The sequence below is a fragment of the Chiloscyllium punctatum genome, chromosome 19 (genome assembly GCF_047496795.1).
Source record: "Chiloscyllium punctatum isolate Juve2018m chromosome 19, sChiPun1.3, whole genome shotgun sequence".
Classification (NCBI taxonomy): domain Eukaryota; kingdom Metazoa; phylum Chordata; class Chondrichthyes; order Orectolobiformes; family Hemiscylliidae; genus Chiloscyllium; species Chiloscyllium punctatum.
This window is the reverse complement of record NC_092757.1, coordinates 50,546,342-50,776,539: the sequence shown is the minus strand read 5'-3', so window position 1 is coordinate 50,776,539 and position 230,198 is coordinate 50,546,342. Positions and strand designations below refer to the sequence as shown.

The following is a 230,198-nucleotide window of genomic DNA, read 5'->3' as shown; positions in this document are numbered from 1 at the left end:
GTCTTCTTTGTCTTTGGTGTCCAGGTATTCCAGCAGCCCAGTGTGGGAGTTTCGGTCCAGCCTGGCTGTTTTCTCTAGTGGAGGCTTCTGGCCCAGTGTGAGGGTCTCAGCCCGGCCTGGCTGTTTTCTCTAGTGGAGGCTTCTGGCCCAGTGTGAGGGTCTCAGCCCGGCCTGGCTGTTTTCTCTAGTGGAGGCTTCTGGCCCAGTGTGGGGGTCTTGGCCCAGCCTGGCTGTTTTCTCTAGTGGCGGCTTCTTGTCCAGTGTGGGGGTCTTGGCCCAGCCTGGCTGTTCTCTCTAGTGGCGGCTTCTTGTCCAGTGTGGGGGTCTTGGCCCAGCCTGGCTGTTCTCTCTAGTGGCGGCTTCTGGCCCAGTGTGGGGGTCTCGACCCAACCTGGCTGTTTTCTCTAGTGGAGGCTTCTGGCCCAGTGTGGGGGTCTCGACCCAACCTGGTTGTTTTCTCTAGTGGCGGCTTCTGGCCCAGTGTGAGTGTCTCAGCCCGGCCTGGCTGTTTTCTCTAGTGGAGGCTTCTGGCCCAGTGTGAGGGTCTCAGCCCAACCTGGCTGTTTTCTCTAGTGGAGGCTTCTGGCCCAGTGTGGGGGTCTTGGCCCAGCCTGGCTGTTCTCTCTAGTGGCGGCTTCTGGCCCAGCGTGGGGGTCTCGACCCAACCTGGCTGTTTTCTCTAGTGGAGGCTTCTGGCCCAGTGTGAGGGTCTCAGCCCGGCCTGGCTGTTTTCTCTAGTGGAGGCTTCTGGCCCAGTGTGGGGGTCTTGGCCCAGCCTGGCTGTTCTCTCTAGTGGCGGCTTCTGGCCCAGCGTGGGGGTCTCGACCCAACCTGGCTGTTTTCTCTAGTGGAGGCTTCTGGCCCAGTGTGGGGGTCTCGACCCACCCTGGTTGTTTTCTCTAGTGGAGGCTTCTGGCCCAGTGTGGAGGTCTTGTCCCGGCCTGGTGGTCTTCTCCAGCAAAGGCTTCTGGCCCAGTGTGGGGGTCTTGGCCCAGCCTGGCTGTTTTCTCTAGTGGCGGCTTCTTGTCCAGTGTGGGGGTCTTGGCCCAGCCTGGCTGTTCTCTCTAGTGGCGGCTTCTGGCCCAGTGTGGGGGTCTCGACCCAACCTGGTTGTTTTCTCTAGTGGCGGCTTCTGGCCCAGTGTGAGTGTCTCAGCCCGGCCTGGCTGTTTTCTCTAGTGGAGGCTTCTGGCCCAGTGTGAGGGTCTCAGCCCGGCCTGGCTGTTTTCTCTAGTGGAGGCTTCTGGCCCAGTGTGGGGGTCTTGGCCCAGCCTGGCTGTTCTCTCTAGTGGCGGCTTCTGGCCCAGCGTGGGGGTCTCGACCCAACCTGGCTGTTTTCTCTAGTGGAGGCTTCTGGCCCAGTGTGGGGGTCTCGACCCACCCTGGTTGTTTTCTCTAGTGGAGGCTTCTGTCCCAGTGTGGAGGTCTTGTCCCGGCCTGGTGGTCTTCTCCAGCAAAGGCTTCTGGCCCAGTGTGGAGGTCTCAGCCTGGTCTGGTGGACTCTTCTGGGCTGTTGTCCTCATGGTATTCCATCATTTCTAAATCAGCTTTCCCTAAACCCAGTAGCCGTTAACTGAACTGTGATGAGCGCTGTCTTAATTTTACTTTTTTAAAATTCTTATGTATGACTTCTGGCATTGATGTAGGTGCCATTGATGGTGGGAGCGACTTATAAAACTTGTATTTTTCATGTAAAAGTGCACACGATAATAAATTTCTACTCTATTCTACTTGGTCCTATCTCCTCTCCCTCCCTCCCCCTTTCCCTGCACCACCTCAACAAGGTAACTGTTGTTGCAACACCATAGCAGGGAATGAACCAAGCCCACCACACCCATCCTCCCACTTCCCCAGTGGGATTAGACTTTGACATTGGTGGCAATGGGGAAATGTCTGAGTTGCCAGGCCCTTCCTTGACACAATTTGAATGTGAGAAAGTGAGGACTGCAGATGCTGGAGATCAGAGTCAAGAGTGTGGTGCTGGAAAAGCGCAGCAGGTCAGGCAGCATTCGAGGAGCAGGAGAGTCAATATTTCGGGCATAAGATCTTCATCAGGAATGTGGGGGAGGGAGGAGGGAGCTAAGAGATAAATGGGAGGGGGTGTGGCTAGGGGGAAGGTAACTGGGAAGGCTAGAGATAGATGCAGGGGGGGTGATGGTGCTAGGTTGGAGCAGAGGGTGGAGCGGATAGGTGGGAAGGAAGATGGACAGGTAGGACAGTTCAAGAGGATGGTGCAGAGTTGAAAGATTGGATCGGGGATAATTTGGGGGGAGGGGAGATGAGGAAACTGGTGAAATCAATGTTGATGCTGTGTGGTTGGAGGGTCCCAAGATGGAAGATGAGGCGTTCTCCCTCCAGGCATCGGGTGGGTTGGATTTGGCGGTGGAGGAGACCCAGGACTTGTGTATCTTTGGCGGAGTGGGAGAGGGAGTTGATGTGGTCAGTTATAGGGCAATGGGACTGTTTAAAGTGTGCATCCCAGAGACATTCCCTGAAATGTTCCACGAATTGGTGTCCTGTCTCCCCAGTGTAGAGGAGACCACATCGAGAGCAGCAGATACAGTGGATAAGGTGTTTGGATGTGCAGGAAAATCTCTGCAAGCACATTAATGATTTGGGAATATGGGTTCAAATCCCACCCCAAATATTCATTCAATAAAATCTGGAGTTAAAAAAATCTCATGATACTTGTCATTAAAAACCACCTGGGTTTAAGGAAGAAAATCTGTTTCCCTTACCTGGGCCACTCCACAGCAACGCGAATGACTTTTAACTGTCTTATAGAGTCATAGAGAAGTACAGCACGGAAACAGACCCTTCGGTCCAACCCGTCCATGCCGACCCGATATTCCAACCAATCTAGTCCCACCTGCCAGCACCCGGCCCATATCCCTCCAAACCCCTCCTATTCATATACCCATCCAGATGCCTTTTAAATGCTGCAATTGTACCAGCCTCCACCACTTCCTCTGGCAGCTCATTCCCTACACGTACCACCCTCTGCCTGAAAAAGTTGCCCCTTAGATCCCTTTCATATCTTTCCCCTCTCACCCTAAACCTATGCCCTCGAGTTCTGGACATCCCACCCCAGGGAAGAGACTTAGTCTATTTATCCTATCCACACTCGTCATGATTTTATAAACCTCTATAAGGTCACCCCTCAGCCTCCGACGCTCCAGGGAAAATAACCCCAGCCTGTTCAGCGTCTCCCTATAGCTCAAATCCTCCAACCCTGGCAACATCCTTGTAAATCTTTTCTGAACCCTTTCAAGTCTCATAACCTTCTGATAGGAAGGAGACCAGAATTACACGTAATATTCCAAAAGTGGCTTAATCCTGTACAGCCGCAACATGACCTCCCAACTCCTGTAACTCAATACTCTGACCAATAAAGGAAAGCATGCCAAACACCTTCTTCACTATCCTATCTACCTGAGACTCCACTTTCAAGGAGCTATATCTTCCTCCAACAACTCTCCACTGTTAATGAGCTGTCAGAATGTACATGTGGCTGCATATTTCTGAGGGAGCCCTGAACAGAATATTTTCTCAAAAATGCAGTATTCTCTTCCTGTGGAATAAAATTGGTGATTCCAGACCCATGTTTCAAGTGTATGTTTCAGCACTGTGTTCAACGTAAGGACTTTATTGAATTGAAGTTTAAGATGGCTGCCTGGAGGGTGTGAAATCATAGTTAGAAGCCACATGACAATCGTAAACTAGGACAGAAACTTGTACATGATTGCCTTTCATTCCAAACAGAATGTGGAATATTGGGCAAGGCAAGCTGTGAGAAGATGGATTACATGTTAAGATTAGATTAGATTCCCTACAGTGTGGAAACAGGCCCTTCGGCCCAACAAGCCCACACCGACCCTCCGAAGAGCAACCCACCCAGACCCATACCCCTACATTTACCCCTTCACCTAACACTACGGGCAATTTAGCATGGCCAATTCACCTAACCTGCACATCTTTGGACTGTGGGAGGAAGCCGGAACATCCGGAGGAAACCCACGCAGACACCGGGAGAACGTGCAAACTCCACACAGACAGTTGCCTGAGGCGGGAATTGAACCTGGGTCCCTGACACTGTGAGGCAGCAGTGCTAGCCACTGAGTCACCGTTAACCTTCTTACTGTTGGCCACAACTTCAAGGGAGCGTTCAAAAACCTCAGAGCCTGCACTTTCCCCCTCCTTCACAGTTTCCCAGGTTACAGTCACTTTCTGCATGACTGCTATCTCCAGCTTCACCCACAGGATTGGTGTTACCTACACATGATCTGTGCCCTCTGATGATGTGTGTCCAACCATTGCACAGTGTATTTAACTGTGATTAAATGCTGGAATGGTTACTCTGTTTCCTTGCTGTACTGCTTGATGGCTCTGTAACAGTCAGTGTGAAGATGATGTGCAATCTGCATCACAATTAGGAGGTGAGTGTTCATTAATCCTCTTGGTCATTTTCAGGACCTATCTCATTTATCATGCATCCTCACTATAGCTAATGGAATTGGAGACAACTCATTCAAGGTGACTTTGTTGATGTCATGTATTATCAGAATCGAGTTGACTCATTTTATGGAAGTCAAAAGCATTATGTTGACAAGATTACTTTAAACCTACTCCCAGATATTTTCTTTTCTGTGTACTATGTGAGCCGTGGTTTTGTGAGGCTTCTTGAAATCTTCAGATGAAGGAACTGGCTCTGGACCTGAGTGCCCACACTCGAATTGTTTCTGATATTGGGCCTCACGTTCCCTTTCTATAGAGTGGATGGGAAATGGAGACCAAGATTCAAAGCATCTCACCAAGCAAAACTTACTAGGGCTGTCAGGGGAGGGTACATAGGAAGCTAACCGGGATGGGCTTTTGGTGACAAGGGAGGGACAGGATCCGTTGCAGGTCAGGGGAAAATGTATTCTTTTAGTATAAGGATTTGAGAGGAACACCTCTTGTAAACTGAATTAATCTTGTGGATCTCTTCTGACCCCTCTCACGAATAGTAATTCCACACATTAGTCAAAAGCAGACTTGTATACACTAACTGAGTGCATAATTTCTCTGTTCCCCTTGTGTTACAAGACAATTAACTTCCATGGGGTGAAATTGTGTGAAATTACTGTTATCATTGTTAAAAGACCAATTCCATTGAAGAGAAGCTTAATCAGAGTTTGCTGAACTGCCCGATCCCTCATCCACGTGTGCGTGTACATTTCACTGCTTCCCTTTCAGAAGTACAATCGTTGTGCAGCAGGGAACACAACACTATCAATTCTCTCTGGGATAAAACGGCGAGCAGCCCAGTGAGTTGTTAACCTTTTAGACCGTTACTCCTGCTGTCAAATACTTGCTTTACAATCTCTTTTTGGAATCCATTTTATTGGAAGCTCTCTGCTGAGGTCAAGGCGGGGAGTACAATTTAAACAGATAACTTAGATTTTATGAAGAACCAATTATGCAAGTTATTGTCACCCTGGGAATGCTAGAGAATCTATCATTCTTTGAAGGTACAGATATCACAGTTGCTTTTTGGAATTTGTGGGAGTGTACAGTCATTCCTGATTGGTTGTCCCTTTCTGTTGAACACTGTGAAATGTGGTACAGGAAGGATCATGTGGCTACTGTCAAAATGTTGCGCTCTTATAATGCCACAGTTATTGCAAATTTAGGAAGCGTGTAAGCCCCTCCTACTGGTATTTGTCATGGAATAACCAAATAGACTCAGCCAATGGTGCAATTTGGAAATGTATTCCTTCATCAGTTTTGACCCACTTTCACTTCACCCCTTGGTCTCAGCAAAGTAGCTCTGTCAATGCCAACATACGTTTACCCAGTGGGAGTCTGTCCTTGTGGCTTTGGGTTTCCTTAGCCCTAGCCTGACCCAAGAAGTTCAGTGTGGTGGTACATTCTAATGTTTTTATGCTGGATCAGTCATTTCAATGCCTCTCCCTCTTATACCATTTGTGAGTCCCCTCCAATGCCTAATTGTCAACTGCTGCAGTGAATTCTTGAAGTGATTCAGATGCAATGGTGAGCCTGCAATGAGTATTTTCAAAAGTTATCTGAAGGAGAACGTATGTGTGGATTTTTGGTCTTGGTTTCAGTAGTTTATATATGTAGCTGGGACTGTAGAAAATGTTTCTTTTGTGTTTAATCCTCCTCATTTAGACTGGACTACAGCTTTATTGGAAATGACAACTGGGAGTGGAATCCTCCCAGCCCTGAAGCAAGTGGGTGTTGGTGAGAAGATTATTAGATTCCCTACATATGGAAACAGGCCCTTTGGCCCAACAAATCCACACTGAACCTCCTCAGCTACACATTCATCTGCTCTATCCTCCAATTCCTACCCTCACTAGCTCGTAGCACTGGGAGTAATCCAGATATTACTATCCTCGAGGACCTCCTTTTTAAATTCCTGCCTAACTCCCTGTCATCTCCCTTCAAAATCTCAACCTTTTCCCTTCCTATGTTGTTGGTTCCAATGTGTACAATGACCTCCTGCTGGTCCCTCTCCCCTTTGAGACCATTTTGCACCCTCTCTGAGACATCCTTGATCCTGGCACAAGGGAAGCAACACACCAATCTGATTTTTCACTGCTGGCCACAGAAACAACTATCTGTGCCTCTGACCAGACAGTCCCCAATCACAACCGATTTCTTGAAACCTGACATACCCCTCATTACGTTACAGCCAGTCTCGACACCAGAAACTTGGTTGTTCGTGCTACATTCCCCTGAGAGTCCATCACCCCCTACACTTTCTAAAAACAGTATACTTATTTGAAATAGGGATAGCCACAGAAGTCTCATGAACTACATGCCTACACCTCCTACCTTTCCTGGAGGTAACCCATCTATCTGACTATATCTGCAGCTTTTCTCCCTTCCTATAACTACTATCCATCACACTCCCTAGCTCTTGTAAATTCCTTAATGCCTCTAACTGCTGCTCCAAATAATCCATGCAATCTGATAGGATTCACAACCAAAGACACCTCCTGCAGACATAATCATCAGGAAAATAGAAACTACCTAAACTCTCACATTCAACAGGAAGAGCATATGCAGAGTAGCAGGCCTCAGGCTACAACCTCTAACTTCAGATGGATGACCTGTTCCAGCAAAAATGAACAAAGAACACAGAAGTAAATGGGTGATTTTTCTGCCTCATGTGACTTTAGATGTGAGGCAGAAAGTGAATTGTTAATTCTGTGTGTGTGTGTGTGTAACAAACTCACTCTGAAGAGGAATTTCAGGAGTTTGAACGTAAGAACTGCACCAAGTTTTCAGTTTGTATTCTTTTAAACACACAAGACATCTCAACTATTGACTGTTAACTGAGGATTGAAAATATGAGATTTGACCATAAATTAATAAAAAGCTAAGAAAAGGCAGAATAATAAACTTTATTTTCATACAAGCTGAGGAACCCAAAAGAGGATTATCTTGATGATTTAACAACATGTCCTGTAATTATTGATATCCCAGTACTCACCATTAACACTGCACCTTGGAAATGGGGAATCTCACCCAAACATTAAAGGTCATAACTACTTTTCTGATAGAAAGTGTAATGATGGACCCATTAACAGTATTGATCTGAATGTGCATTAAATAAAATTAAATAAAATTGCTCCCTTTTAAACCTGCAGATATTGCTTTAAATATACATAACAGTATATTGTAAGGATCAGGAATAACTTGGTGCAAAGGTTTCACAGAATTTTCATCTCCATCCAGCAGCTGATGTGAACAAACTCATGTGAAACCATTGCAACTTTTGTCGATGTTAGGGGTATTTTATAGTGATATCTTGGGTGATATCAAGAGTGATATTAGCAGTTATATTTGGGGTTATATTAGCTGTGATATTAAGGATGATAATAAGCTGTGATATTATGGCCATCTGTTCTAGAAGGCATTCAACAAGATACCTCACAACCGTTAAGTCATGTGATAAGAGCTCATGGTTTTGGGAGGTAGCATATTAGCACCGATAGAGAATTGGCTAATGGGCAGGAGACAGCAAGTGAGGATAAAGGGTTCTTTTTCAGATTGGCAGCCCATGACTAGTGGCATTCTACAGAGATCAATGCTGGGAGCACAGCAGTTTACAGTGTATAATAATGACTTTGAGGAAGGAAGCAAATGTAATGTAGCAAAATTTTCAAATGACACAAAAGTAGGTGGAAGGCAAGTTGCAAGAGGGATGCAAACAATTGACAAAGAGGTTAAGTAAGTGGGCAAAAAGTTGGCCAGTGGAGTTGCTCATTTTGGAACGGAGGTCAAACGAACACTATTATTTAAATGGAGAAAATATGCAGAAAGCTGCAACACAAAGGGACTTTGGGATACTGATGTATGAAACATAGAAAGCTAGCATACAAGGGCAGCAGGTAACCATGAAGGCTAGTGGAGTTTTGACCCTTGTTTGCAGGGGGTTGGAACATAAGAGAAGGGAAGGTTTCCTGTAACTGAACAAAACCCTGGTGAGACTGCGTCTGAAGTACTGTCAGCAGGTTTGCTCCCCTTCTTTAAGGAAATGCATTGTTTCATTGGAGGCAGTTCAGAGAAGGTTCACCAGGATGATCCCTGGGATACAGGATATGGTCTTATGAGCAAAGGCTGAACAGGTTGGGACCCTACTCACTGGAGTTCAGAAGGATAAAAAAATCATCTCATTGAAGCATCCAGGATTCTTAATCAGCTGGACAGGATAAACGCTGAGAGAATGTTTCTCTTCATGGGAGAGTCTAGGACCCGAAGACGTCATTTCAGATTAAAAGGCCATCAATTTAAGACTGAGATGAGGAGGATTTCTTTTTCTCCCAAAGGGTAATGAGTCTTTGGAGCTCATTGCAATCGAGAGCTACGGGGGCAGAGATCTTGTGTATATTTAAGGCTGAGTTAAGATGGATTCGTGATCATTAGAGGAATCAATGGTTCTGGGAAAGTGGACATGAGGAATGTCAGATCAGCCATTTTCCTGTTGAAAGGCAGAGTAGGTTTGAGGAGCCAAATGGCTTACTCCAGTTCCTATTTCTTGTGGTCTTATTAAGAATGATATGGGTGTTGATATTAACAGTGCTAATAGGGGTGATCCTGCAATCTGGTGCACCCTGCGAGAGTAGAATTCTTAGATACTACAACTTGGGAAACTGTAGACATCTCTAAAACCTCTAAAAGCAGCATATTGGAGATACTGGGAATTTGCAGTAAAAATCAGAAAGTGCTGAAGAAACTCAGCAAGTCTGGCAGCATCTGTGCGGAAAGAAACAAAGCTAAGGTTTCAAGTTGAATATCATTTGATTTTGATATTCTTTGAGGAGTTAATGTTGGCCAGGGCACAGCTAGGCGAATTCTCTTGCCCTTCCTCAAATATTCCAATGGGATCTTTCATGTCAGCTGCAGAACAGTTTAAAACATATAAGATTCTTGTCATGCCACAGTCTCCCTAATTTTACTTACAGCTGTACACTCCTCTGTGTGAGGCTGTGACTTCCAGAACCATTTGCGTGTGTGGAGCCTAGGTGCAGCTCCATGACTACACGACTGCTCAGCGTAGAGGGAGTGCAGTTGGAGAGAAACAGTGGTGTAGTGTTAATGCCCTTGGACATCGAGAGGCGCCAGGACATATGATTCAATCCCACCATGTCAGCTGGTCGGATTTAAATTTAATTCATGAAAAGATATGGAATTGACAATTGATATGTAATGGTGACCATGATAACAATTGCCAATCGTTGCTCAAACCTGTCTGGGTCAATCAGGAGCTTTAGGGAAGAAATCTGCTGTCGTTTCCTGGTCTGGCCTACATGACTCCAGATCAACAGCAATATGCTTGACTCTTAAGAATGGCAGAGTAAGCCACTTGGGTGAAGGAATATTAGACATAGGAGAGCGACCTAGTGGCTTGTTGGTTAGCACTGCTGCCTCACAGCGTCAGGGCTCTGGGTTCAATTCCACCTTCAGGTGACTGTCTGTGTGGAGTTTGCACATTCTCCCCGTGTCTGCGTGGGTTTTCTCCAGGTGCTCCGGTTTCCTCCCACTGTTCAAAGATGTGCAGGTTAGGTGAATTGGCCATGCTAAATTGCCCATAGTGTTCAGGGATGTGTAGGTTCGGTGCATTAATCAGGGGAAATGTAGAGTATTAGATTAGGGGAATGGGTCTGGGTGGGTTACTCTTCGGAAGGCCAATGTGACTTGGGCCAAATGGCCTGCAGGAATTCTATGAATAAATGCTGGCCTTACTTGTGATGCACACATCCCACGAAAGAATTCAGAAATAAAAATTTCCTCACTCAAGTGACACATTGTGGGAACGAAAATCCGACCCTATCTCTCTGCACATTGAGCCACTGCTATCTCTCAAAGTTGAACAACTTTCTTTCTCACACATTGATGAACATCCTGTCTGATTTTCCAGTGTTATGCTGGCCCAGATCCCTATTTCATTCATCAGTTCTTGGGTCTGTGTTTTTTCCAAAGTTTGTTTGAAGAAATATCCAGAACTGCAGGTAGGATTATTGTAAAGAAAGTTTATTTGACTCTGTTACAGTATTTTGTGGGTGAAGGTGATCATTCAGTGTTTAACTGGTAGATTCTTTACTGAGAGGATCAGGAGGTTGCCTGGATAATTAACAATTGCACAAAATGTTCATTAATAATCAGAATGAGCATAATTCAAACAAAAAGTTCAGTCACTGATTAAAAACTGTAGTTAGAATCATTACAGTGTAAAAGCAGGCCATTCAGCCCACACCAAGCCTCCTAGAAGCATCCCACCCAGACCCAACCTTCTCTCTGTAACCCCTAATCCACACACCCCTGGACACGATGGGCAATTTAGCAAGGCCAATCCACCTAATCTGCATAAATTTGGACTGTGAGAGGAAACTCATGCAGACATAGGGAGAACATGTAAACTCTACACAGACAGTCATCCAAGGGTGGAATCAAACCTAGGTCCCTGGCGCTGTGAGGGAAGCAGTGCAAACCACTGAGCCACCAAGCCACCCACCAATCAGACCTCCTTGCAAAACTGCCGAGAGACTGTTAAATGGCACCAGGTTCAACCTGCTCCATCTCTGTCCTTGGTTTTGATATGATCTTAGTGCTGCCCAGAATCTGAGCAACAGACTGAATAGGAGTGAAGACAATGGAGGGAAGCAGTAACAAGTTAACATGTGTGGAACATGTGTGTATTTGGTCATGCACCAAACCCTTTGCCAATGTTTTTCTCCTTCAGTTTGTCCTAAAACATCCCCAATAACCAAAAACACCCGACATTAAAATCCATGTTTTATGGTTCATGATCACTTCAGTAATAGTAACCCACCTCCCCTCCGAGCCCATATTTATGACAATAGGTATTTGAGTCAATCAGTGTGGTTTGCTGATATGTTTTGGCATATTGATCAATATCATGCATGTTAGTTAATAGCCTAATTTCCACAGATGTTTCTGTTGAAGAGGACTACACTGCAGATAGATGCCCACGTAAAACGGACCTGCTTAAAAAATACATCCTTTTTTAATTCGCTCATGGGATGTGGACATCACTGGCCGGGTCGGTTCCTATTTGAGAATTCTAGCTGCCTTTGAAAAGGTGGTGATGAGCTGAACCACTGCAATCCAGGTGCTGTAGGTTGACCCACAAAGCCATTAGGGAGGAAGTTCCAAGACTCTGTCTATTGACACAGAAGGAACAGTGATAGCTTTCCAAGTCAAGGTGCTAAGTGGCTTGGAGGGGAACTTCCATTGGACTTTGTGGTGTTCCCATCTACCCTAGCCCTTCTAAAAGGAAGTGGTCATGGGTTTGGAACATTTTGTCTAAGAAGCCTTGGAAATTGTTGGCCAACCCACTTCAGTTTCTCATCAATGGCAATTCTAAGGATGTGGATAGTGGAGGATACAATGATGGTAAAGCTGTTGAATGTTAAGATGATTTGATTCTCTCTTATTGGAGATGGTCATTGCCTGGTACGAATGTTACTTGCCACTTTTCAGACCAAGCCTGGATATTGCCCAGATCATGTTGCATTTGAACATGAACTGCTTCAGTATCTGAGGAGAAATAATTATAAAGATTGTGCAATCATCGATGAAGATCCCCATTTCTGATCTTATCATGAAGGGTAAGTCATTGATGAAGCAGCTGAAGATGATTGAGCCTAGGGAACTCCTCCAGAGAGATCCTGGTGCTGAGATGACTGACCTCCAATAACCACAGCCATCTTCCTATGTGCCAGGTATGACTCCAACCAGTGGAGAGCCTTCTCCCAATAGGCACCGATTCCAGTTCTGATGGAGCTCCTTTTTGCCACAATCAGTCAAATGCAGCCTTGATCAAGGGCTCACCTCGTCTCACCTCTGGAATTCAGCTCTTTTGTCCATGTGTGTTTGAACCAAGGCTGTAATGAGGTCAGGAGCTGAGTGACCCTGGCAGAGCCCAAACTGGATTTCAGTGAGTAGGTTATTGCTGAGCAGGTGCTGCTTAACAACTTCCATCATCGAGAGTCGACTGATGGAGCAGTAATTGGCCAGGTTGCGTTTTGTATACACGACATACTTGGGCAGTTTTCCATATTGTTGGGTAGACGTCAATGTTGTAATTGTACTGGAACAGCTTGGCTAGGAGAATGACAACTTCTGGAGCACATTCTATTGCCAGAATGTTGTCAGGGCTCATAACCTTTACAGCATCCAGTACCTCCAGTCATTTCTTGATATTGCATGAGTGAATCAAATTGCTTGAAGACTGGTATCTGTGATGTCAAGGACCACTGAAGGAGGCCAAGATGAATCATCCACTTGGCAGTGCTGGCTGAAGATTGCTTCAGCCTTATCTTTTGCACTGATACAAAGAGCTTATCCATCATTGAGGATGGGGATATTTGTGGAGCCTCCTCCTCCAGTGAGTTGTTTAATTGTCCACCACCATTCATGACTGGATATGGCAGGATTGCAGCGCTTAGAGCTGATCCATTGGCTATGGGATTTATTAGCTCTGTCTAGCTTTTGCTGTTTGGTATGCAAGTAGCCCTGTTTGGTGGCTTCACCAGGCTGACACCTCATCATCAGGAATGCCTAGTGTTGCTCCTGGCATGCCCTCCTGCGCTCTCCATTGAACCAAGGTTGATCACCTGGCTTGATGGTAATGGTTGAGTGGGGTATATGTCAGGCCATGAGGTTACAGATTGTGCTGGAGTACAATCCTACTGCTGCTGGTAGCTCACAACACCTCATGGATGCCTAGTTTTGAATTGCTCGACCTGTTTGAAATCTATCCCATTAAGCATGGTGATAGTTCCACATGATAGAGGATATGCTTAATATGAAAACAGGACTGTGTGGTAATCATTGTTACCAATACTGTCAATGGAAGATCTGTCACTGATGGAACAGAGATAGAGACAGACAGACAGACAGAGACCATGGGTAGAGGGAGCTGGGAGCAGCTGGAATGGTGAGTATGGGCTCCTTACCCTCTCCATGTTTCTCCTTCCCTCACCCTTGTCTCTACCTCACATTTCCCCTCGACCTCACTTTTCCCCTACCCCTCTCTTTCTCTCTGTGTCTCTTAGATGGAGAGGAATTTGTTAATTGTGTACAAGACAATTTTCTGATTCAGTATGTGCATGTACCTACTAGAGAAGGTGCAAAACTTGACCTACTCTTGGGAAATAAGGCAGGGCAGGTGACTGAGGTGTCAGTGGGGGAGCACTTTGGGGCCAGCGACCATAATTCTATTCATTTTAAAATAGTGATGGAAAAGGATAGACCAGACCTAAAAGTTGAAGTTCTAAATTGGAGAAAGGCCAACTTTGACAGTATTAAGCAAGAACTTTCTAAAGCTGATTGGGCGCAATGTTCACAGGTAAAGGGACGGCTAGAAAATGGGAAGCCTTCAGAAATGAGATAACGAGAGTCCAGAGAAAGTATATTCCTGTCAGGGTGAAAGGAAAGGCTGGTAGGTATAGGGAATGCTGGATGACTAAAGAAATTGAGGTTTTGGTCAAGAAAAAGAAGGAAGCATATGTAAGGTATAGGCAGCATAGATCAAGTGAATCCTTAGAAGGTTACAAAAGCAGTAGGAGTATACTTAAGAGAGAAATCAGGAGGGCAAAAAGGGGACATGAGATAGCTTTGGCAAATAGAGTTAAGGAGAATCCAAAGGGTTTTTACAAATACATGAAGGACAAAATGGTAACTAGCGAGAGAATAGGGCCCCTCAAAGATCAGCAAGGCGGCCTTTGTGTGGAGCCACAGAAAATGGGGGAGATACTAAACGAGTATTTTGCATTAGTATTTACTGTGGGAAAGGATATGGAAGATATAGAATGTAGGGAAATAGATGGTGACACCTTGAAAAATGTCCATATTACAGAGGAGGAAGTGTTGGATGTCTTGAAATGCATAAAAGTGGATAAATCCCCAGGACCTGGTCAGGTGTATCCCAGAACTCTATGGGAAACTAGGGAAGTGATTGCTGGGCATCTTACTGAGATATTTGTATCATTGATAGTCGCAGGTGAGGTGCCAGAAGACTGGAGGTTGGCTAACGTGGTGCCACTGTTTAAAAAAGGAGGTAAGGACAGCCCAGGGAAGTATAGACCAGTGAGCCTGATGTAGGTGTTAAAAACAATGACTGCAGATGCTGGAAACCAGATTCTGGATTAGTGGTGCTGGAAGAGCACAGCAGTTCAGGCAGCATCCAAGTAGCTTCGAAATCGACGTTTTGGGCAAAAGTCTTTCATCAGGAAGGTGTTGGCAAGTTGTTGGAGGGAATCCTGAGGGACAGGATGTACATGTATTTGGAAAGGCAAAGACTGATTAGAGATAGTCAACATGGCTTTGTGTGTGGGAAATCATGTCTCACAAACTTGATTGAGTTTTTATGCTGGAGCTGAGTGTCACAGCATCGAAACAGACCCTTCAGTCCAACTAATCCACACCGACCATGTTCCCAAACTACACTAGTCCCACGTGCTTGTGTTTGGCCACACCCCTCCAAACCTTTCCTATTCATGTACTAATCCAAATGTCTTTTCAATGTTGTAAGTGCACCTGCATCCACCACTTCCTCTGGCAATTTGAAACACTCTCTGTATAAAAAAAAATCACCCCTCATGTCCTTTTTAAAACTTTCTCCTCTTGCCTTAAAAATATGACCCCTCGTTTTGAACTTCCCACCCTATGTAAAAGATCTTTGCTATTCACCCATTTTGATTTTATAAACCTCTATAAGGTCACCCCTCAACCTTGGACAGTCCAATGGAAAATGTCCCTGCCCACCTAGCATCTTCTTATAACTCAAACCCTCCAATCTCGGCAACATCTTGGAAAATCTCCTGAAGCCTTTCCGATCCTTCCTGTAGCATTGTGACCAGAACTGTACACAGTACTCCAGAAGAGGCCTCACCAACATCCTGTGTAACCTCAACATAACATCCCAACTCCTATATTCAAAGGTCTGAGCAATGAAGGCAAACTTGCTAAATGCCTTCTTAACCACCCAGTCTACCTGTGACGCAAGCTTCGACGAATTATATACCTGAACCCCTAGGGTCTATGCTCCCCACTGAGTTGTGACAGAACTAGGTTGGAACATAGATCAGCTTCATGATAGTACCTGGGGTGGCACAGTGGCTCAGTGGTTAGCACTGCTGCCTCACAGCATCAACGGTATGATTCCAGCCTCGGGCGGCTGTCTGTGTGGTGTTTGCATACTCTCCCTGTGTCTGCGCGGGTTTCCTCCAACAATCCAAAGATGTGCAGGTCAGGTGAATTGGCTGTGCTAAATTGTCCATAGTGTCCAGAGATGTGTAGGCTAAGTGCATTAGTCAGGGGTAAATGTAGGGTAGGGGGAACGGGTCTGGGTGGGTTACTCTTTGGAGGGTTGGTATGGACTTGATGGGCCAAAGGGCCTGTTTCCACAGTGTAGGGATTCTATGACAGCACCTCAGATGATGTTCTGAAGACCTTTGGATTAGTTATTGCTGAGGAAACTCATAGGAAACTATTGATAACAAATGAAAGGTGATTCTGACGAGGGAGATCAGGGGAGGGGTGAACTTTCCAACTCAGTACACAGGAGGAGCGTGGTTTGAAGATCACTGTCTGGTAAAACCGTTGAGTCCCAGTGCACGCAAGCCGAAAAGTTGCGCGTCACGTGCGGTTTTAAAAAGAAGGCCCAATAAATATTTAACAGGTCCAGAGCCCCTTCATCGAGACACGAGCACACTCCCAGAAGTCCGAGCGGTAGGAAGGAGGGGGGAGGGGGAGTTGGGTCACATGACTGTACACCGGTTCCGCCGCAGGGCTCCCTGGAAACGGATAGCAGCGTGCACGTGCCTGCAGCGCACGCACCCAACAGTCTTTAAGAGTTCGTTAAACAGCATGAGGATGTGCCAGTTATACTTGGCCGAGCACTCGATGTAGCCGCACTTCCACGTCTTCTTCACGAGGTTGGAAACGTTCCGCCTGGGAATAACGCGGCCCCTCTGCAAGTCCCGCTTGTTGCCGACGATGATGATGGGGATCTCGTTGGTCCCGATCATCCTGAGAGGAGAGAGTAGACAGAGAGTGAGAAGGTCAAAGAAACAAGTGAGTTTTGAGAAGATTTGTAGCTCAGGTTGAGGTTTTGGATGTAGGTTTGCTCGCTGAGCAGGAAGGTTCATTTCCAGACGTTTTATTACCTTACTAGGTAACATCTTCAGTGGGCCTCAGGCGAAGCAATACTGAAAATTCCTGCTTTGTATTTATATGTTTGGGTTTCTTTGGGTTGATGATGTCATTTCCTGTGGTGATGTTATTTCCTGTGGTGAAGTCACTTCCTGTTTCTTATCTCGGGGGTGGTAGATGGGGTCTAACTCAATGTGTTTGTTGATAGAGTTCCGGTTGGAATGCCATGCTTCTAGGAATTCTTGTGCGTGTCTTTGTTTGGCTTGTCCTAGGATGGATGTGTTGTCCCAGTCGAAGTGGTCTCCTTCCTTATCTGTATGTAAGGATACTAGAGAGAGAGGGTCATGTCTTTTTATGGCTAGTTGGTGTTCGTGTATCTTGGTGGCTAGTTTTCTGCCTGTTTGTCCAATATAGTGTTTGTTACAGTTCTTGCATGGTATTTTGTAAATGACATTAGTTTTGCTCATTGTCTGTATCGGGTCTTTCAAGTTCATTAGCTGCTGTTTTAGTGTGTTGGTGGGTTTGTGGGCTACCATGATGCCAAGGGGTCTGAGTACATTGGACGAAGACATGCACGAGAATTCCTAGAAGCATGGCATTCCAACCGGAAGTCTATCAACAAACACATCGAGTTAGACCCCATCTACCAACCCTTGAGATAAGGAACAGGAAGTGACTTCACCACAGGAAATGACAACATCAACCCAAAGAAACCCAAACATATAAATACAAAGCAGGAATTTTCAGCATTGCTTTGCCTGAGGCCCACTGAAGATGTTACCTAATAGGGTAACGAAACATCTGGAAATGAACCTTCCTGCTCAGCGAGCAAACCTACATTCAAAAGAAACAAGTGGTTGAGTATACAAGATATTGGGCTGCGCTTCCCAAAGTGGTTTCCCCATTGCCACCCCAAATGTCCTGATCCCTCTTCAACCCACCTTGCCCTATTCAGTGAAAACTAGACCACTGGCCTGAGGAGGGGTTGTGAGGGCTGGTGTGGTGGGGAGAAGACCCCATGGGGGTGTATGGGATGGAGAGCAGCCAGGGCAGTGGGTGGGATGGAGAGAACCCATGGGGATAGATGGAATGGAGAGCACCCATGGCGGTGGGTGGGATGGAGACAACCCATGGGGATAGATGGGATGGAGGGAACCCATGGGGATGGATGGGATGGAGGGAACCTGTGGTGTTGGGTGGGATGGAGAGCACCCATAGAACAGAGGAAGGGGGTGTCTCATATGATGTTGCTTTAGAACTGGAAATGACCAAATTTTGCAACACCGTTTGGGATTGTAACCCCCACTTCGGCCATCCTGATGTAAAATTTACGGAACAGAAACAGTCCATTCAGCCCAGCCTCTCAATGCTGTCCTTGACCCGTTCCATGGGGTCATCGCATCCTACTTTATCCAACCCTGCTACCCCAGCTTTCCATCTTTCTTCCTCATCTGGTTTTCTACATTCCTCTTAAATGCAGCCCGACTATTAATTTCAACTATATGCTGGTAATACAGAAATCCACATTGTCGCTATTTGAAAAAAGATGTTCAAATTTTTTCTTCGAATTTTTATGGGATTTACAAGTGATTTTTGTATTTACAACTGTCCATTTTTACTCCCCCACCAAATGGCAACAACATAAGACCACAGGGTATAAGAGCAGAAGTAGACCATTTGCCCTTTGGGGTCTGCTTCACCATTCGATCATGGCTGATACGTTTCTCAACCCCATTCTCCTGCCTTCTCCCTCTAACCTTTGATCTCTTTATTCATCAATAACCTCTGTCTCGAATGACTCAGTGACTTGTCCTCCACAGCCCCTATGGCAGTGAGTTCCTCAGATTCACCACCCTTTGGCTGAAGAAATTCCTCCTCATTTCAGTTCTAAAGGGTCGTCCTTTCACTCTGAGGCTGTGCCTTCGGGTCCTAGTCTCTCCTACTAGTGGAAACATCTCCACGTTCACTCTGTCCAGGCCTCTCAGTATTCTGTAAGTTTCAATGAGAAAGACTCATACAGCATGGAAACAGACCCTTCAATCCAACTCGTCTATGCTGACCATTTTCTCAAACTAAACCAGTCCCACTTGCTTGTGTTTGGTCCATATCTCACCAAACTTTTCCTATTCATGTAGACTAGATTAGATTTCCTACAGTATGGAAACAGGCCCTTTGGCCCAACAAGTCCACACCGACCCTTCGAAGAGTAACCCACCCAGACCCATTCCTCTACCTTATCTTTGCCCCTGACTAATGCACCTAACACTATGGGCAATTTAGCATGGCCAATTTGCCTAACCTGCACATCTTTGGATTGTGGGAGGAAACCGGAGCACCCGGAGGAAACCTACGCAGACACGGGGAGAATGTGCAAACTCCACACAGACAGTCGCTGAGGTGGAACTCAACCCCGAGTCCCTGGCACTGTGAGGTAGCAATGCTAACCACTTATTTAAATGTCTTTTAAATGTTGTAATTTTACGCACATTCATCACTTTGTCTGTCAATTCATTCCACACTTGAACCATTGCCTGTTTAAACAAAAGTTACCTGTCATAACCTTTTTAAAATGTTCTCCTTTCATCTTAAAAATAGGTCCCCTAGTTTCTAACTCACCCACCCTCAGGAAAAGACCTTTGCTATTCACCTTATCTTTGACCCTCATGATTTTATAAACCTCTGTAAGGTCACCCCTCAGCCTCCTATACTCCAGTGAGAAAAGTCCCAGCCTATTTAGCCTATTTTTATATCTCAATCCCTCCAATCGTGGCACCATCCTGGTAAATATTTTCTGAACCTTTTCCAGCTGAATAATATCCTTCCTATCACAGGACAACCAGAACTGAACACAGTACTGCAGAAGAGGCCTCACCAACGTCCTGTACAATCTCAACATAACGTCCCAACTCCTACACTCAAAGGTTTGAGCAATGAAGGCAAGCGTGCTAAATGCCTTCTTAGCCACCCCGTCCACCTTGAGTAAGCCCAGCATGCAGACTCATGGCACTGACATCAGAGGCTAGACTGGGTTTCTGGTGGCTTCTGCATTGTCAAGGCAGTAGCAGAGCCAATTGATCATCAAGTTCATCCTATCTTCTTTTGGTGTTTTTGGGTGAGGAAGGAGGTTCCAGGAGGTTGCTGCAGCAGAGAATATGGTGTGGATCCGGTTGTTCCTCATGGCTGCTCCGGTGGTGGTTGGGCCCGGCATTTCAATGGCCTGAGTTTTCCCTGAGGCTTGTACAGTGTCTTTGCAGTATGGTGGGTCTGGTCTGGTCTGGGAGTCCTTTTAGCAACTTCGGTGGTGTTCTCGTTGGCATCGGTCTGGGTCTCCTCCTGATGGCTTCAGTCAGTCTGTGATTCTATGCAGCATTTTCTTCAGCATCGTGGAGGGTCTGGTCAGGGTTCCACCAGCAAGCAGTGGGGGGGTGGGGTTGAGTCCTTGAGCCTAGAGCTATGAAACGGACTAAGTGGACTTTGTCTCAAATTCTCTTCTTTTTAAGTTTATTTTTCTTTAATATCAGTTATTTCTTTCTTTCTTTATTAGAATCCCTACAGTGTGGAAAAGGCCCTTCGGCCCAACAAGTCCACACCAAGCCTCTGGAGAGCCATTTCCCTAATCCTATATTTGCCCCTGACTAATGTACCTAACCTACACATCCCTAGACACTATGGACAATTTAGCACGGCCAATTCACCTAACCTGCACATCTTTGGAGGAAACCGGAGCACCCAGAGGAAACCCACGCAGACACGGGGAGAATGTGTAAATATATTTAATATATTACCATGATTTCGTATGTTTGAAGGTCTGTAATGCTGGACTTTTATTTCCTTGTTTTTCTAACATTTTTTCCAAAGAATTTGTACCAAGAATCTGTACCTTGGTATCTTTATACCTGAAGTGATGCTGTAAGTGGTGATTGTAAACTTTTCACTGTATTCATGTGAGTACATACAACAACAAAGCTGATTCAATTCAATTCAATACCTGTGACGCAAATTTCAAAGAATTATTTACCTGAACCACTGGTCTCTGTGTTCTACAGCACTATCCAGGGCCCTATCATTAACAGTAAAAGTCCTGCTCTTGATATGATATCCCCTCACCCTCCTAATCTCCATTGATTACAAACGCAGAGTCCTCAACCGCTCCTCATATGACGAGCCCTTCATTCCCGGATCATTCTTGTAAACTTCCTCTGGACCCCCTCCAATGCCAGCACATCCTTCTTTCAATATGGGGCTAAAAACTTCTCGTAATATTCCAAATGCAGTCTGACCAGAGCCTTGTACAGCCGCAGCCAATACATCTCTGCTCTTGCATTCTGCCCTCTTGAAATGAATGATAACATTGCATGTGCCTTCCAAACTACCAACTGAAACCTGCATGTTAAACATAAGAGAATCCTGAACTAGGACCCCAAAGTTCTTTTGTGTTTCAGACGTCTGAAGCCTTTCCCTATTTAGAAAATAGTGAATGCCTCTACTCTTGCTATGAAAGTGCCTAACACACACTTCCTTTTTTCCCATCTGCTACTTCTTTGACCTAACCCCTGTCTAAGTCCTCTGCCACCTCACCACCTCCTCAACATGACCTATCCCTCCACCTCTCTTTGGGTCACCTGCAAACTTAGTAATGATGCCCTTAGTTCCTTCTTCCAGACCGTTGATGTGTAATGTGAATAGTAGTGGTTCCAACATGGCCCCTGTGGAACTCCACTAGTTACTGGCTACCATTTCAAAAAAGACCCCTTCATTCCTTCTTTCTGCCTTCTGCCAGTCAGCCAAACTTCTATCCATACCAGTACCTTCCCCAATACCATGGGCTCTTATCTTATTTACAGCCTCCTGTGTTACACCTTTTCAAAGGCCTTCTGGAAATCCAAACAGATCACGTGCATTGGCTCTCCTTTGTCTACCTTGCTTGTTACCTCATTATCTTGTCAAGTTCACTTGGCAAGAAAACGCTAAACATACTCAGCAGCTCTGCCAGCATCTATGGAGAGAGATTAAGAATTAACATCTCACATCTGTGACTATTCATCAGAAAGTTCTCAAAGTCTCCCACAACACCAATGTTCCCAAACCTGCTAAGAATTTACAGCATTTGCTATTCTCATTTCAGATTTCCAACATCCACAACACTTTGCTCTTATAATAATATATTTTCATTTACCATGTCAAACCCCTTCATAAACTTATCAGGTCACCTCTTAGACTTTGCTGAAAGTTCTGACATGATTCTTACAAATCTATTTTGCACCTTCTGCAGTGTTTCCATTTAATTGGGGATCAGAGCTGTGCATGGTTCCCTAAGATTTAAGATTAAGGTTTAACACTTAAAGTTTTGAAATTCTGCTTATCTAGAACCTGAACGTTTTGCTTACACTTGTGATGGCTCTGCCAATCTATTGTCGCTACCCTTGAGCCGTTCAGGGGGAGATGGGCATCACAGAGAGTGGAGTGTTTTATTTTCCCCTCCAACTCTATTTTGATTTAATCCCTGCACTCTCCTTCACTGTTTGACCACGCAACTTGCCCTCTAAGAAGGGCACTGCTTGTCACTGGCCACTCGGGTGTTTCCTTTCTTCCTGGTGGTGGAAATTGAATAAAGATTTGTGCCCCTTGTGTCTCTCACTGTGTCTCACACCTGCACACACACACAACATGGGTGCTCAAAAGAAAACAAAAATTATTGCTACTTCCAGTGACTCTACCAACCCAAGTTAATGATTTGAGAATCTACAATTCTTTGTCCTTTAACTCTCAATATGAGCTTTGGGAAATGCTGAGCTCACACAGAAGTTAGTCATTTATAAATGAAATGTGATGGGGTATGTTTTACTAGGAAAAATGGAGATGCAGCAATACTAATGAGATAGTTGGCAATTTTAAAGCAGTGTGAAAATGAAATCTGTGGGTGTGTGCACCCAAACATTTGTACTTGGAAGGACGACAAGTTGATAAGCTTGGTTGCAAAAGGGATGATTCTCAATTTCAGGCAGAGACTGCAAAAGCAAGGAAATTGCTAAACCTTTATAAGTCACGGAGAAGCACACTTTAAAGTGTCAAAGTTAAAAATCACACAACACCAGGTTATAGTCCAACAGGTTTAATTGGAAGCACACTAGCTTTCGGAGCGACGCTCCTTCATCAGGTGATAGTGGAGGGCTCGATCGTTTCAGAATTTATAGCAAAAATTTACAATGTGATGTAACTGAAATTATACATTGAAAAATTGATTGTCTGTAAAGCCTTTCATCTGTTAGAACACAGTGATAAGTTTCACTTCTTTCATGTGTAAATCACAATACCTTTTTTAAAAAAAGTTGCATTCTCGGGTTAGCTGTTAATAATGGTGATAGCTAGACAATATGTTGAAGGTGTTGGCCCCCTGTGTTCTCTGTCTATGCCATGATGTTTAGATTGATTCTAATCTGAAAAAATTAAAGTGTCATATATTAACGCAGCCTTAGAGGGAGATTGTGGAGATCTACTGGAGTGATTTCAGGGATGAGGAACTTCAATCTTGTTCAGAGACTGGAGTTAGAGCGGCGAAGGTTATTGGGATATTTAACAGATGTTTTCAAGATGACACAACATCTGTTTCCACTGGAAGAAGCATCATTAAACAGAGGAGAAGACTTAAAACAATTAATAAAAAAAATACTTGGGAGGACATGAGGAATAAAATGGTGGATATGATCCAGAATGCTCTGCCTTTTGGAACTTTCAAAAGGAGTTGGGAGCACATTTAAAGAACATTTTTATAGGGCTGTAGAGAAACAGGCAGTATTTAGGGGCCACTAATTGAAAGCTCCTCCAATGAGCCAATCAGGCATGGTGGGTTGCATGGTCCCCTTTTGTGCTATAGGATGAAATAGAAATCAGAAGTTCTCTGCTTATTTCAGAAAGGGAAGGCAAAAGTGGTGATCCAATTTCCTTTGGTACTTCTGGGTTTTTCTTTTAGATTAGATTCCCGACAGGATGGAAACAGGCCCTTCGGCCCAACATCGACAGTCCGAAGAGTAACCCACCCAGACCCATTTCTTTACTCTATATTTACCCTTAACTGATGCACATAACAGTATGGCCAATTCATGTGACCTGCACATCTTTGGAGGTTTGAGGGGTACAGGAAGTAGTCGTGGTTAGAGTGCCTGCTCTGTTTTGTACCAGAACACCATGGTGTGCAGAAACGGTGAAAGATCAGGGGCAAGCTCATCTGATTCAGCTCCCCCCTCCCCCAGATTCTGAGCACTTGCTGCCAAGCAGCAGCTGACAATCAACAGCCACCCACAAAACAAAGTTTGCATCGAAACCTATTCTGGCATCAGATGAAAGGAAAATTTTCACTTGGAGCAAACATCAGGAGGCAGCAGTAAATGCTTGATTAAATATACTCATTTGAAAGATAGAATGTGAATATCCTGTTTCATTTTGGCTCCAGTTTGATTATAAACAGTTTTTTTTGGCATTGCAATGTTACTTCCTTCATGACGGTGAATTTTTCAATCTTCATGTCATGAAGGTTTTGATTAAGTCATGAAAATCATTTTTGCTTAAGCTAAGAACAAAGCATTTAGCTAATGACGAGCATCATTTGAACACAGCCTCCTGAGCTAGCTCTGGCAGTCAATTAGATTCCAGCCAATCTGTATCTGTCTCAATTTCTTTTTTACATGTTATTGCTCCCCAATCCTTGAGCTCTTATGAAAGTTCTCAGCCTTGAAAGCTCCATAGAGATTTGTGGGAAAGGGAGGTCCAGATTTCACAGCATTGTGAAGGATGCTATTTGGCCCATTGTGCCCACACCAATGTGAAATTTCTTTCTTAATGTGAAAAAGTCCCTGTTGAATCTTAAGAGTCTGTCCCCATTTTCTTCAGTCTCCAACTGGACAAAATATCTTCTCTGTTCTCCTCCTATTGGATCCATTCACCATTTCCTTAAACATCTCAATCCAACCACCTTACAATCTTCCACATCTAGAGACCACAAGGCTAATTTCATGCAACCTGTCCTGCTAATTTCACTCTGGTATTTTTCTGGTGACTCTGCTCCACACTTTCTCTAAGAATTCTCCATCCTGAGGTGCTGGTGCTCAGAAGTGAAGCGTTAACTACCTCCCTTTACAATTCAGCTCCCTCACAATTAAGGCCAATATTACTTCCCCAGCAGTTGCTTTTTATTCCTGACTGGTAGCTTTCAAATGTCAAATGGCATATATATATACAAATTTGAAAAGTGTGGTGCTGGAAAAGCACAGCAGATCAGGCAGCTTCTGAGGGGCAGGAGAGTCGAAGTTTCGGGCATAAGCCCTTCATCAGGCATTGACGTTCCTGATGAAGGACTTATGCCCAAAACATTGACTTTGCTGCTCCTCGGACGCTGCCTGACCAGCTGTGCTTTTCCAGCACCACACTTTTCAACTCTGATCTCCAGCATCTGCAGTCCTCACTTTCTCCTACGTATGTAGAAATACAAAGTATATACATTAATGAGTTGTGCTGGGACCAAATCATGAGATTCAGTTCCAGAATAATAAATATCTGAGAACGAATCACCACAGAGTAGAAAAGAAAGTTTTAAGTCAGTGATGGTAAGTAAGGTAGACAGTAGCAACCTGGATACAGATTGACTGATGGTAAACCGAGTAATGGGTATTTTCCAGGGTGGAGGAAGGTTTGGAGTGAAATTCTTCAGGGGTTGGTATTGGGACCCTTGCCTTTCCTGATCTATATTAATGATCTAGACCTTGGTGTGCAGGAGGCAGGTACGATGTTTGCCGATCACACAGAACTTGGAGGAATTATAAACATTCGGCCCATCGAGTTTATGCCTATCAAAAACTGCCACCTAATTATTCTAATCCCATTTTCTAGCAGTGTAGACACCAAAAGGATATAGACAAGGTGGTGGAGTGGGTCCTGTTCCTCGGATGCTGCCTGACCTGCTGTGCTTTTCCAGCACCACTCTAATCTTGAGGTAGCAGGTGAGGTTTAATTCAGAAAAGTGTGAGGTGACACACTTTTGGTTGGGAGAAAAAGTAACATAAAATGGAGGCTACAATTCTAAAAGGGGGTGCACGAGCAGAGGGAAGTTCATGGATGTGAGCACAGACAAGACAGGTAGAGAGAGAAGTAGGTAAAGCAGACAGTGTCCTTAGCATCATTATTAGCAGCTTAAAGAACAAGAACAAGGAGTTGTACAGGACACTTGTAAGACCTCAGCTGGAGTATAGTGTATAGATAAGGGCAGCACATTATAGGCAAGACGTGATTGCATTGGAGAGAGTGCAGAATGGCTCCAGGAATAAGAAACCTTAGTTATGAGGATCAGATGAGGAAGGTGGGGCTGTTCTCCTTTGAGAACAAGGCTAACAGGAGATTTTCAAAACCATGAGTGATAGTGTAGATGGGGAGAAACTGTTCCCGTTTATAAAAGGATCATGAACCAATCCCAGTGACCACATGGAGAGTACAGAACAGGCAGGTCCTCAGATCGAACCTGCGGCATTGGGAGCTGACCCACTTTCGTCAAGGGACAGGGTTCATGGGGCTACGAGTTCAGCCAGGGCCGGTGGAGGGATTCTGCTGGATGGTATCCTGCTCGAAGACCAGTAGGACCCAGTGGGAGTCCCAGACCCGAATAATATCCATTGACGCACTCACAGAACAGGAAGGAGAGTGTTTTGAGCAGGCAATACAATTGTGTCTTTTTCTTTCCTCACAGCATTGAAGCAGAAAAGAGGAAGTGACGAACAAAACACAGCAAATATGAAATGAGAAACAGAAAAGCTATTCTCTGATTTGAATGGGCATTTTTGTAATTAGTAATTAGCACAAACATCAATTTCCACTTTTTCAAGTCTAGAAGCCAAGCCCAGCTCATGATGTTTTTTTAATCTAGCTGTTCTGGGATGTGATTACATACATCTGGATCAGGTGGAATTAAAACCTGGGCCTCCTGGGTCAGCAGTAGGGACATTACCACTGCATCACAAGAGTGCACTGACTGACTGACTAGGTATAATATAAGAAATTGACTAATGCAAAAGTCATTTTCTTGAGAGTGAGAATAATCTGGAATCCAATCAAATGATTCCGTTAATTTAAATATAGAATAATCGATCCCTCTAAAGAGATAAAGACTCAAATCTAATTGAACTGCTCTGATTGTGTACTTCCCTTAACAATTAAAAACCTTTCTCAATGTGTCCCACTCCAAGGAATCCGACGTCAGCAGGATAAGAAATTACTGCTGCCTCAAATGCTCACTCATCTGTTAGGGATTTAATCAACCACCCAATTAATTTCATGGAAATCAAAGGGTAGCGATGATAAGCAAAATAGCTTTAACAGGGAAAATGTCGAGCATCAAAAACCAGCAACCAAATCCCTCTCGTTCACGAATATATAATCACAGGAAAACTGGCCAATTACTAATTTATTAAGACTGTTTTTATCCACCATTTACCTTAGACAATTCTATATGACAAATATTTAATTATGGGTACATAATAAAAGAAAATCTTGAATGGATACTTGTGTGTATGGGTCTGAAAGGGTTAATACCCAAGGTGCTCCATGGGAACCAGCCCACTGATGTCACATGGATAGAAACGCTTAGGTTCTCGAAGGAGTTAGACTGAACGTCTGGTCTTCCTCAAAATCTCTAATAGTCTCTATCCTATTGATGTAATCTGTCACTAACTGCTAACATCCAACAAACTATATCTTGTTGAACTTAGAAAATGGGAGCAGGAATAGGCCATTCGGCCCTTTGAGGCTGCTCTGTCATTCTACATGACCATTGTTGATCCTTTGTCGCTGCCGTTCTTTTGCATTCTCCCCATACCCCTTGATGCCTTTAAGATCTAGAAATATCTGTCTTGTTTTTATACATATATTCAGTGGCTTGGTCTCCACAGCCTTGTGTGGTAAAGAATTCCATATGATCATCATTCTTTGAGATAGAAAATATTTTCCTTATTGCAGTTCTAAATGACCTGCCCCATTTCCTGACTCTGTTTACTGATTCTAAACACTCTTCCACGCATCCAGCCTGTCCAACTCTGTTAAAATTTATACATCTCAATCAGATTCTCCATCTTCCTTCTAAGCTCTTGTGAATATAGACCCATTTGAATCAATCTCTCTTCACAAGACACTCTTGCCATCCCTGATGTTAGCTGAGTAAAGCTCTGCTGCACTCTGTCTATGATAAATATATCCTTTCTTAGGCAGGGAGACCAAAATTGTATACAGTACTCCAGGAGTGGCCTCACCAAGGCCCTGTTTAACTGCAACAAGTCATCTCTCCTTCTGAACTCACATCCTCTTTCAACAAAAGCCAATATACCATTTGCCTCCTTAATTAGTTGCTGCACCTGCCTGTCTACGTTTATTGACTTGTGTACAAGAACATCCAGATTCCCTTGTACTCCCATTTAAATACTATGTTTTTTTCACATTGAAGTGTATAAATTTGTAATTTAAACACTTTGTGCTGCATCTGCCATGGTTTGTCCAATCACACAACTTGTCGAAATCACTTTGAAGCCTCCTTGCTTTCTCCTCACAACTTACTGTTCTGCACAGTTTTGTATTATTAGCAAACTTGGAAATGTTGACTTGTTATTGCTTACCACTTGGAAAAAGAGCCATTTATTCCCACTGTTTCATGTCTGTCGATTAATTCTGAATCACTTTAATTTTGCCCATCAACCACTTTTGTGAGACATTTATCCAAAGCCTTCTGCAAATGCAAACATACCACATACAACTGGTTCTCTCTCAACTATGCTGCTAGTGCATACTCAGAATTCTAGTAGATTCATTAAGCATGATTTATATCTCACAAATCCATGCTGGCTTTGTCCAATCCCATTAATGGGTGGCACGGTGGCTTAGTGGTTAGCACTGCTGACTCTCAGTGCGAGGGACCCCAGGTTTGACTCCGCCCTTGGGCGACTGTCGGTGTGTATGTGGAGTTTGCATATTCTCCCTATGTCTATGTGGGTTTCTGCCAGGTGCTCAGCTTTCCTCCCACAGTCCAAAGATGTGCAGGATAGGTGGATTGGCCATGCTAAATTGCCCATATGTACAGACTAGGGGAATGCAAGGTTATAGAAATAGGGTATGCGGGTGCGTCTGGGTGTGATACTCCTCGCAGTTGAGTATGGACTTGATGGGCAAAATGCTTTCAACTGTAACAATGCTATGATTCTTTCCGACTGCTCTGTTATCATGTCTTTTATGATAGTTTTCTGTGGAGTCTTCTGTTTTTTGTTCACACACTATGTGTTCAATTATTCTGCCATTTCTTTGTTCTCCGTGATAATTTTCATTGCTTCTGACTAAAATACGTACTAATTAGTCTTTGCTAATATTTTTTCTCTTGACACATTTTTTGAAGCTCTTACAGTCTATTTTTATGTTCACTGCAATCTCCTAATAAGTCTTATGCAATAACATAACCTCCATTTAACTATCGTAGCCTCTTCTAGTTAGACTAGAAAATGGTTTTCTTCTACCACACTAGATTAAGTAGGCCTATTGTTTTCTACAGTTAAAGGATGGTGGCAGCAACATTGATCATAAACAGCAAGGAGCTCAGACAGTGTAGTGAGCTGGCATGCCTATGCAACGAATATTATTAAATATATCTTCATAACAGGTTTATTAAGTCTTCAAAGCTCCCAGTTAAATCTGTTATTTAATCTGAAAGCTTGGTTTTGACCTTGGGCTTTCACCTTAGTCCAACATGTCTCCAGATCCTGGAGGGCCCCTGTACATTGCACAAGTTACAGTTTCGATCCTGTGGAATCATAAGTTCTAGACTGCATTCAGCAGAGAAATAGACAACTCGAACGTCGATGTTTTATTTTAAGGCAACAAAATAAAAATCCTGAACCAGCAAGGACGTTTAGAATTAAGTATTCAGTGTCATTGAGAGTGCTTGACATTTGCTGATAGGATTGGATGGAAATGTGCAAGGCATATGATGCTGAATTAGTCATAGTGGCCAGAGGCAGTCAGCTAGACCTGGACTACAATGATTAATGTTTCCCCTTCTTTGGAAGTGGAAAATCTGTTACATCAAGATTCCATGGTGGGAACCAAAAGTCAAAGATATCTTTGATAATAATGGAACTGTAGCTGAGAAAACAAAGTGTCTTGGGAAATGTGGGAAGAATAAACAAACAAGCAGAAGAACTGACATCTTGAGCAAGCACCGAAAATCATTGTAAATTGAGCATAAAATATTTTTATAAGCATTTAGGAATTAAAGTTACCAGACCATAGGGCTGCTCTTTTATGAGAGCTGGTTTAACCTGGAGGTCACCACACCTCAGGTAAAGGGAGAATACTTCATGGCAACTTCACTCAGCATGGGAATTGAACCCACATGCTGTTGACATCATGCTACATTACAAGCTGGCTGTCTAGCCAACTTAACTAACCAGCCAAAAGCTACTACTAGGCAGGTTTTTAAAACCCAAAGGCACCTGATGTCTCCTTGTCTCAAGGCATCAAATCTCATTTCTCCAAATGTTGCATGGCCTTGTGTAATCAATAAGAGAACAACACACTGTTCCACACTTAACTGTTGGGAAAAAAAACAGTTATTTTCCTTTGCAACAGAACAGTGTCCAAACATTCATTTTCTCAGCTTTGTTCCAAATGAAATATAAATAGTCCTTGTATGTCTCCACCCTTGAAGGAGATGAAATGATGTTTTTTAATGTGTTACATCACAAGATAAACATGACATAATCAATAAAACCCAAAGTTATATCGATTCATCCTCACCTGTTGTTTTGCAGAATTTATACAATTTCTCATTTATTTTCTTTTCAAATTTACAACCTAATCTAGGAGCATTTCACTCTTCATAATGCCACTGCAATTTCATTAACTTTGCTCAAGATGAAAAGGATTCTTGCATTGTAAGATGGAATTAACAAGCTAAATCTTGCTGTTAACGATGTAAATCTCTCAATAAGGCTGTGCCCCAGGACAGGTCCGAGGACCTCCTCGTGGGTCTGCTCCTGGGCCTGGCCAAACTGGCCATAAACAGGTCCAGGCAGCGGGCCGTGGAGGGGGGCGTTAGGGCCGACTGCCTGCCCCTCTTCCGGGGTTACGTTAGAGCCCGGGTGTCCTTGGAGAAGGAGCACGCGGTGTCCACCAACACCCTGGAGTCGTTCAGGGAGAGGTGGGCGCCGCAGGGAGTGGAGTGCATCATTTCTCCCTCCAATTCTATTTTGATTTAGTCCCTACCCTCCCCTTCACTGTTTTGATCACACAGCATTGCCCTTTGGTGTGAAGGGCCATGCTTGTCACTGGCCACTCGGGTATTTTTCATATCTTCCTGGTGGTGGAAATTGAATAAAGATTGGTGCACTTTGTGTCTCTCACTGTGTCTCACAAAAAAGAAAAAAGAAATAAGGCTGTGCCCCAGGACAGGTCTGAAGACCTCCTCGTGGGTCTGCTCCTGGGCCTGGCCAAACTGGCCATAAACAGGTCCAGGCAGCGGGCTGTGGAGGGGGGCGTTAGGGCCGACTGCCTGCTCCTCTTCCACGGTTACGTTAGAGCCCGGGTGTCCTTGGAGAAGGAGCACGCGGTGTCCACCAACACCCTGGAGTTGTTCAGGGAGAGGTGGGCGCCGCAGGGAGTGGAGTGCATTATCTCCCCCTCCGACTCTATTTTGAATTAATCCCTGCCCTCCCCTTCACTGTTTGATCACACAGCATTGTCCTTTGATGTGAAGGGCACTGCTTGTCACTGCCTATCTTCCTGGTGGTGGAAACTGAATAAAGATTCGTGCACCTTGTATCTCTCACTGTGTCTCATACCTGTACACACTCAACATGGGTGCTGGGAGGAAAAAATAAGCACTACCGCAGTTAGGCGGGAGTGTGGGGGTTAAAAAGAAAGAAAAAATAGATAAACAGGACTGTCAAAGGTCCTGTTCCCTCTGAGAGCTGGCTCTGAGGGAGCTGGAATCAGTGTGGGAAGGAATCTCCTCTTGATTACTTCAGGAGAAGGCGGAACTGATTCTGGGACAGACTGGCCCACAGTAAGAGAAAAGAAGAAAAAAAAGAAAAAAAAATAAGGCTGCGCCCATGGGTCCTAGTCTCCCCACCTAATGGAAACAACTTCCCAGCGTCCACCCTTTCTAAGCCATGCATTATCTTGTAAATTTCTATTAGATCTCCCTTAAACCTTCTAAACTCCAATGAATAAAATCCCAGGATCCTCAGCCGTTCATCGTATGTTAGGCCTACCATTCCAGGGATCATCCAGATCATGCATTAGTGCCAGTATATCCTTCCTGAGGTGTGGGACCCAAACTTGGACACAGTATTCTAAATGGGGCCGAACAAGAGCTTTATAAAGTCTCAGTAGCACGTCGCTGCTTTTGTATTCTGAAATGACAACATTACATTTGCTTTCTTAATCAACCAGCAAGTTGACCTTTAGAGAATCCTGTACTAGCACTCCTAGAACCCTTTGTATTTGGGCTTTATGAACTTTCTCACTGTTTAGAAAATAGTCCATGCCTGTATTTTTTTTTTCCAAACTGCGGGACTTTGCATTTGCTCACATTGAATTTCATCAGCCATTTCCTGGACCACTCTCCCAAACTGTCTAAATCTTTCAGGATTTGCAGTAAGGTTAAAATCAACTAGGCAGAAGCGAGGACTGCAGATGTTGGAAACCAAAGTTTCTGCAGCCTCCCCACCTCCTCAGTACTACCTGCCTGTCCACCTAACTGGGGGCATTCTGGTAAACTTCACCAGAATGCCCCCAGTCCCTTCATCCAGATCATTAATATATAAAGTGAACAGTTGCCCCAACACTGAAACCTGCAGGACACCACTTGTCACTAGCTGCCATTCTGAAAATTAACCTTTAATCCCAACTCGCAACCTTCTGTTCTGCAACCAAACCTCAATCCATACCAGTAGCTCACCTCAAACACCATGGGCCCTCACCTTACTCAGCAGCCTCCTGTGAGGCCCCTTATCAAAGGCCTTTTGGAAGTCTAGATAAATAACATCCACTGGGTTTCCCTGGTCTAACCTACTTGTCACCTCTTCAAAGAATTCTAACAGGTTTGACGGGCACAACCTCCCCTTATTAGATCCATGCTGACTTGTTCTAATCTGACTCTACACTTCCAAGAATTTTGAAATCTCATCCTTAACAATGGATTCTAGAATTTTACCAACAACCAAGACTCGGCTAATCAGCCTATAATTTTCCATCTTTTATCTTGATCCTTTCTTGAACAAGGGGGTTGCAACTGTGATTTTCCAATCATCCAGGACTTTCCCTGACTCCAGTGACTTTTGAAAGCTCTCAACCAACGCCTTCACTATTTCCTCAGCCACCTCCCTCAGAACTCTAGGATGTAGCCCATTGGGGGGCTAGGAGATTTATCAATTTTTTTGACTTTTAGCTTTTCTAGCACTTTCTCTTTTGTAATGGCAACCATACTCAACTCAGCCCCCTGACTCCCTTTAATTGTTGGGATATGACTCCTGTCTTCCACTGTGAAGACTGACGCAAAGTACTTATTAAGTTCTGCAGCTATTTCCTTATCTCCAATCACTAGGCTTCCAGCATCAATTTGGAGCAGCCCAATGTCTACTTTTGCCTCTGATTTGTTTCTTATGTACTGAAAGAAACCTCCTATCATTTCTAATATTACTGGCCAGCCTACCTTCATATTTGATCCTCTCCTTCCTTATTTCTCTCTTTGTTATCCTCTGTTTGTTGTTGTAGCCTTCCCAATCTTCTGATTTCTCAGTGCTCTTGGCCACTTTATAGGATCTCTCTTTTTCTTTAATACATTTCCTGACTTCCTTTGTAAGTTATGGCCGTCTAATCAACACACACCCTTCCCCCTGGGATAATCTTTCATTTCTTTAGGATGAACCTCAGTACTGTGTCCTCACTTAAACCCAGAAACTCCTGCCATTGTTGCTCTACTCTGCTTCCAATCAATGTTCATCAGTTCCTCTCTCATGCCCCTGTAATTACCTTTATTTAACTGTAACACCATTACATCTGATGTTACCGTCTGTCTTTCAAACTGCAGGCTGAACTCTACCATATTATGATCACTGCCTCCTAAGTGTTCCCTTACTTTCAGAATTTTTATAAAGTCTGGCTCATTACATAGCCATCCCATATTCCCAATTCCTTCGTTTACTACAAACCCGACTGACTCCCACAGCTACCTAGATTACACCTCCTCCCAACCTGCCCCCTGTAAAAACACCACCCCATATTCCCAATTCCTTCGCCTCCACCGCATCTGCTCCCAGGAGGACCAATTCCACTTGCCCTGAACCTCATTACATAGCACTAAGTCCAGAATAGCATGCTCTCTTGTGGGTTCCAGCACAAGCTGTTCCAAAATGTCATCCTGTAAGCATTCCGTGAATTCCCTATCTTTGGATCCACCGGCAACATTATTCACCCAGTTCACCTGCATATTGAAGTCCCCCATGACCACCATGACCTTGCCTTTCTGACATGTCCTATCTATTTCCTGGTACATCTTGCATCCCTGGTCCTGACCACTGCTGAGAGGTCTGCACATAAGTCCCATTATGGTTTTTTTGCCTTTGTGGTTCCTCAACTCCACCCAAACAGACTCTAGATCATCTGACCCTTTGTCATTCAGTGTCATAGATTTAATTTCATTCTTAACTAACAAGGCAACTCTGCCTACCTCCCTGTCTTTTCGATTAGCTGTAAATCCTTGGATGTTCATCTGCCAGCACTGAACCCCATGCAAACACAGATTGCGCCTGGATTTTTCATCTTACAATAACATGAACGCAGCCACAAGGTACTGGAATCAATTTACTATTTTAAAGGATTAGGTTCTCATTCCTGAAACCATTCTTGTAAATCACTTTGCAACTGTCTCCAATGCATCTACATCTTTCCTATAGCTTTGCCCACAAATGTATACTATACTCCATTTGAGTTCTAACAAGTACTTTGCATGTCCAACATCACTTCTTATGCTCTATGCCTCTGATGCTCTGTGCCCCTGATAATAAAGCCAATAAACATTATGCTTTATTAACTGCTCTCTCCATCTGTCTTGCCACCTACAATGATCAGTGCACGTATGCACCCAGCATCCTCTGCTCCTGCAGCCCCTTTCAAACTGTGCCCCCTATTTTATACTGCCTTTCAATAAATGGGTAGATCCTATCTTGCTAGCGATGGTCATTGGCTTATTTCTGTTTGTTTCTTATGAAATACTATATGTGTAATACAGTAATGAAATGTACATCCATTCAAGAAGATCTGATCCCCCAAGCCTGGTCTCCATAGTAAGTGCTCACTGGTTCTCTGATTAACTGAGCAAGCAGCATTGATTTGCATTTATCTGGTGTTTTATATATTCTGCGGCGCTCACAAAGGGCTTCAAATTCAATGGTCGTATCCTCAGAAAAAGGGGAGAAGGCCATTCAGCCCATCAAGTCTAATCTGCCATTCAGATATATTTTGATTTTGATTGTGGCATTATCTCTACTTTACTGCCTATACCCACCAAACCTTTGACTCCCTTGGACATTGAAACTTTCCCTAACCAGTCTACATTGCTCTCTGGGTTAGAGAATTCCAAAAATATGCCAGTGGGAGAAGTAATTCCTTTTCTTCTCCGTCTTAAATGTATCACCCCTATTTTTTTACCCTGTGGTCTCTAGTTCTACATTTTCCCATGAGTAGAAATATCATCTCAGCACCCACCACTATCAAGTCCTGCACAATCTTATATGTTTCAATAGAATCATCCCCTATTCTTCTAAATCCTAATGAACATAGCCCTGACCCAGCTCAATCTTTCATTGTAAGGCAAAACTCTTCACTCTGAGAATCAGTCAAATAAAGCACCATTGAACTGCTTCCAATACGTGTTCCTCAAGGAAACCAAACCTCAAGGTAATCCAGATACGGAGTCATCAAAATGTTCTGTCTGGTTTTAACATTGCCTCCCTACTTTTCTATTTCATCACCTTTGTGATTAAAGTCAAAGTTTCATTTGCCTTCCTAATCTCTGCCTTTATGCTAGAATCTGGAATTCATGTCACAGGACATGCAGATCCCTCTGTACCACAGCATTCTGCAGTCTCCATTTAAACAATGTGCTGCTTCTCTATTCGTCATGCCAAAGTGGCCAGTTCACATTTACCCACATTATATTCCATCTGCCAATTCCTTGCTCAGTTGCTCTTGCTATCTGTATTCTTCAGGAGACTCTTTAGAACCTCCTCACAACTTCTTTTCCTGCATACCTTTGTGTCATCAGCAAACATGGCTGGAAAATAGTCCGTCTCTTCTTTCAAGTCATTCATAATTGATTACACACTGTTGAGCTCACAGCACTGACCCCTGTGGCACTCTACTTGATACAGTTTGCCAGCAGGAAAATAATCATTTCACCAGGCTATCTTTGCTGCAGGTTAGCCAATTGTGTATCCATCAAACTCCAACATGATGAACTCTTATCTTGTGCAGTGACTTCTACATCATCTTATCAAATGACTATTGAAAATCCAAATACAGTACACTGACTAGTTTTCCTTCATCCACCCTGCTTGCCACATCCTCAAGATATTCTAATTATTTTGTCAAACCACAACGCTCCATTTACAAAACTATGTTAACTTTGTATTACATCATTACTATTTTCTGAATGCTCTGCTACTACCAACTTTAAGAGAGGGTCAATTAGCGCAGTTGTCTGGTTGGCTGGTTTGCAATATGGCATGCTATCAGCATGCCAACAGCATGGGTACAATTCCTGTAACAATTGAAGTTACGTGAAGGACACTCCTTCTCACCCTCCCCCCTTGCCTGGGGCATGGTGACCCTCAGGTTAAACTGCCACTATTCAGCTCACTGTCTCACTAATGAGAGAGCAGCCCTATGGTCCAGTGGGACTATGACAACATTTCCTACTACCTCCTTCATAATGAATTACAGCATTTTCACAATGAGTTAGGCTAACTGGACTACCATTGCTTGCTTCCTTTCTTTCATCTGTCTTGAATAACGAAGTATTTTCAGTCCTCTGGGTTCTTTCCAGAATCTTGGAAATTTGAAAGACTATAACCAGTGCATCCTTCATTCTGCATCCAATTCTTCAATGCAGATCATCAGGTCTAGGGGGACAACTTTTAATCCCATTAGTTTTCCCAGTACTTCTTTTCTGGTGATCATGATTAAGTTCTTCGCTCCCTTTTGATTCAACTTTCTACTCATCTTGAGATGCTTTTTGTCCTTTCCACTATAAACAGAGAATCAAAATCCTTGTTCAGTATCTGCCATTTCATTTTTTTTCCATTATTAATTCCCCAGTCTTGCTCCCCAGATGACCAATTTTGGCTACTCTCCTACCTTTATACATGTCACACCTCCCAGTCAGTCAACTAATGCTAGTAAACTTTCCAATATCTATAAAGAGCTCATGGTAACTAATAGTTGTTGATAGTTTGAGTGCTCAAAAATATCCTTTACAGGTATCAATAATATGCAGACAGTCTCTAACAACAGTTACTCAAGAACAAATCAACCCACAATTTTTGTGCAATGTCACTATTTGATACTGCTTAAACACCATCTTTTTTTTCGCTGCAGTCTTAAAGGAGGACCCGTACAGAAGGGTCCTAGAGTGATAGAGATGTACAGCACGGAAACAGACCCTTCAGTCCAACTTGTCCATGCCGACCAGATATTCTGAATTAATCTAATGCAACATTTAAACTATATTGCTAAGGAGGTGACTGAACTTCACTGGTTCGGTGTAGTTGGGTTTAATGAGACATTACAAGCTATTAGATAGCTTTGTGCAGTCAGAACTCAAGAAAAAATTCTCGGAGTCAGTAGCTAAGTAACAGTTGGAGTAAGGAATCAGGAGAAGGTGTCTGTCACTAACAGTCAAGTGCAGCACAAAATGAGGCCTGAAAGCACACACTCAGTAAGTGATCTAATTGAGCAAGACTACAGCTCAGAAGAACAAAATCACAGGAAGTACTATCTTGCTGAAGTTAGCTGCCAGTGGGAAAAACTGAGTTTGTGCCAATGGGTAACTTCTGGAGTACAGTTTTCTGAATCCAGGGAGTGTCATCTCAGGGAAAGAAGGTGAACATACTTTTACAATGCCTTTGTGTTCCTGTCTTATGTTCTCATTTATAAAATCTAGGTCTGCACAGAAGCATTTCTAAACCCCAACCATTATACCATTCGGCTTCAATTACCTGGAATATCCCATACCTGTGGCTGGAAGAAGGTAAAAATAAGCAGAGAATAAAGGTAGCCTCACCCCAATTTGAGTTAAATAAAAGGGTACGGTAAGTGTTCTCAAAGTATGCTAAGGAATTAACTGCATTTTACAAATCTGATAACCTTGTACTCCTACAGTTTATTATATTAACTTAACTTTCCAATAAGATTCTATTCTTGGAATTTTTCCAAGGTAACTATTCTATTTGCAACATAAAAAAGATTATAATCGATCTCATTGATCTAGTCAAAAAATATTTCTTCATACAAAAGGTGGTGAAATCTAGAATTCTAATCTCCAACTAAGGCCAGGTTAATTGAATTTCAAGAATTGAGATTAACAGATTTTGTTATGTACAAGTGTTAAGGGTTTGAGTCAAGAGAGGTTAATGGAGTTGCGGTACAGGTCAGCTAAGATTTATTTTGAATGGTCGATCAGTGTCAAGGAGCTGTACTGGCCTGATTCTATTCCCATCTTGTTTTTAGTAAAGTTAACATTTTTTAAATGGGATTGTTGACGGGAGCATGGCTGGAACCTGATATTCAGTTCAACATTAGTTTAGTATCCAGTGCACCTACAGAATACGAGCTGATTCAACACTGGGCATTGAAAATAATGGCGAGGATTTTCTGCAGATTTACTCTTGCATCCCTAAATTTTACCACCTCTTTGCTGAAGCTGTCTCATTTGAGCAAGAGTTACTCCAAAGACATCTTCAGTCAGAATGTGTAGGATGTAAATTTACAGATTAAAAGTTCTCCTGAAGGATATTAAAGGAACAGCTCTGGTTGTTCAAGCAGAGCAAACTGTAGAGATGTCTTTATTTTAAACAGGAATCATGCACAACCAGCTGCATTTTCTATCAAGGAATATTGGACAAATCATAAAATGGGAAGCTTTAATGACAAGGTACATAGGAACTGCAGGAGACCATTCAGCCCCTTGAGCCTATTTCACAATCTAATTGGAACTTGCCTGATCTGTACCTCAAAAATTACAATTCAACTTGAACATCTTATTTACAACACCGAGGCTGCACAACTTATTCAGACCATGTCATTCTCTATGTCCCACATGAACCACCTTGATTCATCTTCATCTGATCCTATCAAAAAATCCTTTTATTCCTTTGACCTATGTGTGATTACCTAGTTTCCTTTGAATGAATCAAAAATAGTTGCCCCAATTATTCTCAGGGTGGGAGTTCCAAACTCTCACCATTCTCTGGGTAAAGACATTTCTCTTGAGTCTACTGAGGTATTTGTTTGAGACAATTTGATATTCCTGTCCACTAGATCTGATACTGCCTGAAAGTGGTGATGAAAGATGTACAATATATATTATAGATGCTGTATTTTTGCAAGTTGGATTTCAAAGTGGAAGTAGAGTGACTTTGGTTGATCCTGTGAAGGACTTTTTAAAACAGTCAGAAAGTCCTTCTTTCACAATGATCAAAAAGACATCATTGCCAAGAAAGCTTGTGACTGCAGTCAGTGTCTGAGAGAACGCCTGTAGTGTTAATGGATGGAATGTTTATACTGCTGGATCTACAGCAAGCAGAGTAGACAGAACCAATCCCTCAGTCTTGCTTTGATTTCAGCAGAAGAATCAAGATTCACAATTCAGAAGAAACCAAGACTGTAGATCATTTCAGGGAACTAAGTGCCTTTAGCAGAAATGTTTTCTGATCTGTTAAGTTTCCAAGCCAGGAGAGTTTGGTATTGAAACTTTCAAGTTGTCAGAAAAACAACTGAACTGAAAAAGCTAAGGAGATCAGGATTATGGAAAGTTCATGCCACCAGATTCTGAAAGCAATCGTAAAATTCAAGAAGATGAAACTGGAAGCAGTTCGGTAAAAATACACTTTCACTGGACTTGAGCTTGTTTTCCAGATTGTGTTGGGGGAATCTTTATTTTTGTGTTAAGATCTATTAAAACTGCCACCTATAACAAGGGTTGGCATGGTGGCTCAGTTGGTAGCACTGCTACTTCACAGCACCATGGCCCTGGGTTCGATTCCACACTGAGGTGACTGTCTGTGTGGAGTTTGCACATTTTCCAGCTGTTTGTGTGGGTTTCCTCCAGGTACTCATGTCATAAATTTGCATTCTGTTTTTAAAGAATCTTTGTGAATATGCAGCAGTGATTAAACGCCAAGAAAAGTAAGCCAATGAAATGTTGGGATCATAATCTGGAAACATCTGCTCTGCATTTGACCTATCAAACTATCTCCTAATATAGAAGGTGTCTATCTGATCATCAATTAATTCCCCTTTATGGACTTTGAGGGGAAGAATAGAGGTGTACACTTATTTTATAAATGGGGAAAGGCTGTGAAAATCTGAAAAATAAAGGGACGTGGGAGTCTTACTTTGGAATTCTCCTAAGATTAACATGCAAGTTCAGTTGGCAGTTTGGAAGGCAAATACAATGTTAGCATTCATTTTGAGAGGGCTACAATACAAGAGCAGAGATGTACTTCTGAGGCCATATAAAGCTCTGGTCAGACTGCATTTGGCACATTGTGAGCAATTTTGGGCCCAGTATCTAAGGAAGGATGTGCTGACTTTGGAGGAATCTAGGCGAGGTTTGCAAGAATGACTCCGGGGTGAAAAGCTTGTCATTTGAGGAGCAGTTGAGGACTGTGGGTCTGTACGCCATGGAGTTTAGAAGGATGAAGAGGGATCTGATTGAAATTTACAGAATACTGAGAGGTCTGAATAGACTGATGTAGAGAAGATGTTTGCATTAGTAGGAGAGACTAGGACCTAAAGGCACAGCCTCAGAGTAAAGGGATGACCCTTTAGAGCTGAGATGAAGAGGAATTTCTTCAGCCAGAGGTAGCGAATCCAAGGAACTCATTACCACAGAGGGCTGTGGAGGCCAAGTCATTGAATGTTTTTTTGACAAGTTCTTGATTGGTAAGGGGATCAAAGGTTACAAAGAGAAGGCAGGAGAATGGGTTTGAGAAACATATCAGCCATGATCGAATGGTGGAGCAGACTTGGAGGGCTGAATAGCCCAATTCGGCTCCTTTATCTTGTGGTTTTACAAAAACAGAAATTGTTGGAGAGAGAAAGCAGAGTCACCATTTTGGGTCCATTGACCCTTCCAGTGAACTAATCTCTGAAGAAGGGTCACTGGACCTGAAACATTAACTCCTGATCAATATAACCTTTCAGTTCTAGTGTCATATTGAAGAACAGATTTGTGGCTTTTCCAGTATCGCTCTGTAATTTTTGTTATAGTCGTCATTCCAATCACTAGAATGTTGTCTGGGGCTATAATATCCAATACCTTCAAGCTGTTTCTTGATGTGATATGGAATGAATCCATTTGGCTGAAGACTGGCATCTGTGATGCTGGGGTCCACAGGAAGACGCTGAGATGGATCATTCACTTGGCACTTCCGGCTGAAGGTATTTGCAATTTCTTCAGCCTCATCTTTGCATTGATTTGCTGGATATCCCAATCAGTGGAATTTGTGAACACACATCCCCTTGTTATTTGTTAGATGTTTAGTTTGTTCACTACCACTCACAACTTGATCTGGTGACTGCTGACCTTATAGCTGATCCATTCTTTGTGGGAGATGCTTACCTCTGTCTTATCACTTGCTGTTTTTGCTGTTTGACACACAGGTAGTCCTGTTTGGTTGCTTCACCAGGTTGACAACTCATCTCCAGGTTTGCCTGGTGCTGTGCTGGCATGCCCTCCTGCACTCTCCAATGAACCAGGCTGACCTCCCAGTCTGACGGTCGTTGTAAATTGGAGATTATTCCAGGCCAACAGGTTAAAGATTAAGATTGGATACAAGGTTAAAGCCTTCTAAACTACATTGTTCCTTTTTAAAAGCTTATATCTGTTTCCTCAGATCCTTTTGTTCCTCTGTCCTTTTTAGACAGTTCATTTCAAGGAGTCTTTGGCCTCCTTACTCTTTCTACCAAATGCTACTGCCTTGCATTTTGCTATATTTATTGAGTTAAAAATCACACAACACCAGGTTATAGTCCAACAGGTTTAATTGGAAGCACTAGCTTTCGGAGCGACGCTCCTTCATCAGGTGGTTTTGATGAAGGAACAGCACTCCAAAAGCTAGTGTGCTTCCAATTAAACCTGTTGGACTATATTCCTGGTGTTGTGTGATTTTTAACTTTGTAAACCCCAGTCCAACACCGGCATCTCCAAATCATGATTATATTTATAGAGGTTCACTTACCAATTACATGTCCAGTCTGCACTATTAATAATCTCTTGTACATTAAAATAAACAGGGAACTGTGGATGCTGGAAGTCTGAAACAAACAAAACAAAATTACTGGAGAAACTCAGCAGGTCTGGCAGCATCTGTGGAAAGATCTCTTCCCAAATATTGCCAGACCTACTGAGTTTCTCCACCAATTTCTCCTCTTCTACCTTATCACCTTTCTTCTCTGTATTAGTTTTACTTCCCAAATTGCTGCCAACAAAAACTAAGAAATTTGATTCTGATTTTGATTTAACTTATTGCATCCTTTTGTCATTTATCCTTTCCTCAATCAAAAGAATGCAAACCTTGATTATGTAAACATCACTCCAAACTTAGCCTTTAAGCAAAGGCATTTTTCTACTGCATGGATGTTGTATCTCCTCCAATGTATCCTTCTGGAGTTGCAGTGCCTAGAGCTGTACATGGTATTTCAGAGGAGGTTTGACTAACGTTTAGCAGAATTTAAACATAATTCCCTTCCATTGATTGGCAAGCCCTCAGTATTCCATTAACCTTTTTCGATGCTTTTCGAAGCTGCCCACAAGCTTTAAAAAGTTGTGAACTAAGGATACCCAAATCTCTTTGCTCTGCCAGAGTTCCTGGGTTGTCACCATTTACAAAATAGAATAAAGAACAAGGAACAATACAGCACAGGAACAGGCCCTTCAGCCCTCTAGGGCTGGGCTGACACATTCTGCCCTTCCATATTAAAACTGTCTTCATTTATGGAGCCATATCCCTCTATCCCTTCTACCTTTTGTCCAGGTGCTTCTTGGATGCTGCTATTGTGTCTGCTTTCACCACCCTCTCTGCAGGCACCCACCATTCTTTGTGCGAAAAACCTGCCTCGCATATCTCTTTTCAACTTTCTCCCTGTTTCCCCTAGTAATTGACCCCTCTACCCTGGGAGAAAGCCTCATACTTTCCACTCTATCCATGCCATTCCCAATCTTATAAACTTCTATCAGGTTGCCCCACAACGTTCTGTGTTCGAGTGAATACAAGCCCAGTCTATCCAACCTTTCTTCATAGCTAAAATCCTGGTAAACATTTTCAGTAACCTCTCCAAAGCATCCACATCCTTCTGATAGTGTGGTGATCAGAACAGTCCGCAATATTCCAAGTGTGGCCTGACTACAGTTCTGTAAAGCTGCAGCATAACTTGTCTATCCTTATACTCATTGCCCTTCCAATGAAGGCAAGCCATCTTCAGTGATCTGCGGACCTGCACACCCAGATTCCTCTGCATATCAATACTCCTAAGGGTTCTGCCATTTGCTGTATAATTTCCACTTTTACCCTAACTTATCTTTCTTGTTTACAAACTGAATGGCCTTCTACACTGTTTGCCATCTGTCAATGTTTTACCCACTCCAAACTCCCAATTAGATTCATATTGGACACAAAATATTAACTCTGTTTCTCTCTCCACTGACCTGCTGAGTCTCTTCAGCACTGTCCTTTTTTTTGTTAAATCCAGGCTTTCATTTGGCATATATTTTTACCCTTTTATCAAAATAAATTTCACAGCTTTAATTATACATTATACAAGCTTGGCTGCAGGCCCAGAATTACAAAAGTATTATCTCAGCAGGGTTTCTGTTCTTAGAACTAGAGAAAACTGTTGACTTTGTTTGATTGACAACTTTAAGTTGTTTTAATAAATGGTTCTTCTATGACCTCTTTTTTAATGTTTATATGCACAACAAAAGAGTATTGAAGTGTTTGAAACCTCTGTTATTGATCAGTCAATCATCTGTTTGACACTTAATGGGTTTGTAGGAAAAGCAGTTTTGCTTTTTAAAAGATTTATGAATGGATTTTTATTAAACAGCTCCATATGTTGTTATATTTATTACAGGGTTCAATGATTCTGTGCTTAGTCTCTTCAATGACTATGTGAAGAGACATGGCAGGCAATGAATTGGCATAGATGTTCTGAGGAACCATGGAGGATGGTGGGGGCAAATGTTTTACCATGAAAGATATGAAGGATGTAGAGAGTGGATGCAGGGTACAAGGGCTAGATGGCCTATCACCTTTATAACAACTGGAAGACAGTCCAAGAGAACCAAGGTGGGTCTTCTAACCAGTTCACTTTGTAAGTTGGTCACCCTTGTGGCTTCCTCCCATTTCCTCCCTGCGACATCAGAAGGAAAATTCCACCACATGTGGGACTTGTTACAGAGGCAGTCCAGTGAGTCAGGAAATTGTCCAACTCATCCATATGTCTCTCTATTGTTTTAAATCCAGGCCATAATATAACCCTGGCATCCCAAATCATCATCATGAGTGTTTTTCTGAAAGCAGATTCTTGGCTTCTTTCTGGCTCCATCTTGTCATTTTCCAATAACTTGCTTATTTTTCCTTGAAACCTCTGCCTTTTCCTGACTCCATTCAGTGAATGGCTCTGATCGTTCTCTCTCCTCAGCCTTTCTTCATTTGTTAACTCTCCCTGTCCAGTTGATCTTTTCCATTTCCTTCCAAATGCCTCCTGTATGATGTTAGTGCCACATAAACTATCAGTTTGATTTTTACTCATATCTAGCAACAATCAAAATACATAGATTTTAGATTAGATTACTTACAGTGTGGGAACAGGCTCTTCGGCCCAACAAGTCCACACCGACCCGCCGAAGCGCACCCACCCAGACCCATTCCCCTTCACCTAACACCACGGGCAATTTAGCATGGCCAATTCACCTGACCTGCACATTTTTGGACTGTGGGAGGAAACCGGAGCACCCGGAGGAAACCCACGCAGACACGGGGAGAATGAGGCAGGAATTGAACCCAGGTCTCTGGCGCTCTGAGGCAGCAGTGCTAACAACTGTGCCACCGTGCCGCCCATAGGGCTGGTAATTGCTAGCAAAACAATTGAATACTGGGGGTGGGGGTGACCACCAGAAAAATGCCCCTCCTGCCCTCTGGAACTTGACACTGAGAAATTTTGAAGGGGCTACTGGTTCCATTAAAGGTCACCTCTGACCCATGTTTGCTGATAGGTTTACTAGTGAGTAGCAAGTGTAGGAGAATAACAGCCTATGACTAGAGGAACATGAGAAGGCTAAGATGGGTGGTGAACATGGTTGGTGAGGCCAGGGTGAAGGAGACAGGGGGGCAGTGCATGTGCCAGGCATGGAAGTGGGGGAAGCAGACAATTTGTTGGGTGAGGCTGGAGGTGAGTGCTTAGAAAGAGGAGGGGAAAATAAGTGGCTTCACACAGGAAAGGGGGCAGGTGCAAAAAGTGACTGCACAAGTGGGGAGAGGTGATGGAAGGAAGTCAGTGACTGTGAAGAGAAGCGGATGTGGATGGAGTTACACAAGGGGAAAGAGAGCAGAGAGGGAGCCTGTCAACAAAGAATACCACATGCTAACTGGGAGTCAGGAAAACTTGCTGTCACAGATAGTTAATTCCTTGCAAATTAATGTGCTTTTTATAAAGTGTCTGTCAGATATTGATAAAAATCTTATTGCTAACTTATGGCTGTTGTCTTGTGCCAATTCAATTAATGAGGTTTTTATGAAATTTTAACATTCCTTGTGCTTTAAGTTTAATGGAGAGTGCCTAATAATTGGGGATATTAATGACTTCCTTTAATTCTACTTTTGAGAGTCCAAATGATTCTAGAACACAGAGCCAAATTGATCCAGTATTTCTGTGATAGCTAATTGAATCATAGGAGGTTCACTTGGAGACATTCTCAATCTACCTCACTTTTATTGTTTCTGTCATCTTCTAGTACACTTATCTCCTGACCCACTTGCTCTTCCTTACAATGATACTGTTTCAACAAACAAGGATCAAGGGTAGACCCCTTGGCCCTTCACACCTCTCCACCATTCAATAAGATCATGGCTGATCTGATTTTAGCCTCAATGCTACATTTCTGCATACCCCACAAGTCAGGCAACAATTCCAATACATCACCTCCTAATTGAAACCTACTAGTTGTATTCTTTCACTTGTGGACCTTTCAAATGTTTTCGTGCTATCCTACCTGCTTGTGTGAGTCTTCCTGGGAATGTGTTAATCCGATACAACATTGTGAATTCAACTTTTATTTCAAGAACTGCTCCCTAATCAATTTTAATGGACCTCTAATCTCATGATCCCATAGCCAATCCAATAGACTAAACTCTGTAGATGCCACACTGCAAATAATCAGAAATCTAAGCCTTTGTTCTAATCTTGTGGGTTTTTATGGCCAGGTGCTTTAATTATAGTTTTACGAGTCTGATGGTATCTCTCCAAAACTCACTATTTTACAGACGATATTCAATTCTTTCATACACAAACTGCTGATGCCCTGGAAAGCTTTAGAACATGATCAGAATTTGTCTCCACTGGTAGTCCACAATGACTAAAAGACTGAATTATTGTTTCCACCTCTATCTTACCTGTAACCATTCTTTAAAGGAGGTATCTTCCCATTAGACAAAAATCCTTTTATATCTCTTATCTACCCTATGTACCTCACTCACAGCAGTAATTACTCCATTTACTTACTTGTAGTTAAATTTGATCTGCAGCATTTTCCTTTTGATTTCGCTTTTCTGACTCATTCTTACTCCAGTATGTCTCCTGGAATTCCCTCACAGCCTCCAGGATTCTGAGTGAAGGTGTCCCCCTTGTTACGATGGAAACACTTCAGCCTTTGATTTTCACCTCACCTTCAGGACTTTCCCTTCAGTGACTTGGCCTCCATTACACTCAGTGGGAGAGAACTCCACAGGCTCAGTAACCTTTTTGAGATTTATGTATTTCTTTTCATCTCAGTTCTAAATGGCCTGTACCATATCCTGAGACTGGGACTCTTGGTTCTAGAATCCCCAACCAGGATAAACATCCTCCCAGCATCCAGCCCTGTCAGAATTTTATGTTTCAGTCAGATTCCCCTCTCATCCTTCTAAATTCTAGTGAATACAAGCTCAGTCGAATCAATCTCCCCTCACAGGGCTGTGCTTCCATTCCTGATATCAGCCGAGTAAACCTTCACTGCCATACCCCTCTGTGGCAGATACAATCTTCCTTGGATAGGGAGATCTATCCTGCACACAGTACTCCAGCTGTGGTCTCACCAAGGCCCTGTATAACTGCTGTAAGACATCCTTCCTTCCAAACTTACATCTCTTGCAATGAAGGCTAATGCAACATTTTCCTTTCTCACTGCTTGATTCCTGATGAAGGGCTTATGCCCGAAACATCGATTCTCCTGCTTCTCAGATGCTGCCTGACCTGCTGTGCTTTTCCAGCACCACACTCTTGACTCTGATCTCCAGCATCTGCTGTCCTCACTTCCTCCTGTCTGCTGCATCTGCCTACTTAACATTGATAAATACACAGGGACACCCAGATCTCTTTGTATATCCACACTTATTGACAACTCACCAATTAAATAATACTCTTCCTTTGTTTCACGCTGAAGTGGACAACTTCACATTTAGTCACATTGTACTGCATCTGCCCTATGTTTTCTCCACTCACTCCACTTAGAGTCATAGACATGTACAGCATGGAAACAGACTCTTTGGTCCAACTCATCCATACCAGCCACTAACCTCCTACAAAGTCATAGAGTCATAGAGATGTACAGCACAGAAACAGACCCTTCGGTCCAACTCAGTCATGCTGACCAGATATCCTAAAGTAATCTAGTCCCATTTGCCAGTACTTGGCCCATATCCCTTGAAACCCTTCCTATTTATAGACCCATCCAGATGCCTTTTAATTGTTGTAATTGTACCAGCCTCCATCACTTCATCTGGCAGCTCATTCCATACGTGCACCACCCTCTGTGTGAAAACATTGCACCTTAGATCCCTTTTAAATCTTTTCCCCCTCACCTTAAACCGATGCCCAGTAGTTTTGGACACCCCTACCCTGGGAAGAAGACTTTATCCATCTACCCTATCCATGTCCCCCATGATTTTATATACTCCAAGGAAAATAGCCCAAGCCTATTCAGCTTCTCCCTATAGCTCAAACCCTCCAACCTTGGAAACATACTTGTTTCAAGTTTCACAATGTCTTTCCTATAGCCAGGGGACTAGATTTGAACACGGTATTCCAAAAGTGGCCTCACCAATGTCCTGTATATAATATCCCAATATAACATCTGAATATAACATCCCAACTCCTATACTCCGTGTACTGACCAATAAAGGAGAGCATTCCAAATGCCTTCTTCACTATCCTATCTACCTGTGACTCCACTTTCAAAGAACGAGGAAACTCTTGCACTCCAAGGTCTCTTTGTTCACTTGCCTAAATCAACTTGAAGCCTAACACAGATACATAGAAAATTGGAGCAGGATTATGAGGCCATTTGGCCCTTTGAATCTGCTCCATTATTCAATACATTTGTGGCTGATTATCAATAGCCTGTACCTGCTTTTCACCCATATCCCTTTAGCCCCAGGAGCTATATCCAAATCCTCCTTGAAATCAAACAATGTTTTCACTTCCACTGCTTTCTGTGGTAGCAGATTGCTCAGGTTCACCATGCTCTGAGTGAAGAAATTACTCCTTAGCTCAGTCCTACATGGTTTTTCCTGTATCTTTAGGCTGTGATCTCTCATTCTGGGCTCCCGTGCCATTGGGAACATCTGCGTCTATCCTGTCTAGTCTTGTTATAATTTTATAGGTTTCTATGAGATTTCCATTAATCTTCTGAACTCCAGCAAATATAATCCTAATTGATAGAACCTCTCCTCAAAGGTCAGTCCTGCTATCACAATAATCCATCTACTAAACCTTTGATGCACTCCCATCTTTGTCAGATAGGAGACCAAATGTTCTTGGTGTAGAGTCACTAAGACCTTGTGTAATGACACCAAGGTATCCCCCCCCATACTCAAATCCTTTCATTATGAAAACGCACATACCATTTGCCTTATTTACTGCCTGTTGCGCCCACGTACAGCTACAAAGACATCCAGGCCTCATTATACACAGCCCTCTCTCAATTTATAACCATTCAGATAATAATCTGCCTTCCTGTTTCTCTATGAAGCCTCCTCACTTCCTCCCTCACGATGCATACTGCTCCCAGTTTCGTTGTTAGCAAATCCAGAAATATTGCATTTGGTTCTCTCATCCAGGTCAATTCATGAATAGCTTGGGCCCAAGCACTGATCCTTGAGAGATCCCATTAATCACTGCCTGCTACCTGGAAAAAGGCCCATTTATTCCCAGTCCTTGTTCTGTCCGTCGAACAATTCTTGACCTACGCCAATACATCATCCCCAACTCATTTGCTTTACTTTTGCCCACTAACCTCTTAAGGAGTCTAGAGTCATAGAGATGTACAGCACAGAAACAGACCCTCCAGTCCAAATCAAGCATGCTGACCAAATATCCTAAATTAATCGAGTCCCATTTGCCAGCACTTGGCCAGTATCCATCTAAACCCTTCCTATTCATATACCCATCCAGATGCCTTTTAAATGTTGTAATTGTACCAGCTTCCACCACTTCCTCCAGCAGTTCATTCCATACATGCACCACCCTTTGCATGAAAAGGTTGTCCCTTAGGTCCCTTTTATATCTTTCCCCTCTCATCCTAAACCTATGCCCTCTACTTCTGGACTCCCCCACTCCAGGGAGAAGACCTTGTCTATTGACCCTATCCATGTGCCTCATGATTTTATAAACCTCTATAAGGTCACCCCTCAGCCTCCAATGCTCCAGAGAAAACAGCCCCAGCCTGTTCAGCCTCTCCCAATAGCTCAAATCCTCCAACCCTAGCAACATCCTTGTAAATCTTTTCTGAACCCTTTCAGGTTTCACGACATTTTCCTATAGGAGGGAGACCAGAATTGTATGCAATATTCCAAAAGTGGCCAAACCAGTGTCCTGTACATTTGCAACATGACCTCTGAACTCCTGTACTCAATGCCCTGACCAATAAAGGAAAGCATACCAAATATCTTCTTCACTATCCTATCTACCTGCAATTCCACTTTCAAGGAGCTATGAACCTGCACAAAGCCTTTTGAAAACCAAATACATCATAACCACTGGTTCTCCCTGGTCTATTCCACTAATTACATCCTTAACAGACTCCAGTTGATTTGTTAAGCCTGATTTCCCTTTTATAAACCAATGCTGGCTCTATGCAATCCTATTAATGCTTTCCAAGTGTTCTATTATAGAGTCATAGCGTCATGAAGCACGGAAACAGACCTTTCGGTCCAACCAGCCCATGCCAAATGTAGTCCTAAACTAACCTAGTCCCACCTACCTGCTCCTGGCCCACATTCCTCCAAACCTTTCCTATTCATGTATCTATCTGAATGTGTTTTAAATGTTGTAATTGGACCCATCACCTCTTCAGGAAGTCCATTGAACATGCAAACCCACCGACTTTACAAAAGATTTGCCTCTCATGTCTCTCCTCTCACCTTAAAAATGCTCCCTCAGTCTTGAAATCCCCCGTCCTAGGGAAAAGACATTCACCATTAACTCTATCTATACCTTTTCACTATTTTATTAACTTCTGTCAGGTTGCCTCTCAACGTCTTACGCTCCAGTGAAAAAAAGACCTAGCCTATCCAGCCTTTCTTTATAACCTTCCGTACCTGGCAACATCTTGGTAAATCTCTTCTGAACCCTCTCCAGCTTAATAATATCCTTTCTGTAACCGGATGACCAAATGGGGAGGCGATTACCTCGTGGTATTATCACTGGACTGTTAATCCAGAGACCCAGGCAATGTTTTGAGGGCCTGGGTTTGAATCCACCATGGCAGATGGTTGCATTTGAATTCAACAAAAAAGCTGGAATTAAGGGTTGAACGATGACCATGGATCCATTGTCGAATGTTGGAAAAACCCATCTGGTTCACTAATGTCCTCACCTGGTCTGGCCTACATGTGACTCCAGACCCACAATAATGTGGTTGACTCTTAACTGCCCTCTGGGGAATTAGGGATGGGCAATAAATGTTGGCCCAGCCAATGATGCCCTCATCCCATGAATAAATAAAAAACACTGGACACAGTATTCCAGAAGAAGCCTCACCAATGTCCTGTACAACTTCAACATGACGTTCCAACTCCTATACTCAAAGGACTGAACAATAAAGGCAAGTGTGCTAAATGCCTTTTTAACCAACCTGTCTATACATGATGCAAACTTCAAAGAATTATGTACCTGCACCCCTCAGTCCCTCTGTTATTCTGTCTTTTGTAATAAACGTTAGCATTTTCCTGAGTACTGGTGTTAGGCTAATTCTTTTTACTCTCTCCCTCCTTTTTTAAACAGTGGGCTTGCATTAGCTACTCACCAATCCATAGGAACTGCTCCAGAGCCTATACAATTTTGGAAGATGATTCTCAATGCACCCATTATTCCCAGTCCACTTTCTTTAAGCCTCAGCGTGTAGATTATCAGACTGTGGGCATTTGTCAGTGTTTAACCCCATTCATTTCCCCTATGCGCCATTTTCTCACGAATACTGATTTCCTTCAATTTCTTAGCCCAAGATGGTGGGCATTCTCTGCTATTCATTCCTTACCTTGCCTTCCTTTCACACTCCTGCTTTCTAATCCTTTCGGATTTATGGGGCTGACAGAAAAATGGTTCCGTTTTGTGGAGCAACTCATAATTGTCAGCCATTCTTGCTGACTGTCTAGCAGTTGCCACCTTTGGTTCCTCAACATCAATTCTTATTACAGATGGCAGTGAGGATTTTAAATACCTCTAAGAGAGTCATCTCTCTAAGGATTTTGTGTGTAGATTCAACAGATAATGCTCGTTTCCACCTGTTTAAAATTACTTTGCTTAACTCTTTCAAATTCAGTGCAGGTTTGCCAAGGCTGTTTCCTCACATTTTGAATTGATTGCTTCTGCTTCCAGCACTCATATGCAGCCAAATCCTTTTTAAGACATGTCATAATCCCTAGAAACCTCCTCTGCCATTGAAGCATAAATTTTCTGCGCTTTACCTGTCAACTTAGACTGGGAAATCTCTTTAGACAATTATTTTGTCTCGCCATTTTGTCAAAAGATATTAAAAAATGCCTTCACATCCTTTTTCTCAAATTTTGGCATGGAATATACAGACTTAAACATTCCTTACTGAACTTTCAATTATAGACTCAGATTCTTCTTATCAGAACCTATATAATTTTAAACTTAACATCCTTATAGCTGTTTACCTGCGATTATAATTTACTTATTTGCAATAAACAATAGATCTGGTTTATTGGAAACCTGGTTAATGTTTTCTGTTCACTTGCAGACTTTCCACGCTTTGGTTAAATCTTTACCTTTTGTGGTAAAGATCTCTTCCTTTTTCTCTGCATTATAATTTTCTAATCTTCATTCCCTGTCCTTTTAATTCAATCTTCTTAGTTTTTAATTTGCCTTTCCTTCATCCTCTTCCTTTTGGAATTCATCTCCAGTTTTTTTTAAATCTCTAGTTGCTTTAATTTTTCCTCATACTCCAATTGCTTCAACTATAACTGAATATCACCTGATTTTGATGTTTCACTACTTGGTGCCTCTGGTATTTCGGCTTAGTCCAACTTCGATGCTAATACTTCAACTTTGTCTGTCTTCTTAGTTGTAGCCATCCCCAACATATGTATGTACCAGTTGAAATTACATGATGTTTAGAAGTTCTTTAACACTGTCAGGAGCACCTTAAGAAACCAAGACCTATAAATAGAGAGGCGAGACATACCACCAGCGCTTCATCAGAGATTCTCACTGCTGATGTTAGCAAGTACGGTGACAAAACATCTGAAAACAAATCTTCCGGCTCAGTGAGCTAACTTATATACTTATCATCAACCTGAGCTACAAATCTTCTTCAAAATCACTATCAGGAGCAGTTCGGCTATCTTTGTAGCTTTGTACCTTTGTAATTTTGTATTCGCACAACCAAACCAGGTATTTTCGCTATATTTATCAATGACTATTACCAACTCAAATTCTTGTCTCTTTCAAATTAATTCCAGATGAACCCTCAATTCCTTGTTCCCATTTGTTTGACATCCATTCTCAAACCTTACTATTGCTGGAATAACCACAAAAATTAAAGATCTAACCAAAGTATGCCAAGTCTCCAAGTGAACAGAAAACATTAACCAGGTTTCCATGCTTAACCAGATCTATTGTTTCTTGCAAACAAGTAAATTATAATCACAAGTAAACAGCTATAAACTATCAATGTTGTATAAAATTCTAACCTCCTTTTAAATTCGCTACACACACATACAGGTCAATACAGACAAAGAAAATGGGTTGTCTGAGTGAAGGGAAAAATTATGGGAACCACAGTTCAACAGCACCAGTCTACATAATTCACAGAGATAATCTTTTGGCTCGCCAAGACTTTCTGTCCTTAAATCTCTTTCCTTCAGTTTCCTTCAATATTTTGCGGGAGGCACAGGATGAATGATACATTCATTGCAAAGTCTCTTATTTACTGGCTAAGAGTAACAGCTTAAAGCAATCGGTGGGAAAAAGTAATTGTCTTTTTCAGATATTTTGCCATAAGGAGACACAGCACGTTCCCTTCCAGAGGTCCAAAGGCTTCTCACTGTATCATTCACACCCACAAACTGTTCTATCTCCCAGGAATCAGAGAATTGTTGTCAGGCTAATGGCCTTTTGGCATCCATAACTGATCACAATTGCACAAATCAATTAGCTGCTGATCTGTCTATATGGAAATCTATTTTCCACAGTTCTCTCTATTTGCTTGACCAATTAATATCCCTGGGTAACATCTATGTTGCCTCCTATCTTTGTAACATTGACGAACTTGGATTTGTGGTGTTTCATCCCAGATCAAAATTGTCGGTAAGTGTAATGAACAGTTGAAGTCCCACCACAGATGCTAGCTTCTCACAACTTGTCAGGTGCAATTAGAATAACGAACCTTTATTCCTACTTGTCATCTCCAGCTGCTCAGTTAGTTTCCTAGCCAGGTCAGTAATTTATCTAAGACTTCAAATTTATCTGCTAGTCTTATCATAGAATCTTATATTCCCCACAGCGAGGAAGCAGGCCATTTAGCCAATCGAGTCTACACCAATCCTTCGATAGCATCCCATCCAGACCCACCCCATCCCTGTAACCCTGTATTTCCTTTGGCTAATCCACCTAGTCTACACATCTCTGGACACTGTGGGCAATTTAGCATGACCAATACCCCTAATTTGTGCATCTTTGGAAGGAAACCAGAGCAGCTGGAAGAAACCCACGCAGAGACGAGGCAATATGCAAACTCCACACAATCACCTGAGGGTGCAATTGAACCCTGGTCCCTGTACTGTGAGGCAGCAGTGCTAACCACTGAGCCACCATGCCTGTGCAAATCCACACAAGAAACAGCCATCGATTCCTCTGTCTGCAACTTTGAACATCTCTTCAAAAAATTCAATCAGATTAATCAGACTTCCCTTGACAAATCCCAGCTGGTTCACTCTGATGGACTGAAAGTTTCAGATATTTTGTAATCCTGTCTTTAATTATTGACTTTCAGCAACAGATGTTAGACACACTGACCAATATTTTCCCAGTCTTTCTCTCTCTCTCTCTCACATAATGCTGTGATTTGTGCTATTTTCCAATCCAAATGGATGGTTCCAGTACAGAACAGTTCCAAATGTAACAGAGCTTCAATGTTCTCAAATGTTGTTCTTAAAATTCTGGGAGAAAATTGTTAGTCCTTATTGCCAATATACTCATCATTTCTGTTACTCCTCTGTTTTGAGGAGTTCATAGGGTCTCTCTGGGGCATTTCGGATACCACACTGCCCTTCTACTTGAACATGTCTGTTATTCCCTTCTGTTCATTGACAACATCATTGTTAGCAGTTTCCAAGGGGCCCCTGACCTTTCACCTATATATCTGTGTTGTCCTTCCTAGTTCTTTGCGTTATGTTCCATTTTACTCTGATCCACGCTTTTCCTCTTGCATTCTTGTACATTATTTTTTACGATATTCCTTGTCTTTTTTGTCATTCAGGGCTTTTTTTTTGGCAAGTGGTACTCTTTCCCCCCTTGAACATCTCCCAATGATCTTCTAAAATAAGATAGACATTGGGAGTCTGAAATAATACTCCAGGATGCTTCTTTTGCTCTTTCAGTTCCAAAGAAGAGTCTTACTGGACTTGAAGCATAAACTCTATTTCCCTCTCTGCAGATGCTTTTCATCCAGCACTTTTCATCCCTCTGATTGTTTTTTTTCCCATTAACAGCTTTGACCAGTTTACAATTGACATTATCTCATTTCATTGAAGTCATCCTTTCCTCATGACAAAATGTCACCCTGATATGGCTGTGATGGAGTAGCAAAAGGGGAGCTGGCAGGTGTGGGGTAAAGGGTTAACATCCAAACCTCAGGATTGATAATATCATGATGACTTGATGGTCACATGATGAGGAGACTCTAGCATGAGCAGGAATGCGAGCTTAAACCCAGCACCAAAATGGTGGGTTGGTGTGAATGAATAATGATTGAAAAAAGACCCAAGGGTATAGTTAAATGTTTACCTTAGAGTGAGGTTTCACAACCATCATCCAGAATGCAACCCGATAACAGTAGTGAACTGATTGGCTCACTGGCCTGAAACAGTTTGCCCCTTGTGCGATTTTCCCACAGATGGAGGCCAAATAGTTAACCACCTGTCAGTGGCAGATCAGCAATTAAGGATGTAAAAGGAGATTTAGGGCTAATTATCACAGACCAGTTGGAATTGCCCACAGGCTGTGACTTCCCTTGCATGGCACCTAGGCACTAGGCCAAAGAAGGAGGCCTTTTCCATCAGGCCCTGGCTAAGTTATAATCCTGTCAGGTTCTGAGGCCTTTCCGGTTATACCTGGCCAGGGTCCAGCTATAATTTGCCTTGACAAGGGTTTCCGACATCTATAATGGTGGCTCGGTGACTGTGACCATTGGTCCAACTTGTCCATACCAACCAGATATCCTAAATGAACCTCGTCCCATTTGCCAGCACTTGGCCCATATCCCTCTAAATCCTTCCTCTTCATATACCTATCCAGATGCCTTTTAAATGTTGCAATTATACCAGCCTCCACCACTTCTTCTGGCAGCTCACTCCATACACATACCATCTTCTGTGTGATCGAGTTGTCTCTCAGGTCCCTTTTAGATCTTTCCCCTCTCACCATAAACCTCTAGTTTTGGACTTCCACACCCCAGGGAAAAAGACCTTGTCTTTTCACCCGATCTATGCTCCTCATGGTTTTATAAACTTCTATAATTCACCCTCAGCCTCCAACGCTGCAGGGAAAACAGCCCCAGCCTATTCCGCTTCTCCCTACAGCTTAAACCCTCAAACCCTGGCAACATCCTTCGAAATCTTTTCTGAACCCTTTCGAGTTTCACAACATCCTTTGTGTAGGAGGGAGACAAGAATTGCATGCAATATTCCAAAAGTGGCCTAACCAATGTCCTGCACAGCTGCAACATGACCTCCCAACTCCTATACTCAATGCACTGACCAACAAAGACAAGCATAGCAAATGCCTTCCTCACTATCGTGTCTAACCAGAACTCCACTTTCAATGTACCTGCACTACAAGGTCTCTTTGTTCATCAACATTCCCCAGGGCTTCACCATTGGTGGCTCAGTGGTTAGCACTGCTACCTCACAGTGTCAGGGACTCAGGTCGATCTCAGCGTTGGGTGACAGTATGTGTGGAGTTTGCACACTCTTCCTCTGTCTGCTTAGGTTTCTTCCGTGTGCTCCGGTTTCCTCCCATGGGCCAAAGATGTGCAGGTTAGGTGAATTGGCCATGCTAAATTGTCCACATTGCTTTGGGATGTGTAGGTTAGGGGCATTAGTCAGGGGTAAATGTAGAGGAATGGATCTGGGTGAGTTACTGGTTGGATGGTTGGTGTGGACTTGTTGGGCTAAATGGCCTGTTTCCACACTGTAGGGATTCTATAATTAAGTCCTGCTCTGAACTGCCTTTCCAAAATGCAACATTTATTTAAATTAAACTCCATCTGCCACTGCTCGGCCCATTAGCCCATCCAATTAAGATCCCGTTGTACAAAGAACAAAGAACATTACAGCACAGGAAGAGGCCCTTCAGCCCTCCAAGCCTGTGCCAATCCATATTCTCCGTCTAAATGTGCTGCCTATTTTCTAAGGCTCTGTATCCCTTTCCTCCCTGCCCACTCATGTATCTGTATGGATGCATCTTAACTGATGCTATTATTCCCACCCCCACCATCTCTGGAGGCAATGCATTCCAGACACCCACCACCCTCTGCGTGAAGAACTTTCCACGTATATCTCCCCTAAACTTTTCCCCTCTCACTTTGAACTTGTGACCCCTAGTAATTGAATCCTCCGGTCTGGGAAAAAGCTTCTTGCTATCCACCCTGTCTACACCCTTCACGATTTTGTAGGCCTCAATCAGGTCCCCCTCTGTGATCGGAGGTAACCTTCTTCACTGTCCACTACACCCTCCAATTTTGGTGTCATCTGTAAATACATGCTGTGGTTTTTTTTGTGGTTTGAAGAGACCTTCTATTGGTCCTCCAGCTTTGACAGCCTGCACTGAGCTCACCCTCTTGGACCATTCATTAGCCAATTCAAAGGTAAGGGCTGCCTGGCACCCCCTGCCAACACACTGAGAGGTTGGGGGTGGGCCCGATTGACTCCACTGTTAGGGTCCCATCCAAAATACTGCTCTCAGTAGCTCCTTCACATTTCGCCTTACAAACCCTACCTTGAACTCGACCATTTTGAAATCACTATTAGATGTGAATTCACACACTGGCGTAGCGTTAACTAGATCTGTCTGGTTGTTCATTACTAAATCTAATATCCCCTACCTCCTTCTTAGTTCTTCATATACTCTCTCAGAAAACCCTCCTTACAATATGCAGTCAGGATGGCCATTTGCTGCAGGCTTTTCAAACTGGATTGAGGTAATACAATCACCAACTGGTTTACCAAGAGTCCCAGGCTCAAGCCCCACCTGCTCCAGAGATGTGGAATAACATCTCTGAATGGGTTGATAAGAAAAATAAGGTCCGCCTTCCGCAAAGACCGTTCCCTCCGTGACTACCTGGTCAGGTCCACACCCCCCCTACGACCCACCCTCCCATTCTGGCACTTTCCCCTGCCACCGCAGGAACTGTAAAACCTGTGCCCACACCTCCTCCCTCACCTCTATCCAAGGCCCTAAAGGAGCCTTCCACATCCATCAAAGTTTCACCTGCACATCCACTAATATCATTTATTGTATCCGTTGCTCCCGATGTGGTCTCCTCTACATTGGGGAGGCTGGGCGCCTCCTAGCAGAGCGCTTTAGGGAACATCTCCGGGACGCCCGCACCAATCAACCAAACCGCCCCGTGGCCCAACATTTCAACTCCCCCTCCCACTCTGCCGAGGACATGGAGGTCCTGGGCCTCCTTCACCGCCACTCCCTCACCACCAGACGCCTGGAGGAAGAACGCCTCATCTTCTGCCTCGGAACACTTCAACCCCAGGGCATCAATGTGGACTTCAACAGCTTCCTCATTTCCCCTTCCCCCACCTCATCCTAGTTTCAAACTCCCAGCTCAGCACTGTCTCCTTGACTTGTCCGGACTTGTCCGACCTGCCTATCTCCTTTTCCACCTATCCACTCCACCCTCTCCTCCTTGACCTATCACCTTCATCTCCTCCCCCACTCACCCATTGTACTCTATGCTACTCTCTCCCCACCCCCACCCTCCTCTAGCTTATCTCTCCATGCTTCAGGCTCACTGCCTTTATTCCTGATGAAGGGCTTTTGTTCGAAACGTCGATTTCGCTGCTCGTTGGATGCTGCCTGAACTGCTGTGCTCTTCCAGCACCACTAATCCAGTGATAAGAAAAATAGGTTAATTCTTTTTTAAAAAAGCCAAACTCTTGGGGCCTTCTTATGGTGCAGTGGTAGTGTCCCTACTCTGGACCAAGAAACTTAGGTTCAAGTCCCCCTACTCCAGAGGTATGTCATAACATCTCTGAACAGATTGCTTAGAAAAACAGGTGAGAAAAATTGACAGCACCAGCTTTATTTAACTCATAGTGTGCCAGCGAGCAGCTGGACAATTCCTCATTATTACTTATGGTACTCTCTGGCTTGCTTGGTTATTGTCCTTTCTTTGAATGCCTACCATCCTGCAATCCTGGCCTCTTACACCCCTGTTGTATTTGTCCTGTCATTGATGCTGTGCTTTCAAATGCAACGGGGCTAGATTCTAGGATTCTTGTCCAAAACCCTTCCTACTCCCTATCTCCCTTCAATCTTTGAAGCCACTCCTCAAATCCCACCTCTGGTTGAGCATTTGTTCGGCTGTTTCACTGCCCTGGATCTCCCGATGACCAGACAGTCGCTATTCCGAGGTAAGTGGAAATTGCTTTTGCAGAATCTCCATCACAGCAGACTCTGAGAGAACCGCCGGGGAAACTGATGGTTCAGCAGAGCAATTTCTCTGTCTGAAACCCCCTGAAAGTCTCCATTTAGCTCAGAGGGTTCAGATAAAATTAAGTACGTAGTTACTCAGAAAAATTTAAATATAAAATATATAGTCGAACTCCTGAGTAAACTGATGCCACATTGCTAATTATACCTCCCTAGACCCTGACCCAGCACACAGCCTGCAACCTCCCCCACCCCTGGGATCCTATCTGCTTCACCCTTCTCCGGATCTGACCCACTTTTAGCACTCTGCCATTGAACACCCCCTTCCCCAGTTCTTGACACATTCCCTCCTTCTCCCAAATATTTGGACCCAAATGTTCACTGTCCACCCCGATAGACCAGATCCGACTACACTCCCCACTCAGCCTCTGGACCCATCCCCATCCCACTCTGCTGCAACTAGACCAGTACCAACGTTCCCACTACTGGACCCAAAGACCCCAGACTTGACAGTGAACCTCCCCTGCCTCTGTTGGACCCTATTTCTCTCTCTGGCCTGACATATTCTGAACACTGCATTGCTTACATTCCAGCTCACACCCTGGAAATGTACACACTTGACATTCTATCTTCTTTCCACTTGACATCCTATCCATCTGGTACTCAACCCCCTACCCAGGTAGATCTCTACCTACCTGGCACCTTGACACTCTACCACCTGGCACCCTAACCCCAGCAACATTCCAAGATGTCATCCTATCTATCTGGCACCCTAATTATCTGGGATTTTGCCACCTCACCCAGCTGGCATAATACTAGTATCCTACCCACACCCATTTGGCATCTTAATACTGGTACCTTATCTACCTGGCATCTTGGCACTCTACCCACCCGGCACTCTCAGTTGACTGGACAGCTGGCATGTGATGCATAGTAATGCCACCAGCAGGTTCAATTCCTGTACCAGCTAAGGTTGCCCTGAAGGTTCCACCTTTTCATCTTTGCCCTCACCTGAGAATGTGGTGACCCTCAAGTTAAACCACCACCAGACCCCTCTCTCTGATGAAAGAGCAGGAGTATGACTATGGACTCAATGCCCTTACCCACTTGGCACCTTACCCCCTTACCCATCAGGTCCCCTACCCTCTCAGCATCCTAAGACCGGACTTACCTTATGGACTTGCTTACTTCAGAATACAAAAGCTGACTGCTGTGTAAAGGGGCAGGGAGGGTAGAGGATGGTGTGGGAGCAAATTACTGCAGATGCCGGAATCCATACCGAAAACAAAAAGTGCTGGAGATCACAGTGAGCCAGATAGCACCAGGGAGACAGCAAGCTAATGTTTAGAGTCTGGATGACTCTTCATCAGAGCCGGTGCTGTATCTTGCCTTCCTCTGACAGTCCTGAGCCATGAAAGAGCTGTCAGAAGGGAAGCACAGCTCCATATTTCTGAGGGAGCCCTGAGCAGAATCTCCTCTCAGAAATGCTGAGCGTTCTCCTTTCATGTCAAAGGAGTGAGGTTGAATCAGAAAATCCAGCCTCATGTCTTCACATATTCCTGTGTCAATTTTTTTCTGACACTTCTCTGTGAAGTACCGTACAAAGATTTGTCACGTTCAAGCTGCTAGGTTATTCCTAGCCATCCCTGATTTAATATTTCACAAACAAATTGGGTTTATTGAAGATTCAGCAAACATTCTCAGAGTGTGAAAGCTACCAGAAGTTTTGGGTCATGGACAAAGATTCCTCTTTCTGTATCCCACCTGCATCCTCCCTCAGCTCATGTTCAGCCCTCCTCCATGTCGAACACTACCTGAAGGGCGTACCGAGGGTGGGAAAGGCTGGCCTTGCTAGTGACTGTCACACGCCTGGAATGAATTAGTTATGCCCGTCATCACCTGCGGATTCTATCAACTTACGAATGGCCTATAACTGGACTAACATGGAGAAAGGGCTGGTTGAAGACAAAGAACAATACAGCACAGGAACAGGCCATTCGGCCCACCAAGACTGCACTGACACATGCTATCTTTGTAAGCTAAAAACCTCTTGCCTCTGCATATCCCTCCATTCCCTGTCTGTTCATATATCAATGGTAGCCATGATGTGGAGATGCTGGTGTTGGATTGGGGTGGACAGAGTCAGAAGTCACACAACACCAGACAAACAGGTTAATTTAAAATAACAAACTTTTGGTGCTTCTGTCTCCTTTGTCAGGTTTTGACTTCTGACTCTCTTCATGTATCAGTCAAAATACCTTTTAAATGTTGCTACTGGATCTGCCTCCATGTGGGTGGAGTCTGCCTCCATGTGGGTAACTCTGCCTCTATATGGGTGGAGTCTGTCTCCATGTGGGTGGAGTCTGTCTCCATGTGGGTGGAGTCTGCCTCCCTGTGGGCGGAGTCTGCCTCTATGTGGGTGGAGTCTGTCTCCATGTGGGTAGAGTCTGTCTCCATGTGGGTGGAGTTTGCCTCCATGTGGGTGGAGTCTGCCTCCATGTGGGTGGAGTCTGTCTCCATGTGGATGGAGTCTGTCTCCATGTGGGTAACTCTGCCTCCATGTGGGTGGAGTCTGTCTCCATGTGGGTGGGGTCTGCCTCCATGTGGGTGGAGTCTGTCTCCATGTGGGTGGAGTCTGTCTCCATGTGGGTAACTCTGCCTCTATATGGGTGGAGTCTGTCTCCATGTGGGTGGAGTCTGTCTCCATGTGGGTAACTCTGCCGCCATGTGGGTGGAGTCTGTCTCCATGTGGGTGGAGTCTGTCTCCATGTGGGTAACTCTGCCGCCATGTGGGTGGAGTCTGTCTCCATGTGGGTGGAGTCTGTCTCCATGTGGGTAACTCTGCCGCCATGTGGGTGGAGTCTGTCTCCATGTGGGTGGAGTCTGTCTCCATGTGGGTAACTCTGCCGCCATGTGGGTGGAGTCTGTCTCCATGTGGGTGGAGTCTGTCTCCATGTGGGTAACTCTGCCTCCATGTGGGTGGAGTCTGCCTCCATGTGGATGGAGTCTGTCTCCATGTGGGTAACTCTGCCGCCATGTGGGTGGAGTCTGTCTCCATGTGGGTGGAGTCTGTCTCCATGTGGGTAACTCTGCCGCCATGTGGGTGGAGTCTGTCTCCATGTGGGTGGAGTCTGTCTCCATGTGGGTAACTCTGCCTCCATGTGGGTGGAGTCTGCCTCCATGTGGGTGGAGTCTGTCTCCATGTGGGTGGAGTCTGTCTCCATGTGGGTAACTCTGCCTCCATGTGGGTGGAGTCTGCCTCCATGTGGATGGAGTCTGTCTCCATGTGGGTAACTCTGCCGCCATGTGGGTGGAGTCTGCCTCCATGTGGGTAACTCTGCCTCCATGTGGGTGGAGTCTGTCTCCATGTGGGTGGAGTCTGTCTCCATGTGGGCGGAGTCTGCCTCCATGTGGGTGGAATGGGGGCTCAGTGTTAAAGCTGGGCCTCATTAACCCTGTCAGGTACTTGGATAGCATCCCACAGTGCTACTTGGAAGCTGAGCCGGAGAGGTTCTTCACGGTATCCCGACCAGGATATTACCCTCTGACCAATATCACGAAAACCAGATTATTCTATCCTTGCCACTTTGCTGTTTGTGGCATCTTGCTGGAGCGGTGCCAACAGCATTTCAAAAGTCTTCATGGTCTGTAAAGAAACTTTGGATGTCCCTGTGATCACGAAAGGCATGAAATAATGTAGATCTGCAGTCAGTTACTCAGACAATTCCATTACAAATCCTTGTTTTCCCCACAGGCTAGTTAGACCTCGTGAAATTGTGTAACATCTGTCGAAGCTGGCTTCTATGTGAGATGTGTCAGGGATGAACAATGCTCTCTCTTCATTCTTGTCACATTTCTCTAATCTCGAGATTTCCAAAAAAAACACAACAGGGCCATGGGTTTCTCAGGGGCAGGAATGGTTGCTGGATGTTCCAGGGTTTAGAGCATTTAAAAAGAATAGGGAGGGAGGAAAAGAGGAGGAGGTGTAGCACGACTAATCAGAGAGGATATCACAGCTACAGAAGCTTCCATTGTCGAGGAAGATCTGCCTACCGAGTCAGTATGGGTGGAAATTAGGAACAGCAAGGGAGCAGTCACCTCTTTAGGGGTTTACTACAGGCCCCCCAATAGCAGCAGGAAGATGGAAGAAAGCATAGGTCGGCAGATTTTGGAAAAGTGTGGACGTAGTAGGGTTGTTTTAATGTTGTTAACTTTCTCAATATTGATTTGAACCTCCTTTGAGCAGAAGATTTGAATGGAGCTGTTTTTGTAAGGTGTGTTCAGGAGGGTTTCCTAACTCAGTACGTTGACAGGCCGACGAGGGGAGAGGCCATTCTAGATTTAGTGCTCAGAAACAAGCCGGGACAGGTATCAGATCTTGTGGTGGGAGAGCATTTTGGTGATAGTGACCACAACTGCCTCACATTCTACATAGCTATGGAGAAGGAGAGGATTAGGCAAAATGGGAGGATATTTAATTGGGGAAGAGGAAACTATGATGCGATTAGACATGAGTTAGGAAGCATGGATTGGGAGCAATTGTTCCATGGTAAAGGCACTATAGACATGTGGAGACTGTTTAAGGAGCAGTTGTTGCAAGTGATGAATAAATATGTCCCTCTGAGACAGGCAAGAAGTGGTAAGATAAAGGAACCTTGGATGACGAGAGCGGTGGAGCTTCTCGTCATAAGGAAAAAGGTAGCTTACGTAAGGTGGAGGAAGTTAGGGTCAAGCTCAGCTCTACAGGATTACAGGCAGGCGAGGAAGGAGCTTAAAAATGGTCTGAGGAGAGCCAGGAGGGGGCACGAGAAAGGCTTGGCAGAACGGATTAGGGAGAACACAAAGGCATTTTACACTTTTGTGAGGAATAAGAGAATGGTCAAAGAAAGAGTAGGCCCGATCAGGGATAGCATAGGGAATTTGTGTGTGGAGTCTGAGGAGGTAGGGGAAGCCCTAAATGAGTTTTTTGCTTCGGTCTTTATGAAAGAAACGAACTTTGTAGTGAATGAAACCTTTGAAGAGCAGGTGTGCATGCTGAAATGGATAGAGATAGAGGGAGCTGATGTGCTGAAAATTTTGTCAAACATTAAGATTGACAAGTCGCCAGGCCCGGACCAGATTTGTACTTGGCTGCTTTGGGAAACGAGAAATGCAATTGCTTCACCACTTACGAAGATCTTTTCATCTTCGCTCTCCACTGGAGTCATACCTGAGGACTGGAGAGAGGCAAATGTAATTCCTCTCTTCAAGAAAGGAAATAGGGAAATCCCCGGCAATTACAGACCAGTCAGTCTCACGTCTGTCGTCTGCAAGGTGTTAGAAAGGATTCTGAGGGATAGGATTTATGATCATCTGGAAGAGCATGGCTTGTTTAAATGCAGTCAACATGGCTTTGTGAGCGGCAGGTCATGCCTCACAAACCTTATCGAGTTCTTTGAGGATGTGACTAGAAAAGTTGCTGAGGGTCGAGCTGTGGATGTGGTGTATATGGACTTCAGCAAGGCATTTGATAAGGTTCCCCATGGTAGGCTCATTCAGAAGGTCAGGAGGAATGGGATGCAGGGGAACATAGCTGTCTGGATACAGAACTGGCTGGCCAACAGAAGACAGTGAGTGATAGTAGAAGGAAAGTATTCTGCCTGGAAGTCAGTGGTGAGTGGTGTTCCACAGGGCTCTGTCCTTGGGCCTCTATTGTTTGTAATTTTTATTAATGACTTGGATGAGGGGATTGAAGGATGGGTCAGCAAGTTTGCAGATGACACAAAGGTTGGAGGTGTCATTGACAGTATAGAGGGCTGTTGTAGGCTGCAGCGGGACATTGACAGGATGCAGAGATGGGCTGAGAGGTGGCAGATGGAGTTCAATCTTGATAAATGCGAGGTGATGCATTTTGGAAGGTCGAATCTGAAAGCTGAGTACAGGATTAGGGATAGGATTCTTAGCAGTGTGGAGGAACAGAGGGATCTTGGTGTGCAGGTACATAGATCCCTTAAAATGGCCACCCAAGTGGACAGGGTTGTTAAGAAAGCATATGGTGTTTTGGCTTTCATTAACAGGGGGATTGAATTTAAGAGTCGTGAGATCTTGTTGCAGCTCTACAAAACTTTGGTTAGACCGCACTTGGAATACTGCGTCCAGTTCTGGTCACCCTCTTATAAGAAATATGTGGATGCTTTGGAGAGGGTTCAGAGGAGGTTTACCAGGATGCTGCCTGGACAGGAGGGCTTATCTTATGAGGAGAGGTTGACTGAGCTCGGACTTTTTTCATTGGAGAAAAGGAGAAGGAGAGGGGACCTAATTGAGGTATATAAGATAATGAGAGACATAGATAGAGTCAATAGCTAGAGATGGATACCCAGGGCAGAAATGACTAACACGAGGGGCCATAGTTTTAAGCTGGTTGGAGGAAAGTATAGAGGGGATGTCAGAGGCGGGTTCTTTACACAGAGAGTTGTGAGAGCATGGAATGCGTTGCCAGCAGCAGTTGTGGAGGCAGGGTCATAGGGGACATTTAAGAGACTGCTGGACATGCATATGGTCACAGAAATTTGAGGGTGTATACATGAGGGTCAGTGGTCGGCACAACATCGTGGGCTGAAGGGCCTGTTCTGTGCTGTACTGTTCTATGTTCTATGTTCTATGTTCTAGGGACAGGATGCATCCATATGTCAGAATCTAACTGAACATGAATCAAATGAATCCATACAAGAAGCTGGAGTTTTTCAATTGGCAAAAGGTTCAGGGAATATATTTGGCTCCCAGAGGTCAATCACTCAACAGTGATCTTTTTTCCCCATATGATTGAAAGTTGTAAAATCTTGAAAAGGAATGTGGAGATGCTTTACAAAGACAAACCAGATGTTGCTCAATTTCACCAGGCTCTCACCTTCTGTTGTAATTGTCCTTTTGGGCTTTTATGCTAAAAGAAGTACTTCGGGAGTTGAGAGCAGCCCTGCAGAATATACCATTAAGATTACAAACAAAAGGGAATGTTTGCCACGAGGGGATACACTTAACAGATGACAAATTTCTGGTTTAGTGCAATCAGATTGGAATTTTGATAGAATCATTTTGCCAAAGACCATGCTACCACTCTGTTTGAGTTATAGATTCATTCATTCCCTCCTGCCTTTTATATATATCCTCCCTGCTATATATGTATCCTCCCTGCTTTGTTCTTTATCTTTTATGATCCTCCCCAGACTGAGGGCAGGGAATATTGTCAAGTGACTACATCTCCACTCTCTCAATGCACACCACACTACAACACTTACATTGTGATTCTCCATTCAGTGGGTTTCACTGGCTGGGCCAGCATTTATTGCCCATCACTAATTGCCCTTGGGGAAGGGGGTGGTGAGCTGTATCTATCCGACAACATGGAAAAATGGGTAGGTATGGCCTGGGCATGAAAGGCAGAAAAACATCTACTTGCCACCTCATTCATCTACTCTCAATCTTCAGCAAAGTAATGAAAAGAGTCTTCAACAGTACCGACAAATGGCATTTGCAAAGTTATACCCTGTTCAGTGATGCCCAGTTTGGGTTCTACCAGGACCACCCAGCTCCTGATCTTAGCACAGGCTTGGTTCAGACATGGACAAATGTGCTGAATTCCAGAGATGAGGTGAGAATGACAGCCCTTGAGGCCATATTTGACTGAGTGTGGCACCAAGGAGACTGGGCAAAATTAGATTAGATTACTTATAGTGTGGAAACAGGCCTTTCAGCCCAACAAGTCCACACCGACCCTCCGAAGCGCAACCCACCCAGACCCTTTCCCCTACATTTACCCCTTCACCTAACACGATGGGCAATTTAGCATGGCCAATTCACCTAACCTGCACATTTTTTGGACTGTGGGAGGAAACCGGAGCACCCGGAGGAAACCCACGCAGACACGGGGAGAACGTGCAAACTCCACACAGACAGTCGCCTGAGGTGGGAATTGAACCCGGGTCTCTGGCGCTGTGAGGCAGCAGTGCTAACCACTGTGCCACCATGCCACTCTTTGTACCACCGTGCTGCCCTTAAAGTGTGGGAACCAGATAAAAAGTCGCCGGTGATTGGAATCATGCACAGGTCATAGAAAAATGGTTGTTTTTGTTGGAGGTCAGTAATCTCAGCTCCAGGACAGCTCTGCAGGAGTTCCTCAGGGTAGTGCCCTCAGCCCAACCACCTTCAGTTGCTTCATCAATGACCTGGAGTGTTGGATAGTAAGGGGTGACCTTATAGAGGTTTATAAAATCAGAGGGGCATGGATTGGATGAAGGGCCAAAGTCTTTTTCCCAAGGTAAGGGAATCCAAAACTAGAACGACATAGAATAAAGATGAGGGAGTAAAGATTTAAGAGGGACCTAAAGGGCAACCTTTTCCATACAGAGGGTGGCGTGTGTATGGAATGAGCTACCAGAGGAAGTGGTGGAGGCTGGTACAATTACAGCATTTAAAAGGCATCCAGATGGCATGAATAGGAAGGGTTTAGAGGGATATGGGAGTTGAAAAATGTGGTGCTGGAAAAACACAGCAGGCCAGGCAGCATCCAAGGAGCAGGAGAATCGATGTTTCAGGCATAAGCCCATCCAAAACGTTGATTCTCCTGCTCCATGAATGCTGCCTGGCCTGCTGTGTTTTTCCAGCACCACATTTTTCAACTCAAGTACTCCAGCATCTGCAGTCCTCACTTTCTCCTTTAGAGGGATATCGGCCAAGTGCTGGTACATATGACTAAATTAATTGAGGGTATCTGGTTGGCATGGACGAATTGGAACGAAGGGACTATTTCCGTGCTGTACAGCTGTATAACACTGCTCACTATCATCCAGAACAAAGCATTGCATTTAATTGGCACCCCAAACACCACCTTCAACAAGATGTCCTCTACTACCAATGGACAGTGGCAGCTATGTCCTATCTAGAAAACGCAGTGCAGTGAAGCACCTTCTACAGCACTTTCCAAATCTGGAACATCTACCATCTAGAAAAACAAAGGCAGCAGATGGCATGGGAACAGTGCTACCTGCAAGTTCCTCTCCAAACCACACACCGACTTTATTTGGAAATATATCACCGTTTCTTTGCTGTCACTGGATCCAAACCCTGGACACTTTCCCTACCAGCACTGACCCTACACCAAATGGACCGCAGTACTTCAAGAGGACAGCCCATCACCACCACTTTCTCATGGTCCATTAGGGATGAGCAATGAATACTCATCCAATCAGTCTCAACCACATCCCATCCTGGCTACAGGCAAGCATGCTCCTGGGTCAACCTGCCCTCCAATTTCCTCATTTTTCTTATAATGAAGCAGCTTGGTCCTGACAGGGGTCCCTCCCTCAGAAGTGAGATTATAAAACAAGATGTCTAAAGATGTGCAGATTGACCATGCTAAATTGCCCATAGTGTCCAGGACTGTGCTCGATAGGTGGGTTAGCCATGGGAAATGCAGGTTTACAGGAATAGGGTTGGTAGTGGAGGGGTTGGGGGGGGGGGTCTAGGTGAGGTGGGTCGGTGTGGACTTGATGGGCCGAATAGCCTGCTTCCACACTGGAGGGATTCCATGATTCTATGTGATTATAACTGAGATTCTTTGCAGCTAACACCCTGATAAATCAACAGGAAGTTATTTGTATAATGTACCTATAGCTAATGAAGAACTGTTGCAGTTTGAGAGAGGCTGTTTGTGTACAAGCTGTTCTGGCTTCAGGCCTATCACGTTGAGTCTCCAGCTGGTACTGAGTCTTTATCTTCTGATGATGTCAGCTCAGTTGGCATCCAGAAGGAGAAAGGATGCTAGACTTTGCTCAGATGAGTGTTTCCAACAGGAGGCAGACTGAGTTCATTCCAACTGGGATAGTTAACACAGAAGCCCCGCTATGTTTTCCTAGAGATGTAAAGTGCATATTGTCTCCTCACAGAGGGCTTTATTTTAAGATGTTTTCTTGATGCATGATTTTACCCCATCAATGGGTGGCAGTTCCTAGATGCTTTCATCACAGATCACAGCAGCTCACCGCGAAACAACAACTTTTAATAAAACGTCTTTAGATGCTTCGTAGCAACATCACCAGGGAAAATGTGAGATGTTAGCACAGGTGTTAAGAGTTGAGTCAAGGAGTGACTCAAAAGAGGAGGGAGAAACAGAGCGGAATTATTCTATGGTAGGTTTTACAGTCTTCTAATAGGAGATGGCCCACCCTGTGAACTGTTTTATCAATCCTGACTCACCTCCTCTAGACTGACAATTGGGGGTTCCACACAACCCATTGAAGAATTAGGAACACAGCAGAGATGGATTAATCCCACGGAGCACCCACTTCCAGGCTGGGAACCCTTGTATTAGTTGGATGTTTTTGGAGACTTCTGGATTCCTTTCCATCTTAGCTGCCAGCGTCCTTCCAAACAGTCTCTTCGCCTTCCTCATTTTCTTTATTCATTTCCCTTTGAAACGTTTCGCATTCAGCCTTGATCTCATTTGATTTATCGGTTGGATAGCTGTCGCACAGATCCCTGTTCAGTTTCAAATGATCCTCCACTATTTTTGATCATTTTGTTTGTTACACCTTTTTAAAAAGGCAGCCTGTGATAATGTTATCAACTTGCCTGTCAATCATTAATTCTATTCTTGTCATACCAAAAATTTACCATCCTCCAATTAACTAGCTTTCTGCTGGATTGCTCCTTTTATTTGATGCAATGCCCAATCGTATAATATTGTAATTATTGCCCCCTAAGTCTTCCTCTATTGACTCTTGATTGAGCTAATTCTCCAGCACCAGATCCAGCAATTCTTTCTTCCTTGTTAGCTCATAACCATGGGGTTGAATCGTATATTGGCTGAGTATCAATGGAGCCAGGGGCCCGTGGCTGTAGTAGGCTTGGAGCCGGGGACAGCTGGTTATCGTTGTGCTGGCAGTGGCAGCAGAATCACAAGTTCCTGGTTTCGGGGCGAGGTCGGCCGAGTGACAAAGAGCTGGTGAATGAAAAGTGGCAACTCCAACGTCGATTTTCCTGCTCCTCGGATGCTGGCTGACCTGCTGTGCTTTTCCAGCACCACTCTAATCTTGACTCTGATCCCCAGCATCTGCAGTCCTCGCTTTCGCCTTGCCAATCTTCCTTACCACCTATCCGCCCCACTCTCCACTCCGACCTATCACCTTCACCCCCACCCCCATCCACCTATTGCACTCTCAGCTAACTTCTCCCCAGCCCCACACCCCTCCCATTTATCTCTCCACCCCGAAAGCTCCCAGCCTCATTCCTGATGAAGGGCTTTTGCCCGAAACGTCGATTTTCCTGTTCTTTGGATGCTGCCTGACTTGCTGTGCTTTTCTAGCACCACTCCAATTCAGTCTCCATTCACCCTCCCAGCCAGATCACCATTCATTCCTTTGTCTGCTCAATTGTTCTTCTCTCTCTTGGGGCTCTATCCCCACCTACCATTTACTCCTTACCCCCTCCCCCTCCCTAACTTCTGCATATAAACCAACATTTTTTGAGCTATCATCAGTTCTGAGGAAGGGTCACTCGATCTGAAATGTTAACTCTATTTCTCTCCACAGATGCTGCCAGACCTGCTGAGTTTCTTCAGCAATCCCTGTTTTTGTTTCTGATTTACAGCAGCTGCAGTTCTTTTGGTTTTTTTTATGAAAGAATGTCGTGACAAAATAATAGGGCACTCATTTAAAACTGAGATCCCAAGGAATTTCTTCTGTCAGAGGGTAGGGAATGTTTGGCAGTCTCTACCCTAGAGAGTTGTGGGGGCTTGGTTAACAGGGAGGTAGATACCTTTTAGAAATTGAGGAGTTGAGAGCCATCATGAGCTAGCACTAAAGAGGAATTGAGGTCTTGGGCACACCAGCCATGTCCTTATTGAATGGCAGAGCAAGCTGGAGGGGCTGAATGGTCTATTGATGCTCCTGTTTCTAATTTTGTCATGTTGTTATTGTGAACCTGATAGTTCTGGATGAGGAGCAAAGCACAAGGCAGCAAGGCAAGGGAAGGCAAGGATGCTGGAAGCACCCAGGTCGGCTGAACTGAGTTAGCACCAAGTCAGCAAGCAAACAGCTCTGAGATGTAGCTTGGTCCACTTCATGGGTTCTGGGTATCCTCAGTGGAACCAGGAAGGACCAAGCAGCAAGGTGGGGTGTTACAGGTACCCACTGAGTTTCATATCCAGAGGGGTTCTTGGAGTCTAGCTTGCATCTAATGGGTGGAAAAATTGATACCTGCATTGTGAAAAGCGAGATTACTGAGTAATGCAGGTGAAGGTGAGTGATAATCCACATTAATAGGCCTCTCATGCTCCCAGTGAGAATCTAGTGTCAACCTCCATAACTCATGTGCAATATCCGACTGGTTGCTCTTGCCCCTCTGTCCCACATGTCTCACAATAGACCAATTATTCAGATCCCATCCATTCTGATAGGAAGAATACTTTTGCATCTGTACAATTCCCCAGGAAATTTGCTCCGCTATGTATTGTAAATCGCAGCAAATGAGTCGACCCAGCATTTAAAATGGCCCCTTTTGGTTAGCCCCAAAGTCACACCATTTGTATGATCTTTTGATCTCTCTGATTGTAAATTCACTGCCTGAGTACTTCATTTCACTTGATGAAGCAGCAATGCTCTGACAGCTTATGATTTCAAATAAACTTGCTGGACTACAACCAGGCATTATGTGATTTATGACCATAGGATTTTAAGGTGCACCTACCCTCTGGGTTGGATCCTGATGACATTTCATGGCAATCACCCACACTCATACCAACAGCTCACTTTGATACTTGGCACATAATTCAACTCCATTTTGGAAGGCATTTTTTGAAAGCTTCAAATGTCAACTTGCATGCAGATATCTATAGCATTCAGCATTAGCTGGTGGTCTGTCGAATACACTCAGTAGTGCAATGGTACCTGAAACAACTCCACAGAGATGAGTATCCCATCACCCAGTCACCCTTTACTTACATGTACTTGACATTGGTTTGACTTCCTCGGAGTTGTCTCCTAGAGTGAACAGAACCCCTGATCCTCCTGCTTATATTTGTCAGCCAGGGCTCCCTGATTGAAACAGATTAATAGCCTCAATCAGGGAACTCATATTCTATGAGGTCCCCCTGCCTGATCTCGTTAGAATCACTGCAGTTCAATCAACTCTACGATGAATGAATTCTTGTGCAACCCTGCATTATAGAAAAATTGTGCTTTAGAAATAGCACTTAAGGTGTTGGTGCTGTAATCACGTTATAGCCAACACACATTTTAAAATTTTACCTTTTAGAAACTGCATCCTCAATTCATCAATCACGTTACAGCAAAATCACATTGATGAAATATGTGTTATAATAGAATGACCTGTCCCTCTATGATTTGTCATAGTAATGTAAAATGTGGAGCATTCACTTTCAAATTCCACGTTTGATTTTAAGCCTTTCACAGCTTTTAAAAGTGACCAAACACACTGACTTAAAATTGCTGGAGATATCACCTGACCACCTAGTGGCCAAGTTTCAAAGCTGCTTAAATAACACTAGCAAATTCCACTGGGGAGCCCTGGAAAGACTTTAGACAATAGACAATAGGTGCAGGAGTAGGCCATTCGGCCCATCGAGCCAGCACCACCATTCATTATGATCATGGCTGATCATCCACAATCAGTATCCTGTTCCTGCCTTATCCCCATAACCCTTGATTCCACTATCTCTCAGAGCTCTATCCATCTCTTTTTTGAAAGTATCCAGAGACTTGGCTTTCACTGTCTTCTGGGGCAGAGCATTCCATATAGCTACCACTCTCTGGGTGAAGAAGTTTCTCCTCAACTCTGTTCTAAATGGCCTACCCCTTATTTTTAAACTGTGTCCTCTGGTTCTGGACTCACCCATCAGCAGAAACATGTTTCCTGCCTCCAGAGTGTCCAATCCATTTTATATGTCTCAATCAGATCCCCTCTCGTCCTTCAAACTCAAGCATACACAAGCAGTTGCTCCAATCTTTCAACATATGATAGTCCCGCCATTCTGGGAATTGATCTCGTGAACCTACGCTGCACTCCCTCAATCGCCAGAATGTCCTTCCTCAAATTTGGAGACCAAAACTGCACACAATATTCCAGGTCCGGTCTCACCAGGGCCCTGTACAGCTGCAGAAGGACCTCTTTCCGCCTATACTCAATTCCCCTTGTTATGAAGGCCAGCATGCCATTAGCTTTCTTCACTGCCTGCGGTACCTGCATTCTTGCTTTCATTGACTCTCATCTCCTATTTTATTTTATTTATATTTTTATTTTATTTCAACCCACATTTCACATGTTGAAGAGGAATCCATCATCTGCATTTACCAAGCTTGGAGCCAATGAACCTGGAAATATGCAAATAAGTTCGTAATTCAGTCAGCTGGGGCAGAGGTAAAGGGATTTTTTTTTCGACTGCAGAACTGAAAGACTGTGGAAATCTCTCTGTTTCACAAGAAGAAGAAAAGTACCTGGTGACAATATGTTTTAGAAAGAAATGCCAGAAAACAGAGCTCAAAGAATACCTGCAATGGTCACCAGCTGGTGAATCAGGAAACCAACTAAACAATTGTGGTCTCTCATGAAAATGTTTCATTTCAGGGACACCCGAAGAACTTAAAGCTGTATATTCCCATTATCTTCCTTTTCTACTGGACAATGTCCAATTCAGTTTTGCTTTTGTGCGTTTATGCTTGATGTTGTGACTTTTGAGGGGTTGGCAGGTAATAAAATTCTTCTTTCTTTCAATACCTTGAAATTGATTCCTGATTGTTTCTGGTGAAAACATTTTAATTGGGGAAAGATATAAGCAATGTGTGAAAAAGAACTTCAATCTTTGTTGCAGCCAATGAGGAAGGTTAAGAAGAAGGGAAAGGATTCACCCCTTATCATCTGGTCATAATGCGTTCGTAACTCTTGATTATGTCCCAGATTCCTTAAGAATATACTATTTCTCCACACTGAAAGTGGAGTGTCCGGTAGATAGGATAGTGAAGAAGGCGTTTAGTATGCTTTCCTTTATTAGTCAGTGCATTGAGTACAGGAGTTGGGAGGTCATGTTGCAGCTGTACAGGACATTGGTTAAGCCACTTTTGGAATACTGTGTTCAGTTCTGATCTCCCTGCTATAGGAATGATGTTGAAAGGGTTCAGAAAAGATTTCCAAGGATGTTACTAGGATTGGAGGGCTTGAGCCATAGAGAGAGACTGAACAGGTTGGGGCTACTTTCTCTGGAGCATTGGAGGCTGAAGAGTGACCATATAGCGTTTTATAAAATCATGAGGGCATGGATGGAGAGAATAGCCAGATTCTTTTTCCCGGATTAGGGGAGTCGAAAACTAGAGGGCGTAGGTTTAAGGTGGGAGGGGAGAGGTTTTAAAGGGACCTGAGAGGCACCTTTTTATGCAGAGGGGGGTGCGTGTATGGAATGAAATGCCAGAGGAAATGGTGGAGACTGGTACAATTGCATTTAAACGCCTCTGGATAGGTATATGAGCAGGAAGGGTTTAGAGGGATATAAACCAAATGCTGGCAAATGGGACTAAATTAGGATATCTGGTCGGCATGGATGAGCTGGACTGAAGGGTCTGTTTCCACACTATACATCTCTATGACTCTATGACACTGTTGTATTTTCCTTAATCAATATTACCACCTTTCCTCCTTACTCCCTTTGCCTGTGTTCCCTGGAGACCTTATATGAGGTGCAATTAGAACCCAGATCTGATTGCTTTTTTGGACCAAGTCTTTGGTGTCATTGTGATCCCATGTGGCTCTTTGTGTCTATAATGCACCAACATCTTGAATAACTCTGATATGATAGGGGTCATCATTTGGGTAAATTAATCCCCAGAGCTCTGTAGCCAGGTGGTTCGGTGGACATGTAAGGGGCCAAATGGACTCGTCCTGTTCCTATTTTTAATGATCCAAACCGAGAGAATACTCTGCAGTGGGGCAATGGTTGGAGCAGAGTCAGACGTGCTCACTGTCTCTAAGATTGAGATCATCTCCAGCAAAATTAGGAATTGTCAGCACCACTGCCCCTGCAGGAATGGCCTGGCCAAGTACAAGGAGATTCTGTGGGCCAGCATAAATGGAGAAAATGCCACTTGAATCCTACATGACTCCAGCCTAGAGCTAGTTGATAGATACTTTATGAATCTTCAGATGGGACGATGCCTAGAATGAGCACTAGAATAGAATATGGAGGACACATCGAATACTAAGAGGAATAGTAGTACCGGACACAATCACTGACAGAAAAATAAATGAGTTCAACTGCATTAATGTTGGCTCCAGAGAATCTATCTCAAAGGCCTGTGGAGGAGAATAGGTTCTTGATAGACAAGGGAGATGAAGGGTATTGGGATAAATGAGAATAAGAAATTTGAAGGATTAACAGATCACAAACAGCAGAGCAGGTATGAGTGGTCAAATAGCCTACTTCTGCCACTAAGTTGTGCCGTTAATGAGGTATTTTGGAAAGTGTGTTAACATTCTGTTTTGCTCTCCAACGTATTGATCATGTGGCTGATTCATAATTGAACAAATGTGTCCTCTGTGGTTGTAGTTAGGGGGAGGAAAAAAGAAACTCCCAAAGCCAAGATCCAACATTAAAACAGAGTTCAAAGGATAAACTGAAAGGAAAGAAATTTAATGTAGATCTTGGGAGACCTCAAGATAAAAAGCTAGAAAAGGAATCAATTCTGAAAGCAGAAAAAAAGTCTTTAGAAGACTCCAGAAGATGTTTAGGAGATGAGTCAAAGAGAGTCAAAACAGATTGTGGAACGTCGAAGTGAAGGTACAAGGCTTTAAAACAGAATTTAAATTCGACTCAGGAGCAGGAGTTCCAACACTGGCAGACAGCTCACTGTGACTGCGGACTGTGAGGGTCAGACTAAGAAAATTAAAACTCCAAGAGGCACAGACCTTCAGTACCATAATCAAATCACTGCAAAGCTTAATCACAGAGGAGAGTCAGTGAAATACACTGAGGAATCAGAACACGTACACTGTTAAGCAGAAATACATGTAATAGAGAGTGGAAACGTACTTCAGAATGAAGACAGTAATGAATTTGTGAGAATTTCCAAAGCTTTTAAAAGCTTTAGCCAAATTGAAACAGGGAGTACCACATCACTCTGCAAGAAGTTGCTCAACTCTTCTGCTTGGTCCACCTTCAGGAAAATTCCTCACCCTTTAACGAGAAAGGTAAAATCTCAGGTTCAATTGTATCACGGGTGACAGAATCAATGGGTGCTCAGGACTAGTAACTGCTCCCTACATGAATGGAGAACAAAGAGTGTGTGTGGATCTCATTCGGTTAAATAAAGGAGCTAGGAGAGACATCTACCCGACTTTACTCTACCAGAGAGCTCTTTTTGATAACTTACAACATCCAAATGCAAACATTGGAGCATTACAGAGAATAAAGGGTTGAAAAGCGTTAGTAAGAAGCAGTAAGCAGCTTCAGTGCCAAGCACCCACAGCTGAGATAGTTCAGACTTGTGCAGGGAGCAGGGTTGGCTTAAAACAAGCTGGCTGTAACATGAGCATTGCACCCACTCCCATTAGTTTCACATTGCCTCCCAATATTCTTGGGGTCAAAGGATTATGTTACTACCACCCAACCTCCGCTCTCCCCACCCCAGATCTGGACCTGAAGTGTCATTCAAAGATATTTTTCAGAATCACCCTTCACTGACCGCAGGTCTTATCCTATTACATGGAAGATAATTGCATGCACTGAACTGGAAACCTGGCTAAATGGGTAATTCAAGCAAATGTCCTCACTTACAAGGAGTTAACAGCTAAGGTAATTGATCTGTCAGAGGGACAGTACGTGGAAAGAAATAGCCTTGGACTTTCAATTTCAAGCTACCTCGGACAAAGGTATTAATTTGTCTTCTACTATTGATGCAGTGTTGCGGAGGATCAGGTCAGAAGAATTCTGACAAGCCTTAATTCAAAAATGCAGAAAGGTGTCAGGGATTGCTTCTAACGCCAGGGGGATTGTTTAACAAAGCACATGCTTGTGATTAATAAAGGCTAACAGGACGTTGAAGCAAAACTCAATGTTATCAGCTTGGCCAGAGAAAGAGGATGTGTTTCAGCCTCTCCAGTCTGTTCTCCTGCGCATTCACATCCTGACTACTGACCTAGGCCTCAACTCTCTTTATTTGCCTTTGATCCTCATCCCCTGCCAACCTTAACCAATGAAAATATGTTCATCACTGCCTTCTTAGCACTGATTGCCTCAGTGACCAGGGGCTATTGGGGATTACAGCAATGCAAAAGTGATTCCTGATTCCCCTCCTGGTTCTAATCTTAAAATTTCATGCCTTCATTCTTGACATTCTAACTGTAGGAAATATTTCTCTGTGTCTAAATCCTTGTAACATTTAAAAGACTTTGATCAGATCACTCCTCAATCTTCTATCAGTGCAGGATGCAAGTCAAACCCTTTCATAAGTGGACCCTCCAGGTTGATGGTGGGTCTTGCTTTTTTTCATTCATCCACAAGATGAGGGTGGCACTGACTAAGCCAGCATTTATTGCCCATCCCTAGTCGTCCAGAGGGCAGTTAAGAGTCAATCACATTGTCAGTCACACATAAGCCAGAGCAGATAAGAATGGCAGTTTCCTTCCCTAAAGGATGTTAGTGAACCAGATGGGTTTTTCCTGACAATGGTCGTCATTAGACTCTTCATTCCAGTTTTTTTTTTAAATTAAATTCAAATTCCATCATCTGCCATGGCAGGATGTAGACCCGGGTCCCCCAAACATCAGCTGGGTGTCTGTATTAAGAGTCCAGTGATAATACTGCCGGGCCATCACCTCCTCAGTGTTTGTAAAACCACGACCAATCTGCTGTTTGCTTCAGCAGAATGTCGAGGTAGACATTTCAGCAAGGAAGTGCTTCCTCTTGAAAATCAGAGGATGAACTGAGATCCTGTCTGTCTGCTCAATTGTGTGTGAAAGATATAATGCTACCAATTCCAAGGAAAGCAAAGAGCTCTCTCAATTTCCAACAGAGCTGACATATCTCCATAATGAGAGTGGCTTACCATTCTTTACACCTTGAGGGTAGCCTGAGGAAGTATTAAGGGATCCATTAAATAAGAGTTCATTTATAGAAGGCGGTGATCAATTGCTGAATCAATTTGGACAGTCACAAGGCAGAATTAACTACATCTCGCAAGGATAAAGTTCTGCTGATTCACAGGTTCCAGGCGTCTGATAAAGATAGAGGAGGATTCTGAGGTATTTACAGCTTGTATCCCCTTCGGCAGTGTCAGCTGTTCGAGCTCTGGGAAAAGGCTGCTACTTTGATTTCAAATGTATGCTTTTGTGAGCAACAGTGAAGTAAATATGTCAGAATTTTGCCTGAGGAAACTCAGGGCAAGAGTCAAACTTCATTCCTGGAGGATCTATCAACTTTTCAATGTGAATGAAAAATGTTTCCTTTTCTTTGAAATGCTAACTGACACTCTTGACAGGCAAGTTTTTTTTAAAAGAATTCATTTACAGAATGACAGTGTTGCTGGCTTGGCCAGCATTTATTGCCCATCCCTAATAGCCCAGAGGGCAGTTAAAAGTCCACCACATTGCTGTAGGTCTGGAGTCACATATAGGCCAGACTGGGTAAGGATGGCAGTTTCCTTCCCTAAAGGGCATTAGTGAACCAGATTAGTTCTTTCTAATAATTGGCAAAGGATTCAAGGTCATCATTCGACTCCTGATTCCAGATATTTATTGAATTCAAATTCCACCATCTGCCATGGTGGGATTCGAGCCCAGGGTGTTACCTGGATCACTGGAGTAACAATGCAGCACTAATATCACTTCCCCCTAAATCCCGAGTTTAGAATGACAATCCAGTGCAGTACTGAGAGAATGTTGGTTTGTAGGAGGTGCTGTCTTCTTGGGTGGGTGTAAAACAATTGTCGACAAAATCTGGAATTTTCCTCAGTGACCTGGTCAATATTTTTCCCTCAACTGACATTGCTGCGACTAGGCAAGATCTCATTGCTGGTTATGGGATCTTGCTGTGTGCATTTCCAACAAAGACTGGGCTTCACACCAGATATATATTAGCTACAAAGCACTTTAGGCTGTCCTGAGATCGGAACGGGTGTGAGATAAATACAAGTCTTTATGTCTTTTTCAGCCAAAAATGAACATCTCCAGGTGAACTAGGGGAAGAGAGGATGTGACATACTGAAGATACCAATCACATGAGGTTCACATGAAGTCTCCAGTGCCACGGACTTGTATGTGTTTCCTGTGATTGTGCCTTCACTTCAAAGAATAGGCCACCGGCAGTTCTTTCTGGGTGGAGTCTCAGGAGAAGAGGAAATGAGCTGAGGAGGAATAAAAGCTCAGATGAAATGCTAAACATTTTTCAGTTCTTCCAATTCCCTTCAGCTAACCATTGGGAAAGCACAGCCACAGAGTCCAGTCTGAATTTCACAGCCAGCTCTGTAAGTAAGTGCTCTAGATGATCATTCCAGGAAAGAGGCTGGTGTTAATAGAAATCAAACATGGCCCAGTCATCCTCCCACTGGCATCAGGGCAAGGGGTGGCACAGGGGCTGCTGGGAGTGGAGCTGGGATGTCTCTAAGACTAGCCTTGATGATCTGCAGATTGTATTAGGGGAGAGAGGACCAGTGAAATTTGGAAGAAAAGTCAAAACAGTAACTCTCTCCACAGATGCTGCCACATCTTTTGAGTTTCTCCGGCATTTTCTGTTTTTCTTTCAGGTCTCCAAAGTTTTGCTTTTATTTCATGACATTTATCAAACTTCAACAACTGAATCCCTCCTAAAAGTCCCATATCGAAACCTTTATAATCACTTGGAGCTGCCCATCAAACTATGAAATGACAGGCAACCCCACTGTGATAATCAGCAATGCAGCACTAGTCCTGCATAGTGTCAGGCAATTCTTAGAGAAGGTGCAACAAAATCTTCACTAGACTGATTCCTGGGATGAAGAAATTGTCCTCTGAGGAGAGATTGATTAAGCTAGGCCTCTATTCCCTGAAGTTTAGAGGAATGAGCTGTGATCTCATTAGACACAATAGGACCGGGAGCAGGTTATTTTACCCCCATTTCACTATTCAATAAGACCATTGCCAATTCAATAGTGACCTCAACTTCATTTTACCTGCCTGATCTCATAATCCTCAACTCTTTCAATAGTCATCGGTCGATCTACCTCGAGCTTACAAAACGTTCAAGAGCCCTGCCTCCAACATTCTCTGGGAAAGAGAATTGTCCAGACTAATCAACCCCCCAGGGTTCATCTCTGGTGGTCCTTATCCTTTACCTGGTGTCATTCATTTTAATCTCATATCCATCTCTTGAGAAGCTTGACGGGGTGCGTATTTCTAGATTAGAGTGGTGCTGGAAAAGCACAGCAGGTCAGGCAGCATCCAAGGAACATATTTCCCCTGGCTGGACAGTATAGAACAAGGGGTGACAATCTCAGGACGTGGGGCTCAGCAGCTTTTGACTGAGATGAGGAGAAATGTCGTCATTCGAAAAGTGGTTGACCTTTGGAACTGTCTAACTCAGAGGATTATGGCCGCTCAGTTGCTGAATCCATTTATGGCTGCGATGAATAGACTTTTGGGCGTTAGGGGGATTAAGGGAGTATTCCTGGAACATCAGCCACAAATTTGTTTTAGTCCCCCGAACTGAGGAGATTTTAAATCCCCTGTTTATATGTTTTTATATCTTCCTGTTATTCCCACATAACGTTTGCTTATTTTTCTGTTGTATGTGTATGTCGATGCAGGATGTCAGTGAAGACACCATTTGCAAATCATTTCATTCAGTATTTCCACCACCAGGAAAAACACCCATGTGGCCAGAGCACCAGTAACAAGCAGAGCCGAACAAAGTCAATGATTATGTCAAGAAAGCAAAGGGGGGGGTGGGTCGGGATTAAACCAAAATAGAATAGGAGGGGGACACAAAGCATTCCACACCCCTGCCGCAGTGCCAATCTCTCCCGACAGGTATTGAGAGTGCTAGTGGACACTGTGTGCTCCCTCTGCAAGGACCCCTGGGCTTGAATATATCCACAGAAAAATGAGTCCCTCCAAAGCCCACTGCCTGGTCCTGTTCATAGCCAAACTGGCCAGGCCCAGGAGCAGACCCACGAGGAGATCCTTTGACCTGCCCATACCCCTCCGCACAGGATCCCAAAGATCAGGAGCATGGGGCTGAAGTGCAACCAAAAACATAGCAACGTGTTCTTTAGGTAAATAAATATTGAGTGATTGGTGCGATCTATGATCTGAAAGATGTAGTGGGAATGTACCGTTCCTGTCATTCTGATTTGACGCACACTCCAGCTCCTTCATTGCTGCTGGAAGATCAATGTGGAACTTCCTCCCTTCGAGAGAGAGCACTGTGGCATTTCTAACCATGCCGACTGCAGTCCTTCGAGAAGGTGCTAGTCAAAGGTAGCCCAAGAGGGTTTGCAAGAAATGCTTGACTTGTCTGAATATGTAATGAAGTTTACAATGTCAGCAGCCAAGCAAGGATGACCTTGGCTTAACGTTAAAATACAATCTGTGCAGCAGCTTTATCTGCCAGCTATAATAGTCATTCACTGTCATAGGGCAATGGTTTACAGCACAAATTAAATCACAAAGTTTGGCTTTGTACAAGTTGATCTAGTCCTGACTCCCGAGACACACATTGCAATGAGACACGTGCTTAGCAAACAGTTGATTTATAAGCCTACAGTACTCTGCTGAGCAAACAGGGAGTTATGTGATTGAGCAGCAAGAGCTGACTCTGTACAGAGAGCTAATTTACCGAGCCCACTGCGCATTACCTTGAATTTCTTTAGTTCTGGTTGACCAATAACAGTTACACAGTAATTTTGCAGCATAAACGGAAAACAAGCAATGAAATGGGATTCATAGCAGTGACTGTGCAGATCAGCAGCAGAACTGTGCTCCAGCACAATCTGCAACCTCACAGCCTGGCATATCCCCTACTCAACCATTACCATCAAGCCAGGGGACCAACCCTGGTTCAATGGAGAGTGCAGGAGGGCATGCCAGGAGCAGCAGCAGGGATACCTAAAAATGAGCTGTCAACCTGGTGAATCTATCAAACGAGACTATTTGCGTGCCAAACAGCATAAACAGCAAGTTATAGACAGAGCTAAGCGATCCCACATCCAACGGATGTGCAGTCCTTCCACATCCAGTTGTGAATGGTGGTGGACAATTAAATAACACACTGGAGGAGTAGACTCAAATACCCCCATCGTTAATGATGGAGGAGCCCAGCAGATTAGTGCAAAAGGTAAGGCTGATGCAGTTGCAAATTCTTTAGTCAGAAGCGCTGAGTGGATGATCCATCTCGGGCTCCTCCAATGGTCCCCAGCATCACATATACCAGTCTCCAGCCAATTCGATTCACTCCACGTGATATCAAGAAACGGTGGAGGCACTGGATACTGCAAAGGCAATGGGCCCTGATAACATTCCCGCAATAGTACTGAAGACATGTGCACCAGAACCTGCCTCTCCCCGAGCCAAGCTCTTCCAGTACAGTTACAACACTGGCAACTATCCAACAATGTGGAAAATTGGTCAGGTATGTCCTGTACACAAAAAGCAGGACTATTCCAACCCGGCCAATTACTGCCCCATCAGTCTACTCTCCATCATCAGTAAAGTGATGGAAGGAGTCATCAACAGTGCTACCAAGCAGCATCTGCTCAGCAATAACCTACTCAGTGATGTCCAGTTTGGGTTCTGCCAGGGTCACTCAGCTCCTGACTTCATTACAGCCTTGGTTCAAACCTGGACAAAAGAGCTGAATTCCAGAGATGAGGTGAGTGTGGCCACATTTGACTGAGTATGGCATCAAGGAGCCCTGGCAAAAACTGGAATCAGTGGGTATCAGGGGATAAACACTCCCCTGGTTAGAGTCATACCTGGTACAAAAGGAAGATGTTTGTGGTTGTGGAGGGTCAGTCATCTCAGCTCCAGGACATTTCTGCAGGAGTTCCTCAGGGTAGTGTTCTAGACCAAACCATCTTCAGTTGCTTCATCAATGACTTGCCCTCCATCATAAGGTCAGAAATGGGGATGTTCGATGATTGCAATGTTCAGTACCATTCATGCCTCCTCAGATACTAAAGCAGTCAGTGCTCAAATGCAACAAAGATCTGGACAATATCCAGGCTTGGGCCGACAAGTGGCAAGTAACATTTGCATCACACAAATACCAGATAATGACCATCATCAATAAGAGACACTCTAACCATAGCCCCTTGACATTCATCAATATTACCACTGAATCCCCCACTGTCAACATCCTTGGGGTTACCATTGACCAGAAACTCAACTGTGCTCACCACTTAAACACAATGGCTCCAAGAGCAGGTCAGAGACTAGGGATACTGCAGTGAGTAACTCACCTCCTGACACCTCAAAGTCAATTCACCATCTGCAAGGCACAAGTCAGGAGTGTGATGGAATACTCCCCAGTTGCGTGGATGGGTGCAGCTCCAACAACACAAGAAGCTTGACACCATCCAGGACAAAGCAACTCGCTCGACTGGCAACACATCTATAAACATTCAATCCCTCCTCCACAGCGCTCAGTAGCAGCAGTGTGTACTATCTACAAGATGTACTGCAGAAATTCACCACATAGATCCTTAGACAGCACCTTCCAAACCCACGCCCACTTCCATCTAGAAGGACAAGAGCAGCAGATACTTGGGAATCCCACCACCTGCAAGTTCCCCTCCAAGCCACTCACTATCCTGACTTGGAAATATACACTGTTCCTTCAACAGTTCCAGGATCAAAATCCTGGAATTCCCTCCGAACTGGCATTGGGGGTCAACCCACAGCAAGTGGGCTGCAGTGATTCAAGAAGGCAGCTCACCCCCACCTTCTCAAGGGCAAATAGGGATGGGCTATCAATGCTGGCCAGCCAGCGACACCCACGTCCCATTGAATAAAAATCAATTTAAAAAAGATACAGTCTACCACCAATAACGTTGTACTGGGATCAATGAAGGAAATTCTTTCAACTCAGAGACAGATTTGTGGGTAATCTGGACTAATTGTATTCAAATATGGAGGAATTGAGGCCTGGGTTGTAAAGACCAGTTAAAACCTAAAGATCAGACTAGGGACAGGGCCTAGAGATTAAAACTATACGATCATAGGGGAGCAGAGTCGAGAGTGTGTTGCTGGAAAAGCACAGCAGGTCAGGCAGCATCCGAGGAGCAGGAGAATCGATGTTTCGGGCTTTCTGATCAGGAATTCCTGATGAAGGTCTTATGCTTGAAACGTCGATTCTCCTGCCCCTCAGATGCTGTCTGACCTGCTGTGCTTTTCCAGCACCACACTCTCGACTCTGATCTCCAGCATCTGCAGTCCTCACTTTCTCCTACATCATAGGAGAGCAGTAGGCCATTCAGCCCCTCAAGCCAACATTCAATTAGAACACAGCTGATCTGATTGTAATCTCTTTGAATAAAATAATTACATTTTATAGTATTTTTTAAAAATGGGACCATCACTGAATCAAGGGAGGTTGGAAATGTAAAAACCAATGTATCAACTAGCTCATTAGTGACTTCATCTAAGACACTAGGATAAAAAGCCTTGCACTTCTCAGCCTCCAGCTCCAGCTATTGTCAGGGCCACTTCTCTGATGACTCGGAGTTCCGTCCTCCCTTCCCATTCCTGACTTATCACTGTTTCTGGGATGTTACTTGTATCCTTTATTGTGAAGACTGATGCATAATGCCTGCTTAATTCATCTACCATCGCCTTATTTTCTGTTATTTCTTTCTTCAGTCTCTCTGCAAATATACCCAGTGTTCACTTTGTCAATTCTTGCACTTTTTAAAAGATTTTATTATCTGTTTTTATTTTTCTGGTCAGCTTTTGCTCAATTTTACCCTCATTAATTTCTTGGCCAATCTTTATTGTTTGTATAATCAGTCCAATCTTCTGACCTGTCACTGTACAATGATATGCTTTACCTTTAAGTTTCATGCCATCTTTCTAATTAACTATGGATGGTCAATCTGTCCCTTGCAATTTTTCTTACTCATTGGAATTTATCTATTCTACCCATTCTGAAATATTCCTTTAAGTGTTGTCCCATAAGACCATAAGACACAGGAGCAGAAATTAGGCCATTCAGCCCATTGAATCTGCTCTGCCATTCAATCATGGCTGATAGGTTTCTCAACCTCATTCTCCCCCTTTCCCCCTGTAACCCTTGAACCCCTTGATTCTCAAGAAACTATCTATCTCAGTCTTAAATATACTCAATGACCTGGCCTCCAAGCCTTCTGTGGCAATGAATTCTGGAGATTTACCACTCTCTGGCTGAAGACGTTTCTCTGTCTCCATTTCAAAAGTTCTTTCCTTTACTCTAAGGCTGTGCACCTAGGTCCTATTCTCTCCTACCAATGGAAATATCTTCCCAACTCTGTCCAGGCCATTCAGTATTCTGTATGTTTCAATTAGATCCCCCCTCATCCTTTTAAACTCCATCGAGTATAGACCCAGAGTTCTCAAACGTTAAGCTTTCTATTCCTGGAACCATTCTCGTGAACCTCCTCTGAACACACTCCAAGGCCTGAATGTCCTTCCTGAGAAATGGGGCCCAAAACTGCTCACAATACTCCAAAAGTGGTCTGACCAGATCCTTATAGAGCCTCAGAAGTATATCCCTGCTTTTATATTCACATTCTCTCAAAATAAATGCATTTGTCTTCCTAACTACTGACTCAACCTGTAACTTTACCTTGCGAGAATCTTCAAGTTTCTTTGCACTTCAGATTACTGAATTTTCTCCCCATTTAGAAAATAGTCCATGCCTCTATTCTTCCTACCAAAGTGCATGGCCTCACATTTTCCCACTGTGAGAAACAAAGCTCACTCACTTCAATAATTTCAGTCCGAGACAAGATCTGAATCAGTAGTGTCATTTATTTTATAGTTGCAAGAGGGTGCGATGTCCATTGTCTACAAGGCAGGGACACACACACACACTGAATTCAACGAATAGACGATATTTATGTAATTTGGTTCCTTTTATTTTTCCCATTGCTCCTCCCACTTCTCTAAGACTGGCACCCATTACTCCTGTTTATCTCTTGCCTTATCTGGCCTTGTCTGTGACAAAATGCTTATTTCTGGCCTCACAAGGCCGTTTGACCACATCCTGCTGTGACCCATTGTTAGGTATTGTCTACCCCCTCCATCCGTGCTTTCCCAAATCATACTGATCCTTATGACCTTCTAATTGGGGTTTGTTCCTGTGTTTTTGCAGAAGTGGGAAACAGATGCTTATAACTACTGCTTGTACAAGCATATCTGGCTTAACCTATATCCTCACAGCACTTTATCTATTTGTCTGTAACATCTACCATTGTTTTGCAGTCACGTTTCATTCTTGCATACAATTTTAGCTAATACAAAAACAATTATGTATTTCCTCCACATAGTTTGCATTCTTGTTGACTCAGCTCTTGGCTGAAACAATTATACACTGGTGTGAGTTCATTTACCTTGCATAAGTGATTACAATTGCAGAAGTAACACTATACCTATATCCCACACCACACTGTACTCCATCTGCCACTTCTTTGCCCACTCTCCTAACCTATCCAAATCCTTCGGCAGCCTCCTTACCTCCTCAATGTTACCTGTCCCTTTAACTACCTTTGTATCATCTGCAAATTTAGTCAGAATGGCCTCAGTTCCTGCAGCTAGATCATTAATGCATAAAATGAAAAGTTGTGGTCCCAACACCGAGCCTTGCGAAATACCAAATCTCATCCTTCACAATGGATTCCAGGATCTTACCCATGACCTGGGTTAGTAATCAGTCTATAATGTTCCATCTTTTGCTTCACTCCATTTTTAAAAAGGGGTGTCACGTTAGCAATTTTCCAGCCTGCTGGGACCCTTCCTGACTCTTGTATTTCCTGAAAGGTCACCACTAGCGTTTCCACTATCTCTTTAGCTATCTCCCTTAGAACTCTGGAGTGTAGTCCATCTGGTCCAGGTGATTTATCCACCTTCAGGTCATTCAGGTTTTCGAGTACCTTCTCCTTAGTGATGGCTGCCCATACTCATCTCTGCCCCCTCACTTGCTTGAATTTTTGGAATATTACTCATCTTCCCTCATGAAGACCCACATGAAGTAATTATTTAGTTCCTCAGCCACTTCCTTGTTCCCCACAACTATCTCTCCAGCGTCATTTTCCAGTGGCTGAATAGCCACTTTTGCTTCTCTTTTGACCTTTATATATCTAAAGAAACTCTTAAGTCTTCCGTTATATTCCTGGCTATCTTACTTCCATATTTAATCTTCTCCCTCCTTTTTTTGTTGCCCTCTGTTGGTCTTTGTAAGCTTCCCAATCCTCTGGTTTCCCACTGCCCTTCAGCACATTATATGCTTTCTCTATTGCTTTTATGCTATCCCTGACTTCCCTCGTCAGCCATGATTGCCTCATCCTCCCTCTACCATGCTTCTTTTTCCTCAGGATGAATCTCTGCTGTGTCTCCTGAATTACTCCCAGAAACTCCTGCCATTGCTGTTTCATTGTCTTTCCTGCAGGGCTCCTCTCCCAGCTTCTCCCTCATGCCTCTGTAGTTGCCTTTATTCAGCTGTAATAACGTTACCTCTGATTTTATCGTCTCCTTCTCAAATTGCAGAGTAAATTCATTCATCTATGCCTCCTAAGGGTTCCCTTACCTTAAACTCCCTTATCAAGTTGCCTCATTGTACATCACTAAATCCAGTTTTGCCTATTCTCTAGTGGGCTCTACCACAAGCTGCTCCAAAAAGCCGTTCCACAAATTCCTTTCCTTGCAATCCACTACCAACCTGATTTTCCCAGTCCACCTGCAAATTGAAATCCCCCATGATCACTGTGTTTTTGCCTTTCCTACACAGCTTTTCTATTCCTTGTGCCCAGCTCCTGATTACTGTTTGGAGGCCTGTACATGACTCCAACTATGTTTTTTTTCACCTTTGTGGTTTCTCAATTCTATCCATACAGATTCTACACCATCTGACCCTACTTCATTTCTTACTATTGTTTTAATTTAATTTTTTACTAATAAGGCAACTCTACCCACTCTGCCCACATCCCTATCTTTTCAGTCGGATGTATTTCCTTGAATATTTAGCTCCCATTCCTGATCCCCTTGCAGCCATGTCTCTATGATGCCCGCCATTTCATACCTGCTCATTTCAAGCTGCGCCACAAACTCATTCTCCTTATTCCTTATATTACATGTATTCAGATATAACACCTTCTGTCCTGTATTAACCATCTCTCTTCTCATTATCACTCATTTATCCTGTGTGCTTGACGTTTGATTGTTAATCCTTAAATCTCTAAGCGAATTTGTGATATCAATTTAGCCAGCTTTATTTTCACGCCCTCAAGATAGTCTCAAACCCACTTTCTCTCCCTCAAACTAAACGTAATATTTATTCATAATATGGTTGGTGTACCTTCACTATGAGGTTATTAATTAACCCAACCCTTTTGCACAATACCAACTCTAGTATATCCTGCTTTCAGATTGACTCCAGAGCATGCTATTCTAAGAAACTATCCTGAAAATATTTTATGAACTCTTCAGCTAGGCTATCTTTGCCCATATAACTTTTCCAGTATTAAAATCACCCATAATTATTGCTGTGACTATCTGGCAAACTCCCATTAAGTTCCACTCTGTCATGTAGTTATTGTAAGGGATCTGTCCAACACTCTTAGAAGTGATTTCTTGCCTTTATCATTTCTCCCTTCCACTCAAATCATTTACATGTTTTTGTTTCCTGAACTTAAGTCATCCTTCTCTATTGTGCTAAGATTATTATTAACTAACAGAGCCACACCTCCACCTTTTCCTAGCTTTCTGTTATTCCTAAATGTTCTCTATCCTTCAAAATTAAAGCCCCAATTCATGTCATCCTGCAACCATGTACCTGTAATGGCTTCCAGATCAAACTTATTCATATCTATTTGGGCTCTCAGTTCCTGAGTTTTGTTTCAAAAGCTATGAGCATTCAGATGTAGAGTCTTTAGTTTTATCTTTTTATTCTTTTTGTATATTCTGGTTATATCTTTTGGTTGACTCTTAGATTTGTGCTCTCCTGTCATGATCTGTTTATTGTTTCTCATATTAATACCTTCCACATTGGCCTTGACTTTAGGTCTTTGATTTATTACATCTTTCTAAATTTGATCACTTGCCAGCAGTATTTAGTTTAAAATCCTCTCTACTTCTCAATTTTGCAATTGTTAAGAACGTTGGCCCAGCATGGTTTAGGTGGAGGCTATCCCACCAGCTCAGATCTCACTTTCCCCACTACTGATGCTCGTCCCCCACAAATCGAAACCTACTTCTCCTACACCAGTCTTTGAACTTTGTGTTCATCTCTCTAAGCTGATGTTCCCTGCCAATTTGGCCACTATTTAGATTATTTAGATCCAGAGATTATGATTTGTGAAGTTTTGTTTTTCAGTTTGGCACCGAGCTCCTGAAACTGATTATCCAAAACCCTTTCTTTGTCCTGTCAATGTCATTTAGATTAGATTAGATTCCTTACAGTATGGAAACAGGCCCTTTGGCCCAACCAGTCCTAACAGACCCTCTGAAGAGTATCCCACCCAGTCCCATTTCCCTCTGACTAATGTACCTAACACAGAGGGCAATTTAGCATGGCCAATTCAACTGATTTGCACATCTTTGGACTGTGGGAGGAAACCGGAGCACCCGGGGAAAACCCACACAGACACAGGGAGAATGTGCAAACTCCACACAGACAGTTGGCCGAGGCTGGAATCAAACCTGGGACCCTGGTGCTGTGAGGCAGCAGTGCTAACCACTGAGCCACTGAGCCACCGTGCCACCCCTAAGAACAAACCATACACTCATAAGTTTATACGTATGTGGACCACAATAACTGGATCCTTCATACCGCGAGGTCCTCTCCTGCCCTGAGTAGATGCCCCAAATCCTGGCACTGGGGGCAGGCAACACAGCTGTCTGGACCCATGCTCTTTGCTGCAGTGAACAGCGTCAATCCTTCTCATTGTACTATTCTCTACTCCATTTCATTCCTTTATACTCCCACCTCTACAATGGCTTCCTGTACACAGCATTATAGTCAGATAATTCAGCCACTCTGCAGCCCTCACTCTCATTCAGAGATTCTGAAAACACATTAAGCCTGCTGTGTTAGCTGCAAAGGTTGAGGTTCCTGTGTTCCTGCCTTCTGGGTCCCTTTACCTGCCTCACTCTCAGTCAAATGCGCCTATCCCTGAACGATGACTGAATTAGACAGCCCAAACTTGAGAGGTGTGATTGCTTCCTGGTCCGAGGAATCCAGCTATCGTTCCCCTTTCCTGTTGCATCACAGCATTTGTAGTTCAGCCTCCAGCTAACAAACTGACAGCCAAAACTGGCTGAACTACAAACACGTGCTGTAGATGTGTTTGCTCTGAACCAAACTGCCATTCTTAAACTTCAATATGCTGCAGTTATGACACATCACCTGCCCTGCTGTTCTTGATGTGTTGTAGGGAGCTACTCAACTATTTTATTCAATTATATCTTTATATGTGTTTTATTGACCTTACAACTTGGTGCCATACAATACTGAACCATGGAAATTAAATAAATTAGATTTTCACCAAATAACTTTGTGTATAACAGAATAAGAATCAATTCCTGAGCCTAAAAAAGTTTAGATAAAGCAAAACCAACAGAATGTCTCTTTCTCTTCCTACACCATCCTCCCTTAATCACTTAACTCGGAAATCCAAATACCCTTCTGTCCCTTCCTGTTAGTCATTGTGTGAATGTCTGCTTGTTTCTCTCCCATATTTCAGAACATATGGGAGCACATGAGAACACATGAGGGCGGCACAGTGGTTAGCACTGCTGCCTCACAGCACCAGGAACCCGGGTTCAATTCCAACCTTGGGTGACTGTCTGTGTGGAGTTTGCATATCCTCCCTGTGTCTGCATGGGATTCCTCTGAGTGCTCTGGTTTCCTCCCAGAGTCCAAAGATGTGCAGGTTAGGTGAATTGGCCGTGCTAAATTACCCATAGTGTCCAGGGATGTGTAGATTAGGTGTATTAGTCAGGAGTGATAATTGGGTAGGGGAATGGGTCTGGGTAATCTTTGGAGAAATGGTGTGGACTTGTTGGACAGAAAGGCCTGTCCCCACACTGTAGGGATTCTACGTTACAAACTCCAGTGTACTATTGTGGGTCGCTCTCGAGTGCTAAGTCATACTAAGTTGGTGAGTTTTATTTTCTCCTAAAATAATAGGCCTAGGTGCCTCATTTAATCAGTTTTAGCTGCTTCTTAATTAAGCTGCCCTTTCTGTGGGGACCTTGTTAAAGCCCTGTTAAGCCTGGCAACTATAGAATTTAAACTGAATATTTCAAACCTAAATCAAAAGATACAGCCAGGGCCCACAGATTAAAATTCAGAGTGAGGGGCTAGAGTTGAAAATACAGGGAACAGAGAGTCAGAGCTCTCTCTCTTTTCCCCCCCATCCCAAGTGTGTATCTATCTATACCTTTGTGTATGTATGTGAACAGTTCTGTACATTTGTGTAAGTAAGGGTATATTTTTGGCTCTTTACAAATGTACAATTGTTTGTATATGTGCAAGGTCTGCCTAACTCCTTGCAAGTATGTAAGTTGTACCTTAGCAAGAGGACTCTTAACAAAGCAAATGAAGCATCAAAGTGAGGAAAAAGGATGTACATTGTTCAGCTGCAAACAGTAGCTATTGCTATCAAATTAAGGTAAATCAAGTCATTTATGCTAATACTGCATTACAGAAGGCCTAGAATGCAGGTCACCTTGGCAACAACACCATTTTAAAGCTATCATCTCTGATCTACTGCCAGGATCAGATCAGACAGAACATTATTGGTTAAAATTACAAATGATTTCAGGATCCTTCTCTGAATACCGGTAATCAACCAGTAATAATGAAGAGGCATTGGGCTGTAATTGAGGGCAGGCAATTTGATTAAAACACAAGTCCATTTGTATCGTCCTTCAATCAACTAAGCTGTCCTCTCCAGCACATTTATTATTCAATTGTAACACTGATAATGGAATAAACACAACTATGTAAGCATCAATAAGTAGACTTGTCTAGTCTCTCTGTCAGTCTGTCATACCTGGTGCCATCCATATAAATTGTGACACTATTTATATCAGTGCACGTACTACATTTTATCCAGTCTTTTCTCTCAATGAGATTCATATGGTGGTTAAGAGATCATTTCAGCATTTTCTCATTAAACTATACAATGAGCTATAGAGATAAGGATAATGCAGAAGTTAAATGTCTAAGCTGGGAGAAGGCCAATTTCAAAATCATCAGATAGGATCTGGCAAACATAAACTGGGAGCAGCTCCTGGCAGGTAAGTCGACATTTGGAAAATGGGAATCTTTTAAAAGTAGTACAGTGAGAATTCAGGGCCAGCGTGTTCCTCTAAGGGTGATGGGCAAGTACAGCAAGTCCAGGAAACCCTAGATGTCAAGGGAGATCGAGTGTTTGATAAAGAAAAGAAGGAAGCATATGTCAGGTACAGCACGTTAACAACAGGGGAGACCCTTCCAAGCAATGTAGTGGGTGACACAGGTGGTACGGTGGCTCAGTGGTTAGCACTGGACATGGGTTTGATTCCAACCTTGGGTGACTATCTGTGTGGAGTTTGCACATTCTCTCCGGGTGCTCCGGTTTCCTCCCACAATCCAAAGATGTGCAGGTTAGATGCCAAGCTAAATTGCCCATAATGTTCAGGGATGTGTAGGTTAGGTGCATTAGTCAGGGGTAAATATAGAGTATTAGAGTAGGGAAATGGGTCTGGGTCGATCACTCATCAGAGGGTTGGTGTGAACTTGATGGACCAAAGGGCCTGTTTCCACATTGTAGGGAATCTATGATTAATCAATCCTTGGAAAGGCAGGAATTGATCAGGGGGAGTCAGCATGGATTTGTTAGAGGCAGCCCCTGTTTGACTAGTTCAATTGAGTTTTTTAAAAAGGTGACTAAATATATTGATGAGGGTTGGGCAATTGATGTGGTTTACCTGGGCTTCAATAAGGCTGTTGACAAGGTCCCACATGAAAGGTTGGTCCAAAAGGTAAGAGCCCATGGGGTCCAAGGCAAGTTGACAAACTAGATCTAAAATTATCTTAGAAATAGGAGACAAAGGGTATGGTGGAAGATTGTTTTTGGAGTAGAAAGCCTGTGACCAGTGCTTACCAGCAAGGTGCTGGGATCCTTGCTGTTTGTTATGTATATTAATGACCTGGATATGAATGTAGAAGGTAAAATTGGTGAATTAGCAGATAACACAAAAATTGATGGCACTGTTGATAGTGAGGAGGATGGTCTCAGGCTGTAGTCTGATATCGATCAGCTGGTAAATTGGGCAGAGCAATGGTAGATGGAATTAAATCCTGATAAATGTGAGGTGCTGCATTTTAGAAGTTCTAATGAGGGCCAGACATACATAATGATAGATCCCTAGGGAGCACTGAGAAACAAAGGGACCTTCAAGTCCACAGACTCCTGAAGGTGTCAGGTGTCAGATGGACAGAATAGTGAAGAAAGCAAATAGGGTGTTCACATTTATTAGCCGGGTGTGAAATAAAAGAGCAGGGAAGAACCTTATGAAACACTGGGTAGGCCACAGATGGAATACTGCGTACAATTTTGGTCACCACCCTATTGGAAGGATGTGATTGCATTGGAGAGGGTGCACAGGAGATATTGCGTGGGATGGAAAGTTTCAGGTATGAGGAGTGAATGAATAAGGTGAGTCTGTTTTCCCTGGAGCAGAGGAGGCTGAGGGGCGATCTGATTAAGGGATACAAAATTATGAGGTGCATAGACAGTGCAACTCATGAGAACCTCTTCCCCATGGCAGACGTGTCTAAGATCAGAGGGCGTAAGTTCAAGGTGAGGAGCAAATGGTTTAGAGAAGATCTGAGGAAGCATTTTTTCCTTCTGAGGCTGGTAGAAATATGGAAAGCACTGACTCTTGCAACATTGCAGATGTGTCTGAATAAGCAGTTAAAACACCAGGGTAAATAAACTATAGACCAAGGTACAGGAAAAATTGGATTAGTGTAGATTGGTTTTCATTGGTCAGCATAAACATGCTGGGCCGAAGAGCCTGTTTCAATGCTGTGTGACTATATGGCTGTAATGTACAGTCCTCACCACCTACAGGCATCCATGTTTAGATTGGATTGTTAGTTGAACTGAACAGATTAAAAGTCTGAACCATTAGCTGCTCACATTAAAGTCAATGGAGTGTTGCCATTTGTATGGTGCCCCATGTTCAGTTTATTTTGGGCAGGAACACTGGCGTCACTGACCTGTTCAAACCTAATTAAGATGCACTGAATGCAAAAACTACAGGGAAACAATAATCAAAACAGGAAGCACTGTTAGTACACAGCAGCTTGCAATTTTGAAGCTCAATAGGAACAGCTATAAGGAACAGCACTTTACAGCTTTCTAGAGTCAACATGGAGTTCAACAACTTCAGACCATGAACATAGCCCCTATTTTGTTTCTTCACCTTTGCGGAGTTCGGTCTCACTCATATTTTCCTCTTCTTTTATTTTTTTGCTTTGTAGCAGCAGCTGGCCATCATTCTGCCTCCTGGACTCCCACCCCAGTCCAACACCGGCACCTCCACACTCCTGGACTTTACCAGTTCCATTCCCATTGCACCTGGATTTCACCTCGTCATTTCATCCCATCTGTCTCCCACCCTGTCACAGACTCTTCCTTTGTTCCTTTTGACACCTTCCCATTTTCACCACCTTAAGGCCTGACACATTTCTAACATTCCCCAGTTCTGAAACATTGGGTGGAGTGTTCCCAGGTCTTCAGTGCATGGGTAAGGTGTGAGAAAATATGAGGAGATTGTAAAATACTGGAACCCCTCGATGCTGATATTTCCTCTTAATGTTTCAATGACAAGTTCTGAACCTTGCTAAGAGGCAGTGATTACCTTATTTCTATGCATTTGTGTCTCATTATTAGCTGGTCTTGTCATGGGTGGCACAGTGGTTAGCACTGCTGCCTCACAGCGCCAGAGACCTGGGTTCAATTCCTGCCTCAGGCGACTGACTGTGTGGAGTTTGCACATTCTCCCTGTGTCTGCATGGGTTTCCTCCCACAGTCCAAAGATGTGCAGGTCAGGTGAATTGGCCATGCTAAATTGCCTGTAGTGTTAGGTAAGGGGTAGATGTAGGGGTATGGGTGGGTTGCACTTCGGCGGGGTGGTGTGGGCTTGTTGGGCCGAAGGGCCTGTATCCACACTGTAAGTAATCTAATCATGTTTATTTTGTATTTATTTTTATTGCCCACCCCTAATTGCCCATCAGAGCCAACCACCTTTCTGTGGGTCTGGAGACACATGGAGGTCAGACCAAGTAGGATGGCACTCACTTTCCCTAAAGGACAATAGTGAACCAGATGGGCTTTTCCTGACAATCGACCACTGATTCGTGGTCATCATTAGACTCGTAATTCCAAACTTTTATTGAATTCAAATTCCACCATCGGTCATGGCAAGATTCAAACCTGGGTCCCGAGATTGTCACCTGGGTCTCTGGATTAAAAGTCCAACAATAATACCACTAGGTCATCAACTCCCCTTCAAAGGGAGAATTTGTAACTTGCAATTCTTGCTTCCTCTCCTGAGAAAGTAGATGGCTACAAGTCCTGCCTTGAGAGTCAGAGTGGTTCCCTGGATAACGCAGCTCACTGTTTGCTTCTCCAACCCTCCATTTTAACATCCCTCCACCAATGTGTCTTGAACACTCCATGGACAGTGTTATCATCCACATTTCATCAACACAATTATAGCATCAGCAAACCATCAGCTTCGGCACATTATCATGGAGCAATTCAGAATCAACTTCAGCTCTTCACTCTGGAGTTCAAGGATGCCTTTATCTTGTCAAGTTGTGCACATTAGATTACTTACAGTGTGGAAACAGGCCCTTCGGCCCAACAAGTCCACACCACCCCGCCGAAGCGCAACCCACCCATACCCCTTACCTAACACTACAGGCAATTTAAGCATGGCCAATTCACCTGACCTGCACATCTTTGGACTGTGGGAGGAAACCGGAGCACCCGGAGGAAACCCACGCAGACACGGGGAGGACGTGCAGACTCCACACAGCTAATCGCCTGAGGCGGGAATTGAACCCGGGTCTCTGACGCTGTGAGGCAGCAGTGCTAACCACTGTGCCACCGTGCACATCTGATGCATCTACACATTGGTCCTAACTTCATTTCTGAGCACTCACTCAGTCCGCACTTACTGGAGGGTTGTCAACCTCTGTGGATTGCATAGCTTAGCCAAAGGGCGATGGTTAGCAGATAGCAGAGATGGTAGCTATGGAAGATGAGGTTCTTGAGAGCCATTCAGTGGAGATATAGCATAGTGGGCGGCACGGTGGCAGTGGTTAGCACTGCTGCCTCACAGCGCCAGAGACCCGGGTTCAATTCCCGCCTCAGGCGACTGACTGTGTGGAGTTTGCACATTCTCCCCGTGTCTGCGTGGGTTTCCTCCGGGTGCTCCGGTTTCCTCCCACATTCCAAAGATGTGCAGGGCAGGTGAATTGGCTATGCTAAATTGTCCGTAGTGTTAGGTAAGGGGCAGATGTAGGGGTATGGGTGGGTGGCGCTTCGGCGGGGCGGTGTGGACTTGTTGGGCCGAAGGGCCTGTTTCCACACTCTAAGTAATCTAATCTAATCTAAACTAATCGACAGTGACATTGGTCATCCATTAGTATTAGTGAGGTTTGCTTGCAGTGGCAGAGGTAAAGGGAGTCTGCAATAACAGAGAGAAGATGGTGGAGAGTAGAAGATCATAAAACTTTTCCTGTGTATTTCGTCTGACCTGGACACAGCACTGACCTGGGCCACTATCTGTGTCCAGGCCGGCTGTGTGTGGTTAGATTAGAGTGGTGCTGGAAAGGCACAGCAGGTCAGGCAGCATCTGAGGAACTGCCCTTCATCAGGAATGAAGGCAGGGAGCCTCCAGGGTGGAGGGATTAATGGGAGGGGGGGGTGGGGCTGGGGAGAAGATAGCCAAGAGTACAATAGATGGATGGAGGTGGGGATGAATCGATTTTACTCCCTGCAGCAAATTGTTCACCCTCTTCCTACACGGCAGCCAGCTTCTGTTATACACACCACAGGCACTGACCTGCAACGCAGCCTCACTCCAAACCTCACCGGATGCAATGGGAAGGCTTCCTGCTGCCATTCCTGATGAACTTCCTTGCCAGGACAGCCTGGAGCAGATCCTGCAGTTAGTGGGGCCTCACTGAAACATGGGCCGTGGGGATGAGTCGATTTTCCTGCTCCTCGGATGCTGCCTGACCTGCTGTGCTTTTCCAGCACCACTCTGACCTCCAGCATCTGCAGTCCTCACTGTTGCCCGGCTGTGTGTGGTGCTCTGCTAGATAGAGGATGGCTCTCCTCTTGACCACTCCACCCACCTCCAGGTCCCGATCTGAAAATGAGGTGCCACTTTGCCTTTCTGGGACATTTCCATTTCCAAAGAGAATAAAGTATAAGGTTGTTCCTGGCTTGAAGCATCTGGACTGTGTCTGGGCTTTAAATGTGGTCCCAGCAGTTTGTATTCCAGATGGTCGCAGTGAACTGAGGGAATTTCATCTCTCCCGCTACATGGTCACAAGAGGGATGTCAAAGAGGCTGGATGCATAATTCTTTAGGTGAGGAACAGAAAATAGCTCAAGTTGAGTAACAGTTAACTACGACCAGGTACCCACTGTGAAACTCCCTGAAAATAATATATAGCCTAAAAGAGAGAGAATCCACTCAATGCTACCTCTGTGACTGGGGTCTTCCATTTTGAGAATTAGAATTAGGTTTATTGTCTCGTATCTTCAAGGTACAAAAGTACAGGAGTACTTTGAAAAGTGTACAATGTTGCCAGCACACAGTTCCATCTTAGGGGCATAGTACTTAGGTACAAATCTTAGGTAGAAAAATCGGGGGAAATACAGAAGAAATGTACACTACATTACAGGTATACATAGTATAAGTAGGAAAATAAGAAATAAAGCTAAAAAGATTAGACATTACAGTCTTTCTGTAAGGGCTTCCACATGGTCTGACCAGGCTCCACCCATTCCCAATCAGCAGCCATCTTTACTCTGGGGCCCACTGGCTGCCTCCTATCAGAGCCTCCTGGCATTGGATAAACAAGAGGTCCTCACTCCCACTGGGACTGGGCTCAGGATTTCTCACACAATCGATTGCTTTGCAGTTCATTTTGTTTATCATAAATAAAGGCCAACCAGGCACCCGTTCATTCACCACAAACCGAGCACACCATCCAGGTCATCCCCCTCCAGAGCAGACAACAGCACAGGGCCCATGTTTCAGTGAGGCCCCACCAACTGCAGGATCTGCTCCAGGCTGTCCTGGCAAGGAAGTTCACCAGGAATGGCAGCAGGAAGCCTTCCCATTTCATCCGGTGAGGTTTGGAGTGAGGCTGCATTGCAGGTTGGTGCCCATGGTGTGTATAACAGAAGCTGGATGCCGTGTAGGAAGAGGGTGAACAATTTGCTGCACTCCAGCAGGGAGTGAATTGCACAGACCTCTCATTGCAGGTTCACCCTGGGAAGGGTATCTGTCTGTGCCACTCATGGGCATAGCACATCAGGACACGGACTGCCAGCCTCAGCCTCACAGATGTGATGTACAGCAAAGAACACACAGGACTCTTGTGCTGCCAACCTTCTAACACTGCCCAGTGGTGGCATCCCATCATCACTTCCTGGGGGAGAGCCTGGCACCTTGTGTAGGATTGAGCAAATCATCTAAAATAGTGGACCAAAACCCCACACTATTCAAAATGTTCAAAAGTAAAGGAGCAGCTGGGCTGAGCTCTGGGAAAAATACATGTCTGCTTGGAACCATTGTTCAGCTTTTGCCTGAAACGTCGATTCTTCTGCTCCTCGGATGCTGCCCGACCTGCTGTGCTTTTCCAGCACCCCACTCTCGACTCAGATCTCCAGCATCTGCAGCCCTCACTTTCACCTGTTCCAATTTATGCCTCGATTCTCAGAGAACAATCAACCACACTTAACACTCTAGACTGAGTTAAAAATCACACAACACCAGGTTGTAGTCCAACAGGTTTATTTGGAAGCACTAGCTTTCGGAGCGCCACTCCTTCATCAGGTGGTGAAGGAGCGTCGCTCCGAAAGCTAGTGTTTCCAAATAAACCTGTTGGACTATAACCTGGTGTTGTGTGATTTTTAACTTCGTCCACCCCAGTCCAACACCGGCTCCTTCAACTCGTGACTGAAACTAACTTTTACCCATCTGGCTACCCAACATAGACAGTGTGGAACATGCACAGATACCAGACATTCAACTTCTATCAATATTCATTCACAGAAATATCAGACTTTCAACTTCAATCAAAATCTATTTCCACATGCTCTTAACTATCGAGAAGTCAACTGACTTCAAAGAGAGCACCAGCAACACAACAGCAAGTGTAGATTTGGCACAAAGATAAGAGGCCCACAATTACTACAATTGCAAGCCCCAATCTCACCTGAAGGTGTTAACCCCATAGCTATCTCCAGAAGAGGGATCTTAAGCAGCTATCTCCCCACAAGCTATTCCCCTGGCAGCTAATCCCCCAGGAGGTGTCCCAAGTTGCGATCCCCAGAAGAAGAATGCCAACAGTTAATTCCAGCGGCTATTTTCCAAGAGCTATTTCTGGAAGGGAGGATCCCAACAGCAATTCCCAAAACTACTGACACAGACCTGTCCTGTACTGGGGGAACCAACAGCAACTGACCACCACCAACAGACCTGAGAACTGACAACCTCAAAAACTACTCATCTGACCGACACTGCAAGGCCCCAGACACCTCCTGCAAAAACCCCCAGTAAGTCAGGAAAACCACGGACTCACCTGATAAATCCAATACGCGTCCTACTGCATCAGCAGACTCAATCAAGGCTTAAGGCCTACACAGTTGGAAGTCTTCATTGAGGCACTGGGTACAGAAGCGGGAACAGTCAGCTGGTACTTCAAAATCATGTTTGTTTTCCCTAGTGGTGAGCTGAAACTCCCGAGAGCCAAAAGTTTCCAACCCAGCTAGCAGGGAGGTGAAGGTGGGTAGTGACTGTGCAGGGAACCCCAAGGGGAGGAAGCCTGATTAAAGTTTGTGATTAAAACTGCTATTTAGCTTCTAATAGTGTTTAACCTGTGTCTAATTTAATAACGTTTTTAATTACTATCCTCCGTTTAGTTGATTGTGTCAATTTCACTGTTTAGTAGATTTGCCATGATTTCTTCCCCCTTGTATTTAAAAAATGAAAAGATCCTTTTGCCCTGAAACACCTGTCCACTGCTTTCTTCACTTCACATTCCTAAATAAGTTCTGTCCAAACCAGTGTCCAAATCTGAAGGTGACTCGAACACCTGAAAATCAGCAAATTACTGATCACAAACCAGAAACTCAATACTTGTCTGGAAGGAATATGCATCCATTGCCATCACACTCAATCTTTCTCTTTCTCTCTCGGCAGGATAAGATGGCTCACAAGAGCAGGGACAGGGTCCTCATCTGCAGAAGGGTGCCTGATATTCTCAGCCTCACCCCTTCTGAAGAACGGATGGTGAAATTGCCAGGGAAGGAGCTTAGCTATTCCTGTGCCAATAGGGAGATGACCATGACCCAAAAGCTCAGATGTGTGGCTAGTCCCACATTGGTCTATGTCAGGGATTGTCCATTTTCCGAGGTAGAAGAGGAGAGTCAACATTTCGGGCGTATGCCCATCACCAGGAATGAGGACATTCCTGATGAAGAGCTTATGCCCAAAACGTCGATTCTCCTGCTCCTCGGATGCTGCCTGACCTGTTGTGCTTTTCCAGCGCTACATTTTTCGACTCTGATCTCCAGCATCTGCAGTCCTCACTTTCTCCCTTTGTCTATTTCACCAATTAACCAACAGTTCATTACTTCTTCTCCACTGCAGGGACCAGTGGCCTTCCAGACTCAGAGGAAGCACAAAGTGGTCACAACCTCCCATGCAGCACCACCTCTGGGGGTGATCTCTCTGATACCTCTGAGGACGCACCAGCACAGGGTTCACACACATTACAGTGTGCAACATGGTGGAATGAGTTGCCAGAAGGAGTGGTGCATGTTTAAAAGATATTTAGATAATTATATGAATAGGAAAGGTTTGGAGGGAAATTGGCCAGGATCAGGCAGGTGGGACTAGTTTAGTTTGGGATTATGGTCAGCATGGACTGGTTGGACCAAAGGGTCTGTTTCCGTGCTGTTTGACTCTATGACTCCATCTCCACCTAACCACACAAACGCAACTTGGTTGTAGCAAGGTTTACGTGGCCTAACGGGCTACAATGCAAAATCAAACAGAAACATGGGCAACCTCATCTCTAAACTCCGAGACCGAGGTCTCAGCTCCCCTCTCTATAACTGGATCCTTGACTTCCTGACTCACAGACTGCATTCAGTAAGGACAGACAACAAAACCTCCTCCACCATAATCCTCAACACCAGTGCCCTGCAAGGCTGCAGACTCAGTCCACTCCTACACTCCTTATACACTCACCACCGTGTGGCCAAATTCCGCCCTGACTCCATTTACAAGTGTGCTGATGACACCACCATTGTAGGATCTCAAACAACAACGAGACAAGATACAGGGAGGAGATGGGGTACTTAGTGGCGTGGTGTAAAGATAACAATCTCTCCATCAATGTCAGTAAACTAAAGGAGCTGGTCACTGAATTCAGGAATTGTAGTGGAGGACATCAATGGTGCTGTCTGCATCAATGGTGCTGAGGTGGAGATGGTTGAGATTGTCAAGTTCCTGGGAGTGATGATCTCTAACAATCTGTCCTAGTCTATCCATATCAATGTGACAGTCAAGAAAGAATAGCAATGCCTCTATTTCCTCAGGAGACTAAGGAAATTCAGCATGTCCACAAAGAGTATTATCAGTTTTTATAGATGCAGCATAGAGAGCATTCTATCTGGATGCATCACAGTATAGTATGGCAACTCCTCTTCCCAAGCCCACAAGAAACGACAGAGAGTGGTGAACACAGCCCAGTCCATCACACAAACCAGCCTTCCATTCATTGTCTCCATCTACGTTTCCTGATGCCTCAGGAAAGCAACCAACATAATCAAAGACCCTTCCCACCCTGGCTATATTCTCATTCAGCCTCTTTCCTCGGGTGGAAGATATAAAAGTGTGAATACGTGTATGAACAGATTCAAGAACAGCTTCTTCCCCGCTGTTATCAGACTAATGAACAGACCTCTCAAATGTTAATGTTGATCTCTCTCTCTCTCTCCGCACCTTCTCTACAGCTGTAACACTGTATTCTGCCCTCTGTTCTGCTATCCTGATGTACTCTGTATGGTATGATCTGCCTGTACAGCATGCAAAACAGCACTTTTCACTGTGTCTCAGAGGGTGTGACAACAATAAATCAAGCTCAACCTCAAACCCCAGTGACCCCATCACCTGCAGAAGCTCAGGCCAAGGAAGGTGCACCGCTGCAGGACCCTGGCTTCAGGCTGGGGTCCTCTAAGGTCTAAGCTCCAAGCCCCCAGAGGATGCCACCAGGGTGTACCAACCAGCAGGCTCCCTCCAACACAGTAGTAGGTATTAGGGTGGCACTTTGACATAGAGGAAGGTAAAGAAGACAAAAGCCTTGTGAAGACCCCTGGGTGGCATGGGCATTGAATAAATGCAGTCTTCAGTTATGTAAGTCTATCATTACTTTCACTGTTCTAGCCTCTGCTGTGGTCTCAATGACCCATTAGGTGCTGACACGACTGAAGTGAAAGGAAGGGAATGTCGTCCACATGAAGATGCTGCATAAAGTTATGGAATTCTCCTTAGCAAAAACAAGTCAATTCCTGATCTTTCTAACTGAAAGCAGGTTAATGATCTCCACTGCTTACTCTTCCACTCATAAAACTCTCCCACAATGCAAACAAATTCCCATTAATACCTCTGGAACTCACTCCGTCATACTGTATTTTTAAAAACCGTGGCTCTAGAAATACGGAGAAATTAATCAATAAATTCCCTCGTACACATAGATCAAAGCATACTTGTCACCAGTTAAAAATCCAAACTCTAAAACAATTATATTAGCTTATAGATAAATCAACAGAGAGTGGCTCAGTGATTAGCACATTTGCCTCACAGCACCAGGGACCCAGGTTCAATTCCGCCCTCAGGTGACTGTCTGTGTGGAGTTTGCTTGTACTCCCTGTGTCTGAAAATGTGCAGGTTAGGTGGATTGACCATGCAAAACTACCTACACTGTAAAGGGATGTACAGGCTAGGTGGACTAGTCATGGGAATTGCATGGCTATAAGATAGAGGGATGGGTCTGTGTGGGATTCTGTTCGGAGGATTGGTGTGAATTCAAAGGGCTTACTTCCACATCGTAAAGATTCTAGATATGTAACATGGAAGAGATCAGCAAGAGTACACCTGGGATGTTAGGAGGCAGAGTCAGGAGACATAATGATGTGGGTGAGATGTTAAACAAATGTTGCCGGTTTTCATGGCATAAGACACTTAGCAAGTTCTGGATTTAGTGGCAGGGATCAGAGATTTGGGAAAGTTAGTAGATTAAAATTAATATTATTGCATAAAAGGATAATGTAGAAATGAATGGGACTAAAACCTACAAAATCCCTTGGCCTGTCAGTCAACATTGTAAGATTATAAAAGAGGTAGTTTGATAAATCATGAACACATTGGCTTTGATGTTTCATAATTCCCTAGATCTAGAATTCTGTGAATTGGATACAGCAAGAATTATCCTCATACGCATGGAAGGAAGGAGATAACAAACAGAGAATTGTAGGCCTGGTATTGTCTTCAGGAAAATATTAGCATCTTTTTAGGAACATAGCTTAGAGGGTCATGACATTTTGTATGGAGTGAACAAGGATTGATGATTGGGGGAATTGAGCAACCTGTTAAAACCTTATGAGGATAAGGGTTATGTAGTGGATGTAGTGTATTTGCATTTTCCAAAAGCATTTGATAATGTGGGATTGTGTGGTAAGGTATAGCTCAGATAGAAGATTAGTCATGTGACTTTGCAAATACGTGTATTAGGAGTAGGAGGAGGCCATTTGGCCCATTAAGCCTGCTCTATCATAAATAAGACCATGTATAATCTATTAGTGTTTCAAACTGCATATTCTCAGCTATCATTGGAGACCTTTGACACCTTTGCGTAACAAGAAGCTGTCTACTCAAATAAAATCAAGATACTGTAGATGCTGGAGATCTGAGGGAAAATGCTAGAGAAACCCAGCGGGTTTCAGAGTTAACTGGGAAACTAAGTCGTTGTTTCATGTCTTTCTTTGGAACCCAAGGTGGGGTGGACAATAAGAAGAGAAAGCAGTGCGGCTGCCGGAAGTCAGAAACAAAAACAGAAATTACTGGAAAAGCTCAGCAGGTCAGGCAACACCTGTGGAGAAAAATCAGAGTTAACGCGTTGGGCCCAGTGACCCTTCCTCAGAATCGGACAATGATGGATTTTATGCTATTGATACCGTGTGAGAACGAGCAAGTAGAAAGATGATTAGGGTACCCAGGGCAAGAGACAAAGGGAGTGCTAATGGTAATAAGGGAGATGTTGAGATGCAAAATGGGTGTTAATTGTGAGTGTAACTGGTAGAAAATAGGTCAGCTCTACTGAAAGCAAACCCATGCCAACAAGATGTAGGGAGACGGGAGGGCGGAGGATGTGTACTCAAAATAGAGGGCAGTGTTGCTGCTCTGAGGCTGGTGAACTCAGTGGTATATCCTGAAAGCTGTGAAGTGTGTAATTGGAAAATGAGGTGCTACTCCTCCAGCTGGCATGAAGTACTGCTGGAATGCTGCACAGGAAGGTTAGCTTGAGAGCAAGGAAATGCCAAGCAGCTGGAAGCTCAGGGCGGAGGTGTTTTGAAAAGTGCTCACCCATCTACGTTTGGCCTCACCACTGTAAAGAAAAATGTACTGTGAGCAATGAATACAGTGGACTCAACTAAAAGAAATATAAGTAATACATTGCTTCATCTGGAATGTGTGTGGGGGGACTGAAACAGTGAGGAAGGAGGTCAAGGTGTCCCTCTTGTGAATGCACTGTAAGGTTCCTTTGGGGAGTGAGGGAGTGTAGGAGTGTGAGAGAAGTGGGCCAAGAGTACGGGCCCTGTGGAAGCTGAAAATGGAGGTGACTGAAAGAGAACTCTACCTAAACCACACTTAGGGGGCCTCGATCAGTATTAGGGTAGGGTAGACCCTGTCCTCACTCTCCACCCCAGCAGCTTCCACATTCAAATGGTTCTTTTCCTAATAGCAACATGCCACCCACAAATACATCTTCCTGCCCCTTCCCTGACAGCGCTCCACAGGGATTCATTTCACTACAACAGACTGGCGTACTCCTCAATCTAACAAACTACCTCCAACACACATCTTTTCTTGAATCATCACACATTGTTCTAGATGTGGTTATAGAATCAGACAGCATAGAAACAGGACCTTCGATCCACAGTGTCTATGCCGACCAACAAACACCAAACCTCACTAGTCCCACTTACCTGCCCTTGGTCCATTGCCTACTACAGCCTGGCATTTTAAGTATTTATCCAGATACTTCATAAACTTGATGAGGGTACTTGCCTCCATTACCCTCTCAGGCAGCGGGTTCCATATTTATACCACCCTCTGGCTGAAATAAAAATTCCTCAGATCTCCCCTAAGCCACTTACTCCTCACCTTAACCTTGTGCCCTCTGGTCTTAGTCATGTCTGCCATAGGGAACAGATTCTCACAATCTATCCAGCTTGTTCCTCTCATAATTTTGAATACCTCAATCAGATCCCACCCTGAGCCTCCTCTACCCCAGGAAAAAATAAACCCAGTCTCTCCTCATAACAGAGACTTTTCACGCCAAGTTTCACAGTGCTCTGTATAACTGAAACATGACATCAAGTCCCCAAGGTGTGGAAAAAGGGCTCTGGGCCCCACATGTCCACACAACCCTCCGAAGAGTAACCCACCCAGACCCATTTCCCTAACCTATATTTATCCCTGACTAATGCACCTAACCTACACATCCTTGAACACTATGGACAACTTAGCACAGCCAATTCACCTAACCTGCACATCTTTGGACTGTGGGAGGAAACTGGAGTACCCAGAGGAAACCCACGCGGAGAATGTGCAAACTCCACACAGACAGTCACTCGAGGCTGGAATTGAACTCAAGTGTGGCACTGTGAGGCAGCAGTGATAAGCATTGAGCCAACATGCCTCCCTTCTGGATCATTACCATGACAGACAAGATTTTCATCAATGAATATATGGATAAATGGGTAAATTCCTGAAATATTAGAAATCTAATGTGATCTTAATACTTCACTAGTCATCATAGATTCTGACAAGATTTATTAGTGGATCAGTTCAGCAAGCTCTTTACGCTATGGATCAGAGGTCCTATTTCTATGCTGTCTGACTCTATAACCACACCTAGAACAATGAGTGCTGATTCAAGAAAAGATGTATGTCAGAGGTAGTTTATTAGATTGAGGAGTACGCCAGACTGTTGTAGTGAAATGAATCCTTGTGGAGCGCCGTCAGGGAACGGGCAGGAAGATGTATTTGTGGGTGGCATGTTGCTATAAGGGGTGAAAATAGTTGGAAAAGACCATTTGAATGTGAAAGCTACTGGGGTACAGAGTGAGGACAGGGTGTAGTCTACCCCAGTACTGATAGAGGCCCTCTGGGTGTGGGTTAGATAGAGTTCTCCTATATACCTTTCAGTCATATACAGCGGCATCAATATCACTTGGAAGACAACAATTTTAAAGCATAAGCAAGTTTTAGAAAAGGTCGATGCTGGGATTCTAACCGTCAGACCACATATCCATCTTGCCAGCAGCTTGAAGCTGTTTGGATCTTGCTACCTCTTTTGGTACAATTACCGAAGGGCTAATTACCATCTATGTACAGGAAAAATGTACAGTAATGTTGTGATTATTTTTATGGACTAGTAATCCATGGGCCTGAATTTAATAACAGAATTTAATCAAAATCCCATGAGAATTTGAATTCAGTTTCAAAATTTGGTTAAAAAAAAAGACGTAACATACTTGTTTGACTAATAGCCTTCAGTTAAGGAGATTTGAAATCCTTGCCTTATCTGGCCTGTATGCAACTGCTGACCAATTAAGGTGGCAACTAAGAGTTACTTTAACTCGCCTAACAATCCAATCAGCTGCATTAAATCACTCACCTTGAGATATCTACCAGACCCTTGGGTTCAAATCCTCCTTGCTCCAGAGGTTTGTAAAATTCCCCTTGTGATAAAGGACAGCATCTCCTGAGCCTTCCTGATTATTTGCTGAACCTACATACTTAGCTTTTTGTGATTCACACACGAGAACACATACGTTCCTCTGTGTCGTGGACAGTGAAGGTGGTTACCTCAGAGTACGACAGGATCTTGATCAGATGGGCCAATGGGCTGAGGAGTGACAGATAGAGTTTAACATAGATAAATGTGAGGTGCTGCATTTTGGAAAAGCAAATCAGGGAAGGACTTATACACTTAATGGTAAGGTCCTGGGGAGTGTTGCCATACAGAGACCTAGGAGTGCTGGTTCATAGTTTCTTGAAAGTGGAGCCATAGGGTGGTGAAGAAGGCATTTGGTACAATTGCCTTTATTGATCAGAGCATTGAGTACAGGAGTTGGGAGGTCATGTTGCAGCGGTATAGGGCATTGGTTTGGCAATATTTTGGAATATTGTGTGCAATTCTGGTCTCCTTCCTATCGGAAGGATATTGGGAAACTTGAAAGGGTTCAGAAATGATTTACAAGGATGTTACCAGGGTTGGAGGATCTGAGCTACAGGGAGAGGCTGACTAGGCTGGGGCTGTTTTCCCTGGAGCGTCGGAAGCCGAGGGGTGACCTTATAGGACTTTATACAATTGCAAGGGACATGGATAGGGTAAATAGACAAGGTATTTTTCCCAGGGTAGGAGTGTCCAAAAGTAGATGGCATAGACTTAAGGTGAGAGGGGCAAGATTTAAAAAGGACCTGAGGAGTAACTTTTTCATGCTGAGGGTGTGCATGTATGGAATGTTATGAAGAGGAAGGGTTTAGAGGGATATGGGCTAAATGCTGGTAAACGGGACTAGATTAATTTAGGATAACTGGTTGGCATGGACAAGTTGGACCGAAGAATCTGTTTGTGTGCTGTACAGCTCTATGACTCTGCACCTGGGAATTCTGCAGTCATTCTCCATTTAATTAATTCTCTGCTATTACTATTACTTATTTTTTTACATTATGCTTCATCTGCCACAGTTTTGCTCAACACTCAATTTATCTATATCCATCTACAAACTTGTTATAACATGTTGTTCTGTTTATGTTGTCATGATCGAATTGACTGGTGGAGCATACATGAGGGATCAATTTGTTGTTCAAATTTTGTTCATGAACACTGGTTGAACCAGCATGCTTTGCCCATCTTGAACTGAGTGGCTTGTTCAGGCAATGTCAGAGGGACAGTTATGAGTTGAGCACAGAGCTGGAAGCCAGATCAGGAAATGATGACTGATCTCATCCCCTAAATAATATTGGTGAACCAAATAGCACTTTCAAACAATGGTTACAATTTGTTTTTGTTTTATATATTGAATTCTAATTCCACAATGTGGTGGGATTCAAACCCATGCTCCTCAAAGCATCACCTTGGGTTTCTAAGATACTAGCCCAGTGACATTGCCAATACACCACCATCTCCCACTAATGTTCCTATTTCTTATGTTCCTATAAATATTATCTTCGCTGATTTTATACAATTTTATACACTCCAAGAAATGGATTAGTGCTTGGAAAATTGCAGAATCTTTGCTGTTTAAGTGGAGCTCACCAACTGCTTGAGGTTTACAATGCAAATAAAACCATTTACACGACTTCTGGCATTTATTTTTTGAGCGATTGCATGTGTGGAATCATGGATCAGGCAGAGTTCTCTCGATTCTAAATAAACTCACTGTATGGCCTGGGGGAATTCTGAACTTGTATTTCACCCTGAATCACCAACAGTCTGATTAAGCTATTAGACTCGGGAATCATCTACCTTATGAAGCAACATTATTCCCAGTTAAAGAGAAGGACCTGCAAGAGATGGACAGTGATGCTGATTTGCTTGCCGTACAGAGTGTGAAGAAAGTCCCTTTGCTGGATGGAGCTAATCAGTTGAAAGATGTCGAGGACACGGACAATCAGCAGCTGATTGTCAGAAATGGAGAGTGTGATAGCCCTGGATGGAAGGTAAGCATCCTCTCAACAGTGTCACCTTCATCAGAAACTGATAGTTAGCATCAGGAAGGCGGGTGATTGCAATGCGAACCCAAAATGAAGAAGAGGGAGTTGGGAAACAGGATCTCCAGAGCAGCAAACAGATTTTGCTCATGTCAGCCCAGGTCTGTTCTGTGGTTCTCACGTCATGACATTGTGTGGAATATTTTTCAAATAACAAACCAGGTTAGAAAGCCACAGAAAGTGTGGCCTAGTCTGGCATCTACACCACCTGTGAAAGTGGCCAAATTAGGACACTTGGATTTTGGTGGAGACATACAGATTTGGTACACAATTCTTTTACCAATTATGTCATTTTTATTGCAGATCTATTTTATTTTTAGAACTCTTTTCTCATTTGCCCTTGTTTTACTCTTTCTTTGACTTTGTGGTTTAATTGAAGCTGATTGCAATGCATGCAGTGTTCAAGATGAATCTGCAGCATTGTTACACACAAATAGAATGATGTCATCACAGCGCCCCATGGTTTGAGCAGACCACATTAGTCTTTTCAGATATGACATTTACACCATTTACAGCAAGACTCCAAGGGACAAAATCTGTGTTATGTTTTAGACTAAACTTCAGCTGAATTCAATTGCAAGGCATAGAGTTGAACACTTTTCCTCGGCCTGATAATTGAAACACATTTGTCACAATTAGTTCTGTGTCTTTGCCCAATTGCTTCTTGTTTTTACTCACAGGAGGATTTCTCACACTCTTAACATTATCTTATGCATCCATCTGATTGTTGTTTTCTTTCCTGCTGTCCTATCAGTATCCATTGTTTCCCATTCCTCGGTTGTATAATGTTACAACCTCCCTTCCTGACATTAAGTTTCCCTGGGGTGGGATGTTCTCGTTTGATCCCTTCATAGTCATGTTTTTGTCATTCTTTCTTCTGCTGTCCCTCAACATTGAGTCATATATCACGGAAATGGACCCTTTGGTCCAACCAGTCCATGCTGAACATAATCCCAAACTAGGTAAAAACAATGACTGCAGATGCTGGATGAAGGGCTTTTGCCCGAAACGTCGATTTTGAAGCTACTTGGATGCTGCCTGAACTGCTGTGCTCTTCCAGCACCACTAATCCAGAATAATCCCAAACTAAACTAGTCCCACCTGCCTGCTCCTGGCCCTTGTCCCTCCAAACCTTTCCTACTCATGTACTTATCCAAATGTCTTTTAAATGTTGTAATTGTGCTCACATCCACCAGTTCCTCCAGAAGTTCATTCCACACGTGAACCACCCTCTGTGGTCGCAGGTAGATAGGATAGTGAAGAAGGTGTTTGGTATGCTTTCTTTGATTGGTCAGAGTATTGAGTACAGGAGTTGGGAGGTCATGTTGCAGATGTACAGGACATTGGTTAGGCCACTGTTGGAATATTGTGTGCAATTCTGGTCTCCTTCCTATCAGAAAGATATTGTGAAACTTGAAAGAATTCAGAAAAGATTTACAAGATGTTGCCAGGGTTGGAGGATGTGAGCTATAGGGAGAGAGGCTGAAAAGGCTGGGGCTGTTTTCCCTGGAGTGTCGGAGGCTGAGGGGTGACCTTATAGAGGGTTACAAAATTATGAGGGGCATGGATAGGATAAATAGACAAAGTCTTTTCCCTGGGGTCGGGGAGTCCAGAACTAGAGGGCATAGGTTTAGGGTGAGACGAGAAAGATATAAAAGAGACCTAAGGGGCAACTTTTTCACACAGAGGATGGTACGTGTATGGAATGAGCTGCCAGAGGAAGTGGTAGAGGCTGGTACAATTGCAACATTTAAGAGGCATTTGGATGGGTATATGAATAGGAGGGGTTTGGAGGGATATGGGCCGGGTGCTGGCAGGTGGGACTAGGTTGGGTTGGGATATCTGGTCGGCGTGGATGGGTTGGACCGAAGGGTCTGTTTCCGTGCTGTACATCTCTATGACTCTATGACTCTATATCCAGCCTTATTCCATATCCCTTGATGTTTTCAATATGTAGAAATCTGTCGACCTCTGTCTTGAAAGGACTCAATAATTGAGCCTCTGCAGCACGCTGGAGCAGAGAATTCCCAAGATTCACCACTTTTTGAGTGAAGAAATTCCTCATCATCTTATCCTTCAATAAAAACTACGGATGATATCAGTTCGCTGCAAGATGATCATCCATAATTGGAAACTTAGTAGAACCAAAGCGTGTTGACTTTAATTACCAAAGATTGCTGTGTTATGTTGTATTACCAACAAAAACAATCCTGTACTAGATAACTTTAAGTTCTGTGATCCAATTTTCCAATGGGTAACCACAGAAACTTAACTGGAAGTTCATCTTTTAAACAAATTTCAATTGGGAATCCATATTTCGCAGAATTGTTTTAATCATTCATAGGATTAGGGCATTGCTGACTAGACCAGCACTTATTGCCCATCCCTAATTGCCCAGAGATAACATGCAAAATAAACTGAGCCCTCAGATTTCTAAGGAGGAATCTCCAGTGTTTGCAACAAGACCACCAACTCTCCATGGACATCAAGGATCCCATGGCAATATTCAAAGAAGAGCTGGAGAATTCTCTGAGTGACTTGCTCAACATGTGCAACTGAATTGACCATTAAAACAGATTCAGATGTCACATGACACCAGGTTATAGTCCAACAGGTTTATTTGCTATTGCAAGCTTTCAGAGCGCTGCTCCTTCATCAGATGAAGTCAGGACGAAAGCTTGTGATTTCAAACAAACCTGTTGGATTACAACCTGGTGTCATTTGACTTCTGACTTTGTCCACCCCAGTCTAACACAAGCCCCTCCACATCATTACTGAAACAGGTGGCCTTCCATGACATTGTGGTTGTGAAACCTTACAGAGCACACATTGTGCATTACAATATGATTGCACCTGACTGGTGTAAAACATTTGGGATGCTCTGTGATTGCGAAAGTTACTTTTTATCATGTTTTCTGATTGTTGGCAAAACCAAGCTTTTTTGCTTCTCTTCACAAGACAGAACCAAATCAATTAATCCCCAAAAGAAAACTGCATCATCAAAATGAGATGCAACTGGTACATAATTGATCAGCTTACATGCCTGTGATCGATATCTTATAGATTGTCCCTGTTCTCACTGACTGCTACCTCCATCATATGAATAATGGGTATAACCTTTGGGTTATACAAGTATAGCTACAGTGAAGGTCCTCTTTTACGAGAATCATAATAATCGCAGGCCATCTCTTCCTCTTTACCATTATGTGCAGCCTCTCAATGTTCTGTGAGAAGTGAACTCTCAGAATGAGAAACTGGATGCTTGTTACCTCTTAAAAGTGCTGCGGAAGGTTATGGTTTGATGTTGGCCCTCATTAAAATCAGATTTACCCAGTCTCTGTCATTACATCATACAGCTGAACGCTGACAATATTGAAGGTTCTGAAATGAAGCTTAGAATTTGCCACAATCCGAGCAAGAATTAAGTTGTCTTGCAGGAGCAGATTGATTCTTCCTGTCTGTCTGTCTGTCTCTTTGTCAGTCATCAGGGCTAGGATACATGGGGAAGGCTTGAAGGAATGGATTGGACAGATACTGCATCTGACCATCTCTCACTCCTTCCGGCTTTACAGGGATTTGTACAGAGACAATGCGTTATATCGGAAATTACAAAATAAGGATAGAGACAACGTCAGGAGTAGCACTGCTGCCTTAGTGCACCCGGGTTCGATTCCAGCCTCGGGTGACTCTCTGTGTGGAGTTTACACATTCTCCCCGTGTCTGTGTGGGTTTCCTCTCACAATCCAAAGATGTGCATGGTGGACTGGCCATGCTAGATTGTCCAGGGATGTGCAGCTTAGGTAGAATGGCCATGGGGAATGCAGGCTTACAGGGATTGGCTAGTGGAAAGGATCTGGGTGGGGATGCTCTTTGGAGGGTCAGTGTGGACTCAAGTGGCGTACTTCCACATGGTAGGGATTTTATGGTCAGGTGTCCCAAAGCCTTTCCCATCAATAAGCCTCACCAGCAAAGTGAGGTCTGATGGGAACACAGTTGCCAATCAGCGCACAGCAAGCTCTCGCAAACAGAAGGAAGATAATGATCTGTTAGGGGGGAATTTTATGAAGACTGGCCAGGAAGGCTCCCCTGCTCTTTGAAGTCATACATTTGATTTTTTTGCATCCCCCTCAGCAGGCTGAATGTCCCACTCAAGGTTCAGCGCTGTCACCACAGTAGCATCCCCACAGTGCCACATGGAGAGTCAGTCTGAACTTACTGACTGAGTTTGTGAAGGGTCGTTCAAACCCGCAAAGCTGCTGGTGAACGTGCTCCCAGAGATATGCACACACATGTGTTACAGGGTCGAGAATACAGTGGGTTAGAGTCCCAATGAATACTTAACTCATGTTAAACTCCTCTTACCTTGTGTCTAATATTTGTTGTCGGATTGTTTTGATGTATTCGAAGCTGTCAAAGCAGCAGATGTCGTAAACCAGTACGTAGGCATGAGCACTCCGTAGCCCCCGGCAACACGTGTCTGCCCATTCCTGGAAATGACAGGCAAGTCGGGATTAATCCATTACATTCTCAATTAGCCTTAATTAGTCTTAACAATTGAAAATGGAACTTTTCTAAGGTTAATGCCCAGTAGGACGACTGGCACCGAAAAACTAACAGGTCAAGTAAAACGTGATTACCCTCAGACCTCTCTGAAAGGGATCTTTTATCTCTGATTTCCCCTTGAGAATGGACATACTGGAGGGGGTGCCGAGATGGTTCACTGGGTTAATTCTGGAGTGGATGGGGTTGGCTTATGAGGAAAGTCTGAGTAGACTGGGATTATATTCATTGGAATTTAAAAGAATGAGGGGGGGATCTTTTCGAAACATAGAAAATTACGAAGGGAATAGATAAGATAGAAGCAGGGAGGCTGTTTCCACTGGCGTGTGAAACTAGAACGAGGGGGTGTCGTCTCAAAATAAGGGGGAGCAGGTTTCGGACTGAGTTGAGGAGGAACTTCTCCACCCAGAGAGTTGTGAGTCTATGGAATTCCCTGCCCTCTGAAGCAGTTGAGGCTACCTCATTGAATGTTTTTAAGGCAAAGGTTGATTTTTGAACAGCAAAGGCATTAAAGGTTACGGTGAGTGGGTGGGTAAGTGCAGCTGAGTCCATGGAACGTTCCACCATGATCTTACTGAATGGCGTAGCAGGCTCAACATGACAGATGGCCTACCCCTGCTCCTGTTTCTTGTGTTCTTATATTCTCCCATCACGTTGGTAAGTAGGGAATCCTACGCTTCTGATGGGGAAGGGACATTAAATACTGCAGGAAGACTCACAATTTCTGCTTTGGAGTCCCGCTTTTCGGTTTGGTTGGTGGTAAGCATTTCAAATTTGCAGATAATCCACACTAGAATGGCACAGAAAAAGCAGCAAATTGTACACTTATGCAAATTGTACATTTTTTCAGGTTTTTTTCAGTTTGTGTATACCGAGACAATGCACTAAGACTGTACAGAATACACAATGAAGGAAAAGCTGTGTATAGTGTACAGAATCTGGGCAAAATTGGATTGTCACTCAATGGACAATTAATCACACCACTGGGGGCAGCAATGCCAGCTTTATGGTGCCTGATTATTTTCCTGATTTTTTTCTTATTTATTTTTACATTGGATATGGTCATTTGTAGTTCATCCCTAATTGCTGTTGAACAGAGTGATTGCTGGGGGTATTTCAGGGTCAACTACTTCGCTCTGGACTTGGAGTCACATACCAAGCATGAATGGCAGATTTTCTGCCTGAAAAGACAATTGGAGGCCAGATGAACCTTTCCAGCAATTGATGATAGCTGCCATCTGAGATTCGTATGATTTTAATTTCAATTCCACCAGTTGCCTTTATCGGTCAGGTCTCCAATTTAACACTCACTTCAACCTCACCTGCTTTGCACTGCCACCCAATGGAACCAGGATAGTCACAAGATTCCCAACAAGTCAAACCAATCAGGAAACCGAGGGACGCAAGTGACAAAGATTAAACTGTAGGACATAGAACATGGAACATTACAGCGCAGTACAGACCCTTCGGCCCTCAATGTTGCGCCAATCTGTGGAACCAATCTGAAGCCCATCTAACCCACACTATTCCATTTTCATCCTTATGCCTATCCAATTGACCATTTAAATGTCCTTAAACTTGCCAAGTCTACTACTATTGCAGGCAGTGCGTTCACATCTCTCCTACTCTCTGAGCAAAGAAACTACCTCTGACATCCTGTATCTATCACCCCTCAGTTTAAAGCTATGTCCCCTCATGCTAGCCATCGTCATCTGAGGAAAAAGGCTCTCCCTATCCACCCTATCTAACCCTCTGATTATCTTATTTCTCAATTAAGTCACCTCTCAACCTTCTTCTCTCTAATGAAAACAGCCTTAAGTCCCTCAGCCTTTCCTCATAAGATCTTCCCTCCAAACCAGGCAACATCCTAGTAAATCACCTCTGAACTCTTTCCAAAGCTTCCACATCCTTCCTATAATGTGGTGACCAGAACTGTATTCAATACTCCAAATGTGACCATGCCAGAGTTTTGTACAGCTGCAACATGATCTCATGGTTTTGAAACTCAATCCCTCTACCAATAATAGTTAACACATCGTATGCCTTCTTAACAACCCTATCAACCTGGGTGGCAACTTTCAAGGATCTATGTACCTGGAAACTGAGATCTCTCTGCTCAGCTACACGACCAAGAATCTTACCATTAGCCCAGTACTTTGCATTCCTATTATTCCTTCCAAAGTGAATCATCTTACACTTTTCCACATAAAACTCCATTTGTCACCTCTCAGCCCAGCTCTGCAGCTTATCTATGTCTCTCTGTAACCCACAACATCCTTCATCGCTATCCACAACTCCACCGACCTTAGTGTCATCTGCAAATTTACTAACCCACCCTTCTATGGCCTCATACAGATCACTTATAGAATGACAAACAGTGGACCCAAAACAGATTCTTGTGGTACTCCAGTAGTAACTGAACTCCAGGATGAATATTTCCCATCAACCACCACCCTCTGTCTTCTTTCAGCTAGCCAATTTCTGTTCCAAACTGCAAAGTCATCCTCAATCCCACGCCTCCGTATTTTGTGCAATAGCCTACCGTGGGGAACCTTATCAAACACCTTACTGAAATCCATATACATCACATCAACCACTTTACCCTCATCCACCTCTTTCTTCTCAAAGAACTCAAAAATGTTTGTGAGGCACGAGCTACTCTTCATAAAACTGTGTTGACTATCGCTAATCAACTTATTCCTTTCAAGATGATTATAAATCCTATTTCTTATAACCTTTTCCAACACTTTACCAACAACTGAAGTAAGGCTCACTGGTGTATAATTACCAGGGTTGTCTCTACACCTCTTCTTGAACAAGGGGACAACATTTGCTTTCCTCCAGTCTTCTGGCACAATTCCTGTAGACAATAACGAACATGAAGATCAAAGCCAGAGGTTCTGCAATCTCCTCCCTGGCATCCCAGAGAATCCTTGGATAAATCCCATCCAGCCCAGGGGACTTATCTATTCTCATACTTTCCAGAATTACTTACACCTCCTCCTTATGCACCTCAATCCCATCTAGTCTAGTAGCCTGTTTTTCAGTATTCTCCTCGACCACATTGTCTTTTTCCAGTTGAATACTGACAAAAAGCATTAATTTAGCACTTCTTCATCTCCTCTAATTCCACGCACAGCTTCCCACTACTATGCTCGATTGGCCCCTCATCTTACTCTAGTCATTTTTTTATTCTTGATATATCTATAGAAAGCTTCAAGATTTTCCTTGGTCTTATCCGCCAACGACTTCTCATGCCCCTTCCTGGCTTTTCATAGCTCTCTCTTTAGGTTTTTCCTGGCTAACTTGTAACTCTCAAACACCCTAACTGAGCCATCACATCTCATCCTAACAACACATCTCATCCTGCGCACCACACCTCCTCCCTGCCTGATCGGTATATACTTATCAAAGACCCACAGTAGCTGTTCCTTGAATAAGCTCCACATTTCAATTGTGCCCATCCCCTGCAGTTTCCTTTCCCACCCTATGCATCCGAAATCTTGCCTAACTGCATCCTAATTGACTTTCTCCCAGCTATAACTCTTGCCCTGCAGTATATATGTATCCCTTTCCATCACTAAAGTAAACATAACCTAATTGTAGTCACCATCACCATAGTGCTTTGCATTTGATTTTACATCTGCAGAAACCAGGATTAGATCAGAGATGGGATCAGTGCATATTGTTGGGGAAGGGGGTTTATGGAGCCCATGACAGTGTGAAATCGGGTACAGTCAGTTCTGCTACAATGTGCGCTTCTGCAACGTGAATTAGCTATAATGTGATTGAAGGATTTAGACCATTATGTGTAGAACATGAACTTTCCTTGCCTGTATTGGCTATAACATGATTGAAGTCCCATTGGTTTAAATGGTGCTGTTATTACACAATTTTCTTATAATGGGGGATCACACAAGAATGAAACTATTCAATTATATCAAAACAGACTGCACGTTGGGTGACTGATTGAGGTGGAATGTGAAATTTTGATTTCCAGTTGGGGGAGTGGGGGGGATTGCATTGCAAGGTACTGTTAATGGTGTGTGTTTCTTTTAACTCTTTCATTGGATGTGGGTGTTGTTGGTTGAGCCAGCATTTATTGCAATTGGAAAGGGGGTGGTGAGCTGCCTTCATGAACCACTGCAGTCCATGTGCTGTCGGTAGATCGACAATGCCATCAGGGAGGGAGTGCCAGGATCTTGACCCAGCGACAGTGAGGGAATTATTTCCAATATAATTCCAAGCCTGGATTGGTGGCTGGCTTGGAGGGGAACTTGAGGGTGATGGCGTTCCCATGTATTTGCAGCTCTAGTCCTTCGAGAGGGGGGGTGGCTGAGTGTTTGGAAAGTGCTGTCTAAGGATCTTTGGTGAAGGGCATCTTATAGGTGCTGCTACCTACTGAGCATTGGTGATGGAAGAAGTAGGTGTTTGCGAATGTGGTGCTAATCATGCAGGCTGCTTTGTCCTGGATGGTGTTGAGCTTCTTGAGTGTTGTTGGAGCACCCGTCCAGGCAAGTGGGGAGCATTTCGGCACACACTTGACTCTTGCCTTGTAGATGATGGACAGGCTCTGGGGAGTCAGGAGGTGAGTTACTCACTGCAGCATTCCTAACCTCTGACCTGCTCTTGTTTCTGCCACATCAGGCCTCACAGCAACCCGTGATGGTAATATGGCTGCACGCCACGATTGCCCATTGGCAGGAAACCTTTTTACAACAGCACCAGGCCTCCAAGATAAATTCAGCAGTGCTCACCTCTCCTGCAGCACTGGTTCATGGAGGTTGTGGTAGAGAGTGGTGTGCATGGTAGCTTTGCGCAGTTGAGTGTGAGCTCACTGGTGTTGCTAAGCTGGACACTGCAGTGTTAGGAAGTACGGTGGGCAACTCACTTGGAGGCTCAGGAGGGAACGGCCTAGTGACCTGGGTGCACTGGATGGGGCTTTAGTTGCAGAAAATAGACCAAGTGGAGATTCTCTCTGCTCATCAGTTCTGCAAAGTCAGTGCAGCTCATTAGACTGTCCACCTTCTTTCCACAGTTCAGTTGCTGGAGAATCCACGGTTATCATCCAATACTCTCGCAACCTCCGGAAAAGGAGAAGAGGCTGGAACAAAGTCTCCAGCTACCCCACAGGTGGCAAAACCCATCACCAGGAAGCAGCAATGGGGGAACACTGCCACTCAGGGAAGGCATGGTAGAAGGTGGGCGCACTGGTCTTTGGCAACAAAGTCATGGGCCCGATGTATGGTGTTCCTGTTGGCCCAGGAGGCTCTTTAAAACCCTTCAGGAACGTTGACAGTTGATGGTGGGTTTCGCCCTCTGGAAAGCCACCCCCTTCACAGTCTCCCCCATGTTTCCCCAGCACTCTGCTGACACTAAACATTTCATTCAGTATCATGTGGGAAGCAGGGGGAGGACGAGAGGGCAGAGGTGACACATAGGAAACAGCACGTCACATTGACAATTCTGTCCACACGGCTGAATGTCCTGCAATAACACAAGAGGCAGCTCTGCTGGAAGTGAGCTGACTCTCGGTCCCACTGCAGAGATCTCAGATAAGAACGGCCAGCCACTGTGATCTGTTTTAAGATGGTTCCTCACCACAGCTCTTCATGGGGGAAAGCTCCACCTGGTGGATTTACTGCTGCCATCCTCTTGCCTGGTAACAATCCACATCACCTGCTTAAACGAGTGGGGCAGAAGCAAAAAAACTTGGTCATCTAACAAGAAAAGGCTCTTATTTAACCAAGACATAGTCTGGTGCATGGTAGACATTGTGTTACACTGGTAAGACCGATGAAGCCTTACTGAGATTGTGAGGAGACCACCTAAGTCTTACTTCATTGAGATCCAAATCTATATCTTCCCGACCAAGTCCATGTGATATTATGATGTTTGGTGATGTATCTTGTATCGCCTTAAACTTTTCAGATTCTTACATCCTTCTACAACACACCTGCCATCCAAGTTGAACAGGCAGTGGAATCATTACTGGAGTTTATAGCTGCAAATTTGGCTGATATCCCTCCCACCTCTCACCCATCACTCATTCATAAATTGGTGATAATTAGGTTGGCAATTCCACATCATCACGCCAGTCTCCGATATTACTGATGCCAAGTGGGCATGCAAACTTGCCCGCTGTTTTGAACTAACCAATCAAATGGCTCGTGAGATTGCTGAAGACGCAATCTCTCTCTCAGTTGCAGCACATCACAGAGGGAACAGGCACCACCCTTGGAGTAGGCACTGGGCCATTGGTGTCACCCCGTAGAAACGCAAAACCTCTAATTGTCACTGAACCTGATGTCTGCTGGTACCTGGCAAGGAACGAATTTGATGAGCTTTTTTTGAAAAGTGACCTCCCATATCCAAAACTGGCTGGGTAGACTGTGAGGTATTGTGACCACCTTGTTGTGAAGATTTGTAGCACATTGTAATTTTTATTTGAGAACTAAAGTGGAGGAAAATAGATTTTAAGTTTTAGAGTTCTGTGAAAATCTGATCTTTCTTAAAGCTCAGAAAGTCATTTTGAACATTGAGTTACAACAGCGTTTCCAAAACATTGTGTGATTTCAGCTAAATGACCAGAATGTTAATTGTGTAGGGTGAATAGTTGTTAAAGTATTTGCTGACTTTGGTTTTATGACCCAGAGAGAAAGAGGAAGGGTCAGAAACAGAGTCGTGCATGTTGAAGAAGCAGATAACAGCAGAGGTTTTGTTATAAGCAGTTTCCAAACCGTTAGGCTAAGGAACAAGTCCTGAGTTACTTAGAACCCAATGAGGTGATAGCTCAAGAAGTGGAAGACCATAGAGATGTCAAAAAGATCCAACAAGGCTGTGGAAGACATGAGCTGAAAATGTGTCGCTGGAAAAGCGCAGCAGGTCAGGCAGCATCCAAGGAGCAGGAGAATTGACGTTTCGGGCATAAGCCCTTCTGTGGAAGATATGAGTTCGCTTAAGGTTAAGGAAATAGTGAGCTGAGTTAGCAGCTTGCTTTACACGTCCCAGGGAGAGATAAAAGAGGGGAAACAAATAGCAAGTACCCAAAGTGTACTTGTACAGTGTACCAGATAAGGAAGAAGAATGGAAATATGTGTGTCTCCTTTGACAATACTTTTGCCAAAAGGTAGCAGGTAGATGGGAACAGTACCTCCTGCACGTTTCCCTCCAACACACATTCTGGCTTGGAAATATATTGCCATTCCTTCACTGTCACTGGGTCAAACTCTGGGAGCTCCTTTCCTAACACCATTGTGAATTTACCAAAACCATGTGGATTAATACAACTCAAGTAGACAGCTCTTCACCACCTTCACACAGGTAATCACAGGTGGGTAATGAATGCTAGCCTGACCAGTGAGAGTCAAATCCTGTGAAAAGAAATGTTAAATTATTCTGTACCACTAGAGGCATGCACTCCAAATCGATTAACCGAACCTGAACACTGTGAGGTGCTTTGAATCTGTCATAAAACAGTAAATACTGGAAAGAGACCAGGTATTAAGTTGTGGAGAATGACCTTGCTCCTCCCTCCATCCCTTTGCCCTTGATCTATTTGCTTAAAAACTATTTGGTTATAATGTCTTCCACCTCTGGGGAAAGGTCATTCACCTGATATATCTCCCTTTACAGATGCTCCTTGGCTCGTTAAATGCTTCAAGCGTTTTCTATTTTTATTTCTCTTATATCGCTGTATGGCCACCAGAGACAGATACATAAACTAAGCTGGCAGCTCGTTCCACTAAGTGACAAATCCACCTTATTATTCCATCTCGGCATCCCCTATCCATCTACACAGAATTTGATCTGAATAGTCAGCAATTTGCCTACTCTCCACCTACACAGAGGCTACCTCACACACAGCCACTTGGCCCAAAAGCTCTGTGCTGGCTGATGAGACTCATACAGTTATAGATGTCCACAGCATAGAAAAAGGCCCATTGATCCATTGCATCCATACCAGTCAAAAACAACAACATCACTATTCTAATCCCATTTTCCAGCGCTTGGCCCATATCCTTTGATGCCTTGACTCCTCCTGACCATCTTCACTGAACCTCATCAGCATAACCCTCCCTTTCTTTCTCCTTAAATACCTCAATACTACCATCTTCATTCCTTGTCGTAACACCAGTATACACCAGTACATGTACACCAGTATAAAAATATAACCAAGACAACTATGCTGTGACTACAATAGGTGTGGAAGAAGGCGAGTTGAAGAGAGCCCATCAGATTCTTGATGTGGAGATTTATCGCTGTTCCTTCATTGCTGTTTGTTCAAACTCTGCCCCTGCTGAAACTCTCGATGTAACGACATGATATACACCAGATTCATTGCTGCAGTTCCATATATGTATCACAATCTTCCCGTGGGCAACGATGGATAGGAAGTGAGTGATGGATTGACCAGCAATGTCAAACTACCAGGAATGACTTTATATTATGATCATGCACCCAGGAAACAAACCATCTGTGAGCAGTTTCCTTGATATTCAGTCATGACTAAGCAGTATACACTTGTAACTTCTATCCTGACTCCCCACAGCCTGTCCACTGTCTACAAGGTATAGGTCAGGTGTCTGATGGACACCCCGCCCCTGGTGTCTGGATAGGTGCATCTCCAGACTACACCGTCAGGGACTTGCACTGATGAAAATCAGACACTAGCTGGAGGCTGAAATTGTATAAACTCAAAATGGCAGCGAGGGGTAGGAGTGGGCTTCAGTGACAATGTACATGGCCACCTGCAAGGACAGAGGTGGGGAGGTGAACTAGCTCCACAGAGGCTGGTATCCCATCACCAAGTTACCCCTTATTTACACGTGAAAAGACCTTGACCCTGATCCAGCTCCCTCAGAGCCAGCTCTCAGAGTGAACAGAACCTCTGACATTCCTGTTTATGTTTTTTCTTTCCATTTTATTGTTTTTCTTTTATTTCTCACAAAGTGAACTGAACCACACAACTTCCTGTTTATTTTGTTCTTTTTATTCTTTTTTTTCTTTTTCATTTTCTTTTTTTTATTTTACTCAGACACTACCGCCTAACTGCAGTAGTGCTCAGTTTTTCCCCACTGTCTGGGGAGGCTGTTCTTCAGCGGTTCGGTGTGGGCGTGTTGGGACGAAGGGACTGTTTCCAAAATGTAGGGAATCTAATCTAATCATTCACCTATGTTGAGTGTGTGCGGGCATGAGACAGTGAAAGATACAAGGTGCACGAATCTTTATTCAATTTCCACCACTAGGAAGAAAAGAAATACGCAAGTGGCCAGTGAGAAGCATCAAAGGGCAATGCTGAGTGATTACTCCTGTTAACATGGTTCAGCCAAGGCTTCCTGACTGGATCATATTAACAGCCTCAAGCAGGGAATGTGGAAGCAGATCATTCAGCCTATTGAGTGCACATCAACTGACCAAAACAGCATCCTCGCCATACCCAATCTACCCCTGCCTTTCCCATGGCTAATCCACCTCGCCTGCACATTCATCAGCCACCATGTTGTCCCTATCACTAAAACACTGTGCTCTCCCTATCATTGATCACTGTGCTGTCCCTATCACTGAGTCACTGCGCTGTCCCTATCACTGAGCCACCGTGCTTCCCAATCACTGAGCCACCGTGCTGTCCCTCTCACTGAGTCACTGTGCTGTCCCTATCACTGAGTCACCGTGCTGTCTCTATCACTGAGTCACCGTGCTGTCTCTATCACTGAGTCACTGTGCTGTCCCTATCACTGAGTCACCGTGCTGTCCCTATCACTGAGTCACTGTGCTGTCTCTATCACTGAGTCACTGTGCTGTCGCTATCACTGAGTCACTGTGCTGTCCCTATCACTGAGTCACTGTGCTGTCCCTATCACTGAGTCACCGTGCTGTCCCTATCACTGAGTCACCGTGCTGTCTCTATCACTGAGTCACTGTGCTGTCGCTATCACTGAGTCACTGTGCTGTCCCTATCACTGAGTCACTGTGCTGTCACTATCACTGAGTCACCGTGCTGTCCCTATCACTGAGTCACTGTGCTGTCTCTATCACTGAGTCACTGTGCTGTCTCTATCACTGAGACACTGTGCTGTCCCTTTCACTGAGCCACTGTGCTGCCCCGACCACTGAGTCTCTGTGCTGTCCCTATCACTGAAACACTGTGTTTTACCGAGTTGATTTTAACCCTACTGCGAATCCTCTTACAAGGATGCCTGCCTTGAAGAAGTTTTTCTCCTCTCTCTACAAGAATCTCAGGGAGTCCCTCTCCCACTGCAACTCCCAGGTCATTTCCTCTGCCCTGAAGCTCTTACCTGCCTATCTCCTTTTCCACCTATCCACTCCACCCTCTCCTCCCTGACCTATCACCTTCATCTCCTTCCCACACCCACCCATTGTACTCTATGCTACTCTCCACCCACCCCCACCTTCCTCTAGCTTATCTCTCCACGCTTCAGGCTCACTGCCTTTATTCCTAATGAAGGGCTTTTGCCCGAAACGTCGATTTCGAAGCTACTTGGATGCTGCCTGAACTGCTGTGTGCTTCCAGCAGCACTAATCCAGAAACTGTGCTGTCCCTATCACTGAGCCACTGTGCTGTCCCTATCATTGAGCCTTCGTACTGTCCCTATCACTCAGCCACTGAGCTGTCTCTGTCTCTGAGCTACCGTGCTGTCTCTACCACTGTGTCACTGTGCTGTCCCTACCATTGAGTCACCGTGCTGTTGCTATCACTGAGTCACTGCGCTGTCCCTATCATTGAGACACTGTACTGTCCCTATCATTGAGACACTGTACTGTCCCATCACTGAGTCACTGTGCTGTCTCTATCACTGAGTCACTGCGCTGTCCCATCACTGAGTCACTGTGCTGTCTCGATCACTGAGTCACTGCGCTGTCCCTATCATTGAGACACTGTACTGTCCCTATCACTGAGTCACTGTGCTGTCCCATCACTGAGTCACTGTGCTGTCTCGATCACTGAGTCACTGTGCTCTCTATCACTGAGACACTGTGCTGTCCCTGTCACTAAGTCACCGTGCTGTTTCTATCACTGAGCCACCGTGCTGTCCCTATCACTGAGTTACTGAGCTGTCTCTGTCTCTGAGCTACCGTGCTGTCTCTATCACTGTGTCACTGTGCTGTTCCTATCACTGAGCCACGTTGTTGTCTCTATCACTGAGTCACTGTGCTGTATCTGTCACTGAGTCACTGCGCGATCCCTATCACTGAGTCTCTGTGCTGTCCCTATCATTGAGACACTGTACTGTCCCTATCACTGAGACACTGTACTGTCCCTATCACTGAGTCTCTGTGCTGTCCCTATCACTGAGTCTCTGTGCTGTCCCTATCATTGAGACACTGCACTGTGCCTATCACTGAGACACTGTACTGTCCCTATCACTGAGTCTCTGTGCTGTCCCTATCATTGAGACACTGTACTGTCCCTATCACTGTGTCACTGTGCTGTCCCTATCACTGAGACACTGTTCTGTCCCTATCACTGAGCTACCGTGCTGCCTCTATCACTGAAACACCGTGTTGTCTCTATCACTGAGTCACTGTGCTGTCTCTATCACTGAGCCACTGTGCTGTCCCTATCACTGAGCTACCATGCTGTCCCTATCACTGAAACACCGTGTTGTCTCTATCACTGAGTCACTGTGCTGTCCCTATCACTGAGCCACTGTGCTGTCCCTATCACTGAGCCACTGTGCTGTCTCTATCACTGTGTCACTGCGCTGTCCCTGTCACTGAGTCACCGTGCTCTCCCTATCATTGAGACACTGTACTGTCCCTATCACTGTGTCACTGCGCTGTCCCTGTCACTGAGTCACCGTGCTCTCCCTATCACTGAGTCACCGTGCTCTCCCTATCACTGAGTCACTGTGCTGTCCCTATCACTGAGTCACTGTGTTGTCCCTATCACTGAAACACTGTGCTGTCCCTCTCACTGAGCCACGAAGTTGTCTCTATCAACTGAGTCACTGCGCAATCCCTATCACTGAGTCTCTATGCTGTCCCTATCACTGAGACACTGTACTGTCCCTATCACTGAGTCACTGTGCTGTCCCTATCACTGAGACACTGTGCTATCCCTATCACTGTGTCACTGTGCTGTCCCTATCACTGAGACACTGTGCTGTCTCTATCACTGAGTCACTGTGCTGTCTCTATCACTGAGTCACTGAGCTGTCTCTATCACTGAGCCACTGTGCTGTCCCTCTCACTGAGCCACGTTGTTGTCTCTATCACTGAGTCACTGCGCAATCCCTATCACTGAGTGTCTATGCTGTCCCTATCACTGAGCCACTGTGCTGTCCCTATCACTGAGACACTGTGCTGTCCCTATCACTGAGACACCGTGCTGTCTGTATCACTGAGCCACTTTGCTGTCCCTATCACTGAGCTTACCGTGATGTCCCTATCACTGATTCACTGTGCTGTCCCTATCACTGATTCAATGTGCAGTCCCTATCACTGAGCCATCGTGCTGTCCCTATCACTTAGTCACTATGCTGTCCCTATCACTGAGCCACCATACTGTTCCTATCACTGAGTCACTGTGTAGTCCCTATCACTGAGCCACCGTGCTGTCTCTATCACTGAGACACTGTGCTGTCCCTATCACTGAGTCACTGTGCTGTCTCTATCACTGAGTCACTGTGCTGTCCCTATCACGGAGTCTCTGTGCTGTCTCTATCACTGAGCCACTGTGCTATCCCTATCACTGAGCCACCGTACTGCTCCTATCACTGAGTCTCTGTGCTGTCTCTATCACTGAGCCACTGTGCTGTCCCTATCACTGAGCCACTGTGCTGTCTCTATCACTGAGACACTGTGCTGTCTCTATCACTGAGTCACTGTGCTGTCCCGATCACTGAGCCACCGTACTGTCCCTATCACTGAGTCACTCTGCTGTCCCTATCACTGAGACACTGTGCTGTCCCTATCACTGAGACACTGTGCTGTCCCTATGACTGAGACACTGTGATGTCCCTATCACTAAGCTATTGTGCTGTCCCTTTCCCTGAGTTTTTTTATTTCAAAAATATACTTTATTCATAAAATGGTCTGTACATTTGGTTATGCCATACATATGTCCACATTTACAAACACAGATTCGAATTTATCAATGTCATATACAGGTCTGTGCATTTCTCAATCTTATGCATATATTTGGTTGAGGCATCGGCAGAGCCCAAAAAAAACGTCCGCATGGGCCCCCTGTTCTTCTTTAGGCAGGCCGATCTTACACGGTGGTCTTTCCCCACCGCGCCTTGGAGGCAGCTGCCCCAAGCTTCAGCGCGTCCCTCAACACGTAGTCTTGGACCTTGGAATGTGCCATTCTGCAACACTCAGTCGGGGTCAACTCCTTCAGCTGGAAGATCAACAGGTTTCGCCCAGAGAGCGTCCTTCACCGAGTTGATGATCCTCCAGGTGCAGTTATTGTTCGTCTCAGTGTGAGTCCCGGGGAACAGGCCGTAGAGCACGGAGTCCCGCGTCACGGCGCTGCTCGGGACGAACCTCGACAAGCACCACTGCATTCCTCTCCAGACTTCCTCTGCATAGGCACATTCCAGAAGGAGGTGTGTGACAGTCTCGTCCCCACCACAGCCACTTCGAGGGCAGCGTGCGGCAGAGAGTCCGGGCGTGCATAAAGGATCTCACATTCAGAGCCCTTCTCACCACCAGCCAAGCCACTTCCCTGAATCACCGTCTTGTCTCTATCACTGAGCTGCCGTGCTGTCCCTTTCCCTGAGTCACCGTGCTGTCCATGTTACTGGGCTGTCTCTATCACTGAGACACTGTGCTGTCCCTGTCACTGAGACACTGTGCTGTCCCTGTCACTGAGACACTGTGCTGTCTTTATCATTGAGTCACCATGCTGTCCCTATCACTGAATCACCGTGCTGTCCCTATCACTGAGTCACTGTGCTGTCCCTATCACTGAGCCATGGTGCTGTCCCTATCACTTAGTCACTATGCTGTCCCTATCACTGAGCCACCATACTGTTCCTATCACTGAGTCACTGTGCTGTCCCTATCACTGAGTCACCATGCAGTCTCTCTCACGGAGCCACCGTGTTGTCCCTATCACTAAGACACTTAGCTGTGCCTATCACTGAGTCAATGAGCTGTCCCTATCACTGAGACACTGTGCTGTCTATATCACTGAGCCACCGTGCTGTCCCTATCACTGAGCCACCGTGCTGTCCCTATCACTGAGCCACGGTACTGTTCCTCTTACTGAGCCACTGAGCTGTCTCTATCACTGAGTCACTGTGCTGTCACTATCACTGAGCCATCGTGCTGTCCCTATCACTTAGTCACTATGCTGTCCCTATCACTGAGCCACCATACTGTTCCTATCACTGAGCAACTGTGCTGTCCCTATCACTGAGTCACTGTGCTGTCCCTATCACTGAGCCACGGTACTGTTCCTCTTACTGAGCCACTGAGCTGTCTCTATCACTGAGTCACTGTGCTGTCACTATCACTGAGCCATCGTGCTGTCCCTATCACTTAGTCACTATGCTGTCCCTATCACTGAGCCACCATACTGTTCCTATCACTGAGCAACTGTGCTGTCCCTATCACTGAGTCACCATGCAGTCTCTCTCACGGAGCCACCGTGTTGTCCCTATCACTAAGACACTTAGCTGTGCCTATCACTGACTCAATGAGCTGTCCCTATCACTGAGCTACCGTACTGTTCCTATCACTGAGAGTCTGTGCTGTCTCTATCACTGAGCCACTGTGCTATCCCTATCACTGAGCCACGGTACTGTTCCTCTTACTGAGCCACTGAGCTGTCTCTATCACTGAGTCACTGTGCTGTCACTATCACTGAGCCATCGTGCTGTCCCTATCACTTAGTCACTATGCTGTCCCTATCACTGAGCCACCATACTGTTCCTATCACTGAGCAACTGTGCTGTCCCTATCACTGAGCCACCATACTGTTCCTATCACTGAGTCACTGTGCTGTCCCTATCACTGAGTCACTGTGCTGTCTCTATCACTGAGCCACCATCGTGTTCCTATCACTGAGTCACTGTGCTGTCTCTATCATCGAGTCACTGTGCTGTCTCTATCACTGAGTCACTGTGCTGTCCCTATTACTGATTCACTGTGCTATCCCTATCACTGAGCCACTGACCTGTCCCTATCACTGAGCCACTGTGCTGTCTCTATCACTGAGCCACTGAGCTGTCTCTATCACTGAGCCACTGTGCTGTCTCTATCACTGAGCCACTGTAATGTCTCTATCACTGACACACTGTGCTGTCCCTATCACTGAGTCACTGTGTAGTCCCTATCACTGAGCCACCGTGCTGTCTCTATCACTGAGACACTGTGCTGTCCTAATCACTGAGTCACTGTGCTGTCTCTATCACTGAGTCACTGTGCTGTCCCTATCACGGAGTCTCTGTGCTGTCTCTATCACTGAGCCACTGTGCTATCCCTATCACTGAGCCACCGTACTGCTCCTATCACTGAGTCCCTGTGCTGTCTCTATCACTGAGCCACTGTGCTGTCCCTATCACTGAGCCACTGTGCTGTCTCTATCACTGAGACACTGTGCTGTCTCTATCACTGAGTCACTGTGCTGTCTCTATCACTGAGCTACTGTGCTATCCATATCAATGAGACACCGGGCAGTCTCTATCATTGAGTCACCGGACTGACCCTATCTCTGAGTCACTGTGCAGTTCCTATCACTGAGCCACCGTGCTGTCTGTATCACTGAGCCACTTTGCTGTCCCTATCACTGAGCTTACCGTGATGTCCCTATCACTGATTCACTGTGCTGTCCCTATCACTGATTCAATGTGCAGTCCCTATCACTGAGTCACTGTGCTGTCCCTATCACTGATTCAATGTGCAGTCCCTATCACTGAGTCACTGTGCTGTCTATATCACTGAGTCACTGTGCTGTCTCGATCACTGAGTCACTGTGCTCTCCATCACTGAGACACTGTGCTGTCACTATCACTGAAACACTGTGCTGTCCCTATCACTGAGTCACCATGCTGTCCCAATCACTGAGCCACTGAACTGTCCGCATCACTGAGGCACTGTGCTGTCTCTATCACTGAGGCACTGTGCTGTCCCTATCACTGAGCCACCATGCTGTCCCTAACACTGAGCCACCGTGCTATCCCTATCACTGAGCTTACTGTGCTGTTTCTATCACTGAATCACTGTGCTGTCCCTGTCACTGAGCCACCATCGTGTTCCTATCACTGAGTCACTGTGCTGTCTCTATCATTGAGTCACTGTGCTTTCCATATCACTGAGTCACTGTGCTGTCCCTATCAATGAATCACAGTGCTGTCTCTATCACTGAGTCACTGTGCTGTCCCTATTACTGATTCAATGTGCTATCCCTATCACTGAGCCACTGTGCTGTTCCTCTTACTGAGCCACTGACCTGTCCCTATCACTGAGCCACTGTGCTGTCTCTATCACTGAGCCACTGTACTGTCTCTATCACTGACACACTGTGCTGTCCCTATCACTGAGTCACTGTGTAGTCCCTATCACTGAGCCACCGTGCTGTCTCTATCACTGAGTCACTGTGCTGTCCCTATCACGGAGTCACTGTGCTGTCCCTATTACTGATTCACTGTGCTATCCCTATCACTGAGCCACCGTACTGCTCCTATCACTGAGTCTCTGTGCTGTCTCTATCACTGAGCCACTGTGCTATCCCTATCACTGAGCCACTGTACTGTCTCTATCACTGAGCCACTGTACTGTTCCTATCATTGAGTCACCATGCTGTCCCTATCACTGAGCTACCATGCAGTCTCTCTCACGGAGCCATCGTGCTGTCCCTATCACTGAGCCACTGTGCTGTCTCTATCACTGAGACACCGTGCTGTCCCTATCACTGAGCTTACTGTGCTGTCGCTATCACTGATTCACTGTGCTGTCCCGAACACTGAGCCACCGTACTGTCCCTATCACTGAGTCACTCTGCTGTCTCTATCACTGAGCTACTGTGCTGTCTCCATCACTGAGCTACTATGCTATCCATATCAATGAGACACCGGGCAGTCTCTATCATTGAGTCACCGGACTGACCCTATCACTGAGTCACTGTGCTGTCTCCATCACTGAGCCACCGTGCTGTCGCTATCACTGAGTCACGTTGTTATCTCTATCACTGATTCAATGTGCTGTCCCTATCACTCAGCTACTGTGCTGTCCCTATCAATGAGACACCGGGCTGTCTCTATCACTGAGTCACTGTTCTGTCCCTATCACTGAGACACTGTGCGGTCCCTATCACTGAGACACTGTGCGGTCCCTATCACTGAGACACTGTGCGGTCCCTATCTCTGAGTCACTGTGCAGTTCCTATCACTGAGACACTGTGCGGTCCCTATCTCTGAGTCACTGTGCAGTTCCTATCACTGAGACACTGTGCGGTCCCTATCTCTGAGACACTGTGCTGTCCCTATCACTGAGACACTGTGCGGTCCCTATCTCTGAGACACTGTGCTGTCCCTATCACTGAGACACTGTGCGGTCCCTATCTCTGAGACACTGTGCTGTCCCTATCACTGAGACACTGTGCGGTCCCTATCTCTGAGTCACTGTGCAGTTCCTATCACTGAGCCACCGTGCTGTCTGTATCACTGAGCCACTTTGCTGTCCCTATCACTGAGCTTACCGTGATGTCCCTATCACTGATTCACTGTGCTGTCCCTATCACTGATTCAATGTGCAGTCCCTATCACTGAGTCACTGTGCTGTCTATATCACTGAGTCACTGTGCTGTCTCGATCACTGAGTCACTGTGCTCTCCATCACTGAGACACTGTGCTGTCACTATCACTGAAACACTGTGCTGTCCCTATCACTGAGTCACCATGCTGTCCCAATCACTGAGCCACTGAACTGTCCGCATCACTGAGGCACTGTGCTGTCTCTATCACTGAGGCACTGTGCTGTCCCTATCACTGAGCCACCATGCTGTCCCTAACACTGAGCCACCGTGCTATCCCTATCACTGAGCTTACTGTGCTGTTTCTATCACTGAATCACTGTGCTGTCCCTGTCACTGAGCCACCATCGTGTTCCTATCACTGAGTCACTGTGCTGTCTCTATCATTGAGTCACTGTGCTTTCCATATCACTGAGTCACGGTGCTGTCCCTATCACTGAGGTACTGTGCTGTCCCTATCACTGAGCCACCATGCTGTCTCTATCTCTGAGCTTACTGTGCTGTTTCTATCACTGAATCACTGTGCTGTCCCTGTCACTGAGTCACTGAGCAGTTTCTATCACTGAGCCACCGTGCTGTCCCTATCACTGAGCCACTGAGCTGTCTCTGTCTCTGTGCTACCGTGCTGTCTCTATCACTGTGTCACTGTACTGTCCCTATCACTGAGCCACTGTGCTGTCCCTATCATTGAGTCACCGTGCTGTCCCTATCACTGAGCTACCGTGCAGTCTCTCACATGGAGCCATCGTGCTGTCCCTATCACTGAGCCACTGTGCTGTCCCTATCACTGATTCACTGTGCTGTCCCTATCACTGATTCAATGTGCAGTCCCTATCACTGAGTCACTGTGCTGTCGATATCACTGAGTCACTGTGCTGTCTCGATCACTGAGTCACTGTGCTCTCTATCACTGAGACACTGTGCTGTCTCTATCACGGAGTCACTGTGCTGTCCCTATTGCTGATTCACTGTGCTATCCCTATCACTGAGCCACCGTACTGTCTCTATCACTGAGTCTCTGTGCTTTCTCTCTCACGGAGTCACTGTGCTGTCCCTATTGCTGATTCACTGTGCTATCCCTATCACTGAGCCACTGTGCTGTCTCTATCACTGAGTCACTGTGCTGTACCTATCACTGAACCACCGTGCTGTCCCTATCACTGAGTCACTGTGCTGTCTCTATCACTGAGTCACTGTGCTGTCTCTATCAGAGTCACTGTGCTGTCCCTATCACTGAGTCACTATATTGTCCCTATCACTGAGCCACTGAGCTGTCCCTATCACTGAGTCACTGTGCTGTCCCTATCACTGAGCCACTGAGCTGTCCCTATCACTGAGTCACTGTGTTGTCTCTATCACTGAGCCACCGTGCTGTCTCTCTCACTGTGTCACTGTACTGTCCCTATCACTGAGTCACTGTGCTGTCTCTATCACTGAGCCACCGTGCTGTCGCTATCACTGAGTCACCATACTGTTCCGATCACTGAGTCACTGTGTTGTCTCTGTCACTGAGCCACTGAACTGTCTCTGCCTCTGAGCCACTGTGCTGTCTCTATCACTGAGTCACCATGCTGTCCCCATCCCTGAGCTACCATGCAGTCTCTCTCACGGAGCCACCGTGTTGTCCCTATCACTAAGACACTTAGCTGTGCCTATCACTGAGTCAATGAGCTGTCCCTATCACCGAGTCACTGTGCTGTCCCTATCACTGAGCCACCATACTGTCCCTATCACTGAGTCACTGTGCTGTCCCTATCACGGAGTCACTGTGCTGTCCCTAACACTGAGCCACCATACGGTCCCTATCACTGAGTCACTGTGCTGTCCCTATCACTGAGTCATTGTGCTGTCCCTATCACTGAGTCACTGTGCTGTCCCTATCACTGAGCTAGTGAGCTGTCCCTATCACTGAGCCACCATACTGTCCCTATCATGAGCCACTGTGCTGTCCCTGTCAGTGAGTCACGGTGCTGTCTTTATCACTGAGTCACTGTGATGTCACTATCACTGAGCTACTGTGCTGTCCCTATCACTGAGTCACCGTGCTGTCTCTATCACTGTGCCACTGTGATATCCCTATCACTGAGCCACTGTGCTGTGCCTATCACTGAGCCACTGTGATATCCCTATCACTGAGTCACTGTGCTATCTCTATCACTGAGCCACTGTGATACCCCTATCACTGAGTCACTGTGCTGTCCCTATCACTGAGCCACTGAGCTGTCCCTATCACTGAGCCACTGTGCTATCCCTATCACTGAGCCACTGTGATATCCCTATCACTGAGTCACTGTGCTGTCCCTATCACTGAGCCACCGTGTAGTCCCTATCACTGAGCTAGTGAGCTGTCCCTATCACTGAGCCACCATACTGTCCCTATCAATGAGTCACTGTACTGTCCCTATCACTGAGTCACTGAGCAGTTCCTATCACTGAGTCACCGTGCTGTCCCTATCACTGAGCCACCATACTGTCCCTATCAATGAGTCACTGTACTGTCCCTATCACTGAGTCACTGAGCAGTTCCTATCACTGAGTCACCGTGCTGTCCCTATCACTGAGCCACCATACTGTCCCTATCAATGAGTCACTGTACTGTCCCTATCACTGAGTCACTGAGCAGTTCCTATCACTGAGTCACTGTGCTGTCCCTATCACTGAGTCACTGTGCTGTCCCTTTTACTGCTTCACTGTGCTATCCCTATCACTGAGCCACTGAGCTGTCCCTATCACTGAGTCACCATGCTGTCCCCATCACTGAGACACTGTGCTGTCCCTATCATTGAGTCACCATGCTATCCCCATCACTGAGACACTGTGCTGTCCCTATCATTGAGTCACCATGCTGTCCCCATCACTGAGAAACTGAGCTGTCCCTATCACTGAGTCACTGTACTGTCCGTATCACTGAGACACTGTACTGTCCCTATCATTGAGTCACCATGCTGTCCCCATCCCTGAGCTACCATGCATTCTCTCTCACGGAGCCACCGTGCTGTCCCTATCACTGATTCACCGTGCTGTCCCTATCACTAAGTCACCGTGCTATCCCTATCACTGAGCCACTGTGCTGTCTCTATCACAGAGCTATCGTGCTCTCCCTATCACTGAGACACTGTGCTGTCCCTATCACTGAGACACTGTGTTGTCCCTATCACTGAGACACCGTGCTGTCCCTATCACTGAGTCACTGCGCTGTCCCTATCACTGAGCCACCATACTGTCCCTATCACTGAGTCACTGTGCTGTCTCTATCACTGAGCTACTGTGCTGTCCCTATTTCTGAGCCACCGTGCTGTCCCTATCACTGAGTCACCGTGCTGTCCCTATCACCGAGTCACTGTGCTGTCCCTATCACTGAGCCACCATACTGTCCCTATCACTGAGTCACTGTGCTGTCCCTATCACGGAGTCATTGTGCTGTCCCTAACACTGAGCCACCATACGGTCCCTATCACTGAGTCACTGTGCTGTCCCTATCACTGAGTCATTGTGCTGTCCCTACCACTGAGCTAGTGAGCTGTCCCTATCACTGAGCCACCATACTGTCCCTATCACTGAGCCACTGTGCTGTCCCTGTCAGTGAGTCACGGTGCTGTCTTTATCACTGAGTCACTGTGATGTCACTATCACTGAGCTACTGTGCTGTCCCTATCACTGAGTCACCGTGCTGTCTCTATCACTGAGCCACTGTGATATCCCTATCACTGAGCCACTGTGCTGTGCCTATCACTGAGTCACTGAGCAGTCCCTATCACTGAGTCACTGTGCTATCCCTATCACTGAGCCACTGTGATACCCCTATCACTGAGTCACTGTGCTGTCCCTATCACTGAGCCACTGAGCTGTCCCTATCACTGAGCCACTGTGCTATCCCTATCACTGAGCCACTGTGCTATCCCTATCACTGAGCCACTGTGATACCCCTATCACTGAGTCACTGTGCTGTCCCTATCACTGAGCCACTGAGCTGTCCCTATCACTGAGCCACTGTGCTATCCCTATCACTGAGCCACTGTGATATCCCTATCACTGAGTCACTGTGCTGTCCCTATCACTGAGCCACCGTGTAGTCCCTATCACTGAGCTAGTGAGCTGTCCCTATCACTGAGCCACCATACTGTCCCTATCAATGAGTCACTGTACTGTCCCTATCACTGAGTCACCGTGCTGTCCCTATCACTGAGTCACTGAGCAGTTCCTATCACTGAGTCACCGTGCTGTCCCTATCACTGAGTCACTGAGCAGTTCCTATCACTGAGTCACCGTGCTGTCCCTATCACTGAGTCACTGAGCAGTTCCTATCACTGAGTCACCGTGCTGTCCCTATCACTGAGTCACTGAGCAGTTCCTATCACTGAGTCACCGTGCTGTCCCTATCACTGAGTCACTGAGCAGTTCCTATCACTGAGTCACCGTGCTGTCCCTATCAATGAGTCACTGTACTGTCCCTATCACTGAGTCACCGTGCTGTCCCTATCACTGAGTCACTGAGCAGTTCCTATCACTGAGTCACCGTGCTGTCCCTATCACTGAGTCACTGAGCAGTTCCTATCACTGAGTCACCGTGCTGTCCCTATCACTGAGTCACTGAGCAGTTCCTATCACTGAGTCACCGTGCTGTCCCTATCACTGAGTCACTGAGCAGTTCCTATCACTGAGTCACCGTGCTGTCCCTATCACTGAGCCACCGTGCTGTCCCTATCACTGAGTCACCGTGCTGTCCCTATCACTGAGTCACTGTGCTGTCCCTTTTACTGCTTCACTGTGCTATCCCTATCACTGAGCCACTGTACTGTCCGTATCACTGAGACACTGTGCTGTCCCTATCATTGAGTCACCATGCTGTCCCCATCACTGAGACACTGAGCTGTCCCTATCACTGAGCCACTGTGCTGTCCCTATCACTGAGTCACCATGCTGTCCCCATCCCTGAGCTACCATGCAGTCTCTCTCACGGAGCCACCGTGCTGTCCCTATCACTGATTCACCGTGATGTCCCTATCACTAAGTCACCGTGCTATCCCTATCACTGAGCCACTGTGCTGTCTCTATCACAGAGCCATCGTGCTCTCCCTATCACTGAGACACTGTGCTGTCCCTATCACTGAGACACTGCGTTGTCCCTATCACTGAGCTACCGTGCAGTCCCTATCACTGAGTCACTGCGCTGTCCCTATCACTGAGCCACCATACTGTCCCTATCACTGAGACATTGTGCTGTACCTATCACTGAGCCACTGTGCTGTCTCCATCACTGAGACACTGTGCTGTCCCTATCACTGAGACACTGTGCTGTCCCTATCACTGAGTCACTGTGCTGTCTCTATCACTGAGTCACTGTGCTGTCTCTATCACTGAGCCACCGTGCTGTCTCTATCACTGTGTCACTGTACTGTCCCTATCACTGAGTCACTGTGCTGTCTCTATCACTGAGTCACCATGCTGTCTCTATCACTGAGCCACTGTGCTGTCCCTATCACTGAGTCACAGTGTTGTCTCTATGACTGAGCCACCGTGCTGTCGCTATCACTGAGTCACTGTGCTGTCTCTATGACTGAGCCTCTGTGCTGTCCCTATCACTGTGTCACTGTGCTGTTCCTATCACTGACTAAACGAGCTGCCCCTATCACTGAACTACTGTGCTATCACTATCTCTGAGACACTGTGCTGTCCCTATCACTGAGTCACTGTGCTGTCTCTATCACTGAGTCACTGTGCTGTCTCTATCACTGAGCCACCGTGCTGTCTCTATCACTGTGTCACTGTACTGTCTCTATCACTGAGTCACTGTGCTGTCTCTATCACTGAGTCACCATGCTGTCTCTATCACTGAGTCACTTTGCTGTCTCTATCACTGAGTCACTGTGCTGTCTCTATCACTGAGTCACCATGCTGTCGCTATCACTGAGTCACTGTGCTGTCTCTATCACTGAGTCACTGTGCTGTCTCTATCACTGAGCCACTGTGCTGTCCCTATCACTGAGCCACTGTGCTGTCTCCATTACTGAGACACCGTGCTGTCTCTATCACTGAGTCACTGTACTGTTCCTATCACTGAGCCACTGTGCTGTCTCCATCACTGAGACACCGTGCTGTCTCTATCACTGAGCCACTGTGCTGTCCCTATCACTGAGTCTCTGTGCTATCCCTATCACTGAGCCACTGTGCTGTCCCTATCACTGAGTCTCTGTGCTATCCCTATCACTGAGCCACCGTACTGTCTCTATCACTGAGTCACCGTGCTATCCCTATCACTGAGCCACTGTGCTGTCCCTATCACTGAGTCACTGTGTTGTCTCTATGATTGAGCCACCGTGCTGTCGCTATCACTGAGTCACTGTGCTGTCTCTATGACTGAGCCTCTGTGCTGTCCCTGTCACTGTGTCACTGTGCTGTTCCTATCACTGACTAAACGAGCTGCCCCTATCACTGAACTACTGTGCTATCACTATCTCTGAAACACCGTGCTGTCCCTATCACTGAGTCACTGTGCTGTCTCTATCACTGAGTCACCGTGCTGTCCCTATCACTGACTAAACGAGCTGCCCCTATCACTGAACTACTGTGCTATCACTATCTCTGAGTCACTGTGCTGTCTCTATCACTGAGTCTCTGTGCTATCACTATCTCTGAGTCACTGTGCTGTCTCTATCACTGAGTCACTGTGCTGTCCCTATCACTGAGCTACTGAGCTGTCCCTATCACTGAGCCACCAAACTGTCCCTATCACTGAGTCACTGTGCTGTCTCTATCACTGAGTCACTGTGCTGTCCCTATCACGGAGTCACTGTGCTGTCCCTATCACTGAGCCACCATACGGTCCCTATCACTGAGTCACTGTACTGTCCCTATCACTGAGCCACCGTGCTGTATCTATCACTGAGTCATTGTGATATCCCTATCACTGAGCCACTGTGCTGTCCCTATCACTGAGTCACTGTGCTGTCCCTATCACTGAGCCACCGTGCTGTATCTATCACTGAGTCATTGTGCTTTCCCTATCACTGTGTCACTGTGCTGTCCCTATCACTGAGTCTCTGTGCTATCCCTATCACTGAGTCACTGTGCTGTCCCTATCACTGAGTCACTGTGCTATCCCTATCACTGAGTCACTGTGCTATCCCTATCACTGAGCCACTGTGCTGTCTCTATCACTGAGTCACTGTGCTGTCTCTATCACTGAGTCACTGTGCTGTCCCTATCACTGAGTCACTGTGCTATCCCTATCACTGAGCCACTGTGCTGTCTCTATCACTGAGCTACTGTGCTGTCCCTATTTCTGAGCCACCGTGCTGTCCCTATCACTGAGTCACCGTGCTGTCCCTATCACTGAGTCACTGTGCTATCCCTATCACTGAGCCACTGTGCTATCCCTATCACTCAGCCACCGTGCTGTCCCTATCACTGAGTCACCATGCTGTCCCTATCACTGAGTCACTGTGCTATCCCTATCACTGAGTCACTGTGCTATCCCTATCACTGAGCCACTGTGCTATCCCTATCACTGAGCCACTGTGCTATCCCTATCACTCAGCCACCGTGCTGTCTCTATCACCAATCACAGGGATTTTGAACTGGCACACTTTAAAGAGAGTGAAGTTGACTCATAATTTTTGAAAGTGCCCAGACGTTTTTCGAGCATTGTTGGCAGCTGAGACCTGGAAATTAATTCTTAAGGTTTAGAGAGTGCAGAGAAATCGAGGAGCAAATTGGTTAATCTTCTCTCACCAGCAGTCTTCCAGCCAAGCGCAGTGTCCTCATTTAGACTTGGTGATTGAGAATAAACCAGGGCTGTGATCAGGTCTATCTATGGTGTGTGAAGTGTAGACAAGCAGAGCATTAGTTAGCCCCATCCTTTCACGTGTTGACAGCAAGAGAGAAAAAAAATCCTTCCGATTCTTTATAAGAATAAAAATTTTACTATTTAAGGGGTAAAATCGGAAAGAACTGTGGGTGCTGTAAATCCAAAACAACCACAGAAACTGCTGGAAAAGTTCAGCGGGTCTGGCAGCATCTGTGGTATTTAAAGGGACCCATTTAAGGAGTCTTGTGGTGTAGTGGTAGTGTCCCTACCTCTGAGCCAGGATGTCCAGGTTCAAGTGCCACCTGCTCCACAACAGTAGAATAACATTCTTAAATGGTGTGATTAGGAAAATGCCTAAAAACATCACCACCTGCCTCACTGACAGTGTCTGACCTACCTCTGGGGCTGATGAACAGATGGGGAGATGTGAAGTGTGAGGACTCTGAGGTGTAAAATGTCAATAGTGGAGACAATGGCAGAACAAGATCTTTTTGGAAGTTGAGTGGTACAGTTCAACTGATGCTGGAAAGACACAGCTGGTCAGGCAGCGCCCGTGGAGCAGGAGAGTCGACGGTTCAAGCATAAGCTCTTCATCAGACATTTCTGATGAAGAGCTTATGCTCAAAATGTCTACTCTCCTGCTCCTCGGATGCTGCCTGACCAGCTGTGCTTTTCCAGCATCACACTTTTTGATTTCCAGCATTTACAGTCCTCACTTTGTTCTGGGTCAATTGATGGTTGTCATGGAGAGTTGCCAAATTGATGAGTGGTCAGCAGAGGCTGGAGGAACTGGGCACTTTACAAAACTCTCAGACTGATTCTGGTGGCTGAAGACTGAGGGACATGCTGAACCTGGGAGTGAAGGGGAAACAGTCAAACAGAGCTGAGGTAGAGCACCTCAAAATGGATCAGAGGGAGTGCCACGATTTCACTCTGAACTCCACTGACTCCACCGTTGATTGTAAGAGGATACATCCATCAGTTAATCACTGAAATGGAGCTTGAAATAAATTGCTTATCCAAAGCTTATCCAAAGTGGTCAGGTGATTTATACACAAATGCCTCTAGATTTGTGTGAACATTTTAGCTGGAGGACTTAATCTCCATGATTATGACAGGCAAATAATTACACATTAATTATTCTGGCTTCAGGAAGGTTATTTGTGCTTAGATCCTTGGTATATAAAATTGAAATATTGCCATCTATCTGTAATGAGTAACTCACTTCCAGATCAGACATTAGACCTCTGTTGTCATTCGTCAGTGCAGGTGGCTTCAATATCTCAATGTAGCTTTCATTAAAGAGTGGCTAATGTTGCTTTTAAAGTTGATTTTTATGTCTATGAATTTGGCAGACTGGTTGATGAGAAGGCGTGTTCGATAATAATCTTCATACTCAGGCGTCTTTAAAACTATTTATTATGTTTTAATACTAGATTCTGTTATACGTAGTATTCTGCAAAATATCAGGTTGTTATCTTATTGCTACACTATTGAAAGACTCTTCTCAGTATGCACTTCTCACTAGTTCTCTCACACACTCCTCTAATGAACACCACTCATGCCATACTGTTTATGCCCAGTTAGAAACAGATCTGTTCTAGGATCCTAAAGCCCTTACACAAGAATTCTTACAATGTTGTTTCTTCAAATTACCAACATCAACAAGCGATTACTTCAGTCTTTCATCCCATTTACTCCCGGTAAGACCTTGCTGTAAGCAAATTGGCAGCTATATTGGTCTACATTACAACAATGGCTTCCAAACATAATTCAGATGGACACACTTGGGACATCTTGAAGATCTCACATTTTCTGCTCCCTTCACAGGGCAGCACGATGGCTCAGTGGTTAGCACTGCGGCCTCACAGCACCACGGACTGGGGCTAAATTCTAGCCTTAGGTGACGGTCTGTGTGGAGTTTGCACATTCTCCGAGTGTCTGTGTGGGTTTCTTTTGGGTGCTCAGGTTTCCTTCCACAATCCAAAGATGTGCAGGTTAGATGGATTGACCATGCTAAATTACAAATGGTGTTCAGGGATGTGCAGGTTAGGTGGACTAACCATGGGAAATGCAGGGATAGGGTCAGGGGATGGGATGCCCTTCAGAGAGTTGGTGTGAACTTGATGGGCTGAATGGTCTGCTTCCACAGTGTAGGGATTCTAGATGAAGTCCTGGACAGAAGCAAATGTTAACCTGACTTTTCTTCAATGATGCTGCATGACCTACCAACTTTGCCAGCATTTTCTGTTTTTATTTCAGGTTTCTAGCATTTGTTTCTTTATTTCCCTCATTGATGTATACTCTCATTGCCTCATACTGATTGGCCACAGAGAAAAGGAATAAAACTGGCCACTGATTCAGACATTAAGGAAAGCATGACAGAAAATTAGGTAGCATTGCAGATAGTGTGGATGACAGCATGCAATTACAAATAGATATGGATAGATTTACATGAATGGGCAAATTAATAAGCAGGTATCAATTCTGGACCAATAAAGGATGAATTGGGGTGCTTCCTACATGGTATGAGGTTAAATACAGTGGATGTCTAAAAAGATTTGGAGGTTCAGATGAACAGATCTTTAAAATGCCATGAACAGGTGCAGAAAATAATTAAGAAATCCAGTGGGATTAGATGGATGCCGAAGTGGTGCTACAGTTCTACAAAATCCTGAGTAGGCCCCACTTGAAGATCTGGGCCTGAGGAAGCGTATAGGAAGTCTTGGAGGGAGTACAATGTACGTTTACATGGATGATACCTGGCCTTCAGGGGTTATGTTAAGAGGAAAGATTATCCAAGTTAACCCTGGTTTTCTCCAAAATTTAGAAAGTTAACGGATGATCAGATCAAAGTCTTCAAGATATTAACAGGAAAAGACAAGGTAGATAAAGATAAATTATTTCCACTGGTTGGGGAGTCTAGAACTAGGGGCAAAATCTGACAATTAGGGCCTGGACAGATGTCAGGAAGCACTTTTACACACGAAGGGTAGGAGAGGTTTGGAACTCTCTTCCGCAAATGGCAGTGGATACTGGATTAGTTCTTAATTTTAAATCTGAGATAAACAACCTTTTGCTACACAAAGGTATTAAGAGATATGGGCCAAAGACAGGTATGTGGAGTTAGGTCACTGATCAGCCCATGATCTCATTGAATGGCACAACAGGCTTGAGGGGCTGAATGGCCTACTGCTGGTCCTACGTTTCTATAGTTTCAGCTGTAATTACTGATAAAAAGGACCAAGTCTGTTCATCTCTCTGGTGTTTCCAACTCTGGTCAATGATGGCAGGGAATGGAGCTCTTGGTGGACACTGTCAACATGGGGTTCTACTTAGTCTCCAGGTGCCATCCTCCAGTGCCTCCCTGCCTCCTTTTATCCTTTGACACCACCACAGCCATTTTGCACCCATCCCTCATCAGGTGGCAACCCATCACAGTAACCTTTACCTCCAGCCATCCTCCCTGCCTCCTGCCTTATGACATTTGTCCTCTGTGCTCCCCCTGTTGTGGTCCTGGTTATAGTCACTACTAATAACACCCCTCTCTGTAGCCTACCATACCTTCTGAAGCACCTTCATGGGATTCTGTGGGTGTGCAGGTACGTGCTAAGTAAGCAACCAGTAGGAGAGCAAGTAAGCAGCTTGATCCTATCTGTGAGCTGGGTGCCCATCCCTGAACACAAACTGCCCTGGCTGCAGCCTTTCAATGCTAGCTGTCTGTGCCCCCTGACGTTAACAAGGTATTTAAGAAGCAATAATCCACCTTGACCTCTTCTTCTTCCTCCTCACAGTACACTGGCCGTGGTCAGCCAGCTCAGAGTCAGCCCCCGAAATTGAGAAGATTCTCATTTCCTGTTTATTTTTTAACAAAATGTTTTAATAGTCCCCCTTGATTTGCAACTCCACACTGCCTAATGATAAACTCACCACAGCATACCGAAAATGTATAAAAGGTGCAGTGAGTTGCTGCCAGTGTCAGACAGAGGCCTCATTTGACCTCTCAAGTGATTCTGGTACAAATGTCACCATAGCCCACGTTATTCAGGCTGCTGAGAGATTTCATCATGTGCCCGTTGATAAATCCACCTTATTTTTTAAAGGTCTCATCTATAACAAAAACTTCCAGTGGCTTATTAAATCCCCAATCCTATAAGTATTTGCATTCATAGTACTACATCAAAGACCTTTAGCCAGAGAATCCCTACAGTGTGCAAGCAGGACATTCGGCCCATAGGTCCACACTGACCCACCCCACACCCCCCCCCAAGGACCACCCCACTCCTGTAACCCCGTATTTTCCATGGCTAATCCACCCAGCCTGCACAGCCCTAGACATGATAGGCATTTTAGCACGGACAACCCACTAACTTGCACGTCTTTGGATTGTGGGAGAATACTGGAGCACCCGGAGGAAACCCATGCAGACACGGGGAGAATGTGCAAACTCGACAGAGACAGTCGCTTGAGGCTACAGCCCAACTCCCTGGCATTGTGAGGCAGCAGTGCTAACCACTGAGCTGGTCTGTAGTGCCAATCATGTCGACCTTTCAATCAAATTGTGAACTGACAGTCACCCCACTTACTGGATCCGCTGCACCCGATATGGCCTCCTCTATATTGGGGAGACAGGCCGCCTACTTGCGGAACATTTCAGAGAACACCTCTGGGACACCCGGACCAACCAACCCAACCACCCTGTAGCTCAACACTTCAACTACCCCTCCCACTCCACCAAGGACATGCAGGTCCTTGGACTCCTCCAGACCAGACCATAGCAACACGACGGGTGGAGGAAGAGCGCCTCATCTTCCGCCTAGGAACCCTCCAACCACAAGGGATGAACTCAGACTTCTCCAGTTTCCTCATTTCCCCTCCCCCCCACCTTGTCTCAGTCCCAACCCTTGAACTCAGCGCCACCTTCCTAACCTGCAATCTTCTTCCTGACCTCTCCACCCCCACCCCCACTCCGGCCTATCACCCTCACCTTAACCTCCTTCCACCTATCGCATTCCCAACGCCCCTCCCCCAAGTCCCTCCTCCCTACCTTTTATCTTAGCCTGCTTGGCACACCCTCCTCATTCCTGAGGAAGGGCTCATGCCCGAAACGTCGATTCTCCTGCTCCTTGGATGCTGCTTGACCTGCTGCGCTTTTCCAGCAACACATTTTCAGCCCCAGTCACCCCACTGTGACAACAATGTGTTGTAAAATCATCCAAGCAGCACCAATCCTATAATGAATTCCCTCAGACTTATATCAACAGACTGAAATAGGACACTTTTTAAACAACTTGTTTTCAATTTACAGGAAATATAAATGCTTTCTTGATAAAGGCCTTATGTCCAAAACATCAACTCTCTTATTCATTGGATGCGATTTGACCTGCTGTGCTTTTCCAGTGCCACACTGTTCGACTCTGACTCTCCAGCATCTGCAGTCCTCATTTTCTCCTATATGCAGGTACATGCTTTGGCAACTTAACAGTTTCAATGAATGTATCTATATTTCACGCACATTCATGTATGCTTTAAACCACCTCAAAGAGCACTTGGACCCTCCCTAAGGGAGCTTGCCTTCTCTCTAAGGGCTTCTTTCATTCTCAGATGTGTTCTTGGACCTATCCAAAAGCCTAATTTACTGCTTCAAGCAAGTCTGTTAACTTTAGTCCTCTTCCTGAAAAGTTGTGTCTTGGATATTCCGCCATTGAAAATTGCATCTGTTTGAAAGAAACGGCACTTTTATATGTGTGATTACCTCTAAGGACCAGGAATGGCCGAAGTACAACTCAGGTGAAAGTGAGGACTGCTGATGCTGGAGATCAGAGTCAAGAGAGTGGTGCTGGAAAAGCGCAGCAGGTTAGGCAGCATCCGAGGAGCAGGAAAATCAATGTTGCAGGAATAACAAAGTATAACTCTCCCTATGCCCCCACACTCCTACCCTCCCCTCAGCGACGATGGTGGATGCTGAGGTGGACTTCCGATCTAGTCCTCCAAATGCCATTTTGGCCTCTTGACCATTGTAAACATTTAGTCCTGAGCATTTGGCTGGAGCCCTGAATCATAGTTACAGCTATGACTTCAGAATGTCGTGTACTCTGGGAAATCAACTTCCAGTTAAATGGCTCCGAATCTTGGTCTTCAAATGATGAAACATACGAGTTGAAATTTTTAAAAACGCACCAAGGTTAACCCCAACGTCTTATTGAGGACAGCCCCACACAGCTGAGGTCCCATTTTTTAATGGGATGTGGGTATCATTGGCGAGGCCAGCGTTTGTTGCCTGTCTTGAAACGCCCTCGACCTACCTGGGATTGTAAGGCCATGGGGGAAGAGTCAACAATGGGACCTGGAGTCACATGTGGGCCAGACTAGGCAGATCGCTTCCCTAAACGGGCAGATGTGTGTGTGAGTACAGTCCCCAATAGCTTCACGGTCACCATTATAAAGACTGGCTTTCAAATCTGGATTGAGATTTCCCCAGCTGCTGTGTTTAAGGTTTGAACACAAATTCCCAGAGTATTAAACCAGGAGTCTCTGATATACTCATTCAGCATCAGCAACACTACACAGGCCTGTCCCCCAAACTGACTTGACAAAGTGGATTCCTGAGCCTCTACAGTGAGAAATTACACATGGCAGTTATAAATTTCACAGAAAGATGTTATAAATTCCTCCGGGCTGAGTGTACTGAGTTGTGAAATCATTTCTGAACTGTGGAATAGTTGTGGCATCAGTTTAAAGCAGCATGCCCTCCTCTCCTCGCTGAGCCTATTGATAGGTTTATCATAGAAATCCAATAGTGTGGAGGCAGGCCATTCAGCCCATTGCATTCACACTGACCCTCCAAAGAGCATGCCACCCAGACCTACCCCTCTACCTTATCCCTGTGACTCTGCATTCCCCATGGCTAATCCATCTAGCCCTCACATCCCTGGATACTATGAGCAATTTAGCATGGCCAATCCACCTAACCTTGAGCAAATACTTGGATTAAGCAAACTCAATCCAACCTTCCTACTTCAGCAAATATTTTTACACTCCTTTTTCTACTTGGTGAGGCTGGGAGGAGGTCGAGGGAGGAGATCTTCCTTATCAAGATCAGGATTTGGAAAGCCACGCTTCTCCTATTTAGGAATATGTAGAACCTGAGAGATGTGACAACCATCAGAGTCATATTCACCCTGTAGCTTTAGTCACTCATAGTATATGGGCAATTCTGGTAAGGCTAGCATTTACTGTCCATCTCCTATAGCTCTAGAACTTAGGGCCATTGTTGAGCCATTTCAAAGAGCGGTTGGTCATGAGTCACATGTAGGCCAGACTAGGACATGATGGCAGATTTCCTTCCCGAAAAACATTAGAGAACCAGATGGATTTTTACAACAGCCACTCATGATTACACAGAGCAATTAGGGTGGCTTTTAAGTCCAGATTTTTGTTGAATTTAAATTTTTAACCTGATGGGCAGTATGGATTTGATGGGCTTAATGGCCTGCTTCCACACTGTAGGGATTCTATAATTTTGAGGTCCTCCCTCAGAAATGCAATGCTCAGAAATGGATACAGTGCTCTAGTTGAGACTGAATCAGGGTTTAATAAACATGCACTATGCTTCCTTTTGTGCTCTCTGCCTCTCTTTATAAAGTTTGAGATCCTATATGTTTTATTTTCTACTTTCCAACTGGCCATGCCATATTCAACAATTAGTTCATATATGTCCTCGCTGCATTGCTCCTGCATTTAGAGCCATACTCTGTATTTATGATCCTGCTCCTTGTTCCTCCTGTTAAAATATTTAGCTGCCACAAGTCCTAGTCAAAAGGTTTGCTCACCGTCCCTCTGTCTCCTTCCTTAGTTCAGTGGCAGACTTGGTCTGATAATGCTGTAAGTGCTTTGGTCTGATTTACCAAGCTGGGGGAGAAATTGTTTCTTCTGTAACACCGTGCAGGCGATCAAACATTGTTAGCTTAAAAATGTGTTGCTGGAAAAGCGCAGCAGGTTAGGCAGCATCAAAGGAGCAGGAGAATCGACGTTTCGGGCATAAGCCCTTCTTCTTATGCCCGAAACGTCGATTCTCCTGCTCCTTTGATGCTGCCTGACCTGCTGTGCTTTTCCAGCCACACATTTTTCAGCTCTGATCTCCAGCATCTGCAGTCCTCACTTTCTCCTAATCAAAAATTGTTAGACAAACACAACTCTTCCTATTAAATGATCCCTTGTTAATGTTCTACTAGCTTCACATTAAATATACCTGGAATAAAACAGCACTGAATAATTCTCATGTTATTACAAACCCACAGGAGTTCCTCACATTTACCGCCTCTTCATTAAAAAAAACAACAGAGATGACTTTCAGCACAATATGCTGAGCGATGCTGTTGGGGGGTGTATCTTAACAGACACAATTAAATACATGTCATTACTTTCTTAGTTATACTTCATAATGATGTACTTAATAAGAGTTGAATAGCAGCCCTGAATTTGGGTTCAGATGCGCCTTTTTCTCAAGTTCACAGGCATTTGGAACATAAGTGGGAAAGGCAAGATCATGGAGGGTTGGTACAGACCCAATGGGCTGAAAGGCCTACTTCCACACTGTAGGGATTCTATCATTCAATACTGAAATGAAAAGATATCTCTTCTGGTTTCCCCTGAGAGGAAGTACAACAACAAACCAAGATCCACGAGGAGTCTTTTTATTCACTCATGAGATGTCATTTATAACCCTAACTATCACCCTAATTATTTACTTATTACCCATCCCGAATTGCCCAGAGGATAGCTAAGAGTCAACTGCATGACAGTGGGACGAGGATCACATATAGTCTGGATTAGGTATAGAGGCAGTATCTTTCCCTAAAGTGAAGTTCATGAGCTTTTATGACAATTTGTCACCTTTAGAGTTATAACATTATGGTCATTACAGTAGTTGAGAGTGTAGTGCTGGAAAAGCACAGCAAGTCAGGCAACATCTGAGGAACAGGAGTATCGACATTTCGAGCATAAGCCCTTCATGAGGAACTTTAATCTCCAGCATCTGCAGTCCTCACTTTCTCCTAGGTCATTATAGTAGCTTTTTAATTCCAGATTTCCAAAAAAAATCGAACATAAATTTCACCATCTACCATGGTGGGATTTGAACCATGTTCCAAAAGCAGTACTCTGGATTTCTAGCCCAATGGCATTGTCACTTTCTTCTGAAGTACTGCAGCTAACATGTGTTTCTGACTGACCAAGAAACCACTCTCCTCACTCTCTCTACTCTCACCATCAATCTGAGTTAGAACAGAAAGTTTAACAAGTTCATTATCAACCTGTTTAACATGAGGCCTCTAATGCAGCCGATTGTGAAGGTCAATTACTGTGAGGTTGGTTTCTTGATAAGGCCGGAGACAGCGAGGACTGCAGATGCTGGAGAGTCAGAGTCAAAAAGTGTGGCGCTGGAAAAGCACAGCAGGTCAGGCAGTATCGGAGAAACAGGAGAATCAACGTTTCGGGCATAAGTTGTTCATCGGGAATGTGTGGGGGGAGGGTAGGGTGGGGCTGAGGGGAGGTAGCTGGGAAAGCGATAAGTAGATACAGGTGGATAATGGTGATAGGTTGGTGGGGAGGATGGAGTAGATAGGTGGGAAGGAAGATGGACAGGAAAGACAGTTCAAGAGGGAGGTGCTGAGTTGGAAGGTTGGATCTGGGATATGGTGGGGGGAGGGGAGATGAGGAAACTGGTGAAATCGACATTGATCCCGTGTGGTTGGAGGATCCCAAAGTGGAAGGTGAGGCGCTTTTCCTCCAGACGTCAGATGGCTAAGATTTGGCAGTGGAGGAGGCCCAGGACTTGCATGTCCTTGGCGGAGTGGGAGGGGGAGTTGAAGTGGTTAGCCACAGGGTGGTGGGGTTGTTTAGTGCGTGTGTCCCAGAGATGTTCCCTGAACCATTCTACGAGTTGCCTTCCTGTCTATCGGATATAGAGGAGACCACATCGAGACCAACGGACAGAGTAGATGAGGTGTTTGGAAAATCTCTGCTAGATGTGAAAAGATCCTTTAGGGCCTTGGACAGAGGTGAGGACAGAGGTGTGGGCACAGGGGTGGGGAGAGAACTATATCTCTGGTGGTGTGGGTTAACTGTAGATGGCAGAGGACGATGCATTGTATCCAAAGATTAGTGGGGTAGAAGGTGAAGACCAGGGGGTTATATCCTTGTTGCGGTTTGAGGGGTGGGGTTTAAGGGCGGTAGTGTGGGAAGTGGAGGAGATGCGATGGAAGGCATTGTGGGAGGGCAATTATGGTCCTGGAAATAGGAGGCCATCTGGGATGTCCTGGAGTGGAATTGCTCCTCCTGGGAGCAGTTATGGCGAAGGCAGAGGAATTGGGAATAAGAGGTAGTGTTTTTACAGGAGGGCGGGTGGGAGGAGGTGTAGTCTGGGTAGCTGTGGGAGTCGGCGGGTTTGTATTAGATGTCTGTACTGAGTTGGTCGCCAGAGATGGAGATGGAGATGGAGTGGTCCAGGAAGGGGAGGGAGGTGTTCGAGATGGTCTGGGTGAATTGATGGTCAAGGTGGAAGGTGTTTGAGAAGTTGATGAACAGTTCCACCTCCTCATAGTAGCCCAAGGTGGCGCCGATACAGTCATCGTTGTAGCGGAGGAAAAGATGGGGAATGTGCCGGTGTAACTATGGAAGATGGACTGTTCTATGTACCAAATGAAGAGGCAGGCATAGCTGGGGCCCATGTGGGTGCCCATGGCAACCTCTTTGATCTGAAGGAAGTGGGAGGATTCAAAAGAGAATTTGTTGAGGGGGGAAGACCAGTTCCACCAATTGAATTAGTGTGTCAGGGGAAGGGTACTGGTTGGGTCTGTGGGAGAGGAAGAAACAGAAGGCTTGGAGGCCTTTGCTATGGCAGATGGGTGTGTACAGGGACTGGGTGTCTCTGGTGAAGATGAAGCTCTGGGCGCCGGGGAATTGAAAGTCATGGAGGAGTTGGAGGGTGTCCCGGATGTATGTGGGAAGTTTCTGGACCAAGGGGGACAGGACAGTGTCGAGATATGACGAGATAGGTTCAGTGGGGCAGGAGCAGCCAGAGATGATAGGTTGGCCAGGACTAACAGGTTTGTGGATTTGGGGTAAGAGGTAGAACCAAGAGGTGTGGGGTTTGCAGACGATCAGTTGGAGGATATGGATGGGAGGCCCCTGAGGTATATGGTCTGGGAGATGATAGTTTGGTGATGGGAGGTGAGGTCATGGTTGAGGGAGCAGTAGGAGGAGGTGTCTGCGAGTTGGCACCTGGCTTCAGCTGTTCAGAGGTCAGTGCGCCAAACTACCGCTGCACCCCCCACTTGTCCACTGGTCTAATGGTGAGGTTGGGTTAAAGCGGAGGGAGTGGAGGGCTGTACGTTGCGAGGGTGAGAGGTTGGAGTGGGGGAGGGGGGTGGACAGGTTGAGGCAGTCAACGTCATGGCGGCAGTTGGACATGAAAATATCGAGGGTGGGTAACAGACCAGCACGAGGTATCCAAAAGGATGGAGTCTGTTGGAGGCAGGAGAAGGGGCCCTTGGAGGGTGGGTGGGAGTCATGATTGAAAACGTAAGCAAGGAGGCAGAGGGAGAAAAGTTCGATCTCGCAGCGCAACTGGAATTCATCGACCCAGGAGCAAACTGGGATGAAGGCGAGGTCTTTACTGAGGACTGATTGTTCATCCTCAGTAAGGGGCAGGTTTGAGGGGATGGTGAAAAAAATGGCACAGCTGGGGGTTGGGGCCTGATGTCGAGCTGCAGTTGGGAGTGGGGGCAGAGACTGTCACTGGAGTGAGACTGGTCATGTGATCATGGGTGACATCACCGGGGAAGTGATGTAAACAGCAGTGTACGGCAGGGGAGGGGGGGAAAGCAGAGCATTCAGTAGCACCCGCGGCGGTGGAAGTGACACGTTGGCTGGCATTCACGGCTGCAGAGGTGACATGGTCAGCGTGGCTTCGGTGTGGGGGCGGAAGTGAGGTAGCCAGCGGCAGTCACGGGGGCAGAAGTGACATGGTGGGCAGCGTTCATCGAGGTTTCAGCAACAGAGCTTTTGCCAACAATCATGGGGGCGGTGGTCCTGGTGTCGATGGCAGAGGCAGTGGACTCAATATCAAGTCCAACAATTATTAAGGCCTGGGGCACCTTCCCTCATGTCCTTATCCAACACCCCCCACACCAGGGCTTGTTGTGACATGGTCAGCCATTACACACAACCCCATTTTTTTTTGGTTTTTTTCCTTTTTTTATATTAACCCCCACACTACCACCTAACTGCGGTAGTGCTTATTTTTCCCCAGCACCCATGGTGTGTGTGTGTAGGTGTGAGACACAGTGAGAGACACAAGGTGCACGAATCTTTATTCAATTTCCACCACCAGGAAGATAGGAAACACCCGAGTGGCCAGTGACAAGCACTGCCCTTCACATCAGAGGGCAATGCTGTGTGATCAAAACAGTGAAGGGGAGGGTAGGGACTAAATCAAAATAGAGTTGGAGGGGGAAATAATGCACTCCACTCCCTGCGGCGCCCACCTCTCCCTGAACGACTCCAGGGTGTTGGTGGACACCGCGTGCTCCTTCTCCAAGGACACCCGGGTTCTAACGTAACCCCGGAAGAGGGGCAGGCAGTCGGCCCTAACGACCCCCTCCACGGCCCGCTGCCTGGACCTGTTGATGGCCAGTTTGGCCAGGCCCAGGAGCAGACCCACGAGGAGGTCCTCGGACCTGCCCTCCCTCCTCCGTACCGGGTGCCCGAAGATCAGGAGCGTGGGACTGAAGTGCACACAACCCCATCGTTAGCCACTAACAGGCCCCATTAGTAACTATTAGCAGCTACTTCCAGGCTGATTATGACCCATTCCCTTGTCTGTCCAACTGTTTGTCTCTCTCCTTGGGCTCTATTCCCACCTAACATTTACTCCTTCGCCTCTCCCCCCACTCTATCTTCTGCATAAAAACCTACTTTGTCCTCGTTACCAACAGTTCTGAGAAGGGGTCACTTGAAACACTAACTCTGAGTTCTCTCCACAGATGCTGCCAGACCTGCTGAGTTTTTCCAGCAATTTGTTACCAAACTACACTAATCGCATTCACCTGCACTTGTTCCATGGCCTATTACGCCCTTTTACGCAATTTAAGTACTCATCAAGGTGCTTCTGAAATGTTGTGAGAGAATCTGCTTCCATCGCCCTCTCAGGCAGCACGGTCCACCACCCTCTGGGTAAAACAAACATTTCCTCAGATCTCCTCGAAAGTATTTACCCCTCATCTTAAACCTATGCCTTCTGATCCTAGACCGATCTGCCAAGGGAAGAAGATTCCCATGATCTACTCTGCCCATGCCTCTCATAATTTTGTATACCTCGATCAGATCCCCTCCGTTTCCTCTGCTGCAGGGAAAACAAACCCAACCTATCTGATCTTTCCTCATAACTGAGATTTTTCATCCTCAGCAACATCCTTGGTAGGAACCTCTCTCTATGAGGAAGCTTGAGCTTCCACAATGTTCATAGAATCCCTACAGTGTGGAAACAGGCCATTTGGCCAACAAGTCCACACCAACCCTCCAAAGAGTAACCCACCCAGATCCATTCCCCTACCCTATTACTTTACATTTCCCCTGACTAATGCACCTAACCTACATGTCCCTGTGAGTATGTAGGACAATACTGTGGGACAACTTAAGCATAGCCAATTCACCTAACATGCACAGTGTGGGAGGAAACCCAACAGACACGGGGAGAATGTGCAAACACCACACAGACAGTTGCCAGAGGTTGGAATCGAACCCAGGTCCCTGGCACGGTGAGGCAGCAGTGCTGACCACTGAGCTACCATGGATGATTTGCTGCTGATTTAATGATTTTTAATGAGCTCCACTGCAAGTAGCTTCTGCTGTTTTAAAACAACAACCAAAACAATCCCCTCATCGTGTGATTTCCTCAATTTCAAAGGGTGGTTGCAATGAATGTGTTCACACCCATCTCACACACAATAAGTTCTGAGGATTTACTTTGTCCAAGGTGAAACGGAGACAGAGATTGGCTGGAATTCCATAATTCATTTGTTAATGATCCATCCTCAAAAAACAGAATGAAGGGTAGATCCATATGTCCATATTTAAGCAGATGTTTATTTGCACCTCAGGATTGCTGGGAATTCATTATGTCAAAGGTCACATGGCTTGCAGCAGCCATTTTAAGAGGCTGTTTTTGTCCAGATTTTACGAGTATTGACTGAAAGTTTGTAACACACAGGAACTTGAGAAAACAAAGGCCTTAACTGAGACAATGTCATACACAGTCAGAATCAGAACATTGCCAATGACATGTAGTTTCAAAGGTCAGCATTATATGAAATGTGGAAAACAGATTACTGCACAGTGTGTTCCCATGAAAGGAAATATGACAATGGCCAGATAGTCTGGCTTTTGTGAACTAGAAACTTTCTAGTTTAATAATATCCTTTTGTGAAGGGATATTTTAAACTAGAAAGTGTGCAGAAAAGATTTACCAGGATGCGACCTGAACTGGACGGTTTAAGTTATAAGGAAAGGTTGGATAGACTGGGACTTTTTACCCTGGAGCGTAGGAGATTGAAGGGGTGGTGCAGAGATCAGGTCGATGGCCAAAGGCTTTACCCCATGGTAGGAGAGTCTAAAATTGGAGAATGCAGGTTTAAGGTGAGAGGGGAGAGATACAACAGGGTCCAGAGGGGCAATTTTTTTCACACAGCAGGTGGTGAGTGTCTAGATTGAGCTGCCAGAGTTAGTGGTGGAGGCAAGTGCAATTTTATCCTTTAAGAAACATTCGGACAGGTATGTGGTTAGGATTGATATGGAGGGGGATGGACCAAACATAGGCAACTGAGACTAACCTAATTGTGAAAACTGGGCAGCATGAATAAATTGGACTGAAAGGCCTGTTTTCACACTATAAATCCCGAAGACTCTAGCTGACCAGGGTACAGCCCACAGTGATGGAGCTGCCTTCCATTGTAGGTTGTTGCATCAGAGAGATGGTTGAGATGAGTGTGGGGAGAGGAGCTGAACATTTCAGTCAGCTCAGATCCCCGACCTCACAACACACACATGCATTGCTTCATTCAAAGCTGTCTCATTCCAGCTGCACACTGCTTCGACTTTTTATCTGTTCCAGCAAAAGCACATTCTTCATTGAAATGGCTGAACTGAGAATACTGGATGATCAGAATTTCTGTTCTTGTTACAATGAAGTAGGTTGTATCTTGGCGCTGACTGCTGGATGTATTTCTGCCCACAGCACTGCTTTCGTATTCAAACACCAAGCTGGATATAATAGTTTTTACATAGAAGAAACTCAAGAGGATTGCTAAATCCGAGGACACTGATTAGATTGCAGAAAATGCGTATTATAAAAGTGTAATATAAAATTAGAATTGCTTTAAGTCTGTAGGGAAGCCTGAAATCATCTTTCAACTCCCTCTTTGATATGATAGTACAGATGCACCATTATTCATGTTCGAATAATAATTTCGAAACTAATCTACTTGCTCAGAAACATTTGCACAAGTACATTGCCTTATAAGTAGGTCAAGTATTTATATCCATATACTCTCTTTAAAATCCTATTTTTGTTTCTACAAATACAACAATGGTGGTAGCACGCTGCCAAAGAGGGGACCAAGAAGCATCTTAGAATATTCTGTGCCATTTTTCCATGTAAGTATCTAACCTTGTGTTTTGAATCCTCATTATTTTAAGACCATAACTCATAGGAGTGGAAGTAAGGCCATTCGGCCCATCGAGTCCACTCCACCATTCAATCATGGCTGGTGGGTATTTCAAAGCTGAAAATGTGTTGCTGGAAAAGCGCAGCAGGTCAGGCAGCATCGAAGGAGCAGAAGAATCGACGTTTCAGGCAGAAGCCCTTCTTCAGGAATGAGGAAAGTGTGTCCAGCAGGCTAAGATAAAAGGTAGGGAGGAGGGACTTGGGGAGGGGCATTGGGAATGCGATAGGTGGAGGGAGGTCAAGGTGAGGGTGATAGGCCGGAGTGGGGTGGGGGCGGAGAGGTCAGGAAGAAGATTGCAGGTTAGGAAGGCGGTGCTGAGTTCGAGGGATTTGACTGAAACAAGGTGGGGGGAGGGGAAATGAGGGAACTGGAGAAATCTGAGTTCATCCCTTGTGGTTGGAGGGTTCCCAGGCAGAAGATGAGGCGCTCTTCCTCCAGCCACCGTGTTGCTATGGTCTGGCGATGGAGGAGTCCAAGGACCTGCATGTCCTTGGTGGAGTGGGAGGGGGAGTTGAAGTGTTGGGCTACGGGGTGGTTGGGTTGGTTGGTCCGGGTGTCCCAGAGGTGTTCTCTGAAACGTTCCGCAAGTAGGCGGCCTGTGTCCCCAATATAGAGGAGGCCATCTTAGCCTGCTGGACACACTTTCCTCATTCCTGAAGAAGGGCTTATGCCCGAAACATCGATTCTCCTGTTCCTTGGATGCTGCCTGACCTGCTGTGATTTTCCAGCAAGACATTTTCAGCTCTGATCTCCAGCATCTGCAGTCCTCACTTTCTCCTGGTGGGTATTTCAACGCCACTTACCCACACTCTCCACCACACTATTTTGTGATGCGTATTCTCCGCGGACCTGAGATGGGATTTCCTTGGAGTGGAACCAGCAATCTCTGCATGCCTTTAACTGGTAGGGCAGAGGGCTAATGTAAACATGACAGATCAAATGGCTTTCCTTTCCACTATTACAATTCTGTGACTTGCTCAATTAAAGTTGGCACTGAGTGTTCTTTGTGATTCGCAAGTGCTGCCATTTCTTATGGCAAGGAGCAGTTCAAGAAGAAGGTGCAGAGATATGGATTTGCGTAGGTCAACTCATTCCTCACTTGCCCTCTACTCTCCATTTCAACAGCAAGAAATCCATGACTGAGTAACACGTCCCCAGTGGTGGGAGCAAAGTGCTAAAGCTTGGCGCTTAACATGACATGGTTCACATCAACTTTAATACCATGCTGACCCATTGGTCAGATACTGAGTGATGTAGGAATGAGACATGCAAATCTGAGAGACCTGTGGGAGATCTCTGATCTCCATTGATAACAAGAGTCATAGAGTTGTACAGCACAGAAACAAACCCTTCCATCCAATTTGTCCATGCCGACCAGATATCCTAAATTAATCGAGTCTCATTTGCCAACATTTGGCCCATTTCCCTCTAAACCCTTCCTAATCATGTATCCATCCCGATGCCTTTTAAATGATGTAATTATACCAGCCTCCACCACTTCCTCTGGCAGCTCAGTCCATACACACTCCCCCCGCCATGAAAAAGTTGCCCCTTAGGTCCATTTAAAATCTTTCCCCTCACAATTTAAACCTTTGCCTTCCAGTTTTCGATTCCCCTACCCCAGGGAAAAGAGCTTGCCCATTCACCTTATCCATGCCCCTCATGATTTTATAACCCAGAGCCTCCAACTCTCCAGGGAAAATAGCTCAGCCCTATTCAGCCTCTCCCAATAATTCAAGCTCTCTATCCTTTCAAGTTTCACAACATCTCTCTTATAGCAGGGAGACCAGAATTGAGGGTCCGAGTGGGAGGACTGGCCTCAGTACCCCTGGGCTCTGGTGGTTTAAGAGTAAGTGAGAAGAGCAGCCCCAGTTGCTTTTGACATCATACTTGGATTACCCAATCAAACTGTATCTAACCAACACCTTCCAGAGATGAGTACAGGAAAAAGACAAGAATGTTGACTATTCTAACTGTGAAGAGAAGGGATTCTATGTTTATTTTCACTTCAGCAGGTTGTCCAGTTCAGTTCCAGGGATATGTAGGTTAGCTGCATTAGTCAGGGGTAAACATCGATTAATAGGGTAGAGTGAATGGGTCTGGGTGGGTGACTCTTCGGAGGGTTGGTTTGGACTTGTTGGGCCGAAGGACCTGTTTCCACACTATAGGGATTCTATGATTCTATGATTTGGATTCGCATTGTGTCCTTTAAGATATCCTAAAGGAATATCTTTTGAAGTATCATCACTAGGTTAAGCAGCTGTCAATGTCCACATGGCAAGCTCCCTCAAACAACAATCACCAGAGAGTCATAGAGATGTACAGCACGGAAACAGACCCTTCGCTCCAACCCGTCCATGCCGACCAGATATCCCAACCCAATCTAGTCCCACTCACCAGCACCCGGCCTATATCCCTCCAAAACCTTCCTATTCATATACCCATCCAAATGCCTCTTATATGTTGCAGTTGTACCAGCCTCCACCACATCCTCCGGCAGCTCGAAACAAACACCAGATAATCATGTTTCTAATGTTGATGTTTATGTGATAAATATTTTTTGTTTTATTCATTCAATGATTCTGAACAGTTTTGAAGACAAGTCATACCAGACCCAAATCTGCTTAACTCTGCTTCTCTCTTCACAGATACATGGGAACACCACCACCTGCAAGTTCCCCTCTAAGCTCCTCACCATCCTGCCTTGGAAATATACCCCTATTCCTTCACCGTCGCTGGGTCAGTATTCTAGAATTCCCTCCCTAAGGGTATTGTGTATCAACGGCAATTAGGGACAGGCAATAAATGCTGGCCAGCCAGTGACACCCGTGTCCCACAAAAGAATAAAAACAATCCAACAGTCCTGCTGAGATTCTCCAGCAATTTTGTGTTGTTTGAGCTAACCACTCACCACCTGAAAAGGGTAATTAAGGTTGAAATTCCTCCCCTCAATTGTAGGTGTCAGAATATGTCTTTCAAATGCAGGACTAGGGACCAAATTCTAGACAGTGAGATCAGACTGGGTGAACTGTTTCTCATGCTGGTCCAGAAACGATGGGCTGAATGTCCTCTGGCATAAACCTAAGTTTCTATCTGACAATGGAATAACCTGACATTGAAAATCTCCTGATGGATGACATTGGTATGCAATGAGTTACCACTAGAAACTGATATCCGCAAACTCCATGTTGTGAGCTGAAATGGTGATGATTAGTCTGTTCATGTTCCAATAATAGAATGTGCCTGGTGAAAGTGTTTGACATAAATTGTATAAGACAGACAGGGATAATTTAATATCTCAACGCACTTCCAAGCACGGTCTCTGTACTTCACTCAGAGACTCTGCTCACAATATAAATCATATTAAAAATATAGAGTTATGGTGTGGTCTTGGGTTAACACACAGACCTTAGATGTGAATTCTGCCTCATCTTGCTCGCTCTCCTAAAATTCTGTTAAGAAGCATAAATTCAAATGAATAAAGGGAAAGATTAGAATGTATTGTTATTTAGCTAAAGCCTACTTGAACTTAGAATTCCTTCTGAGAGATACAGAACCTGTGTTGAGGAAGAAAGGACTTGCATTCATGTATCACCTATCATGACCTAATACTATTTCAAAGCACTTTAGGTTCAAGAAGGCACTATTCAAGGAGTAGTTGTTGTGCAACATAGAGACAAAAGCAGCCAATTTGCTCACAGTAAACTCTCATAAGCAGCAATGTGATAATAAGCAGGTAATAAATAAAAGGGTACTATTGGACCTAAAAGAAAGGGTGAGGTCCTCTTGTAGCACAGCGGTCATGTCTCTACTCCTGGACTGGGAGGGTTGGGTTCAAGTCCCACCTACTCCAGAAACGTGTAATAACATCCCTACACTGATTAGAAAAATAGGTGAATATGTTTGGTTTAATGTTATTTGTTGACGGATTAATATTAACCAGGGCTCTGCAGATAATACCTCTGCATTTCTTCAAACTCTTACCAGGGGTCTCTTTTAAATCTCCACCTGACTGGACAACCAGGATTCATTTCAATTTTTAATTGAATTTAATAATTGCTTTTAATTAATGACACGTTTCTTCAATCTTGAACAGGAGTATCAGGCTAGATTATGTGTTTTGTTTCTGAAATGGGACATGAACACACAATTTTTTGACTCACAGGTAAGTGCTGCTACTGAATCATTGTCAATAGATTTTAAAGGAGAAACAAATCATTAAGCCTTTAAAAGCTATGAGTAAAAGTATGGAAATGGAATTTGTGATCCCAAATACAGAGATAAAGAGCCAATTGTTGTGATTAATCTCCTACATGAACCACAGGAGGACTCAGCACCAATTTCAGCGAGAATCTGTCTTACACTGGCTGAGCAGAAATTCATCTGATACTCTGTGTGAGTCTGTCCCAGCTGTATCCAAAAAAATAGAGAAAACCATCAACCTTTTTACTCCTGCAATCTTGTACACATACATTCTTTACATTTAATTCTCCACAACAAGCAGAAATATTCTTGGGTCTTTCCCTTAGCCTATCTACAGGAATTATTAAATACTCTCTAATCTGATTCAAACCATAGAGTGTACAAGGTTGCTCTCCGGTCATTTCAGCTGAGGTTCAAGGGTCATGCCAGCTAAAATGTGATTTGGTTTATTGTAGTCAAGTATATTGAAAAGCTTTGTTTTGCAAGCAGTACGATCATAAGGTGCTTAGACAGAGCGAAGCCTACAGGTTACACTGCACAGGAGGTGAACAAAACAGGGTCAATTAATTAGAATCCTTACAGTGTGGAAACAGGGGCCATTTGGCCCAACAAGTCCACAGCAACTCTTCAAAGAGTAAGCCACCCAAACTTATTTCTGAATATTATAGGCAATTTAGCATAGCCAATTCACATAACCTGCACATCTTTGGATAGTGGGAAGAAACTGCAGAAAGTCCACACAGACACAGGGAGAATGTGCAAACTCCACACAGACAGTCACCCAAGGCTAGAATCAAACACAGGCCCCTGGTACTGTGAGGCAGCAGTGCTAACCACTGAGCCACCATGCCACCATCAATACTAGCAAGATCAACATAGCTTGAAGTTAGAGAGCCCATTCATCAGCCTGATCACAGCAGGGAAGGAGTTATTCTTGAACCTGTGCCTTACCATACCAGCTTGGAGGGTGCTGTCCCACTCCTTTATATAAAATCTTATTTAATTTCTATTGCACCACCATTAAAAATAACCATGATTTGGAGATGCCGGTGTTGGACTGGGGTGTACAAAGTTAAAAATCACACAACACCAGGTTATAGTCCAACAGGTTTATTTGGAAGCACTAGCTTTCGGTGCGCTGCTCCTTCATCAGGTGGTTAGTGGAGCTGCTGTGATCCACTTATATATGCAGAGCTGTGTCTGCAACTGCAGCTAAACCAACAGATTCCCTCACGCTACAAGTGCTTTCACTGCTTTACTTATTCATTTTAAAAACTCACAATAGCTAAGTAATAAATACTTTGCTATGTTTCATTAATGTGTAACTTGTGCCCTGTGTTTTCAAGTCTAATTACAGAAATCACAGAAATGTTTTGTTTTTTTTAAAAATTGCCACGGAGAAGGATCGTAACTTTAAAATTCTCTTCCTGGTCCTTGTTGTTGCAATTGAGTTGTGGGTTTGTCTGTTTATGCACCAATGATTCATGGTGGCAGGTTTTAATGGCAATTGCTCTGTTGACTACACGTATGGTAGGATAAGCATTAGTAAAATGGCAGTTTGAAACAAAGGTAAATGTGCACTTCACCTCATTTTGCACCCTCCTATTTAAAAATGGCAGCAAATTTAGCTACAATGTATTGAGATAATTGGCAGGGTGATGGTCTGTGATTGACAATCATGTAAACCCTGGAGAATGTCTTGCTCTGGTTTTTGCGCAGGTTTGCGAAGTGCTCCACCTAGTGGTAGCGGTGTCAACAAATGCATGGAAATGAGGATTGGCCAATCGTCTTTCAGAGAGTTGCCCAATCATGATTGAATTTCCTCAGCCATGTAAAATTCCATGTGTTTAGACAGTGTCCAAGCAGTAGGCCATGAAGCACATGCACAGTACCCAAAGCTGTTCATTATTCAGTGCAAGGTGTCTTATTTTCAGAACATTTTTACTTTAAGTTCGAGTCACTGCCTCGATGGTCTCTCCAATAAAGCCAATCACATGTTACCATCAGGATTTGTGCTTTATTGCCCAATATCCTCCTGCAAAAAAGTGTAACTTGAGCTGTGGTAATAAAGCTCTGTGCTGAATTAACTAAATACAATCAAGTTGCACATTCATTAAAATGCTCTCGGGTCTTCCAATTGCAGCTTAATTAACAGTTAGGTGCAACCAATTAATATTCACGAAGGTGGTTTAAATTGCAGATTGCATGTGACTGGACAGAGCAGTAAAACCTGATTCCTGTACCATTAAAGACGGCTAATGAGCCCATTAACTACCAAGAACATGTTCTGTGTTTCTGACTTGTTCTTATTCTCTTGCAAGAAACCTCTGTCCTTTGAATATTAATTTCCTTAGCAGTTCAAGCCGACTTGCTGTCCATACCATGCGTCATCACTCTGATGCCTCCCTCTTGCCCTCTCCAGTGATTGGCCAGTAGGGGGACAATTCTGTTCCAAAGTCTCCTGCTTCAGTTGTGTTGTCTTCACAGTCTAACACCTGTACTCCGCCAACACTTACAGATGTGGTTCTGTGATGGTCATTGATGGAGAGTGAAGAATGGGGTAGAGGGATTGGAGAGTGTAAAAGGTGAGAAATGACAAGAAAAGAAGCAAAATGCTGTACAACATGGTCTACTGTCGAAAATAAGCTTGGGCAAGGAGTAGAGAATAGGGCTAAGAGCGAAGTACATCCATATAAGGAAACAGTTATTGAAGCTCAGTGCTTAGCACTGGTACCTCACAGTGCTCTTTGGAAGATTGGTGTGATCTCGATGGTTTGAATGGCCTGCTTCCACACTGTCAGGATCTTATGAAAGGGACAATGGAAAAGGAACAATTGACAGTTAATGGCAGGAGCAGCTGTTATTTGTGTTGGTCAAGAATGCCATGTATGACCCCTAGGTAACAGGTCACACAATACTATCAAGAACATGTTCTGTGTTTCTGACTTGTTCTTATTCTCTCGCAAGAAACCTCTGTCCTTTGAATACTAATTTCCTTAAGTAGTTCCAGCTGACTTGCTGTCCATACCATGCGTCATCATCCTGATGCCTCCCTCTTGCCCTCTCCAGTGATTGGCCAGTAAATGGACAATTCTGGCATGGTGGCTCAGTGGTTAGCATTGCTACCTCACAGCACCAAGAACCCTGGTTCGATTCCCACCTCAGACAGACTGTCTGTGTGGAATTTGCACAATCACCCTATGTCTATGTGGGTTTCCTCTGGATGCTCTGGTGTCCTCCCACAATGCAAGGATATGCAGGTCAGGCAAATTGACCATGCTAAATTGCCCATAGAGTTCAGGGATGTGTAGGTTAGGTGCATTAGTTAGGGGTAAATATAGAGAAGTTGCGGAATGGGTCTGGGAGGGTTACTCTTTGGAGGGTCAGTGTGGACTTGTTGGGCCAAATGGCCTGTTTCCACACTACAGGGATTCTAAGTAATTGTATAGCTTAATACAGTCATTTATCATAATGAAAAACCTGGGTGTTTCAGGAAAGGATATATATAACTTGGAAGTGGAAGTCCTGTTGGAATTAAAGGACACAGCGCCATGCAAGAAAATAAACTGCACCTTGTTTTTGCAGTAAAGGGCTGACATATAGTTTGTTTCAGTCCAATGTTGCATGTAACCAATGTGATGCCAAAATATACAATATGTTAATTTCAACTGTAACTAGCTAAGTGTCTTTTACCTTGACACCCAGATCTCTCCACGCTATACTGAAGCTGGAATAAAGCCCACTTTGTTACGATCTATTCAGACTGAAGACTCAATGTATGAAATTCCCTACAACAGGCAGATGTAGGGCAGGACACTTCTCTGCTCTCCTTCAACATATCTGTGCTGTCCACCTGAACAGGTAGGAAGGGGCTTGGTTTAATCCCCACTGCCTCCTTCAGTACCAGGAAAACCTCCTAAAACCAGCAGAAAATTCTCCTAAATTAGTAGAATTACCCCAATAATGGTATGTAAAATCATTGGAGTTTTAAAGCAATTGACAATGATCCCCAGGCAATCTGGAGAGCTGCTCTAGAAGCAAGTTTAAATGTGCATTGGGATTTTCACAGCATTAAGGACATCCTGATGCACTAAAGGAGTGCTTCTGTGAAGCAGCTACTCTGAAGGTAGGAAACACGGCTGACAAACCATGCACAGCAAGCTCCCATAAGCAACAAAACCGACAATAAGATGAGACGGGGGCAAACGTCCCTGCAGTTACTCAGATCATGCCAGGGAAACAGCACTTACCCAAGAGAGCAGATAGAACCTTGTGTGTCGTCTGACAGCTGTCACCTTTTGCACATGACGCAATAGTGATTGGAATGCCAGTCTAGAATTGGTGCCCTAAAGTGGGTTTTGAACTAAAAGCCTCCAGATTTTTAGTGAGGCTGGCATCTTCATCTCCCCCAGTCCCTTGTCTGATGGTGCTCTGAATTAGACAGATCCTGAGACAGCTAAAATGTTTGTACCTAGATTCTTAAAAGAAGAATCAGAGATCCTGAAACATGACCACAAAACAGAGTGAAACTGACACAGTACAGTATGATTATAGGACAAGCACAATGTAGAAGAAACTGCTCTATCAGTTTGCATTGATCTCAGTCACCTTCTTGTTTCAATCTGACATTGCCAATTCAGCAGGTGAGGCTGGGGGGTTAGAAATACATCCATAGGACATGGACATTGTTGATATCGCCACATTTATTGCTCTTCTTTAGTTGTCCAGGCACAGGGGGGTAATTGATATTCCTCTCATACGACTGTACCCTGCCAGGTGAAAGAAATTCTTACAGTGCTGTTAGCTCCAGGATGTTGGCTTGACAACACTTAAGATATATTGATATATGGTCTGATAGTTTGCAATTTGGAAAGCAACTTGGAGCTGATGCTGTTCTTCTAGATAGTGGGGATCACATGTTGGGAAGTGTTGTCAAAGCAACCTCAAGGCTACATATTCTGTGCATTTTACACACCTTGCATCCGCAGTGTGCAATGTTCTGAAAGCATTTTTTTGTTGGTGAGCATGGCTGCTCCAACAGTTACACAATTTTCTCATTTGCTGCAATATCCATTCTTTGAAGATTATGGGCATCACGGATAATTTGGAGGCTGGGAGAGCACAGCGAGCCAGGCAGCATCAGGGGGTGGAGAAGTCGACATTTCGGATGTAACCCTTCTTCAGGACTCAACTAATTTGAGGGTTACACCCGAAACGTCGACTTTACCATCTGATGCTTCCTGGCTTGCTGTGTTCTTCCAGCCTCCTGATTGTCTACCTGAGATTCCAGCATCTGCAGGTACTTTTGTCTCTAATAATGGATAATTGAGCCTTTTCAAAAAAAAATGTCCCTTCATAATCTTTGCACAGAATAGCTTGGTTCCACTGAACAGAATAATGGGTTACATTTGTAGATTTCCTTGAATGTAGGAAACCATTCCAATATACTTCCTGGAGATGGGAAGAAATTGGATACCCAGAGAAAAGAAGAGACAAAATGGGAATAACCAAGAGTTTGTATGGTGGAAATGTTTCTTTAACGTTGTGGTTTTGGATTGTCAAAATGAGTGTTAGTGGATTACCTGATCGTGCTCTCAATTCTATTTCATTACAATCAAAGGCATCAAATGTCAGGCTGGGTGTATTAAGCAGCTTATCAAATGTGGCACCAGAGCCAATTCCTGCCCCCGTGTGTTTGATACAGGAAGGAGGTAGAGAGGGGCTGGCATTTAGAGATGGGATTCCAGAGCACTGAGCCTGAAGGAATCATCACCACCAAATGTGAGGAAGGATAAAGGGAATGATACAATTCAGAGGTAGAGGGGAGGATGACTGGAGGTTGGGAAGACCTGATAGAATTGTCAAGAGGCCAAGTCACGCTAAACCTCCAGCAAAACAAGAGCCGGTATTGGTCAGCAGGGATAGAGGGCGTGAGCAAAGGAGGACTGACAAGCTGTGGAACAAGTCAAGGGCAGCAGATCTCTGGATGAGTGGATTTTTATGGATGGGGAAATGAGTGCCTTGGAATTATTAAATTGGAGATGAGATATGGTTTCAATAGCAGATGGATTAAGGTGGACAACTGATAAACAAGTGGCAAGACTTCAAAAGTTATTTCACCAGATAATTAATCTGTCTTAGTTTCACTTATCAGTTTATGATATAACTAATCGGGTTTACAGTTTATGATATATCTAAACTGCTATACAGAATAACGAATCTGTCTCAGCCAAACTAACCTGTTTTATGGCTTAACTAATCTGTTTCATGGTAAAGCTAGCCTGTTTTGCAACATAACTAACCTGCTTCAAGCTGTAACTAATCTGTTGTTTGGTTTTACTAATCTCTCTCACAGAGCAGATTTCCACTGAGGTCCACAATGGAAGCATTTAACCTCACTTTGTTTTTCAGAGACCTGTCAATTTACTGTGCATTTTCATCAACCTCGAGTCTGATTTATGATTTGCTGCACAGAATTCACACAGAATAAAGCAATTGTGCTGTTACAATCTCGAGGTGAGATTCAAGGCGTGAGCTGAAAGACTGTGGAGAAGTAAAAAGCTCAAGGAGTTGAACTATCATGACTCACTCGTCTTTCAAGTTGGGATGGCTGTCTCAGTGCTTTATTGCATTGTAAACTAAACCTGTCTTATCACTTTCTTCTTAAGAGCTCGACCATCTACTGTCATAATAGATCTGTGGGGATAGGACACTTTCAGGTACCTCACTCTACGATCATTGTTGAGCTTTAACCATGAGCGTTGGCAGTTACTCAACCCCAGACGGTATTGTACAAAAGGTCATGACTGAGCTCTTATGGATTATGATGACTGGCTGATTCTTCCAAACTCCAGATGGTGGTGCCAAGAGCAATTATAGCATTTGAACGATATCCAAATTTATATCAATGCAAACTAGAGATTTAATCTCAGGGTTGGGGGCTAAACTGGATAGCTCCATTGCTGAACACTCACTGTGTATGGTGAAGCAGGGGTTTAATCAAACTGATACAGGCAGTACACAAATCTATATACCTCAGCCCAGGTTCGTGGAAGATAAGCACCATGTAAAGTTAAACTTATGCCTGAGGAATTGTATTCTTTCTGCAACAGAGGCTGGCACTGCCCGAACAGCATTGGAAGATCATCAGGAAGGCTTCAAAGTATACAATAGACAGGGGAGCACATGGCCACAGTTTTTGGAGCTGCACTCGAGTCACTGGTACAGGAGGAGGTCTGGAGGATGGAGGTTCTCCTCCCTAAGTGAGCTCGGCTGCCCTCCAGGCCCTAGATGAGATTGGAAGCAAGAGTTTAATGCTGTCAATGTCAACAGCCTTCTGCCAAAGATGTGGATGCAATGCCACAAGAACTTTAATGATGCCATTTGGGTCAATGCCCCCTTAACGTTTATTTTTTATTCTTGTGTAGGATATGGACATCGCCCAGCATTTATTGCCCATCCCTAGTTGCCCTTGAGAAGTTGGTGGTGAGCTGCCTTCTTGAACCGCTGCAGCCCACCTGATGATAAATGCAAACATGACAGTCCACCTACTATGATAAATATACCGACCACACCGCCAACCTCACACATGACTCAATTCACCACCACGCCCTCACTCACATAGAAATATAATCTGTATTGATCATGATTCAAGCCTTTGAGTTATAGTTGCATCCCAGCTTTATGTATTGACCACTGCTGCTAGAAACACACTGACATAATACACTTACAGCTACCAACTTTAGCAGGCACAATAATTCACACACTTCCCCACGTCTTCTCCAGGACAGAGTGGCCCACAGGGACAGTAACATGATGTTTCCATAGATGGATCAGGAAATCTACAGGCTAGCACAAACACTGTGGCGATAAAAGTCCAAATCCTAACATGGAAACTGAGGGATATTTAAATTCAGTTAGTTAAATAAATCTGGAAGACAAAGCTAGTATCAGTAATGGTGAAAATGGCAACTACCAGAATATCCTAATTGGTTCACTAATATCCAATATGGAAAGAAATCTGCCAGATTGACCTGGTCTGGCCTACACGTGACTCCCTGCAACACTGCAATGTGGCTGACCCTTACCTCCCCTCTGAAATTGTCACTCAGTGGTATCAAGCAGACACCAACAGACTGCAATATTCCAGACTGGTATCCCAGTGAAAAACTGATCAGTTAGCAATAACACACTCTGCCAACAGGAGGCAAATCCTGCCAGTCAACCCTGGAATTAGAGAACTGCCTTGCAGACTAGTCAAGCAGCAACCTAACATGATCACACTGAGAGAACCATATCTCTGAGATGATATCCTTGACTCCTACACCACCATCTCCAGGTACAGCCTGTTGCATGGACAGCGCATGGCCAGCAGAGGTGAGGTACAATGGAAAACAAGAAACCCTGAGAGCCCTTAACGTTGGTTCTGGACCCAATGATATCTCATGGCATCAGGACAAACATGGGCATCCAAACGTCCTGCTCATTACTACTTACCACACCCCCACTGTTAATGAATCAAAACCCCCCACCATGCTAAGCTACACTCTGAAGAAGTACTCTGGGTGAAAGAGTTCAATGTCCAGCATCAGGATGGCTTGTTAGTACCTAAACAGGGTCAGACTGGGTCTGTAATGAGAGATCCAAAAAGAGGGAAATCTTGCCTAAATTCATCCTCACAAATCTACTTGCTACAGTCATATCTGTCCATGGCAGTGTCAGTAGGATTGATTACAGTCGAAGGTGTGGTGCTGGTAAAGCACAACCGCTCAGGCAGCATCCGAGGAGCAGGAGAGTCAATGCTTCGGGCATAAGCCCTTCATCAGGAATGAGACTTGTGGGCCAAGGGGATTTAGAGAGAAATGGGAGTGGGGTGAGGCTGGGGGCAAGGCAGCTGGGAATGCGATAGGTAGATGAAGATGGAGGAGAAGGTGATAGGTTGGAGAGGAGGGTGGAGCAGAGAAGTGGGAAGGAAGACGGACAGGTAGGACAGTTCAAGAGGGCAGTGCCCAGTTGGAGGGTTGGGATTGGGATAAGGTGGAGGGAGGGCAAATGGGAAACTGGTGAAATTGACATTGATCCTGTGTGGTTGGAGGGTCCCAAGGCAGAAGATTAGGCGTTCTTCCTCCAGGTGTTGGGTGGTTAGGGAGTGGCGATGGAGGAGGCCCAGGACCTGCATGTCCTTGGTAGAGTGGGAGGGGGAATTGAAGTGTTCGGCTACGGGGTGGTGGGGTTCATTAGTACGGGTGTCCCGGAGATGTTCTCTGAAATGATCCACAAGTTGGTGTCCTGTCTCCTCGATGTAGAGGAGACCACATCGGGTGCAACAGATACAGAAGATGACATATGTGGAAGTACAGGTAAATTTCAGTCGGATGTGGAAGGATCATTTGGCGCCTTGGACAAAGGTGAAGGGAAGGCATGAGTACAGGTTTTGCACTTCTTGTGGTGACAGGGGAAGTTGCTGGGATTGGTGTGTGAGCTGGTGGAGGGGTGTGGATCTGACAAGGGAGTAGCAAAGGGAATGGTCTCTCCAATACGCAGTTAGGGGTAGGGAGGGAAATATCTCTCTGGTGGTGGGGTCTGTTTGTCGGTTGAGGAAGTGGCAGAGAATGATATGATGTATCCAGAGGTTGGTGGGGTAGAAGGTGAGGACCAGGCGGAGTCTATCCTTGCTGTGATTGGAGGGGTGAGGTTCAAGGGCAGAGGTGCGGGAAGTGGAGGAGATACTCTGGAGACCATCATCGACCATATGGAAGAGGAAATGGAGGTCTTTGAAGAAGGAGGCCATCTGGGATGTTCTATCGCGGAATTGGTCCTTCTGGGAACAGATACGGCAAAGGCAGAGGAATTGGGAATACGGGATAGCGTTTAGGACTGATGACAGCATGGTCCTTGTGAAGATAAAATACTATCTTCACACTCCATCATGTGTGGTCCAACCACTTTTACTAAATGAAATAGATACGGAACAGACCAATCAAATGAAAACTGGACATCTATGAGGTGCTAAGGCCATCATCAAGGGTAGAATTTAATTTGTTAATCTGTATCCCTGACTCTCAGATTATTGGGGGACAAACCCTGATCGGTGAAGAGTGCAGGAGGGTGTGTCAGCACCATGATTCATGGTAAATAACAACATAACTCTGACATCAGTACAAGAGGACATGTTTTTCTAGATTAAACATATGAGAGAGATGTTTGGGGCACGACATTTGAGAAATGTATTCAGTCGTTTACTCTGTCAGTAAAGGAGGGCTGCGATACATGAACCCTATATTGAGGTCAGGAGCAAACAGTTTCAGGGACTGAAATGCAGACACCAACAAACTGCAATATCCAGACTAATGTCCCAATGTGCAGTTAGTAGCACTGCCTTAAAGCACGAAAAAAAAATCAACCACTCACCTAGAAGGACAAGAGAGGCAGATGCATGTGAATATCACTACCTGCACATTTCCCTCCAAGCTAGACACCATCCTGACTTGAAATTATATCACTGTGCATTCACTGGGTGGAAATTTCAGGCACTCCCTCTCAAGCAGCACCTCTGGAGGTACCTCCATTACATGGATAGCAGCAGCTTAAGAGGGTGGTTCAACACCATCTCTTCAAAGACAGGTTGGAATGGATAGTAAAGGCTCGCCTTTCCAATGATGCTCACATTCCATTGATTAATAAAAATAAACAGCAACTACAACTGGCAAGTTGGCACCACTTCCCATGTCAGATCACCATGGTGCCAGGGATAAGCACAGCATCCATCCTCAAGGCAATGGCCACTAGCATCATTGAAACTGTTGAGAATGATGGCTCTGTTCATTTGTCAAATCTCACTTCACCCTCAACACACAATCTGTTACGATCGGCAAATTGCAGATGGTGGAAATGTGCTCCTCTTGTTTTCCTCCTTCCTGTTGCCCTTCAATTCCAACCTTCTCACTGAACATTTATACTTTTGTTTGGTTTTATTCATTCCTGGGAAGTAGGCATCACCAGCTGGGCTTGAGAGGTTGGGGATGAGCTGTCTTCTTGAAACATTGCAACGACTTGGTGTAGGTAGACTCTCAATGCTGTTAGGTGGGCATTTCCGGGAGTTGACCCAGTCACTGTGAAGAACCAGCGAGATGGTTCCAAGTCAGAATGGTGCATGGTTTGGAGGGGACCGCCCATGTATCTGCTGGTGAGTTAGGAAGGTGCTTTTGAAGGAGTCTTGGTGAATTTCTGTTGTGCATCTTGTTGATGGTACACATTGCTGCTACTGAGCGTTGGCGGTAGAGCTTACATTTGTGGATGCAGTGCTAATTAAGTGGGTTGCCTTGTCCTGTTTAGTGTCAAGCTTCTTGAGTGTTGTTGGGGCTGCACTGATCCAGGCAAATGGAAATATTCCATCACACTCCTGACTTGTGCCTTGTAGATGGTGGATGGGTTTTTGGGAGCTAGGAGGGTGCGTTACTCACCGCAGTACTCCTAACCTCTGACCTGCTCTCGTAGCCATTGTGTTCATAGACATTTTCTCATCAACCTGTTCAGAAATAATATTAGACACCAGTGGGGGAGATGGGAATTGAACTCAGGTCTCCTGAGACACTACCACATCAACAGTGTTTATATAACTTGTCAATTGCTGAAAATGTGTTGCTGGAAAAGCGCAGCAGGTCAGGCAGCATCCAAGGAGCAGGAGAATCGACGTTTCAGGCATGAGCCCTTCTTCAGGAAAAGGGCTGATACCCGAAACGTCGATTCTCCTGCTCCTTGGATGCTGCCTGACCTGCTGCGCTTTTCCAGCAACACATTTTTCAGCTCTGATCTCCAGCATCTGCAGTCCTCACTTCCTCCATAACTTGTCAGTTGGTCAGTAGTTGTAACTCCAGAATATCAGTAGTGGGGAATTTGGCCCATCGAGCCCACACTGACCTCTGAAGAGCATCCCACCCAGCCTCATCACCTTGTCCCTGTAACTCTGCATTTCCCATGGCTAATCCACCTAACCTGCACTTAATTGGACAAAGTTAAAAAAAAACACACTACACTAGGTTGCAGTCCAACAGGTCCATTTGGAAGCACAAGCTTTGAGAACACTGCTCTGTTGTTGAACAGCGGCCCCTCCACATCTTTGGACTGTGGGAGGAACCGGTGCACCCAGAGGAAACCCATGCAGAGACAATGAGAACACTAACTCCACAGACAGTCACCCGAGGCTGGAATTGAACCCGGGGTCCCTGGTGCTGTGAGGCAGCAGTGCTAACCACTGAGCCACCTGGTCACTTGTCAGCCCAAGTTTGGAAACTGTCTAGATCTTGCTGCACTTGAAGCTGGGTTGCTTCGGTACGTGATGAGTCGCAAATGGTGCTGAGCATTGCACAATCATCGGCGAACATCCTCACCTCTGACCTTATGCTGGAGGGAGGGTCAGTGATGAAGCAGCTGAAGATGGTTGGACCTTCATATGCCTGAAAGCCAACACTTGGTTTGTCTGAAGGTTTAGAGGGTCAGGCAGAATGAAAAGGAAGACACAGTGTCAGGTGAAACTCTTGTGTGCCAGCTTAGATGACAGCACACTCCACACTTTAGAGGGTTGCACAGTCGGAGGCAGCTGCCCACAGCCAGTAACTGGGCACAGCTGTTTTTATTTTTCCATGGGATCAGGATCTGATAGCCTTATAGGATTCCACCAGAGACTTTTCCATAATCTTCAATCATTTGTTGCCATTGTATATTATTCACAGCAAATATTTGTCAAACCTGCTGAGGCAGATAAAACCCTAAATTTATTGAAACACAGAGTCATAGAGTTATAGAGATATACAGCACGGTAACAGACTCTTCAGTTCAACTCATCTACACTAACCAGATATCCTGAATTAATCCAGTCCCATGTGTCAGCATTTGGGCCACATCCCTCTAAACCTTTCCTATTCATATATCCATCCAGATGTCTATTAAATATTGTACTTGTAGCAGTCTCCACCATTTCCTCTGGCAGCTCATTCTATACATGCATCACCCTCTGCGTGAAAAAGTTGCCCCTTAGGTCCCTTTTAAATCTTTCTCCTCTCACCATAAATCAATGGCTTCTAGTTTTGGACTCCCCAACCCTAGGAAAAAGACTTTGACGATTCACCCTAACCATGCCCCTCATGATTTTATGAACTTCAATAAGCTCACCCCTCAGTCTCCAATGGTCCAGGGAAAACAGTCCCAGCCTATTCAGCCTCTCCCTCTAGATCAAAACCTCCACCCCGTCGTAAATCTTTTCTTAACCCATCCAAGATTAATAGTAGCGACACCAGAATTGCACACAGTATTCCAAAAGTGGCCTAACCCACATCCTCTACAACTGCAACATGATCTCCCAACTCCTGTACTCAATGCACTGACCAATAAAGAGAAGCATACCAAATGCCTTCTTCACTATCCTATCTACCTGAGAATCCACTTTCAAGGAGCTATGAACCTGGACTCTAAGGTCCCTTTGTTCAGCAACTCTCCCCAGGACCTTACCATTAAGTGTGTAAGTCCTGCTCTGATTAGCCTTATCAAAGTGTAGCACTGCACATTGATCTAAATTAAACTCCATCTGCCACCCCCTGGCCCATTGGCCCATCTGATCAAGGTCCTGTTGTATTTGGCATAACTTTCTTCACTGTCCATTACTCACCAATGTTGTTGTCATCTGCAAACTTATTAACCATACCTTCTACGTTCACATCCAAATCATTTATATAAATGACAAAAAGTGGCACACCAAAGGTCACAGCCGTCCATTCTAAAAAGCAACCCTCCATCACTACCCTCTGTCTTCTACCTTCAAGCCAATTTTGGATCTAACTGGCTAGTTTTCCCTGTGTTCCATATGATCTAACCGTGTTAACCAGCCTACAATGCAGAATCTTGTCAAACACCTTACTGAAGTCCATATAAACAATGTCCACTGCTCTGCCCTCATCAATCCTTTTCGTTACTTTTTCAAAAAAACTCAGTTAAGTTAGTGAGACAGGATTTTCCACATACAAAGCCATATTGTCTATCCCTAATCAGTCCTTGCCTTTCCAAATCCATGTAAATCCTATCCCTCAGGATTCCAAAGTGTGCCCACCACCGATGTCAAGCTCACTGGTCTATAGATTCCTGACTTTTCCTTACCACCTTTCTTAAATAATGACACGATGTTAGCCACCCTCCAGTTTTCCGGCACCTCACCTGTGACTATCGATGATACAAATATCTCAGCAAGGGGCCCAGCAATCACTTCCCTGACTTCCCACGGAGTTCAAGGAATACCTGATCAGGTCCTTGGGATTTGTCCACCTTTATGCATTTAAAATGTATATTCCTCCTCTGTAATATGGACATTTTTCAAGATGTCACCATCTATTTCCCCACATTCTATACCTTCCATGTCCTCTTCCACAGTAAACACTCGTTTAGTATCTCCCCATCTCCTGCAGTTCCACACATGGGCTGCCTGGCTGATCTTTGAGGGGTAAAAAGGTAAAAGGCCCGAAACGTCGATTTTGCTGCTCATTGGATGCTGCCTGAACTGCTGTGCTCTTCCAGCACCACTAATCCAATCCTGATCTTTGAGGGATCCTATTCTCTTCCTACTTATTCTTTTATCCTTATTGTATTTGTAAAAACTCTTTGGATTCTCCTTATGCCTATTTGCCAAAGCTATTTCATGTCCCTTTTTGCCCTCCTGATTTCTCTTAAGTAAATTTCCACTGCCCTTATACTCCTCCAGGGATTCACTCGATCCCTGCTGTCTATACCTGTCGTATGCTTCCTTCTTTTTCTTCACTTTCTCAATTTCTCTAGTCATCCAACGTTCTCTACACCTACCAGCCTTGCCCTTCACCCTAAAAGGAACATACTGTGTGTGGACTCTCATTATCTCATTTTTGAATGCTTTCCACTTTATAACCACCCCTTTACCTGCGAAAATCTTCCCCCCCAATCAACTTTTGAAAGTTCTTGCCTAATACTGTGAAAATTATCCTTCCTCCAATTTGGAACTTTAACTTTTATATCAAGTCTATCCTTTTCCATAATTATTTAAAACGTATGATCACTTGCCCCAAAGTGTTCCCCAGTGACACCTCAGTCACCTGCCCTGCCTTATTTGTTCTCCTTCTCTAGTTGGTACATCCACATACTGAATAAGAAAATCTTCTTACACACACTTAGCAAATTCTGCTCTATCCAATTCATTAATACTATATTCCTAGAGAGAGAGAGAGAGAGAGAGAGAGAGAGAGGTCATGTGACATGGCATGACACTTCCTATGATGATGATGCACACTGTAGCAAATTAGCATGTCACAAATTTAAAATCAACTCAGACACTGGAACACCTTTTGATAGCCACTGGCAGTGCTATCCTCACCCTGCCACAGAGATTCCAGGCCATGTTCCAAAAGCTGGCAGAGTTCAGAGGCCACATCCTAAGTGAGGGGCAATTACCAGATACACTCCTTTTTTGCAGAGGGTGGGTTGCTCAGGTCTTATAGAAGCACACAATATGTCAACGTCCTCGCTATATACAGCTACACTCACTGCAGATCTGAACAAACTCCTCCATTTGTACAGACTTCACACATTGCAGCAAAAGCAACGATCGTCAAACGCAACTAATTTGCAAATTGGAAAGTGCTTAGGTTTAAGGGATATGTACTGCTGAATACATGGTCACCATGCCTGTTTAAGAAAGGGTTAACTGCAGTGGTAAGGGCAAACATGATAGGCTATGCAACATTAGATACTGACATCAAAACTTGCTAACTCAGCATTCAGCCATGCAGTACCCATACTAATGCATTGTAACTATGATGTGTTCAGCACAGATTAAAACAACAATGGTCAGTAAAGCTAACACTTTTTATCATATGAACTGCCATAAATGTTGGCATAATGGTTGAAAAGTGTGGTGCTGGAAAAGCACAGCAGGTCAGGCAGCATTTCAGGAGCAGGAGAATCGGCCTAGCAGGCATAACCCTTTCATCAGGGAGGGGGGGTGTGGGGGAGGGGAGAAGGAGGCTGAGAGTTAAATATGAGGGTGGGGGCGGTGCTGAGGGAAGGTAGCTAGGAAGTTGGTTGGTAGATGCAGGTGGGGGTGGTGAGCATGGTAATCAGAGGGGAGGATGGAGTAGATAGATGGGAGGGAAGGTGGACAGTTCGAGAGAGTGGTGCCGAGTTGGAGGGTTGGATCTGGGATAAGGTGGTGGGGGGGGGGGGGGGAATGAGGAAATTGACATTGATGCTGTGTGGTTCGAGCATCCCAAGGCGGAAGATGAGGTGCCCTTCCTCCAGCGGTGGAGGAGGCCCAGGACTTGTGTGTTCTTGGTGGAGTGGGGGCAGGAGTTGATGTGGTCAGCCACAGGCAGTGGGATTGTTTAGTGCATGTGTCCCAGCGATGTTCGCTGAAATGTTCTGCAAGTTAGTGTCCTTTCTCCCCAATGTAGTGGAGACCACATCGAGAGCAACGGACACAGTAGATGAGGTGTTTGGAGGTGCAGGAAAATCTCTGCTGGATGTGGAAGGATCTTTTGGGAGCTTAAATGAAGGTACTATGGGTGCAGGTTTTACACTTCTTATGGTAGCAAGGGAAGGTGCCTGGAGTGAAGGGTGGGTTGGTAGGGGACATAGACCAAACGAGGGAGTGACGGAGGGAATAGTCTCTACAGAATGCTGATAGGGATGGCGAGGGTGGATATCTCTGGTGGTGGGGTCTGTTTGTTGGTGGTAGGAGTGGTGAAGGATGATGCACTGATACCAGGGATTAGTGGGGTGGAAGGTCAGGAACCAGGAGGGTGAGGGCGGTTCTACCCTCATTGCGGTTAGAGGGGTGGGGTTCAAGGGCAGAGGTAGGAGGAGATGCGCTGGAGGGCATTGTCGACCATTTGGGAGGGGAAATTGAGGTCATTGAAGTAGGAGGCCATCTGGCATCTTGGGACCAGATACGGCAGAGGTGGAGGAATTGGGAGTAAGGGATAACGTCTCCACAGCGGGGTTGAGAGTAGGTGTAATCCAGGTAGCTGTGGGAGTCAGTGGGTTTGAAGCAGATGTCTGTGTTAAGTTGGTTGCCAGAGATGGAGACAGAGAGGTCCAGGAAAGAAGTGTAAAACCTACACCTACATCTCCCCCCTCACCTCCACCCAAGGCCCCAAAGGATCCTTCCACATCCAACAGAGATTTTCCTGCACATCCAAACACCTCATCTACTGTGTCCGTTGCTCTCGATGTGGTCTTCTGTACGTCAGGGAGACAGAACACCAACTTGCGGAACATTTCAGGGAACATCTCTGGTACACATGCACCAAACAACCCCACTGCCCTGTGGTCGACCACTTCAACTCTCCCTCCCACTCTATCAAGGACATGCAAGCCCAGGGCCTCCTCCAGTGGCAAATCCAACTCACCCAATGCCTGGAGGGAGAACACCTCATCTTCCACCTTAGGACCCTCCAACCAAAGGCATCAATGTCGATTTCACCAGTTTCCTCTTCTCCCCTCCCCCCACCTTATCCCAGATCCAATCCTCCAATTCAGCACTATCCTCGTACCTGTCCACCTTCCTTCCCACCTATTCACTTCATCCTAACCTCCTACCTATCACCATCACCCCCTACCTGTATCTACCTATTGCCTTCCCAGCTACTGTCCACCAGCCCCACCCTCACCCTCCTATTTATCTCTCAGTCTCCTTTCCCCTCTCCCCACATTCCTGATGATGCCTGAAACATCATTTCTCCTGCTTCTCGATTGCTGCCCGACCTGCTGTGCTTTTCCAGCGCTACACTTTTCTCACTTACTCCCTGTAAGTGAGAGGCCTCACTTACTCCCTGTTGGCACAATGAGGCTGAATTTAAGTTTGTAAACTTTCTAATCTGTGCTGCTACTTTTGAGTGTTTCATTTTGTCTTTGAGCTAAGAGGACTGCGCGTCTCTCGACCTAACATGATTGCATAGAATAGGAAGACTTGCATTTATGTAGCCCCTTCTGCATGTATGTATTGTTGTAAAGTAGGAAACAGTAACCAATTTCCCGCAGCAAACCCCACATCCAAACAATTTTGTTCTTTCAATACTCATTAAGGGATAAATGTTAGCCAGGACACCCAGGAGAACACTTCTGCTCTTTTTTTGGAAATAGGGATATTTTCTGTCCACTTGAGATGGCGGGTAGTGTAATGGTTTAATATCCATTATAAGTTTGCAGATGACACCAAACTTGGAGGTGGAGTGGACAGCAAAGAAGGTTACCTCGGTTTACACTAGGATCTGGACCAGATGGGCCAGTGGGCTGAGAAGTGGCAGATGGAGTTTAATTTAGATAAATACGAGGTGCTACATTTTGGGAAAGCAAATCTTAACAGGACTTATACACTTAATGGTAAGGTCCTAGGGAGTGTTGCTGAACAAAGAGACCTTGGAGTGCAGGTTCATAGTTCCTTGAAAGTGGAGTCGCAGGTAGATAGGATAGTGAAGAAGGTGTTTGGTATGCTTTCCTTTATTGGTTAGAGTATTGAGTACAGGAGTTGGGAGGTCATGTTGCGGCTGTATAGGACATTGGTTAGGCCACTGTTGGAATATTGCGTGCAGTTCTGGTCTCCTTCCGATCAGAAAGATGTTGTGAAACTTGAAAGGGTTCAGAAAAGATTTACAAGGATGTTGCCATGGTTAGAGGATTTGAGCTACAGGGAGAGGCTGAACAGGCTGGGGCTGTTTTCCCTGGAGCGTTGGAGGCTGATGGATGACCTTATAAAGGTTTACAAAATGATGAGGGGCATGGATAGGATAAATAGACAAAGTCTTTTCCCTAGGGTCAGAGAGTCCAGAACTAGAGGGCATAGGTTTAGGGTGAGAGGGGAAAGATATAAAAGAGACCTAAGGGGCAACTTTTTCACAAAGAGGGTGGTACGTGTATGGAATGAGCTGCCAGAGGAAGTGGTAGAGGCTGGTACAATTGCAACACTTAAAAGGCATTTGGATGGGTATATGAATGGGAAAGGTTTGGAAGGATATGGGCTGGGTGCTGGCAGGTGGGACTAGATTGGGTTGGGATATCTGGTCGGCATGGACAGGTTGAACCGAAGAGTCTGTTTCCGTGCTGTACATCTCTATGACTCTATGACTCTATCCCATCTAAAAGATGGCATTTCCCATACTGTAGCACTGGTGCTGCAATACTGCACTGGTGCATCAAGCAAGATGACAATTCCCTGGAGTGTGACTTGAATCTACAACTCTTGGACTCAGCTGTGCTACACACTAAATCAAAGGTGTCATTACAGAGCACAGCATAAAATATATCTTCATGGAACAATTGTCCATTAACTACTATAATTCTTCACCCAGAATCACTTTGATTTCAAATTTTGAAAAAAACACAAAGAAGGTTTCAGTGGTAAAATAGGGATTTTGTTTGTACTATGGAAGTTTAGTTGCCTGTTTTCCTTTGAGGAATGTGGCCGTCATTTTAAAATCAGCCAGATAAGCGTTCGAAATGTAGTTCCGAGTCCTTTTTGTGCTAATGATTGTGTCACAACACCAGAACATAATGAGTGTCAATGTGAGTAATATGTCTAGATTAGAGATCAGAAGTGTAAAACTTGGCCAGATCATCCTTGGAAATAAATCACTACAGATAAATAACCTTGAAACGCACTGTGGTTCCTGTGTGAGGCTCAGACCTCCCAGTTTCTGAATAGCAATGCTTCCCCAAGTGCATGGACTCATGTGTCCTCTTCATGTTTTACAAGGTGAGTGAAGCTGTAATAACAGGGATTTGACAATATATATAGGGGAAGCAGAGAGAGGGATTCTCCAGGCTGTAACCATGACAGCAGTATTATTGGAGAGCTAGGAAATATCGTAGCACCTGCCTGTGAGTAGTGAGCATATACCAAGTAGATCAAGAAAGAAAGAAAAAAGACCATTCATCCCAACAAATCCATTCTGGTCTTCATCCTCAACTTAAGACTTCAATCCTTCTTCATCCAATTTTATCAAAGTGGCTCTCTTGCCTTTTCTCTGCCAAATGCTTATTTAATCTCCCTTTAAATGTATTTTTGCAATCTTTGTTATCTACATTATCAATGCAATCCACATTAATGACTCCCTGTTTCAGCAAATTGCACATTCTCATCATTGTCTGAGTGGAAGACGTTTTTCCTGAATTCCTTGTTGGACTTCTTGATGATTATCTTGTATTAAGTTAGATTGTATACAGTGTGAAAACAGGCCCTTCGGCCCAACAAGTCCACACCGACCTGCAACCCACCCAGACCCATTCCCCGACATTTATCCTTTCACCTAACACTACGGGCAATTTAGCACGGCCAATTCACCTAACCTGCACACTTTTGGACTGTGGGAGGAAACCGGAGCACCCGGAGGAAACCCACACAGACACAGGGAGAATGTGCAAACTCCACACAGTCAGCCACTTGAGGTGGGAATTGAACCCGGGTCTCTGGTGCTGTGAGGCAGCAATGCTAACCACTGTGCCACCGTGCCGCCCGTGTTGTCAGTGTCGAGTTTTGCTATTCCCCATAAGTGGAAACAATTTCTCTGAAACCATCCTGTAAAGGGTTTCCATCATTTTGAAGACTACTATTATGTCTCTCCTCAGTTTTTCGATGTTCAACTGAAATGAGACCTAGTTTGTTCAACATTTCCTGATAGGTCTGAGCTCACAATTATATTATCATTGAACCGAGACTTGTTTGCATGGTCTCCAGTAACTCTGTAACCTTATTATAAGCAAAAGAGCTAGGCAAGTGCATAACCAATGAATCAGAACAAAGTTCTGTACTCCTGCATCATCCAGTCACAAAAGCAATTTTTTATTAGATGTCTATGCTCTGAATTGACTCTCCTAATTTAATATTAAATGGAGAACATGAACTTCTATTAATTATGCCAAATCCATATGACCTAGTTACCAGGGAGACTGGGGAAGATGGTCAATTCTCATTTAGAGTAAAATGTTAACTTTCACACACAAACACAACAGTAGAAGCAGCTGGTCTTGTAATTGGCAGACTTTCCCTCTCAATAACTTTGGAAAAAGAGAGAGAGATGCTGCTGTGTACTGCAGGGGAAATGTCCATCACCTATACAACAGAACACATGCTCTCGAGTCAAAGAAACAAAATTGGTGGAAATTTCAGGGCAGTGGAGACCTTATTGCTGGAAGTCAGGTCAAGGATTCTCAGGCAACTGAGGGAAACGTCTTTCAATGGACAGTGGAATGAGGAGAAGTGAGAAGCTTGGAGTAACTTTGGGATGATTCCTGTCAAGACTATATTTGCAGAGAGCCTACCATTAAGATACAATTGTTGCGTGCTGTCATTGATTCTGTTAAGAAGTGAGTAAGGAATAATTGTTCTGCAGCTTTGAGTATTACTTGCCTACCTAATAAAATTTAGTCCATGCTGATTTTCTTTTCTTTGTCATACTACAAATCTTAAGCTTCAAATCTTTTAATGTGATTGGAACAGCAAATCTCTTTGGTTCTATAAGGATCAGGACGATGGTGAAGGACAATTAAATAGCCAGCATAAAAAGGAAACTCAATAATTGCACCTAACCTCTGTAAGGTGGAACCCAGCACATCAGTACAAAAGACTGAAGTACTTGCAACAATCTTCAACTGTAAGTGTCAAGTTCATAATCCCCCACCTTGACACCTGACAAAATCTTCTCTAACGTGGATGCAAATCTTCAATTTGATTTATTCCGCATGCTACCAAGAAAAGGTTGAGTTCACTGGTAGCATTCCCAGTTACCTATCCCCAGCCCCACCCCCACTCTCATTTATCTCTCGTCCCGTTTGGCCCACAAGCCTCATTCCTGATGAAGGACTTATGCCCAAAACATCGACTCTCCTGCTCCTCGGATGCTGCCTGACCTGCTGTGCTTTTCCAGCACCACACTCTTCGACTCTGATCTCCAGTATCTGTAGTCCTCACCTTCTCGTCCTTCACCGGGTACTGCAAAGGCTATGGCCTCTGACAACCGCCTGGTGATATTTTTGAAGACGTAGGCTCCAGTCATGGCCATGTCTCTAACCAAGCTGTTCTGGTACATCTACAACACTGAAATCTACCCAACAGTTGCCCAGTACAAGCCCAATTCTCCCATTTATTGCCCTATCAGTCTACTGTTATCCATCAGCATACTAATGGAAGCTGCCAACAGCCAGTGATGCTAAGGAGGACTTTGATATTTGGTGACATTGACTCAGCAATAACTGATCTTTAATTTGCCAGGGACACTTGGCTCTAGATCTTATTACATCCTTCTTCCAAACTTAGATAAAAGACCTGACTCCAGAGGGAAGCCAAAAAGGACAGCCACTTGATATTCTGGGTAAATATGATCAAGTTTGGCATCAAATGCCTGAGCAAAAATAATGGCATTTCCATAGTGATATCGGGACTACACTAGTAATGATAATGGGTAATGCTCTAGGGATGTGGATTCAAGTCCCAGCACAACAGATGGTGAAACTTGAATCAAATTAATAAATTTGAAATTAAAATCTTGCTGGATGGTGAGCACGAAACCACTTTTGCAAAACCCATGTGCTTTAGGGGAAGAAAAATCTGTCATCCTGTGACCTACATCAGATTCAGGATCCACAAAAATGTGGCTGACTCTTAAATGCATTTGTCTCTCAATTGCCCAAGTAAAGCTCTCAGCTGTAACTACAAAGTTTTAAAAAAAGGCAATGAAACTTGACAGGATCACATGGCATCTACCAACCAACAGAAATGACAATGGCAAGCAACGACCTCCTCACTATCATAGGATCATCGAAACAGGCTATTCAGCCCATTGAGTCGACACCAGCCCTCTGAAGAGCATCCCACCCACAAATATCCCCGTCCTCGGTGAAGAGGAAGCCCACGAAGCAAAAGACAAAGCTGAAGTATTCGCAACAATCTTCAGCCAGAAATGCCAATTTGATCATCCAGTTTGGCCTCTTCCTGAGGTCCCCAGAATAACAGAAGCCAGTTTCAGATTCACTTCAGGTGACACCACGCAATGGCTGCAGGCTGAAGGCATTGCTCAGATAATGAAGCAGTTCATGGCCAAGTGCAATGAGACCTGGCCACTGTCCGGGCTCGGACTGACAAAGTGGCGAGTAACGTTCATGTCACACAAGTGCTGGGCAATGTCCACCTCCAATAAGAGAGAAATCAATGATCATTCCAGAAGATCAGTGGCATTCCCATTGCTGAATTCTCTGTCATCAAGACCTGAAACTAAAATGGACTGGCCATATAAATACTACAGCTACAAGAGCAGGTCAGAGGCTTGGAATTCTGTGCTGAGTAATTCATCTTAGTCTATCATCTACAAGGCGCAAGTCAGGAGTGTGATGGAATAGTCTCCACTTGCATGCATTAGTGTAGCTCCAAAAACACTCAAGAAGCTTGACACCATCCAGGACAAAGCATGATCTGAGTGGCACCACATCACCACCTTCACTCTTTCCTCCACCAATGCATAGTGGCAGCAGTGTGTACCATCTACAAGACGCACTGAAACAACTCCCTAAGGCTTCTTCGACATCACGTCACCAATGCTACAACCTCGACAATCTAAACGTAAGAACACAAGAACTAGGAGCAGGAGTGGGCCATCTGACCCATTCGCCAAGTGCTCTGCCATGGCTGATCTTTTCATGGACTCAGCTCCACCTACCTGCCCTCTCACCACAATCCTTAATTCCTTTATTGTTCAAAATTATGTCTATCTTTGCCTTAAAAACATTCAACAAGGTAGCCTCAACTATAAGAACAAAGGCAGCAGATAGCTGGGCACAGCACCACTCTCATGCCAAACTGACTTCAAGTTACATTGCTGTTGCAAAGTCAAAGTCATGGAACTACCTCCTTAACAATGCTGTGTGCTGCAATGGATCAAGAAAGCAGCTAACCACCATCTTCTCAGGGAATCTTAGGTATGCCTAGGTCATGCTGGCCTTTCCAACACATCCCACATTCCGTGAATAAATAAAAATTTTAAGTCAGTGAGTAACAGGAATAATTTCTCCACTGTCTGGAATCATACGCAGTACAAACAGCGATAATTGTGACATGCCAATAATTTCATCCCAAGGACATTGCTGCAGGAATGTGTCTACATGATTATGTCAGAGGGTAGGTATTCTGCAGTCGGAGTAGTGCATCTCCTAATTCCTCAAGGGCTGGCCACAATCGACAAGGCCAAGTCTCCACTTGCTTAGATGGATGCAGTTTCCAACAAGAAGTTTGATCCCATCCAAAACAAAGCAGCCCATTTGCATGGCCCCCCATCCAACATGTTCAACACTGATGTAGGGTGTCAGCAGTATGTTGCATATACAAGGTGTACTTCAGCAATTCACTTTCAGCACTTTCCAAAACTGCATACTTAAAGAAAAAGGGCAAGAGGTACGTAGGAACACTAACCATGTTCCCCCATCATGTCACATACAATCCTAACTTGGAACTATGTGCCTTCACCTGATGAAGGAGCAGCACTCTGAAAGCTTATCATTTCAGATAAACCTGTTGGACTATAACCTGGTGTCATGTAATTTCTGACTTTGTCCACCCCCGTCTAACACCGGCATGTCCACATGATGGAACTGTGTAGCTGCTTCTTCACTGTTGCTCGGTCTTGGAACTGTCTTCCCCACAGCATCTTTGTTGGACCTATCATCATATAAACTGCACCCCCTGAAGAAAATACTTCACTACCACTTCAGTGACAGTTTGAAATGAGCAATAAATGTTGGCTGTGATAACAATAGATGGGGCTGCACTGTGGCTCAGTAGTTGGCACTGCTACCTCACAACGTCAGGGACCCGGGTTCGATTCTAGCCTGTCTGCGTGAGTTTCCTCCCACAATCTGAAGACGTGCAGGTTAGGTGAATTGACCATGCTAAATTGCCCATAGTGTTCAGGGGTGTGTTGGTTAGGTGCATTCATTAGAGGTAAATATAGATTAACAGGGTAGGGGAATGGTTCTGGGTGGGTTACTCTTCGGCGGGTCAGTGTGGACTTGTTGGGCCAAATGGCCTATTCCCACACAGTAGGGATGAATGCAGTCATCAGAACTGTACATAGGCCTCCATACATGATTGAATTAAGATTTAATTTAATATCAATAAAATTTCTTGACTTTTCAATTCTACATCTCTCTAAGCATAAAATGTAATATTCGATTTGCTTTAATTCTTTTGGTGGTTTCTGTATTTGTTTTCACAGAGCCCTTTTCTCCTCTACCTCATTTAGATTCTTATTTTCCAAATTATATGCACCTTCCTTACTTTTCCTACTAAAATATATTGCCTTCCACTTATCTGTGTTAAAATTAATTCACTAATTACAGGTACATTCTACAAGTTTAAAAATATGTGGATACAATTTATTGGACCTCAGCATTGACTATTCGCACAAATGTATTCCCCTTGAAAATAAAGAAACTGTAGCTTTCGATTCACCTATGCAAGTTGTAAACAGCAGATCTGTACTGATTCTTGTGGAAGCCCTTCCACTAGTTTCTTTCAATCCTTTACTGTGATTCTCTGTGCCCTGATATCTCTCCTTAGTTCTGCACGATCTGACCTTATTCATTGCTCTATTATGTGGCATTTTATTAAAAGCCATATTGGAATTCTAGTTAATTTATATCTACCATATTACACACTCTGTTGTCACTTTATAGAATTTAATGAGGTTAGCCAAGCAAGGCTTTACTTTTTGAAATCCATCCTGATTATTCATTATTATATTATTAGTTGCTACATGATTTTCTGGTTTCTCCTTTCATAGTGATTCCATTTCTTCACCTGCTCTCTGAGCAGTTTCTATCCCTGTTCTCATTTTTAGATATAAAATTAACAACCTGCCAATCCTCTGGTGCTGCATATTTTGCTGATAAATTATGTAGATATTACACAAAAAACATGTATTAGTGCCTCCATTAGTTCTTCTCTAGACTGCATTTTAACTCACAGATGTAATCCAATAGACCTGCGGTTTTATCCTCTTTGAGCTTGATTAGTTTACTTAATTCTTCACCTTTTCAAAAATAACTTTATTGTGGTTATATCATTTCTAGTGACATTAGTTAATGCCATGCCCACTAAATCTTGCTGGTGCACATCAAAGGACAATAATGTTTTAATATTTCTGTCATTCTATTATTACTGCTTTGTGTAGTCCTGTTCCTATCTTGACCTTTTTAAAATAAATCAGCAGAATGTTTTACTTTTTTGTTCACTGTTTTGTTTTATGTCCTTTGGAAACCAATTCCAGAGATCATTATTTCCTTTCAAATTATTTATTGACATTTTCCTAATCCCTTTACATGTTTCACTGTGGTGCCGTCCATGTTTTCATTTTGTTTAACTTCATTATTTGTCAACACTAATTCTTTTCCCCCTGATTCTGTTCTCGGCTTTTCAAAAGCAGATTTTCTGACATTTATCGGTCTGGCTTTTGACATGCTAATGTCCTTCTCAATCATCTCCTTAAAGTGGTCACTACTTTATGATTACCACTGCTTAGGTGCTCCGCAGTTTCCACTTCAACATTCCATTAGCCATCTCTTCTCATGCTGAAACCAAAAGAGAAAATGCTGGAAATTCTCAGCAGGTCTGGCAGCATCTGTAAGGAGAGAAACGAGCTGATGTTTCGAGTCTAACTGACCCTTTGATAAAGGGTCAGTTAGACTCGAAACGTCAGCTCGTTTCTCTCCTTACAGATGCTGCCAGACCTGCTGAGAATTTCCAGCATTTTCTCTTTTGGCTTCAGATTCCAGCATCCGCAGTAATTTCTCATGTTGAGATTGTCCAGGACGTTGGTGGGGCCACTTTTGGAGTGTTGTTGTGTATGCCCTGGTAGAGGAAGGATATCATTAAATTTGGAGATGGTTCGGAAAAGGTTTACTAGGATGGTGTTGTGATTGGAGGATTTGAGTTATAAGGACAGGTTGGATAGGTTGGGACTTGTTTCCTGAAGTGTAAGGGGATGAGGGGTAACCTTATAGAAGTTTATAAAAGTATGAAGGGAATAGATGAGGTGAATAACAAAAGTCTTTTCCCTAAGGTGGGCAAGTTCAAAACCAGGGGGCATATTTTTGTGGTGAAAGGGGAAAGGTTTAATAGGGACTCGAGGGGCAACTTTTTCACACAGAGGATGGTTAGTATGTGGAATGAAATGCCAGAGAAAGTGGTAGATGCAGGTATGGTTACAACATTTTAAACATTTGGAGAAGTACATAAATAGGAAAAATTTAGAGCAATATGGGCCAAATGCTGTCAAGTGGGGCTAGTTTAAGTTAGGGAACTTGTTCAGCATAGATGAGTTGGATCGAAAGGTCTGTTTCTGCGCTGCACGATTCTATGACTCGTATTACTGATTACTTGATTCAGCAATGAATCCTCCCTTATTAGGCTTCTTACATATTGAGTTAAATGGAATTCTGTACAAATTGTAGCAATTCTGTTCCTTTCTCTTTTTGCCATCCAGAATGACAGATTTGTTACAATGCAGTAGGAGGTCATTAAGCCCATTGTGTCTGGACTGGCCTGCTGAGCATTTCAACTGAGTGCCAATCACTTGCATTTCCCCCATAAGCCAGCACATTGTTTATATTTAATCTGCCTCAATTGGGCCTTCCTCTGTCACACCTCCAGGCAGTGCACCCCACTCGTTGAATGAAAACATTTTTCTCACCATCCATTCAGTTCTTTTGAAAAAACACTTTAAATGTGTGCTATTTTGATTCATTTACAAGTGAGAACAGTTTTCCCTACCTACTCTGCCCAGCTCCTCAATGATTTGGAAAACTTCCATCAAATTTCCTCTTAGCCTTCTTCTCTCCAAGGAAAACAGTCCTGACTTCTCCAGCCTTTTGTCAGAATTTATCCCTGAAGCTTTTCTCACAAACCTCTTCTGTATGCCAGTCCTATTATAGTGGCGCCCAGAACTGTGCGCAACACTCCAGCTGAGATCGGACCAGCTTCTGGCAAAACATCATTCCAAATGTGCTGCTCTTGCATTCCATGCTTCTGTTAATGAAGTCCAGACACTGTGTTTTATTAAGAGCTCTCTCTACTTATCCAGAAACCTTTAATAACTTAGGTCTCTATGCTCCTGAACAGCCATTTTGAATAGTACCCTTGATTTTATACTGTTTAAGGATGATAGAAGTCAGGGATATGAACTTCTGCCATGGGGAAAGTAAGGACTGCAGATGCTGGAGATCAGAGTCAAGACTAGAGTGGTGCTGGAAAAGCACAGCAGGTCAGGCAGCATCTGAGGAGCAGGAAAATCGATGTTTCAGGCAAAAGCCCTTCATCAGGAATGAAGGCTGATGAAGTGCTTTTGCCCGAAACATCAATTTTCCTGCTCCTCAGATGCTGTCTGACCTGCTGTGCTTTTCCAGCACCACTCTGATCTTGATTCTGCCATGGGGATTCCGTTCATTGAGCAGGATAACTTTCAACTCAGATCCAGCATGGCAGTGGGTGGCACGGTGACTCAGTGGTTAGCATTGCTGCCCCACAGCACCAGGGACCCGGGTTGGATTCCAACCTTGGGTGACTGTCTGTGCGGAGTCTGTACATTCTCCCTGTGACTGCGTTTGGTCTCCTCTGAGTGCTCCAGTTTCCTCCCACAGTCCAAAGATGCACCAGGTTAAAATTCACACAACACCAGGTTATCATTCATCGGGCTTATTCGAAAATGCAAGCTTTTGGAGTGGTGCTCCTTCGTCAGGTAGCTAGTCAAAGATGTGCAGATTAGGTGGATTGGCCATGCTGAATTGCCCATATTGTTCAGGGATGTGTGGGCTAGGTGGATTAGCCATGGGACATGCAGGGTTACAGGAATAGAATAGGGTGATGGGTCTAGGTGGGATCCTCTTCAGAGGGCTGGTGTTGACTGAATGGGTTGAATGGCCTGCTTCCACGCTGTATGAATTCTATGACCCTTGGGTACAATGGGCAGGGCATCCTCTGAAGTAGTGTGACTCAGAGTACAGGATTTTCATCCTTTTCTTTCCTCCTCTGTCATTGCTCTGCCACATTAAAGTGTTTGGATGATAGAGCGTGATGCAAAGAGATGTAGCCATTGTCAATGCTTGGCAGCAAGCACCTCTTAGTAATTTGTGTTTAATGCTGATATTTTCATGTTCCAAGGGGACATTTGACATGTTTGCTTTTTCTTCACCGGGAATGCCGGTCTTTTGAGTGTTGAGAAAACAGGGCCTGGTCAGGGAGATGCATGGAACAAAAACAGAAACTCAGCAGGTCTGGCAGCATCTGGAGAGAGGAAGCAGAGTCAATGTTTCAGGTCTGGTGACTGCTCATCTGAACTGATAGCAGCTGGGAGGAAGCAGTACTTATGCTGAAGATGACATTGGGGGTGGGTGGGGGAGAACATAGATGAAGAGAGAGCCCAGACAGAGGGAGTTATGAAATAGATGGACAGATTATTGATAGTAGGCCAGGACAGAAGAGAAGCTGAATAAGTGATGACAACAGAAAGTAGGGGAGAATGGGTCAGATGTGCTGAAAGCAACCCATGTCATGACAGGAGAAAGTGAGGATTGCAGATACTGGAGATGAGTGTGAAATTATTGCAGTCCCAGCTACCTTCCCCTACCCCAGCCCCACCCCCCACCCCCTCCCATTTATCTTACAGCCCCCCAGCCCACAAACCTCATTCCCAATAAAGGGTTTATGCCCAAAATGTCAGTTCTCCTGTTCCTTGGATGCTGCCTGAACCCGCTGTGCTTTTCCAGCATCCCACTCTTGACAGAACCAGCATGTAGCAGTGGGTAAAAAAAAATGTGGAAGGATAGAATCGGTCTCTAAAGCTATTGAACGTGTTGAGTCCTAGAGGCTACAGGCTCTCTGCTGGAAAATGAGATGCTGCTCTTTGAGCTTTCACTGAGACTTGCTGGAACACCGCAGCAGGTCTGTGACAGAAATGGTGTGAGAATACATGGTATGTTGAAGTGGCAGGCAACTGGAAGCTCAGGGTCATTTTTACAGACACAACGATCTACAAAATGATTACCCAGTCTGCATTTCATCTCCCCAGTGTAGAAGAGGTTACACTGTATACAACGAGTACAGTGTGCTAGACTGGATGAACGGCAGCTAAATCGCTGCTTCACCTGGAAAGGCTGTCTGGGACCTGAATAGTGAGGAAGGAGGAAGTTACAGGCAGGAGTTACTCCTTTTGCAGTTGCATTGGGAAGGTGTTGTGTAAGTGTGGGGAGGTATTGGGAATGGAGGAGTGGACCAGGGTGTTCAGAAGGGAATGGTCCTCGCAGAATACAGACAGAAGAGGGAAGTTGAATATGTGTCTAGGGGTCATGGCATCCCTCGAGAGGTGACTGATTTGGTGGCTTACAATCCTTTCAGTATGGAGGCTGGTGGGGTGGTAAGTGAGGACCAAGGGTGCCATAACATTGAGGTGGGATGGACTGGAAGGGGTGAGGGCAGATGTACGGGAGATGGAATGGACACAGCTAAGGGCCCTGTCGGCCAAGCTAGCAAGGTTTCCTTGGTTGAAGCATATGCTAAGAGCTAATGTACTAGCATAGATTAATGACAGGCTAACAGACAGAAAATGGAGAGGAGGAATAAATGGGTCATTCTTGCCTTAGTAGGCTGAGACCTGTGGTGTACCACAAGGATCAGTTACTTGGGCCCCAGCTGTTCAGAATCTGCACCAATGATATAGGGACCAATTGGAATAATTCTAGGCTGCAGCTGATGCAGGTTAGGCAAAATATGTGTATTGTGGGGAAGATGTAAAATACTTACAGGAGGGTTAGGACAGGCTTCGTGAATGGGTAAGATAAGGTAGATGGAATATAATGTGGAAAAGTGTGAGGTCATCCACTTTGGTAGAAAGAACATATGTGTAGAATGATGGTGAGGAGTTGGAAAGAGTAGAATGCACACAGCATTCTTGTCTTGGTAAAGGCATTCAGCATGCTTGTCTTTATCAGTTGGGGCATTGAGTATAAAAATCATGTTGGCAAGTCAGCTTGAGGCTGCCTAAGACTTTATTTAGGCCACCTTTAGAGTATTGTGTGCAGTTCTGGTTGCCACCCTATAGGAAGGGTGTGGAGGCTATGGAGATGGTACAAAAGAGGTTGACCAGGATGGTGCCTGAATTGGAGTGTATTCGCTGGAAGGAGAGGTTGGACAAACTTGGATTGCTTTCACCAGAGGATTGGAGGTTGAGGGGTGACTTGTTAGAAGTCTATGAAATTGTGAGAGGCATGGATAGAGTCATAGAGTAATAGAGATGTACAGCATGGACGCAGACCCTTCGGTTCAACCCGTCTATGCTGACCAGATATCCCAACCCAATCTAGTCCCAACTGCCAGCACCCGGCCCATTTCCCTCCAAACCCTTCCTATTCATGTACCCATCCAAATGCCTCTTAAATGTTGCAATTGTACCAGCCTCCACAACTTCCTCTGGCAGCTCATTCCATACATGTACTACCCCCTGTGTGAAAAAGTTGCCTCTCCCTATAGCTCAAATCTTCCAATCAGGCAACATCCTTGTAAATCTTTTCTGAACCCATTCAAGTTTCACAACATCCTTCTGATAGGAAGGAGACCAGAATTGCACGCAATATTCCAACAGTGGCCTAACCAATGTCCTGTACAGCCGTAACATGACCTCCCAACTCCTGTACTCAATACTCTGACCAATAAAAGAAAGCATACCAAACGCCTTCTTCACTATCCTATCTACCTGTGACTCCACTTTTAAGGAGTTATGAACCTGCACTCCAAGTTCTCTTTGCTCAGCAACACTCCCTAGTACCTTAACATTAAGTGTATAAGTCCTGCAAAGATTTGCTTTCCCAAAATGCAGCATCTCACATTTATCTGAATTAAACTCCATCTGCCACTTCTCAGCCTATTGGCCCATCTGGTCCAGATCCTGTTGTAATCTGAGGTAACCTTCTTCGTTGTCCACTACACCTCCAATTTTGGTGTCATCTGCAAACTTACTTACTGTACCCCTTATGCTCACATCCAAATAATTTATGTAGATGACAAAAAGTAGAGGACCCAGCACCGATCCTTGTGGCACTCCAGTGGTCACAGGCCTCCAGTCTGAAAAACAACCCTCCACCACCACCCTCTGTCTTCTACTTTTGAGCCAGTTCTGTATCCATATGGCTAGTTCACCTGTATTCCATGAGATCTAACCTTGCTAACCAGTCTCCCATGGGGAACATTGTTGAACGCCTTACTGAAGTCCATGTAGATCACATCTACCTCTCTGCCCTCATCAATCTTCTTTGTTACTAGAATAATCAGAGTCCTTTCTTTTTTACCAGGATTGAAATGTCAAACGCTGGGAGGTACAGGTTTAAGGTGAGAGGGGAAAGTTTTAAAGGGATCTGAGAGGAAAGGTTTTTTACACAGAGAGTGTTAGGTGCCTGGAATGTACTGCCAGAGGAGGTGGTAGAAGCAGATACATTAGAGTTTGAGGCATTTAGACAGCTACATGAATAGGCTGGGAATAGAGAGATATGGACAATGTGCAGACAGATGGGATTAGTTTAAAATAGCATCATGGTCAGAACAGATATGATGGGCCGAAGGACCTTTTCCTCTGCTGTACTGTTGTATGCAAATGCACAAAAGGCCTTGGGTAGTCTTTGTTATAAGTCACTAGAAGCTAACAAAGCTATTGTATGAGGAAGGCTAATGGAAAGTTAACCTTTATTGCAAGAGGATTTGAGTACAGGAATAGTGAAGTCTTGCTTCAGTTGTGTAAGAGCTTGGCTCAACCGTACCTGGAGTATTGTGTGCTGTTCAGGTCCCTTATCTCAGGAAAGATATTGCCATCAAAGCAGTGAAAGGAAGGTTTGCAGGATGGCGGGACAATCCTACGACGAGAGATTGGGCAAATAGGGCGTGGATTCTCTAGAGTTTAGAAAAATGAAAGATGATCATATTGAAGGTGGGACAGAGTTGAGATGCTGAATGGCCTATTGCTGTTCCTACATTCTTTAAAGGCAATGAAGTGTTTCATCAGCCATGATCACATTAAATGGTGGAGCAGGCTTGATGGACCGAATGGCCTACTCCTGTTCATATATTTGTAGAGCTGGCTACGAGAAGGACATCAGTGTTTGTTTGATGGTCCTCCTGTTCAAACCAGAGGATGGGGATGAGGCAGTGTTGGAACTTTGCTAGTGCCCTTATACAACACTGATATATAAACCAAATCTCACTGCAGATAGGAGTGTAATAATAACAACTGCTCTGCTTACTGGAAAGTTTGGATTAGTGGTGCTGGAAGAGCACAGCAGTTCAGGCAGCATCCAACGAGCAGCGAAATCGACATTTCGGGCAAAAACCCTTCATCAGAAATAAAGGCAGTGAGCCTGAAGCGTGGAGAGATAAGCTAGAGGAGGGTGGGGGTGGGGAGAGAGTAGCATAGAGTACAATGGGTGAGTGGGGGAGGAGATGAAGGTGATAGGTCAAGGAGGAGAGGGTGGAGTAGATAGGTGGAAAAGAAGATAGGCAGGTCGGACAAGTCCGGACAAGTCAAGGAGAGTTACTGAGCTGGAAGTTTGAAGAGCTTCAGAGCAGAGGAAATGACCTGGGAGTTGCAGTGGGAGAGGGACTCCCTGAGATTCTTGTAGAGAGAGGAGGAAAACTTCTTCAAGGCAGGCATCCTTGCAAGAGGATTCGCAGTAGGGTTAAAATCAACAAGGGTTACCTTTTACCTTACTGGAAAGTTTGTTGACTTGCAGAGATCTTTGGCGGCAAACACTGAACTGCCATTGATTAGATTCCCCACAGTGTGGAAACAGGCCTTTCAGCCCAACCAGCCCTCCAAAGAGTAACCCACCCAGACCCATTTCCCTCACACTATGGGCAATTTAGCATGGCTAATTCACCTGACCTGCACATCTTTGTGATGGTGGAAGGAAACCCACACAGAATGTGCAAACTCCACACAGACAGTCACCCGAGGCTGGGATTGAACCTGGGAGCCTGGTGCTGTGAGGCTGCAGTGCTAACCACTGAGCCACCATGACACCCTTGTTCATAGAAGCCTCTTCTAGTCAATTAATTTTTGGTTAGTTCAAGTTGATCAAGTTCACATCCCATATCAATTATCATTCTACACTTTCATTCATTTCACTAACTTGTTTCATTCTTACATTTCACATTTCTTCATTCAGCTCTCTTGCACTGTAGAGTGACAGGTGGATGTCCTTATTAATATTTATCAGTATTTACCTGGATTCATTGTCTGTTTCTCTAATGGTTGTCACCTTCCTCTACCGCTATTTTATCACCTTTCAGAAGTTCTGCTCTGCACCTCCTTTTTCATCTTCCTTTCTTAGTCAGAAGTTCTATACCCTGCAAATTAACTCTCAAATCTGATGTTTCTATAGCCATGTCTCAGTAACTGCAACTCTAACTGGTTCCTCACAATATATCGTTACCTTCAGTTTTCCTGTTTTATTACAGACACGGCGTGGATTGCTGTACAGACAGTTTCACTCAACTTTGACCACAGTCCTTTACATTTTACTTTCAAGGATTTTTTTGTACATTTCTGTTCAATGACTCCATTTAGTCCCTATCCATTTATGCTTCCCCTTTCAAGTCTGCCTTCTTCTCGTCTTTCCTGTTTCATCCAGATATAGGTTTATTTCATTTTCCCAAACCTTGCTAGTTTCCAGTCTTTGTCACCTTTAGGACCCTGACCCCACTTTTCTCTAGGACCCTGACCCCACTTTTCTCTAGGACCCTGACCCCACTTTAATTAAGGTGGATCCCTTCCCATTGGTACATCCCTTTCTTGTTCCAGAATTGTTGCCAGATTCCCTGTAAAAGAACACCACTTTCATGCAGCAGCCCTTTAGTCACATATCGTTCTGTCTCAACGCCAGTTTGCACATGGTCTGGACATTAATCCAGAGATTGTTATCCTCAAAGCCCTTCCTAAGTTAGGCCTTAAAAAGGTAGAGGAGGGAATCCGCAAAATATTTATTAACTATTTAGAAATGACACAATATACAAAGGTTACAGGCCAAGTTGCTGAGAAATGGGATTTGGATAGGTGGATTTTTGATGACCAGCATGGATACAATGGGCCAAAGGGCCACTCTCCATGCTGTAAAATCTCTATGATTCTCTATAGAATATAGCTGATAGACTGGGTCTGCAGCAGGTGGTGAGGGAACCAACAAGACAGAAAAATATATTTGATCTCATCCTTGCCAATCTGCCAGCTGCAGATGCATCTGTTCATGACAGTATCAGTAAGTGTGACCACCACAGAGTCCTTACTGAGGTGGAGTCCTCTGTTCACATTGAGAATAACCTCCATCATGTTGTGTTGCACTATCACCATGCTAAATAGGATAGATTTTGAACAGGTCTTGCAGCTCCAGACTTGACATCCATGGGGCATTGCTTCAACAGCAGCAGAATCATATTCCAACACAATCTCCAATTTCATGGCTAGGAGATGAACAGTGCAGGAAGATATGCCAGGAGCAGCACCAGGCATACCTTAAAATGAGGTGTCAGCCTGGTGAAGCTACCAAACAGGACTACTTGCATGCTAAACAGCATGATCAGCAAGTGATAGAGGGGGTTTAGCAATCCCACAACCAATGGGGTCAGAACTAAGCTCTGCAGTCCTGTCACATCCAGTCGTGAATGGTAGTGGACAATTAAACAATTCACTGGTGAGAGACTCCACAAGTATCCCCATCCTCAATGATAGAGGTACCAACACATCAGTGCAAAAGATAAGGCTGGAGCATTCGCAACAATCTTCAGCTAGAATTGCCTATTCGATGCACGTGATATTAAGAAACGGTTGGAGGCACTGGATATTGTAAAGGCAATGGAGTCTGACACCATTCTGTCACTAGTACTAAAGACTTGTGCTCCAGAAGTTGCTGCTCCCCTGGCCAAGTTTTTCCAGTACAGTTACAACACTGGCATCTACCCGACAATGTGGAAAATTGCCCAGGTATGTCCTGTACACAAAAAGCAGGACAAATCCAACCCGGCTAATTACTGCCCCACCAGTCACCTCGTAATCATCAGTAAAGTGATGGAAAACACAATCAATAGTGCCTGAAGCAGCTCTTCCTCAGAGATAACCTGCTCAGTGATGCCCAGTTTGGCTTCTGCCAGGGCTACTCAGCTTCTGACCTCATTACAACTTTGGGAGATGAAAGCGACTGTCTTTGAAATCAAGGCCACATTTGGCTGAGTGCAGCATCCAGAGCACGAGCAAAATTAGACTCTTTAGGGGGTAAGGAAATATTGGCCACTGGTCAAAGTGAAGGGAATATGGTTCTGGTTGTTGAAGGTCAGCCATCTCATCTCCAGAATTTCTCTGCAGGGGTTCCTCAGGGTAGTGTCCTAGACCTAACAATGTTCAATGACCTCACCTCCATCTTAAGGTCAGAGGTGGCGATAAAGCGGGATGGCACAGTGGCTCAGTGTTTAGCACTGCTGCCTAACAGCACCAGGGACCCAGGTTCGATTCCAGACTTGGGAAACTGCCTGTGTGGAGTTTGCACATTCTTCCCGTGTCTGCATGGGTTTCCTCCGGGTGCTCCGGTTTCCTCCCCCAGTCCAAAGGTGTGCAGGTTAGGTGAATTGGCCATGCTAAATTACCCACAGAGTTAGGTGCATTATCAGGGGTGAATGTAGGGGAATGGGTCTGGGTGGGTTGCTCTTTGGAGGGTCAGTATGGACTTGTTGGGCTGAAGGGCCTGTTCCCACACTGTAGGGAATCTAAATTTTAAAAAAAGTTCACTGATGATTGCATAATGCTCAGCACCATTTGTGACTCCTTAGAGACTGATGCAATCCATTTCCAAATGCAGCAAGATGTGTACAGTATCTCGGCTTGGAATGACAAGTGGCAAGTCATTACAGCTTTGATCTAAACATCGGCAAAAGGGCTGAATTCCTGACGGGGAGGTGAGATTGACATCCCTTGACGTCAAGGCTGCATCTGACCGAGTATGGCATCAAGGAGCCCCAGCAAAACTGGAATCAATGGGTATTGGAGGGGAACTCTCCACAGGTTGGAGTCATACATGGCAGATGGGAAAATGGTCATGGTTGTTGGAGGTCAATCATCTCAGCTCCAGGACATCTCTGCAGGAGTTCCTCAGGGTAGTGTCCTAGGCCCAACTGTCTTCAGCTGCTTCATCAATGACCTTTCCTCCACCAGATGGTCAGGAATGGGGATGTTTGCCAATTTCGCAGTGTTCAGCACCATTCACGACTCATTGATGCAGTCTGTGCTCAAATGCAACAAGATCTGGACAATATCCAGGCTTGGGCTGACAAATGGCAAGTAACATTTACGCCACACAAATCCAGGCAATGATCATCACCAACAAGAAACAATCTAACCACCACTCCTTGGCATCCAATGGTGTTACCAACACTGAATCCCCACCATCAATGTCTTAGGGGTTATCATTGACCAGAAACTCAACTGGACTTACCACATACACAGTGGCTACAAGAGCAGGTCAGAAGCTGGCAATACTGCAGCAAGTAACTCACCTCCTGACTGCAAAGCCTGTCCCCCATCTACAAGGCACAAGTCAGGAGTGTGATGGAATACTCCCCACTTGCCTGGATGGGTGCAGCTCCAACAACACTCAAGAAGCTTGATACCGTCCAGGACAAAGCAGCCCACTTGATTGGCACTATGTTCACAAGCATCCACTCCCTCCACCATCAATGTTCAGTAGCTACAGTGTGTATCATCTACAAGATGCAGAAATTCACCAAAGATCCTCAGACAGCACCTTCCAAATCCAGAACCACTTCCATCTCGAAGGACAAGGGCAGCAAGTACATGGGAACAACACCACCTTCAAGTTCCCCTCCAAGCCACTCACTATCCTGACTTAGAAATATACCACCATTTCTTCACTGTTGCTGGGTCAAATCCAGGAATTCCCTCCCTCTATCTATCTATCTATAACACATGGATTGCAATGGTTCAAGAAGGCAGCTCACCTTCTCCTGAACAATTAAGGATTAGGAATAAATGCCGAGCCAGAGAAGCCCACAAACCGTGAATAAAACTTTAAAAGGTAGCAAAGTAACTCCATGAAGGCTGGTATATCGTCAACAAGTCACTCTTTATTTACACATGTATAGTACAAGACACTGACCCAGCTAGCAAAAGGCCGGGTCCTACAGTGAGCATATCCCCTGACTCTCTTCTTTGATATCTGTCAGCCAGGGCTCCCAGATTGGATCAGGTTAAGAACACTAATCAGGAATGTCTTCATTCTATGAGCTCCTCCTGGCTGACATTGCTCCAATCCCTGCAAGTAGTTATCATTTAATCTATTTTAACGTTTTCTAAATTTGTCACTTTTTCAAAGACAAACTTACATTAAATGCTCGAACGTGGAACAAAATATTTAAAGCTTGCTGCCTTGCTTTCACACCCACCAGTATAACTTCTAAAATCAGAAAAAGGACCCCCTTCCCACACTGCATTGATTTCCTACTCAAACTGAACTCTAAATTTCCCATTCTGTTCATGAAGCCATCAGTTAACATTGTGATCTGTGGCTCGGCTGTCTGTTCAGACAGTGTCTTCCAAATTGTAATAATTCACAGTTTAAAACAAATTCGCATCCTCTGCTGACTCTTTAAACAACTTCATATATCCTCCTGCCAGTGGAAATCATTCCTCCCTGCTTCTTTTATTCTTCATTCATTGCTCTTGAGCAGCTGCCTTCTTGAGTAATTCACATCACAAAGATACACCCACAGTTTCTTTTTCCTGAGCTTTTTCATATAACTGAATGGCTTGCTGGGCAGTGAAGAATCGTAGAGCATGGAAATAGACCCTTTGTTCCAACCAGTACACGCCGCATACAATCCCAAACTGAACTAGTCCCATCTGACTGCTTCTGACCCATAACCCTCCAAACTTTTCCTATTTGGGGGAATATTTATCCAAAAGTCATTTAAACATTGTAATTGTTTTTTCCACAAACGAACTATTCTCTGTGTAAAAAAATTTCCTTCCATGTCTTCTTTAAATCTCTCTCCTCTAAACTTAGTCTTGAAATCCCCCATCCAGGGAAAAGGCAACTACCATTAACTCTATCTATAGCCCTTATTATTTTATAAACCTCTATAAGGTCACCTCTCAACCTCCTATGCTCTAGTGTAAGAGTCACAGCCTATCCAGCCTTTCTCTATAATTTAAACCTTCCATACTGGCAACATCCTGGTAAATTTCAACAATGTTTGTATGAGTCTGGGACCATATGTAGGCCAGGCTTTGCAAAGAAGGCAAATTTTGTGACAATCTCATGTTATTGACAAGATTAGTATTTTGTTTTTGAGATTTGGTTTATGAATTGGATTTGAATTATGAATTGGTAAGAATTGAACTCACACCTATGGCACACCAGACCCCAGTGCAGTCAGGGATGGTTTGCAATCAGGGGCACATTTTGTCATTGTATATGGTCGCACAATGTCTGATCTGCGATAGGTTGATCAGAGTTCCTGTGCTGGGCAAAAGGGAAAGCTTAAACCCTGAAAGAAAAAAGCAGAAACTACAAAAAATATAAAAGAAATGTTTAAAAAACTAGGTCTGAGTAAACATTTCTAATAAAATTAGTCAACCCTGCAGAGTATCGTGTACTTCCATTACCTCCTATATAGCAAGGGGCTTTTAAAACTAATTGCTTTCTTTATAGCTTCCCTTCCAGTAATGGCTATGGGTGATAAAGCAGTCTGTTGCCAGTGCTATGTCAAAGGCCGCTGCCAAACATCTGCCAGATGCAGGGGTCTGCCAATGCATCTTCAGAGCAGTCCATGGCATTACCTTTCCTCACTTAAAGATTAGGAGCTTTTGGATGATCCACCCTTCAGTTTGCATCCGACTAGTGGAAGAGCTGCTGTCAGCTGTGATCACCTGATGCTGAGGTTAAGAGCTGACCAAGTCAGGAACTGGAAACATGAGGCTTCATTCTACCACCCTTGGCATAACTTATCACAACATTCACACATTCCGTCAACACACTTCAGTTGCAAACTCCTCTTGTCAATCCACAGCCTTGATGTTCCTTTCCCTGCATGCAGCTGGGGAAGTAATGAGGACCTTACACTGAAGGATCAAACATGAAAATGACATGCTGAGGAGCTCTGTGATTTGACAGCATTACTTGCAGCACTGAACAAAACACAGAGACTTCAATTTTAACATGCACAATCCCTGTGGAAAAATGTGCTCTGAACTACAATGATTGATAGAAATTCAGCCATGCAGCATCTAGATATCCAGGTCTATATGAGGGAACGGGAAATGTGTGGTTCCAATGGTGAAAGGTTCAGAAGCCTATCACCTCCACACTAAACCATCCCCCAGGACTGCATTAGGGGATACTAGCTCTGGGAAACATGGCCAGTATTGTCTCCATTTTCAGACACACAGTCTATTAGCCTTGCAAATAACACCCACCGTTGGAAAATAAAACCAGAGAGTGGGGTCAAAGTAACAAACCTGGTTATAGATCATTCATTTTCACTACCTTGATGAAAATGTCAGCTATCCAACAGTGTAAGGTATCTCTCTCAGTAATTGCTGCTGACAAGATGTTTTGTGAAACAAGTCAATAGGCTCTCAGGGGATTACTGTTATAATCCTTGCTGTAGAATTGCCCCAGTGCTTGCCAAGATTGGTGCTGCATCACCATTTATATGATCAACATGAAAATAGTTTATTTTACAGTCTTTATGATTGTGAGCAAAAGGCCAGTTAAAACCTGATTGTTTTATGAAGCTCAGCAGTGCTGTCAGATGGAGTTGCTGACTCAACACTGCAGCTCAGAGAATGGGTCACTGCTCCCAGGCTATCACCTAGTTTGACAAGCAACAGATTTTCAGATTCAGGTCCCCCTTCCGACTTTCTCCGTATGAGGCAGTGTCCAGTGAGATGGGTGAAATGTTGTCCAGCCCCCGTGGATTCCTGGTTAGAGACAAAAAAAACTGCAGCTGCCGGAATCCAAAATAGAAAAACTGGAGCCTGGAAGAACACAGTGAGCATCAGGAGGTGGAGACGCCAAGGTTTCCGGTGTAACCCTTCTTCAGGATTCTTGGTTCTGGATGCCGACAGACAAATGCAGTTGCTGTCCAGCACAGACATTTTATCACAGGATGCAGGCTGTCATCAGATTTATGCTTTTGTATCCGGTAATAGTTCTGAAGGGAATGACACTCATGTTACATTGGCTGCACCTGCACCTAGTCTATTCATGTCACACACAGCCTTTGGTTGAAGATAGGTGTTCTATCCCAATATTCAGAGGGAGAAGGTCTATCAGCACAGTGGCTCAGTGCTTAGCTAATTGAACCTGGGTTCAATTCCAGCTTTGGGCATTCTTCTGTGTGGAGTTTGCACATTCTCCCTGTGTCTATGTGGGTTTCCTAAAGGCATGCAGGCTCGGTGGTTTGGACATGCTAAATTGCCTATAGTGTTCAGGGATGTGTAGGTTAGTGCATTTGTCAGGGGAAGTGTCGAATAATAGGTCAGGGAATGGGTCTGGGTGGGATACTCTTCAGAGGGTCGGTTTGGACTTGTTGGGCCAAATGGCCTGTTTCCACACTGGAGGGATCCTTATGAGTACCAGCTCCCTTATGTCCTAGCAATTATTTCTGACCAAATGTCTTTGCACTTCTTGCTGTGGTACAATACAGCTTCTTGTTATCTAATAACAGTTCCTCCTTTGTAGATACTTACGGTCATATCTATCACTAATCAATAGATACTTACATTGGTATCTCTCACTCATCAATTGATACTTTCAATGGTATCTATCACTAATCAATAGATAAGCCCAAGACAAAAGAAAAGAAATGGGTTGGTGGCAGTGGATAATATTCTCCAGCACCAGATATTGGCAGGAGTTAGCAATAGCACAAGGTACCAGCAGCAGTCATCTGGGAAAATATCATATCTACAACTCTACCACTTCATAAATTGTAGGAACAACAGCACAATCCGATAATTTTTAAATATAAGAAGATTGAATTTTATATGACACAAAGCTGGGTGGAAGGGTGAGCTGTGAGGAGGATGTGGAGAAGTTGCGGTGTAATTTGGACAGTGTACTGGCAAATGCAAGTCGGATGCAGTGTAATGTGGACAAATGTGAGGTTATCCACTTTGGTAGCAAAAAAGGAAGGCAGATTATTATGTGGATGGGTGTAAATTGAGAGAGGGGAATGTTCAATGCGACCTGGGTGTCTCTGTGCACCAGTCACTGAAAGTAAACATGCTGGCAAGAAGGCAAACTACATGGCAGCCTTCATAGCGAGAGGTTTGAGTACAGGAACAAAGAGGTCTTGCTGCAGTTATACAGGGCTCTTGTTGAGGCCACACTTGGAATGTAATGTGCAGTTGTAGCCTCCTTATCTGAGGAAGGATGTGCTTGCTACAGACAGAATGCAGCAGAATTCCAGGGATGGCAGTATTGATGTATGAGGAGAGATTGAGTTAGTTGGGATTGTATTCACAGGAGGTTAGAACCATGAGGGAAGCTCTCATAGAAACCTATAAACCTCTAACAGGACCAGACAGGGTAGAAGAAGGAAGGATTTTCCTGACCCTCAGGGAGTCCAGAACCTGGGTCATAGTTTAAAGATTGTGGGTAAATCTTTTAGGATTGAGATGAGGAGAAATGTCTTCTGCCAGAGATGGTCAGCCCTGATCAAACTGAATGGTGGAGCAGGCTTGAAGGGCTGAATGGCCTACTCCTGCTTCATCTTCTGTTTCTAATATTGGCAGCAATCGCAGGTCTGGGACAGGAAGTTATGAGTTTGCACTGCATGCTGAGACTTAAGGACATAATCGAGGCTGATAGACATAGAGTCAGAGAGGTCTACAGCACAGAATTTGGCCCTTCAGCCCATCGAGTCTGTGCCAGCTAAAAACAGCCACTGAAATATTCTATTTCCCAGCACTTTGCCCATAGCCATGTATGCCTTGGCATCACAAATGTACGTCAGAAAACTTCTTAAATGTTATGAGGGTTTCTATAAGCACAAAAAACAGTACACCATAGGAACAGGCCCTTCAGCCCTCCAATCCTGCACTGACACATGTTGCCCTTCTGTACTAAAACTGTCTTCACTTACAGGATCCTTTCTATTCATGTATTACAGACTGTGAGGTCCAGATTCCCACCACCCTCTGTGCACCACCCTCAAAAGTATTTTCCCTTGCCTCTGAACTTTGCACCCCTTACCGTAAATCACTGATGCGTCTATCCAGGAGAAACATTTCTTCCTATCTACCCTGTCTATGTCCCTCAGAATTTTATCTATCTCAATCATGTCCTCCTCAGTCCCCTCTGCTCAAAGGAAAACAACTTCTTTTCATAATTAAACCTCTCCAACCCAGACAACATCCTGGTAAATCTTCCCTGCACCCTCCCCAGTGCTTCCAAAGCCTCCTATAATCTGGATTCCAGAACAGTGCACAATCCTCTAGCTGTGGCTGAACCAATATTTTATACAGCTCCAGCATCATCTCTGTACTCTTAAACTCAGTGCCTCAGCTAACTAAAGCAAATGTCTTTGTCCTGTCTTCTTTACCACTGTCGCTACCTGTTCCACTATCTTAAAGGACATGTACACTGAGGTCTGCATAATCCTTGGTGGTTCCAGGGACCTACCATTCCTCATGCATCCCTCACCTAGTTTGTCCTGTCCGAGTGTATCACCTCATATTTATCTGGATTGAATTCCATTTGCATCTGACTAGCCTCTATAGTCCAGTTTGTTATTCTGGAAATTCAGTATTAGCTTTGAATCAAACTTTAAACTGAAGGACTGTCTACCCTCGGAGCTGGATGTAAAAGAAAATCTCCAGAGGACTGTTTCATAGGAACACAGGGCAACACAACCTGGGTATCTGACAGACATTTTATCTTTCAAACCAGATCAGCAAAAATTAGTCATTGTCCATTTATTGCTTATGGGAGCTTGCGAGTTGGCTGCCACTTCTCTCAGTTTTAACAACAGTGACCACACTTCAGCCTGGTACTTAAATGGCTGTAAAATGCTTCAAGAGGGCCTGAGGGTATGAAAGGTGCAGCGTAAAGGCAAATCTTTCTTTCTGTTAGTTAATAAGATCAGTGAGAGCTTTGTATTGTTAGAGGAGACAACTTGCAGTGTGTTCAGAGGAGTAAAAATGGGTTGAAAATACATACTGCAATGAAATCATCAGGAAAACCTTACGCTTTAATAAGAGATTTCAATGTCCATGGGTGACCTTATAACTTGACAACACCGAATCTCTGACTGTTTATTCTCTCATTGCTGTTAACATGCAATATTTACTCTGTGTGTCGAGTTGCTGCATAACATGACTGTCATCAAACTCTGGTCAGCAACCTTGCACAATAAACTGAAAGATTTAAATTCAGACTGCAAGATCTCAATTAGCCTGATTCAGAGAAATAGGCAGAAGAAAATACTATTTTAAATCAACTTCTCCTATGGAACTGCAGATAAACTGATTGTGAAAAATACAGAGGACAGAAAAAAGGGCTCCACTGTAGTTTCGACTGTGAGTACCATTGTGATACCAAAATGTCCACACATTTTCTGAGTGTTACCAATGCACCCACGTGTAAACTCATTCACATTTTCACAGACTATCACCAACAGAGATAATACCTGACTCCCTTGAAGTGGAGCCTATGTGCTTTCTTGTGCTGAGGAGTTGGCACATTCACCCCCTGACCAGGCCACAGCCCAGTCTCTGATGCCATTCACAGAGACACAATGAAAGAATGTGCAGTGCCAGCATTGGAGTTGGTGGCTGTGAGTATGAAATTGTGTAATGGCATTTCTTTGCCATTGGTATCTCGTCCTCTTGGGCCTCTGTCTCTCGCACCAACTGTTAACCAGGTGCCTGTTCCTGGATATCAGAAAAGGGTAGGATTGGGTCAGGGAACGGGGAATACCAAGAGGTGCATGCTTACACCATCTTGCAGCTTGTGGTCTGAAGAGGCTGTAGGATAAGCAGGAGGTGGGATGTGAGAAGGACAATTCCACAGGAACGTGCTATCATTCGGCACAGCTTCAAACCCACTGCAGGCCACATTGCTGAAACCACAAAACTGTCTACTCTATGATCCATGCTCCCTTCACCCCCCCCCCCCCCCCCACCAAATGAAGTGCTGCCATTTCACATTATGGGCCTTACCCTGTAAGAGAGAGGGCATTGAGCCAGTGAGTATGGTGATGCCCCTGCCACCGTTGAGTAGCTGGCGCAGTGTGCCTGCTGCGAGATGTGAGTGTGAGGCCTGTAGTGGTGTTTAGTGTATGGGGAATGAGATGAGGCAATGAATTGTTGAATATGGGTCATGATTTGCAGAGGTTGGTGATAGGTGAGTGATGACAGTATCATGAATGGAGCAGCTTGTGTGTGTCAGTGTGTGTATGTGTGTCTGTGTATGTATGTATGTGTGTGTGTGTATGTGTCTGTGTGTGTATGTGTGTGTGTATGTGTCTGTGTGTGTGTATGTGTGTCTGTGTATGTGTCTGTGTGTGTATGTGTCTGTGTGTGTGTATGTGTGTCTGTGTATGTGTCTGTGTGTGTATGTGGCTGTGTGTGTGTATGTGTCTGTGTGTGTATGTGTGTGTGTCTGTATGTGTATGTGTGTGTGTATGTGACTGTGTGTGTATGTGGGTGTGTGTATGTGTCTGTGTGTGCATGTGTGTGTATGTGTCTGTGTCTGTATGTGTCTGTATGTGTGTGTATATGTGTATGTGTCTGTGTGTGTGTATGTGTCTGTGTGTGTATGTGTGTATGTGTGTGTATGTGTGTATGTGTCTGTGTGTGTATGTGTGTGTGTATGTGTCTGTGTGTGTATGTGTCTATGTGTGTGTATGTGCGTGTGTGTGCGTATATGCATCTGTGTGTGTATGTGTGTGTCTGTGTGTGTATGTGTCTGTGTGTGTATGCGTCTGTGTGTGGCTGTGTGTGTATGTGTCTGTGTGTATGTGTATGTGTGTGGATGTGTCTGTGTGTGTGAATGTGTGTGTGCATGTGTCTGTGTGTGTATGTTAGTGTGTGTCAGTGTATGTGTCTGTGTATGTATGTGTGCCTGTGTGCATGTATGTGTGTATGTGTCTGTGTGTCTGTGTGTGCGTGTGTGTATGTGTATGTATATGTGTGTTGTATGTTTGTGTGTATGTATCTGTGTGCATGTGTGTGCGTGTGTGTATGTGTCTGTGTCTGTGTGTGTAGGTGTGTGTATGTGTCTGTATATGTGTCTGTGCATGTGTGTATGTGTGTATATGTGTGCGTGGATGTGTGTGTATGTGTCTGTGTGTGTATGTGTCTGGGCGTGTGTACGTGTCTGCGTGTGTGCATGTATGCATCTGTGTGTGTATGTGTGTCTGTGTGTGTATGTGTGTGTGTGTCTGTGTGTGGCTGTGTGTGTATGTGTCTGTGTGTATGTGTATGTGTGTGGATGTGTCTGTGTGTGTGAATGTGTGTGTGTGCATGTGTCTGTGTGTGTATGTTAGTGTGTGTCAGTGTATGTGTCTGTGTATGTATGTGTGCCTGTGTGCATGTATGTGTGTATGTGTCTGTGTGTCTGTGTGTGCGTGTGTGTATGTGTATGTATATGTGTGTTGTATGTTTGTGTGTATGTATCTGTGTGCATGTGTGTGCGTGTGTGTATATGTCTGTGTCTGTGTGTGTAGGTGTGTGTATGTGTCTGTATATGTGTCTGTGCATGTGTGTATGTGTGTATATGTGTGCGTGGATGTGTGTGTATGTGTCTGTGTGTGTATGTGTCTGGGCGTGTGTACGTGTCTGCGTGTGTGCATGTATGCATCTGTGTGTGTATGTGTATGTATGTGTGTCTGTGTGTGTATGTGTGTGTGTGTGTGTATGTGTCTGTGTGTGTATATGTCTGTGTGTATGTGTCTGTGTGTGTATGTGTCTGTATGTGAGTGTATGTGTGTATGTGTCTGTATGTGTGTGTGTATGTGTCTGTGTGCGTGTATGTGTCTGTGTATGTGTCTGTGTGTCTGTGTATGCGTGTGCGTGTGTGTATGTGTCTGTATGTGTATGTGTGTTGTATGTCTGTGTGTACGTATCTGTGTGTATGTATGTGCGTGTGTGTGTATGTCTGTGTCTGTGTGTGTATGTGTCTGTGTCTGTGTGTATGTGTGTGTATGTGTGTGTATGTGTCTGTGTATGTGTCTGTGTGTGTGTATGTGTGTGCGTGTGTGTATATGTGTGCGTGTATGTGTGTATGTATCTGTGTGTGCGTGTGTCTATGTCAGTGTGTATGTGTGTGCGTGTGTCGGTGTGTGTGTGCGTGTGTGTGTGTGCGTGTGTGTGTCTGTATGTGCGTGTGTCTGTGTCTGTGTGTATGTGTGTGCGTGTGCGTGTGTGTGTGTGTGCGTGTGGGTGTGTGTGTGTGTGTGTCTGTGTGTGTTTGTGTGTGTGGGTGTGTGTGTGTGTGGGTGCGTGTGTGTGACCAACAGCTAATCTGTAGGAATATGGCCCATGTGAATGTGCATTCACTAACCTTGACCACTCCATGAGGACAATGAACATTTGTGGCACTCCATCTGGATCCTCAGTGGTCATTTGCTGTCATTCCCTTGATAACTGTTAAATGGAAGGAAAGCCTAGTCCGTGCTGAATGCCTGAGGGAAGTGGATATCCCTTCAGTTCCCTGCACGCACCCTCTTTTACTGAAGTAAGAACCTGAGGACAAACCCCCTCGACCAGTGAGTCATTTCCACTCTTCCTTCACTTAGAAACCCTCACTGACCCAGTTTCAATCCCGACTGCATTTACAGAGTGCCTTCTGACTTGATGTTAGACAGGGGTTCCAGCTTTCAGTCAAGCTAGTTTTGTATGTCCCCCTGCCAACCCCTCACCTACAGAGGCATGAAGCCACTGTGCGCACTGAACCCTGTGCTGATTGTCATGATTGGCGACAACATTCGCACACTACCTGCATCCCACAAACTGGTAAGAAGTGTTAATTGTGACGTTTATCTGATCACCAGCAAATTCTATATTGTTCCCAAGCAGAATTCTGTTACAATGACTCTTGGAGGAAAATGAGGATGAAATAAAAGTGGTGGTTTGATCTTGTCCCACCTTCTCTTCATTAACCTGAATCAATACACAGTCCTTGGTTTGTGAAAACTATTCTTGGTCTGTACACAGCCCTCCGCTTATCCGTAGATTTTCTGAGTCTGGTGCACGCATTCTCAGGGTGTTACCATTAGTTCCAATAGTTATTCTAGTTCTATACCTTGTACCCACTTTCCTATAGTCTCTCAGTCACAGGCACTGATGTGCCACTTTCCAATGTTGAATGATAGGTAACAGCTGCATGCTCTTCTGGGCATTGACCCTCAATTGGGAAATAAGTCTTCCCCATCATTGCCTCCTATCGCTTTTCCAGTCTGCTGGATTTGCAATATTCAGTGAGATTCCAAACCTCTAGACAGGGAGCTTCGGAGATAATAGCAACTGTAAGCTTTCCCTTTGGAATTCAATGCTAATTAGAACAGGCCAGTCTCCTGCAGATAAAAATTGCAACTATTTTCTTTTCTAAAATCAAGGTGGGTGAGGCGTGACTTCACACAGAAATATAACCAGTTCTGAACTCAAAACGTTAACTCTGTTTTTCTCTCCACAGACACTGCCAGACCTGCACAATTCCTCCAACATTCCCCGCGTTCGTTTCAGATTTCCAGCTTCCACAGTATTTCCCTGATTAATTGATCAGCTGATTGTGAATTGATGGCTGGTTTGGTATCTCATTCTCACTAAACCATCCTTAGTTGAGAAGGGATATAAAATGAATTTGTAATCATCTGCCTTACCTAATTACATTCTGAATTGTCTAGTGCCCAACTTCAGCATTACAGATCAAAACATCAAGAAAATCCTTTAACAGCTCAGTCTCGCAGTCTGATGCAGTTTTAATGAGTTGTGCCCACATTGTCTTCTATCCCATTGTACCCTGTAAGAACAGTGGGCCATCTCCATAACTTGTTAATCACCTATTGCCCCTTAACAGGTAAGTACTTGGCATTGTCCTTAAATTGCCATATTCACATCATACAATGTCAATGATATGTGCCCACTATGCCAATATACTACTGAAAAAAAATGCCAACATACTGTATATCCTTGATATACCAATAGTAACCTATCCAGTCATTGCATTAATTTATTTTCAGAAAAATTAATTAAACACAACTTTGCTTTGTCCTGTTATATAGGAGTTAATGGTACTATAATGTTGCAGCTACACCCTCAAGCCGTGCTCATGTGTAACAATACAGGGATCCCTAGCTGAAGCTTGGAGATAGTGTTCTACTGGATGTTAATTTAGATGATTAGGATAATTTCTGAAGCACATTTGCATCAGACCAATCAATTCCAGGTATCAAGGGAAAGGACTCTGTTGGAATAAACTTAAGGCAACGCGCCCTAGACGAGTTAAAAAAAAAACAGTGTGGCAGAAAGTCAGGGTTCTGAAGCCAAAATTAGGCTAACGAAGACTCAAGACTGAGGCCTCTTCCTCTTCCTGATTGTCATGGATATTCAAGACCAGGAAGTGAGTCAGGAAATCCATAGTCTATGGTGCCTGCTGATAACATTGATCTATGTGGTAGGGACCATGAACACTCTTTGTATTAGGGGCTCTGGAGAAAACAGTTGAAGATGGGATCTCAGGATCAGTAGGCCAAACACATTAGCTTGAGTGAAGTGAAAAACTTCCAGTGCCTGGAATTCATGGTGGCAGATTGTTTGGCAAATGGATTTGATTGGTCACAGCATTGCTATGGCGAGTACACTTGTTAGATGATGACCGACAATCAAGTACTAAACTTATACAGTATAAATGTTGTCTTCTCTTTAAATCGGCATTTCTTTCAGCTTGACCAGTTGAGTGCAAGACAAAAACTTCAACAAAATATATGTTTCTTCAGCAATAACTGAATAGTAACAAGATGCAGGAGATGAAATAGATATTTGGAGTAACGAGAAAGGAGAAAATCAAGAGACCTCTTTCAAAGACAGTGGCCAAGAATAGAGAGAATCGTAAAGGTCGTCTGTAGTAGAAAGAGAAAGAGAGGAAATGTAAGTGATGGTGATGGAACTTCCAAAAAAAAGGGTGGCAGGGTGGTTCAGTGGTTAGCACTGCTGCCTTACAGCGCCAGAGTCGCAGGTTCGATTCCTCAGGTGACTGTGTGGAGTCTGAACATTCTCCCCGTGTCTGCGTGGGTTTCCTCTGGGTGCTCCAGTTTCCTCCCACAGTCCAATGATGTGCAGGTTATGTAGAATAGCCATGGTTCCAGGAATGTGCAGGCTGTATGGTTTAGCCATGGGAAGTGTAGGGTTGAGGGGGGTGACTCTGGGTGGGATGCTCCATGGAGGAATCGGTGTGGCTAAATGGCCTGTGTCCACGCTGTAGGGACTCTATGATTCTAAGGAGAAGAGCAGATGAAAAGTTGTGGTGGCGTTGGAAGAGGAGTGGGTGACTCATGAGAAGATGACAAAGAGCAATCAAAATGTATTGTGTTAGTGCCAAGTAAAATAAGCAAAGTCAAAGTAGAAGATGAAGATAATGGCGAAGGAACATTACAGGTTGAATAGGAGGAACTAGCTACAGCTTTCTCCCCGTGTCTGCGTGGGTTTCCTACGGGTGCTCCGGTTTCCTCCCACAGTCCAAAGATGTGCAGGTTAGATGAATTGACCATGCTAAATTGCCCGTAGTGTTAGGTATAGGGGAATGGGTCTGGGTGAGTTACTCTTCAGAGGGTCGGTGTGGATTTGTTGGGCCGAAGGGCCTGTTTCCACACTGTAGGGAATCTAATCTTTAAAGAACACTTGTCCTGTGGCTAAATTAAACACAGAATGTTGCTTCAAAAATATTAGGCCAGTAAAACCTGAGGAAGTCAAGCAATGCAAAGTCAATTTGCATAAAGAAAAATTTGAATTTGCATTCACATTCCCTGAATTATTAAACCACCTGGGGCTTAAGTGAGGAAATTTAGTGGATAAGCAATCCAGAGGTCTAACATTACAAATTCAAACCTTACTGCGACACCACTTGAGGTTAATTTAAAATATTAGGAAATACAAAGCTAATAAATACAATTAAAAAGGTCTTATAAAATACACAACTGTTTTCAATAATATCCTCAGATATGGAAACCAGCCATTCTATATAACACGCAATCCAAAGTGAGCTAACAAGCTCCTAAGTCAAATTAAGCCACCAGCTGCACAAGAGGAGGTAAACCACAACTACCTCAGGGAGAATCGTAGAATTGAATCCCAACAGTTTGGAAACAGACCCTTCGGCCCATAAAGTCCACACTGACTCTCCGAAGAGTAACCCACCCAGACGCATTCCCTACCCTATTACTCCCCATATCATTTCCCATGTGACTAACCTACACATCCCTGAATACTATGGGCAATTATCACAGCCAGTTCACCGGACCTGCACATCCTTTGTACTGTGGGATGAAACCGGACCACCCAGAGGAAAGCTGCACAGATATGGAAGAATGTGCAAACCCCACACAGACAGTTGCCCAAGGCTGGAATCAAACTTGGGTCCTTGATGCTGTGGAGCAGCAGTGCTAGCCACTGTGCCAGCTGTCTGGGGAGATAAGGGATGGGCAAAAAGAATGCAGCCTTGCCAACAGCATCCACATCCTGAGAGTAAATTAAATTGCTCTGATGTTTGGGTTAATCTGCTAAGGCAAATGATAAAGGTATGGCATATGCAGGTCATTGCTGGGCTAGGGGAATGAGGTGCAAACTTTTGATGATCCAAGTAACCTTTAATAAAAGAATTATAAAACTGGGTGACCAGACAAAGAGGAATTAAGAGGGACAAAGCAGATCTGTAGAAAGTAATGTAAGGTAATATAAAATTATTGAAAGGGAACAAAGGTGTAAAAAAGGCAGAAAAATCTGTCACTACAAGCTGAGCTGTTTTAGGTTATTAGTCAGGCAATTGATTTTACCACTTGTCAACAGAATTGACCATTAATTGAACCTGCTTGCTACTAGCTTTGATAAGACAGCTTTCCATTCACCAAAAACATAGCCCCCGTGGCCCGAGGGGAACCGTGGAGCTCAAAACGATTACCTGGAGAGTGTTGACTGGGAAGGATGGAATGGGTGGGAAGTCCATTATCTGTAGGTCGTGCACATGCTCGTTCATGACCACAGCGGGCAAGTAGACACGACGTGCTTTTGTGGGCCGATAGTGGTCACTGTAATCGTTGTAGAGAAACTGGTGCACAATTGCTGATTTCCCAACCCCTTGCGCTCCAAGGATTGCTATTTTGAAAGTTGTCACCATGCCGTTGCAGGACATGTGGTGTAGATGGCCGGCGGGCGTGCATATTCCAGGGACTGATGGTCAGATCATCGCGAGAACCATGGTCACATAGCTCCAATCAGTCTGCTCTTGAACAAAGGAAAGAAGCCATTAGGACCCATCATTCAACACGCACGCACACGCAAATGCACACACGCACAGGTACACACTCACAGATACACATACACACAGATATACACACACACCACACATATAGACACACACATTCAGACACACATATGTACACATAGATACACAAACACACAGACATACAGACTCATAAACACGTACACATATGTACATGCACACACACACTCAGACAATACATGTACACACTCAGGCATTCACACTTGCACACTCAGACACACATTTGTACACAAAATACACACAGATACGTACACATATATACTCATGTACATACACTCAGATGTATACACACACATATGCACATACACTCAGACATGAATACACACACAAATGCAGATACATGTATAAACAGATATACATACTTAGACAGATACACACCACACACATAGACACACATACATGCATAGATACATAAACACAGATATACACACTCCTACACACATATAGACACACACGCACTCAGAGAATAAATATACACACTCAGACATATACACTTGCACACTTAGACACACATGTGTACACACATATACACACAGGTGGACACATATATACTCATGCACATATACTCAGACGTGAACACACACACACCCGCACAGTGTTTTTACACCTGCTTTTCAAATAAAAGTTATTTGGGTCATCACTGAGTAGCTGAACATTAGTTGTCATTGAATTGGAATAATAAAAAGAAATAAAACTTGACACTATAAAAGGCCATTTGGCCTACCATGCCTGTGCCAGCTGACAAGAGGCTAACCAGTCTAATCCCACCTTGTAGCTCGAAACCATTACTCTCAAATATACACACTGTACACATTTTTTAAAATGTTATGAGGGATTTTGTCTCTATCGTCTTTCAGGCAGCAAGTTCCAGATCTCAATCACTCTCTGGGTGAAAATATTTCCCCCTGAATCCCATCTAACTGTCCTACTCCCAGTCTGTATCTATGAGTGGAATTGACACTATCCTCTGCATCAAAGAGTCAGTCTGGATGGCTGTATTGTCTGCCTAGAGTTTCAATAGACAATAGATGCAGGAGTAGGCCATTCTGCCCTTCGAGCCTCCACCACCATTCATTATGATCATCCTCAATCAGTATCCTGTTCCTGCCTTATCTCCATACCCCTTGATTCCACTATCCTTGAAAGATCTATCCAACTCTTTCTTAAACTAATCCAGAGACTGGGCCTCCACTGCCCTCTGGGGCAGAGCATTCCACACACCCACCACTCTCTGGGTGAAGAAGTTTCTCCTCATCTCTGTCCTAAATGGTCTACCCCGTATTTTTAAGCAGTGTCCTCTGGTTCGGGACTCACCCATCAACAGAAACATGTTTCCTGCCTCCAGAGTGTCCAATCCTTTAATAATCTTATATGTCTCAATCAGATCCCGTCTCAGTCTTCTAAACTCAAGGGTATACAAGCCCAGTCGCTCCAATCTTTCAACATAAGATAGTCCCGCCATTCCAGGAATTGACCTTGTGAACCTATGCTGCACTCTCTCAATAGCCAGAATGTCTTTCCTCAAATTTGGAGACCAGAACTGCACACAATATTCCAGGTGCGGTCTCACCAGGGCCCTGTACAGCTCCAGAAGATGTTTCAGATATTTCAGCTCTTGATTGAACTTGCAGTTGGAAGGGGACGATCTATTGGTCGTGATCCATGTTGATACCCACAACGTGGTTAGAACTAGGAAGAATGTTCTGTTGTGGAAGTTTGAGAAGCTAAGTGCCAGATTACAAAGCAGAATCTTAAAGGTAATAATCTCTGAATTATTGCCTGAGCTACGTGCAATTTGGCAAAGGATGAATCAGATTAAAGAGTGGATATGTGGCTCAAGGAGTGGTGTAGGAGAATTGGGTTCGTATTCATGGGGCACTGGCAAAAGCAATCAAGACTAAATGTTACAAAGTGAACATGCATAAGTCACAAAAGGTTAGTGCGCAAGCACAACACATAATCAGAAAGACAATAGGATGTTAGTCTGTATTACAAAAGAAATTGAACATAAAAAGGATGTTGGTGTTTTAGATATGAAGTGGAGTACCACTGGGGTGGACAAAGTTAAAAATCACATAACACCATTTTATAGTCCAACAGGTTTATTTGGAAGTACGGGCTTTTGGAGCGCTGCTCCTTCATCAGGTAGCTAGTTGGCAGGATCATAGGACACAGATCCTACTCCACCTGATGAAGGAGCAGTGCTTTTAGAGCTTATACTTCCAAATAAACCTGTTGGACTATAACCTGGTGTGGTGTGATTTTTAATTGTATTTTAGATATGCAGGGCTCTTGTGAGACCATATCTTTAATACGATGCACAGTTTTGCTCTGCTTATTTGAGGAATGATGTAAATGGATCAGAAGTAGTTCAGAAGAGGTTTATGAGATCACCTTGAATGAGTAGATTATCTGATGAGGAAGATTTAGACAGATTAGACTTGGTTTCACCAGAGTTCACAAAAGCGAAGGGGTGGATCTGACTGAAGCTTGTCAGATCCTGGACAGTTGTGACAAGGTGTGTGTGGAAACAAGGTTTCTGCAGGTGGGTGAATCTAGAACAAGGTGGACACTGCTTTAAAATTAAGGGTCACCCTTTTAGGGGAGAGATGAAGTGACATTTTGTCTCTCAGAGGATTGTGTGACTTTGGAACTCTGTTTCAGAAGGTGACGGAGACAGGATCATTGAAGATTTTTAAAGGAGAGGTAATTGGATTTTTACTAGTCAGGTAAATCAAAGGTTGGTGGAAATAGGTGGGAATATGGAACTTGGAACTCAAATCAACCAGCCATGACCTGACTGAGTAATATTAAACATCAGACAACACTGACGTGTAGTCCAACAGGTTTATTTGAAAACACAAGCTTTCAGAGCCCCATTTCTCCTTCAGGTAGCAAGTGAGAGAGGATATATCAGACAATCAGTTTATAAGTAAAAGATCAAAGGGTCATACAACTGATGCAAATGTGCTGAACAAACCTAGATGGTTGTTCAGTCTTTAATCAGTTAAAATAGAGATGCAGGTTTCGATAGATCAATATGTAAATCCCAGAATTTCTTTCAAGTCACTGCCCTGAGATAACCAAAGGTTTTCTCAATATAAAAGAGGTGTCATCTCAGGTCAGACAACGCATTTCAGGTGTGAAGCCTTGTTAGAATCTGTCTGTGTCTTAACCTGGAGTCCGGGAGAAAGTGAGGACTGTAGATGCTGGCCATCAGAGTCAAAATGTGGGCGGCTGGAAAGGCACAGTGGGTCAGACAGCATCTGAGGAGCAGGAGAGTCAATGTTCGGGCATAAGCCCTTCCTGCATCAGGAATGCCCTCGAATCAGTTGTATGACCTTTTGATCTTTTACTCATAAATTCTGTGTCCGATGTATCCTCAGAGGATTCGTGTGAATGTGTGAGTGTGATTGTGTGAGAGAGTATGTATATGTGTGTGTGTCTGTGAGTGTGTGTGTGAGAGTGTATAGTGTAGTGGGGTCACCTGTAGTGTGACATGAACCCAAGACCCCAGTTGAGTCCCTCATCATTGGGTACCGAACTTGACTATCAGCCTCTGCTTGGCCATTCTACGTTGTTGTGAAGTCCGTCTTGGAGGATGGTTACCTGAAGGTACGGGCTGAGAGTGCTTGACGGCTGCAGTGGTCCCCCAGTGGTAGGGAACATCCTTGTCTGGTGATTGCTGCGCCGTGTCCATTCATCTATTGTCATTGCATCTGCATGGTTTCAGAATATACCATGCCTCAGGGCATCCTATCCTGCAGTGTATGAGATAGACAACGTTGGTTGAGTCACATGAGTATCCGCCATGTAAGTAGTGGGGGATGTCCCCATGTAATGGTAGTATCCATGTCGACGCTCTGACATGTCTTTGAAGTTGTTACCAAGACAGGGTTGTATGTTGTGGTCAATGTGGTCCTGAAGGCTGGGCAGTTTGCTGCGAACAATGATTTGTTTGAGGCTTGGCGGTTGTTTAAAGGCGAGAAGTGGAGGCGTAGGCAAGATCTTGGCGAGGTGCTCATCCTCATCGACAATGTGTTGCAGGCTGTGAAGAACACAGTATTTCCCAGGAAGTACTGGATGACAAAGTGTACCCTATCGGCTGTGCCTGTCTTCTGAGGAGGTTGTTGTGGTTTGCCAATGTGGCATGTCAGAACTGGCGATCGATGAGTTGAGCACATACCCTGTTCTTATGAGAGCATCCTTCAGCACCATCAGGTGTCTGTCCCATTTCTCCTCATCTAAGCAGATCCTGTGTATACACAGGGCTTGTTTGTAGGGGATTTTAAAAAATATGTTCAGGGTAGAAGCTAGAGAGGTGCAGCATCATGAGGTTATCTGTGGGCTTGTGATAGAGTGAAGTATTGAAGTGTCTGTCCTTGATGGAGGTGCGGGTCTCCAAGAATGAGGCTGATTCTCAAGAGAAGTCCATGTTGAGTTTGATGGTGGGATGACACTTGTTGATATCACTGTGTAGTTGTTTCAGTGACTCCTCACCACAAGTCTAGAGGAAGTAAATGTTGTCAATATATCTGGTGTATCGCGCTGGGGGGAGGTCCTGCACAGCAGAGAAGTCTTGCTCAAACATGTGCATGAAAATGTTGGCATATTAGTCCCCATGGCTGTTCCGTGTGTCTGGATGAAGATCTGGTTGTCGAAGGTGACGATGTTTGGGTCAAGGATGAAGCAGATGAGTTGTAGGATGGTGCCAGGAGATTGGCAGTTGTTGGTATTGAGTACTGAGGCTGTTACTGTGATGCCATTATTGTGGGGCATGCTGGAGTAGAGTAGCGAAATGTCCATTGTGACAAGGAATGTTCCTGGTTCGGCTGGAACGTGGGTGCTGAGTTTCTGTAAGATTCTGTAGTATCACGACAGAAGCTGGGGGTTTCTTACACAGTGGGTTTCAAGATGCCCTCAACATAGCCAGAGAGGTTCTCACACAGGATCCCATTGTGTGACACGATGGTACATTCAGGTATGTTGGCTTTACATATCTTCAGAAGGAAATAGACATTCCCCACGCGAGAAGTAGGTAGGATGAGAGAGTGTAGGGTACTCTGAAGGACTGGATCAGAAGTTTTGATCAGCCTGTTGATTCACGGGTGTGCTCTTTGGTCAGATCAGCAGGTAGTTTCCTGTAGTGTTCCTCAGTTATCGGTACACTTCCTTGCAGTGGTCCATTCTATTCTGAATGACGATGGCTCCTCCTTTGTCTGCTAGTTTGCTGATAATGTTGCAATTGGTCTTGAGAGCATGAATGGTGTTGTGTTGTTCTCAGATGACATTCTACTCTACCTTGTGGGTGTGACTGATGAATCTTGTGTTCACGCTTTTCCTGACAGTTTGAGCGTGTATGTCATGCCCAGGGCAACAGCCCTCCAGAGGGGTCCACATCGACTCCTTCTTTGGCCACTCCATCACGGATCTCTCTCTCAACTGTTCTGGATCATTGATTGTCTCACTGGGCTCGCTGCTGACATTGCGGAAGGATTACTAGAGTTTCATTCATCTGATAAATTCCTCTGTGCAAGACCAGTGGGGTCCATCTTGGTGGTGGAGCAGAAATTGAGCCCTCGGCTGAGAACTTCTATTTTGTCCAGTTGAAGGGTGTGGTCCGATAAGTTGATGATTGATTTCCCTGTGGTGGTGCCATTTTGAACTGTGGTGCTTGGGGGCGTTGGTGGTGCGCTTGCCTACAGCTAGTAATGATGCCAAGTTTCTCCAGTTTCTTATTCTTGGTGTGTAAGTAGGTGGTGTGGTTTCATTGCCTGGTCTGCTTGGCAGTGTCTCATAACCGTACCGTTGTATCTTGAGCGCAAGCTGAGAACATGGACTGGATCTTGATTTCAAGGTTATGGCGCCGGCTGTACAAATGGTGTATGAGATGAGTGAGGTGTTTACGAGAGCTTTGACAGCAATAGGGTAATCTGTATTGTAGGTCAACTTGAGTGGGTTTGTGATCTGTAGCCCTTTTGTGATCTTTTCTACGTTCTTGCATTTCTGTAAAAACTTGATGCCTGTGTCGATATGCGCAATCTTCCTGGAGATCCTTTCCACTTTGAGTAATTGGTGGTGTCAATGGCAGTCACGGTGTGGAGGAGTCAGTGTTGGACCATTGAATGATGGAGCAGGCTTGAAGGGCTGAATGGTCTTCATTTGGTCCTATGTTCATGTTTATATAACTCATGCTTGCCCTTTTAGTGGACCCTTCAACCAACAAACAAATACCACAAATACCTCAAGAAGCAAGGGGTCCAGTTCTGAGACAAACAGAACCCCACTAGAAACAGTCCAGTTACAAGAACATCCACTGGTCATTACTCTTTATATCCTGCCTTTTGGCCTAATTTGGATCCCACTTGGCCATTTGCCATGGATCGCATGGGTTCCTAACTTTGTGACCAGTTGCAATGTGAACCTTCCCTTTATGAAAAACCTTGCTAAATTCCATAGAGAGATCTAATACATCACCCACATCAACCCTCTTTGTTATCTTCTCAAAAACAAAATCATCACCTTTGTCAGACACATTCCCCTTTTTAAAAATCCATGTTGATTATCTTTTGTTAATGCAAACCTTTTTACATCCAGCTTTAGCCTGTTCCTCAGAAACAAATCCAGTAATTTTCCAACCATTGAGTTTAAGCTGAATCCGCATTTACCCTGGCCCTATGTAGGCAGTCATTGGGATTAGGATGTTAATGAGATGTCACATTGAAGCAATGAATCAGGATGTTAATTAACAATGACTTATGGACAGCAGTGTGTATCCATAATTCCCTACAATTTTTCCCCATGAACCTCATTCATTTTCTCTCATAATTTACTTTATTTCTGCAGATTTTCTGCTTTGCCATCCCAACTGAAATATTTATTAATATTTTATTACATGCACTTATCCATAGGATGTGTGAGGAAGCAGATGTTGTAGGTGGTGGATGGGGGGGCGGGGGGGAGGGGAGAGGCAAACAACAGACTGCATTGTCCTGGATGACATCTTCTAGATGGTAAACAGTGACAATGGCATCAAATGACAAGATTCTTCCCGGAGGTGGTCTTTGTGTAATATAAATTCTACTTACCACTATCAGCTCAAATCTGGATTTTTTTTTTAGCTGTGGGTACAGGTTGCAGCTGAGTAGAGAAGGAGCTCAACACTGATCACCAGCTGGTTTCCTCACTTCCCAACATTTGATACAGGGAGATGAAGCAGCAGGTCATAGTTGGGCTGAATGATGACTTGGGCAGCGGTTCATTGACCTCCAACAAACAAAACCTTTGTACTAACCATGGCTGCAACCAGTGCAGAGTCACAGAGTGTGGTGCTGGAAAAGCACAGTCAGTCAGGCAGCATCCGAGGAGCAGGAGCGACAACGTTTCGAGCATAAGCCCTTCACGCCCGAAACGTCGAATCCCCTGCACCTCGGATGCTGCCTGACCTGTTGTGTTTTTCCAGCACCACACTCTTCGACTCTGATCTCCAGCATCTGCAGTCCTCACTTTCTCCCTGCAACCAGTGGAGAGTTTTCCCCCGGAACTCAATGACCTCAGTTTTATGAAAGCTCTTCGATGCCATACGTAGCCAAATGCTACCAAGTATAGTCAATCTCACCTTCCCTTTGGAATTCAGCCGTCTGTCCATGTTTAGATCATGGCCGTAATGAGATATGGAGCTAAGTGGTCCTGGCAAAGCCTAAAATAAGTGCTAGTGAGTGGGTTATTGCTGGGTTAGTGCACTGTCGACAACCCCTTCCATCACTTTGCTGATGATCAAGAGGAGACTGATGAGGCTTTAATTGGTTGGATTCAATTCATTATGTTTTCCTGTGGACCAGACACATCTGGGCAATTTTCCACATTATCAGGAAGATGCTAGTCTTGTAGTTATACTGGAACGACTTGGATAGAAGAGTGGCAAGTATGGAGCAAAAAAGTCTTCAGCACCACAGTCAGGCTGTAGCCAGCACTCATACTGTTCAATGTAATTAGTGCCTTCAGCCATTCATTGATGTTATGTGGAACAAACTGAATTGATTGATGATTAACTTCTATCATGCTGGCGCACCTCAAGAGGGGGCCGAGATGGATGGTCCTTTCAGCAGAAGGTGGCTGCAAAATTCTTAGTTTTGTGCTGGGCTTCCCCACCATTGAGGGGGGTGTATATTGTGGAGCCTCCTATATCCCAATTGATTGTTTAATTGCCCAGGAACATTCATGGTTGAATGCAGCAGCACACTGTCTGTTGCATGCTGCTTCCACTCTTTCACATGTATGTAACCCTATGTTTGTAGCTTCATGGGGTTAGCACCTGGTTTCCAGATATTCCTGCTACGGCCCATAACATACTGCGTTGCACTTCTCTCTGAACCAGGGACAGTTCTCCAGCTTGATGGTAATAGTAGAGTCAGGGATATGATGTTTCAAATGATGGTGACATTTTTGTCCAATGTTGAACTGTTGAATCTGCTTCTAATCCATCACTGCCTCCATACTGGTAATGTTCCAGAGCACTAGAGAAAATCTTAGAACCACCAGGACTTTATAACCACATGGACAATCTGATAGCCTTTCCTACCATGTACAAGAGATTGATAAAGACAAAACCAAGTTGATATTTCTCCCTTGTTAATTCTCTCACTACATTTTAGAGGCTCAGTCTGGCCTCTATGTCCTTTAGAATTTAGTTGGCTGAGTTAGAACAGTCAGTCATGGTGCCACCAAGCCACACATGTTGATCAACACTCAAGGTGTGGCACGGTGGCTCAGGGCTTAGCAGGACTGCCTCGCAGCACCAGGGACCAGGTCCAAATCCAGCTTTGGGTGACTTTGTGGAGCTTGCATGTTCGGCCTGAGTACTCTAGTTTCCTCCCATAGTCCAAAGATGTGGTAGGTGGATTGGCCGTGATAGATTGCCCATAGTGCCCAGGGATATGAAGGTGAGGTGGACTAGCCATGGTAAATGTGGGGTTATGAGGATAAGGTGGAGGAGAGGGGGGATGCTCTTCAGAGGGTCAGTGCAGACTCAATGAGGCGAATGGTCTCTACCTGCACTCTAGGGATTCTATGATTCTATGGTCCCCTGCCCAGAGGACTTTCTATGCTATTTGCCATGTTACTGCAGATTGTATTGGCAGTTTAAGAATGTTCCCTTTCTTGTGTTATTTCTTATAACCTCTTCTTTACTTTCCACTCTGATGTTTGAATCCCTCGATCCACTGCCATAATTACAATTTTTAAAATCAAATTTATGCTTTTGGCTTATCTCATAACCAATCCAGATCTTGAACTTGTTTTCTTGTTCCTATTATGTATCATATGACAGATTAAAATTATGAACAAACTCCCAACATCAAACTGAAAATCGGAAGGTTTTGTCATAATCTGTTGTCAGAATATTAATTAGACTTAAAGAGAGAAAAATGGCCAAGAGTAAATTATGTCCCTAATACTAATTTCTTTCCATTTTAATGCAGTTTCCTTAAAGGCAACACTTTGCAACTTCAAACCAGTTACCATACTCGGAAAACTTATTCTAAACCTTTCTATTAATTTTACAATATTATAATGTAGCATTTTATCCAAGCCAAATCAACTGAACTCCCTTTATCGAATGATTCAGTTACTGTATATCAAATGGTTCAATTAAGAGTGTTCTAGACATATATCCATTTAATTATTTAATCGCTGTATCTTTGCTGCTTCACAATTCTCTTAGGACATCTTTGATTCAAACTCCAAACCAGTCCAAATATTAATTGAAAACCTTAAACACTTTCAAGAAATTAGATCTCAGGAGGTTCCTGGGGAGCATGTTTTTACATCTGAGTTTCTAGGGATTGGAGATAGAGCTACTTCTGCATTCCCAAACATGAATAACACCACAGCCCCTGAGGGTGTGAGAGCTATTAGACATAGTTTAGGACACAGATTTAACAAACAGCATTAGTATCATACCTCCTAGGGGCAAATGTACATGTAAACACAATAAACTCACCTGATAGAACATTGGGAAAAATTATTAAATTGTATCCAGGATAGTATGTTGCCTCCCTACTATCATTGTCAACCATGAGACTTATTGCAGAGCACTCTGACAGGGCACCACCAGATGTGGTCCGCGCAGGCATGGATAACAAAGGTAGAAAGAGGAATTAAGACCTGCAGGCAGATTTTAGGCAGAAAAAACTATTAAGAAGCAGGATGTGAAGACTGAAATCTCCAGAATTATTCCAGTGCCATTGTGCTACTGATTTTTGAAACAGAAAGGTGTGTCAGATCAATACATGGCTGGATAAATATTGTAAGAGAGAAGATTTTAAATTCTCGGAACATTCAGGCAGGTTTTTCTTTTGTCAGCTACAATCTGCACACACTATGCAAGTTACTCTTAAACTGAACAGAGATCACCTTTATTACTGTGTGGTTAGATGATGAAACAAATAGGAAGAAGGATAAAGCAAGAAAAAAGATGAATGCGTGCCAACGATCACTTTGATAACACAAAGGAATACCAGGCTATTTGGAGAAAATTCAGAGGCAAAATGAAAATAAAGAAATGAGCAGTATTGAGAGAGTATGAGAAGAGGCTGCAGCTAACACCTAAAGTAATCCAAGAATCTTCTACAGGATCAAATGATGAAAAGCTGACTGTATTTAAAGTTATTAAGCCACTAAGACTAGATACAATGCACCCAAGGATACTGAAGGAAAGAAAGGTGGACATTGCAGAGGTTATGGTCATAATTTTACAATTTTGGTAACAATGGTGCTGAGTTTCAAATGTTAAACCCTTATTCATAACAGCCAGCACAGAATATTTGTGGTCAATCATGATCAACCAATTTGATTGAGCTTTTCAATGAAGGAACAGAGAAGATTAATGAAGCTAATTTAATAGATAAGATATGTATTGACTTCTAAAAGTTGTTTGAAAAATGGCCACATGACAGATTGGATATAATGCTGATTGGGGTGCTTGTGGTACAGCAGTAGTTTCCCCACCTCTGAGCCAGGAGACCTGGGTTCAAGTCCCACCTGCTCCACAGGAATGTAATAACATCTCTCAAAAAATTGATTCAAAATAGTTGATTGAGTGACAGAAAACAGAATTGCAGTGATTGGTTGTTTCTATTACTGGCAGAGGGTATTATAAACGGTGGGATTGTTCAGGAGTTGGTATTAGGCCAACTGCTTTTCATGATCATTATTAATAACCTCAATTTGGGAAAGGGCATAATTTCAAAGTTTTCAATTAACCCAAAACTTGGAGTTATTGTGAAGTGTGAAGAGGATAGTGATAGAATTCAAGAGGATATAAACAGGTGAGAAATATCTGGATATTTGAATTATAAGACAGTGTAGTGACACATATTGGTAAATGGAAGCAAGACCATCTATTGGATGAGGAAGAGCAGAAATCATTCAAAAGTGGCAAGGCTACATGGGAAAACAGTTAGTAAGACATATGGGATGCCAGGCTTTATGAACACTGGCATAGTGCTCAAAAGCAAGAAAGTTATGATGAACAGTTACAAAACACTCATTCATTGTCAACTGGGAATTCTGAGACCAACCACAATTTAGGATGTAATGAAAGATTTTTGAGAAAGGATTAGATCAGATTCCCTACTGCGTGGAAACAGGCCCTTCGGCCCAACAAGTCCACACCAACCCTCCGAAGAATAACCCACCCCTCTGACTAATGCATCTAACAACTATGGACAATTTAGCACGGCCAATTCACCTAACCTGCAAATCTTTGGACTGTGGGAGGAAACCAGAGTACCCAGAGGAAATGCACACAGACACAGGGAGAATGTGCAAACTCCACACAGACAGTCGTCCAAGGCTAGAATTGAACCTGGGACCCTGGCGCTGTGAGGTAGCAGTGCTAACCACTGAGCCACTGTGCCATCCCTGAGAGATGAGAGTGAGGATAGCCTTATATTCTCTTTGCAGAAAGAATTTTGAGAGTGAATTTGTTAGACTTGTGAAGAGAAACTGTCATTATTATTATGAGTGAAGAACAAGCTGGCAACAAGATTGGCTAAATCAAAAGAGAACTTTGAGAATAAATGGTTGACATCTTTTTTTTTAATTCCCAAGACATGGGCATCACTGGTTGGCCAGCATTTATTGCCCATCCCTAGCTGACCTTGAGAAGGTGGTAGTGAGCTGAATTCTTGAACCGCTGCAGTTGATATGCTATAGGTTGACCCATAATGCACTTAAGGAGGGAGTTCCAGGATCTTGACCCAGAGACAGTGAAAGAATGGCGATATATTTCCAAGTCAGGATGGTGAGTGGATTAGAAGGGAACTTGCAGGTGATGATGTTCCCATGTATCTGCTGCCCTTGTCCTTCTGGATGGAAGTGGTCATGGGTTTGGAAGGTGCAGTCAGAGGATCTTTTGTGAATTTCTGGAATGCACTGCCTGCGAGTAATGGAGGCAATTTCAGTAGTGGCTTTCAAAAGAGAACTAGATTATTATCTTGAAAATAGAATGTACAGGGAGATGGAGAAAAAGCATATGAGCAGCTGAAAGTTCTTAGAGTGTTCTTACAAGGATATGATGGGCCAACTGGTCTTATTCTCTGTGATAACTATTGTGTGATTCTATTATGCCAAATAACACACATTTTATGTATTGACAAATACATGAATGAAAATGAATTCAAAGAATATAGTGATAGGAAGAGTGGGAAGAGACTGACATGCAGGATTACTAACCTGTTGCGCTTGATAGACTGCTTTTGTGATGTGAAATTCAAAGTCATAAAATATAGCTTTCAACATCAAATCAAGTTTGTGCTGTAAAGGTATAGAACAGTTGGACTTTTTTTAGAAACCTAAGAAAACAACCACAACAAACAATAAAGAAAACCAAAAATCAAAGAAGTCTGTCTGAAACAGGGGGAGAGAAAAAAGAAAACTCTCCTTCTTAGTAGGAAAACCAACAGCAGTGATAAACAGTTGGATTTTACACAACTAAAGACTATGATTGTATAATGAATTTCATTCACTGAGTCAAAATAAGGCAATGCTCATTAGTAACCACTTGATGTAGGTTACCGATATTTCAATGGTCCAATTTCAACACAAACACCTCTACAGCTGATATTAAACATAATTCCCACTCATTGGAGAAGCATGGGCTACTGTTGAAGAAGTTATTTCACCCAGCAACAATGCAACTCCAATTATCATTAGCAGCCCTGGACAAGCCCTTAATTGGCATTTATTAACAGTGGGCAATTAAGTAACAGCAGGTTGTTAGTGCTAATAAGGTCAATGTTAACAGGGCAGAAAATGCTTCAACAAAGCTCAGCGGATGTTGCTGCTGCTATTTTCTGCTCTATCCCATTTAACCCTCGCCTCTAACAGCAGGTAACCACTCACAGAGCTGAAACAGCATAATTTAATGCAATTTTCTGCTCAGCACTAATTCCTAATATCCATGTGCCCTCCACAATGTAAATAACAGATCGTTTTCATTCAGAATGCAAACCAGAATTACCAAAAAAAACAAATCCAGAGACAATGTTTATTCTCTCAAATAACCCCTCATATCCTGTCCCATTGTTATTATTGTTTCCAGAAGCTTAAACAAATCGTCTGTTCTCAAACAATATTAAAAATAACCATGCAACGATATACTAGGCCAAAGATATTGCTTCAGTTTCAGATTTTAACCCTTTTCTCTCTGTTCATATCCATCTGCCCAATTGTATCGTACCAATCAGATCACATGAGTGGTACTGACACTTGAAATTCTTAGTAGACCAACATAAACAACCCACATGTATGCATTCAAACATATACATAAACCCAAATAAACCTGAACCTAAATTAACAAGCAGTGCAGCAAAGCATATATGAGAATAACAGCCATAGGAACTATAAATAGGTCGGACTGCATGAGAACTGTGTAGTGGCTGCTGTTTGCAACTGGGTGTATTTTTATATCACCTATGTGCTAATTATAACAATGTGTAAAATTATGTGGAACACAGCTACACTATCTTGAATGGAGGAAAACCCAGTCTCATTTCCAGAGACAATATAACCAGGAAATTTCACCACAAGCTGCTCGAATAAATATTCTGTCTTCTGCAATACTTTTCTTTAATTCCCCAATATAAAATGACCTGCAACTGAATCAGTATTTGATTCCCAATAAGATTCAGATCAATTTGCCAATGGTCTCTGATGCTTGACATTACAAATGAAAGTTTTCTACTCTCTTCCGAATTGACATTATTAATGAACAATTTATCAATAAATGTATTATTAACAGCAATGTTGTTTAACTGACTGCTTGTGTCTATGTAATATCAAAGGCACAGCTTCAGTTGTGAAAAAGCGCAGATTTAGGATTTTCAATCGGAGACTTTGCGGCTTCAGAAAATCCAAAAGCAGCGCAAGGGCTCACGGCTGGTCAGCACCAAGGACAGCTCCACAGTTCGTCTTTAAGCAGCACCGTGGTCAGCACCATGGTCAGCTCCACAGCTAGCCTTTAATCAGCACCACGGACAGCTCCACGGTTAGTCTTTAATCAGCACCATGGTCAGCTCCATGGTCAGCTCCACAGTTAGTCTTTAATCGGCACCATGGTCAGCACCATGGTCAGCTCCACAGCAATCCCCTAATCAGCATCTTGGTCAGGATACAGTCATTACTCGTGTCAACATCGAGATCAGTTGAATGGTTTGTGATTTAAACTGGCAGCGGCCTTCCGATGAGCCGCACAGCTTTATAATTACAATCTACAGGAGACACAGCGTTCTTTTCCTAACGGGCCATTCAAAATCTATGCTCAAAAACACCCATTACCAGACGTACTCAGCTATACATGGAAACACAGAGAGAAAAAAAATGCACAAATATGGACAAATGCAAAAATAAATATGGAAACACAGGCTGACAAAAATACAGCTAGAAACGCAGACAAGAGCATAAACAGCGACATAAAATCACACATGCAGAAGATCATAGACACAGACTTAATCTTACACAGTGAATAAAGGTACACATGCAGAGAAAACAGCAGAGATCGACCCAGAGAACAAATGAATATGAACACAGACACAGTTACATACAGGGGAAAACCACTATTTCACTGCATTTATTCTGTTAGTCTAAGGATTCTAAGTAACCGACAGAGAATTTTTTTTTCTCTGTGCGAACATGACCACAGCGTTAACAGAAAAGTTTCTTTTGGCTGACAATACTCTGGGTTAAATACCTGCAAGCAATTTGATATGTGGACGGAATGTGCAGCCCATTTACCAGAAATGTACTAAATCGGCATTCAGCTCTCAACGGCAGTCTCGCAAACCTCCCCAAGGACCACAGGCATCTTCTGGAATCTGCCGAAGTTCTTACCTTCTCTTCTCAGTTACGGCTGGAGTTTGAGATCGGGAGGCGAGAGGCACCTGCTGGACAAAGGCAATACTCCCAGAACGAAGAACCTTTCCATGAGAACATAAAATCGCAGATCCTTGTGAACATCGATAAATAATTGCTTTAAAACCGTAGAACATTTGTTCGAATTCTTTAGCGGAACTGTCTTAGTGGAGGAAGAGTAATCTTCCCCTTTACCGTTCTGCCTTGAGTGAGAATGGCGCTCTAACGGTGTATTGGTGCCTTCCCGTCTCCTGTTGTACAACGCATGCTGTTCTCATCAGGCACTGATGATTCTCCGTGGTCCTAAAGACCATCAGCTTGACCTTCCAACAAATGTTGTTTGAAACTATGCTACGGTTGCGTTTGTTATCCAGCCGCGCAGGGAGAGCGCGTTTTTATCACGGTCCGAGGATTTTATTTTTCAAACGGTAATTATTGTTATTAAGGCAGAGTGGCTAAATTACACCAAAATAACAAATAGTCCGAAATAAAAGCAGAAAATCCCAGATGAAGCCCCGCAACTTTGGCAGCATCTGTGGAGAGAGAAACAGAGTTAATGTTTCTAGTCCAGCATAATTTCAAGACTGGTAGGAGATGGAAAGTGATTTTTTAATGATGTTGACAGAGGGGAAAGGGGACTGGATAGAACAGATAGTCAGGGTGGCCAGACCAAAAGGCAAAGGGAATGCTAACAGTGATAAAGGAGGGATATGGATGAAAAATGGGTGACAACAATAGGTTTGGAAAGGGAAAGATTGGCCCTCTCTGCTGAGTGCAAAGCTAATGAAACACAGACCAGTCAGGGTCAGAAATGGTCAAGGATAGGTGGCTTTTAGGGGTGATGAGTGGAAAAAAAATATTTTGGGGGGGATTGGGTGAACTTCTTATGTTCCTTTAAGCCTCTGGCTTAAGTTTAACATCTGACTGATTGGGGTGGCACGATGGTTCAGTGCTTAACACTGCTGTCTCACACTGCCAGGAATCCACCGTCAGGTGACTGTCTGGGTGGAGTTTGCACATTCTCCCCGTCTCTGCATGGGTTTCCTCCGGGTGATCCGGTTTCCCCCCCACAGCCCAAAGATGTGCAGGCAGGTTAGCCCATAGTTTCCAGGGATGTACACTTTTGGTGGGTTAGTTGTGAAAAATGCAGAGTTAAAGGGGTAAGGGAGGGGCTCTAGGTAGGATGCTCTTCAGAGGGTCAGTTTGTCCTCAATGGGCTGAATGGCCTGCTTCCACGCTGTAGGGACTCTCTGAAGCAGGAAGAAAATGTCTTGTCCTCGTGTCCCTTCAGTTCCTCAAACAGTGAAGCACTCCCTCAGTACAGCACTGGATCATGAGCTCAGTTAATAGTAAACCAAAAGAGGCTGATTCATTATGAAAATTCCCAAAGAAAATTGAATGAATGTGTCAAAAGGAAAGAATATGTATGCTCGGGGCTGGAATTAAGGTCTAGGAGTATGGAATGGCTCTCTCAAACAGCTGGAACAAGCAGGAGTGGGGTTAATCTACCATAATGCTAACATAGTCAGGACTAAATGTTTGCTCGGACTATTTTTCCAATAATAAAGTTCCCAGGCTGCAGTTTGTTGTCTGAGACTGCAGTCGTGGTTTGGTGCACAGTGCACCATTGTTTAACTGAGCTGAGCTAACTGGGTAAGAAAGATTCTAGGTTCACTCTGACATCTAAGTGAAGCTCAGGGATCACACGGGTGACAGTAATTGCTTAGCAGTTGGCTTTAATGCATTGACAAACCTTCCAGAACTATCTTGGAGACAGAAGGTGAATCTGCAGTTCTGAAAACAACGTAGTTCTCAGTTTCTTTT

General features: G+C 44.5%; 1 protein-coding gene across 3 annotated transcripts; it reads right to left on the bottom strand.

Annotated features, from left to right (window-relative positions):
- Window positions 1-10,378: 10,378 nt before the first annotated feature.
- On the bottom strand, window positions 10,379-228,587 carry LOC140491331 (ras-like protein family member 10B). 3 transcript variants are annotated; one of them, XM_072589359.1, is made up of 4 exons: window positions 228,354-228,587; window positions 212,583-212,905; window positions 114,593-114,717; window positions 10,379-16,568 (listed from the first exon to the last, which is right to left on the bottom strand). In XM_072589359.1, the coding sequence occupies exons 2-4, from the start codon at window positions 212,811-212,813 to the stop codon at window positions 16,298-16,300; spliced, it is 627 nt and encodes a 208-aa protein (XP_072445460.1). In that variant the 5' UTR covers window positions 212,814-212,905; window positions 228,354-228,587; the 3' UTR covers window positions 10,379-16,297. The 3 variants fall into 3 exon arrangements, with proteins under 3 accessions (XP_072445460.1, XP_072445461.1, XP_072445462.1); XM_072589360.1 differs by having other exon boundaries at window positions 212,583-212,900; XM_072589361.1 differs by lacking the exon at window positions 228,354-228,587 and adding an exon at window positions 228,214-228,300.
- Window positions 228,588-230,198: the final 1,611 nt, after the last annotated feature.

What these genes read in the sequence shown, in the direction of transcription:
- LOC140491331 (XM_072589359.1), bottom strand. Translation starts at nt 212,813, where the DNA reads ATGTCCTGCAACGGCATGGTGACAACTTTCAAAATAGCAATCCTTGGA. An exon ending in TCCCAGTCAACACTCTCCAG is followed by an intron (nt 114,718 to 212,582) that starts GTAATCGTTTTG and finishes TGTCATTTCCAG; the next exon opens with GAATGGGCAGACACGTGTTG. An exon ending in CAACAAATATTAGACACAAG is followed by an intron (nt 16,569 to 114,592) that starts GTAAGAGGAGTT and finishes CTCTCCTCTCAG; the next exon opens with GATGATCGGGACCAACGAGA.